This window comes from Drosophila albomicans, chromosome 3 (assembly GCF_009650485.2).
Source record: "Drosophila albomicans strain 15112-1751.03 chromosome 3, ASM965048v2, whole genome shotgun sequence".
In the NCBI taxonomy this organism is placed as follows: domain Eukaryota; kingdom Metazoa; phylum Arthropoda; class Insecta; order Diptera; family Drosophilidae; genus Drosophila; species Drosophila albomicans.
The window spans coordinates 15474519-15710036 of NC_047629.2; the positions used below are offsets into that span (position 1 = coordinate 15474519).

Below are 235518 nucleotides of genomic sequence, written 5' to 3' on the forward strand. Positions count from 1 at the left end.
GTCCAAGCGGAAGTATTGATGCCATCTTCCTGTAACTAGAGACACAATTGGCCATTGCGCAATCCGAGTGGGCCGTGACTAACAAACACACATAGACAGAAGACAGTCTCAGATGCATATGCAGGTGAAGATGCAACCGCGTTACGTCACACTTTCCAAGACTTTCACAAGCAGCGCGTGGCCAACTGCTAAGTCGCACAGTTGTAAGTACACCCAAAGAAAATTACGCGAGAAATGTTATGAATGCTACTGGATTATTAGCCGAGAGCTGAAACTAATTTCAGAGACCCAATGAAAATTGGCTTCATAATGAGCTGAGCATAAAGAGCGTAAAAATAATGTGAAACTTGCTACAATGCATTTCCAGTGTTATTATAAAATCTTTTAAGTACTTAGAATACATTTTACTAAATTAGTGCGACAATAAACTAATTACTTAAATTAAGTTAAAAAAAAAAAATTTCAACGAATTAATTTATATTTATTACATAATTGTGCCGAATGAAAATTAACTTAGAAGCCAGATGAACACGAAGAGCGTTAACATAATGTGAAACTCGATGCATATAAAACTTTATTTACTCTTTTTAATATAATAATCACCATTAAATGTGACCCATCCAAGTATGCCCAATTTTAGAAAATTAATTAAATTCTTTTTATTTACATTTTTTTTTTTATTTAAATTATATTGATTGCTTAAATTGCACTCAATGAAAATATGCCTAAAAACGAGCTGATCAATAAGAGCCTGAAAATAATGTGAAAATTTATATTGAATAGATTTTATTTCATTAAAAATAAGTAATAAATAATTATTTATTAAATTATTCGGCAATTAAGTTGACTAACTGATTACAATAGGTTAATTAAATCACATTTGGTTTTGACTAATTTTAGTAAATATCTAAAATGAACTAATATCTCGTCGTTTTTTCAATATTTAATTTATATAATTTTCTTAAAAGGTATATTGATTACTTAAATGCATTCAAACGAAAATTGACTTAATAATGAAATAGCTCAAGTTTGGTTTTGACTAATTTCAGCAAATAAATTAACTTGTGTTTCGAGAGTTGATTTTTTTTTTAATTTGTATTAAGGTAAGGTAAGTATTGATTAGTCAAATGAATCCAAATGAATATTAGCGATAATGAAATGGATTTTAATGTGAAAATAATATGGTACAATCTGTGCCTATCAAAGCTTAATTGTTTGTGTTAATATAGAATAGGCTGCATTCAAATAAATTATTAAATAATAGTTTATTTATTTATATAAGAAGCTGGCACTGAAAATTAATTATAAATATTTTTTGGTTTTAACCGACACTTCCTAGTTTTAAGTTTGTATTTATATTATTTTTATTTTTATTGCAGCTTAAATGATCTTAAATCTTAAGTTATTTTTATACTATTTATTTCATCTTAAAATTATGTGGTATATTATTTTTTGAAAGATTTGATTGCTTGCCCTATGACTTTACCACTTTCTCTTTCACCAATTGAAATGTAAAACAATATGTTGAAATTTTCTGCAGTGTACTGAACCTGCTGATTGATTGCCTGATTGAGTGCCTATCTTACGTACTTAGCAAAGGCATAATCAGCAGTAGCAATGGCAACATCATCATCGGCTTCAATGCAAATGAAGCTACCGAGTATTTTATGTGCGTGCGAATCAACAGCTAGCCAAGCTGGAAGCAGTGGCAAAAGCAGCACCAGCAGAGCAGCAACATAAGCAGCAGCCACAATAGCAGCAGCAGCAGCAGCAGTAACAGCAACAACAATAATAACAAAAGCATCAACAACAGCAACAACAACAGCGACATGAAGAGCAGCAGCAACGTCGACAATCTGTGCGGCTTTGCTCATTAACACGTATGTTAATTCATTCAGTTGTTATTGTTGTTGCATTTTAATGTCATTTATTCACGAGTAGTTTGCAGTTTGAGTGTTGCCTTTGCTGTTGCTGTAGCTATTTGCTGTTGCAACTGCAACATTTGAGTTTGCATTTTGTCATGTACTTTTTGTACAATTGCAAAGCGTTTCTCTGCCAGCTGCCGCTGCTGCTGCTGCTGCTGTTGTTCCGCTTGTTTGTGGCATCCACCGCCATCAAGAAGAAGGCGTGTTGCCCGCGCACAGTGGGTAAAACAACAGATACTTATACTACGATGTCTATCGCATGGAAGGCAGACCACAGACCGCCATTTCCCGCGCACTTTTCCACGCCAATTAGCTCACATTCCCATAAGATCTTTTATATAATGGCCGCAAGATCTGGCGTTGACTTTCATGACCAGGCGAATTACTTTTTAAGTGGTTTGAGACAGTTTCATAGCCCAACTGAGTGCGACTTTATTCAGTTTTAGTTTAGTTTTAGTGCCAAATTGACACCGTATTTAAATCGGTTGAACAAAAGAGCTGGCAAATCTGTAGCACTAGAATTAAATGTCAATTTTGTAAAATGTGAATGTTATCGTTTCTAGTTATCAAAGTGCTCAGCTTAATATAGTCATTAAATCATAAAGTTAAATTATGAAAAAGTCAGCTGGGAATCTTTGTTTTTAATATAAGAAGTTTATATAATAAGATTGTTTTGTTTTTTTAATTTGTTTTAAGAATAATAATAATTGGTCAGCTAACAATAAATTATGCCTTAAATTTGCTCATAGCTCCATAATCAGTCCAATGGGGATCTTTAGAATATTTTTTCTATTAATAAAATACATTTTTGTAATGAGGTTGTTCTGTTTTTTAAATTGTTTTTACATTAATGATATTTAAAGTTATAGAAATAAATTATACCTTAAATTTATTCAGACTTCCATTATTTTAATATAAAATTTTCTACATATTACAATATTTATATTTATTTTTAGTTATTTGTTGCCGTTAAAATAATCTTACCTTTTTAAGTCGAGTATTCTATTTCATTTATAAGCTGAATAAGTAGTGAAGTTAATATAAAATTCAATAAGGAGCGTTGCAACGGAAATTGAATATTTTTTTGTTTTTCAATTTAAGTGTTTATTTATCATTATACGCTGATAATTTTTAATTCGTCTCACTGCTCCAGCTCGAAAGTTCATTGAGGCAACCACTGTGCCGGGAATCCCCTCTGGCGCTGTCTTCTGTCAAGTTTTTTTCAGGCTGATGGCACATAAAAAATGTATGTTTTCTGTGCTTTGTTTGCTCAACAATTTTTTGTTGTGTTTTTAGTCTTGATTTTTTGTTGCCTTCTCTGCGCATTTGCCACACTTTGACAGGCGGTGACAATAATAATGCCAACAAGGAAGTTGGAAGCGCATCTTCCACGCGCTGCCAATTATGACAAACGGCAACAGCACTCGCCCTCTGACGACTGTTAGTCATGTTGCATGTCACGAGCACGAGGAACTGAGGCACCCAGCTTTAAATTATTGCCTGCAACACCTGCTTGCAACAAGTGGCTGCGGTTTGCTTTCACGACGACGACGACAACGACTTCGACTTTGGCTTCGACATTGTCATTGTCGTTGCCAAAAAAAAATAGTTAGACGACGCAACAATGTAACTGGAACACAAAGCCAAACAAACGCGGGCGGGGAAAAAAAAGCTGGTGCAATGAATTCGTGTTTATGGCGCTTTTCGCTTATTGCTTTAACGATCTCTTGTTGCAATTCTCAGCGTATTTATCGCGTATACGTCCCCAATTCAACCCAGCTCCGCAATGATGAAGTCTTGCGTTGACCCAGTGGACGTTGCTCCTCCTGCAGCTAAAATAACCCCGAAGGCCGATCGGAGCAATCTAACAGCAAAGTGGCAAATAAATGGGTGACATAATAGAGGCAATAATGAGCGCAATTTGGCAAAGGCCACCAATGCGGGGCATCGATTTAAGTGCTTTATATTGCTCGTGTATTGGCAAATTACGCGATGCCATCGCGATGCGATGTGATGCGATTCGATGTGATGCGATGCGATGGATTGTTTGATTAAATGGCACAGCACGAGTCTCACGTTTACGTGATCTGCGTTAGCGTTATATCGATGGACACGCCCCCGCTTGTCTTCATTTTATTTTGGCCTCTTCACTGTCGCAACGAACTCCTCAAAGATAGCAGCGTCACGGCTTAAATTGAATTACATTTGGGTCAACATCAATTTAATAATAATAATAACAACAACAATCAACATTCGACAAACCACAAGCAATCTAATAAAATCATCTATGAATTTCAAGGAATGGACAGTTTTGGATGTTGCGTATTTTTTTTTTCTCTCTTCATTTTTGTGATAATTATGAAATAGGCGCTATTAACGCCGCTACCATCGCCATTGCGAACAGCGCGACCTTTTGACTTTCAATTGCTGGCGTTAAGCGGTTTTACCTTAAGCTGAAGCTCAGCTTCAGACAAAGGTGTCGATTAATTAGTTGTGGCCGCTGCCGACGCTTTGAAGCTCCCCCCAAACGGCATTGAACTTCAAACGCATCACAGAAAACCCAAACATTAGCCAGCTAATACCTAACATTTGACTTGAAATACATTTGATGGTTAGACGATGATTGAACGTGTTGATCGGTTGTAGATAATGCGGGACTTTTGACAGACCACCCGCCGTAATACACCGAAAATAGACAGAAATAGAGTGGCGACTATAGATTATAGATTGTATAGATTGTAGGCTGTATGTTAGGCTTGGAGGTTACAGAGGAGGTACATCGTGAACATCGTTACAAATGGTAGACGCAGACGCAGCATATTTCTTGGGGTCAAAAGATATGTGCACGCTCATTGTTTATGAGCATGCCAGTCGCCTCGGCATTTGTTGCCAGTTGCCTTTTGGCAGTTACCACCTGCGCGAGAAATCACTTCAACTCTTGTGGTTGCATAAGAAACACCCGCAAAGTCCGAATACCAAGAGTTCCACTTCCACCTCCGAGTCTGAGCAGCGGTCAGTCTCGTAACACGCAAACGAAACTCACACACACGCATACTCAGTTCACTTTTCATTTTCTTTTTCTAATAATTTTAATTTATTTATGCGTGTGAACCAAAGCAACTACCGCATTGGGCGACACTCATAAATCATCAAGTCTCGTTTTCTTTTAGCCCAACAAAAATAAAAGTGAAATTGTCATAAATAAGTATATGAAAAGTAGTTGTTGTGTGTGTTTATTATTGGTTTTTCAGTGAGTCAACGTAATACGAATAAAATATTGTCAAATAAATCAGTTGGCAAATGTTGGTTGTAAAACATTTTACAAGGTAATAAAAGAGCAGCAATCTACAAGATTCAAATTATTTTAAGCTGCGCGCCAAAGTTCACGACGCTTCTCTGTTTTAACGACTGTTCAACACTGTTGAGAAAGCTTCAGCAGCTGTCTCGCTTCTGCACATTACACACAGATAGTTTTCATTTAATACTATGTGATGTATGTAAAAGCGAGATGGTTGTCGTAGCTACTACAGTTTGAGAGCCACTGCATAATGACGATCAACGGTTATTTTCAAATTTATACAGTTTGAATTGAACCAGTGAAGATTAATGTATTGATTAGATTTTAATCAAATACTCGATTTAATTTCTCATTCGTAAAAAAATAAAACAAAGGAATTTTTAATTTACATTACTGTCTTTATTTGTTTATTTAATCATATTTACACTCACACACATTTGAACTTAAAAGAAATCGATAGATAGATAAATACTAATGCTTGTTTTGTTTGACTTTCAATTGAAATGTAATTACTTCTATGGTGCAAATAATTTAAATAAGTATTATTAAAATTAATGATTAGTGATCGTTTACATTGTATTAAACTATTGTCATACTCGTATCTCTCTGTGATGCTTACTTAAACTAAGTCTTTATTTTGCTGGGATGCTCGAAAACGCGTCTCAGCTGCAGTCACCCGAAATCTCTTGGGACTGCAGTGGAAAAGTGTTTTAGGCGTCTACTTAACTAAACTACGCATAGATTGCATTATTTACAGGCTCCCTAAATAACTAGGACAGGGATGGGAGAAGATGAAAGAGGCGTCTCACTTCATGTAGTAACTGCTTGGGGCACGACCCGAGGTGTAGGTGCTCATGGGTATGCCCTGTGGACCGGGTATATGATTATTACCCGACGAATGCGTCACCGATTGATTTTGCGAGCCATAGAGATGATCGACACTGGTGTTGCCAATGCCATTGCCAGAGGGCTCGTAGTCCACATCATAGTAGATGCCCGACTGGTTCTGTAGTTCACAAAAATGCAATTAAAAATTATATTGAAGAAGTCGCTAGAATGTGAATGTGTTTACCGCAATGCTGCCGTTACTGCGACTCTTGGGGCGTGGCACTTGAAAGTTACGACCCAGCAGATCGGCACGATCCTCCTCCTCGCTGGAGCTGGAGTTTTCCAGCGTGCGCATTCCATTCGCACGCGGACCAAGGCCAAGTCTTCTGAAAGCAATGCAAAGAGTCAATATAATGCGCAGACAAAATGAAAAGAACTTGACGTCTCATTACCTGGGTAATGGCACTGGCGGCGCCAGGCTGGCGCTGGGATGCATTTGCATGGTGCTCTGCAGCGACATGCCACCAATGGTGCCCATGCCTATGGCACCGAGATTCGGATAGGCAAACATTGCCGACGATGGCCTTGTGGGTCCAATGGGTTCCGCCTATCCCAGCAAAAGAGAAAAGTACATAACTAAACGGGGTTTGGGTAAGATTTTCGAACTCACCCCGTAATGATTCGTCTGTGCCATCACATCGGCTATCTGTGCCCAGCGCATGCGATCCTCCAGCGTCACCTGGTAGCCTGCTTGTGGTAAACCCGCTGACTTCAATGGCGCTGTGTTCATATAACCAAACACAGGCGAGCCCATGGCATTCTTCTGCTCTCGCTGCCAGCGACGTGACCACATGATCAAACACACCAACGTCAGCACAATGATGATCACCGCGGCCACCGACGCACCAATAGCCACGCCCAATACCTCGCCATCGATCTCGCACTGTGCGCCATAGTGACTGGAATCGCAGGCACAAGTCTGAGTGCCCTCGTCGTTGTAGCTGCAGGTGCCTCGATTGTTGCAGTAAGCATCCGGACAGCTCTGACACTCCCGTCCCGCACGCTGCGGCTGATCAGCCCAGGGATCACGGAGTCCAGCCTCGCAGGCGCAGTGGAAGGTGCCCCAGCTGTTGCTGCACGTGGCACTGGCATGGCAATCGTTCAGTTCCGGGGACTGGCATTCGTCCAGATCATGCAAAGCAGAGACTGCGCCTTCAGGTGAGCTCACATACAGCACCGAGTTGCCAATGTTGTTGTTGCGACGATGCAGCACACCGAGCAGATGCTTCTGCACATCGCTGCGCAGATTGGGACGCAATGTCTCCACGCTCTCATCAAGCTAGTAATTAGGATAAAAAAATTGTTAATTTGTCAGTTTAATATTCATTAGTTTTGCTTACTTTCAGCGTGAGATTCACATAGACGCCACTGCCGCCCAGATTGGGATCGCCTCGATAGATATTGTTGACCTTGGCCTCCATGAACTCATCCGAATAAGGTGTCATTGACATGGCAGAGTCCAACTGCAAAAAGGTTAATAAGTGATTAGTTTTACTTATAATATTACTATGTTAACTAACAATTATTCAAAATAATGTTAATAATTTGTAATTAAGTCTTTTATGTTTAAATTAAACAAAGAAACTTTATATATAGTAGATAAAAAAATTTTCTGTTATTTTAACCGATTTACTGTTACTTTAGAATTTCATGGAATTACCCATATTCCTATAATATTATTATTACATTTAGGTGTTCAAAAGTTATCGACTGACTATTATAAATATATAAACATCCATTGTTTGCAGTTTAACATATTACACTTGTTTTTATATTCCTATATCGTATTTTATTAATATTATATATATACATTTTGCAATTCTGTTAATATGAATTTAAGCAATCGCTTTTTTTATTGTGCGCAAGCATTAATTTTGTTTTAAGTATTATACACTCAAAAATATTATTTATTAACTATTTCCTTTGATACTCACCGCTCTTACTGATTCATAGCTGAGTTGTCCATAAGGTTCGCTATTTCGATCCATCAGTTTATTGTCCCAGACGATTCTGTGCTCATAGATGCGATCCACACGCATGCCCAGATGGAAGGAGATGACACGACGACACGGCTCACGATGCTTGCGACGCGAATAACCTAAAGATTAACAAAGATTAATGATAAAATATCAATTCAGTATTCCATTTTACTCACCTGGTCGACAATGACAGCTGGAGACCCCGTTGTCGGTCTTGCAGCGTTCGTGCTGCGCCTGATCACAGGTGGAGTCATCGCCCACAATGCAGGTGTCAATCCTTACCGGTGGTTGCGTGGGTCGCTGGCGATAGTGTGGTCTCGTGGGTCCTGCATTCGTGGTGGCCGCTGTCGCTGGTTTACTCTGTGCCTGATTACCACCTGACTGTGGCTGCAACTCGACTACCTCGGTCTCGGGCACGACATATCCACTGCTGCTCTGTGTGACACCATGATTAGGTGCAGTACCTCCACTAGTACCACTACTACCACCACTTCCAATACCATTTCCAGCGGCTGCTTGTCCTGGCAGCTGAGGTAACCGTGTGGCCGGCGTTGTAGCGCCCGCGGGCGGATCTGTGGGATCACCAAATAGATTGATGTAAGTGCGTTTGCCATCGATCGAGACGAAGCCTTCGTCACCTGATGCCGACACTATGATGTCCGCCTGTGCTGCGCCACCAGCTCCAGCTCCATATGAACCATAAGGCTTGATATTGATCGTCTGCTGTGAGCCGCTGCCCTTCGGTCCGGGTCCCTGAATAGCCGACAATGTCACATCAAAGATCTCGCCATAGCCTGGTGGCAAATGCTGTCGTGTGGGTTGTATGGGTTGCTGGGGCGGCGGTGGTCGCTGTGCGGGACGTGGACGACCGCCAGGCTTGAATTCGGGATCGTCGAGCACGATGCCGGGTCGGGGATGATAGGAAGCGGGCGGAGCTGATGGATTGGGCGTTGTCGGGGCTTTTTCGGTGCTGGTTGTCGAGGTGGTACTTGAGGTGGTAGTTGAGGTGGTGGATGAGGTGGTGGTAGTAGTAGTAGTGGAGCTGGTACTGGTAGTAGAGGTAATCATGGGCAGATTGGAAGTGGGTGCAATGGCAGCCACATCGGGCAGCTCGCTCAGCGGCAACGTTAGAATGCTGCTCGTTGTGCTCGCTGTCGTTGTCGATGGGGTTGCTTCCAGACCAGGTGTACGATTGGCGGTCATAAAGATCACCTCCTCTGTGGAGGGATCCAGTTCGTGACTAATGCTCTCCATCGGCATCGCCACATAGCTGGAAGGCATGTTCATGACCGTGTTGACCTCCGAGCTTGTCTCAACGATGGTCGTGTATCCCACATGCGATTCAGCTTGTGGTTTCTTCTTCTCATGCTTGTTCTTCTTCTTGGGCGGTGCAGTTGGCGCTGGTTCGGGTGGCGGCTGTAGTTCGTCCTCCACCTCGCCACCGCCCTCTGTGTCCTGATCGGACACCTCGATGTATTGCGCATTGGCATCTTCGTTCGAGAACTCTGAATCGTAAGTGGTGTCCGTGGGCTGAACTGCATCCAATGCATCGCCAGCTGTCTCGGGTGCCTGCTGTTCTGGCTGCTTAACGTCCTCCGATTGTACTGACGTTTGTTCGGGTGCTCGCTGGGGAGGCAGCTGTGGCGCTGGCTGTGGTTGATACTGTGGCAAGGGGCGACGACTGCCATTGACGCTGGTCGTAATTGGTGGGCGTGGCTTGTTACGATACCAAGGCGGTCGATTGCTCACGAAACCAGGACGCACGGGCACAATCTGCTCGGGTATGGGCACGCCTGTGATGAAGGGACGTTCGGGCCGATCGAAGGGGAACGGTGGAGGTCGCATTGAGGTGCCCGGCTTCTGGGCCTCGTAGTCCACGGGCAGCGGTTGCACATCGGCGATGCGTGGCGGTCCGCGATTATTGATGCGACTCGCCGAGGGGCGACGAACAACCCCTTGGGTGTTGGCGTGCACATTGACGTTGCCGTTAAGTAGCTTCACAATGCCCGTGATGATGTCCTGGATGTCCGGATTGCCGTTCTGACGTGCACTATGCGGCGCCTGTGTCGCACTGGCCGCTGCCACTGCCGTCGAGGTGGCAGTACTGCTCGGACTCAGGTTCAGACTCGGGTTGATAGGGGACCCCGACGTAGGCGGTCGAAGGTCCCCTTGCACTAAAAAAGGCTGCTCGGTGCTGGATGTCTCTAGGTTGCCAGTATTCCCGGTGCTGCTGCCATTCGCTGCCGCCAACGTTTTGCCAGCTCTGATGCGTTGTGTGCGCTCGGGTTGCTGTTGCTGCTCCTGGTTGTCATATGTGCCCGTTGGCTTGATGTTGTAGTGGAAATAGCGTCCGGCAGAGACGTCCTTGTCGCTCTCCTGCCCGTAGCTGACATCGTTCCGTCCCGAATAGTGTTGTTCGTGCAATATCGGCGATGCAGAGCGTTCCACACGTGCTCGCGTCTCGTTCTCCTCGTGGGCCAGCGATTGCGCCTTCTCGGGAATGGTGTTTGACTCGGTCATTGTGCTCTCAATGCTGAGACGTGGCGACGAGTTGTGGCTGCTGGATTTGGGTGAGATCTGTGAGATATCATCGTGCTGGGCAACTGCAAGGAGAAGCAAAGAGAAGAAGCGGGTGAAAATCTGGTGGTGAAATTCTTTACACAATTGAAAAGCTTCAATTTCACTAATTATTGTGAAAAGAATCTGATGCAAATGCTGCCGAAACAAAAGCAAAAGGTGGTTTCACTTTTCAGTTGTACCCCACCTGCCACATGCCGCATGCCACATGCTTTGTCTTTGTCATTGTCACACACACATTACACACACACCCATCACACATACATACATTCTCAGTCTCAAGCCTTTCGATGCCATATAACATATAATATGCACATTTGCATTTCTTAAAAATCCAAACCCAGAGAGCGAGATCTCAGTTTCAGACTCAGCCTCGGTCTTTAGTCTCTGTCTCAGTCTCAGTCTTCCATCACATCTACTGTATTCAGTCTTCAGTCTCTGTCGCAGTCCCAGCTGGCAGGCATCATTTATTTTCGATGTCAAGTTTGTGTCTTGAGTCTTTTATATTCTTTTCACTCTCGCACATCTCGCAATGTGTGTAATGTGTGTATTTGTATTTGGGGCCTTGCATATACTCTTATTGTTTGTCTAAGCAGCGACATCTGAAATTACTGGTTTCAGCCTTTTCAAGCCAAGGCTGCGGCAACTCAGTATCTGTCACAAGCTTATACAGCCTTATTACTTATTACATTTCGCCAGAGCCATCATTCCCCTCCCTCCTCACTGTGCTCGCACAATTGCATAGCAAACTCCCACTTTGGAGGCCGGTGGAGCTTAAAGACAAGAATTTCACAAATTGCTACGTCAAGCGTTGAAAAGATGCCAACTTATTCGCATTGCTGGCAAACAAACTTAACGATAGCATGCCGCAGTAAGGCTACTTATACGATACGCTTACACACTTTCGTATACAAGGGGGATGTGCATGTTTGCGTCAGTTAATCAATGCAAATCAAATGAAAGAAATATTCCTAAAAGAGATATGGCCAATAAACGAGCCCTAACTGCAAATTAGATAATAAAGTGTATAAGTAAATGATAAAAAAAACAGCGAAACATTTTTATTACCAGAAAATACAAAAGAAATGAAGGAAAGCATTTAAAATCTTAAAATTTCTTAATGAATTTGAATTGAAGAGTAAATTACAGCAGATACATATAATATAATAATGGGTGAATCAAATATTCTATAAGAGCTAATAATTACATAAATATAAAAAAAAAATGTATTAGACAAAATTTGTAATTAAAAAAATCGCGTAAATTAAAAAAAAAAACAATTTTAATCAATCCAAATTTCTAAGAGGGTTGAATATGTAAAAATAAAATGAAACTTATAAACTTTCTTAAAAGTCTTTGTATATATGCGAAATAAATTGACCAGCTCTAATGTCAATTCAAATATTTATACTACCTCTTCAATGGCAGTCACTTTAACCAACTTTACTTCAAGCAAATAATTAAAATAAACTCATTGCAATTATGATTACTTTCAGTTCAAACTAAGACCACACATAGGGCTTTTGTCTGTTGCTTTACGCTTAGGAATTTCAATCACAATTTAGTGAAAATGTGATACACAAACCCAAGATGTATAGAGAGGTATTAAAATAAGTGCAGTTCGCTTTCTACATATTCACGCTTCACACTAATTTCTAGCTACATATTTGAAGTGCTTTCTTTTGAAAAGCTTGAGAACGCTTAATGAAATTGACACCTGCTGATCTTCTGCATCAACTTTGACCCACTCGAGCTCAATATCAGTCTCAGACTCAGTTCAAGTGTGAGTTTTGTGTGCATGCATTCAATACAGTGATTTATCAATTTTCCACTGCTAAGAGGTTTTTGTCTGTTTCTGATAAATTTATTTGACTACAAACTTGCTTCGTTACTTTCTTTCTGTGTGCCTCTCTCGACGCTTGTGATTTATAACAGAGATCGTTGACTTGCCGCCGGCAACTTGCCACAACGCCAACACCAGCTTCAGATTTAGCTGGGACTCTTCGCAGGTGCCACAAGCATGTGTCAGGCTGCCAGACAATGCAAATGTTTAGCTGACATATTAGCGAGATGCTTGAGCTATTTGAGGGCTTTGAGGCCTGAGGTCTGGTGGCACGTTGAGAAGTGGGCGCTGGTAAACACAACCAGTTTAATATGATTTTAGGTTTATGATGCCGCTCATAATTCACACGACACGACAACAAACACGTTTAGTTATTGAGCTTAACCCAATTGTGATGCGGTTTTTTCTTTTTCTGATTAAAATTTGGCACACACACACACACTTTACTTTCACCTTCGCGCGATAAATGCGACAAGTGATGGTAAAAAAAAATAAAGCAAAAATGTGGAGCAAAGTGGTTGCTGATTGATAACTGAAATGCGGTTGCTTTTGTTATAAATTCATTTCACTTTCTATCATAAATTCGTTCAAGTTTTTGATATAATTAGCGCTTCCTTCAACGACCAAAGAAAAACAAACTTGGCCCATAAATATTGCTATGATTGAGCACATCGCACATTTTCACTTTCGTTTTGTTGTTCGCAATTTCCACTTGTTTTCCAGCAAATTTTGCTGTGTTCGCTTTATTATTGATACCAAAATTGAATTTGTTGCAGGCTCTGTGTGGCAAGGTAAAAGTGTCTGCTAGCGGCAAGTCTTCAATTACCAGCAGAGACAACTATGTATAATGCCAAAAGTGGAGTGGCAAGTGTAACACAATTTCGAAAAGAAAGAAAAAAATTGAATCTTGTGGCATGCAACACTTTCACGGACAACGAAAGTAAAACTTTAATTTTGCTGTCTCTTTAACATCAGACAACTCCCCAAACGTTTGACCAGAAGACATTCGAGTTCAATGCACCAAATCAATGATAGCTTCGGATCCAACTCTTGACAACGACAACAGAGCGAAGGCAAACAACAACAACGTTGACAACTTCGACGACAAGAGAGTCATTAGTTCCAGCGCTTGCCTACACTAATTTAAACGCTACTTGGGCCCACGTCGAGGACAGGACAGAAGGCGCACGACTCGCAGCCCTCGATCCACGTCGTTGCAATCTGAATTGCGAGACGGAGACTGCGACGGCGACGGTGACGGCGACGGCGACTGATACTCAGTCTCTGCAGGCAACCACTCGTAACCCACACGCGGCAACAAATTGCCAATTTCAGCGCCTTCAAATTGGCGGCAGTCGCCCGGCCCGGCCCGTCTCCGACAAGCAATCACTTTCTATTTCTAAGCCGTTGCACTCTTCAACATTTTCGGTCTGACGCAAATCTAAGCACAAAATAACACAGTCTGAGAGACAGACACAACAGTGTTTCACAATCACAGCATAAACATACTTATAGTACACACTGTTAGCGACAATAATTACATTTTCCACGCTTATGAAATGCAACCAAATTTTGATTTCGATATTTAAGACACGTACGCAAGCATTACGCATACGCCGTGTACGTCCGACTGTCAACTGACTTAATTTGGCAGCTGTTTGCTGTTTAAACCCTGCCAGTAAGTGCTCCGTAATGTCAGCCTAATGTTCACGATTACATAACACTTCAGGTGCGAGCGGACTGTGTGATAATACGTTGTAATTTCTCTTTATTAATAAAATAAATTACCTAATAACAAAAGCGAAACAAGATTTTGGAAAAATGCCAAAATAATATATTTATTTATTTAAAATTTTGTAATCTATTTATTTTTTGAGTATAGTATAAATTTCTGATTTTACCATTTTATTTACTTTCAATTATAACTCAAAACAAATACATTTTTTTGTATAAGATTCTTGTATTTTAAACTCAGATTAAATTACTGTTTCTGACAGTATATTTACTTTTAAATAGAATTGAATATTCGGCGATGATATTTATCCATTTTCACAGTCCGGCCAAGTAAAATCTACTTGTGAGAGAAACTTAATAAAAAAAAGGATTGAATATTGCGAAGCAAATAAAAAAATAATAAATAATATAGATAAAACTTTTGTATTTTACTGTTTGTTAAGACCCTATAAGCTGCAAATTATTTCAGCTTAGATATTACTTACTTTCATATGTAGCGCTTAATTTATTTATATTAATCTTCCAATATTTATTATAAAGCAACACAAAGCTTTTGTAGCTAATTCATTTTTCTATTTAAGAAGAATCTATTTGTATTTTGAAGATAATACGATATGCTCCATCATACATTTAATTTACTTTCATACAAACTTCATTATTTATTCATTTTCATCTACCAATAGCTATTAACAAAAATTCTTTTATAGCTAGCATTATTTTTATTAACAAAATAGAAGAATGGCTTGATATTAGGCGTTAGAAAGTACTTTAGTTATAGTCCAGCATTCAGCTCCAAAAATAACTCTGCCATAATCGAGCTTGAACAATTTGATTTTATTTCGGAATTTTATTTGCCGCTTTGCAATCAAAACTCTTTCAGCTTGGCCAATTCAATTCTATTTGATGCGGCTTATGGAGAGCTCTCTGCTAGATTTCTATTTAAGATGCTGTTGTCTATAAGCCCCCTAAAGCACGTCCAGCTGAAAAAACACACAGAGACGACTCACACACACATATACACACGCACACACAACGATGTGCATTTCAAAGTCAAAGAACTGAAGGCAACGCCTCAACCACAGAAAAAAACAGATATTACAACAAGTTTAGCGTTTCGCATCTCTTTCATTCCCTACGAAATATCGTTAGAGTTAAGCCGGGACTTTATAGACTGCGGAGGGCGTGTCTGGCAGCTGGCTTAAAACTGTAGCATTAAAATTTTGATTTAATGCTAATTGATTCAGGCATCTCCGGCAACGCTTGGCTAACTCAAAACTCTGGTGGGCGTCGGGCAAAATCTTGTTTTATGGCCAGCCAAAGAAAGTTTGTGTAATAAATATTTGTTATTTGCTGTGCTTGTTGTTTGCGTGTGTTTGTTGTTTGTTTGTCGCAAAGTCATGCAGAGGCCGAACCCAAAAGAGATTCATTAACAACGCAAACATCTAACCCAGCTGCGGTTGCACTTGAGCAATCAAAGCGTTTTTCTCGCTTTTGTTGGCCTGCTAAAAGAACCCTAAAGTGCGGTTCATTGTGGCGCTGTCAGTTGAACCAACAATTAACAAAGTGACGAGAGTGACGTTGACTAAGACTGAGATCTTTGTTGTTTATCTTCAGCTCAAGTGAAATTCAAGAATTTCACAGCTAAAGATTTGAGGAGACCATGACCATGAAGGTGTGTCATATAAACTTTGTTTTGCCAGCATTTCCCGCACGCGCGTGTCCAGCAATTAGATATGTTAATTTTCCAACTTGCAAAGCCTCACAGCGAGTGGAACTGCAACAGCGTCTCGAACTGCAACTGCAAGCTTCAGCAGAAGCGAATGACCTTAATCAAGGTCTACGTCTCTAGCTCTCTGACTGTGGCTGCAACATCTACTAGACTCTGACTCAGTGGCTGCAAGTTGCATTTTAAGTTGGGGCCTGGCGGCTTTTGTTTTTTGTGTTGCTTCTCTTTTGCTTGTCTAAGCCGAAAAATTTATTAGCCGCCTTCTTGGCCAGGCTTGGCTGGACTTAGCTGGGCTAAAGCTTGCTGGGGAATCGTGGAAAGTTACGAACATCCATATCCACATCCACATCCACATCCGCGACTGAAAAAGGCCTGCAAAACTGTCTAAATAATAGACACACTTAACAGCATAATTGTCTGATATTTATAATTAAAGCCCAGGCAAAAGGCAAACTGGCAACTGGCAACTGGTAACAGGCAACAAACTTGCAACTTGTAACTTGCAACTATAACAGATTCCAGCGGAAAACAAAGCAGCCACTAATAAGCAGCAAATGCCAGGCAGATACAAGCAAATGCCTTTAAGTGGCTTTGCCAAGAACACACAACAGCAACAGCAACAGCAACCACAACGGCAACAACAATCGTGGCTTGTAAATTGAACTAGCTGCAATTTAGTGTAGATTGCTTATCTTATTGCCACAAGACAAGGCAAAGCAAAGCAAAGGCAAAGACGCGCACACTCGATGCTAGGGCGAAATAGTTGAAATATTTGCTTTTCATATATAAACACGCAAAGCGAATATTTGTGTTGCGCCAAAGGGTTGCAAGTTGCATCGTGTTGCAGGGTCAGTGAACTGCAACGAGAAGCAAAAAGCAGTTGCAGCCGATCGAAGCAAGATATTGTAAAATAAAATCTATCAGTGGACTGTGATCCATATACTGTGATCACTAATTGAACAATTAAAGCTGATTAAATGCCAGTAAAAATGGAGCAAGCACATTGCGCAGAATGGGAACAGTAAGCGGCAGCAGCAGCAGCAGCCGCGTGTCTCATACGCCCCTTTGGCAAGCAGCGCAAGCAAATCCGCAACTGGCCGCAAATTGTAGTTTGTCGTTTGCTATTGCTGTGACCAACATACAACATTGTCGGAGTCCAAGTCGCGAGTTGCGAGTATTTCCAGTCAAGTTCAATGCTAAAAGAACGCAAAATTTATTGATTGAAAAGCGTAGCTGCATCTCGCTCGCACTCGTAGATAAAACTGTGTCAACTTGCCCCCTCCGAAGAAAACGGAACAAGTTGCGGCCAATATGGACAAACGGGTGACTCGCAATGGCGAGTGACAAGTTCAAAACCAATCTGAGTCTGTTTTAAGTGTGTGTGTGTGCGTTTCATTTGAAGCCAAAAGTTGAAAGAGGAACAAAAACAAATACGTTTACGTTTTACAAATGGCCCACAGAACCGGCTTATATATTAGCCACAGCCAGAGTAGCAGTCAGTCAGTCAGTCAAGCAGCTTTTTATTAGGCTATCTTGTGAGTGTGTGTATATACATATGTGTGTGACTGTCTGTAGATAACTGCACGTCTTTAACGGCATTCTATTTCAAGTTTTACACAATATTTTTTCATTCTTTTTGGTGTCGACGACGCCAGCTGAAGTTCAACTTGCCACTTCTAAGTCAGTCAATTGGGCTAATTGTGTATGTGTGTGTTGTGATGCCACACGAATTTCGTGTCTTTTGGCCAGCAGGTGTCGCACCTACACATCGTTTGGGCCGAGTTTGTTATTTTAGAAATTTCGATTAAATCAACACAAATCAAAAGCCAAGTTCGTTGCCTAAGTCTTTTGTTTATTTGGCGTAGATTCTGGTGATGAGGCCAAAGAAAGCTATTGCCACAAAAGCAATTTGGACACACCATATATGTAAATGAAATTGGCATATTCAAAAAGCAGAGAAAAAATGAGAAATAATAAAAAAAGCAGCAGAATTTCAGTTCAACCGGTTTTCGACAACTGCGAAATGTTTTCATTGATTACCATTCAATTGTATCACACACAGCATACAGACATTCTGTCTACCTGAGAGTTGCAGCTTCATCAACCGCACAAAAAAAAGGTGAACGTCCAACTCTCTTCTCTCTCTCTCTCTCTCTCTCTCTTTTGTCTGTGCGGTTTTCACTGTCTTTGTGCAATTTTGCGTGCGCCTCAAGAGTCCTCGTAGCCAGGGCCAAGAACGAACTTGACCACAACCGAAATCAAGATAAATTGTGGGTTCGGGCTGCTGGGTGTGTGTTTATGGTTATGTAGCTGCGGCAAACTTTCGTTGTGCCGAATTTCATTGTACAATTTTTGGCGCTGTCTCCCGACTCTCTGACTGTGGCATGGGAAAGGGAAAGTACGAGCATGCGCATGCAGTTATTGATACGACTTTGGCTTTAGCTCTAATTGAATGAAAAGGGTGGAGAAACGTTTAACTTAATTGGATATGCTAGTCTGATCTGATCGTTGCGTTGTAATTGGCTTTTCCTTAAAGGCTAATGTTCATTGTTATGTGGTGCGAACAGTTAGTGGAATTCGATTAATAAATTTACGGAATAAATTCATTCGAGTAAAAAATTGAAATTAATTTTAAAGAATTTGATTGAATTTTTTTCGAGCATATTTATTAACGTAAACTTAGTATTAGTATTAGCTTTCTGATATTACTTTATAAAAAACTTGAATTTATTCGAGTTTCTGTGGTATTAAAATAATTGTACTACACTGTACAGTAGAAAAATTAAATAAATTTCAAAGAATTTATTTGAATTTATTCGAGTAAAAAAAAATGAATTTGAATGAATTTCAAAGAATTTATTTGGATTTTTTCGAGCACATTTGTTAGGCTAAACATGCAGCCAACTGTGAGCAGCTGTCATTAATAATTCCAGCACTTTTTCCCTGGCAACAACGCACCTGTTCTGCGGCTTGCTGCTGCATTTCTTTGTAATTAATTGCGTCAACATGCCAGGCAAGCGTGTGGCCCACCAGGAATGCAGTCAACAACAGCCAAATGAAACCTGCCACTTGACCCAATAAAAAGAAATGCGATAAATTTGTGAAGCGGCCAGAATCGCGGCATCTTCTTCAGTTCCTGACCAAGTAAGAAACTTTTATTACAGTATCTCACTGCCCTCTCTCTCTCTCTCTCCCTCTCTGTCTTCCTCCTTTTGCGCTCATCATCATCTTTCACTTGCGACTTTGCTGCAAGTGGGCCATGTAACAGAAATGTGCCAAAAAGCAGCGTGGAAATGAAAGAAACCAAAAACAAAAAAAAAACTGTGTGTGGAATAAGCACAGCTAATCTGAAAATTTAAGCAGCTTTAAGCATCAACAGAGCAGAGAGAAAACAAGGGAAAATGAAAATCAACGAAAATACACAAGAAAGAAATATGTGTGAGTGTATGTATGAAGGTGCAACAGGTTATTGTTGTCAATGCGGCTCGTGACTTTATTGCGGCCCAGCGATCGAACGTATCAAATCGCATCGCATCGAATGATGAATTGCACTCAACTCGCTGCTTAACTGTTTGCTAGGTTTTCTTTATAGATTTTCGGTACACACACACACAAACATGGACATGAACATGAACATATATTCAAACTCATCACGCTTTCTAATGGCGTTACCTTGACGATGTTGCTGCTGCTGCTATTGCTGCTGTCGATGCCTCGCTTCGACGAACGACACTTTTCCAATGCACACACCAAACGAATTTCAATTCTTTTGGCGTTAACATTTCGAAAGCCCAGACCTGAAGCCCCGTTATTACCGTTGTTACCTGTTACCTCGGCTAAAGAATCTCTCAATTGGTCGAGGCCGCCGTTTGAAATTTTTTTAATTAAACTGCCTGGTTAAAATGATTTTCACTTCACCTAATTTTCGCGATCCATGAAGAATGCAGCTTCGTTTTTCTACTTCTTCTACTTCTACTGTTTTTATGTAAATTTCCAGTTGTGTGCGGTGCACTCAATGGACAAGACAAGACTGTTTTTTATGTTAATAAGGCTTATTAACTGCATGAAAGGTTTGCTTTGGAAATGCCAACATATTTGCTTTAAATGGCCCAGTAAACAGTAAAACAGTAAAGTAGTTGGCTTTAATTGATTCAGCGGCAAACCGTTGAGAACCATTCACTGCGCTGTTTGCTCATGTGGTGCATCTTAACGGCGCCCGTCAGCGGTTGAGTGTTGATTTATAATTGAAAATGCCTCCACTAAAGTGCATAACAACACATGATTGTGGTATGTTCTTTGTTACAAGAAGCCAAGAAAGCGTGAGCGAAATTAATTAGAACCCTAAGCAGCAATATATACGAAGGAACAGTTGAATAACTATTCAAGAGACTTTTCCATTTTGAAGCATTGCATAAAGTTAATTATTCAATCAAACGATTATTGAACTTTAATTAGCTTTAATTCACGCATGTCACGCACTTACACAGTCAACTGCATATTAACAAAACCAAAAGAGGGTAAGGCCCAAGCCCAGGTCGCTGAATCCGGTATGAATAATCACAATTATGCAACAAAAGAAATAAGCGAATATACAAGACATGTTCAAGAGCTCTTGTCGAAGCTCTATGACGCATTTAACACCCGAGTTGAGCCACAGATGACACAGAGATGAGTGTATATACCCTAAGTTAGATGGCACAGTGAGTGTATTTCATCATTAGATATTAGCAGCAACATATCCTAAGTTAGCTGACACAGAAATGAAAGTATGTCGTACTTAAACTTTGGCTAATAAAACAACGACAATGCATTAAACTTGTATGTTACAGAAACTTGTATAAAAACAAAGAAACAAACAAAGAATGAACAACGACATACTCTAGAAAAGAAGTCACAGAGATAACTCATAACGTGCCCTTAAAAAGCAAACGTAGATGAGCCATGAAATGCTCCAACTCTTCGAGTATGTGTGTCACGCGTTGACACCTGTCAAATAAAGTCGAAAAACAGCCAGATCAGAGTTTGGTATTCTTTTTTTTTTTTTTTTGGGTCAAGCCCGTATATTCGAGCAAAAAAATGTGGGGGCAAATTGAAATTAGCATAACTCTGGTATGCCAAAAGAAGCGGAGATTGTGTGCGGACAATCGTAGTAGTTGTCTGTACGGGTGTCTGGGTGCTGTCTTGGGTGCTGATGGTGTTCGTTGTTGGCATACTTTGGGACACAGCAAACAAACAAACAAACAAACGCAGCAAGTGCGAGTACCCATTCATGTGTGTGAGCATCCAGCTATCTGGCTTTATGTATCTATTCATTCTGAGTAGCGCCCAATAAATTATGTAGCAGAGAGCAAGCTTTCTAAAGAGAAAGAAATACGAAACAAAAATTAAAAAAAAAAGATATGTCTATGGCTCACAGCACGCGGCATTTTCGTGCTCAGCTTCATAACGAACTGTTTAATCTAATATTTTAATTGAAATTCCTCCAACAGCAATTGAAAGTTGCATAGTGGAATGTTTAAAGTTTAATAAATAACTTGAGGTTTTGCAGTGTATCCCAGACACAACTAAGTAGCTAGCATTCTGCATTTCGGTGTTAACTTGTTTTGTTTGTCGACTGTGAAAGCGGCTGCGGCTGCTGTTGTACAGTGTGAACAACAATTAAAATTCGCATTATATGTTCATGTGAAATTCTTTCGGCGTCTCCCTTGTCAGGCGACATTACTTACCCGCCGTATGGACGTGGAGCAGCAGCAGCAATGAAATTGACAGCACAGTCGCAGCTGAGAAGTGCCAAATGTGCCGCTGGTAACTTGGCATTTTACTATTGTTGTTCTTGTTGTTCTCGTCGTTGTCGTTGCTAGAACTTCTACTTGATTGTTTATTTTTGTGTGTTAATTTTTGTGGCTTTCGTTGCCACATTTTTGCATAAATTTCTTTTGTCTGTCCCCTCACTCTTTTCTTTTTGCGTCACTTAAGTTCTCGTTGAATTCAGAATTTTTTTCTTGCTGTTGATGTGTGTCTGAATGTTGCCTAAACGCTCCTCGGCCGATGTCCAATAACTTGTTGCTGCTCGGAACTTTGGCGTGGCATTTTTGCCTTTTTCATTTGTAGAACGATTCTTCAAGATTTATATATTTTAATGAGCTGCAAAGAACAGGAAAAAAAGAGAAATGGGTTATAAGAAAGATTCAATGTTCAAGTTTGTTGCCCAAGTCTTTTGTTTGCTACTCTCCCAAAATTCGAGAGATGACCGGCAGCTTTTATAGCTCTCAAATTCGCGTGAGAACTGACAGTGTCGCCGGTTTAACGGGGAGCACTGCCCATTTAAGTGCCAAGTGAAATAAGTAGCAGCATTACGTCAGCTAAAAAGGCCAAGACAAAAAGAAGCAAAGGCCACAGAAATGCGCTTATAAATCAGACTGTGTGCTCCACAATTGCCCCCAAAGAAATACTTGTAAAGTGGCTTTCTAAGTCACCTTTACATAAGATAACATATGACACCTGCCTATGGACGAGCGACAGTTGAAAATGTGATTGAAATGCTAATTTTGATTGATGTAAAAAAGCATTCAAAATAGTTTTTGGTTTTTGGTTTTTTTGGGCCCGGCGCGGCTGCTGCAGCGAAAGTTTAAGCACAATTTGAACTGCGAGAGGTGTCAAAAGGAAAAGTGAAATTCGAACAAAATGAAACGAAACAACCGATAAATCAACTCTAAGTATATTAGCAAACGTTAACAAACTGCTGGCTGCCCAATGATCAGAATGGTTGGTAACAGTAACTTTGGATTACCCAATAGCTGTAACAGCAACAACAACCACAACAAGAGACACAACAACAGTAACAACAACAATAACAACAACAACAACGACGCCCTGCAATTGTCGATTAGCGGCTAATCAGAAGCCAAAGCAACGATCGTTAAAAACGACCAAAAAACAATTGCGAGTTCAACCTTAGCTGAAAGTGAAAGCACTCAGAAAGCAAGCAACCAAAAGAGACAAAGACCGAAAGAGATGAAAAGGGAAAGATGTGGAGTAAAGGTTGCTTGGTTGCTTGCGACGTGAGTCGAACCGAAGACTCGAAACTTGAAACTCCGATTACGATTACACATACACAATAAGCGAAAGATACAAGATACAAAGCGAAGCCCAAAAACTGAGGCACAAACTCAAACATGTGCAACTCAGTTCCAAAGTTGAGTCATGGAAAAACACTTTTTGGCAGGGCTGTTAATGTTTTTATTGCTGTTGCTTTGAGTTGTTTCTGTTGTTGTTGTTATTGTTTACACTTCGAGTGCAGGAAGTTTTTCCTATATGCCGAACCTTGAATATTCGGCTGCCCCAAAGTGAAATAGAAAGTTTTTAATAACAAAAACAGAGCAAGCACACAGCAAACAAACACTTTTCTTCGTGGGCGTCTGTTGTTGTTTTGTTTTGCTTTAAGTCGTTGTTGTCATTAAACGACTCCATTTTTGTTTCCAATGACTGATTGCTAGGCAATGTTATTGTTGTTGGTTGCCCACGCACCGTCAAAAGGCGCCTGTCAGCGATAAGTTGAGCTGGGGATTTGCTTGCCAAGCTTGTTCAACATTCTGTGTGAAGATTGAAGACACGACGACTTCGGTTGTTATTTCAACGGAAGTGTTGCATTGGCTCATAATTAGTTGAGCTGTAAATGACTCATATAAATTTGGTTGCCATTGCGTAACCCAAAATGAAATGAAAACGAAATGAATCCAAAACGATGCAGGTAACGCAAAGGGTGCTGAGTTGTTCGATGTTGTTGTTGTTGGTGTGCTTGAAATATTGCCAAAATGCGCAGCGAAAAAGAAACGCAGAGACACGAAATTGCATAAGTCAACCGGTGACTGCTTAATGGTTCCTTTAATCGCAGCGAAAGACGCAGTTGGAAGTTCCCGCATTTCGATTTGTAACGGATAAACTCATCACAAAACAAAAGACTTAGGCAACGAACTTGTTTCATTTTCATGTTTAGTGCTTACCTCGAATAGAAACGAAATCAATCATTAATCCAAATGCTTTATGAGTATTTATATTGATCTTATGATGGATTTGTTGTTTGTTTTCTTCGATTTTTTATTGTGTTTTCTTCTGTCTATCACGCTTTGTTTTCAATTACATTTTGCACAGATTTCACAAAAAAAAAAACAAATTGCCAAACTGCAAAAAAAAAATAGCAGAAATTTCTTTAAGCATAATGGTCGTCTCAGAGACAGTCGGACAGTGGGACGCTGTAACTGAAGTCGTTTGACAGCCAGCGAGTCAGACGCGGACGATGGATGCAAAAAATGCGGTTTTGTGGCTTCAAGGAATGTAGCTAAACTTTAAAATTATCGAAAACTGAAATCTACGGCTAGCGATAGCGATAGCCATCAACAAAAACAAGTGTGAGGGAGAGAGAGAGTGTGTGGCGCGGAGACAGCAGCTGTCGCCAGTGTTGCCGCAGCTTACACAAAAAATTGGCACAAATGAGCAACGTCGCCAAAATGGAACAACTAACAGTATTCAGCTGAAGCTAAAGCTGTGAGCTGGAAGCTGGAACTTGAAGCTGGGAGTTGATGTTGCAGTTGCTGCAATTTAGCGACCGATCCCAATTGCAAATAGTGGCCAACATGTGTAGGCCGTATGACCGGCATTAAATGAAAGACAGGTTGAGGTTGTTCTCGTTGTTCTTGTTGCTGCTGGGGACAGCAAGAAATTTGGTTAGTGAATGAATCTTTTCTGATGTTCGCCTGCACGGCATGGATTAATGGCGAGGTTTTATTACAGCCGTGGCTATGGCTGGCATCCGGCATGGATACAAAGTTGCAACTGTCTGTCTGTGATGTGGCATAAACCGGATCGAGTGGCCAATTAGTGGAGTCTGCCCTTGTGCAGTTATGTGATTAAATTTAATCAACGTTTTGTTTGCTTCCCATCTGCTTCAGCTTCAGTTTTGGCTGCAGCGCCATTTATTTTAATTATCAGTGAAAATATGTGCACGAAAACAAATTAAAAATGCTTGCAACAAATTTCACAGCGCGAAATCCACGTAATTTGCAACAATAGCATAAACCAGCAACAACAACAACAAAAGCAAATTCAAATACGAAGACGGAGACGGAGATGCAAAGACTAAGTTTAATACAGTGGCAAAAGGTAGCGCAAAAAAGAAAGTTTTGTTTTTTGTCTCGCTGCTGCTGTTGCTGTTATTGTTGTTTGCTGTTGTTATTATTGCTGTTGCTGTATTTTTGCTTTTCTACACACAGCTGCACACACACACACGCACACAGTCGAACACACGCACATTAAGTTGGATTCCGTTTACATTTTGCCTTTTGCGGCTGCTTCTTCTTTCATATTTTGAATTTATACGGCAACAGCAACATCCACGGCAGCTTTGAGCTCGTTTTAGTTATTCACTTTTCATAGATTAACGCACACATACACAATCAAAGCTAACGCACACACTCAAACACGCACGCACTCACGTCTAAGTTGGCCGGCTTAGTTGTTGTTGCTGCTACTGCTACTGCAGCGGCTTCTTTTAGTTGTATCTCTTGCGTTTTTTATTTCACCAAACGCTTTTCGCTTTCTCGTTTACCGTCAACAGGTGTGCAACGCACGAACGCCAAACGAAGACTGAAAACCGAACGCGTCGTGTTAAAACGAGTTGCGCTTGCGCTCGTGGTGAACTTGCGCCAAACCAAGCGCCAAGTGGTGTGGTGTGGTGAGTTTTGCCACCGACTTGCCATCGACTTCAAGTTCAACTTCAACTTGGGATGCCCAGCAACAACAATTGAAAGTGCCAAGTTATCGAATATGTTAGTATTGCAAGTTGCGACTGTTATTAGGCAAAAAGAAGAAAACCAAAAACACGGAATAAGCAGCCCATTTAAATTGTAGGCCCACTGGCCATCGACATTAGTCACTAATAGCACCCAGCTAACAAGTCGCTCATTCAAATTGCTGTTCACCACGCCCGCCCATCTGCCTTAAACTCGTATTGCTGGCAGTTAAAGCCAAGTCCAATCTTAACAATTACCAGCTAAATTGCAAACGCACGAGATCAAGATTAGGCATAGACCAAGACAAAGACAAAGACACCGCATAGCAATTGAAAATGAAAACTGCAAAAGTGCTGTGCACAGTGGAAAACCGCACCTCAGTTACCCTAACTTACCTCAGCACGTACAATGAAACTCATTTAGGTGTTCTAGATGGACAACCTTTTATATTTATTTTATTTTACTGCAATTATACATTTTATTTAATTTTCAGCAATCGACAAATTCAAACTTTTTATAATTAAGTTACAAAATAATCTTGTATGTGAATAAAGTATTACATTTTTAAGGACATAATACAGATTTCACTGTATTCATTGGCGTAAACAAAAAGCTAGACGAAATCGTAAAGGCTGCTGCACATTCCCTTTCCCTGGCAACAAGCATGTCGAATGTTTTCCATTTCTTTGGCAGCTTCTATCGACTGCTGGCAATTGCAATTGTGGCTTACCACGAGTATTCGATTGCATTGTTGTGGCAGCGGCAACAACAGGCAACAGGCACTGGCAACAACAGGCGGCAATCACGAAGCGTCGGCGGTATTCGTTTTTCATGTCACCTCATTTGGCAGCCAAGCGCGCTCCGCTGGCAAACGCAAGAAAATCCCCATCGACCAGTCGTCAGACCAGACAACAGACAACTCCTAAAGAGAAGCTGTCGAAATCGAACTGCAGCCAGCCAACAGCACATGACAGAAAACCATGGGCCATGACCAGTGAAATTGTTGTTTACTTATCATCTCTTCACTTATTCTCTATAGTATGGTATTTATTTTTTATTATTTTTACACTTTTCATATTTCATTGTTTGGCTAGCGCACCTGTTAATGGAAAAACTTGGCAATAATTGAGCACGTCGACGGCTTTAATAGTTCTAAGCACTTGGGTATTAATGTCAAAACTATAAGCTCAATCTGTGACTGCGATTCCGTTTTGCGGTACTTCTCGTAACCCATTAAACAGCGGCACACTTGACCAATGCATTTTAAGGTCACTGAACGTATGTCCAGAGTTTCCTCGTATAATTAAGTTAACTTAGTTATTAATGGATTAAAAAATTGTAATGAAAACATTTGGCTTTTGCCGATAAACAATGTATGATAATGGGTGACAGCTTTTTGTGCATTCTAAATAGTAATAATAATAACCATAGAAAGATTGCTTACTAATTGCAAATTTTGCCTAACTGTTGTAATTAATATTTTGGCAACTCGGAGTAGCGCGGTGGCGTGGACCACAAGACACTCGAGTTGCGCTTCAAATGACTGGGATCGATGTTGGGGAATATCTGCTTCAGATCCGGCGTGGTTGGTTCCACCGAGAAAAAGCTGTCAATGACATCGGTGGGACAATGACTCTGCATAGAGATTGCAGGACCACGAACGTGTGCTGCAAAAGAAAAAATTGGTTGTTAGTAAATGAATGATTAATCAGGCATTTTAATACAAACTCACAGCGACTCCAGTTGGGCACAGGCGGACGCTTGTGGGACACCTTGCCTTCGTCGTCCGTAGAATCATCTTCGTGCAGCATTTCGAACGTATACTTGGACTTCGGTGGCGGTGGCATCATTGCCTTAGCTGAACTTTGTTGCATCTTCATGTGATGCAACATTTCGCGTTCTTGCTCTTTAAGCTTGGCCTTCTTAAGACGTTCTGCCTCATCCTGTTGCTGCATTTTACGTTGCAGTTCCTCCATTTCCTGTCGCTTGCGTTCCTCCATTTTCTCCTTTTTAAGTCGCTTCTCCTCGCGCTCCTTGGCCAATTTAGCCAAGCGTTCGGCACGTTCTCGTTCCTTGACCTCACGTTGCTGAGCCGCCTGCAAATGCTTCTGTTCACGCTGCTTCTTCCTCTCCTCAGCCAGCTGATGGAGGCCCTTGCGAAAATCATCGCCGCTGTTCTCCCTGGACAACGTTTTGTTCGACGTCGAATTTGTCGTCTTCAGATTTGTTGTCGTGCTAGCCTTCATCAGTGGTGCCGCCTTGGCACTCATTGGCGCCTTCTTGCCCACCGACGAGCTCACGGGCAGCACACTGGAGCTCTGAGTTGGGGTGAGGAAACGTCCCAAAGCAGGTGCCTGCAATTTGCCAATAACGGGAGTCGTGTTGCTACCGCTTGCGGCCTTTAACAAAATTGTGAAATTTATGTAAGTTTTTATATGTATATTATGCTTAAGCTTAATGATTGTAATTATGTTGAAAAGACTTAAATCATCGCTCAAATGAAATTTCATATTTGCAAATTAACAAAAGTCAAGAAAAATGTGATATTTTCTTTTGGCTATGGATTATTGTTATACTATACATGTATGTATGAAATTCATATATTAATAAAATATATCTCGAAGAATTTTAAGAAAAGATTTTTCGAGTATTTAGAATTATATTACATCTTAAGTGTTATATATGAAAGGGTAATTACTTTAGTAAAATGTTAAAAAATTTTTTGTCAATGCACATCCTCAACGGTATGAGGCAAAAAGCTACACTTTACTCACAAAACTAAAAGTTTTTTTAATATATTAGAAATTTCTCAGGCTTTTCTCTGCATTTTGTAAACTAGTAGTCAGCAAAAAACCATTAAAAATAATTAAAAATCTCCATATAATTTGATTCTTGCGTTATTTCTGAAGTGATTGCTCTATATTCTGTGATAATATATAAATAGGCAACTTACCACTTCTTTGACACGCTTTGAGCGCAGACTAGACTGCGCATTAGCTGCATTTTCAAACGCTTCAACGCGCATTTTGACAGGACTCTGCAACAAAGGACTGCACCAATGGAAATGAGATTAGAATTGGCAGGCATAAGAAAAAGCACCAAGGCGGACTTACTTGAACAGCTCGTGAGCTCGCGTTGCCATCTTGGTGGCCTTGAGGGCTGCTGGTGGCATCTTGCTTGCCACATTTTTGCTGGGTTTAACATCAACAATGGATTCGTCATCAGTCAACAGACTATTCTCTTGGCCCGTTTTGGGCATGCTGCCCTGTCGCGCTGTCTCCATAGATTCTTCTTTCTCATCATCTCCACGGTCATCTGCCACTTGGAATGTGGCATCAGAGTGTAGTGTAACTGTGGCATTTCCTGTGGCCACATTGAACGTGGTCTCTACATTGCCCACATTGAGCAAGTTCATTGTTTTGTTGACAACGGCAGCACCTTGAGGTGCTGCCTCTTCAATGGCATCCTCATAAATGGAACGCTGTGATGGCGCCTGTGATTCCTGGGAATTACGTGCTCCTCCATTGCTGCCTTGACGTGTGCGCGAGGAGACAGGCGATGGCTTGTCGAGATCGCTGAAACGTTCCACTTTAATTGGCTTACACACTTCCTTCTTTTTCCGTCCCCTCTTAGCAGGTACTGCCGCTACAGTTGCCGTTGAATTGGCCACCGTTGTGTTAGACAGCACGGTTGTCTCATCCGTGAGTGTTGTTTTCGTTGCCTCCAGCGTCGCCGATGAATCGCAGCTGAGCTTCTCCCGCTTCAACATGACGCGTAATCCGGTTGTGTTAGCTGCGTGGCTGGATTCCTTGGCCTTTGCCTGAGACACTTCCAAGGGCGCTGCTTCAGTGCGTGTGACGTTGATTAGATGGGCTTGTGAAGCACGCTGTTCACACTCTAATTTCACTTGGATTAACTCATCGTTGCTCGGCCGACGTAATTTGCTATTTAACGATGGTTCCTTGAGGTTCTTCTCCGAACGTAATTTAGCCGCACGTTGTGGTCGACCGCTCATGCTAGTCTCAGCTGCTGGTGTTCCTGCAACTGGAACGGAAACTATAGCATGAGCAGGAGCAGGAGCTGGAATTGGAGGCGGCGGCATCAGTGCTCCTGTTGTATTGAGTTCTTCCTCAGGCTCTTCTTGAGCCACGGCCAACAGCTGCGAATTGTTCTTGCGCAGACTCGAACGCTGTGAAACAGTCTCGCCCATGGCAGAGGTATCACTTTCATCTAAAGATGCGAACGCATTAATTATTGGGATGCCCTATTGTAATTTCATCACACTCACCATTGTCCTCATTTTCGGCCAGGGATGCCAAACGCTTTGGCCGCTTTTTCGTCTGCTGTGGTGTAATTGAAGTGTTTATTGGCTTCGGTGCTACAATTTCGGGCGCTTCGCTGCCCGATTCTGTTGGAGTTATGCCATAAAACAATTGATCCAGTTCCTCAAAATAAGTCTGTGTGTCAAAAAGGAGGGGGAGGTAGTAAGGACTTCCAGTTAAACAGTTTATAATTAATTACCTGGCGTAACGAATTTAATTCGTCCTCCAATTTGAGAGAATTACGCAAAACTTCGAGTAAATCTTCCATTTTACACAGCACAAAAACACAATTTTTACTGTAAATGCCTTCCTTCACCGTTTATTTCAAATGGCGGCAATGAGAAGCGCGTCACCAGCCAAACACAAGCGCAAGATAATGTAAAAGCATCGATAAGAGTGTCTCAAATATCTATCGATAGATGGACTAGTCCTGGCAACTCTACAACTGAGTGTTGCTGAACACTACTGCCAGCTGTTTTCCCGCGCAAATCTATTTGTAGTTGTAATTATCGCCGCAATTTGCTGCTTTTCAATTGTTCGAATATTTGACGCAACGCTAATAATATTTTAGAATTCAAGGGAATGACATTAAAGCGGTGGCAATATTGTTAATATGAAATGTGCTCGTTGCAGCTGCTGTTTTTAATAAGTGTTGTATAATACTTAATTACACGCACTTAACGCGTGTTTTGGCTTAATATAGCAATTAAATTGCAATATAAATTACTTAAACGCTAAACATACATTATAACGAGCATTCCTAATAAAATAACTACATAATAAATGCAAATTCGTCATGCTCGATAGAAAAATATCGAGTAATCGAATGTTGAGCTCAGTGTTATTAGCGTGCTGATAGGCATGCTAGGGCCCAACCGGTGCTGTAAAATACTCAAATACATTGTTAAAATTCGCCAGAAATTCGCAAGCCAGCGAAAATTGAGGAATAACCAAAGGTAAACAACACAAGCCAAGTGCGCGCGTTGCGTTAACAACAAATTAACGATGTATATATGAGAAAAGTGCACGCGGCACACGCAGACGACACTTGTCACCACAGAGGAACCAATACTACAGCGTATTTAACACGCACACACACACAATCACGGAACACACTCACACGAAAGCAGAGAATAAGCAATGGGCCTCGACTTTGATGTCGTGGAGTACTGTAAAGGTGTGAAAACAAAACAGTCGCTACCGCCATTTGGTTGTCCGGTGCGCGACTGTGATCGCAGCTACAAGACGCTCGTTGGCCTCCAGGGCCATCTCACCAACTACGATCACGACAATCCGCAACCCTTGACGCCCATACTGAAGCCCAATCGAAAAAAGGCGCGCTCATCTCGCGCTCTCCATTCTACGCCCAAAGGCAATGACAGCGGCAGCGGCGGTGGTGATGGTGGCGGTATCGGAGGTGGTGGTGCCACCAAGAACAACGATAGTGAATTTTCCAACGCTGCCCATCGCAACGTTCACTGCAATCCCGAATCCCTTGTGTCGTACAATGAACTGGAGGCCACGGTCACCTTTAACATCGATGGAAAGAGCGTGCGACTGGGCATCGATGATCCGCTACCCATCGTGGATGACGAAGAGTTTGTGCGACTGGTGGAGCGCGGTTGCATATTAAATGCGGATGCGCCGCCGCTGGAGGAGAAGGCGTCGTGGGCCAAGGTGCAGGTGCCCGTGGCGAATGTACGTGAAATTGCTGACTACCATGTGCCTGATGCTCCAGTTCGTCCGCTGGCCTATTATCGTTTCATTGAGAAGTCTGCCGAGGAGCTGGACGGCGAGATCGAATACGATGTGGATGAGGAGGACTCCGCGTGGCTGGAGCATATGAATGAGCAGCGGGCCAAGCAGAATCTCAATGCCATTGGCATCGATACCATGGAACTGCTGATGGATCGCCTCGAAAAGGAATCACATTTCCAAGCAGCGGCCAATGGCACGCCCACGGGCGTAGAGGTCGATGACGATGCCGTCTGTTGCATTTGCCTCGATGGCGAGTGCCAGAACACCAACGTGATACTCTTCTGCGACATGTGCAACCTGGCTGTGCATCAGGATTGCTATGGCGTACCCTATATACCCGAGGGTCAGTGGCTCTGTCGTCGTTGCCTGCAATCGCCCAGCAAGGCGGTTAACTGTGTGCTCTGTCCCAATGCCGGTGGCGCCTTCAAGCAGACGGATCACGGGCAATGGGCGCATGTTGTGTGCGCCTTGTGGATACCCGAGGTGCGTTTCGCCAACACCGTGTTCCTGGAGCCAATTGGTAAGTGAAACTCTAATCTACTGTCATTCATTCAATACTAACGCAATCTCCTCTAGATTCTATTGAGACCATACCGCCTGCTCGCTGGCGTCTCACGTGCTATGTGTGCAAGGAGAAGGGCCTGGGCGCGTGCATTCAGTGCCATCGGAACAGCTGCTATGCCGCCTTTCATGTGACGTGTGCTCAGCAGGCGGGCCTCTATATGACCATGGACACGGTCAAGGATGGCCACAACGATAGCTCGGTGCATGTGCAGAAGTTCGCCTACTGCCACGCCCACACGCCCGCCGATGCCAAGCTAAAGACCAATGTGCCCGACTTCGAGGACACGCGCCTCAAGATGCGCGAGGCACGCAAGGCGCTGGCCAAGAAGCGTTCGACGGCGCCGGTGGTCTTGATACCCACGATACCACCGGATCGTGTGCAGGAAATTGCGAGCATGGTGCACATGCAAAAGAAGAAGGAGTTCCTCGATCGCATCATTGCCTACTGGACGCTCAAGCGACACTATCGCAACGGTGTACCTCTGCTGCGACGCCTCCAGAGTCAAGGCAATAATCATGGCGTGATTCAGCGCAACGGGATCGAGGGCTCGCCGGACACCAAGGAGCTGTACCGACAGCTTAAGTACTGGCAGTGTTTGCGACAGGATCTGGAGCGAGCGCGACTGCTGTGCGAGTTGGTGCGCAAGCGGGAGAAATTGAAGGTGGCCTTCGTTAAGATCTCCGAGGAGGTGGTAATGCTACAGCTGAATCCCTTGGAGTCGGCGCTGGGCAAGCTGCTGGATGCGCTGGAGACACGCGACACCATGGAGATCTTTCGGGAGCCAGTGGACACCAGTGAAGTGCCCGATTATATGGATATTGTGAAACATCCCATGGACTTGGGCACAATGCGAACGAGGCTCAAAGATTGCCGCTATACATCGCTGGAACAGCTGGAGGCAGACTTTGATCTGATGATACAGAATTGTTTGGCGTACAACAACAAGGATACGGTGTTCTATAGGGCAGGCATACGGATGCGCGATCAGGCGGCGCCATTGTTTGTACAGCTGCGCAAGGAGCTGCAGCGCGATGGACTGCTGGAGCGCAATCAGCGCTCGCATGTGGATCATGTGGAGGGCGAGGTGGAGCAGGAGTTGCGACAGCTGCTGGCGGCGCCACCCAGCGAAGATGTTGTACAAAAGTTGCTCATACTCGCCGACAAGTCGCAGGTGCTTAAGAATCCCAGCTATCGCACCAAGAAGATCAAGCAGATTCGCTTGGAAATCACGCGGATGCGCAAAGCGCTGCAAAAAGCGCGCTTTGCAGCGGTAAGTTGAAGCTAGCTTTAACTCTATTCGATGTACAATTAATAATAATTACTACTTGCAGCGACATGCGGCACATGCGCATTCCCAGACCGACGACGATGAGGACGAGGATACGGGCGTGACGCCGTCCAAGAAACGCACACGCAAACGCCTCAACAGCAGCGCCATGGATTTGGACGAGTCACAGGATATGCAGGTGCATCACAACGATGACGACGAGGACGATGACGATGACTCCGAAGATGATTCAATGGCCGAAGATAGTATCAGCAAAAATGCTGGCCATATGGCACAAACGCCGCCCTGCAGTCCCGTCAAGAGTCTCAACAACAGCAGCTCTCCCGTGGGCATTAATCGAAGGTAAGAAATCTAGTTTGTCATCTTGGATAAGTCTAACATTTGTTCATATTCTAGGACGGCAATACTGTTGACGCGCAAGGCGCAAGCGGCGCTCAAGCGACCCTCGGAGCAACTGACAACGCCCGTCAAGGAGGAGCATCACAATTCTCAGTCATCCAGCGCACAGTCAACGAGCGCCAGCTCGAGTTCAACAACGACGGCAGCCACAGCGGCATCCAGCATGCTGAATGCATCGCTTGCGACTGCCACGCCCACGGCTGCCAGCAACTTTGCGTTGACGCACAACAGCACAATGGCTGCCGGAGTTGCGGCCGCTGCAGCAGCTGCCTCTAGCCTGACGCCCACGACGTTGTCGGTCAATAACAAGCTTAGCTTAAGCCTGGGTGGCAGTCTGGCGCTGGCCAAGTCACCGAAGCGACCTGCGCGCTATCGTCGCCTGCCCTCGATGTCGCCAAAGAAGTCTCCGAATCCAGCGGCAACGCAACCAAGTGCTGCGGCAATTGGAGCAACAGCTGCAGCTGCCGTGGAAGCTGTGCCCTTTGAGCGCATACCGGATAGCTTTCGAGTCTATAGAGCGAACAATCAGCGCGACGTCAGTGATAGCGACGATGCGCCCTCACAGTCAAGCAGTCCCTGCAGCAGCTGCTCCGACTTTAGCATGTCCGGCAGCTGCTCGGACTTTGACAGCGACGAGGCGAGCGACGGCGATGCGCATAGCGATGATGGTGATTCCGACAGCATGAAGGGCAATGTGATGAACGATGACTCGCAAGGGGATTGCACAACGGATGCCATGGACTTGCAGCATGCCACACTGAATAATACGCAGGGCAACGGCAACATGGCCATCAGCAGCAGTGACAGCAGTTCGGACAGTGACGATGAGAATAGTGCCGACATGCTGGATGCCAATGCGTTGGCCAAACAGCGAATCACACGCAGCACGCCAACACCCACGCCCTTGCAGGGGCGGGGCGGTGCAATGGCTGCGGCCAGAGGACGTGGTAAGCGACGCAGTAATCTCAGTGAATCGACCAGCTCGACAGCAACGCCGCCGCCACTCATACGCAAGGCCGGCAAGCTGAGATCAGCGACGCCGAATGCATCGCCACTTGTAAATAACATAAAATCGCGACGCAGCACGATGACAGCGAGCGGCGGTCACAACAATAGCAGCAGCACAGCCATGACAACGACGCTGACGAACAACAACAAGAGTAAGCTGCATCATGAACTGGAGGAGACGGCAACGGTAGGTGTGGCTGGCGACTTGCTGGTGCGGCACAACAGCAGCTCACAGAAGGCATCGCTAGAGCCGCTGCAGCTGGTGTGGGCCAAATGTCGTGGCTACCCTTGGTATCCGGCGCTTATCTTGGACCCCAAGACTCCTAAGGGTTTCGTGTACAATGGAGTGCCATTGCCGGCGCCGCCAACGGATGTGCTGGCGTTGCGCAAGAATTGCATCGATGACGTTGTCTTTCTGGTGCTGTTCTTCGATGTGAAACGAACGTGGCAATGGCTGCCGGCGAATAAGCTGGACATCCTAGGCATTGACAAGCAGCTGGATCAGCAGAAGCTCGTTGAGTCACGCAAGCCCGCGGAACGGAAGGCCGTGAAGAAGGCCTATCAGGATGCGCTGCTTTACCAGAGTCAGGTATCCGATCTAGAGGGTCAAGGGCCCGATCCCATCATGTGAAAGCTGTTTGCCCAACTGCATTTGACGGTCAACTGTTAACCTGTTGAATGTGCCGCCGACGCCCCCCGCCTTGTAATTATGTTAAATCCATATTCGTTCCATTACGAATATCATTTCGATTCGCTCTCGAAATTGCCCAGCCATATGCAGAGTTAAGAAGGAACTCGGATCGGATCAGATCGGATGAAAGTGAGCTGAGCTGAGCTGGGAGCTATTTGTATTGTTACTGAAAAGGCCCTCCATTAGTGTATTTCGTTTACATGCATATTTACTTTACTCTATATATACGATCATTTCCTGTTTTATGGGTATTTCGAATTCGAATACGATTTTCGAGTTTTCCACTCTTCGAATTTCCAATTTACACTGCAAGTGGCAATTTTCTTTGTTTTGCTTTTAAACTCGCTTCTTAAACAAAAATCTATTGAATTCTTAATTGTACAATTTTGTAAAGTTTAATTCTTTCCCTTCATCCTTTTGCATAATAGAGACAACAAGAAGAACAGCAACAAATGGAATTTAAAACCTCAAGACGTTTCACTAAAAATCAAATCAATGTTTAAGTTAAATAGTTTTAAGCAAACAAAATCAAGAAATTAGAAAATAGTTAAGCGTATAAAAAATTGAAAAAAAAAAAAACAAAAATTATGTAAAAAGCAGCGACAACATTTACAAATAGCATTAAATTGTGTATGTCAGTACGAGTGAGAGTGTGCCTGTGTATATGTGTGTAAAGTGTATGCATGTATTTGTGTGTGTGTATGTCTATTAAGCGTGTTCCGTTTATAATTTCCGTATGAACAAATATGCAAAAGTTTGATTATTATTACGATGTATTACGACGACGATGACGATGATAGTGAAGATAACGCGACGATTATTATTACTATTATCATTATTATTATTATCATTATTATTATTGTCATTATTATTATTATAATTACATTGTGTAATTAATGCAAATTATTAGGGTTTAAGTGAAAAGCGTAGACAATTAAGTATTGTAGTAGTTGCCCGTAACAAGATTGAATATTGTTTAAATTTAACGGTAAAGTAAAGTGCAGAAAATAAATGTTTTAAACAAAAAAAAAATACCCAATGCATTACATTCATGCTCAACTGGTTACAGTTTGAGGAGAGCACAGTTTGAGAGTCACAGCACAGTGAGCGTCACACACAATCACTCGATATAAGCCAATTTAATTGGACAGAAAACGTGTTAAGCGAGCGAAATAAAAATACAGAAAAATGAAAAGAAACAAAACAATACAAGTACAGATCAGCATGCCAGATGACAGATTGGACAACTGGCGAGACGACGACGACGACGACGTAAAAATACGCAAACATACGAAATAATACAAATGTGTTTTGTTTTGTTGTTTTTCTTTGCTGTTTTCAATAAATTCAACGTAAAAGCGACGCGTCATTTATGGCTTGTGTATTTAGGCTGGCAAAATACGCGTAATCGAATTGCATTTGTCAAGTGTGACTTAAATCTGGTAAATGATTGTCTTGTAGTCTCTGTACATTTAACATATGTATGTATCTCCCCATACGTGGCATCGAAAATCTCGTAGACAACAACTTAATAGAACGCCCAAAATCCCAGCTCCATTTGGCCTTAATTACTAATGCAAATTAATTTGCGACTGTCTGCGATTGAAGTTTATTGATGTGGCTGTTAAGTAGTAGTTGTTGTTATTGTTGTTGTTAATCTCAGCTGCCGTTTTATGTTCGTTTGTAGTGTGTTCACTTGACAGTGTCGTGTAGGTCACTGTGCGTTGGCGCTCTAATTGATGTATTTATTTAATAATTGCTTGTACACGGGGTAACATGAAAAGGAACTGCGTCTTGGCCAGTTAAACAAGTGAGCGACAACAATTCAATGTTTCGGGCCAGGTTAAAGTGTGTCTCCGACAATTGGAGCACGCTTCAAATCGCTCAAATCGCCGCTGGAACTTCCCAAAAAATAAAAAGAAATATAAAAAACGAGTTCGCTGACAATTTCAATTTGGCCAAATGACGTAAATGCGACTACCAATGGACCGTAACAAAGGTTTAAAAAAAGAATATTTTGTGCATGAAAATAAATGGCCTTGGTTCGCGCTTTTGTTTTTCATATTTATTTTTACAGAAATTCCAAAATGATTAAGAACAACTTGTATCTCACATAGTATACAATATTTAAGGCATGAGTGTGCCAGTTTTGCACGTTTCCCATTTACCCCGCCACTTATTAGCAAATTTACCCAAATTATTCATTTAGTTGTGAGTTAAATCCTAAATAAGCAGCTTAGCAAATCGTTGGTTTTTGCTGACGCTGCTTTTTTAACCATTCACAAATATATTCATTGAAGTCACAGCTTTCGCTCTCGCGGTTGCTGCTTATTGTTGTTGTTGTTTGCTTTTATTGAACTGAGTTGGGGGTTAAATGATTAAATTAATTTGCACGCAGAGCTGCAGCTCGGTCAAGTTTCCGTACTATGACGTCGTAGTGTGGCTTCTCACAAAAGCGAAACATAAAATCGAAATTGGGAATTGGGTTTTTCTACTGCTCGTCTCGACGCACGTGAGACAATCAACGTGGCCACAATCATAATAATGCGAATCAAAAAGTGAGAAATCAATATTTTTTTTGGAATTTTGAAATTCGCGGTTCAAGTACGTTTATTGGCCATTAGCTTTTGCCTTGTCTCCGAATTCGGCAGAAATGATTTACATAAATTGGCAGACACTCCGGCTGATTATGTGTAAATGTGTGAGTAGAGGTGTGTATGTGTGAAGTTGTGTTGTTGTTGTCTTACAGCAAGGTTCAGCGACAGCAACAGCAACAGGAAAAGTATCTCAAACATCGACAGATGCTGAACTTATGTGTCGCTGATTTTTTGTATCTGGCACGACATCAGACGTCTTAATGAGTGCGCTAATTAAATATAATTAGCGCATGTATCGTGCCACCGCTCACACATTCGCAACACAAACGCTAAAACAGCACATACGACAAAAAAATTAGCGTATACGCCGCGTAGTCCGGAGCATGTCAATCGTCAGCTAAGCGAAGTTCTTAATGCACAGATAAGATAAGGAGCAACGTGCATATCTCACACGTTGTATGTAGTGCGAATAAATATGTGTATCCCACAATTGGCTGCTCTAATTAAATGGGACGTGCCTCCGTTTTCATTTCTCCAATCGATTTGCCTTTTATGGTAATCATCATCAAATAGAGCAGCGCGTGGACAACAGAAAAATTAAAATAAATTGCGCATCTGACGCACATCTCCCGAAAATTCTCATCCAGAGCAACCATGTGACGTCGCAGTCGCTGCTGGCAGCGTCGTCTGCGTGACTGTGGTCAGTTCAAGAAGGCTACAATAAGTATGCTTATAAACAATAACAACAAAGAAATCTATATGCTAGATGGGCGAAGAAGCAGACACGAGGCGCTTGGCAACAAGATTTCTAAAGCTTTTTGAAATTCCCTTGAGCTGTTACGAAATGCACGCTAAAACTGAGAAAGTGGCTCAGCTGAAAAGTAAGCATTTTGTGTACCGTATGGATGATTACGCGGAAAGGTGAAATAAATGGTATAACAATGATAATACACGCACCTTGTCATGTGCTGTGTATTGTGTACGAAGATTGACATTGAGTAAGGAACAAGTGTGTCGAGTGAGTGGGGCATGTGATCTGGTCCACAGGATAACCATCTGATGGCTTGAAGGTGTAATGCCAACATTTGGCCACTTAATTCACACTTCTATTACATGTTTAACATTCAGCTGCGAAATTTACTTCTGTGTCAGTAGTTAGCAAGTAAATTGACGCAGTTCTCCATTGTACTTAAGGAACAACTGTTCAGCTCAAGTGTAAAACAATTTAGAATAATACATGTATTATAGTAGCTAAGCAAATGCGAAAATTATATAGGTTATAGTACTTAAATTTAAACGTTAAATAAATTAGAACAATTATATATTATTTTAGCATTTATATTTATAGACAAATGTTAATGAAATGAGACTAATCTATTTGCTGAAGTCATTGGAAATAATATGTACACTATATTGTAGTAATTAAATGGAAATTTTCAGCAACTGAACTCTAAATAAATGAAAATAATAAATAGATTATGATATATACATGGAAATAGTAAATGAACTTTAGTATTTTCATCTAAAGAATTAGAATATATGAGTTCCAGTAATTACAATAAATCAAAGTATTTATATTTATATGGAAATGTTAAGGAAATGAGAGTAGTATTTCTTACTAAATTTATATAAATGAAAATAATGCGTAAATTTAAACATTACAGAATGAGAAGAATGTCGTTCTTTAATTTAAATATTTTAAAAATAAGTATAATATATACAATGTAGTATTTATATGTAAATGCTAAATGAATGAATATAATATATACATACACCATACTGTTGTCAATTCATTGTAGTATTTATATGTTAATGCGTTAAGCAGCTGCTGTCAGCTGGAAGCCGCCTCATTTCATTGCGACTGAAACCACAAATATTTCCAATTGATTTTCACATTCTTTATGCCCGGCAATATAATTTAATTTGCATATTTTTATTGTCCACCCTTATTGCAAATTTTCTCTTGGCGACGCGTCGCGACAGCTCCCCATATATAGCATAATACATATACAGAATACACACGATATTATATGTATGCAAGTCTGTGAATTGCCCATATAACGGCGCCGGCTGAAATTAACTTGAATTTATTATTAAAAGCGGCAAAAACAGTTGAATTGTTGTTGTTGCACGCTAAACCGGTCGAACACTGAGTGAACTGCCTCCCAAAAATCATGGCACCCCAACTTCCAAAGAAGATCTGATCTGGTCACTGACGGTCAGCGTCATGCAGGCGCGTCCCAACGGCGACTGTACAAAAACAGTTCCGGCTAAAAATACTGTTGCGAGCCTTTTTAACCATATTTGGGTCTCGATTTGTGCACTGCACTATATAACTGAATTGATATTTTGACAAATGCCAAATCGCATTTAAATAATTACCATAGTAGAGAGAAAAAACAACTGCACAGCTGCTATGCAGCTTTGCTGCCCTTCGCATCGTTTAATTTATGGATGCAGCTATCAATTGACAGGGCTGAGACTAAAAATATCCCAGACTTGACCTTCGCTAGTGAATGGAACGGGCTTGCTGCATAACGGAAGAACAAACAGGATGAACACGACAACAGATGCCAATGAAATGGATGGGCAGCCAATTAACCGCCTGCCTCGCCTGACAGGCTGACTGTCAGAGGTGCCTGAACTGCCTCGGCTTGCTAAGGAGCAGCTTAAAGCGTTCAGAACGCACAGCATGTAAGCGATAAGAGGCCAGGTTGTGAATCTGAGACTCAGTTTGGACCTAGGGTAAGAAGATATTTATTGGACAGGAGAGAACGGGTTCAGTTCAAGGACAACGACAACGACAACAACTCGACAACTTGCGGTTCTTTTCCACGAAAGTGCACAAGTATAAAAGCCCTCGGCTGGCGTCCAGCCAGGCAACAGTCTTCCTCGACAGCGAGTCGAAGTTGTAGCGAAGTTTTGGTTGTTTGCATAGATCGCACACCAAAAGTCCTACAAGTCGTACTTCCAAATTTATAACACTTCGTTTGAACCAACCACATCCAACTTTAGGATGCGTCTGCTGATCCTCAGCCTGCTGGCTGTGGCCGCCCATGGTCATAGCATCAGCTATCGCAACAATCTGCAAGCCTTTGCCCCGGCACGTGGTGAGTTCCCAGTTCGGAGTGAACTAGCCCAAGGCTATCTACGCTATCTGGACAACACGGGTGCCGAGCGTTTGGTTGGCTTCAACTACCCGGAACCCTTGTACGGCATTCGCAGCGAGATCTACACGCCGGAACAGTTACGCGTCGCCAGCAACAAATTGGAGGCACAACAACAGCACTTGGCTCTCTTCCGCGCCTGGTGCGAACAGCGTTACAATGCCCTGCGCGTGGAGCTGGAACGTCTGCGTGCCGAAGGCAAACAGCCCTCGGCCAACATTCTGTCGCAATTTGAACCGCTCGAGCAACTGATTAAGACCAACGCCTTTGAGCCTGTGCCTGGCCTGAGTCCCGAGGTGCAACGTGCACGCGATGAACATTTGCGCATCTGGAATGAGAGTCGCCTGCAAGTGTTGCAAGCAGAACTCGCTCAAGGCGGTCAGCTGCAGTCTATAGATCAACGATTCACACCCGAGAGCGTTCTACTAAAGACCACTCCAGTGCAGCCAACCGCAAAGCAGCCACAGGCAACTCAGGCGGCTAAATTGTCACCAGAACCATTGCCAATCAAGCCAGCCACCAGCAGTCTTGCAGCCCAGCAGCCCTATGTGCCCCTGGAGTCACCGAAGCCGGTGCAGGAGACCGCCGAAGTGTTGCGTGCTCGTGAGGAGCATCTCAAGCTCTTCAACGCTGCTCTGCAAGCTCAGCAAGCTCAACCTGCGCAAGCCACAACACTGAAGAAAAGCTCCTTCATTCAGCCACAGCCGCAGCAGACACCACAGATTGCACAGATCGCCCCTCAGGCTCCACAAATTTCACAGACCCCCAAACTGGCTCCTCTACCCGTGCCACAGATTCCACAACTCGCTCCTCTGCCCGTGCCACAGACACCACAGCAGGCTCCGATACCCGTAGAGGAAACGCCCGAGGTGAAGCGAGCTCGTGAGGAGCATCTGCAACAAGTCAACGAGATTCGGCGTCAACAGCAGGAGCTCAAGAAGCTACAGCCTCTGGCCCCATTGTCAACTGCCACAACAAATAGCGAGTACAAAAAACCTGAAGCCATTGCTCCCCTGCCTGCCGTCACTATCAAGAGCTCCATTCCTCAAGCACAGCCAGCAGCTGCTCCGATTCCCATTAAGAATATTCATGAGCAGAAGATACAGTTGCTGACACAGATCAAGCTTAAAGCAGAGGACAAAGTTGCTGACTATGAGGACAGAATACGCTTCGAAGAGCGCGAACGGGAAGCTGAGCTTTTCCGTGAAAAGGAACTGCGTCGCGAGGAACAGAAACAGGCTGAGTTGGAACGGGAACGCGAAGAGTTGCGTTTGATCGAAGAGCAGCAGCAGCTGGCAGCAGAGCGTCAAGCGCTGCAGATGCAGGAACAGCAGCGACTCGAGAGTGAACGTCAGCAGGAGACGAAGCGTCTGCAGGCCGAGCAGCAGTTCATCTTTGCCGTTGACTCCACGCCCAGCCAGCCGATCAGCAGCTACAAGGTGATTGCCCCGACGCCAGTGAAGCCCCAAACTCAGCCTCAGGCTGCACAGCCTCTGATACAGCCTCAAGCTATTGCCCAGCAGCAGCAGGTGCAGAACGGTTTCTTTTTGCGTATTCAGGCTGGCGGCCAGCAGGGTGCTGAAGCTATTCCCGAGACCATTGCCCAGAATCCCTTCCTCATCCGTTACATTCAGCAACCGGAGCAGGCACAAGTGAAAGTACTCAGCTCTTCCACCGGGTCAAGCAGTTCCTCAGCCGCTTCCGCATCGCTTTCAAGTTCTAGTACTAGCTCCACTTCGATTACCACCGGACTCAGTGAACTGGAGAAGGCGACGCGAGAGCATTTTAAAGCCCATGAGATTGCCTTGGAGCAGCTACGTCTGGCCAATCTGAAGAATCCCGAAGCGAGTCCGATTCCCTGCCAACACAATTAGTGATTACTCGAATACATATTGATATATACACCCACACACAGCACACACACACAGTCACACAAAGACACACAGACACGGATGCACAGACTCAACGATTAGTATTTGCACAATTCATGAAAATTCGATTCCAATTCATATGCATTCATTACTTTACAATACATTCGTAGGCTTAAATACTCGTACTCATTCACGTTCACACTCATACTCGTACACCTGTAGCGATTATTCGATTCAATGAATATAAGTTTTAAATGCATTCAGTTGAGAAACAACGCAAAAAAGAAATGAAGCGGCGATAAGTAAATTATCATTTGGGTATTGGGGAGACAAAGGAAGTTGCCCCCAAAAATGAACAGTTATTCCGCATATATAACTAACAGAACGTTCTCTCTTCAAATGCAAATTGATTGAGTGTCGCCAGTTTGTCGCCAGTTTTGTCTCCTGTTGCTTCCTCCTTCGCCTGATTAAATTCGAAATTGAGAATGCGCATATTGAGTTAAGTGGAGCAAACCAACAGATGAATCTGTTATTCAATTGATCCGCTATGTGAGGTACACTTGCCGCATCTGCGAATAGACGTGATGTGGGGCAGGTAACTAGCTACACAATAAATGGATAGTACGTGTATGCAAAGTGTGTGTATAAATTTGTCAAACCTAGCAGCAGCAGACCCTACAAAATTGTGGCAATTAGCATGTCGAGCCACAACGACGAGCCGTAACTGACCTAGCTCAACGACAACGACAGCAAAAGTTACGGTATAATACAAAGAGAAGCAACAAATAACCGTTAGTTTTGAATAGTACCGAGCAGTAAAATTGCTCGATGAAATCTGCTGCGATAGGCCAGCAAAAGGTGATTACGTGGCGTATGAGTAATCACAGATGGAAGCGCGTGCCCGTCAGCCTGTGACTAATTGTTGAGGAAACTCTAGTCAAAAATGTGTGTCGAGGTGCTTCGCAGATCTTGATGTAACAAGATACTGCAGCCGCAGCAGCTGTATGTCTGTTGATAGAGCAAATCATCTTATCAAACAGGGGAGAAATGTGTATTTCCTGTTCGCTGTCTCATCATTGTATTGGGGAGCAAAGTTCTCGCAAATGATTCATTATTATTTAAACATTTGATAGCATTTTGCGAAAGACACATCACACAAAAACTGGCAGTAATTGCCTTGAATTGTTTTCTACCTAATCAGCGGCTGGCAGAGACTAGCTAATCAAATGCCAATTTGAAACGTAATACGAATCATGTATCACTCATACTAGTTCGAATTGGCTGATGAAAGAGTCGTCTATTCCGGCACTAAGCCCAAAACATGTCTGCTGTCTGCTACAAATGGGGTTATGTCTGATAAGTTGGTCTTTTTTCATTGCCATTGTCCAACTCGTAATTGGATAAAGTGCGCAGTTTTAATGCTAATGTAGTACACGGGCCAACAATTGCTCTATATGATATGTTATGCCTTTATTGCTTTACGATATCTTCAAAATACTCGAAATATATGTTGACTATAAAGGTGGGCTTTGGCGATAGGCTGAAGGTGAGCAGCATTACGTATTCTCCTGTCGGCAACGGCAATTTCACATCCGCTGGAGAAATATGCAGGTTTTTTGAGTAAAAGCTTCCCTTTAATAAAAGATTAAGTATTATAGTTGAATCGCAATGAAAAAATTTTAACTCTCTTTATACTTACCACATATGGACATGGATGATTGACATTGGTTTTCTTTTTGATTGCCTCCATCAAAACCTTGGCAACGGGATGCGATGCCTTTACCAAGTTGGAGCAGAAATCAAACGAGTGTTTTACCAGCCATGGCTTATAGCCACTTGCTTTCTTTTGTATCTCAAAGGTCATACGAAGAGTTTTTGCTGGGTATAAAAAGGTCCCATTTAAATTTAAAATCGTCAGATTGCGACTTATGGCTTTGAGACGGCACTGCTCGAAAGTAATCCACGATTTGTTGTATGATTCGCAGACAGCATTCGTTAGCTTCATCGTGGATCTGCACTGAACGTTGTGAACAACAGACACTCTTAATGTCCTTTCTTAATGTCCGCTTTAGAAATTTACTTACATATCGATATTGCATTAGAGCTGAGAGCAGACCCAGTATAATTAGGCTTCGATGCATTTTATATACTGATCTATTGTTGACAAGATTTTATTGTTTATTCACACCGAATAGAAATATTGAATATTAGTAACGCATGAGGAAATTAATTTCGCTAATGCTCGATATTCGCAGTTTTTAATAATTGTTATTTAATTGCCTTACGAATATTTTGCATTTTGCTAATTAAGTTTTGATTTCCATCAAGGGTTAGAAAAGTACATTGACTAGCGAGCTTGACCCGTTGCTACACTTAGTATTTTTTCATATACATAAAAATGCTGCGTTTGATCAATTCATTGATAAATTCTTTAAATTATCTTGAATCGATAAGGTAGTTGTCTTAATTTAGGGCAACGAATGCATTAATTTATTATTTTTATATTTATCCGTTTTTGAAATTCATCATTATCAAGGGTAATTTCAAAGCACAATAATAACTTCTATCTTTATGAGTACTAATCAAATAAACATTTTTGATGTTATTTAAGAAATAAATGGTAAATTTTGAATTTAAGAAATATATTATATAAGCCAAATAATAATAATAATAATATATAATATGTATAATATAAGAATATATAATAATTTGAGCATTTTTTCGGTATGTTAATTTAGTATACTTGAACAATAATATATGTAGCTTTTTCGATATGTTAATTTAGTATAGTTCAAGACTTATACAACCTTCGCGCTATTTTACTCTAATTAAAAATGCGTAACGGGTATCTCATAGTTAGTCAAACGCACTCTACTGCAGCTTTCCATTTTTTTGTTTTTTTGATAAAGCCGATAAACGATTGATAAAGCATTTCTGACAATTATGCATGATTCTTTATTATTTTGCAAATAACATATTATTTAAAACGTATGACTTTGGTTCACATATGAATATAAAAAAAGAGAAAAATTATACATTGATAATATCCTGGTAGAATGAGAAGTAAATGTTGGTGAAAAACTGTGGTTTCTTATCGAGCATCCAAGTGAAAAGCACAACATAATCACCGCTTGGTATTGGCAGAGTTAAATTTGCTGGATCATAGTAAAAATCCTTTACAATTTGTTTACCCTAAGATGGGATTTACATAAATTTAGCAAGTTCAATAAATATTACGTTGCTTACCACATAAGGACACGTATGGTTAATGTTTGAAAAGTCCTTAAAAATACGCCAAAACATCATGAATACTCGATGTTTGCGTTGTCGTAGAAATGTGCAAGCATCGATGGTATAGTTGAAAATTGAGGGTCTGTATCCAAATGCCTTGGTTTTTAGCTCCAGCCTAAGATCGATAACATGAGCGGGATGAAGAAAAGTGATATCAATGTTTAATGTGGTGATATTTCGACTGATCGCGCGCAGGCGACACTCATGGATGAGGACCCAAGATGTGTTCATCGTCTCACAAACTGCATTCGTCATTTTGCAGAATGTTTCCATCTATGTGAACAACAAATTTATTATTTAATTTTGTATATATTATTCAATTACATACGTTACAATTTGTAATCAACATCAACGTCCAAATAACTGAACAAATCGCAAGCGACAGTTTTGTTTTCATAGCTTCAACGTCTCTCGATATACTGACTGAATATATGATATAATATATATATATATGATATACTAAGTATGTTTTAACTTTACTAACCAATTAAATATCCATTCACACAGTTTGGGTAATGACCCAATCGTTAAATGTCTAAAATATTTCACATAATTTTTGAGTATATACATACATACATATGTATACATATGTCTAAAACATAATTGAGTGTAGGTAAATGTAAATCAATTCAGAAAACTTTAGTATGGAATCTATATTATCCGTTTATTATTTAATAAGATATACTACCAAATATATGCTATAGGAATATTAAATAATTTCTGATGGTACATTTTTGATAACAATTAAATTTCTAATGCATTGCAGGATTGTTTTAATGCGCCTTAAATAATTCATTTTTAATAGCATTGCTGATGAAACACATTTCAAAAGAGGAAAACTTTTGACATCGTTATCTAAATTATTAAAACACGGTTTCACTTGCTATTAAAATTACAATCATTCAAAGTATTTCGCCAGCTTAGTCAATATTTGATGTTGGCTTATTTTTAACTTGGCCACAAGAGGAAACGCCTCTCAAGTGATTCCCCTGACAGCCAAATTGCAAACAACGTCGCTTTTGGCTTGACTCTCTCTTCACTCTTTTGTTTGCTTGTCCTCATGCAATGGGGTTTTGTTTTTCTGAGGAACTGCGTCGTCTGATAACAAATACTTGATATATATACATATTCAATTCCATATATGGTGATATACATTTTCCGCGATTACTTTTTATTTTTAATGTGTTTTTCTTTTCTTCTTCTTGTTGTTGTTATTGTTTATTTTTTTTATTTTGCGGTTATTTACTTAGTTCTTTATGCAGAAGTCGGGGGCTAATTATAACTTTGCGACAAGCTATTTTTATCGACCTATTTCTGTCCCAGCCAGTCTGTTAGCGTAATATCTCTCTTCAGTAGTTGGGGCCACCAAAATGTTACTTTCGTCGCGAATCGCTGTTTGTTTATGCCGGTGATCAGTCAAGAATTCAACGGGTTGCTAACCCCACACAAGGCGTAAGGTGGAGATAAGGTTCGTTCACGCTATTATCGCAGTTGAGAAAGTGGGTCTGCAAGCATGCTTGAACTTGAGCATGAGACATCAACAGAACGGCAGAAAAGCAAAACAAACTCAAGTGATTAACTGATAAGTTATCGGCTCAATAGTCAGCATGGGTTGTCTTAATTTTCGAGCGAATGCATTTTATTATGACATTTATGACAACAAATTTGCCAATCGAACAAATTCCCTGTAACTTTGTTGTTTTTAATTATAGCCACAATCGAGTTGTAAAAATAGACTTCCCAATATTCCCGGAAGCAATTTGTTATCATGTATTATTTATACTCGTAGATGGTTAAGTGTAAAATTGTTGAGTATTGACGAATCTCGTGATATATTCCACAAGTACACTTCTTTTAACAAATTTAATTTATCTGCACAAAAACGTTAGCTAATATGATACTAATATTGTTTGCTGTGATAAGATTTATGCAAGCTTTGAGTTGCTATGCAGCAAAATGTTTAATCATGTGGGTCGCTAGAAAAACGTGATGTGCGATAGTCACATGATTGCTATCACGTTTTTGATAAGCTTAAATAATGACATTAATTGCGATTACCATAAATATTTATTTAGAGCATGGGTTCAAAGGTTGTTCGCTTGTACTATTCTATAATATATTATGCGTTATTATGGAAAGGTATCAATTTTTACCATATACCCGATACCGATCTATATCTTTGTACCAGAGCAAATTTTTGTAACAGTCATTTAAATGTAATAGTACACAATATGGACTTCGGTAAATTTCAGTATTTTTAGAATATAAATATTGTGTATTTTAAGAATAATACTGACAACAGCAGAAAATATGAAATTTGTATCTTTTGTAAATCGGACTTGGAATGCTTCATTTCATTGATTGATGATGGGATTGTTAGAAAAATATAAAGATTGTTTAATAACAACTTAACAACTCTATTGTTGTAGAGTCAACTTTAAGTGCTTTTTATAATACACAACAAAATAATACAGATAAGTGATGACGTTTTGAGATAAGATAATTACTAAACTCACACAATATTTCATATAATTTCAATAAAGAATTTGATTTAATTTTTTATAAATTCTAGAAAGAAACTTTTTTCAAATTATATTGAAATTGTTATTCAAAATACCATATAAGAATATATTTGCAGTGGTAATTTTTTTAATTGTTATGAAAACACTTGAAAATTTAAAACTGTTCGATTTCTGTTCTGTTCTGTTCGATCTCTATCAAAAAAAAACTTTAGTGCCCGGAAAGACTTTTTTCTGCGTCAAGTCCAAAGTCCTCAACAAACTCAAATGTTACATTCAAATTTGATGTTAATTTTTTGTCCAAAATCCAAGATGTTGCCAGTTGGAAGAGGAAGCTTAAGTCGTTCAAAATTCAGATTAAGTCCTAAAACCGTTATATTTCCCTAAGAACAAGTATTAGTTGGTAAGAGTTATACTAGTATTAAACAGATTAACTTACCACGAGAGGACATGTTTTGGTTGCCAAGTTTGTATACTCTTTGAACAGATTAAAAATAAGAGTAAAAAGTCGATGGTTCTTTTTCTGTAAATATTCACAAAAGTTGATGGTATATTTAAATAGCCACGGCTTGAATCCATTGGCGCGTTTGAAAATTTGAACTTCGGCGGAAACTTCATTGACGGAATATCGCGAAATGGCCCAGAAATTTAATACATTTTTATCCCGGGCAACGGCACGAATTTGACAAATCGGTATAGACATTAATGATTCGTTGAATGATTTGCATTGAACATTTTTGAATTTAAATATTAGTGCACACTACAAACAGATATTGGAAAAATTTAGTTAATAATACAAATTATCAGAATATTTTTAATATTTCGAACTTTCTTTACATTGTAGTTTAAATTTAGAGCAAGGATTAGAATAATAATAACACTGCGCTGCATTGTGAATGCCTACTGAGTCTATCAGTAGCTATAACAACTGAAAAAAATTTATAAATTGTTCCCTCCTATAAATAGAACTTGAAATGCTTCAATGCTTTGATTAATGTTGGGGTTGTTAGAAAAATTGATTAATAACCATCTTGATACGGTATGATCATCTTTAATTGCTTATTCTATTTCACAAATATATTGACAAAAACAATAAATATTTAGGAATGCTACGCCAAATTTAAAATAAAAACATAAATAATGGAAAAGTTATTGTATGTTAAAGTCAAACATTAAAAAATGTCGAACTTTATATACTGTCTGATTTCTGCATTTATAAATGAAGTTATTATAGTTGAAAGTCTCTAGAATTCAATAAATTTAATTTAACAATTTATTTAAATCAGATTAATGTTTTAAGCATATTATAATGTCTATTATTGGTTGATTTAGTTCATATTGGTAAAAAGTCAAAATATTTATATACTTAATTTGGTAAATTTAATGCCCGATGAGACTCTTCTCGGCGTCAAGACCAATGTCTTCAACAAATTCAACTGTTACATTTACATTTGACGTTAATTTGTTATCTAAAATCCAAGATGTTGCCACCATATAAACGCCAGTTGGCAGAGGAAGCTTAAGTCGATCAAAATTCAGATTAAGTCCTAAAACCGTTATATTTCCCTAAGAACAAGTATTAGTTGGTAAGAGTTATACTAGTATTAAACAGATTAACTTACCACGAGAGGACATGTTTTGGTTGCCAAGTTTGTATACTCTTTGAACAGATTAAAAATAAGAGTAAAAAGTCGATGGTTCTTTTTCTGTAAATATTCACAAAAGTTGATGGTATATTTAAATAGCCACGGCTTGAATCCATTGGCGCGTTTGAAAATTTGAACTTCGGCGGAAACTTCATTGACGGAATATCGCGAAATGGCCCAGAAATTTAATACATTTTTATCCCGGGCAACGGCACGAATTTGACAAATCGGTATAGACATTAATGATTCGTTGAATGATTTGCATTGAACATATTTGAATTTAAATATTAGTGCACACTACAAACAGATATTGGAAAAATTTAGTTAATAATACAAATTATCAGAATATTTTTAATATTTCGAACTTTCTTTACATTGTAGTTTAAATTTAGAACAAGGATTAGAATAATAATAACACAGCGCTGCATTGTGAATGCCTTCGGAGTCTATCCGTATCTGTAACAACTGAAGAAAATTTATAAAATGTTCCCTCCTATAAATAGAACTTGAAATGCTTCAATGCTTTGATTAATGTTGGGGTTGTTAGAAAAATTGATTAATAACCATCTTGATACGGTATGATCATCTTTAATTGCTTATTCTATTTCACAAATATATTGACAAAAACAATAAATATTTAGGAATGCTACGCCAAATTTAAAATAAAAACATAAATAATGGAAAAGTTATTGTATCTTAAAGTCAAACATTAAAAAATGTCGAACTTTATATACTGTCTGATTTCTGCATTTATAAATGAAGTTATTATAGTTGAAAGTCTCCAGAATTTAATAAATTTAATTTAACAATTTATTTAAATCAGATTAATGTTTTAAGCATATTATAATGTCTATTATTGGTTGATTTAGTTCATATTGGTAAAAAGTCAAAATATTTATATACTTAATTTGGTAAATTTAATGCCCGATGAGACTCTTCTCGGCGTCAAGACCAATGTCTTCAACAAATTCAACTGTTACATTTACATTGGACGTTAATTTGTTATCTAAAATCCAAGATGTTGCCACCATATAAACGCCAGTTGGCAGAGGAAGCTTAAGTCGATCAAAATTCAGATTAAGTCCTAAAAGCGTTATATTTCCCTAAGAACAAATATTAGTTGGTAAGAGTTATACTAGTATTAAACACATTAACTTACCACGAGAGGACATGTTTTGGTTGCCAAGTTTGTATACTCTTTGAATATATTAAAAATTATACCAAAAAGTCGATGGTTTCTTTTCTTTAAATATTCACAAAAGTTTATGGTATACTTAAATAGCCACGGCTTGAATCCATTGGCGCGTTTGAAAATTTGAACTTCAGTGGAAACTTCGTTGACGGAATATCGCCAAATCGCAAACATGTTAAAAACATTTTTATCCCGTGCTACGGCACGAATTTGGCAAATCGGCATAACCATTAAGGATTCGTTGAATGATTTGCACTGAGCATTTTTGAATTTAAATATTAGTGCAGACTACAAAAAGATATTGGAAAAATGTAGTTATTAATACAAATTATCAGAATATTTTTAATATTTCGAACTTTCTTTACATTGTAGTTTGGATTTAGAGTAAGGATTAGAATAATAATAACACTGCGCTGCATTGTGAATGCCTTTGGAGCCTATCCGTAGCTATAACAACTGAAGAAAATTTATAAATTGTTCCCTCTTATAAATAGAACTTGAAATGCTTCAATGCTTTGATTAATGCTGGGGTTGTTAGAAAAATTTATTAATAACCATCATGATACGGTATGATCAACTTTAATTGCTTATTCTATTTCACAAATGTATTGACAAAAACAATAAATATTTAGGAATGCTACGCCAAATTTAAAATAAAAACACAAATAATGGAAAAAATGATTGCATTGTATCTTAAAGTCAAACATTGAAAAAATGTCGAACTTTAAATACTGTTTGATTTCTGCATTTATAAATGAAGTTATTATAGTTGAATAGTCTCCAGAATTTAATAAAATTAGTTTAACAATTTATTTAAATCAGATTAATGTTTTAAGCATATTATAATGTCTATTATTGGTTGATTTAGTTCATATTGGTAAAAAGTCAAAATATTTATATACTTAATTTGGTAAATTTAATGCCCGATGAGACTCTTCTCGGCGTCAAGACCAATGTCTTCAACAAATTCAACTGTTACATTTACATTGGACGTTAATTTGTTATCTAAAATCCAAGATGTTGCCACCATATAAACGCCAGTTGGCAGAGGAAGCTTAAGTCGATCAAAATTCAGATTAAGTCCTAAAAGCGTTATATTTCCCTAAGAACAAATATTAGTTGGTAAGAGTTATACTAGTATTAAACACATTAACTTACCACGAGAGGACATGTTTTGGTTGCCAAGTTTGTATACTCTTTGAATATATTAAAAATTATACCAAAAAGTCGATGGTTTCTTTTCTTTAAATATTCACAAAAGTTTATGGTATACTTAAATAGCCACGGCTTGAATCCATTGGCGCGTTTGAAAATTTGAACTTCAGTGGAAACTTCGTTGACGGAATATCGCCAAATCGCAAACATGTTAAAAACATTTTTATCCCGTGCTACGGCACGAATTTGGCAAATCGGCATAACCATTAAGGATTCGTTGAATGATTTGCACTGAGCATTTTTGAATTTAAATATTAGTGCAGACTACAAAAAGATATTGGAAAAATGTAGTTATTAATACAAATTATCAGAATATTTGTAATATTTCGAACTTTCTTTACATTGTAGTTTGGATTTAGAGTAAGGATTAGAATAATAATAACACTGCGCTGCATTGTGAATGCCTTTGGAGCCTATCCGTAGCTATAACAACTGAAGAAAATTTATAAATTGTTCCCTCTTATAAATAGAACTTGAAATGCTTCAATGCTTTGATTAATGCTGGGGTTGTTAGAAAAATTTATTAATAACCATCATGATACGGTATGATCAACTTTAATTGTATTTCACAAATATAATGTATTTACAAAAATTATAAATATTTAGAAATGCTACGAAAAATGTAAAATACAAACACAAATAAGGGAAAAAATGATTGCATCTTATAATATAAGTAAAGTAAAACATTGAAAAAAAGTCAAACATTAAATACTGTTTGATTCCTGAATTTATAAATGAAGTTATGATAAGTTATTATAGTTGACGGTCTCTAGAATTCGATAAAATTAGTTTAACAATTTATTTGAATCAAATCAATGTGTTAAGGATAATACAATATATATATTATATATTTAGTTTATATTGGTAATAAGGAGAAATATTTATATATTTAAATACTTCAATTTGTGCAATTTAATGCCCGAAAAGACTTTTCTCAGAGTCAAGGCCCGAGTCCTCAACAAATTCAAATGTTATATTCAAATTTGATGTTAATCTTTTGTTTAAAATCCAACCTGTTGTCACTAAATAAACGCCCGTTGGCAAAGGCAGCTTGAGTCGATCAACCTTCAGACTAAATCCTAAAACTGTAATATTTCCCTAACATGAAAAATGGGTAAGAATTTAATAATTATTAATATAATATACATACGTACCACAAGAGGGCAGGTTTGGGTTGCCAAGTTGGTGTACTCTCTGAATATATTAAATATAAGACTGAAAAGCCGATGGTTCTTTTTCTGTAAATATTCACAAAAATTTAATTTATATTTGAATAACCATGGTTTGAATCCATTGGCTCGTTTGAATATTTGAACTTCGGTGTAAACATCATTGACGGAATATAGCCAATCCGCTCTATAATTCAAGACGTTCGTTTCCCGGGCAATGGCGCGAATTTGACAAAGTGGAATTAGCATTAATGACTCATTGTATGATTTACATTGTACATTTTTAAATTTAAATATTACTCCATCCTATAAAGATGTATTGAAAATAAATTCAGTTAATAATAGTAATTACTTAAATTGTTGTATTTTATAGAACTTTTATTACACTATAGTTTTTATTCAGAGCAAGAATGAAGAAGATAATAGAGTAACTATACATTTTCAATGTATTTTGAATCTGCTCGCAACTAAAACAAATCTTGAAAATATATAATTTTTACTTTTTCGAAATAGGACTTGAAATGCTTCAATGGATTGGTTGATGGTTGGATTGTTAAAAAAATTTAAAAATTTATTAATAACAATAATGATGCGCTATTGCACAAACAAGTTTAATTGTGTTTTATATTTGACAACAAATATATATACATACATAAATGAAAAGTTGGATAAATATTATTTGCATGAATATTACTAATTGATAGCATTTCATGACAGCTAAGTAATACATTAATAGTGAATACTACTAATGGGTATAGATATGGTATCTATGAGAAGATTTAGATTTAGTAATAAATAAATAAATAATAAATATTAAAGATTATAATAATTAGTATATTTTTTTTAATATTATAATAATAATATATGCAATGCCACGTTTATTTAATGCCTTTAGTGCAGAGCCGCATTTTCAACAATTTCATTCACTGAATATTTTAAATTATTAATTTTAGAATTTGAACGCTTCAATAAATTGATTAATGACAGGAAACGTTTAAACCAATATTCTATAAAATACTTGAAAATGTTCCCATTGATTTTATCCCGAATGAGTCATAGTTGGAGTTGGAGTTTTGTGATATTTGTCAATCACTTTAATTAATTATTTTTGAAAATGAAACATACTTTCAACCTATAAAATTGTCTAATATTTTGTATTAGTACAAATTTTAAGAAAAGTGTAGAACAATGAGAAATATTTATAAAGTTGAGGAACTAAAATGTTTAGATAAATTCAAACGCGAATTGTGAATTATATAATCCATTTAAACACACGCAGCCGCGGACGCAAAGAAAAAGCTTGCGATATGATGTTTTGACGTCATTAAATTGCTTTCGTCATTAGTTTTGGTAGACTGGCAAAGCACAACATATTTTGCTTCTATTCCTTGCGTAAGATATTTATTGCTTTAAAAAGTTTAAAATTTATTACCTTGTGGGCTGTTGTGGTTCCCCCATTGCAAGTCTGTGGGGAAATGCGATTCTTGGAAAAAGTAGGTGAAATCTTAATTTGTTTGTTATTGTTTTTTTTTTATATTGTTATTTACCACATTGAATTAATAATACGCCCCCACATACGCAGAAGCATTTAAGCATTACGATAAGCACTTTGAATAACCACAAGTGAGCGCATTAAAGAGTACGTGTAGTATGAATATAACTTTATTAAACAAGCACTTAGCGTTATATAATCGATAAGAATCCATTTTTAATGCCGCTGTTAAGTCGTATTAATAACCGTGCGGAGACTGAACTCGCAGATGATCCGAGATTTTCGACATGATAAGTGAAGAACAAGAGATTTTGACTTACGTGAGAAAGTTTTATGACATTGACGCAGTTACGGGCGTTACTTCTGTCTCTCTCTCTCTCTCTCTCTCTCTCTTTGGGGGTGGCTCCGGCTGCATAACGGTTAACGGCAAGCTGTAAGCGGTAACACGCTGCGTATGCGCAACGATTTGCGTAAGCAAACAGACAAATGACAACTGACAACAGGCACACAATCGTGCGCGACATGTGCACAATCCGCCGATTGTACAGGAATCTGAAACATTCTTTATTCATACGCCCCGCGCGATCAATAAAATAAAAAAAAAAAAACATTCAATCGTAACTGTAACTGTGTATTTACAGCAGCGCAGACAAAACGTGCTTAAACTTGACGCGATCAGGTGCCGTCGCCCCACCGAGAGCCACAGACCTTGAGATCGACAGCCCTCGCTCACTCGATCACTCTCTCTCTTTCTCTCTCTGTCTCTCGAGCTCACATTATGAATTTCGCTTATCAGCGAAATGGCCACAACGTTTCTTTGGCCCGTCTCGTGGCACGCGCTTCGAGAGAGTTTCAAACTCTCACACAGTCATGCTCGTAGAGATAACGATGCTATCAGATATCGACTGGCTCTCCCAGGCGTCTGCGTTCTTGTGAAATTCAACGCTGTCATGTTAACTGGCGCCACACTAAACACCAACAAAAAAGAGTGCCCAATTCCTCTGCCCTTCAGCAAACATCTAGCCACCAACCAACCAAAAGTGAAGAGCAATCAATGGGGCCAAACAACAAAGCGAATGGAATTAAATATACAAGCACGACCAGACAGGCAAATTTGTATTATTATTATGGCTATTTATGGACACGCACATATTTCACAACTGTAAATGTGGTGCTAATTTCTCGCCCAAAGACTTTGTTTAAACCAACAAGGGAAACCAATTTGCTTTATGCGTCCTGCAGGTGCAATTGCGTTTCAGATATACAGTGTACTCGTAGTTTAAATAGACAAAGTGCTCGTGTCCATATTTGCATTGATGTTTATTTTTGTAATTCGTAGCTTTACTATCATTATCATTATTATTATCATTATCAGAGTGTGCAAGTTTTTGCACTTGATGCGCATTTTATGGCCAAGCTATAGAGAAAGAGAGAGAGAGAGAGATTTCAGGCAATGTGCCCCATGTGATAAATGTTTAGATAAATCTTTGGCAACTTGTCTAGTTCTCATATATACAAATCATTTTTCAATTGTTTATGTACATTTTATGCATTCCAGCGGAGATTTTCCCTAGAATTTTGCAGCAATTCATTAACATCATTTCGGAATTTGCCAAACATTTTTTGCCTTGAGCTAGGGAATTTCCCAATTATTTCAAAATTTACAGAATTCTTTTGTGTAAAACACAATTCGAGTATTGAGCATTTGCCCCACTGAGCAAATAAATCTTATCTGCTCTTTGCATACGTTTCTCGCTATTCATGATTATAAACGATTTTGTTTTTGTCAAACCTTTTCTTAACAAATATTAACCTTTAGAAGTGATTTAGATGTTCCCTTTCAGGTAAATAAGTGCATTTCGAGGAATTGTTATTTGCTTTGCTTGTTAGCTGGGATTTCCCTCATGGCCCTTATACAATTTAATGTGTGTTTTCAAACTGGTTTTCGAGATTTACAATTTTCAATTTACAATATTCATTCACAACAAACAATTCCACTCGTGTGATTCTGTCAATGATCTATTAGTCTCGTGTCTATTGCGCAGCTCTCTCTGATTGACTCTAATCAATTGATTAAGTTGTGGAAAGCTTTGGCATTTCGGTCCCATACAAATTAGCTAAATATAGTAGTAAACAAATCGAAATGCGTGCTATCAGAAATAGTATGATAAATGATGGAAATTTTGGCAGTTATCAATGTTATGTTTTGCTTGATTTGCAAATTGAAGGTTGAAGTTGGCACAAAATGGCACAATTTTCTTCCAACGAGGGATGTTTAACTAGTTGAAATGCAGATGTGTTTTATGTTTTATGGCAGTGTAAATAAATCTACTATTTGATAGTCTTAAGAAATTCTGCAAATGCATGAATAAATCCCTTTTGAAATTTTTTGGGAAAAGTTTTTATGACTTTTGGATAACTCAGTAAACGGCACTCGTCTAAGCTTTGTTATCGTTTGTTCTGGTTTTAGTGTTCTCTTGGTTTTTGCCAAACAGCGACAGCAATTCCGTAGAAATCCCCAGAGATAGTACAGAGGCGTAATCCGTGTTTGGGAGCATACAGCAAATTGATAACGCGACTTGTTTTATTTTCGCATTTATGAGGAAAACGACATCAACACAAACAACAATGGCACGAACGTTCGTACGCAAATTATAAAAAAAACAACAATAAAATTTATAATAATTCGTATTTACAAGTAAAAACAAGTTTGCGAGCTTAAAACGGAATTATTAAAATCAAAACAAATAACAGTTAAATACGCGTTAAATCTAGTCCCAAGTATATTGATTCTCTCTTGAAAAAAAAATCGCTCAGCGCTGAGCTCAAGTGGTGCACGCCTCGTAATTAGCACGCTTTCATGGCAATCACATGTACATACAGTGGTTGGCATCGCTTTAGCTGGGTCTCAAGTTGAGTATCGGTGTGGAGAGCTAATGGGTTTTGAGTCGCTGTTCGGTGTTCGGTGTTCGTTTCTCGCTGAGCAATCACGTATCAAACTAGTTTGCTCTGAGCGGTATTTGTGGCTACGGTTATTCCATTTGACGTATATACGATCTCAGTTTAGAATATGCTAATTTTGGGGATAGCACCAAAACGGCAGCAGCGTTATTTATATGAATCATTTACCTTCAACGACATCACCATTGTCGTTTGTGAAGTTTGCACTCTGTCATGTTCAATCTTGTTCAGTCTTTGGCCCGGGCCAGGCCGAGCCGAGCCGGGGGTCGTCTGCCTTGACAACTGCTGCTTCAGCCTCCGTTTTCATATCGATCTTTTTGCATTCTCAGATTCGCATCGCAAGTCACGCTAAATGCTTCCCGCTATTGAGCAAACACAATTGAGTAAATGTGAACTACCCCCAGAGATTTCTCTGAGGTTAGGCCTCTTATACACCTAATGCTTTTTTACACCGAACACCGAACATTGAACAAGTGCCGGTTATTGTTTTGCAATATGGGTAAAAGGTATTCCCCTTGTATGCAAAATAAAATTCAATTCAGTTGCTCAGAGTCAATGAGCACATGTCTCATTACTCAATATATCGCATGACTCGGCCAATTCCAATTGAGATGAGACCGAATCGCAATGAGTGTGAGATCTTGTTCTTTCGAATTAACGCTAAATTTACGTGGATCCGCAGACTGTGAAGGTGTAAAGTCCGGCGTACTTCGATTGAATTATTAATCAAGTACCAAAGTCATGAGTATCGAGTATTGATAATTCAAACAGAGGGCTTAGTTAACACTTTGTCTGGTGCTAGTACTTTGGATGCCACTTATCTAATTATTAGGTTAGCGAACCGCTTTGAGTAAATGATTTCCTTAATTACATACAATTAGTTAATTTCCCATATAAATATTGTAAGTAAACTATACTTTCATTAGATACGTGTGAAACAGTAGTAAAGCTAATTAATGCACTCTTCAATTATTTCGTACTTAGGAATAAAAATCCGAAAGATTTATTATATAATTATCTTTAAGCAGAGTTCGAATGATTCTGCTATCTCTTCCGTTGTCTCTAAGCTATAACCTATAATTTTGTATCCAAGCCAATCAAACAAGGGATCATATGGAAACGTTTGCTGAGCTGCTTAAAATTTTTCCAAATTGTTTGGCACGATTGTCTGAGCTGTCTGGACATTGATTAACATTCAAATCTCAGTGGCCGAAACGTGCCAATGCTCATACGATTATTTAATTGTCATGGCTGGCAATCTGGTAGCATTTTACGGGACAGCTGCTCGGATTCAGTTTGCTGTAGCGATTCCGAGCAATTATGTTCACTTAATTTAGCGAGTATTATTGATAAGAACGTGCCTCTGTTTGTCGATTCATTGGGGAAACACCGTTGATAATATGGCCAATAGATGGATCACTTCCACCAGCTTTTGATATATCTATGCTTAAGAGATTTGTTATGCTTGACGTCACGATAATTTTTGGTGTGTTCGTCACAATAGAAATATTGAAAAACCTCTATCTGAAAATTGGTAAAAGCGTCTAAAATGTTTTAGAACTTTATTTTAATTTTATTTCCAAGATATTGGGAAAATTTCAACATCATATCAAAAGGTACAAAGAATTCCCCAAATGCTAAAACAATGTTCTGTTTGTTCTTTGATCTTCCAAAGTTTTTTCCCCAAAACTTGGTCTTATCTGTAATTTTGACAGATAACCAATAAGTTCGTCATTCAAGCAAAGTTCAGAAATCGCTGTAAGAAAGAGCTGAAAATTTGAAATTGATAAGACTGAAAAGTTTTTGGTTTTTTTTTATAATTTTTATTTATATATTTTTTTCAAAAATTCTTTTTTTAATTTTTTCTTAAAATTAAATAACATTTTTTTGTTGTACTTTCTTTTGTATTATTTAATACGCTGGTTTTTAAGAAAAGCTAACATAACAAAACTTTAACTTTAAAATACAAATTACAATATTTTTTTTTTTTTGTGTTGTATTTTTCTTTTTGTTTATGTTTAACAATTAGAATGGAAATCTGTTCATCGTAAATCTCAATTATTTAATAATTTGTTTTACGCTTAAAGCGAACTGGATGAAAAAATAAACCAGCAGCTGGTCACGCGCTTATGTGTGTGCGCATGGCTTTGTGGTTGTGTGCGTGTATGAATTGTATTTGCCTCTGGTTGCGAAATTGCTGCCAGATTAAAGAGAGAACCAGAGAGTGTAAATCCCAGAGTGTGATGGTGTATGTGTGTGTGTGTGAGGCGCACTTCCGCAGCAGCCGTAGTTGTTGTTGGTATTGTTGTTGTGACGGCTGCAAGTTCCATTGCATTCTCGGCTGCTGCTGCTGATGCTGATGCTGCTCCAACGAAGGTCGTCGGCTGCCTCTCACGATCTCTGCTCTCTCCTTTACTCTCCTTCAATCTAGCGTATGATAATTGGCCATCGTCGCAGCTACTCTTCTGATTAAGCCGCTCCTCCTATATACACTTATACATATGTATGTGTATGTATATTATATGATATATAATATGTATATGTAATTGGGATATGTCCCAATACGTCGGTTTCCGCAGAACTCTCCAAACGTTTTGGGTACATTAACCTTGTCTTAACTGGTTGCTGTTCTTATTGGTTGTTGCATCAATTTAAACCATGTTTTGCCCCACTGTAACGGGCTGTTCAATTAAATCGTCTGATCCATCTCATAGTTTATACGACTGGCAGCTGAACGATGGGATGCTGTGGTGCATCCCAATGGGCCTCGCAGTAGTCGACCAATTGATTCTCCGCCTTGTTCAGATGCTCCTCGATCTGATCGCCAGCCCAGGTCTTTTGCACCAGGCAGCATGATTCGATGCTTTCCTGGCCCAAAATGCGGCTCAGCTTGGTGGCATCGTCCACCTTGATCACATAGATGTCGTTCTCGTAGCAAAACGCCTCCAGTAGCACCTCGTGCATGTGTGTGGCTGAATCGCCGTCCTTGGGCACGGCCATCAGGCAGAAGAGTGAACCCTCCGGTGACTTGGAGAGCACATTGATGGCTGCTGATAGTCCGACGATCACTCGAGATTCAGATTGGGCTCGCAGAAGAGCTGATTTGACGGTGCGACCGATTGGGGTATCGCAATCGGCCAATTCCATGTTGTGGTTGTGTGTGTAGTGCATGTTGACAGATTCCTCAACGACCATTTTGTATGAGTTGCTAATTTCGGAGCTTGTCACTTGATTTTGAGCTATTTTTACAGCTTCTGTTTGCACTTTTGGTTTGTGGCAAAGTTTTTTTTGCTTTTCAATGTTTGTATAGTTTGTGTGTGGCACTTTTGTGTGTTGTGGTATCACTGCTTTGTTTATTGTTGCTTTTGTTGCTGTTATTAGCGTTTGCCCGTTGATTGTATTCCTCGGCAATTTGCGGTCTATTAACTTTTGATTATGAAATTCTTTTCACGTTTACGCAGCGCGCTTTAAAATCCGTTTAACCGTCTCGGTCTGTGCTTGTTTCAATTTTGAGTTGCAATTTCACAATGAATGCCCAACGTTGGCGAGCGCGAGCTTTTATAGCTGCCCTCTCGCCGCCATTGAATTTCATCAGAAGAGTGCCTCGCGAGCACATATCGCTCTCGCTCTCACTCTCGTATTCGCTTGCGCTCTCTGTGACAAAAGCTTTTTAGGGGGGCCTGCTCACGCACACAGAAGCAACAGTTGGCAAAGGCCAGCCGGCGTAAATCCCAATCGACTGTCTCTCTCCGGCACTCTCTCTCTGATATTATATGTGTGAGTTTTTTCCAAGTAATTTTCGCTTGACGCCTCCGCTCTCATTTCAAAAGTGAAGATTCAGCAAATATTTTTTTTTGTGTTGTGCCAAGCACATTTTTGTACCTTTATTATTATCATTTTTTTTTTTGTGGGGTAGCAAAAGATTTCCGTTAATTTGAGGAATTAGCAAGTCTTTGTCTTTGGGTTTATTTTCTGTCTGTAGCCAGACTACGATCTTTGACGTGAGATGCAATATGCGCTATGAAACTGGCCTCTTATCAGTATTGCAGCTTTGATCGTATTTTTTTCCATTTCACCTTTTGCCTTGATTCAAGAGTTTTTCAATGAAAACCATTAATGTTCACGTTTCCGTCAAATTGCATTTTGTCATAGGTTTTCGTACAAATTTTACTCACTAAGTTTAATAAAGCTGCCAAGTTTATGTCAATTTATAGCTCTTTAAAAAAGCGATATACTTTTTAAAGATTTTCCGGCAATTTTCGCATGCTGTTTTCACGCGAACTCAACGAATTTCGGCATAAGGTGGTGAACACCACGTTTGTTGGTCATGCACTTGGCGATGGGCCAAATGGTCAACAGGTCGTGTAAGTGAAAATGACTCAAGACATGCAAATAAAATATACGTATAAATATATGCTCGGGCCAATGTCTGTTCCTAAGCGATCACTCATGACAATAGCTGACGTCAAGAAGCCACCCCGCCAACGTCGCGTATACGCTATATATGTGTTATGTATGCCTCAACGATGTTTAATTAATGAGCGCGCGCGACAAACACTTGGGATTGAATACAAGTTTGTTATTGTGTTTCGCGTGAAATTTAGTGAATGAAATCGTCGCCCCCGTGGGGGGTATCATCGGGATTTGGAACATTGCCCACAATAAATCCGTATTATTACCCTGAGCTAAAAAATCATCTTTCGGTGAACTGTCTCGAATCATAATAGTTGCCGGAACTGTTCTTTTGTCAACTTGACCAATTAACATTGTGGCGTGATGCTTCTGTTGAACAGTAAATGGGGGAGAAACCAAATACGCCATTGCCGGAGTTCAACTACCGCGCAAAAAAAGTGGCGCGTATATTTTCAGATCGCTAATGCACTTTTTTAATGAATTATTTGGTTGCGGTTAATTTTTTGATTTACCAAGCATATTTTTTTGTTGACGAAGGGTGAACTGTTATTGTTATTGTTTACATATGTCGAATAACAAGTATTATAAATAGCCACCTGCAAAACATATGTATGAGTGTGTAGATGCAATATAAAGTATGTAAGTGTATAAATAATTTATATAGTAGATATGTAAATAAGTTGAATGTACTGTTGCAATTTCGGCGGATTGAGGTTGAAGTACTCTTTAACTCTTTGTGGGAATGGATACGGATACTGAGACCATGCTCTGCAACACACACACACCTTTGACTCATCTGTAACCCTCCGTAGTGAACTTTAATCAAATCGAACCCATCATCTGTGTCAACAACAAATTCATTCCCACCTATAAGGAAAGCGTCAGCGAAGTTTAATGAACTTCTTGGAAAAAATGGGAAATGGAACTGCGAATTTGAATTGCATTTTCACATATGTATATGTAAAATTTGGCATAAACAACAAAGTTGGTAAACAACATGTAAATCATTGAACCCTGCTACCCAGAAAAATAGTTAAGCTGGCGATTTTTGTTGTGGCGCGGGTTAATCACCCGAGGGGCCAAAACTTCTCGTTCAACATCTGAGGAAAGGGCCTGCAATGAAAGCACTGACCTATCTGAAATCTAAATATAAATATTGTTAACTTGCTGCGCATAAACACCAAAATAAACACGGCTTGCAAAATTCTGCTTGCGATAGCTGTAAATACAAAACTGCAGCACTTGACGTATTTTCATAGTACTACGTACTATACTATACTATATTGTATATCGATATCAGAATATCAGGCCATACAATTTGCGCGCCAATTTTGGCCAATGAACTTGGAACTGTCCCCAGCTCTCAGTTGTTTACTACTTTTATGCTTAACAATATTATGAGTAAGTACATCAAACGCAGGCCTATTAAATTACAATTGGCCTAAGCTGATTCTGATTTCGATTCTTGCTCTGTTTCTGCTTCTGTTTCTAGCTGCATGCTTTCGCTGCATGGCGTGCAGTTGGTATTTGGGTCGGGGAAGCTTTGTTTTCATTGTCGATTGCGCTCGATTGTTTGGCACATAAACAAGTGGCCAATGCGTGGCTGGGAAATGCTGCACTTGGCTGGGGCAGATGCACACCTCAAAGTGCTGAGTCATGCTAGCGAGCCAAAATCCAAAAGCTTTACTAAAAATATGGTCAGCATGACTCAAATTCACGATTCGCTTGTCACTCAACGGGGCAGCCACAATACTGCATGGCGACCAAAACAGGTTTTAGAATTCCTCGAAGCACACATGAAACAGATACAGACAGGTATTGGACATTGAGTATTGGCATGAAATACATTCCGATGCGAAAGTCAGTCCAAAGTTCGATTGTAATACATGCTCGTCACTGCGTATGACTCTGACGAGCATCGCGTTTCGACTCACGTGCACAGGTTTGGAGACCAGTTAAGAGCCGAAATGCGTTGAGAGTCATGGTTACTGCAAAGACATGCAGCTAAGGGGGAATTATTTGTTGCTGGGGAAATCCAAGCAGAAGTAGAATGCTTATATGTTGGCTTGGGAAATACCCCCTTGCCTTTCAATTTGAGTGTGGTTGGATAAAAACTCAATTTATCTACGCACTGATGTGTGATTTTTCTGCTTGAATAATGATGTTGAAATTCAAAATAAGTATATTTTTTGTGTGTTATAATTTACAGCATTCAAATGTGCTTTTTCATTAAATTAAAACATTATTAAAGTACCATCTTCGGGTTTCCCCATACCGCCAAGCCTTTCGCTTTGAAATTGGGATTTTCTGTTGATTAGCTCTGCATGATATAATAATATATATCATATAACAACAATAAACACATTTATATGCACACATAAGTGGACTCGAAGTATAAATATAAAACCTGATAGAAATAATAATTTAAAAAGCCCCTCTAACGGTCATTTGAAAGTGGCACAGGTTGGCAGCATCTTAGACAAACGAAAGCTCTGACAAAGCTTATTAGAGCGAGAGCGAGAGAGAGAGGGAGAGAGAGAGCTTTAGCTGTGTTTTTGGTTGCCGTTTGCCGGCATTTGAAAAAGCGTATGCTTCTTCTTCGTAAACAAACTTAACAAACAGCTGTGCGAACTGGAAAGCTAAGCCAGTGTTGAGTAAAGACAATAGCTTCGTAATAAACGCAGTTATAAATATAATTGAGCAATTTAACGCATTCTTGATATTTTAAATTGTACTTCAAAAAGCGTCACAGAGTGAACCACTGGATTATTCAACACAGTTGAATGTTCAAAAAAAAAAGAAAAAGCACAAAAGTACAATAAAAATCAAAGAAGTCAAAATAAAAGTTTAATTATTAATTAGAAAACAAATCTTTATTTAATGTTAAGATTACATGCTGGTCTGTCATATGACTAGGGGACTCACAAAGAACACACTTTATGGCAGAAGCCAACCCTTCAGATGAAACCGAACTTAATGCCACCTTCGCTAGCATGGATATAGTTGACACATATGAGATCCACAATTCTAACGGATTTGTCACCCAACTACAAAATGGCACACTAAAGAAAAGATGCACTTCCTTTCTTTCGGAACTCTGAACTGCAGAGTCTCGGAGTCCTATGGTCCTTTTGTGCTAATCTAGACAACTTTCCTGTACGCTTAATGCGATCATGTCTTGTTCTTCGCAATCCATTTCTCCTTAAGAAGGCAGTATTTCTGTTTGTTTATTTTCAACCATCTGTTTAATACGTGAAAAGGCATAACGAGGATCAAGCAAAGTAGCTTTCATCAGTATGTTATTCTGCAGCAAATCACTCAATCGGAAATATCATCTCAAAAATATCAATATTGCCTTTTTTTGCCCAAAAAATATCGCGATGATAATATATTTTAAGAGGAAAAATATCGACATATCGATATTTTGATATTTTTCTGACATCCCTATCACGGACCAGCAGAGCAACGGACTGCAGAGAAACTTATTTGAATTAGAGCGCGGCTATTCAATCAACAACTGCCAAAAGAGGGAAAATCACATTTGGAGAATCGACGACGCAAATCAGAAACAATGAAGAACCTTCGTTATGCGTGTAAGAAAATTATGAGCACTAAAACCTCGACAGATGTCACGCAAGTTGTCTGCGACCCGTGAGTAAAGTTCTTTCCCACTGAAAGTTTTCCCCCACTGGATTTTCCGATTTCTCAAATCCCTCTCTCTCTCTCTCTCTTTCTTGTTTCGGTAGACCCCGCAAAGTGGTCTGTTTTGGCAATGTGCTTCTAGATCGCGTCGTTAAGTTGGACGATCCCAAAGTGTTTGAGAGTTACCAGCTAAAACTGGGCTCCAAGGGCGAATTGGATCTGGAGATCACAATTAAAATCGCCCCAGAGGCTGCCAACGGGTAGGTGCAAATGCCATTGAGTTGCTAATTATTTGTTTGTGTTAACCCATCGTGAATTCATTAGCTCCAGCTGCCTCTCCAATCCCGGTGGATCGGCCTTGAACACTGTGCGCATACTCAAGCTCTTGGGCACAGAGGCTCAGTTCTTTGGCGCTATTGGTGATGACAAAACAGGGGAGCATCTGCGTTCCATTATTGCCGAGCGACAGATCGATGCGCGTCTGCAGGTTATTGAGGATATGCACACGGGACAGTCTCTTTGCCTTATGCGCAACGACAATCCCACATTGTATACCAATATTGGCGCTTCTGCGAAGTTCTCGGTGCATCAGCTGAAGCATGCCGCACTTCATAGTCATGAAACTTTTCTGCGTCCCATCGAACGCAAACAGATCCTCTACATCGAGGGATTCTTTGTCCCACATCGAGCTGAGGTTATCGAGTATGTACTGCGTGATCTGGTGCGGGACCGTCGCCATCTGGCTGTGAATCTCAGTGCACCCTACATAGTGCGGGAACATTCGGAGGACATGCTTAACTTGGTGAAGCGTGCGCTCTTTGTGTTTGGCAATCGACAGGAGTTCGAGGAGCTGGCCACCGCAGCTGGTTGCAAAAGCGTTGATGAGTTGGGAGAACAACTGCTGCAGGCGGGCAATCCAAAGATCATACTCGTAACCAATGGAGCGAAGGGCGTGCAGTTGATCACCAACTATGTGGCGGAGAAGTCTCCAGCAGGTAAATGTGTCTTCGAAGAGTACCAAGCACAACGTGTGGATAAGGTGGTGGATGCCACCGGAGCAGGAGATGCGTTTGTCGCTGGCTTTCTACATGCCTGGATGGAGAAGCGTTCGCTGAACGAATGTGTGCGTAAGGCCACCGATGTGGCTGCCAAGGTGGTCACCCAGGTGGGCTGTAATCTGCCATAGATGCCTTAACTCAATAGCCTGACTTATCCCCTCCCCCACATATGACGCGTTCTTGCCTTAGATTTCTATTTTGGTGTGCAGGCCGGACAAAAATAAAAACAAAAACCACACAATGCGGGTGTGACGAATCGAATTCCAGTGACACCCACTCTTACTTTTAACTAAATACTATTTATATACATTTACATATATATATGTACATATTTATAATTATTCTCAATTCCTTATAAAGCAATGCACTTATTAATCTACTCTGAAATAAAGCAATCGTAATAGGTTCACAAAGCGTACTTGCTCTCGCTGGTAATTATTTCCTGAACATTAAAATAAATATTTAAAAAATGTTGTTTACATATTTTATACTTTTTTTTATGTTGAGTTGCACGACGGATTGCACATTCTATATAATTTTGTTGTTATTGTTAAATTTGTACAACCCCTCTAACGGTCATTTGAAAGCGGCACAGGGTGGCAGCACCTTAGACAAACGAAAGCTCTGACAAAGCTAATGAGAGCGAGAGAAAGAGAGAGCTTTAGCTTTGTTTTTGTTTGCCGGCATTTGAAAATAGAGTACGCTTTTTCTTCTACGTAAACAAACACAACGAACAGCTGTGCGCACTGGAAAGCTAAGCCAGTGTTGAGTAACGACAAGTTAGCACGCAAGTTTTTGCACACATTGAAATAGCTCCGTAATAAACGCGGTTATAAATATAATTGAGCAATTTAACGCATTCTTGATATTTAAAATTGAACTTTAAAAAGCGTCACAGGGTGACCCACTGGATTTTTCAACACAGTTGAATGTGCCAAAAAAAAAACAAAGAGAAAAAGCTCAATGATGTAATAAGTACAACAAAAATCAAAGAAGTCCAAATAAAAGTTCCAAAAAAAGCTAACAACCAGAACAAAAACAAAGCATTATCAAGATTGCCAAGCGAAACAACAACAACGCTAAAAGGTTTGCTTTGTAAAAGGTAAAACAAGAAGTTGCGAACTGGAAACTAATTGCTTCAAAAGCATGGGAAACGCCACAACAACTGAGATAAATACGCCGGCAGAAACCGGCTTTGGCATTCAGTGTGTCGCTGGCTGACGGAAGTGACGGATCACGGACCAGCAGAGCAACGGACTGCGGAGAAACTCATTTGAATTAGAGCGCGGCTATTGATTAAACTTCGCACAGTGTGAATCAACAATTTCCAAAAGCGGGAAAATCACATTCCGAGAATCGATAACGTAAATCCGAAACAATGGAGTACCTTCGTTATGCTTATGAGAAAATTATGGGCACTGAAAGCTCGACAGATGGCACGCAAGTTGTCTACGACACGTGAGTAAAGTTTTTTCCCACTGCAAGTTTTCCCCACTGGATTTTCCCATTTCTCAAACCCCTCTCTCTCTATCTCTATTTTTGGTAGTCCCCGCAAAGTGGTCTGTTTTGGCAATGTGCTTCTAGATCGCGTCGTTAAGTTGGACGATCCCAAAGTGCTTGAAAGTTACCAGCTAGAGCTGGGCTCCAAGGGCGAATTGGATCTGGAGATCATAAATAAAATCGCCACAGAGGCTGCCAACGGGTAGGTGCAAATGCCATTGAGTTGCTAATTATTTGTTTGTGTTAACCTATCGGGAATTCATTAGCTCCAGCTGTCTCTCCAATCCCGGTGGATCGGCCTTGAACACTGTGCGCATACTCAAAATCTTGGGCACAGAGGCTCAGTTCTTTGGCGCTATTGGTGATGACAAAACAGGGGAGCATCTGCGTTCCATTATTGCCGAGAGACAGATCGAGGCGCGTCTGCAGGTTATTGAGGATGTGCACACGGGACAGTGTGTCTGCCTAATGCACAACGATAATCCCACATTGTATGCCAATATTGGTGCCTCGTCAAAGTTCTCGTTGCAACAGCTGAAGCATGCCGCTCTTCATGGTCATGAAACTTTTCTGCGTCCCATCGAACGCAAACAGATTCTCTACATCGAGGGATTCTTTGTCCCACATCGAGCTGAGGTTATCGAGTATATACTGCGTGATCTGGTGCGGGACCGTCGTCATCTGGCTGTGAATCTCAGTGCACCCTACATAGTGCGGGAACATTCGGAGGAGATGCTTAACTTGGTCAAGCGTGCGCTCTTTGTGTTTGGCAATCGACAGGAGTTCGAGGAGCTGGCCACCGCAGCTGGTTGCAAAAGCGTTGATGAGTTGGGAGAACAACTGCTGCAGGCGGGCAATCCAAAGATCATACTCGTAACCAATGGAGCGAAGGGCGTGCAGTTGATCACCAACTATGTGGCGGAGAAGTCTCCAGCAGGTCAAGGTGTCTTCGAAGAGTACCAAGGACAGCGTGTGGATAAGGTGGTGGATGCCACCGGAGCAGGAGATACGTTTGTCGCTGGCTTTCTGCATGCCTGGCTGGAGAAACGTTCGCTGAGCGAATGTGTGCGTAAGGCCACCGATGTGGCTGCCAAGGTGGTCACCCAGGTGGGCTGTAATCTACCATAGATGCCTTAATTCGGGGGATATTGAATTCGCCCCTTGTATATGCCACGTTGTTGCCTTAGCTTTCTATTTTAGTGTGCAGGCCGAACCAAAAAATACAAAAACCACACTATGCGGGTGTGACGAATCGAATCCCAGTGACACCCACTCTTACTTTTAACTATAATACTATTTATATACATATTATATGTACATATTTATAATTACTCTCAGTTCCTTATAAAGCAATGCACTTAGTAATCCAGACTGAAATAAAGCAATCGTAATAGATTCACAAAGCGTAATTGCTCTCGCTGGTAATTGTTTCCGGAACTTTAACATAAATATTTATAAAATTTTGTTTACATTTTTTTTATACTTTTTTTATGTTGAGTTGCACGTTGGATTGCACATTCTATATAATTTTGTTGTTATTGTTCAATTAGTACAACCTTGGAGATAACCTTTACGTCTCTAATCACACTGTTTAATAATCTTATCTGAGCAAAAGCCAATGATACTTTCTACAAAAAGATTAATTAATTTAATTAGGATTAACTAAGAGAAGCTGCAACGCAAAAAAAATATTAAAATGTTTTGATGTACACAAATTCTCTGAGTGTAGGTTTCTCTATGTCTGAAAGTAGATGTTAATTGAATGAGAATGATTCGCAAAAACATTCGGCGAATGTTAATGAACGCCTACTTTTGAAAAATATTCAATTATGATTGATTCAGAGCATTCACCAAGTTACAAGTTGCAGATATAATAGCACTTTAAGTGTACAAAACTTTAGGGTATTTTATTGTTATGTACACAATCGCATTCTATTATCTTGGAGCGAGTTACTCATCTCGGATCAGTCAGAGATGGCGATATGACGACATAGTTATTTGTTTAGTTCAGAAGCATGTGGCATGCCTAGATATCATCAAAGCGAAAAAAGAAAAATGTTCGTTGCTGTTTATCGTTCTTGGCTTCAAAGGGGGTTGCTCCGGCATTCGATTTGGACCTTTGCTATGGGAGTCACACTCACACGTGTTTGCAAATCGTTAACAAAACTAAGCCGCATTAGCCATGCCTCGCTTGAGTTTTGGGAGGGTAGCAAAGCGAATTCACTTCACAGCTGATGCAAAAATTTCATGCTAAGTATATATAGGAATTGCCCAAATTAGAAGCTTAGCAAAGCAATTTCAGTTTTCAAGGCAAAGGCAAAGGCAATTCGCCAAGTAAGCCAAGTGAGCTGCTTAATTGGCAAAAGCTGCTTACGCTACGCCCCCTCAAGCACCACAACTACTTGGTAGAGTTGGTAAAGTCAATATGAGAACGCCCACACAATGGATGTTGGAGCCTAATAACGGGCAGTTGACTCGCTTAAATCACGTATAAAGGAATCTGTTGTCGCTGTTGCTGCTGCTGTTAATTACTTGGTATTAATTTTGTAGGAGTACAAGGACCACAAGAAGGTCCTGCAACTGAAAGTATACGTAATTAATGTCATCGTGTGGCTTTTAGGGTTAACAGGCACTCGACATGGGGTTTGCTGTTGCTATTGCTGTTGCTTTGATGTGTGCCACATTGTTCGAAAGTCTTTTGCTTGAATGTGATAATTAAATGTCGTCCATTTGCAGGGCTTAGCTTTTAATTTATAATAAATTCTGCCCTTGGCAAATGTGTTGTGTTCTGTTGCCATGCAACACGACAAGAATGCATTTTTGCCATGCAACCCAAAAAGGGAAACCCTTTGATTTATGTGCAATGCTGTCGCATGAGCAGCTGTAACTGACATTGCATATTTGCCGGGGGAATGGGAATGGGATTGGCCTGGAGTCTGCTCGAGGCTTTGGTATTGCCCATGTTTGCACAAAATATTGCGCATACGCCACCGATGATGACGACGACGACACACACACACACACTCACTCACATACAAAGTGGACACAAGGACTCTAGCTACCATTTGTGCTGCTTGAGCTTTTGGTTTTGTCCTTTGCCTTTTTTGCGGCATAACGCGCGGTTAAGTGGCCATAATGTGTGCCTTTATGGGCTTGGTCGGTACATTGGTTGGTCTCAGGGTTTGCTGTCCTCATCCCTCGTCCCTTCTGGCCTTGGCCAACTGCTGTATACAGGTCTCATTTTAATTCCCCGCCGTATTTGCTGAGCTGGCATTGTTGCTGAATTATGTTATGCCGAGCGCTTGTTGATTTTTATATTGTTTTTTTTTTTGCCCGTTCGTTTTCGTTGGTCTGTTGTTTGTTGTTGTCTCTGTCCTTAATGCATGATAAGCGGTCTGGCCAAAATATTTGGCTGTGGCATGTTTGCTCAGTTGTTTACGGATAATCCGGTTTTATTGTTTAATAAGTCATGCCAGGCTAGCCTGGGCAATTGTTGGCCACGTTTGCGCCTCGTTAACATGCTGACTGCCACATTAAATCCATTTTTTGTAAACCAATATTCTAGATAAAAGTGTAACAAATGAAAAATGCAGCATTAAAGCTCAGCAGTTGCAGCCAGAATAAATTGCAGGAAAAAATCTTTATTGCATTTGATAGGTTTTTTCATGCAAACAATATATACGTATACTTAATATGAAAAAATATTTTTTATGTCAAATAATTCATGAAGATTGTATTACAATGTTCACATAAAAATATTTGGATTTTATAGTATATATAATAATGTAAAATTTTGCATATGGCAAAAAGTGTTTAATTCCCTAGAATCTCATTTCAATTACGAAAGCAATTGACACGGATAAATGGCCAATTTGAAAGTTGTCTTCTATCGCCTACGAATTGTATTGACATCTGCAAACGGAAATCCAGCTATTGGCTTAATACTTGCTTAACAATCAACGAGAATTGTCAGCAAGCAATTTGCCAAATTATAGGCTATGTCATGTCGATTACATAGGGAACAATTGGCCAACGCCTTCGATGGCGTCAATTGGCGAAATAAAAGACGTTTGCCGAGCACTTTGTGGCCACAGTTTCAAGTGGCATCCAGACAGACAGACCCTCGACACAGACTCGATAGCAGCTGAAGATGGCAGAGAACGAAGATATTGCATTAGTGGCCATCAATGTGCGCATCTGGAGATACTTTTCAGTGCTATATCCAACGGCACAGAGCAATTGGCGAAAGTACGCGTTTGTGTTGCCTGTTTGCCTGATGAACGTGATGCAATTCCTCTACCTGCTTGAGATGTGGGGCGATTTGCCCGCCTTCATATTAAATCTATTTTTTCTATCGGCCATTTTCAATGCTCTGATGCGCACCTGTTTGGCCATCTGGAAGCACAAAGAATTCGAGCAATTCCTGGCCAAGCTTACGCTCTTGTATCGCCAGATTGAGGCATCAGGCGATGAGTATATCCAGAGCATTCTGTTCGAGGCTGTGCGCGAAGCACGTCGCTTGGCGGTCTTCAATTTGTCGGCCTCCTTTCTGGATATAACGGGTGCATTAATCTTTACATTGTTCCGGCAGCAACGCGGTAAGCGAGCAACTTCCTTGCAACGGAAGTGCGACCAATAACTTGCTTCCTTTTTGGGTGTAGCGCATCCTTTTGGCATTGCGTTGCCTCCGCTGGACATGCAGCGTACGCCATTCTACGAGATTTTCTATTTATTGCAAATACCCACGCCCGTTGTGCTCTCCATGATGTACATGCCCTTTGTCAGTCTGTTTGCCGCATTTGCGCTCTTTGGCAAAGCGATGCTGCAGATTTTGGCCTATAAATTGTCGTGCATTGCAGAGCAAAGGGAGGAGGAGGAACGCTATCAAATGCTGGCTGCCTGCATTCGTTATCACATGAGTATTATGAGGTATGAAAGGACATAATGTTTAAGAGAGTACACGACTTATTTCACTCTTTAAATCTTTCAGCTATGTAAAGGAGTTTAATATGCTAGTCACATTTATTATAGGTGCCGAAGCAATTATCTTTGGCTCGATCATCTGTCTGCTGCTCTTCTGTTTGAATATTGTGAGCAACTCTTTAATGTTTTATGTAGTTAACTCATAATTTAAGTGAACTTTGTAGATCGACTCGCGAACTCAGATGATCTCGATAATCATGTACATAGCCACGATGCTGTATGTGCTATTCACCTATTACAATCGGGCCAACGAGTTGGTTATTCAGGTATGTCGTTGTCTATGTTTCGCGCATTCGGGCATCTCATTTCAATTAGGCTCTCATTCATAGAGCTCACTGGTCTCGCAGGCTGTTTACAATGTGCCCTGGTATGAGTGTGGGATGCGTTTTCGTAAAACTCTCTTGATCTTTCTGATGCAGACGCAAAGGCCTTTGGAGGTGAGTCCTGAGTGTGGTTCGAGTGGTTCAAGTGGTTTGTTGGCTGGCTGGTTGGGTGTGTCCTTTTCGAATTGGTATGCATTTCATTTGGCAGATTCTAATCCCAGCCTTTATGTGTGCGCTCCATTTCACCATTTCATCTCTCGTTTCGTTTCGTTTCGGTTTGTTTCGTTTCGCCTTTTGCAGATAAGAGCTGGCAACGTTTACCCCATGACTTTGGCCATGTTTCAGAGTCTGTTGAATGCATCCTATTCGTACTTTACCACGCTGCGTGGCGTGACCAACAAATGAGCTGGAAGCCAAAACTTTTTGGCAACGCTTGGACTACAGAGCTGCAGAGAGTTAGTTGTTGGAGGTGTAGCTGGTGTGTGTTGATGCTGGGCAACTTGCAATCTGAGTAATGCAAAAAGTTGTTGTGCTTGTTTTATCCCGGCATTTGCATATGCTACTCGTTTGCGTAGTTATTTTGAAAGGATTTAATCTGGCTGTTTGTAGCTGCAGCTATAGTGTTGGCATGTAGACATGCTCATAGTTGTAGTTCCAGTTGTAGTTGCAAGCAAATAGTTTGTTGCATTAAGGCATGCACTGCGTAGCTTGTTTTGTGTTGTTTGCTTTAAATCTGTTGAATGTGCTTAGAAATGTTTCACTTAGTTCATCGCAATGGTATTTATTCAAGAAATGTTTAGTAATTAGTAATACGAATTAATACAAGCTACGTGAAACAAAAAACGATTGCTAAATACTTAGCATCAGCCTAAAAGTAGGCAACAATAATTTAAAGTCCACTTAATGGGTTGTTTATGGATTAATTGGGAATTACTATAGTAGTTTATGTAAAACACAAATAATAACAATCCTTTTTAATAAAATGTAGCAGCTTTTAAAACTATAAATTGATCTGAAAGTAAATTTATTTAATTGAATTATACAAAAACCGTTGCATACTTGTGGGTTCTAAAAGTAAGGTTATTTTATTTGTTTGAACAAAAACTGTTGCATACTTTTGTGCTGCACTTGAATTTAATTCTATGAATTTACTATCCTTGTGAATGCAGTTTTTAATTAAAACCAGTAAAACTGTTCTATTAATACTACTAGTCTGACGCAATTTAATTAACATTACTCATGTCCTTTATTATGCAAATAACACAGCTTCCGCAACCGAAACAGGGCGACAGCGTTTAATGCCGGCAACAATAACAACTTAATTTAAAATTCATTATAACTGACACCAACTAGTTAAACAATTGCCAGGCAGCAGCAGCAGTAGCAGCAACAGCAGCAGCAAAATGCCCAGCAACAAAGGACAATAACTAAAACACGAAGAAGCAGAACAACAAGAACAACAAAAATAGAAACAACAAACTGGGTGCGCTTGAATATTGAAATGAGTGGCGGTCGCACTTGAAATACGCAAATAAACTTCAAAGGCAAAACGCTGAAGGACTGCACGCTGAGTCCTGGCTCTGTCTCCTCCGGGCCTCCCGGTGAGCGCATAAATAACGGCAGCAAGCAGAAGCACAAGGCAGCACAACTGCTTCGCTGAGGGCATTTGGTTGGGGCTCGAGTGGCGTATACTTAATTTTATTATGAGGTGTCAAGTGGGCCGTCGACTTTGCAGCGTTGGACGCCTTTTGGCCTTTTGTTTGTGTAATTTATGTTCTTGCCATTTGGCGGCAGGTGAGCGCCTACCATCCAAAGAGGCGTGGCCCGTTCCGCCAATGGGCGTATCACTTGCCACCTGCGGTTGCTCGCGTTACATTGGCAAAATGTAAACTTCCTTTAGGCATTTGCTTTTTACCCACCGACAACTCCTGCATATCGTAGTTTTAAGCCTTGATTTTTATGGTTAACAGAAAGAGGAATATGCAAATGCCATCCGAAGTGTGACTGCGGCGCAGAGACAGCCACAGACAGAGAGTCCTTGCTGTCTGGGTGCTGCATAAAATTAACAAGTTTTGCCGACTGCTCTCCTCCGCCCACACAAACAAAAGTTTGGCAAAAAATGTTTCATTAGAGCCACGGCCATGGCCATGGGCATGTTATTTACCAACAGCTGGCATTGCCACCGATTCTATTGCCCTCCCTCATCCACAGTGTGGCTGCTGGCTTTGTTGTGGCGTCGCGTCAAAGGTGGCGCTGTTTTATAATTGAATTCATATGCATCAATGGAAGCGGCGTCGGCAGCCACAACATTAAGCTTGGGGTTGGACTGGGATTGGGCTTGAGTTGGGGTTCGGGTTGAACTTGGATGTGGCATCCCTTAGCTGAAAAGGGAAATATTTTCAACTCGTGTGTTCGCTCTTGTCTCACTGCCATTTGGCGGCATTTCATTTAAATGGATTTTCAATTGCGGTTTGAACATTTTGCATAAATTGTTGTAATGAGTTTATATCGTTCCCGGTGCCACGACAAAGTGGCTTCGTTTGGCACTGTCCTCGCTCCGCTTCAGTTGTCTCATTTGCAATTGTCAGCTGGCTGTCAGCTCTGGCAGTTATATTGACAGTTTGCTTTTGCTGTTAATTTTAATTGTGGCATTTTGGTTTCAGTTGAGTGCTGATATTTGATGAAATTACAAATGACATTTTATTTACTAAGTATTGTGATAATGGAAACAATACCGAAGTTGTCAATACTTTAATAAAATAGTTTAATACGTTAACAAAACTTTATTTTAATTTCTTGTCCTATTTGAAATTTATTTTTACTTTACTTTTAAATAGATTGATCAATAATATTCTTAAGAGTAAGTTTTACCTTGCACTATGGGCAAAAAGTCCCAAATTGCGGCATTTTTACCATTTTTGAAGATAGAAACATGAAACTTTGTACATAGTATACCTAAAAAATAAAGATAGAATTTCGGACTTTTTCTTTTTTCAATTGGACCACGCCTCGCCTCCCGCCGACCTTACCATGAGTTTATAATTTTCGATTTTTTTTCTAAAAATTTGTTTTAAAATATATAAATTAATGTAATATATTTAATAAAATTAAACTAAATTTATTAAATTAATATATTTTTAACAAATTCGCATTTTAAATTGGATTTGGATCCATGCAAAATTAAATAAAAAATTAATTAGAGCCCAATATTATGTTTTGTGACTCCATACCTTGGTGCCCAGTTAATAATTTATTCTTCACAAAGCTCTTCCTCCAACTCCAGGGAACTTTGCCCGAAAATTTCGAGTTCACTATCTCCGCCTTCTTCTACCTGATTATCATTATTGTCTGCACATGCCTATGTTATTGGAGGCTCAATATCAGGAGATTCAGAGAGCTATAACATCTCTTGGTAGGTTTTTTTATAGTTTAATCTTTGGCGTTCCCTTGATTTATAGTTGAAAGCAGTGGATCAGGGGAATCCAAAGATCTATTAAACACATCAGGCGGCTGTTTTTCCTTGCATTAGAAAACATATCGAGTTTGTACAATTTTTTGGGCTTTTCTGACGCATGTTAACGGAGAGCCCCTAGAAGAAGTACGGAGGATTCCATAATTTGGTGCCAATGTACCAGTACTTTATGCAAAATTTGAGACACTGGATACCACTCATAAGTATTAATGTATAAGTCCATCAAGAACCTACTTTAAGTTTTAATGGGCATGCCTCAAACTCACATTATGTAGCAATTAAAATTATATAAACACTTTTCAAAAGGCCATGTAACAATAGAATTGAATTTTCTGTTTCATAGACTGCTTTACAGCAGTTTGTTGGCGTTTGTTGTTGCTCCAAAAGTCAAGCAACGTTGCAAAAACGTGCAAAAATGTTAACCACTATTTGATTGTTAACAGTTTGGTCAATGACATTCAGCTTTAATATTGCCTCGACCGGCCTAGACGCACTAGTTACACTCCACAGAAACATAAATACATTTGTTATCAGGGACCTAAAAACATACCAACAACATATTGCACGATTGGACAATATATCACATGTACTAAAAATTTAGTGCCAATAAATTAATATTACATACCTTGACGACTAAATTCCATATTCAAGCTTTTTTGTTTGATTTAATATTTGAATTTAAAATTGACAGAAAAAATCACAAATTTTCCCGCAAATTTTTTGTTTAGAGGGTCCAGACCATAGTCTTTAAATATGGGCGAATAACAAATAACCAACGAAGTCTAAATTTTTTTTAAAAATATGTTTCAGTATTCTTGAAGTATTCTAATTAAAAAAATAAAGTCAATATAATGACACCGAACACAAAAAAAAAATGTAAAAATGCCGCACTTTGCGACTTTTTGCCCATAGTGCCTTGGTAACATTTAATCATATTTGGAAACATTTTAAGACATAAGTATACGGGTTAATTAATTAATTTAAAAATTGAGAACAATCACAAATATATATTTTTTAAATAATGAGTTTATTTAAAATCAAAAAAAATAAGTACAAATCAATCATTGTAAATAATTCAATTCATTAAATATAATTCAATGTGCTACAGGCCAAGAGAACAGGGAATCTTGCAGTCGAGAACTCTTAAATAATTCTCACTTTATTATAAACACAATAATGAAACTTAAATGCATTTAAAGTACTTAGCTAATTCAAGCGATTAATATAAAATTATTTTTTATTTCTGAATATTAATAGAATTTATGAATTGTTTTGGAGGTTCAGTCGAAGTTTACGTGATGCGTGCTATACACATCAGGTGTGGAATTTTGCTCTTTTGGGTTTTTTATAAATTAAACTACAATGTGAGTAAGCATCTAACCAACTGTAAGTCTTTGATATAATTTTAGCATATTGTCAGGCTGCAATCGTATTTAAGTTCACAAATGCAGTTTGTGAGTCTTACAATGAATCGTGGTTTCTTATTCACAAATGCCGTTTGCGCGTTATTAGTCGCAATAAGACGGTGTTTAACTTTAATGGAACTGTTCTGCATCCTGCTTACAACATTTCTCTCAATGCTCAAATCTTAAAAAAAGCTAATGGCTACAAGCCATGGATATTGAAGACATCCATCGATGTCTGTCGATTTGTGAACAGGCCTTACGATCCAAAGGCAATTCTTTTATTTAATCTTTTCAAGGAGTATACTAATTTTAATCACTCTTGTCCTTATAACGTAAGTAAAAAATATTATAAATTGGCTTTATTTGTAATAATGCTTTATTCTTTATGATAGGGCACACAATTGGTTAGGGGATTGTATCCCCGTCTTGAATTATTACGATTGCCCTTTCCAACTGGTGAATATTTATTATCAATGATCTGGTTATTCGACAATAAGCCGCAATTTATTACAAATTTGTACTTTTTGTATACCGAAGACTAGTAAAGACTTAAAGTTGTTTTTAAAAAACCCCATTTTCAATATTTATGCTTTTTAAATTTTAATAAAAATAATCGATTATTGATTTTAGATTATTTATAATTTCTTTAGATTTTATTTGCATTACTCTGTTAAGATTATAAAATGTATAGATTGCATTATGTTTACAAATTTAATAATGAAATCAAGCTGTTGCAACCTCAGCTATCTATAATAAAAATTGCTTTTCATATTTTTTTTATGTATCTTCAGTGAAAACAAAATATACATCTGTTTTAAATTGTGGTCTTCTATCAAATAACCAAGTTATTGCTAGTAAGTATTCGCCAGATGGTAAAGGAAGTTTTAACAGTTCATGACGAAGATAAAATCCTTTAACTAATTGCGGGCCCTAAGTAAATAGAATTAAATAGTATGTTAATTAAGTACAAGTTATGTGCTTACCATATAAGGACATGAGTGGTTAAAGTTGGAGAAATCTTTAAATAAATTAAATATTAACATAGCGAAGGGGCTGTTTGGCCTCTTTATAAATCGACAACCATCAACAGTGACATTGAAAAGCCACGGCTTGTATCCATTGGCCTTTTTAAATACTTGTAAGTGAACAAAAATATCGTAAGCAGGATAAAGCACAGTTCCGTTGAAGTTAAGAGTATTCACATTGCGCTTAATGGCCTTGATTCGACATTGGTGAATAAGAAACCATGATTCATTGAACGACTTACAAACGGCATTTGAAAACTTGAATATAACAGCTTCCTGCAAAGGAAAGGGAAAATATTTTAATTATAATTTAAAAGCAGGTTATTGGTCTTACATTGCAACTTAGATCATAAGAAATCCAATAAAAGAGGAAGACAACGGTAATTTGAGTGATACGCATAGTATGTGGCGTAAATCATCTATAAAAGCTTTCCATTTAATACAACATTTTGAATCTGTATTAATCGATTCATTATACAACATATATAAATAATCCCATTAAAAATACATTTTATATATTATATCTATCATTAAAGCTACACGAGTTTATAAATATATGAACATAGACAGAAGCATGCATTTCCGACCTCATAAAGATCAGCGTCAACAGCCGAGACGACATAGCCATGTCCGTCTGTCCGTATGAACACCTAGATCTCAGAGACTTTAAGATATAGAGCTATAATTTTTTTCAATAGCATTTGTTATGCTTGCACCCAGATCAAGTTTGTTTCAAATTTTTGCCACACCCACTTCCGGTCCCGCAAATCAATAATAACAAGAGTAATATTAAAGCTAGACGTGCGAGTTTTGGTATATACAATAATAACAATGGTGATTCCTTCAAATTTGTGATTCCTGAAAATTTGGTTGCGATCAGATAAAAATGGTTTAAGTTATTAAAGAAATAGTTTTGTATGGGCAAAAACGCCTGCTATGTATGTATTGTATGTATGCGTATACGTATTATATACATGCTCCCCTATCTTAGTATCTGTAAAAGCAATGCGATAGCTTTGGTGGTAGAGTGTAAGCCGAGCATGTTGTGGTGCTCGGGTTCGAGCCCGCTCAGGGTACGAACTTTTTTTTTTTAACCACCCGGTCGGTGGTGCCCGAGTTGAAATCCCTATCGAGAATACATTGAAATGGGTAGATTTCTTCAGATTTTATTTGCATCGCTCTGTTAAGATTATAAAATGTATAGATTGCATTATGTTTACAAATTTAATAATGAAATCAAGCTGTTGCAACCTCAGCTATCTATAATAAAAATTGCTTTTCATATTTTTTTTATGTATCTTCAGTGAAAACAAAATATACATCTGTTTTAAATTGTGGTCTTCTATCAAATAACCAAGTTATTGCTAGTAAGTATTCGCCAGATGGTAAAGGAAGTTTTAACAGTTCATGACGAAGATAAAATCCTTTAACTAATTGCGGGCCCTAAGTAAATAGAATTAAATAGTATGTTAATTAAGTACAAGTTATGTGCTTACCATATAAGGACATGAGTGGTTAAAGTTGGAGAAATCTTTAAATAAATTAAAAATTAGCAATACGGCGGGACTGTTTGGCTTCTTGATAAATCGACAACCATCAACAGTGACATTGAGAAGCCACGGCTTGTATCCATTGGCCTTCTTAAACATTTGAAAGTGAACAAAAATATCATAAGCAGGATAAAGCACAGTTCCGTTGAAGTTAAGAGTATTCACATTGCGCTTAATGGCCTTGATTCGACATTGGTGAATAAGAAACCATGATTCATTGAACGACTTACAAACGAGATTTGAAAACTTGAATATAACAGCTTCCTGCAAAAGAAAGAGAAAATATTTTAATTATAATTTAAAAGCAGGTTATTGGTCTTACATTGCAACTTAGATCATAACAAATCCAATAAAAGAGGAAGACAACGGTAATTCGAGTGATACGCATAGTATGTGGTGTAAATCATCTATGAAAGCTTTCCATTTAATACAACATTTTGAATCTGTATTAAGCGATTCATTATACAAACTATTTAAAATAATCCCATTAAAAATACATTCTATATACTATGCCCATCATTAAAACTACATGAGTTTATAAATGTATGAACATAGGCAGAAGCATGCATCTCCGACCCCATAAAGTATATACATTCTTGATCTGCGTGAACAGTCTAGACCCATCTGTTTATCTATCTGTCGGTGTGTCCGTATGTATACCTAGATATAGAACGGTAATTTGGGTGACGGCAGGAAATATATATAACTGGCAGAATCATGCATCTCCGACCCCATTAAGTATATACATTCTTTATCAGCGTGAACAGTCTAGAAGGTATAGCTATGTCCGACTGTCAGTCTATCTATCTGTGCTTTCGTATGTTCACCAAGATCTCAGAGACTGTAAGAGATAGAGCTATAATTTTGAACAGCACTTTTTGCACGCAGATCAAGTTTGCTTCAAATTTTTGCTATGCCCACTCCCGCTCCGCAAATTGACATAAATCAAATAACAATATTAATTTTTAAGCTATAGTCGAATTTTGGTATAGACAATAATAGCCATAGTATTTATAATTTCTGAGAGTATATTTTGGATAGCGGGTATCTCACAGTCGAGCCCACTCGACAGTAGTTTTCCTTCGTGTTATAGTCGCTTTCTGTTTTAATAGTAATTTGTATTGTAAAAAAATTAAAATGACAAATTGTTACATCGATTATTTTATAATTTTGGTTGATTTACTAACATAAATAAAGAAACGCGATAATATTTGTATGTATTTATCGAATATACAATACTTTAAGCCGAATTATGAACTATTTAATGACTGTTATTAACAGTTATCACTACAACAACAAACATAATAAAATCTTATGGTTTTTTAATTTTCCATTTAGAAATTAAAAACCAATCTATAGTTGCAAAAAAAAGTGTGGTCCACCTAATATCTGACAGGGAAAATCACTATGCATTTAAAAAGCTTTTCAAATAGAATACTACAAAATCATTGCCATAAAAGGTGTTTTTTGATTAAAGTCAAAACTAAACACTAATTACCGTATTGTTATTATTTGGGGTATTGATGCGAATAATTTTTTATTTTTATCAATGCCATCCAGATTTCTATTATTTCACATTCCGATCTGTCGCAATGCGTATTATTTTAACGTCTCTTGGAATATGTTTCTTTTTGGTATCCCTAAAGTTAAGTTATGATGTAAGTCGATAATTCGTCTTTACATAATATTATTAATTAATTTATTTTTTTAACTTTCTTCCGCAGCAAGCAGTTGTGTTTAAGTTTTCGAATGCAGTGTGTGAGACTTATAATGAGTCATGGTTTCTTATACACAAATGTCGAATTCGTGCTGTCAATCGTAATATAAATACTTTTAACTTTAACGGAACTGTGCTCCATCCTGCCTATGATATTTCTATTAATGGGCAAGTCTTTAAGAAAGCCAATGGCTATAAGCCATGGCTCTTCAAGGCATCTATTGATGGTTGTCAATTTATCAAGAGAGCGTATAATCCAGTTGCAATACTTGTTTTTAACATCTTTAAAGAATTTACAAATTTTAATCACTCATGCCCCTATAATGTAAGTATATATTATATAAATAAATTCCATTCTAAAAATACATATTTTTTATGCAAAGGGAACTCAATTGGTTAAAGGTTTTTATCTTCGACCTGAACTGTTAAAACTTCCAATACCAAGTGGCGATTATTTGCTGTCATTGACTTGGTTATTTGATAAGAGACCACAATTTGTGACAAATATATATTTTGTATTTGAAGAGGATTTGTAATGAATATACCAATAATTATTATTATTCTCTTTGCAACAATATAAATATGAAATATATGTTGAATAATTATGGCTAGAATAAAATTGAATTAAAAAAGAATCTGTTACTTTTATTTTAGATTGGGCTATAACAAAGTTGAAATACATTATTTAGTAATTCAAATTAAATTATTTAGCAATTTAAATTTATTATAGATAAGATAAGATAGAGTAGATTTATGATCTTTATATCGGTATTACGTGAACTAAATTATTGTCACAACTTGATAATTGTATTAAGAAGGCCATGCAACTAGTTAAGTGATATTATTTTCGCCATTATATTTGTCATTTCATTATCATTCAGATAACATTACACTAGTTAAGTTTTGCAATGTGTGTTGATAATACCAATTAATCTAACAACAATTAAATTTTTTTAATTCTTTAGGCCATTAATTATTAAATGTATTTCAATTGAAGTCTTACCTTGTAGTATAATTCATGTAGTATTATTATTTTTATATCGATATACCAACTATGACATTCGATTGAGTTAAGTATTTTATATGTATATTAAGATGGTATTTTTTTAAATAATTCCGTAATATTTTCCTTTTATTAAACATAGGCAGCGGGTATCTCATAGTAGAGCATTCACGACTTTAGCTGTCTTGCTTATTGAACATCAAATGTTGGGTTTATTCTTTAATATAAAATTGATTTTTTGGAATGTGAATTTGATGAACTGTGTTGCACAATAATCAAAGAACAAATAAATCGTAGTCTAAGTACATATATAGAGCAATTGGAAAATGTGCATGAATATAATATGGAAAAAATTGTATGGTTGGAAGTACACAATAAATGATTTCGATTCAAAATTTTCATCGATAGATATTAATATTTGACATTAAATAACTGTAATATTCAAGTTTCCACATAATCAAAATACCCCAATAATACCGGCAAATTAATAATGGTAGCTTTCATACATCGTAGTAATTTTAGGTAAATTTTGCATATATAATATTAAAGTTTACTGTACATATAATAATACGATCAATATTATTTCTTGGCCAGATCATAAAGTTTTCTGGTACCAATTGGTTATTGTAAAATGATTTTTGATTTCGTTCCGTTCGGAATAATAATAGCTTTATTTACCTTGTACCTCAGCTGTTCTGTAAGTATTAAGACTCTCTGATATTATATAAAATAAAAAAATATAATCATTTACAAAAGGATGCTATTACCTTCAAAATCCTGGGTTATTATTAATGAGTGCCGAATACGTGCTATAAGACGGAATAAAACAATTTTTAATTTTAATGGAACTATCCTCCATCCTGCTTATAGCATAACGCAGGATACTCAACTCTTTAAGAAAGCTAACGGATACAAACCATGGATGTTTAAACTTAATACAGATTCCTGCAAGTTTATAGATAAACCTTACAATCCAGTAGCTATACTTATTAATAGGCTTTTTTTTAAAATTTTCAAACATTAACCATTCCTGCCCCTATGTGGTAAGTAGTCTAGTATTGATAAATACATATAATTGAATTAATATTTAATAGGGTCCACAAATAATTAAGGGTTTCTACCTTCGGCACGAATTATTGCGACTTCCGTTCCCAACTGGAGACTATTTATTGGCGATTAATTGGACATTTGGCCAAAACTTACAATTCAGTACAAATGTGTATTTTGTATTTATTGAAAATTATATTGATATGTAAGAAACAAGTAATCACATATAAAAATATATTGGTGAAGGTCAAAATATAAAGCATATAGTATATATTGAAATTTGTTTAAAATTGTGAAACTGACAGTGTAACGAAATATCTTAAAGATAACACAATTTTTTTAATGAACATTTAAATAATATGTAAACTTTTATTAGAATTTCTCACGATTCCACACTTAATTAGGATAATTTTACAACGTTGCAACGAATATGGGGAAACATAAATAATGGCCGGCAATACATAGTAATATAGCATTGAATAAAATATATTGTTTAGAGTTTACGCCCAATCAGATAAAAATTAATTATTGCTATAATTAGGGAAGTTATAATAACTCCATTCACGATAATTAACTATGAAACTTTTGGTAACCGAGGTAAACATACACTTGTTTTTTATGTGATGATAATTGCAAAAAATAATGATATATTTTTTGAAACGCTGCAATTTTAGGTAAATATTTTATATATAAATAAATATGTATAATTGAGCTTTTGGCACCGACTTGTTACTTTAAAATGTCTTTTAATATCGCTCATTTTGGATTTATAATTGGTATATAACCTAAGCTGTAATGTAAGTATTAAAAATGTTGTGATAATTTTTGAGGTAAAATATATATTTATTTAGAAAAGGATGCAATTACCTTCAAACAACCATTAACTTCAATGCAACTATTCTCCATCCAGCTTATAACATTACACAGGATATTTGACTCTTCAGGAAAGCCAATGGCTATAAGCCATGGATGTTTAATATTCATATTGATGCCTGCAAATTTATTAATAAACCTTTCATCCAGTTGCTCTGCTTATTAATAACCTATTTTTACAATTTTCAAACATTAAATATTCCTGTCCCTATGTGGTAAGTAGTCTAGGATTGATAAAATATTTAATTAATTAAGGGTTTCTATCTTCGGCACGAACTATTGCGACTTCCCTTCCCAACTGAAGATTAGTTATTGACGATTAATTAGACGTTTGGCTAAAACTTACAATTCAGTACAAATGTGTATTTTGTATTAATATTTATTAATATTTGTAACGATCGTTTGAGCTTTTGACCGACTGACGATTTCGTATTTTGAATTTTTGAGTTGTTTATATTATGAAACCTTACTTCAAATAGCTATACCATAAATATGATAATTTTATCGTAGTATTGCGATTATTAGTATTTGCTTTGTTCCAATTGAGGCTTAGCGCTAAACGTTGGTGAGCTTGGTCATATAATGTTTATAGAGCAAGAAAATATAAAAAGATGATTCATAGAATCAGAGTGGCATTAACACATAAACCGGAGACGTCTATTTATCTCAGAAATGTTTTCAGTTATAATAACATATACGGCAACAAATTAGCTACAAAATGTATGTAATAAAGTCTGATATATGAAAAGACTGAGGATTCAGTTTTATTTGTTACATTGCTGTGAATATTAACATTGTTATAAATACTGAAGAACTTTGTTTTCGTTCTGCCACTGGGCAGGACATTTTTAACTGTAGGGTTGAAAAGATAAGTTAGATGCGAATTATACACGCACACCTAAAAGTGCATATGGACAGCAACAATATATTTAATAAACATATATAACATTTTCCAGAATGAATGTAACGTTGCAATTATACAAATATTTTATTTAAAATATTAAATCATTTTTTTACTGTTTTCAATATTGGAATTTAAGTTTTTGTTTTCAATCATTATTGAAATCGAATACATGGTTTGTGACAAGTTTAATATGAAAATGACGGAGCTTTACAGAAGTATAAATATTCTGATGACTGGCTTTGATTGATATTTATATGTGCCACCTATAATTACTATAATTTGTTGTACATATTGTTTTATGTTTACAATCTGTTTGAAAAGTAATCACTGTCATAATTGGGCAAATCATAACAAGATCATCTACGATAATTTATGATTAATTTTTAGGAACCGTTGGGTGCTATCCTGGTATTTTTTTATTTTGGATATTTTGCAATTATGTTATTCATTTTAACGCTATTTATATACATTTTAAAGTATGCTTTGTTTTTATTTTAACGAACACATGATTTTATCAGCTTCTTTACACATGCAATTAAATAATGTTCGATTTGTGGATCTACTATGAACATAACTATTGACGTGATGGTTAGTGAAGTTAGTTACTATTTTTGTGTCGGCTGTATAGTTTAAAATGCGTTTAAATATAGCTATTTTCGGAATAATGATAGTTTTATTCATCATACACCTCAAGTATAATGTAAATATTAAATATTTCCTGAGAATTTATGAAATAAAATATATATTTATTTACAAAAGGATGCAATTACCTTCAAAATGACGAATGCAGTGTGTGTTAGTTACAACCAATCCTGGGTTACAATGCACGAGTGCCGAATACGTGCAATAAGTCGAAATAAAACCACTTTTAACTTCAATGCAACTATTCTACATCCTGCTTACAGCATAACGCAAGACATTCAAATCTTTAAAAAAGCCAATGGTTATAAGCCATGGTTGATTAAGCTAAAAATAGATGCTTGCAAGTTTATAAATAAACCTTATCATCCAGTTGCTCTGCTTATTAATAATCTATTTTTAGAATTCTCAAACATTAACCATTCCTGTCCCTATGTGGTAAGTTGTCTAGGATTGATAAATATGTATAATTATATAATTATTTAACAGGGTCCACAACTAATTAAGGGTTTCTATCTACGGCACGAATTATTGCGACTTCCTCTGCCAACTGGGGATTATTTATTGGCAATCAATTGGACATTCGGTCGAAATCTACAATTCAGCACAAATGTGTATTATCAATTTATTGAAGATTACATTAATATGTAAAAAGTATATTGATTATATTGCCAACTATAATTATTATTTAGAACACTCGATTTATTGTGACCACTTCGTGTGGTTTGTTCATAGCTTTATTAGTGTCTTTAACGTAACATGAGTGCTCACATTAACAGAGTTCATTTCTGGGATATAACATACGAGATGAATGTGTATATGCTGCTGTTAAACTAATCGAACACATATTTTTGTTAAGTCCCATATATTGGTAGTAAGTCTATAAACAAATTCTACTGATAAATGTAGTGCAAAGTGTTAGGTAAAAATGATCCATGAATCCATTTTTGAATTGCAAATTTCGAGACTTTTATGATTATACAGGTAAAGTTCCTATTTGTTAACCAAGCAAATGGAATTGAATTGTGTATGCATGGCTCCATTATGTCTGCGGGCAGCTGCAGGCCAGTCTAAACAGAACTTGGGCATTGTTAGTATTGGGGCCATTTTGAAATCTCTCATAAGCAAAGCATTCATTTTCCAATTATTTATTGATAAGTGTGTGCAGCCGGCAAGTAGACCATTGCAAGTGGCCTCCGTTTCGCCCCCTTCGCCAAGTCTACAGCAATAAATCTCTCATGCCCTTGCTCAGGACTCATCTGCGTTGGGGGAAACAACAACAAGGTCTGGGCCAGAGACAGCGACAGATATAGAGACTGAGTCTGCATTCTCAGTGGTCGTTGTCTGGCTGCCTTACAACCTGCAGCAATGTCTGGTAGTAGATGTTGCTGGCAAAATATTTGCATTTTCACTTTTGATTTATTATTGTCATTGCCATGTGTAAATTGCCAAAGCAAAGGTGCAAACAAGCATCAGCCACAGCCACAGCCACAGCCACAGCTTCGGCTCCACCTACCTTACAATACACTATACATTTATCTATCTACGTATCTATGTATGCATAGAAGTGTGTGTGCTGCGTTGACAAGGACACATTATGTTGGCCAAATGAATGGTAATTGCGGCACTGAAACAAGTAATTGAAGTGCAACTCAGTGAGCTACTCAAATAGATACGTTGCTTGTGGCTTACCCCAATCCCCATGGATACAGTCTTGCTGTCTCTTGATTTAGTTAGCCACACTTCGATTTGGGTACCTTTTGTTTGTCTGTTGCATTTAAAGTCCAGCTTGAAGTTGTCTTTGCCTTTTCGAACTTCATGTTCCACAAAAAGGTCATTAGAGTTGCTAATTACAAGCCCAAATTAGCCTGGCCAGAGAAAGAGCAACCTCAACTTCAACTTCAACTTTGACTCTCCAACTCCAACGGTAGTTTAGAGCTCTACCTCAACTCCTGCTGCCGCCAGAACCAATTACTTCCGCTTCTATGCAATTTCCGTTTGCGAAGATTGGAGCGATGCCTAAGCAGCTTTGCAGCAAAATGTCAAACAGCGACAACTTTATATGGCCGCAAGACGAGGCAAATGGCAATATGCCATACAATAAGCGACAATGACAACGAGCATGAGAATGAGAATGAGCATGGCAAAAGGGAACGAAAGGCAGGGCAAAACGTAAGCAGATAATTACACGGCAGTCCTGGACCCGGAACTGCTGATGTCCATGGCTCGCAGACTGTGCCGAAAGCGCCAACCACAAAGTAGAAAATTACAAAATAAAAAGCCACAAGCGGAAAATTAACAGAGCAACTACAATGACAACAACAACGACAACGACAGTATCAACAGCCAAACGTATTTGTCCAAGATATTAACGTCTTTTTCGCATATGGTGAGCGTGTGGAGCAATGACTCAAAGTGCTCTTAAAGTCACATTCAGTTAAAGACGAATTCGATTTGGAATTGAGGCCGCAGGGGCAACAAAGAACTTTATCAAGATGCTTATCGCTCCAAATGCAAAATTCCTGTTTACCAAAAATTGCAAACAAGCAACCGACGCTTCGAGCTGAAGAAACATTTCCAACATTTTTGACTGTCTGCAAAGCTGTAAGCGAAAACCAAACAGACAACACTTGCTTCCTTACCCAAACTCTATCAGTCTCGCTCACATTCTCTCGCTCTTCCTCTATTCGTGCGTTGCAAAATAGTCAATGTAAGCCCGGCAGCTACATTTAAATGTGCCGCCAACTTTTGAGCAGCGGCTCGACGCCGCAACCAACCAAAACACACCACCTAACGCCACCTCAGCCACCAGCCACGTGACTGCTGCCGCTGCCGAGTCTGGCACTGATTTTATGCTTTATAACTTTCGATATGCGAATGGCAAACAACGTTTAGCGCTTTGCCAGCCTCGGCAAGTGTTGCTCTGCCACCTGAGGGGCCAAAGCACACACAGCTCTAAATCCGTGGCGTATACGCAATATTTACGATTGTGTGCGCTTTTCCATATAGATTTCTCTTCATTTTTTAACTGCCGCGAGGGTTGTAAGTGCTCTGCCATATCTGCAACTGTGTGTGTGTGAGTGTTTTCTTTTTTTACATTTTCATACATCAAATATTTATGCCATATTTTAGCTATTGCGACAATGAGTCAAATCTGATGGAATCCAATGTCTGAGCCCCTCACGTCTAACTCGACGTCGATGTCTACGTCTGCCTGCCTGCCTGTGATAATAAAGTTTAAAGCTGATAAACGATTTTGCAATCAAATTATGCGCATATCGAGATTAGGAGGGGTTGTTGTTGTTTGTAAAGGTTGTAAATTTTTGATGGGCATTGACTTATGAAAGCTATGTGTGAGTGTATGTGATTGTGTTTCTGGTAAATTGAGTGAATGTAACCGAAACTAGTTTAAATTTGCCACAATGTTACGCAGTTGCATGTTGTCAATGGTATTATCTATTGCTGGCATCTTTTGTCGGTTTTTCCAACATTAATTCCCTTTGGCAGTGACAAATTTATGCATTTATCTAAAGCCAAAAGACAAATTGAATTTGTGCAGCAAGTTTAAGGCATTGCGGTTGCTGCTACCTTAGAGCTCTGAGAAAATCCGTTGTCCTGGCAATCCTTTACACATGATATTGTTATTTTTGTCGTAATTAAAAACCCATGAAAGCGACGACCAAACAACTGGCCACAATCGCATGAGCAGACAGACTGTCTACACATATACACACATGTGGGCGAGTGTGTGGTAAAATAAACATGAGCGTATTGATGGGAGCAGCTCTGACAGCAAAAACTTTCATATCAATTTTAAGCCAAAGTAATGAAAAAGTAGCAGCGAGGAGTTCGAGCTACTGCAGTTGGAAGCAAAAAAAAAAGAAATAAAATCAAAAGAAACGTTGCGAAACGAATGCCATAGACAAAGCATATTTACACAAGCTACGTTCAAGTGCACGCAGGACGAGACGCTGCCCGGACCTGGTATCCTGACGATGATGATGATAACGATGACGATAGCGTCGATGTTGATGATGATGATGATATTGTTGGCAACATACAAAGCAACGCTTATGACAGACAGCCCCAAAAAGAAGAAGCGACTCCCACTTCTAAGGATGCTGTTTACATTTGAACGGCAGCAGCAGCAGGACTCTCGGTGTGGACGCGTCTGTGGCAACGAAATTAAAAACCAATAAAAAGCTGCACGCCAAATTAAAAATTATGTTTTCCTTTTTACATTTTATTACAAACATCGCTGCACAACAAAAAACAACAACACCAATAAAAAGAATGGGAACACGCATTTGAAAAAAAGAAACGAAAAAGTTGAGAATATAAAGCATAAAGTTGCCGCTTTAAAGCCGTTGCAACTTTGTAGATTTCCACATTCTGCAAACTTTTACAATTAGGCAAAACAATAAAAGTTGCCGGTGCCTAAAATGTAGCAAAACGTTTCGATAATTGAATACTTTAGCCGAGAACTTTAACAGCAAAAAAGTGTAGCATACATTTCAGCATCATGGTTAATTGCTGCAAAGTATACGAGGAACTCGCTTCTATATATTCGTAGTTTATCATAGGTACAACTTTCACTTGGTTGCCTTCAACCGTTTTCATTTTCTCCAATTAAACGAGCATTCAGCCAAGTCATTCACTTAATTTACTACCTGTGTTACTGCACAACACCTTTCTTTCCCTCACTTTAGCCATAAAGCAACTGTATAGCAATGGCTATGAATAATTTAAGCAAATCGCTGGCTGTTTTGTCTGTACGTGTCGCTGTGCCGGATTAGGCGGCATTTGCATATTTTAATTATTTAGATTGTTGTGTTGAGCTACTTACTCCTAGACCAGTCGCTCGCTCTCTATCTCTGCCTCAATGCGTTGAACCGGATGTGAAGCGGAAATGCTGGCGACGCCATTGTCGAAGGACACACAGATAGACAGACAAAACAGGCAAAACTTAATTAAATGCCACTGTTTTTAAAGGTATTCCTTTGAGCAGCCGAATTGCAATTGGAATTCCATTCATATGAATATTATTAAGATTTAATTAATTACTCGAATTGCCGAGATTCCGATGCTATTGCAAAATCAATTGAATATTTTGCATAGCACAATAAGAAATGAATTTTCTATTAAAGGGATTTCATTGCCATTGCATTTCAACTTGTTGTTAAAGTCAACACAAACATAAAGTAAACATTCATAAGCATTTGCGGCTGGCTTTTGCCAATAAACACATTACAGTTGCCAGAGCCAATCATAAATTCATAATGAAATATGGGGGCGACTGGCCAAAAGATAGTCCAGAAGCCAGTCCAACTACGACTACAACTACGACTACGACGTTCGGGCAACAACAATGTATAGTAATAAATACGCACAGGGGAAGCATGAGGGGAGGAGGAAGATACAGTTGCAAGGTCTGGTTTTTGGCAAGCGTGGAAAAGTGTAGCAGTAAACCAGGCGCTGGAGACCGACCGGCTGTGGCATTACTTTTATGATTATTTGTGTCGTTTATTGTGTATATACTAGCCAGCAAACTAAAAGTGACTTTAACAACTCACACATATGGCTGGCAAAGGCTAGAGTAGAGTCAAGTCGAGTCTAGTCCATGTCCGGTTCAGCGGGCTGCTTTAATTAGATTTGCACATTAGACGACAAACGCTGCGCGCTGAGGCTAATGACATCTCGCTTTCAGTATGCGATGCACGCAACTTGCTCTCTCGCTTTCTCGCTTTCTCGGTTTCTCAGTTTATGACCGTCGTTGGACTTACTAAACGCACACACTATGAGGTGATAAACACCAGACCGTAACAGCATAAGACGAAACGAGTGAAAAAGCTCCATCAATAAGGCTTAATTTAATTTGAGCCTCACTCATTGCGTCGCTATCTTTAAGCCTGGCAACAGCAACAACGCTGTCCAGACTCAGCACGTCCACACGTGTCCTGCACATGATTATTATTATTAGCTGCGATGATGTATTCTTTTAATGTGTGTGTGTGTGTGTGTGTGTGCCTGCCTGTATATTGGTGTGTGTGGGTGTGAGCTCGCGGCCTAGCCTCGCAAATATTAATAATTGTTGCCTTTTTTTCTATTTTCGGGCTCGTCGACGTCTGCGAAACACGCTAAAAATTAATTAAACGTTCTTGCCTGGCGGGCGTGGCAGTTGGCCGAGAGTTTGCGGGCCTGTGGGGCTTGGGGCTGAAGGGGAGGTGTAAATATTTTTGCTCGGCCATTTCGTGGTTATTTATGCGCTTGATGTTTTGGCCGTTTTTACAGCCACACTCTTTCCCTTCCCTTCGCTTTCCCTCATAATGGCATACGGTCGACACTTGATTCATGTCGTTGTTGTTGCTGCAGCCTGTCGTTGTTGTTGTAGTTGTTGTACAAACAGCACGCACTCATATTGGCAATTTATATTTGTATTAATTAATGGGCCAGTAAACAATTGCTGAAAGCAGCGCCATTAGCACGCATCAAGGGTTTGGGCAATAACGTGTATCCACATGGACTCGATGGAATCATTCTGAATACCCATCACAAATAGGATACGTATGGATGGCCAGATGAACATTCCTGCCTGTACACAAAAGGGTTCTGGGTCACTTTTTTGGTGAATTAATAACATGTTTCTGTTGCTGGCATTTTGGCCAAAATTGACTTTAGTAATTTCATAATTTTACAGCAGACATCATAAATCTGCAGTTATTTAGCAAATATTTGCGCATGAATTTTGATTAACAAAGTTGTGGAATGAAGCTGAGAAGCGGAAGGGTAATATGATAAAATATGTAGAAGAGATAACTAAAAACAATAAATAATAGATTAAATGAAATTACATTATATGCGAATCTAAAACAAATTTGCACTAATTTATTTTGTAAATTCAAAATTATAAAGCATACTTTTAGGCTAAACTGAAAATAGTTCGAAGTGCTCAAAATTGATGTTGTGGAAATATGTAAAATGGAATGCGAAAAATTTAAATGTAAATAATTTTATGGTTATTTGTAAATGAGAATAATTTAAAAATTATATGCGTTTGCAAATTGAATTGAGTTTATTTTATTTATGCGAGTGTGCACTTAACTTATTTGCCTGGCGCTCGTAATAAACCGATGGCTGCACTATATTGTGTTGTGGAGCCAAACAATTGCATTGCAAATAAACTTGAATGTAATTTCGTAATAAAAAAATGCTCAAAAGCGTATTGAAAACGCGTGTAACAATCGCTGAAACGAAATGCGCAGCTACGTTAAGAGCCAATGTCCTGCAGCCTGAACAATAAAAGTCCCCAATGTTCAAGCGGAAGCGGATGTGGATGTGGATGAGGCCTGTGTGTGACATTCCTTGGAGCACTGAAGGACCTCTTGCCAGTGTACTTGTCCCTTGTTTGCAAGTCGCAGTCCTGCAGCAGCGCTTTGGGGGCATTGTAATAACTGCAGCTGCACGTTCACAATTTGTACGTGGACGTGTGTGTGTGGTTTCGGTTTTGGTTTGGTCTCAGTTCAGTTCGGGCTTGATAAAAATGAGCGTCGGAAATGCGAATATAAATTTTGCCATATCTGATGTACAACTGTGTGTGTGTGTGTGTGTGTGTGTGTGTGTGTGTGTGTGGCAGGATAAACGTAATGGCTGCATTGCATTGCCAGGAAGCCGGGCAGACAGCAGACAGAGACAGCAGACCAATCATCAGAAGTATGCATCGGGCAGACCGACAGACAGCGGGGACAGACACACAAAAGAGGAAACGGAAATGACATGCAATAAAACACAAAGGCACACGCATATGGGGGGAGCAACAACTCGATCGCTTTCTATTTCTAGGGGTCTGAGGTTGAGGTCAGCTGTTGTGCTGTACTGTCCGTTGTGGATTATAACACACAAATGGCATCTAACAACAGAAATCTATCTGGCAAATGCATCGCCAGAGAAACTTTTACAGAAATTACAATTGCAAAAGTTGCGTACTTAGGCGAGAGATGAGAGAGCTAAATAGAAACTGAGCAACCGAGCTAGCCCGCAGCTGCTGCTGTCCAGTCGCATTACCTCACTCTCTATTAAGTTCCCCCCTCTCTCTTTATCCCTGTCAGTGAGTGCGTTGTCCTTTGTGTGTATGTGCGTTAACGCCAAGTCATTTGGCTTATCAATGCCAGACGCAGACAATTTTGGTCGCTTATCGCTTGGTCGCATCGCGCCCGTCATGCAGGTGGCCAACGACTCAGGCTCAAGTCAGCTCAGCTAAAATCGATGCTCATGCCCATCCTGATTTAATGCCACACTTTAGGGTTTGAGTCTAGTGTATTATTAAGCAAGCATTTAGCCTGACATTCAGGCGACAAACTGAAGCTAGTTGTGAGCTGTTTAGGCGCAAATTGCAAAGGGAGCGAGCTGTTGCTGCTGCTGCTGTTTGGCCAATGGTCAGCCCATTGACATGTATGCAAACATTGCACTAATGATGGTCAACCAAGTGGCCACTAATAGCCGTTTCTAACGAACTCGACTCCTCTTCACCCTCCACTCTTCACTCTTTCTCGCTCGTTTTCCTTGACAACACAAGTTGGTGCCTGCTTTATTGGCTAATTACGCCCTGCAGCTAGCGCGTTGCTGCTGTTGGTTGCATGCATGTGATTGCTCGTTGCAGTCTCCCAGTCTGAGTCCCAGACCCAGTCCCAGTCCCAGCCACAGTGCCAGTTGCACTCTCCACTCTCGATGGCTGTTGCAGCCTGCCATAATTTGCCATAAAATGCTGCTGTTTTATTTTCGATTTTAATTTCCATGCTACTGCCGCCGCCTGTGGTAGTTTCGTTGTTGCATGCATATGCTCGACATGCGCCTAATTTATATTCATTATCTGATGCATAATTATAGATAGCTTGCATATCAACATAACCCAACGCATTCCACACACCGCGACACTTCACTCTTCCACGCCAGCGAACTTACTTCTCCAACTTTGTCGCTGGCATAATCTGGGTCTCAGATTTTGTTGCTGCCTCATGTTTATCCTTGAGCTTATGCGCCATCCGAGCGGATGCTGATTCACAGTCTAAATATTTGGCTAACGCAATTGGAAGCGAGCGCTGAGAACCCTGCTCCCCCTTCCATTCCTCCAAGCATTCTAGCCAACTTCTTAATCTTGTTTGAACTTATCTCAATGTTGCCCCCAATTTGTGCTGTTGCCGCAAATAACTGCCAACAAGGTGCTACAAAGGTAAATCGGGGGAAAGGGTACACAAATATTTGTAGCGCGAATCATGTAAAATGTAATTTAAACAATCTTTTCGTATACTTATTTGAGAGTGTAAAACGAATTTCGTTAAAGGGAACGTAGCTGGTTATGAAAGTTTAATATATGTGATAACGTATTGTTTTGTAGTATTAATTGCAAGGTTTCATAACATTGTTAGCCTCAACTAAACAGAAGATTCAATAAATAAAAGTAAAGTATAAATAAATTATATTTTACTATAAAAAACTGTTGGAAGTCATTTCTGATTGGTAAATTAATAAAAATAATTAGTATATAAAATTATCCGCAAGATTTAAATTTGATTTAAATTTTAGCGCTAGCTGAAATATTTTATAGCTCAAATATTTTCAGCAAAGTAAATAAAGAGAAGCGTTCATTTTTATTAACTTTATTTTATTTAAAAGTATGTTTGTTAAAAGTATAGTGTTTGCTTTGAACTCTTTATTTATAATCGCAATTGTATATTTAGAACTTAGTTTCGTACAGTTGTTGGACTTAGTCTACAATTATTGTAAGTTTCTTTAGCCAAATCATATCGCATCGTGTTTCCTACTTATGCATTATGCTACATAATTATATTTATTGCTGTAAATAGTTGTAGTAAATAGTTGAAACTTATGCGAAATAAATAGATATATCCTCAAAGATAGTTTTCATCAACTTTAGTTTATATGTATCTTGTATAAAAATATAATTAAATTATTTATGTATAGTATTTTGTTAGTTTGATTCGCTTAACTAATAATGTTCTCTTATGTTTGTTTTTTTTTTTGGAACAGCATTGAGACCCACTTGGTAGGGGGTTCCATATTGTGATTTGGGGTCTTAACTAGGCGCCTTAAACTCAAGTTGAACTTTATTGCTTTGTTGAGTGCGGGATATGAGAGTTCTCCATTGCTATTTGTAAATCTGTATCTGTAGATAGACTTCTATTTGTATCTCGAATGCTATTTGCATTCGTATTTGTATCTGCCACTGTCCATAATCCGTGTGCATTAATAATTGATGCCCACCTGGTGGCTGCTTCGTTAGCAACCTGGCCCCTGGCACATCTCATTTATTAACGACCACAAACGCGCCAGGTTGCTGGCGCAGCTGCCGCGCAATCAGCGCTAATTAAAATGGCTGCCGGCGACCATCACGAGATTATGCAGTTCTTGTCCTTATCGCCGGCCATGTCCGAGGGCTTGCGCTTTCGATCGTAGGCGAGGGCATCGTTGGGCACATAGCTGACGCGAACGCCGCCATAGTGTCGCCGCTGCGGTAGCTGGTACATCATCATGTAATCCTCGGAGCTAGATGAACTCGATGAGCACGTGGAACACACATCCGACTCCTCCGATTCTTCGCGTTCTCGTTCTCGTTCCCTTTCTCGCTCTCTCTCGCGCTGATGCCGCGGCGATTTGTGTGGCAACGTCATCGCCTCGCTGTCAGCCATCGTCGTTGCCTGCAGCACCGATGGCGGACCTTGGTAGGAGGAGGACAACGGCTGGGCCGGCGCATAGGTATCGGCTCGCGTGGTGGAATGCGAGCGATGCCCGCTGCCGCTGCGATGATGACTCGACGACTTGCGACGTCGACGCCGACGCGAACCATGTCCATGTCCATGTCGATTGCCATCTCTATCACGCTCCCGATCTCTGTCTCGTTCACGATCTCGCTCCCCACCACTACCGCTGGTGCCGGCGCCATTGCCGGAGTAGCTGCGGGATCGCGGCAAGGTGTCCGGAATCCCTTCGAAGCGCACGCCCTTCTTCTTGCCCGGCTCACCACTCATGGGCGAGGATGAGGAGCCACCGCTTAGTATGGACACGGGATGCGTGGGCGGCTGCGTAGCTGACTGCGTGGACAGCGGCGTGTTTAGCGAACGATCTCCTGCCGAGTGCGTGGGCGAACCCATCAGCTCTGGCGGCAGCGCCGTGGACGCAACACTTAGATTGGGTGTGGGAAGCTCGGGTAGCTCGCCGCACGTTGTTGGTGGCGGTGGCGGAGGATGCATAATGTCCGCATATTCATGTTGCGATGCATGGAACTGCTGAGCGGATGCATGCAGCGGCGGAGCAGCGGGCAGCGGTTGACCAAAGTGCGCCATGTGCTGCACTCCGCTGACGCCCAACTCTGGCATGCTGGAGGTGATGGAGTTCTCCATTTTGGAGACTTGTTGCAGCTGCCGTTGCATCTGATAGCCATGTGCAGTGCCCAGCGGCGGCTTGGCGGGCCACGCGGCATCCAAATTGGTGGCCATCTCGTTGAAGTTGTAGACTCCGTCGCGTTGCAGCTCCATGGGCTTTGGCATCAGATGCGGCTGAAAGTCGCCGGGCGAATTCAGCGGCGACATATTTTGCGAGCTGGAGAAATCGGTGAAATCGCCCCCAGCATTATGACGACTCTGCTCCAGATCCTTGACGACGCCCGCATCCGAATCCGAGGTGGGATAACTCTGCTTGCCATGCGACACCAATAGACCACCGGCTGCCTCATTGCCAACGCCTGCGGCCAGTTGCTGGCTCTGCAGCTGATACATGGCCTGATTGAAGCTGGCCTGATGCTGTTGCTGCTGCTGTGGCGACATGGGCGGAGAGCTGGAGGCGTGGCTGCTCGGTATGCGCGTCTGTTGCGGCCGCACACGTTGAGCGGGCGGCGTGGGCGTGGTGTACATGCCGGTGCCGGAGCTATCCGAGGGCGTTGGTGGCTCGCCCTTACTGCAAGCTATTGAACAATAGATGGCGCCACGGCGCGGCAGGAAGGCGCGACCCAGCAGCGAGCAGCGGCAGGTGTTGCACGAGAAGCATTCGTCGGTGGCATGCCAGTGCTGACCGTCGTGACTCATTTGGCCCTGGTCGACGCCAATGGCCTCGCCGCAATAGTCGCAGTACTCGGCGAACATGGCATCGAAGCAGAGCAGACAGTAGGGTTTCCCCTCACGCATGATGTAACGCTGGCCTCCGAGTTGTTTGTCGCACTCGTGGCAGGCAAAGTGATTCATGTGCCAAGCACGTCCCTCGGCCTCGGTGCACTCATCTGCCAGGATAATCTAGGAGTGCGAAAGTTAAACACGAAAAGTTATGCACAAGTTGCACAAGTAAAAGTTGCGCTAGTTGCAATGTTCCCCGCGCACTTACCTCATCACAGGCAGAGCAGCGCGGCTTGAGCGTCTCGGCATGATGACGGCCACAGTACATGCGTCCATCGCGATGAAAGTAGATGAGATCCACGAGCAGCTCGCGGCAAATGCAGCAGGTAAAGCAGCCAGGATGCCAGCTGGCATTTGGTCCCAGTCGCGTGGCAAACACAGCGATGTCGCCAGTGGAAATCAGTTCGTCGCACTGCGAGATGTAGAGAGAGAGAGAGAGGGAAGAAAGTTGTAGTTTTCTTCACTTGCTGGGGGAATTGGGGGCTGACTTACGCCATCGCAGGGACGGGCACTCATCAGTTGTCGGACATTGCCGCGACCAAGTGCATCACGTTTGCGCTGTGTGGAGAACAGGCGCAGCTCCTTGCGCTCCTCATCCGTCAGTGAGTGACAGTAACGAACCTGCAATGACAGAAGGTAACAGAAAGAACCGTTTTGTTTTTTTTTTATTCTTTATTTTTCTCCAGACAGCCAAATCATATGTTCAAGTTGAGTTGCGTTGAGTTGAGTTGAGAGATGGATGCCTTGGGTAGGCAAGGCTGCAACTTGAAGCACGCCCCGTGGGCAGCAACAGCAGCAACGAAAGGTAACGCTAAAGCTTAAAGTGATCTTTCCCAGAAGTCAACTCAACCCGAAGATTGTTTGTCTACAACAACAGCTGCTGATGCGTGGCTCAAGTGGCCAGTGGGCAGGGCACAGACAACCGCAGACAGAGACCGGTAGCTGGCAGACAACGCTGCCCATCAACTCCCAACTGCTTCTAGTCCATCTCTCCATCCAGCCAGCTCCAACTGCGGTCAGCAGCGTCTCGTTTGTGTTGTATGCAAATTTTTCGGCTGCCTCTTTTTTGTTTGCTGCACATTTTGATTTGACTTTTCGGCTTGGAATTTGGGCATTTGCCACACATTCCCTCCACGCATCGCAGTCTGCTCTGCTAACTGGTCGTTAACATGGCAACCCCCAGTTAGTGGCAGTGGTTAAAATGCTAACAAACGGTAACTGATACTCGTATTTGCAACTTGCAATTGCAAATCCGCTCAACGTAGTTTTTGTCGTAGTTTTTTGTGGTTTTATTTTTATTTTTTGTGGGTTCAGTTAGTTGCACTTGTTTCCTTGATTAATTAAAAGGCAAGCGGAGGAGCAAAAGCGGTGAAAATGTGTGGGAAAATCGCTGGCATTGACTTTGATATGCCGTTGCCGTAATTTGAGTTGTCGTTGTCCAGGAGGGACATCGACTGCGACATCGACATCGGCTCTGGCCATTCAATCACGATAAAACGCGCACACATTTAAATAAATACCAGGAAATTGACAGGGCAGTCTCTCTCTCACCAGGGACACACCACTACAACAAGTACTACTACTTGCAGAGTCGTAACTGAATACAAGTATTGAATATACACTCACCTCGTTATCATGCGGCGGCAGTTGATGCAGCAATTGTCGCACACGATACTGCTCTCCGGGACTGTTGACGTATGGCACTTTGTCGTCGGGTATTTGGGAGAAATACAAGCGTACCTGCAATGAGACCAAACAAGAAGAATGTTGAATGAAGAATGAAGCATGTGGCATGAAGTATGGATAAGCTGGAATGCAGTCGGCAAAAAGGCAGAGCAACAGACCGAACAGCGAACAGAGGTCACACACTGTGAGCGAGGCGAGATAAACTCAAGCTAAAAAGGGTTAAGCCCGACAATTCCCCCCAGTCAAGTCCCCAGTTGCAGTCGCTTCATCATCATCATCATCATCATCGTCATCATCACGTTGATCAGTGGGAATCGGAGAGGTAGCGCGTCAACTGGCTACATTGCTTTAGCTTGGCACACAGCAGGTAAGCTGCCAAAAGATTTTTGATTTTATTACGTTGATTTTCCATTTGGCCAGGTTGAAAGGTGCTTAACGTGCAGCTCGGTCAACTTCTAAGCACAATTCTTTATTGGCCACGTTTTATGCAAGTGCCTGTTAAAGTTTTCAAATGACCGCAAACTCTCAGAGTCCCATTCCATTTCCCCATCTCATTTTCAGCAGCATCCGCCACATTGAAGCTGGCCAACTGTTCGGCGACTGGCAACTGACTGACTGCCTGACTGACACATGGCTTATGCTGCGTCAACGTAAATGGCTGTAAATAAATTTTCAATTCTGTTTGTAACGTTTGCCAAAAATACAATATGGCATTGGCCATGGCAATGCCAATGGCAAAAAAAAGCTTCGACTGCGACTGCGAGACATTTGATAGGCGGCGTTGTCAGTGCATGTTGAGCGAGGATTAACGCGAGTCCTCATGTGTCTGTGGTGTGCTGGAGATTGGTGACTGGAGACCGCCAAGCGTCTTTCCCACTCCTCTCTCTCTCACTCTTGGAACTGCCAAAAAAATTTTGGTAGCGAACTTTTAGGCGAGCAACGGGCCGAAAGATTGCGCAAGATTTATACGCCATTGGCGCATATTTTACGCAAATAATTTATGTGGCGTTTATGTCAGCCGAAAATAATTGAAAAAATCGGCTCAAATGGTAGCCGATTTTTTACAGCATTGAATTGGCCATAAAAGTCGCAGTCACATTGAAAAATTGCCAAGCCAAAAAACTAGCGCAGCTGCGAACACGAGTGGGAAGCAGTTGCTCCGATTAGAGTTTCATTAGCGCAATCTAATTCACAATACTTGACAGATATAGTAGGCTTTTACTTGCAACGTGTGTCTCGCCAGAAGATGCAACCAAAAGATGCAGTGACATTCGAGGCGAGATGCGTGAGGGTTTCGAAGCGATGCGATGCCAACGCCTGACTGACTGGCTGACTGATTTATGGCCTTGTATTGCATATTTATTTACAGCTGGCCCTCGACAACGTTGACTTCCACTCTGTGCTCTGTGCTCTGTAGTGACGCACAATAAGTCAAGTGGAGCGCTTGCCGCTTATCGCTGGTCACAAATCAAGCATCAACAATCAGCGATCAAGCGAAAATTTCAAAATCTTCTTCTTTGCTGGGCTCTGGGGACAGAGCAACAGATCAGACCTGTTCACTTACCTGATCTGGTCGCAGGCCAGGCGGCACCCAAGTGTACTCCTCGAGCGCGCAGCCGCTGTCATCGTCCGAGTGCGATTGTCGCTGGATATCCATGTGCGGGCCGGCCAAGAATGGCGCATGTGCCGACGCTGAAGAGGAGCCCACGGCTGGATGATGCAGCAGCGATGGTGGCGAGGGTGTCGATAGCGCCGGTGACAGCTGATGATGGCCATGCTGTCCATGTTGTTGATGCTGCTGATGTGGATGCGGATGACCATGCGTTTGCTTCAGCGAGGAATTCGAATATTTGGAGTTCGAGGAGCAGCCCGAGGCAGCTGGCGAATACTGTGTGGATGCTGCACCAGGTGGACCAGCGGGCAACTGCATCGGTGGCAGCTGCTGATGATGCGGCGGCAAGTATTGCTGATGTCGTTGCAGCGGCAATGGTGATGTGGGCAACATGTTGCCCGCATTCTGTGCCCCATACAATGCGCTCGCCGATGAGCTGCTGGGCAAACCCAAGTTGCCCAGTGCCGGGGGCAACGGCAGCGGCAATGTGCCAGCACCAGCACCAGGCTGTTGACCATGGCTGGGCGAGAAGTGGCGCGGCAATGTCGGGATCTTCTGCAGATACGAAATCTGCGTTAGCGGCGTTCGGCTGATGGGCCTAAAAAACAGAAAGAGAGAGAGAGAGAAAGAAAGCGGAGATTAGTTGTGTTTAGCAATTGCTGATTTTTGTGGCGTAGCTAATTTAAACTTAATTAAAATATTTCCGATATGGCATGTCGGGTTAAAGGTGCGCATAGTTGGGTCTGGGAACCAAATTATTTAAGCTGGCAAATCATATTTTTAATGTAATATAAAACCACATAAAATGTGTTTTCCCTTTTGATTTTTTTTGCGCTGTTGTCTTTATTCCTTTGTAATTCGCCGGGTTGGATTTATGCGGTTTTGCACTTCCTATTCATATTTTTTATATGTTATTTTTCATTTATATTGTTTCTTTTTTTCGCCAGAGTTTCATTTGAACAAGCTGTCAATTTTAGTTAATTTTTTATGCGTTTTTTATGCGTCGCTCAAAAAAGGTTTGTATTTTTTGTTGGTGTGCTGCGAAACGTCAAAATGAAAATACAAATACGCTTCACAGCATTTGCACAAACAAATCGACATCTTTGTTGTGTTTTTGTTGTTGTTGCTGTTTGTTGTTCGTCTGATATATTCGTGTGTTTTACTGTTGTCTGCTTTCCGGGCCCTTGGGCTGTCGCTGTTTGTCATTTTGTTGTAGCCTGACATTGTTATCCTAGCAAACACCCTAAATACTCTGCAAACTGGTCGTGCTGTCTAATTGACGTTGTGTAGGAGTGACAGCATATGTATTAATGTGCTTTTTAAAGCTTAATAGATCGTAGACACAACATTAACAAATGAGCTGCCTGTATAAATGAACTTTCAAAAAAAATGTCCATGAGATTTAGTCGAAGAAAATAATTTATTATTCAATATATCAAAAAAAGAGTCACTTATTTTCATATCATTATTATTATTTAATACTCTTCATTAATTAAAGAAACAGTTTTAAAAGGATTTTAACATTTTATGTGTAGATCAAAATAAAAACATAGATATTTTCGATATATGGTATATTACCATTTCGTCCCTCGACTTTAATTCGTATTTAAAAGATTAAACTAAATTTCAATTGTAGCGCATACACAACTCGGGTTGTGGTGGCATTCAGCCGTTGCATGCACCATTTCATGCCAATGGTTGTTGTTTGTTGTTGTAGCTATCAAAGGATAACTGTGCATTGTCTGCGCATATGTAACTGTAGCTTCACTCGATTTGGTATGGGCGTAACCGCCTCTGACTCCCACTCCCACTGAATATATACTATAGTATTCATGTGAATGTGTGAGTGCATTTGTGAGTAACTCACAACTGACTGTGTGTTTGTGTGTTGCTGTGTGCTCATGCGGGCTTTTTATCAAAACAATGTGGCCGCCCTTTTGTTGTTTTTTCGGGGCCATGCGAATTCTTTTTGTGTAGTCGCCATCCCTTTTTGCCAGTTGCCAGTTGCCAACGCTGTTTCCGTATCCGTATCCGCTTTAGCGATTGCAATTCTATTTCTAGTCCGCTGACTCTCTCTCTGTGGAGCTGCTGATGTGTCAATATTGTGCGAGGCGGTTGCGTTTGCGGTTTGCCAGCAATTAATTGCGCAGATTTTGGCTTTTAACTGGCTGCGAGTGAACCCGCTCGGTCTAAAATGTAGTTTCCCCATTGTTTTATGGAGCGTCGACATTTGCATTTTTAAAGCGCATAACACACTGCGACCAGAGGGTAAAGAATGCGTGGCATCAAATTGCGGGCGTGGGATTGCCAAAAGGGAAACATTGCACGTGCAGCATCAGCTTCAGCTTCAGTTCGAGTTCGAGTTCCAGTTCCAGCTTTGCAGTCGCTGTCCCAATCGCAGTTGCAGTCACAGCTGGAGACAGATGCCAACGACGGGGACCAAAAGTGTTGGCTGCTGTCAAATCAGCCGCATTCAAACTCAAATTACAAGCCAAACAAACGGCTGGCGGCACTCTCTGGCACACAGGGATTGCAATTGGGATTGGGATTGGGAGACTGCCGACTGTCCGACTGCCGGCAACACAGACCACAGACTGCCAGTTGCTGGTTGCTGGTTGCCAGTTGCCGACTGCAACTGGGGACTGTTCGCTGGCTCTTTTCAAATGAAAAGTGCACCAAATGGCACTGCACAAAAACTGTGCCTAAACACAAATTTGTTGCATTGGAAAATGAGAGGATAGCTGCGCTGTTGCACTGTTGTACATTGAAGTCTTTTGAATTTATTGTGCGGTCAGTCAGCTGGGGCCGACTGTGCGGGCTCCAACTACTCCAAGCGGGGCTGGGCCGGGCCGTTTGGCGACCTGCATTTCTTTTCATTCGCGCGGCATTTTCGCAATTTACAAATTTATTGTTGACTGCAACGAATTGCGTAAAATTGCCAGCAATTGTGGCAAGTTTCAATTTGGTCTGCGCGTGTGTTTTCCGTTGTGTTGTACAGCACTCTTTTTTATTTTCCTCTCCCGCTCTCTTCAGGTTTATTAAGCCATTAAAGCTCGACTCGACTCGAATTGCCTTTGAAAATGGAAAGTGGCAGACTACACAGCACAGAGAGCGAGTGATGCCTAACATGTTTGCCTGGCTTAGGCATTAGTGCAAACGCACAATTCGCAACAATGTTGCTGGCAACATGCTGCTGGCAACATTGGCATACCAAAAACACCCTTGAGATACATACGTACGTTTGCATAAAATACAACACAATAAATGCGGGCATTGCCTGCGGGCAGCTGTTGCCAATGTTTGCTTTTGCATTTACCAAACTTTGTTGAGACAGGGGAGAAGCAAAGGGAGAAGTTGGTAAAGTTGAAGTTGAAGGAGAAGAAGGGTTCAGTTTCAGGCTCACTTTGGCAGTCGATGAACCAAAAAATAAAGAAAAAAAGAGGCATAAAACTGGTTTGCCACTTGGCCGATACATGCCGTTGATTTCTCTAGGCCCAATGCTTTTGGGCCCTAAAACTAGTTCAAAAGCGTTGCCATTGATAACCGCAACATTGCAACAGCGCTGCTTGCTGCTTGCAGCTGCCCCCAGCACGATCGTGTCAAGTGTGGCAACTACTACAACCGTGGTGGCTTAAGCACTCGCCATCTCCATTATGGCTTCAGCCTGAAGATCTCTCTATACTATATTTAGCTGGGCTGCTTATCGCTTGGCTGGCATCTAAATGAATGGTCATTATATACGGCACGGCGAACGCGTTGACAAATTGCAATGTCGATGCCGCATTCGTTGCCTCAGCTCGGCTCAGCTCGGCTCTGCTCAGCTCTGCTCTTGATGGACGCTTCAATGACTGCTCCATGGACAGCCCAAGCAACAATTGCCACAGTCACTCAGTCAGTCAGTCTGTGTGGTTTCTGACTCATTTGTTAGCTAGGCCACAAATTTAGGTTAATGTCGAGCAACAAGCACAGCGAAAGTTTCCATTGATGCTTCTGCAGTCGCTGCTACAAATACTCAAATTATTTGCCATATCTCTGACCCCCACTATCAATTGCCAGCGACACATCATCTACCTACAGACCGACAGGTGGTCCCTTAAATGCCACTACGTCCTGGTATTTGACCGGTGAGACTTGTTTAGTAAGTTTTACGATGTTGCTGCGACACAACAATTATTACTCGGGTTCCTGACGGGACGACTCCTCCTGGCAATGTTTGGTGGCTTTTATTGTTTCGCAACAGCAGCAAATAACAAAGGACGATTCCGAGATACCGTGTGCTTAGATAAATTCTAATAAAGGGCATATACAGCTTGCGTATTGAAAAGGCAAATTTATGTGTTTCAAAATTGCGAGTAATAAAATAAGATATATTTTAAATATTTCTTTTTTGAAATATTCAACTTCAAATGATAAAGAAATATGTTTACTCAACTTTAGATGTATTTCCGATATGTTAAACATTTCTCATTGATCTGTTTGTCTTTAAACAACATTTTTTATAGTAGGCATTTTTATTATTATTTTATATCCTTTAAATAGATATCTTATGCACATATTTCTCATTAAATTTTTAAGCTTTTTAAATTACGAAACCGCCTATGGTCATTCTTTTAAAGGGTAGTCTCGTATATATCAATATAGTATCTGTGTAAAAATTTTAGTGTCTGTGCATAAAGAACTATTCGTACACGAACTTCAGCAACTGCAAGTGGCTGGCTTTATTAAAAAAAATCCTGCCGGCAGGCAAGCTCACAACTAGTGCGATTGTCATAAACGATTTTTGAATTGACAATAAAAATTGCCGTAAACTTTATGGCGAACATGCTGAACACACGTACACACACACACAAACACACACACACACATATTACTTGCGTCTAGAGCAGCAGCCCCCAGGTCCTCTTGCAGCACCTAGATCCCAACTTTCAGCCTCCAGCTCTCTTGGTCCCTTCTCTCCTTCCCGACTGCTGTTGTGCATTGTGTCTGGCAGCAACGAGATACGTAACTCGGCATTGCAGCTCTATGTGGCACTGTGGTTGTCTGCCTTGTCAACATGACATTTGGCGTGTTGACATTTTTATTGACTTTGGCATCTACTCGTACTACGTACCCTGGCAAACATTCCAACTTGTTGTTCTGTTCGCTCGTTCGTTTATTTGTTTGTTTGTTTGTGTGTTGCAGCTAAAAGTTGATTAAGAATGTCTGCCTGTCGAGTTCTATAGCCAGTCAGCCAGCCAGGCTGCTGATGGGATTGTGACTGGCACTAGAACTATGGACTGAGAACTCTACTACTAGCTAGAGTGCAGGGACTGCGTGTGGTCAAGTATTGCATTTATTGCGTATACGCCAAGTGGCACTAATTGCAGCTAGCTGCGAAATGAACATGCACACAAATAGAAATCAATTAAACTGTTAACTGTATATGAAAGTCAGCTGTTAATTTGTATGTTCAATTTAGAAAGTCGCGCATAAGCAAAATAATTGCATAATTTGTTCGGATCACAGGCAATTTTCACACCAGAGCACCGAAGCCCATGTTGTTGCCCGCCCAAACGAGCAGACGAACTTGTTGCTCCCAGGCTAAGAAGAGTCGAGAGACCAAAGAGCCAGAGTGAGAGGCCTCTGGCAAGAGAACAAATTGTTTGCTTATCTTTGGGTAACAAAGCTGACCAATTAATGTTGTTCCCTGGCAGCGTCAACAATGTTGCTGCAACATTTTCACAATGTTGCATTTGCGCTTTTGCTGTTGTGCTCTGCTCTGCTAACGGCAACGAAAATTGTTTTCTGAGCGTGCAAATTTTCACAGCTGCTGCAACAGCAACAGCAACAACTATGCCAGTAATTTTCCAACTGTCTGTCTTAGTATCTGTGTTGTGTTTGTGTTGTGTGCGGCAAACATCGAAGCAAAAGATGCCCCAACACTTCAACTTTAGCTTCGGCCTGAGACAACAGCATGAACAACACGAACAGTAACAACAACAGCAACACAGCAAAGACAACAACTTGAATGCGGGATCTCTTCAATGCTCTCCAGAGTGTTCGTTGGAAACAAAAGCAGGTTTCAGAACTCATCTCTGCCGGAAAATGCATGGAAAACATTGAAGCGCAACTTGACTCGGTTCGATTCGGTGTTTTGTCTTGTTGTTCGTTGTTCGTTCATCGTTCAACGCTGCTTTGGTAGTGAAATTGCATCATCAATGCAAATATGGCGCGCTAAATGCTGGTAACAGAGTGCTGCTGACATAACGGCCAATAATGTTGACCATGGTAATTGATTCGCAACGATTTTCTTTTTTATTTTCTCCCTCTTGCAACTAGCTATGTTAGTTTCACTAGACGAGTTCTAATTAATTTTTAACTCTTTGTAAATTCATCAAAATTGAAACGCATTTGTCTCGGGACGCCCACAGATTGACTGTCCTGCTCAGTCACTCTCTCTTCCTCTCCTTCTCGTGCCCCCTCTCCACGTATTTCTCTCTTGCTCGCTGTCTGCGTGTGGCGGCCAAGTTGAAGTCCACATTCAGGCTGGCCCACGGGCAACCAGCAACCACCAACCAACTACCAACAACCAACTACCAACAAATACAGAAACAACATTCGATCGGTCGTTGTCTTTGGTCTATGAACTTGTTTTCTCATCTCCTCTCGTAGTTTTAATTGAAGCCGTGTCTTTGCTTTTTATGCTTTTGGTCTTCTTCGTCGTTGTCGTCTTCATCTTTGTCGCTCGTCGTTGTCTTCCTTTTCTTTTTCTTTTTTCGTGCTTCGTCTGGCTATTATAAATTATGCGGCTGCTTCGATTTTTATACATTAATGTTTCCTCAGTGCGTGGTGATTATGCTCAATTTTGTTTTTGACCATAATTACTTTGACGCTTGGCCCATCCATGTATCCGTTAACATTTCGGTCTTCATCTTCTTCTCTTCCATTTTTTTTTTTTGTATTTGCTATGTTGTTGCTGTGTGTTTGTACAGCAAATTGGCATTGATTGATATTTATTCCAGCTTTGGCACTCCAAAAACCAATTGTTCAACATGTAAGCACATAATCGTAAGGGAAATGTTCAACGTTTTCATGCTGTGAATACGAGTGCTGATACTCAAAACTTATATTCATACTCAGAGTGTTATTTGCAGACCTTGAAATGTTGCCAACAATAGTGATACTCTGAGCACTATTTAAGTGTTTGACTAAAACTATCGAATCGCGCTTTGAAGCATTTTGAAGGTCAAAAAGATTGAACATTTCTCGAGGTCAGATGTGGGAAAAATGAAGCAAGCTCCATGGCTATTAATATCACAGTCAGGCGAGTTATTAACTCTAACTTAATTTCAACATCGAGTGCAGATAAATCATTTGATTAGGTAAGCCAAGAGAGTGCCAATAGCTTGGAGTCCGCCAAAATTATTAATGACATATCCAGACGTTAAACATGTCCACCCCACCGAACAACAGCAGCAGCAGTAGAGTCAGTTCGGCTGTGGATGATTTATGTGCAACGCTTCTTAACAAAACTGTTCACAAATTAACCGTAATATGATTTACAGAAAGCCGCTTTGCTGCTGCTGCTGTGGTTGCTGCACCTTTTTCCCAGAGTGCAAGTTGCATGCTTTGATTTATGGCCAACTGCAATCGGAATCTAATTTCTTGGCCATTAACAAAACCAAACCTTGCTTCGTCTGGCCAAAACTGAGTCAAAGCAGTGCGGCGTCGAGTCTAGTAGGAGAATCTGCTGCCTACGCAGCATGAAAGTCTCTGTAATTTGAACTCCAACTGCGCAACATCTCGTGCTTGATGTTGTTGTTGCTGTTCGGGATTCAACAACACACGACGACGACGACGACAAGCTCAAAAATTAAGCAAGAACTTTTGGCAAAATGTTGACAAAGTCAACGGTAACTTTAGTCTCTTGAACTTGGTTGTGTTTAACTGTAATGCTGTTGCAACTTGTCAGCAGAACATGGCAAATAATTAGCTGCTAATTGCTTTTATGAGTGCATGACATTCCCAATCGATGGCTAATGATAAACGGAAGAGGCTCCTCGAGGATTCACTCGACTACCATGATTGGCAGTTTAAGGGGCAGTCATTGCTAACGGTAAACAATCATACGATTTGCGGCTATTACGAGTGGTAACTCGATAAGGTCGCCAACATATCAAATGCATATAGACAACGATAAAGCGCAACACCTTGTTGCTGTTGTTGTTGCTGGCCCCAAAAAAAAGCTCTTATCATGATTAGAAATTCACCGCCTTTTGCTGCACTTGCATTGCAGAAACCAGAAACCAACTCAACAGTATCCACCAGCTTGGGGCAAGAAGCAGCAGCAGCAGCAGCAGCTGGAGCAGCTGGAGCAGCAAGTTCAACGGCTAACGAGGCAGGAATGCAAAGAGTGTTAAAGCTATCCCTCTGCCTTCTCTTGCCACTTTGCAACTGCAGCACTGACCAGTGCCACTGCCATTGCCAGTGCCACTAAGTAAGTGGCTCGTCGAGTGGCATGCAGGCAATTTAAATGCAAAGCCTGCAAAGGCCTCGCCAAAGTGAAGCTGTCAATGAAAATTACGCGCGGTTTTTCCTTTCTTTCTCCAGCTGCCTCTGTCTATCAGGCAATAAATTTATTGCACTGCGTGCGTGTGTGTGTATGCGTTAAATGTTTAATTAATTAGCGAGAAATGCATTAAGTGATTTGTTGCCTCTTAATATGCGCCATCAAGCCATTAAGCTGCTCCTGGAATGCCGCCGCCTCGGAATGTTGCCCAAACAATAAGCCATATCAACGAAAATGTAACACAGATCGTAGCTCTGTCATTCAGCTGTCAACTTTTTGGCAACAAAAGCCAACAGCGAACAATCTGCATAATGCCAAAATACGCACTTCTCTTCGAAGAGTTTAGTTGTGTATTTCACTCCATGGCCAATTGGTTTTGACGTGGGCGCAGACAAGTTGAAGCCCAAACAAAATGTATCATGAGTCGGCAGAAAGGGGAATTCTACACGGATTTTTGGTTTTCTAAACTGATTTCAATTTCTTTAGAGCCTCAGTCGAATCAGACACGGCCGCTCTGACACTTTGACAGCTGCTTAAGCGCTTTGAAAAATGCTGCGAGGCATAGGTAAAGGCAAAGCCAAAGGGCTAACTCACTCTTATGGCCATTATCGCAGCTTCAAATCGCGCTTAACAAAATCTACAATTAATATGCGACGCAATTGTTGAGCCTCTCTCTCCCTAGCTCCGTAATTAGCATGGTGAGCATGCGCGAAAGCGACAGACTGAGAGACAGAGGGAGACGTAGAGAGGCGGCAACATTTCGCAAAAAATTACTTTAATGGCCTGTCTTATTTTCACATTACTACGGCAGAGCGACAAAAAAAAAACAAAATCATATTTTATCGCTTTGCATAAATAAATCACGAGGCGGCTTCACTTGTTTGTTGCACCTCTCACTCGCTCTTGCTCTATCTCTCTCGCTCTTGTCTGGCGCCGTCTTCGTCTGGCGTTTGTGGCAAGCAAATGGCAAATGGAACTCGGCAAGTTGGCAACTTGGCCAATTGTCTGGCAAGTCATACAAGTTTCCAGCACACTCACAAGATTTGTTGCGTTTTGTTATTGTAATTAAGTTGCATCTGCAGTGAATGCAACAGCATCAACAGCACCATGCCCCATGCCGCATGCCACATACAGAAATGCCTCAGTAACGCCCCAAAGTCATTTGTCAGTCGCTTTTCGCTCAAGCAACAAAATGTGCCAGTGGAACTCTTGACTCCGAGTCTGAATTTGTTGCAACAGTTGTTCGTTCAACAACTGCAGCGCCGAGTGCCCTTAATGGCTTTGTTAATTAAAAACAAAATCAATATGAATGTGTGTGCTAGCCAGCGTGGTATGTCGAGAGGCGTTTGCAGTGACAAATAACCCTCTTGCCATTGCAAATTTATGCCGATCTAGGATTGATAAGATCCCACAAACCAGATGCAAGTACTATAATTTATTCATAATAAAAAAACTGCAATTCAATTTTTATTACCAACTCTTGGTGCACATTTTATTACACTGCGCGTTGTTTAATAGCTCACTAGTAAAATCTATGTACTCCGCATTTTCTAGTTGATGTGGTAAATCAGTTGGTTGACACTGAGCATAATAAAATGGCAGATTATCTAAAATTCTCTTTTAGTTAATTGCTACGAGTATTCTTATGCAAGTACTTAATACTCGTCTTTGGCTAATAATGTTTTGAGACATCATTTTTGTCATTTAAAAAAGCAAATGAATCGAGAAAAAAGGTAGCTAACATGCTATAAAACGAATGACTTGAAGAGATTGCTTTAAGCCAAGTAAAAGACGAAGTAAAGCCAAAGATTTATGCAACTGTCGATGGTAGTTAAGATTGAATTGAATGCTTAGACACGAGCTGAGCACAACTTCATTGCTAAGCCAAGAGCAGAATGTGGATGCGACTGCTAAATGCAATTTCTGCAAAACCTGAAGCTATTAACAAGAACAACAACAACACGATGGCAATGGCGATGTCGACGACGACTTTAGGATCAAGTTGGACGACCAGAGCAAGTAAATGCTGCAACTTAAATGATTGGCTGGCAATTTTTTAATAACTTCATTAACAGTTGCACCGTGGCCAGCAATTAAAATGCTCGCTGTATCAGTGGGTGCATTAAAAACTGGTGGCAAACGCGATTTGCACTTGCACAGCAGCAAGTTAAATGCCACTGCCAAATCTGATCTGAGCGAACTAAGCCAGACAGACGCTCTCTCACGTCTCTCATTCTCCGCGCCGCGCCGCGGGCTAATTTGCTTATTCTCGCGTGTGGCAAATAGCAGCAGCGGCTACTGAAAATTCATAGCCAGATTCTTAGTTTGTTGCCGCTGTTGGCAGTTGCCTGTCAGGCCACATCAAAACGGCGTCTGTTATTATTATTAATTATGCTTTGAATGCGTTTTGTACTACATACATAAAGCTCTACAGTTAGGGTTACCTTTCCTGTTGGCAGTCCATTTGAAATGCATTGATTTGGCAGAAAATGCCGCGAAAGCCTGTAATTTAAATACTCCTTCTACCTTTTTTTGCAGTTCATGTTGCTCACACGGCAAAAGCATCAACTAATTGAGCTGTGTTTTTTGTGCTGCTGCTAAGCATTAGCTTTAAGTTTGCCCCGTTTGGTCGCATATATTAACTTTGACTCAAGTTCGTTGCCTATGTCTTTTGTTTTGCCATGCATAGTAAATCAACACAAAATAGAAGCAGCGGCAGCAGCACAACGATGACATCGTCTATAACGTCTGGCCTCAGAATATATATGCAATATTTTTGCGCTCGACTGCGGTCAAAAAGGAAATGTCATGACACTGAAAACAATTGCAGTGCTTTGGGCTCCTTAAAATGTTTGAATGAAATACTTGACTGCAGTTCCACCAACGTTCCAGGCGCTCTTTTTCAGCCTGGATGTCTGGGCAGCGCCCATATTTCATAAGCTGCGTGCTGCACAAACACAATAACTTAGGGCCAACGATATTTGCATGGCATTATGCACAATCATGACATGAGCCGTAACAGCAGCAACAACAACAACAGCGGCAACAACAGCAACTCCTGCTCATGTTTATGTAAAGCGAGCCGCGCCAGACAAAGGCACTGGTAAATCACACTTTGGCAATCGTTGTTGCTATCGCTTCGCTATTGCTATTGCCGTTGATATTACTATGGCCATTGTTGTTGTTGTAACAGGCGGCGTATGCGTAACTTGAGAATGAATCGCCATTGTCGCTGTGGATGTCGCTGTTGTTGCTGCTGCTGTCGCTCAGTTTGCTGCTGTGAGTGATGCGCATGCACGGCAACAGCGCGTTCAATAAACAAGCGAAACCGGCCAGAAATTCAGCCAGCCAAGCAAAACAGCAAACAGCCAAGAGCCAAGAGACATGAGACACAAGACAGGAGACAGTATACAAGACACAGGAGACAGGAGACAGAAGACAAGAGACAAGAGCCACGAGAGCTAACAGTCAGGCATCTCGCAGTGGTTTCAATTTCAGCCAAACCTATAGAGAACAAGTTGTTGTTGCTGTTGTGCGTTGCTGTTATGCGTTGCTGTTGCTGCCGTTGCGTGCAGTTTGCGGTTTTGTAGCGAAGCAGAACACGCAATGTGTGTTCATTGACTTCTGGCTGCCAACTTGCGCAACAAGTTGTTGCTGTCTTTGCGGCTGCCGGGTAATCAATCATTATTTGCACAGGGCACAGCAGCAACCACCGGCAGCAACCACTTGAAAAGTTATGCATTTAAATTGTCAGCGCACGGGGCTAAAGCGAAATTGCATCTGACAAATGATCAGCAAAAGTTACTCACTCATTTGGCTCCTGCTGAGAGGATCCATTGGCTGCTCCTTCAACTCCGGCCGCTGCTCCTGTGGCCGCTTCACAATTGCCGACAACCACTTCCGGTGTCAGTTGAGCGGCCTCCGAAATGACGGAGCTGTCCAGCTCATTGAAAGTGAAACTGATATCATGCGGATCCTTAAACGGCTTCATACTGCGCGGCAAACTTCGCTGTCGCAGGCTCAAATTCAGAAACTTAAGATCGCTGTCGGTCAACGGTTGCAACGGTGTCGAAACAGTTGCAGTGGCTGTTGTTGTTGTGCGTGCGGGTGGCGGTGGTGCTGCGCGTTGTTGCTTCTGCTTTGGTGGCAACGCTGGCTTCGGTTCCTCCAGCAGCTCCTCCTCCGACTGCTCAATGATCTCCAACACCTGCGCCGTGCTCGCCGATTCCAGCTCCATGTTGTAGTACTTGGCAATGTGCTCGGTGGTGTCGGTTGGATTGTAGTTTTTGCCGCGTATCAGATCGCCCAAGTGATCCGCATCGATGCCAAAGAGAAACGGGTCATCGAGCACCGTCACCTTGGCATTCCTTTGAGTTGGTTCATCCTGCGATTGCTGTTGCTGCGATTGTTGCTCCTTTTGTTCCTTGGACTCTTTCGAGTCTTTGTGCTTTCCCTCGCCCTTCACATGGGCACGCAGCGAGCGTAGCAACTTTTTACTGCGCCTCGGCGTTGTTGTCGAGGTTTCGCATTTGGCGGGAAACAGCGGACGATTCGATGTTGGAGCTGCAACAGCAGTTGCAAGGCGCTTTTTGCTGTGGCTCGTCTGTTGGCCGCTATCGCCCAGATCGATGCCATCGTCCGCATCTTCGTTGGCATCTAATTGCGCTGCGATAAAATCGCCAAAGCCATAGCCAATGCCAACCGTATCGTAGTCATCGACCGTTCCCGTCAATTGGCAGTTATTGTTGTTGCTGTTGCTGTTGCTGCCGTTGGCATTGTCATTTTCATGATTAGCATCGTTGGCGCTGCCGCTGGCCGCCAGTCGCTGGGCAGCCGCCTTGCTATAGAGCTGTCGATAATATTTCTGCTGGTCGCCATACAAGAAGCAGACGCGCCACCATTGTTTGCATGCCAGCAAATTGGCGGTACGTGGCACCACCGCTGGCTCCAGGTTGCCCGTTGTTGCACCATTTGCTGTTGTTGTTGTGGCTGCTGCTGCGGCTGTTGCTTCTGTGGATGCTGCTGCTGTTGCTGCTGACAGGCTGCTCATGTTGCCAGCTCTGCTTATTATTATTGTTCTTGACTTGTAATTACTTTTAGTGCTTCACTTGGTCTGCTTACAGACCTTTGCTCGTTAGCATCTTACTTGTTGTGCTTTCTTTTTTGGTTAACTTCGTTTTGGTTAATAAATTTTCATGTTGTTTTTTCGTTTTTATCGTTTGCTTTTCTGTTTGGAAAATTAATGTAAATTTAAATTTTTATAGCTTTATTTTTTCGTTCGGCAATTTATTGGCCACATTGTCACGAGTTGTCAGGCGATACACAAATACCACACTAATTGCCCTGAGCTCAGCTCACAATTTATTATTAAAAGCTTTTTCCACTTTCACACCGAAGCTGAAAAGGAAAATTGAATGCAACTTTGATCGATCGCCCCAGCGGCCCATACATAATCGACTTTCGAATGCCAAAGGCTCATTTGGTATTCAAGAGGCTTGGCTCAGAACAAAGCAGAAGTGGCCAACAGAGAATCTAACACTTTCCAACTGGCATCGATAGATAGCATCGCATCGCAGTCTGCCTGTCAGCTAGAATGGAAAACAACACAACACAACACGAAGCGAGTTGCAGTTCAAGTTGAAGTTGCTGCTGCACACGGAAGCAATCGATCGATGCAGTTGCTGCTGTTGCAGTTGAAGCTAATCAAATTTGCAGACATTGCCTCCGTTTACACAGCGAAAAGTGCTGCAGAGTCGCCTAATAATGATGGCTTGACTTCACTTCTTTTTGCTTCGTTTTGCTTTGCTTTTGCTTTGCAAATAGCAAAGTGTACACATTTACCACTAGACGATGGTGGGATGGAGGGCGATTAGTCACGCCTCTAATAAAGATAGCAAGCATGTAGCTGCTGATGCTGCTGCTGTAGCTGCTGGATAACTCTGAGCCAAGTCAGTCTTCCATGCAATGGCGATGCCCTTGTCAGATAATAATAACTTCATCTTCATCATCATCATCATCGTCATCATCCGCCGCAGCAGCAGCAAGAGCATCAACAGCGGGTAGCATCCCATAAGTTGCATTGGCGGCCACTTTGAGTGCTGACCAAAAGCCTTGGCAGCAATTGCAGCTTAGTAACTGTCAGCCAGTGCATACGTGTGTGTGTGAGTGTGTGTGTTAGCGTGTGCATTAAGCCGCTTTGCGCTTAGTGCTCTAAGACTCTCTTTTTGAGCCATCAGCAAAGAAGGCGTTGTCCAGGCGACTAATGGATCCAGCTCATATTATTGGCATTAGCTTCGAGTTATGAAAGCAACTGCAACAACAACAACCACAAGAAGAAAAACTTTAACAGCTCAGCTTGTGTAAGTTGTGTGTGAATAAGATATAAAGTGAGTTTGACACACAGCTGCCCATCAAGGCAAGACACAACAAAACAAAGAATTCAACTTCTGTTTGCCTCTGACTTAATTTCTGTGAAATGAACTCGTCTAACCGAGTTAGCTGGCATACGTGCACATAATTGAATTATAAACAACAACAACAACAACAAGAGCGCGGCAAATGCAATCATAACTGGACGACGCCTACATAAACAAACCAGAAACTGGCATTTGGCTTCCGGTAAAAACAGAAACTGAAGATGATTTCCAGCCAAACAACTGCATTTCAAATAACAACAACAGCAACCACCGCATTGAGAGCAATAACGTCAACAATAATAACAACAATGTGCTGAACAAGCAACAGAAAGAAAAAAAAAACCACAGCACGCGATGTGAATGTGGGCAGTTTTTTGAATTCGCAGTTAGAGAACGATGCAACAAGCTTCACTTGCCGCAGCGGGTGTGATTAGGCCGCTGAACGAGAGTTGTTGCTGCTGAACGTTGTTTGCTGCTGGTGGCTGGTAAACCAGTTCATCCTCCATCGCCCATCCCCCATCCACCAACCAGTCTGCCAGTCAATGATTTCCCAAAGAAATGCCGCAGTCTAGGAGGCATCTCTCTCACATTCACATGCAGCTTAGAGTCAGAAAAGAGTCTCAACTACGTTCAATTGCATGTGATTAAAACGCGATCATACAATAATCATATAAAAACTGGCAACTCCAAGAGAATTTGTATGCTTCGCTTCACATCGAAGCACTAATACACTTTAAGCTATTAAATTCATTTGATGATATTTATATTTTCCCGTTAAAAATATTTTTTTTTTAAACTTGTAAATTATGGCAGACTTTTATGTTGCAACTTTAACAACTTATCTCATCCTATAATTTAAAAATACATTTAAAACCAAACCATATCATAATAAATAAATGACTCTCCCATAACTTATAACATCATTAATGCAAATAATGCCATTAAAGCAGCTATTTAATTGATTGAAAATTCGGCGCATATAAAAGCGTTTATTAGTGTTAATTTCTATACGTGAAATACGATCTATTATTCTCTCTTCGATTTATTGAATTATTTGTGAAGAAAGGCATAATAATAATTAATAGCTCGGCATTTCTTTTGGTTCCTTTTTGTGTGTGCTCGATTTCAATGACCATCGACATGAAATACCTTTGAGAGAAAATTGCTGTCAGCAGCAAAAATAATAATTAAATAAAATAATATTGAGCATCGTATGAATATATCCGGTAAGAAAGTTGGACATAATGTGTTACCAACATAATGATGAAGCTGTTTTAACCCAGTCAGGCCCAACTAAATCGAGTCGAGTGCTTTGTGATCTTCTCAGCAGACAAACAAAAAACAGCAAACGACTTAAGCATTTTGCCGCACAAAGACTTCCGGCGATGCCGACGTCGATGTCGATGTCGATGCCGATCAACTTGATGCGATGCTGTGTGTCCAAGTGTGTGTGAGAGAGATTGGGAGGGGTTAGGTGACTGCAGGCACCGTTAGTATTTATTGATACTAGACGGACGGACGAACATGTGTAAGCGACGCGATCGGTGTCGCGATAGTCAGTGCATAATTTATCAATAAAATACGATAGTTTATGTTAAGTGAGTTGACCCAATGGCCGGCAACGGCCAACTAATTGATTGGAATCGATGCTGCTATTGCTTTAACAGTTGCCGTTGCCAACGAGTTGTATGAGCTATGCAACATTTTGCATTTGCACTAAATATGATACTCAAGTTTTGACAGAGCAAACTGAAAGCAGTGGCTAGTAACTTTTTTCTCCTACTTTAGCTCCAACTTCATTGCTGGCGGCGCTGCCATCAATCCCCAGCTGCAATTGCAGCATGTCTGCTACGTCTGGCTAGTTTTATTGTGCCTTTTATTATTCTGTACTTTTATTATTATTATTACAATTGTTGTTGTTCATTTTGCTGGTGTTGCTGCTGCTGCTGCAATGAAACATTTGTCAAGCTTCAAGTTGTTCAATGCCGCTGGCGGTTTTCTCCTTGCGTGGAAAAATGCGTGGCGAATGCAGACAGGCAATTAATATTATTGTTATTTATGCATATTTCTCTAAGTGCAGCTCACTTAATTTGTGGCAATGCAGGTTATAAAGTCAATTGCTTTGTCTTGGTTTACTTTCAGCCACATTCGGAATGATGCCAAATTAAGGCAGACAGACAAACGATTAGCTTAGAGTAGACCGGAAATCTACGGTGGCTTCATCAGCTTGTGGTCAGTTGAAGATTATTATTGTAAGCCGGAAATCCCAGCTCATTCGCTCTCTCTTCGCTCTCCCTCTCTCTCTCTCTCTCTAAGCCAGTCACTCTCTTATCTAGGACATCTAACAACCTGAAGCATTTGAAGCCCACGCCTTTTCACGACTTTGAACTAATAACGCCCTTTTGTTGCAGTTTTTTGTCTCGGAAGCCCACACGAAACATGGTCGACAGCCAACGCAAAGAGCGCAACAGAAGCCGCATCGAGTAACGACAACAATACAATCCTCAGATTCGACTATACAAAAAAAAATGGTAACCGCAAAGTCGAATTCTTAGTATGTGAAGTGGCAACCTAGAAAGCCTCACTTATGTTTGGCTCAAATTGTGTGTTATCAGAAATCTCTCATTTTCGAGTCAGACAATGCCACAAGCTGCACAAGTTTAGTTATCGGCTTAGGCCCAATGTGACTCTAGATTTGTAGAAAGCCGCAGACATGACAACTCATTTAGCCTCGACCTCTTTCTCTTTCGTTCATTCGGCATTGGAATACTCTGTAAAACTGTAAATTTCATAATTGTATACAACGCAGAGAAGTGGAGTTGCAGATGGATCAAAGTCATAACTGTGGGCCCCCAAATGGTATGGAATAGAATAAGAATAAAGTGGCAGCAGCAGCAGCAGCACACACAACGCCACAACCAACCAGCTGACACATATTCGATATTAACATACGAATGCCATGAGTACAAAGAGAAATATGTATTTAATAACAGGCGCTACAATGCACAATTTTCCAGTTATAACTTAACTGTACTCCCCAAGCTACAGAGTTAGTTAGCTGCTGCTTGCTAGAACAGATCGTCAGAGTGGAAGAGTTGAAGATGAAGACGACAACCGCGCCCGCTAATGGATTAACTTGTTTGTAGACTTTATGTGGCTGCGCTGCTTGAACTATAATTTAAGAGTGTACCCAACTCTGGCCTCCCAACACATACACACAGAATGTCTGCTGTGGAAATTCTAATAGCACAGTTTAGACTTGGGCATCGGCTTAGTCTTAATCTTAGGCCCAAAAATGCTTTTAGCTCGCCTGGCCAAACTAGTTTCCGTCTGAAGCGGTCTAATGAGCCATTGTCTTGCTGGCGTTTGTTGCTCTTGGCTCATATTTCATTGGGCTGATAATAATCTAACGCCTCTGCTAATGGCCGAGGCCCCCAACTTGGTCATTAAGTTGTAGCAGCGTGCAAAACGCTTCATGTTCTGGCAAATTGATTGCATTTTAAATGAGTTCGGGGATTTTAATTGAATTAAGGGAAAAGACAAATACGAAAAATCGCATCCAATAAAAGTCACACTTTCAGCGACTGCAGCGTGGGCATTGTTGCAATTGCAATTGCCGTTGCACTATACTTTAATTTAATTAAATGCGAGGCAAGTCTCTTATCTGTTGGAAGCCGAGCGCATCCGTGTAGAATGTCAACTGCAATCAAATTGAAAAACATGCGCCGAGTCGCGTCTGCTCCATTTACACATTTGTGCAGATTGCTTGCGATCTATTTGCGTTTTGCTAAAACAAAAAAAAATCGGCACAAGCCGCCCAGAGCGATGGATGTGAACCAGTTGTTATCTATTTGGAAGATGATTTGCACGCTAACACAAGCTGACAGCTTGACAGCTACAATTGCACTCGACTCATCAATGGCGATGATCATCGCATCGGTGATGATGTTGATGATGATGATGTTGGCTGGTCAGTCTGGTCAATTGAAGCAACGGCAACTTGTTCGAGCTGACTGCAATATCATTTATCATCGCTCTAGAAATTTGCGCCCATTCTCAGCAGCTCATAGTGGGGCATCATTAGCGGTCATAAGATATAACTTCCTCATTTAAATAGTCGTAATGTTGCCTAATTAATTTACGAGCAGTTTTTGTCTTTTTTTGGTCTCTCTTTATGATTTATGACTACACAAAGCAGTTTTCATGAAATTCGCTACCAAAAATAAAACAACAATAGCAACATGTTGAACAACGCCAAAGACAACACAATATTTGGCTAATTGCGTGTGTTGTTGTTGTTTTGCGATGGCCACGCCAAAAGACCAGCTCAATTAGCGTCAGAAAAAAAATAAGAAGGCATACATACATATATGATGGCAATAGCAATTTTGATATGTAAATGATTAATGCGTTGTGGCATTTATAGATTGCCAAGAATTTGTTGAGTTCTTTATAGAAATAATGCGATGTCTGAAACAAAAGACTTAGGCAACAAACTTGATGACGATGCTACGAGATTGCCGCTTTTGCTGTTAAACGGTTGTTGACCCACTCCACACAAACATTCTACCTATGCTCAACATAACATACATCACACACTCACACACACTCGCACACTCACAGATTCTGTAGGCACACACTCACTTCTTGCACCTCGCGCTTTCAATCGCAGAAGCGGGCGCTTTGTTATGCTAAAACTATGGATAACTGTAAACGATTTCAAAGTTTGCCTCGCGATTGAAATGTGATTGTTTGGCGTCAGATAATAAATCTGTTGAATTAATGCCATAGATTTTTCACGCTTCGCTCTGGCAATTGCGTGAAACGTACAAATTAACACAGCTGCTTAGACAACTGCAATTGGGGTTAAGCAAACCAAGTGAGGGTGCTCAAGCGGAGAAAGTCGATCGGCAGCCGTAATTGGCTGCCTACCCCGACCAGTTGTGGCAACTTAAAGACTTAAAGCCAATGATCGCTGCCATAAACAACAGTATTGCGGTGTTTTTTTTTTTTTGTTTTTTCGCCGGCGGCTGCAGCGGGCATCAGCTGCATAATTATCGCCAAAGCGAAAACATTTGCCGCAAAGAATTTCTAAATTAAGCGCAGACCAAAATGCGAAACAACACAAATTTTTATTAGCAAAAGTTGTTGTTGTTGTTGCTGCTGCTGCTGCTGTTGGAGCTGCGTAATCAATGTGCGGCCGCATAAAATATGGTCGCAAATTGCAGGCCAGCTGCCTTGGCACTTTCCTCTATTGGCGTCGCCTCACTAAATGGACACAATTAACCTGTATCTAGGCGAGATGGTCAGTCCTCTCCTCCTCCCCCTCCCTCTACCCACCACGATGCTGTTGTTATGGGTTCCGCTTGTCAATCAAATAGACACCAAGAGGCTGCTACTGTAGATTTACACCCGAGCTGCACAGCTACTCGCACTTGTCGTGTTGTCGTGGTGTCTGCTTTTAATTAAAAAGTTAGTTGCCAAGAAGAAAATGGTAGCATCCACAGTTGCCAGTTTTAATTAAGGCGTTTCGGCTTCGCTGACTCCCATCCCGTTCACGCACACACATACGGGGCGGGCGGACATGCCACCTGCCTCTCAACTTGTTGCTCAATAGACGGACGCATAGCAGAGCAGAGTCTGCATTGCACTTTGCATAAGCAATAAGCAAGAAGTCTATTTCAAGTCAATTCACACTCTCGCTGAAAATATCTTGCCATATAGTGTAGTGCCATTGCCATTTAACCCAATAAAACTATTGGCAATTGCCAATGGTCAAAACCGCATTAATTGGCATGTCAGGCAATTAGAAATCACAGATAATTTACTCAGCGCCTACACGCGAATAACTGAGTTGATTTTGCGATTTGAGTCAAGTTTTCCGCTGTTGTAGTTGTGTCGTTGCCGTTGCCGTTGCCGGGTCTGGGGTCTGGGTCCATGTCAATAAGGTGTTCCAAGTCTTTTACATGTTTCACTGCAGCCCACACACAGAGAGCACAGTGTACACACATGTCAATTGGCAATGGCTGCTGGGCTAACAAGGCATTGTTGACACATTGCAGCCATGTTAGCCATGTCATTGCATTCGGCAGCTGCTTAGCTTGTAGCTAGTACATGACTCTGTTCGCCTCGAATTGCCAGTGGGAGTTTGGTTTTTTCGTCGCGTAATTGGATCAAGATTCCCAGAGAAAGCCGCCGCAATAATCAAATTTTGTGTTTTCGTATTTGTTATTCGTTTGCAAACTCCTCTTATACTTATATGGATGGACTGCATGCTTAGCGACTAGTTGTGGTTGTTGTTGTAACAGGTCGTTTAATCGTTTTATGGAGCTCAGCTATAGCTTGTCCAGTTGACCAGCTTATTTGGTTATGACTTCATTTGCTGGCGGTGAAAGTGCGCGAGATGATTACAAATAAAATTTGAGCGCATCAAAATAAATCAAATAAAGTGCGCTGACGTTGCGCATAATGTGCATGGCTTTATGAATGTCATTAACTTGATGCTGCTGCTGTTTGTTTCGTTTTTTTGTGTGTGGTAATATTAAACATCAAGTTCGTTGCCTAAGTTATTCGTTTGCCCAGTGCACACTAACACACAACCCAAAAAAAAAAACACAAAATTTCATAATGATCGTTGGATTCTCAGCTCTTGATAAAGACGAGAAAAAAAATCGTTAAGCCAGCCGAGCCGACGCCTGTGCTTGGCATTCCAAATCAGTTTCGAATTTCATTTGGTTTTAATGTAATTTTTTTTATGTGAACTTTTTTTGTTGCTTGTTTGTGTTGTCGATGTTGTTGGTGCTTGTGTATCATACCGTGACTGTTGACAATGTAGACAATGCCCGGACGACGCACCTTTAACACTTTGCCCCTGGACAGCGGCTTATCCATGCCGCGGCTAAGCGGCTTGTATTGCTTTATGAATCGAGTTACTTCGAATCGAATTAGCTTCAATAACTGGATCAGCTATTCAATTTGCGAGGCCTTAACCAGAGTCTGGTTTTCGTATATCCTTAGAGCTGATTTTCACAACACTGCACTGAGCCACTATTCGGCGTAAACGATTTTTAATTTTCCGGTCAAATTTCATGAGTTTTGCTTGATTGGAAATTTGGAGTGCTTATTATTTCTTTTCTTTTTTCGAGATATAACAATTATGCTGCTTCTGATGAACTTTGGCACTCAAGTACGTAAGCCAACGGTAAACGACAGATCTGGCGCACGACAACATGAAGCGTGATCGACCCCGAGACCCGATCCACTACAAATGATGTTGGAGTAAAAAAGCGCGCTGGCAACAGGTGCAAACCGTTCGCGTTCGTTGTCGCTCTCAAACTGCGGGCACGCTCGAGCAACGTCAACTGTTAAGCTCATACTCAGAATGGCACTTCTGTTAACTTTTCTGTTGCATACTTTTCGGCTGCATATTATCTTTGGCTTCACAGAGAAATGTTAAATGTACTTTAAATTTATTGCATACTTCCGGGCTGAATTCATTAAAAGCGCAATTAAAGACTTATTTTATAAATTAATTATTTTAATAATTAATTATGCAACGTCTTTGATTGGCTTTGCTGCAAAAATTATTTTTTTCCCTCTCTATAATCCTTTAATTAATTGTACTTGAAAATTTCACGCTTGACTATTAACAAGTAAATTTCCTACAATTTAAAAAACAATATCACCGTAAATAAACGTCTATTGCAACTTATATTAGAATTATTGAAGCATGAAAAGCTCTGAGTATAAAAATTGATCACGTTTCATAGGAATATTTAAAATAGTCAAGTTCTTTCACAATGCGGTTTCATTTTATAGCGATTGGGATTCTTTGCGCCGTTGTTATATTGAAAATATATACTAGTGTGAGTGACTTTTAAACAATTTTAAAAATATATACGCAAAGTGAATTTTTAATTGTTGCAGAATGCTGTGCAGCTCAAATTTACTAATGCGGTGTGTGCGACTTTTAATAAAACGTTATGGGAAATACACACGTGCAATATAAAAGCAGTAAATCGATACAAAAATACATTTAACTTAAACTCAACAATGCACTTTCCAATTAACGAGGAGCGAGTTAATGTTCAATTTTTTAAAAGAGCCAATGGATATAAACCTTGGCTTTATAACTTTCAAATCGATGGTTGCAAATTCCTCAGCAGACCATATAATCCAATTTTTCTAATTATCTACAAGCAATTTAAAAACTTTTCGAATTTTATGAATATGAGGTGTCCTCTGCTGGTGAGATTATTATAGAGAAAAATCCAGTATTACAATTTAAATTTAACTTTATTTCTATTTATCATATAGGGACCAGCCATAATAAGCGGTTTTTATCTCAGATCAGAATTACTTCAATTGCCGGTGCCAACGGGTGACTATTTATTATATATAGCATGGCATTTTAACAAAAAACTTTCAGCACATACAAATATATCTTTTCAATTTATCGAGGACTTTAACACTTTGGATGACGAGAAGAGCCTTCATCGGTTCTAATCGAGATTAATAATTGTTGGTTGAATTTTTAGCTTTGGGTTTTAAATGGCTCTATTGTTGTAAACACATTTGCGTTACATACTTTTTAGCTGCATGTCTTTTTGAGAACATAACTTTTAATTTATACATGAATGTATATATACATTCCACGACTTAGTAATTTATATAATATAATTAATTTAAAGAATCAATATATATGTCATTCACAAATATATTGTAAAATGTTGATATCCACCTATTTGAAGACCAATCAAATATGAGAAAATAGAATTAACTATTAGTTATTAGTTGAGTATTTAGTTAAGTTAATTTAAGATGCTATCTGATAAACTCATACTATCTCTATATTGATGTTATTAAAATTTGTTCTCTGATAACAATAAATTTAACTTCAGTTACATTCATAAACGCACATAAATTAAGGTCAAAAACTATAATTTCATATTAAAATATGTTCAATATTTTAACAAAACAGTTAAATTGTTTATAAACTCTATTCAATTATTTCATCAATTGGAGTGTAAACTATTACATTCATAATTGTATAAAGCAAAAAAAGATATTAATCAAAGTTACATTGATGTTAAACCAAATTAAAATAATTGTAAACCATTTTTTAGAATGCAAAACGACCAGCCAGAGAATAAAAATATATTAAATAAGAAAAAAAACCTTTCTCATTTTAAAAAATAACATTTAAATTTAAAAATAAAATTAGCTAACAACTTTTAATAATTTCTAGTGAATTATATCTTTTAGATATGTTAAATGCCAAGGCCACCATTTTCTTTGAATGCAACTCAGTTGCGTTACACGATTACCCAGAAAATGCCATCGGATCATTAAGCCATAAACGAGATATTAACACTTGATGATTGTTGAGGTCTGTGGGTTAATTAGTAGTCAAACGCACTGAGATCGCGAGCGGATGTATTTGTGCTTTTTTCCAAGCATTTTGTGAGTGGCCTTATGATTTATGGAGCATCTGTTAAAGCGGTGCAGCGTGTGAAGCTAGCACCTAAGGGGCCGCCCATCATGGCGGTGTCTACTTTTATGACTTACCAAGAGTACTGAAGTATTTTAATGGGAATGCAATTCTTAGCTTACCTGCAAGTGAAAAGACAATGAAAATAGTATAAATTAAGTGAAAAAAATATCAGTATGAATATGCATAGAGTATTTCCGATATGGTTGTCTTAACGTTATCAAAAAATCAATTTGGCTAATTGCAAGCATAATGGCCTCGTTTGTCGACACATTTCTACAGACACCCATCGAGGGAGGGACGGAAATGTGCAGACAACTTTTTGACACGCAAAGTTGCTTTGGTGGGAGCGTTTATTAGCCAAATAAAATAACCCCCAAAGTGTCATCAAATCAATGCAAACTAGCAGAAATCGAAGCGGGAATCGTAACCCAAAATAATAGACACAACACAGAAGCCCAAATGGGAGGCGAAACTTTTTTGTGCAACATTTGTTACAGCCATTAAAGTGCTTTTGGTCGAAAATGGGAATGGAATTGGAAGTATGCTTCCCGGATGGCCTCTAAACGAGAATGGGCAATTCTGTTGCTCATAAAACGTCGTAATAATGGGAAAACTTTGGGCCCCAGCACGCTTCTAGAACACAGGTGTGTCCTTAGGCATGAAATAGTTTTTGCTCCCCTTTGCTTTGTTCGCTAATAGATTTTTTTTGTGTCCGTCTCACGAAATCAATAGGCCATCCCCAAGGAGTGTGGCGAATCGCATAAATAAGTTCGATTAAAGGTGATTTATGAGTAATTATCTTTTTAAATATAGAATTAAGAATAATTTTAAGAAAAGAATAATGCATAAATTAATAAATACAAATTGTTAAAGATTAGAGATTAATAAACATTGCGCTTTATATAAATATAGAAATTACTCTTTATTACTCTAAAATTTTTCTTTGGTCACCTAAAAGTATGCTACATTTTATGTGCAGTGTATACTTTCTTAACCCTTAAGCACACGGTACAATTTCAATTCGCTTCGCAGACACATTTTGTGTACATGCCAAAAGAACAACAATTCGGGATAATAAAGTCGACTCAAGTCAAATATACTCGGTGCTCTCGATGATCGATACGATGTTCTCGGCCATATCACACATTAATGTATACGTCTGCATATAGAGTGAATCTCTGTAGTATTTCTTTGCCCGCAGTTGCGTAACCAGACACTTGTGGATATTCTCATATGTCAAGTGCAGCAGACATGGCTTTTCGACTTCGCCCGTTAAGAAGTTGGCATATTCTGATTTTAAACAGCTGCTCTCTATGGACAACATAAGTTCCTCCCATTCTTCAATGCCATTGGCAATGCAGCCTCGCACATAAGTTAAGCGTGTGCGATTTCGCGCATTGCTATGATCAAAATTGTAAGTGTGTTTATCACCACAAGATTTCATTAATTCCTGAATGTCGATTAGCTTTTGAAAGTACTCTGCACGAACCTCAGCCACAGGCAGACGCAGAATAGTCTGCCTAATGGTTTCCAAACGCAGATCCCATGCTGGAGCACGAGGTACTTTAATGCTGTTATACAACGTTCGCAGATCTTCGAGATCTTCATAGCGGTCGCAATGGTGACCCACATTCTGAGCATTGAATATCTCTCGTTCATCTAGAGCTCGCTCATAGGGACACAGCAACTCCGGCGACTGGATGCTTGGAGCCAGTTTACCCTGTCGAATGGGCAATCTACTTAGCGACTGGTAATTGCACTTATCAACTACAGTCCGATGAAGACGATCTATTTTGTTCTCATACATTGCAGATGGCACGCACTTGCCTTGCAAATTTATGAAAAATGTTGGACGTCGTATGCAAAAGATATTTGGAAAGAGTTTCAATTCCCAACGTTGTTTGCCTAGCGATACGACACGGGGACAAAATATGGCCTTCGCTATGTAAACTTCGCCAGGAAAGAGCATAGTTAGACTGTGATCGAAGAGAAAACATCGTTCGCATTCGTTCCAAGCATATCCTCGCTTCAAACCATCATAGTTTCTTGTCCAATCACAGATCATCACTTTTTTGCCAACATTCTCCAGGCGCAGCACTTCCTTCACTTGAATTTGATACGGTTCGCATTCAAAATCGAAATACAAATCACCAACCGGAGGATAAGGTTTGGAATTCGTGCTATATATCGTGCCATTGATCTTCAGGCCCACTTTAATTTCTTCTGGAATAGAAGACAACTCAGGAGTAGCAATATTCTCTTGTCTCGAGTCTGAACTTGAAGAACTCGTCGTTACGGTACTAAGTGTTCTCAGATCTTCAGATTCAATCAGATGAAGAGGTTCTGTTTCATCGATACTAACACCATGAATGCCAACAACCTCAAGTTTATTGATATCGGGACAGTGGGGTAATACTCTTTTTATATCCTCTTCCGTTCTTATCAATTCTTCTTCAAGTACTTTTGAGTTGAGCCATTTGTTCTTCTCGTTTGGAGCATGTTGCCTGAATGCTCGAGCTGGCCAAAACAATTCTTTTTTAATCGATTTGGGTATTCCACTGACTTCCACATTAATTTCGCCAGTTTGTTCAGGTGTGGGCAATGTTTCCATCACTTTAGGAACATACATACAAGTGTGTTCATTAAATACCTCCGGCAAAGTGGAGGGCTCTTTCTGACTTAAAGCTACGGGATTCATGCGAGCTGCATAATCCATCAAACGTTGAATTGTGCCTTTGTCGCGCTGCTCAACAGATACAGGCAGATTGAATAACATTTCGTTGGGCTTTTTGCCCGTCTTGTGCCATATTTTCTTTTGAATCTTGAGACGATCTCTAAGCACATTCTGCCAACACTTTAAGCGATCGTCCATATCCTCAGAGCTTTCAAAGGCGTCAGTGATCGATGCTTGAGAACTGGAGACATTTGCCACGCCTGTATTGGTGTTAAACATACCATCAACAATGCCTTCCACTAACACTTTGCCATCTCGCAATGTAACTTCTTTTAAGCTGCCTGTTTCATGGTACATTTCCAAAGTGCTAGTCGAATTCATGGAGAAAGTGTTGTCCTTGGATACATTGCCAGACTTCTCGACGGCTTGCAAAAAAGATATCATACGCGTTTTGTAGGCCATTTTCAAGTTTTTCTATATTTTTTCGCTTATGTGTGATTGTATATTTTATTTTCTTTTAACAAGTATTTGTGTGTTGTCAAAGTAATTCTGTGTGAGTGTGTATTTTTTTATTTAAACATGCTCAGTACTTTCAATAACAGATACAATATCCTCGACAACATTGCACAGCTGTTCGTAGGTGTAAATATATATTGAGTCTCGAAGTCGCTTTGAATATATCAGACCCTGGAACTGGCTGGTCTTCAGTATCTGGGCGCCTAGTGCCCAGATCTTTTCCTCCCACAGCTCAATGTTGTTCGCAATAACGCCACGCACATAAATAAACCGTGTTCGTCGACGCTCTGCTAATTTTGTTGGTTCATCGCTTAAGCTAAGAGGCAATGATCTGCCACGCAAATTGTCTAAGAGAGTCTTTAGCTCAGCGAAGAGCGCAATACGCTGTGATTGCTGCTCATTGCAACACACCAAATGAATCAGCATGCTCACGCTAAAGTCCCACTGAATGTCATATGTCTTGGGCTTGACTTGTTCAAAGAAGTCTTTGATAACACACAAGTCACTAACACGATCACAGTGGAAGCCAACATTGCGTCGATTGAATGCCTCCCTCTCCTCGATCTCCCGAGTAAAGGGACATAAACCAGTGTTCTCTGGTTCGAGAGATCGATTGAACCTGTGCATTTCCGAGAAGCGCCTACACTTTCGAATAGGAACCTTCATCATGCTCTCTATCCGTTCCATATACTCCAATGGTGGCTTGCATCTGCCATGCATATCCAAAGTAAGAGCGTAGGGATGAGCTTGGAATATTTTGGGCTTGGTTGTGAGCATCCAGCGTTGCTTAACTATGCCCACTTTAATTGGTCGAAATAACACATTAACCTTGCGAATTTCTCCCGATCGTAGCTGAAATGCTTCCGTATCAAATACAAACTCATCTCCCGTACCAGTCATAAGTGTGTCATTGTAGGCAAAGAACTGCGAGGATTTCCAGTAGAAATTAATAGGTCGCTGACCATTATTCTCAATAATTATTATGGTACGCAAAAAGTTTTCAAAGGGAGTGCAGACAAACATCTTTTCAAGTATCGGCGAATAACCTGGATCGTTTAAACTGAAATGTATGCCATTGATAATGGCTGATAAAGTTGCTGTCATTGTGCCCCTATTTTGTGTAGAGTACGGAGTTGAAGGTATGCGCATTATATTTGACGTTACACTGGATATAGTGTGCAAAGAATCACTTCCAAGTAGCATTTTGCTCCAGCAATTTTTGCCGATTACCTCCAGATTTTTAATAACTGGAGAAGACTTTGGATAATAATCAGAGCTTACTTCTGAACTCCTAGTTCCCTCTTCACCAAGCAACTCTTGGGTGGTTCGTCTAGGTACTCCCACAATTTCTAAGCACTCCGCACAGTCAGGAAACAGAGTTCGTCTTATAGTTTGATGTTTTCGACAATCCATATTGAAGAGAATCTTTTGGGGTTGTTTGCCTATATCCTGTGTCAGTCTTTTTTGCAGTATGCGACGTTGGCGCAACATATTTTTCCAGTACTGCAATCGTCGGTCTACAAAGCACTTTGAGGAGCGAGAAAGGGGTTCCGAATCAACTTCCGAAGCGGATTCCTCATAGTGGCCACGACGCAACTGCAAGATATCGTCCACAATATCGTTGACCAAGGGATCGTTTTTTCTTGACTCATTACCCGATTTAAGGTTAGCAGTACTTAAATTGCCATTTTGGCAATTCATAATTCGCCCCAAAATTATTTATGTTTATGTGTGGTCAGTCAGTCGTCAAATATTGAACTGACAGAAAATAAAAAGCAAGCCATAATAAAAGCAACACAATTGAAGTAAAATAAATCTTTAGTTATATTCGATTTACAGCAATTAATTTAAAATGAATAACTATTTCAATTGGGAACATCTTCGGTGCTTTCAATGACCGACACAATATTTTCGGCAATGTTGCAAAGATGCGAATAGGTTTGTATATAGAGAGCATCGCGAAAGAATTTCGAGTGACGTAGACTCTTTTGGACCTCAGCCAATACGTTATTATCCTCTTTATCCTTGCCAGCTAAAAGTGCTGCAATTTTAGCCTGTATGTCAGTATCACCTTCTCCTTCCTCCTCCTCTTCTTCACCTACTTCCAATTGATTGATAAAGTATTGCTGCATCTCCGACTTGAAGAAAGACTCCTCAATGGTTAGCATGAGATCCTCCCACTCTTCGATGCCATTGCAAATGGCGCCACGCACATAAATCAAGCGTGTACGTTGCTTTTGCACCTCCAGTTGACCCAGAGAGTCCAAGCTGGGTGCACCACCCAAAAGTGGCTCCAGCACAACCATAAAGTTTGCAAACATTTTCTTGCGCAAGTCTACGCTTTCGAGTCGCATAATCAGCATTTTAAGTGTGTCCAGCCGGAGATCCCACTGCGGTTCACGTGGCTTCTTTAGCTGCTTATGCATGGCCTTGAACACCTCCAGATCATCGAAGCGCTGACAATTGTAGCCCGGATTGAACGAGTTGAACAGTTCACGCTCATCCAAGGTGCGTTCGTAGGCACAACAGGTCGCAGGTGGCACAATAAGCGGTGCCAGTGAAGCCTGTTCATTCATTATATTAGTCATAACCTTGGCATTCGACTTGTTGATGACTATCGCCTGCAGCTCATTCAATCGATTCATGTATTCCTGTGGAGGCGTGCAGCGACCGTGGAAACGCAGCTGGAGCGATCCCTGATTGCTGCAGAAGATCTTTGGATCACTCTGCAGACGCCACAGTTCCATTGCCATGCGAACTTTGCGCGGCTGATACATCACTATTAAATTGTAGCTTTGGCCGTGTGTCAACCGGAAACTGTCCGTGTCGAAGAGGAATTCATCGTCCTGGGCGAGCAGCAACGTGGGCCTATTGTAAAAGTATACGCCCTGTTGCCAGTTGAATGACAACGTTTGTTTGCCAATATTCGTTAGCTGCAGTATGTGTTTGATGCGCTTTTGAAATGGATCACACTTGAACTTGGTTATCATCTCAAAGCAGTCAGTGAATGGCTTATCTTCGACAATGTAATCCTTGCCATTGATTTTGAGTCCTATTTCGGGTATCACGGCTTCACTTGAATCCGGTTCTGTTATCTCGATTTCAGGTTTCGATATTGTTTGTGACTGTGTTTCCTGAACCTCCAAGAGCTCGTCATACTCAGAAGTTTCGACCGGATTGCTGCTGCTGATTTTGAGAAGTCGATCCTCCTCAACAAATGTGCAAGTGGGCTTTAGTGGAGTCTTTTCAATTTTAGTGCCCTTCACCTGCAAGGTATTTAGATCGGGAAAAAACTCGAGCACACCGTGAATCTCCTCGAACTTCTGCTCGATGCGTTCCTGCAACACCTCCGATTGCATCCAGCTGTTGGGCAGTTCCTCTAGCCTAGTCTTGGTGCCCATCATCTCCTTTTGTATCACACTTGGTATGCCAATAATCTCCACATCCTTCAAATTCTCCTGTTCTGCCTTTGGCCATGTTTCAGTAATGCCTTCAACGATGTTGCAAGTGTCGGGATCAATCATTTGTTCAAGCGTACTGACCGGCTTTGTCGATAGCTTCTCGGGTTTCATGCGATCCGCATAGTCCAGCAGACGCACCATAGTTTCCTTATTTCGGTTGTCGAATGTTGACCGTCGATTAAATAGAATCTCCTGTGCACTTTTCCCCGTTTGAATCTGCAGTCGTTTCTGAATTTCCTGACGCTTCGCGAGCACCTCGTGCCAATATCTTAGACGTTTGTCAACATGCAGTTCTGACTTAATGGTGTCATGAACTTTGCAAGTCGACGATGTTTCGGGGAAGAAACCACGACGCTCGGCAAAAATGTCATCGAGAATCTCATCTACAATGCGTCCGCTATAGTGTGTGATGCTCGCGCCAGCTTTGCCATCGAGCATCGGCAATTGTATCGACGATGGATAGAAAGTGAAGAGATTGGTAAAAGTTAATGGTGCCCAAGTCACAGGCTTGGAAGTTTCAGTGATTTTGGCCGATGAATTGGCACAAGTCGAAATTTGTGTGCACGGCAGCATCTTGTGTGGAATTTGTTATAAAAAAACAAGCTCATGTGAAGACAAAGTCAAATATATTTAGTTAATGATTTTGAGTGGAAGCTCATGACAGAAAAAAAGTTCGTACAAATCCCTAGAAAAGTGTCAAGGGTTACAAATTGAAATAGAAATCGAACGACCCCTAAAGATGGACATTGCTCTCGATGGCACTCACAATATTCTCGGCAGCATCGCAAAGTAATGTATAGGTTTGTATGTAGAGCGCATCCTTGAAGTATTTGCAGCTATTGACCCGTTTCGAGACATGCGCATCTATCTCCTCTTCATTGGGCAACTCCTCCCCTAAGTCGTTGACGCCAATGATGAAGCGATGCGCTTCCGATTTGTAAAATTGCTCGCTCAGTGTTTCGGCCAATACATGCCACTCTTCGAAGGCGCTGCTGATGATGCCGCGCACATAGATAAAGCAGGTGCGCTGCCTCTCCATGCTGTTGTCTATTTTGCTGAAGGTCTCTTTGGAGCTGCAACGCATCGGTTCGATAATGTCCAGCAACAGCTTCTGCAGGGTTTCACGCTGCTTCGGCTCATGCTGATAGATGCACTGACGCACCGTCTCAATGCTGTAATCCCAGGCTGGTTGACGCGGCTTTTTCACCAGCACATATAGTTCCTTCAGGGTCTCCAGATCCGTGAAGCGCGAGCACTGAAATCCCAAGTTCTGGGCACTAAACAGTTCACGCTCGTCGAGGCGACGCTGATAGGGACAATCCATGCGAGGTGGCTCCACAATAGGCGCGAGTTCGGCATGGAATTTGGTCAATCGGTCTGCAACCTGCTGATTGCGATTATCAACCACTAGCTGTTGATCCCTATCGATGCGCTGACGAAAGCATGCTGGTGCAGTGCAGACGCCATGCAGGCGAAGAGTAATGCGCCGCATGCCACAGAACGGAGAGCGCTGCAAGTGAAGCATCCAGCTCTGCTTCTTCACACCCACCGTCATGGGCATATACATGGCATCGATGCGACGTGCATGGCCTGGCAGCAATGCAAAGGGACGTGCATCGAACACGAAGTCCCCAGTGCTTGCTTGATGTTGAATTAGCTCCTTGTTGTACATTTTGATCTGCTTCCATTTTCCTATGAGAAACTTATCGCTAATATTCTCCAGATAAACGATCGTCTTGCGCATGCGTTGAAACGGATCGCACTGAAAGACCAAGTGCAGCTCGCTGCTCAATGCGCCCTGCATATCGCCAAAACCATGCGGAGTGCCATTGATCCGGATCTGATTAGTCGAAGGCGTATGCTTAATGGGCGCTGGCTTCTTCTCCACTTTCAGCTTAGGCACATTGCGTTTGAGAGCATGCTCGCTAGTCTCGGGCGACACCACCAACAGCTCATCCTCGCCCAGAAACTGTGTAGTCATCAGGGGCACAGCGCGTGGCTCGAAGCCGGGAGCCACCTGCAGACTATCGAGATGTGGACAATAGCTCAACACCCGCTTGATGTTCTCCTCGTTCTTGTGCAGCTGCTTGGCCAATAATTGCGAACGCTGGAAGCAGCTCTCAGGCGGATCAACGACGCCAGCCAATTCGAGTTGTGTGACTTGTGGCAAACCGACGAATTCGAGTTTCTGCAACTTGGGATCAGTTACTTGCAGTTCCCGAATCTCGCGACAAGTCTGCTGATCAATGCGTGTCTTCAGTACACTATACACACGATCGGGAGCGTGTTCCTCACTGCGCTTGGCACTCTCGAGCACATGCAGCAACATTTTCTTGGTCTGATTGTCGATGGTCACATGGCGATTGAAGAGCACATCCTCCGCTCGCTTCCCGGTGCAACTTTGTATGCGCTGCTGTATGGCCTTTCGTTGCTTCAACATCTTGTGCCAGGATGCAAGACGCGGATCCATCATGTCATCATCATCAGCTACTTTATGCTTTGACTTGGCAATGGGCATATTAATGAGGCAGGCACTGCTGCTGTACTTGCCCATGCCCTCCTTCTCCTTCATGGCATCGAAGATTTCATTGACCAACTCATCGGCAAAGAACGTTGGCGTCTCGAGGCGTCCACTGTTAGTCAATGGTTGAAAGTTGACTTGTGAAGCATTCACTTTAACCTCCTCGCGATCCATGTTGTCATTTAGCGTAGAGATTGTTTACGAGCCGCAAATGCCTTACGTGTTCGACGCAACTAAATTACAAATTACAAATGTCTAAAAATGCGAATATATAGAAGAGTATATATATCGTTTAATATTGGTGTGTAGGAATCCTTGTGTATCCACTTAACCCAGAGCAGAGTTCAATTTATGTGCCCCAAATTGATGGGAGCTGTGCTAATTTGCTAAACAATTCACAAAAGCAAATTAAAGCCTACTCAGCTCGTGTGACAAGTCATCGTAATTTTCATCAGCATTTTTTTGTGGCTCGGCGAACGTTGAATGTCGAATTTCCATTCCCGTTGCCACATTTACATTTCCCTATGGCGGCGTCCCAACGACGACATTGACGTGCCGCCTTCACACAATTCAAAATTGCGATAGTTGTTTCTGTTGTAGTTTGTTGTTGTTGTTTTGTGACTGGTAACATAGCAAAGTGAAAGGAGTCGTTGAGCTGTCAGCGTTGAACAACAAACGAACTTTACTGCAGCCAAAAGAAGGCCGAAAATAAAGTTGATTTATTGTCAATGCATGTGCAAAATTAACAACAACTACAGCTCTTGATATTCATGATTGTCGCTAGGCTCATTAATAATTGAAACTTGCCACAATTTGCAGTAACTATTATCGCGAGAATACTTGGCTAATGCTTTTTCTTTCTACCTTTTTTTTTGTTGTGAGCTGTCAACTGGCAACTGGCAACGGAAATGCAGACGTACAACAAGAGGCATATCAATTACCCAGGCAACCAGCTACAATGAAATGAAATACAATGAAATATAAAATAAATGCACACAAAACACACAAGGAAAGAAAAGAAAATAAAGTAATTTAGACCAACAGTCGGATCCTGGCCGGGTTGCAAAGCCAACTAACCGCAGGCGAGGAAGCACGGCTCGTTGAAACAACTGAGTTGAAAGGATGAATACGTGGGAAGAGGGGAAAGGAGAGACGAATAAAGGCACTGCTGCTATTGTTAGCAATTTCAATACTCATCATTATTATAAGACACAACTCTGAGCTGCGAGTTCTGTTTTCTGAGTTCTGCTGAGCTGTGAGCTCTCTGGAGCATGTGTTTCATTTACGTGCCTGGGCGAAATGCAATCAACATATTGTAATTTCTGAAATGCATATTGAGAACGTGCAAAAAGATACGCAACACAATGCAGTAGAAGCAGCAAACAGCATGCAATCTGAAACTTTGGCTGCACTTAACGGGCCGCCGGACAAAAACAAAAAACGAGCCGGGGGACATCGACATCGACAACCACATCAACAACGGCATCAGCTTCGTCTTTGGCATCGGCGTCGGCATCGGCATCTTATGCTGCACTTGATGCAGCAGTGGCAGCTGAGGCAGCTGTGGCAACTGTGGCAGCACCAACAGCAGCAAAAGCAAAAATCTGGCAGCGTTTGCATTTTGATTTCCATTTCGCATGCACTCAAGTAACGCATTTATTATTTACCAAGCCTGGCAACAGGCAGCAGCATCGTGCAATGTGCAATGTGCAACGGGCAACAGGCGGCTGAGGCTGACGCTGAGGCAACTCAATTCAATTCCGCAGACTCATGCTGCAGTTGTCAACGTTTGCAGACGAAGACACTTGTGAACGAGCCCGTTGCCCGTTCCCTCCTCCTTCCTACTCCCCTTTCCTTTTGTCCACTCTCCAGCCAGCTCTAGGCGATGCTGATCCAATGTTGCACATGTTGCATACCACTTGGTGCTGTTGACAGGCAGCCAGCCAGCAGCAACTCTCAGACGGCAACTGTTGGCGCTTGTTGAGTGAAGACAGACGAAAAGACGGGCACTCAAACAAATACATAATACATACTCTATCCTTTTGGGACACGTGCAGTTCAGCATTCAATTTGCAATTGATAATTAAATTTGCACATTTTATATGTTATATCGAAGTAAACTACGGGAGTGAAATATTAATAGCAATATCTATTAGAAAATCCATTAATGCTAAGGGAATGGGTCAATATAGGAGTAAGTGTAAATATAAAGTGTAAATTATTAATTATTGATTTATGTATATCTATATTTATTTTCAACTAGTTGTAAACAAGGTAAAAATGTATAAGCTCAACAACTGTGAAAGGAGCAAATAATTTTGCAAAAGAAAAAATACATCAATTTTAAATATTTTGTAAGTTTTTAAAGAAATAAATTTGCGTTCTTATAAACGCCTACTTTTATTTTTCATTTTCTTTCTAAGTAAAATATTTATAAATTAAGTTTCTGCTATGGAAATAGATCACATATGTTTCTTCATATGTACATATTATATGTATTTAGTAAATTTGAATTAGAATAATTATTTTTATACTGATTTATTTTTAAACTCTTTCTTATAAATACTCTATAAAGTGTAACAACTTGTAAAGCTTCTTCAGTTTCATAGAAAAAAGTTTATAAATTGAATTACTGTTAAGGGAATTGACCAATATACACATATAGTCATTTTATTATAGCATAATTTTGTTAATTATTAAACCTTGTCTGAGTATGTCGGTAAAGAAATTTGAGATCATTGAAATGCTTCATACAACCAAGCGACATTTAACCTTGCTTATTTTATAGAGTATATTTAACTGTAGCTAGCCAGCTTTGTCAGCTTCTTATGCCATACATGTTAAAATAGAGATTTATTTATTTTTGCCTTGCTGCCGTAGCTTCGATTTTTTTATGCAAATGTTGCATTAGATGACGCCCATAATAATCAAAATTTTATTGAATGAATTGTGCGCTGTAAATTCGCTGCATATTCAGAATTCATTAGAGGCCAAATCCATTGAGGCAATGGAACGGAGTCCAGCTCGAAGTCATGTGGGTTGGCAAGTCGGCAGCCAATCGCAATGTGTGGTCATAAAAAAAGTGCGTTACAAATAACTGCACATTTATTGAACGAAACCGTTAGAGAGGCTTAATGGCCCACAGATCGTGTTTGGATCGAGTTGATAGTATTGCGAGTTAATTGCTGTGCAATTTGTGCACCAACAAGCTGCTGCAGCAAGTGGAATGTGCTGTCAAATGGTGGCACTTAATTAAAGCCCATTCAACAGCAATTGAGCGCGACAATGTTGAGGTTGCATATTGCATATTGCATTTTGCATATATACTGTATTTTCCATATTGCAGTTGCAGATTCGATTTCGTAATTACCTCACTTCGGCTGACTTGATGATCGCCTTGGGGGGTGCATCCCAATAGTTGGGTGCTGGTGGCACCCATTGGCGCAGCACTTGATAGTTGCCCTCGAGCAGCTCCATGCCCTCGATGACCTCCACATCCGAGTCGCCATCATTGTTTGCTGCAACAATGTTGCTATTGCTGTTGTTATTGTTGCCGCTGCCGCTGCCGCTGTTGTTATCAGCATGCAAATTATCAATTGATTCGCTCATTGTCTTCGCTGCGATTCGATTTTTTGGCGCCGCTTTCACTGCCAGGTCGCTGTGGCTCCAAAGTAAACAAAGATGCGCACATCCATTTGCGCTGAGTCACCCGCAAACACATACACACACACGGACACCGACACAGACACAAAGAACTATTTGCAAGAAGAAAGAAGAAGCAGAAGTAGCAGCTGCTGCTGGCACCAAAACAATAACAACGAACACGAATCTCGCCGGCGTCTTGAACTTTGCCGGGGTTTTTTCTCTCGTTTGATTTCCTTTGCTTTCTTGCAACACTTTTCGTAGAATTTCTTAGGGTTTTACCCTTTGCATTTGTTTAAACAAATTATATTTTTGCAGTATTATTATCAGTCACAGCACAGAGCCTCGTTTTGGCTGGCAGCGGCGCGCGGCGCTCACGTTGCACTCACGAATTGTTTCTTTCTAATCGGCGAAAATGTTCGTTGCGTTTGTTTTGGCACGGAAAATTGACAAGCACGGCGAAAACACATCGCACAAAGCAGCACACACACACACACAGGCACACTTATACACACTCACATATACAGTGAGGGGTTAATATCTGGCATTCGCTTTTGCATCCCTTGTGGAACAGAACAGAGTAGAACAGAACAGAACTCGGCGACCGAAGTCGCCCCATTGTGCCGTGTCCTTGGTCCTTGCCCGATTCTCTGTTTCAGTTTCAGTTTTGTGTCTCGGTTTTCTTTCGCCTTGCTTGGCTCGCCTGGCTCGACAGCTTTTATTCTTTTTTGCTTTTTCCTTTTTTAGTGTGTGCAAAATAAGGGTTTGTAATTTAATGTTTTTATGTCTGATTTCGTTTTCGTCGTGCAGGGCGGGGAGGTGTTGTACTCAACACACGCATATTGTTGAAATTATGTAGCCAAAGACTTGGGAACAAACCAAGAGGGCTGGGGAGAGCAGGCAGGGAGGTGAGTGTTCACCTTTTAAGCTCTTGAGTGAAGTTCGAATGTAACTAGCACAGTGAGTTAAAGGAAATGGTTTCAAAATGAATCCAAAATATAAATAACAAATTTGACTATTCAAAATAAAGTGGAGCCTACATTTTCTCAATACAAAAATTTAATCTCATAATAATATTCTAAAATTAAGTATACTATGCGTCACTTTACATACCTTAAGATAATTGACTACCTAATCAATTTGTTTAATATATTCGAAATTAATTTAAATTCAAATTTAAATTTTCTCAACAACACAATTAAAAGTTGTTTTCATATTATTTAAATATTGATTTGTAGAAAAAACATATAATACAATTTATTTTATTATTTTGAATAATCTCCGAATATTTCCTTACTTTTTATTTGCCATATTAACAATTTTGCCTTCCCGTGCTCAATCGTACTTGTACCACTGTGCTCGGCTGCTCACACAAAGGTCTGACGGCACGATCCCCGTGAACTCATACTCACTCACACCGATGCACACGTACAAGGAGCGCAACCTTTTACGGCCACTCACTCACACTCGCACAGTCGGGCAATGCGAACCCCAAAAACAGAGCCATTCACAATCGCATCAGTCGGAAGGAAGGAAGTGAACGCTCGAACGTATGCTCATATTTTGCTACAAATTCAATCTGATAGAGTAAGGGAGAGAGCGAGAGAGCACCTGGGAGAGAGAGAGTGAACTGCTCTCTCAGCGTTCTCTCACTCTCTGTGTGTGTTGCTCTCTTGATTGCCAGGATTTCTTTTTTAATTCACTCACTCAATTTGAATGTCGTGCTCGTTTTCATGCTCGTTCTGTAGAATTCACCCCTAAGCGTCTTCACGGTAATTTGAACACGTGCTGAGCAGCTGAGCGCATTCCTCACCCCTCAGTCTGCCATCCTCACCTTGCCACCGATGCCAATGCCGATGGGTGGTAGCTGCTGCTGCTGGTCAATACAAATACAAGACAACCCCCTTCTGGGGGTGGCTCTGCAGCAGAGCAGACAAACAGACGATCGTAAATTTTTACGATTTCATATGCTGCTTATGCTTCGAGGCATGCAGACAACAACTAACAACTCGCTCGCTTTGAGCTTTTCAGCAATTAGCGAACGAAGTTGAAAGTTGGATGTACGAGTATCTTTGGATGACTTGGACTCAACGGTACTGTACATGTGATGAGCCGAGTTCACCCTCGGGCGCCGCAAAGTATGCAATGCACTCGTAAAAACAATCAACTTGGCAACACTTACGAGGCCATGGGGAATAGGAACACACACTCTCTGCCGTGCAAGGCAGTGAAAGTGAAATTTGTTTGTGTGACGTCAAAGCGACGGGTTACGGGTTGCAGACTACGGACTACAGTCAGTCCATGGGTTACGGTATTTAATGTGCAAATAGCTCATACTCCCCTCTCGATGTCAGCCAGTCAGCAACAACCATTCCACGTGTTATGGTTGCTGTCGCTGTTGCTGTCGCTAGCAACAAATTGCGTCGTTTGCCAAATCAACCCTGCAGACAGACCAAACACATACATTCCAAACCCTTCGGCCAGCTATAACAACAACAAACAAGCCCAGCGACAACAAACAAACACAATTCAGAGAAAAGAAGTGGGAGGCAACACCTAAACGACAACCGACAACACTTCAATAGCCGCACACGATTTCCGTTGCAGCATCCTGTGAATACATTACAGTCAGTCAAAAATTTTAATTAAAATGCACCCAGCAACATGTTGCTAGCAACATTTGTGTCATCTATTTGTATTCATAGCTAAACCGAGCATAGTTAGCACAGCTCAAAATACTTGAAAAATGGCAGAGGGCAGCTTGTGTCAACCCTCGAGAGATGGCAGAGATATACCATGCGGCACACTCCTCGTTTATGGCATAAAAATAATTATATAAACTTGATGCCCTTTGCTTTGCCTTGCCGTCTGGCAATTCTTTGATTGTTAACCAGCGACAACTGCTATGCATTTCCACCCTCGAATAATGTTCCCCAAATCAACGCCCACACACGTCGCACTCCCCGCTCCACAATCTACTAACCGCACAGTTTTGAAAACACGCAAAACCAGAGAGCGGTATAAACAGCACGCCCGACAACCGTCGAAGCGGCCGGCGGCAGCAAAATTTACCTCGCCAATGGCCCAATGGGCCAACACAACTGACTTCGTTTGGGTCGGTTTTAACATGATTTGTTGGATTTGCCAAGATTTCCTAATTCCATTCGTTAGCCCTTACCCCGAGGGTTGGACTCAGCTGACTGACTGACTGTCTGTCTGTCTGTCGCTCTGTCTGCCACGTTGTTGTCGCCGTTGGGTGTTTTGTAATTTGTTGGTTTTGCGGCAATGCAGTTTAAAGAGTTGTCAAGTGGGTGACCAAAAATTGCACAACACTTTTGGTGGTGGCTGCAAATGATACTCGCAAAATGCATACAGATACATACAAGATACTTTACGAAAGGGTTTTAAGCTGAAATCTGTTGATGTTGCTTTTAGCTTGTCAATCGAAAGACTTTTAATTAAATTTGCTTAACGCGTTTCCGGTATTTTGGAAACTACAAATTGTTTAAAGAAGTTCCGTTAGAGCGACGATGCTGTTCCCGTTTTCCCACCATTATCTAGAATTTAGTGATTTTTATCAGGAAACAAGACAACTAAACACACATTGCGGTGATGCGTGTAATTCTCCAACTTTAATGAAGTGTCGTCGCCCGCCAATAGCTTTGTATCGTTGTTGTCTTGTCGTGGCCAAGTTAGTTAGTATCTTGTGAGTTGACATGGCAGCTGGCAGTCGGCAGTCGGCATTTTCATTAGCAGCTCTCTGATATGGCTTAGCACTTCATTATGGGACTGCTATTAGTTGCGAGTTGCTTGCATGACTTTGATATGCCATTGTTGAGTCCCCAACTTGATGTGGGAAATTGCGCCCAACAGCAATTTTGATGGCCACACACATTCAGAAGCGGCTGCCATAAAAAACCGCTGAGCACTCAGTACTAGTTTCATCTATTTTGTTGTTGTTGTTGTTGTATTTGTTGCTTTGTCTCTTAATGGCGTACTATTTCAGGTCTAAGTCGCCGTTTTGTGGGTCGTTACACTCTCGAGGCTCGCAATTGTTTTTTGTGCCAAAAAGCAAAAAAAAAAAAAAAAAACAACAGAGAAAAAGAAAATAAACCATATGTAAATGCTCATAGTCATATAGCTGATGTTGTTTCTTTTGGACTGCTTGACTTGTCTGTTTGGCAACTTCCTTTCCAGCTTGTGGCGTTGTTGTTTATTTAAAGACTTTCTACGCATCGTTAGACAGCACACAGCCACATGTTGATGTAACAAAATTCAGGGGCAATCCGACCACATCAAAGGCGTTGCTACTCGCTAGTCGCTGATGAAAGCCCCCTCCACCGCCTCCTCCAGAATTCCCCTCCTCCATTCACCACCCATCAGCGACAGCATTTATTACGCCTTTAACTAGACATTTATTTGGACAACTCGCTTAGAATTCCAGTTAAATGTTTGCTTTGTTTGCTGCTGCAGGCAAAGTCGAGAGTCAAAGCATTTTTGGCCACAGAAATAGCTGGCGGCCAAGAAGAAGAAGCAGCAGCAGCCGCAGCCGCAACTCAAACAAATGCTACACATTTAATGCCTATTTGTATTTATGTAAGTTTGTTTGTTTATTATTAAAATCAGCTTGTTTGCCCCCAGCCTACCTTTCTCTCCCTCTCTGGCTTTCTCTTCATCACTTCAGCTCATAAATATGCAAGTCATTAATAGAAATATGATGTACCCATCGCAAGTAGAACCTGCAGCGCACACATCAACGTCAAAAAGTCAAAGCAACAACCCCAAAAAACAGAGGAAAAGCTGTCTATCTCTCAGTTTGTGTGGTGGGTGTTGGAGTTGGAAAAGTGGGCGCAGTGTAGATTGACAGCCTAAGCGCTCCGCTGGGATTAAAAGTTGGCATCAGGAATCGGAATTGGGGTTATAGAACGACGCCACTAGAAATGGTAACAACGAGTCCTTGCCTCTGCCACTTGCCACATAAATTGAGTAAAAATTACGCTTCATTTGATTTAACACAATCGGGCTTTTGTTGTTTCCCTTGTTGATGTCAAGGCATTTGATGTTGTGGCATTGGCATGGTCATAACATTCTGACTCTTAACTTGATATGGGGGCCGCTCTTCATGCCTTCAGCAACAATTGGATTAAGCACATTATGATGATGACGAACGGTTGAATGCATTTCGGGGTGGCATAACGCAGTTTAGGAATTTTCTAGCTGCGTGTTTTCCCCCCATCCGCAAATCAAACGAGTGCGCAATAACATAATTAAATTACAAAAATTTCCAGTAAATATAAACACACAAAAGATGAGTTGTGAATCACACTCTCGCAATGCACTTCGTTATTATTCTTGGCCAGCAATTAAAATTGACTTGAATGTGCGTGAATGGCGTGAAAAAGATTTGAGCCAAATCTTCGTTCAGCTGCACTTTCCATTTGGCTTTGGCTAAAATGCAATAATAAACACATTGTCTTTACTCTCTTGCTGTTGGTGTTGGCGTTGGCGATGCACATTTTATTGCCTTCCTTTTTTTTTTGCCTGCATCGGCAGCCAAGCAGCAGGCTAATATTTCCGCTATTGGCGGCGATTTTCTTTCACTTTACCGCGGGCCACTGCAACTTGCACATGTTTTGACTCACTTTGCTTTATTTTCGCCTCTTCTTTTTTTTTCTTTGTTGCTTTTGTTATTTAGTTTTTATTGACAGGCAGACTTGTTACATGGAACAGTCAGCGCTCCTGAGAGCGAACGAACAACGAACGAAGCAACGTTTGCCTGCTTGCCAGCGGCTGCAACATCCGCACATGTGGCATGGTCCACAGGTCTGCTGTTGTGGCATGAAATGAGAATGGGAATGGGTTGGTCTCTTTTGCAACAGCAACAGCAGCAGCAACAGCAGAGATCTCGGGATCTGGATCTGTTTTGGGACTATGCTTTTCCTGTTTCGTTTGCACCGTCGGCAGCATTGTTATTGTTTATTGATGCACTACTTTGCGCTATTTTCGTGTGGCCAGGCCAGGCCAGGCATATAACATGCCTCATGCAGCAGATGGCGATGCTAGTTTAGCTAGTGGGCGTCCAAGAAGAAGCAACTCAGAGAAAGAGAGAGAGAGAGAGAACGGAACCAGCTAAAGCTGTGGTAACAACAGTTTGAGTTTTGCGTTCAGCTAAAAATACATAAATTGTTTCAAACTCTGCTGCTGCTGCTACAGATCTCCAGATGTGCCTGCCACACGTTGAGGGGCAGGAGGTGCATGTTGCATTTTGTTGTTGTGTGTGAGAGGCGCGCGTTACGCCCAAGTGCAAACGTAATGAGCGAAGCGGGCGGATCGGGTCATGCAAATTGTTTGGCAAAGTGGAATTCAATTAGCTTCCAGTTGTGGCAAACGGTGCAACAACTACAACTGCAACTGTAACTTGACAACTTTCGCCCATAAAGCGCACAGATTCATTTGCAAAAGTCGTCGGCGAAATTTGACAATGGCCAATCACATAAACTCAACAGCATAATTAGGCTCCAGCAGTTGTCAGCTGGCAACTGCAACTGCAACCGCAGCCGCAATAGCAAAAGGTAACTTCTCTCCAACTGTCGCAGTTTTATTGAATTGTCAAGCTTGTGGAATATATGGCCAAGAGATCGACTTGCTCTTGGCTGCCTTTCCTGCCAATTACTGCAGCCAGACAATGTTGTTACCGCTGCCGGAGTTGGAGCAGTTGCTGCATTTGACTTTTTCTTTTTGCTCATTTTTGTGTGGCTACAATTACGTATACGACCTGGTTGCCAGATCTCGGCGAGAAGAGCGCGCGCTTGGCTTTTACTTCGGCTTTGCCATTGCTTTTATGTCGCATGTAATTAGTCACGATGTTGGCAGACATACTGCAGTCCAGCTGATGTCGTCGTCCTCTGTGTCTCAGTCGCAGTCGCAGTCGCAATCTTCGACCCTGTCTCTGGCACCGTCTTCGTCTTGAACTGGCGTCTTGGGTGCCTTGCACTCGATTCTTGACTTGTGAGTTGGCCATCGATGCCGCCTGCTGCTGTTGCTGTTGCTGTTGCTGCTGCTGATGTTGCTGCCTTTTGTTGGCTTTGTTGTTTGCCGTTAAGACCAACTGAAGGTATTGTAAAAAACAAACTAAAGAAAGCCAACTGCAAACTCTGCGGCTGCTGTCGATGCTGCTGCTGCAATCGCGGAAGTGTGAATTGCCATCGCTTCAAGCCGCTTACTGTGCAATTTATGGGCTGCTATTGCAGTTTGCAGCGGGTAAACTGCAGCATAATTAGCCCAATTAGTTGGCAAACTGCTCATAAATTACTCGAATTTCAGCTAAAGGCTATCTATGTACATATCTGTTGCAGCTGCCTGTCTGCCTGCATTCATCATATAGAATGAGAAGGAGAAGGCTAACCATCATTTAACATATTCATTAGAAGTTTAACGCCGACAAGAACAACACAACAAATAATTTATAGTCACATGCAGCGCCTCAATAATAGAGTATTAATCAAAACACAGTTAATTTTAAATTGCTTCAAAATGCAAAACCGGTTCATAGCTAACACTCATTACCCAGACAGTGATAGCGAGTGAGCGAGTGAAAAATGAAACAAAATTTCAGAGTTTCAAAAGTTTGTAAGCACTTCAAAACTCGAATTGCTGCGTAATGTTGCCAACAACAGCAACAACAAGAGTAACAACAACAACAATAACAATAACAGCCAAATACATACATGAAAATAAAAATATAACAACAAGAGTTTTGAAATAAACTGAACAGAAAAAAAAAAACACCGTCAGGTCGGATGTGCTTGGCTCTTTGGCACTTGAGACCCTCGCATATCGCGCACTTGAATCTGTTACGCAAATGTGCGTAATGCGCATGAATATGGATGGATACATGGAAGCCAAGTATGAATACACTCAGTGTTCAGTACTCAGTACTCAGTGCTGGCTAAATGTGTGCCCACATGCAAAAGTCCAACAACAACAATAACAACAAGTAGGAGAACAGGCAGTAACAGTAAAGCGTTCCGCTAGTCAGGCCTTCAGCTTTTTGAAGGCGCGTGGGCCTTGGCAACAAAACGTCGCTGGCTAGGAACTTGAGCTACTGCCTACCAAATAAATGAAAAAAAAAAGCCAGCAGATATTGAGAGAAGAAAAAAAGGTCTGAAGTGTTTTGTGAAGTGGCCGAAAGCAAAGTTACAAAATGTGTTGGCCATAAACTTAAGCAATTTGTTAGAGGAATGCTTAAGCCAAGTTTCTTTCGTGTTAACTTCACGACAACTGCGACGCGTTGAATGTCCCTCTCTCTCTTTCTGTCTCTTTCTCAGATCTTTGCTATTTTCTACTGCTATTAATATTGCTGTTTAAATTGAGGAATTTTATGGTGAGTTCAATTTCAAATCGCTGCTAACGATACAAAAACCCCATGACGATTGCGCAGTTGATTTTTCCCCTGACTCTCTCACTCTCAGTCTCTCTCTGTGATTCTTTCTCTGTAAGTACTGTCGAATTGCCTGGCAGCAGTTCAATGGTCTGACAAGAGAACAACTTTTCCAACTGGCATTAATTGAACGCTGTCGGCGACCCCAGGCAACAAAGTGCGTTCTTTCGCCCCCCTCAGTCCTCTTCTTCAAAGCGATTCGAATTGAGTTTAACTCGCACTCAAGTGCAGAGCTTTCACAACACGAAACATGTCGTCGTTGCCTTCGATTCAATTCGATTAGAGTTTGTAACAAATGATAAAGAGAGAGAGAGCAGTGCAGATTGCAGGCATTTCATTTTTATAGTTTTAGTTTGATTGACGCACTGACACAAAGCTGCGGCGCAGCTTGATTGTGCGCATGCGCAGTCAATCAGGCGCCAAATCCTGAACAATTAATCCTTTAAGCAAGTTGGGAGAGTACATAAACTCAATTTAGCGCACATGCTGTCACACAATTCGCAATCAGCCACGAGTAGATAAAACGTACTAGATGTGTAGATACAGATACCGAGCTGCAGATACCAAGATACAGCGAGAGCAAATGGCCGTCCTAGGCCAACTAAGCTGCGACATTGCGCGACGTGTTGGGTAATTTGGAGAATTTATGACAAGCATTATGGCAACACTGGTTTCACTAGAGCACATTACGTCTATCACGGTGTGAGTCAGTGTGTGTGTATGAGAGTGTTTGTATCTATGTTTGTGTCTGCCAGCAATTCTTTGCGAGCCGCCCAAACCAGTTTCATTATTGTACACATTTTGATATTTATGCAACGCGTTTAGCTTTCTGATTACTCACGCTCAACTGGCCACAAAACAAGAACTTGCTCGTTCGCTCGCTGGTCGTGAATTCTATGCAACAACAGCGGCAACTGCAACAGCAACTGCAACTCCCGATTGCAACTATATAATAAGTTAGTCGAGTGAGAGAGCTTTAAGTTGGTAGCCGGCGATTCCCCAATGCGATGTGCGGTGACGTCGGCGCATTTTGAAGATTTGAAAAATTAGAAATGCCAATTATACAAATAGTCAGAAGTTGTTGCTAAATTGTCAAAACTGTTGCTGCTTGTTGTTGTTGCTGCTGCTGTTGTAAGTTGGAGGTTGATTGGCCAGTTTGACGGGCCGCCAAAGGTGCGGCTGAAACTCAACCACAATCTCAGTTTCAGCCTCTGTATAAGTCTCAGTCTTGGCGGCCTTAATACAGTTATGGCCAAATCCCTGTAGCTTTTAAATTGCTTTTGCTCTGTGGCAGTTGCCAGCCGAGTTGCCAGAGAGTCGAGAGGCCTGCCAGCTGCCTTTGCTGTTTGTCTAAATGTCAAATGCAATTGCAGTTCGCTTGGATGCACATTGGCAAGCCGCCATCGTTGCCGCCTTTGCCTTTGCCATTGCCTTTGCCTTGCTCTTGGGCGTTGCGGCCAGTTCCAGCTTTAATTGCGCAAATCTTCAGATCTGTGGCAAAATGTTAAAGTGCAACAACAGCAACAGCAGTCTCGTTTCTTGTTTTTTTTTTTTTTTTTTTGGGTGTGCATGCAACTGCTGCAAATGAGAATTAGTTCAAGCTGTGGCCGCATTTGCGTATACTTATTCAGCGTGTTGCGTATACGCCACGTTGTCTGCCTTTCCCAGGCCTAATTCAATTAAGTTGTCGGAAAATTGGCCAACGCTACGTGTCGCCCATTTCTTTGTGAGCTGCCTCGCTTTGCAATTTAAATAAATCATCATCGCTTGCCGCAAGGCCAACACAAGAATACAAAAGTTCTATGCCGTTGATGTCGATGCATTTTGAGTACGTGCCGCGTGTCTAAGACCTGCATGAGGTACGCTCTCTACTCTCGATACCCGCAACCTTCGTGCCTGTGTCTGCCAATTTAATATTTGTCTTGGGTTGGCTCCATGGCCCCTTGGCGGCCTGCACTTTCCAATGTTCGTGCGGCTGCTCTAGTTTCGATCGAGTTGCCAGTTGCGAGCTCTTGTACTCTCTTTTTTCTATTCATCTATTTCGGTTTTTATGCCTAGGCCATGGTATTACCGTGCGATAATACCGCAATTCATCATTATTATACTTGTATTGTGACTGTCTGGATGTCTGGCTGGCTGGCTATGTTCTTGGGCCATGTTTGCACGTCAGACTTTGCTTTGCTGCGGCTCTAATGAAGGGGTTCCGCATTTTGATATATTGACATGAAATCGTTGGCGGCGCACACAAACACAATAGTAATTTTTTATGTGGCCAACAAAACATTGGCAAAATACGACTATTAAATAGAAGGAGAAAACAAAACAAAAAGCGTTGCGAGTATTCTCCTAGTGGTACATCTATTTCTTCCGGCTAATCATGACTGGAGTTCCAAGTAGCCATACATATGTATTCTATGCTGTTCTATGCTATGCATGTGCCTCAGACGTGTTGCGTGCCTTGTGGGCGTGGTCGTAGCCACCGCCTCAATTAGGCGTTAACTGATTGGAATTCTAACGGCCATTCCACATGATTGCAGCAAATCTTTGTGCTCATTAGGCGCGCGTTGCTTTAGCTGCCTGCTTGTTGTTTATTTAAATCGAAATATAAGCGTTTACTCCAGCTACAGCTACAGCTACAGCAACAGCCAAATAACAGCAATTGCCTATGCTGCAGGCTTTACTGCGACTCTACCGCAGTTAGGAAACAAAACAAAAACAAAAAAATGCAAAAGAGGCTGGGCAGCAATCATTAGGCTTAGGCCATGGCCAAATAGCCAAGGAATGCTAGCGATAAGGAAACGCTTACGTAACCAAATTACAGCCTCAAATTTAGATCAATAAAAAACACGCAGCAAGAGATATTCAAAGGGAATTAAAAGTTGAAACAGAAGCTATAAATATGCACCGATCTTTGAATATGCTCCAATCGAATTGGAATGTTTTTTTTATTACAAAACGATAAATAAAAGTTGATGTAAGAAAATCGTAAGACTCTTTTCCAATGATTAGAAATAAAAATGTTAGCAACTCTTAAAATGTTTTTATGTGTTATTAATTGCATTTTATTGCTCTATTGAAAATTTAATTACTTTTTAAATGCTATTTAAATATAATAACACATTTTCTGTAGAGATTTTTATGCATTTTGAATGAGCGAAATCATCTAATCTAACGCAATGATTAGGTATAGAAATATTAGCAAATCTTAACATTATTTAAGTGTAAGTGATTGTATTTTATTTCTTTTTTACTTCAGTTTTAAATGCCTTTTAAATGTAATAACATATTTATTGTACCCTTTGAGAAAGAGCATTAATACCATTTGGCTGCTGACCAACCCAAAAAGCGCACAGAACAATGCCAAAAGCAAAGCTGACCTCAGTGCGACGAGGCATTCCCCAACTGTGTATGTGTGTGGGTGTATCAGACTATAAATGTGTGTATCTATGTGTGTGTGTGAGTGTGATTGTGTGTTAAGCTTAACCCATTATGGCGCCTAACGTACGAAACGTTGCACACGAAACAGACTTGAGGCTCGATGCAAGCGACTTCACTGCGGTCTAAAGAAGAGAGTGAGGAGAGACACAAGTAGAGTGCATGAGAAGGAGATAGAAACAGAGCTAGGGACAAGGACTGGCTGTTGCATCGGATGCTCATCAAAATGATTGCATCACGAAGAACAAATTTAAACGGCGATTACCGCCCAGCCACCTCTCGCCCCTCAGTTTAGACTGTGCTGTGTTGCTGTCAGTTCGATGCTGTCCACTTTTGGGGCTGGCAATTTCTATAACTGCAGCTAAACGCATAAATGCAGCAACAGCAACAACAACAACCACAACAACAATGACTATGACGATGAGTTGAGTTGGTTTCATACCCGGAGACGGAGCCTGGGCCGGATTTATGGGCTTTCACAAAATGCCGCTGTGATTAAGTTGCATGAAAATTATAGTTTCGCTAGAACTTTTATGTCGCTTTAATTGATGCGTCTCCGGATGCGGTCCAGAGTGGAGGAAGAGGCAGCTGCCCAAGAGAGGGCCACAGCGTCCACAGCATTAGCTACAACGTCAGGCGGTTATGAAGTCTGAAGCAAGAGTTGACAGATGAGCTCGCAGCATGCAGCTTTGCAGCTTGCTGCTTGCTACATGAGACATGCATTCGACTTGGAGCCCATCTTTCAACATGCTCGTTAAGATGGGAAAGCAGTTAAAATATGTGAGTACATACCTTCCCTTATTTATACATTATATCTATATGGATTTATGCTTTTATTTTTATATATTATTTCTTGTTGCAGCTGCAGCTGCTGTTGTGGCACGCATACGCGCAAAACTCGTTGTTGTTGTTGTTGTTGTTGTTGCACTCATATGGGGAAGTGAACAACAACTTTGGCGATCAAGCTCTGCAATTGTCGCAACTTGTCCGCCTTCGCCTACAACTGGGCAACTTGGCAAACGAGGCAAATTGGCAATTGCACATTTGAGGGACAAGTGTAAATATTGTGATTGCAAATACGCTTTCTGATTTATTGCCGCAATTATATGCACATATGTACAATACATGTACACTAAAATATATCATATTCATATTCGAGTATTCGTAAACGTATTCGTTGTATTCATATGCAAAATCAAATCGTGCGGCAAACGTGTAATTTAATGCGATTTTGCTGTAAGAGACGCCAACAACGTCGCCGACATTGACTACGAGTAGGAGCAGGAGGCGAAGGGGCAAACAGTGTGCGAGGAGAGGGAGGAGAGCGAAGAGAGTGAGAGGCTGCAGGGGCACAAATGACAAAGTTGCCTGTGCATGGCTTTTCGCGCCTTTTATTGTCGGCCAGTTGCCGCTGCAGTCTTTCCACGTCTGTCAGTCTGTCCAAGTGTCAGTTTAATGCTCGACTGACTTAACACGCAAATTAATTAAATGCGACTGCCTCTGCGACTGTGGCTTTGACTCTGTGTGTTTGTGTTGCCAACAAATTGCTCTGTGGTTACTCAGAGTGCAACACCAACAACAACACCCAACAGATTGTTGCGTACAAATTGTGGCAGCATGCTGCAATTGCATCTCATAACATTCCCATGTGATTGCGTGCGCCTTGAACCTTAAGGTGACACTTGGTTAGTTGATCTTGACCCTGACATTGAAGCTGTTGAAATATAATAAATTGTGAAATTGCTGGCGATTCGCGCTTATATAAATAATTGATTTTTTTTTCGTTATTTTATTTGTTTTTAATTCGAATATTTCCAGTCATAATATGAATTGTAAGATGATGAGAGTAAAGATGTATCGCATATGGGTTTATATTATTTATATTATATGTTATTTTAAATTCTATCTAGTCTTTTCGCATACTATATATTAGTTTAAATGTTTAACTTATTGAGTATTTTAATATTTTATACCAAAACTAGGCGAATTAAGTGTACAAATAATTTGCAGTCAAGTTTATTCCTTCTTTGGATGTTCAATTTATGAAATTGTTCTGCTTTAAATGGAGGCGATTGATCTTGACAATTTGTAATCAATTAAACTGCAATTGCACTTTGCAATGAAAAAGGAATAGTCTTTAAATCAAGTAAAACTTGATTTGTGATTCACCAATAAACTTTATACTTCAATCTTTCAGATATTAGAAATCATTGCTGCTTGTAGGGAATACTTATGAATAATATGAAATGAAATAGAGGTGGACGCTAGTCGATAGACCCTATCGGTATCAGGTGTGATTACGAAATCGATAGACACGAAGCTATTGGTGTCATCAGTGGTCAGAAGTAGAACAGTACCAGTAGAGTAACTTCCACTCGACTTTCTTGGCAGTATTATATCAATGTGCTTTCGAAACAATATTTTTAGGATGATTTCGAAATCTGTGACTTTTTAGCCGGGTTTAAGGATCTTGAAATTATTTTTAATAACTGTATAATCAACACAATTTAATAAATTAGCAATAAATTTCCAAAGCGCATATTAAGCATTTTAATACATTTCTCACAGTGTAGCAAGCGACAAATATCATATTTAACTGTATCAGTAGCTGCTCAATATTACATTTCAAGCTGAAGGCTACTGTCAAAATGTGACATCAATGAGAACAAAAAACAATTACGAATGTCACTTGTCTTCATGCAACAGCAACAGCCTCTTTATAATTATCTCTTTTTCGTGTACGTTTTTTTTTGCAACACTCTTCCATCAGCTGTCGGTTTTTCCTTATCGCTTTCATATGGAGCAGCCAACTGGCGGTACATACAAAAATAAAAGACGACCCACCTGACGCTCTGTGTGTGCTCGTAATTAACCGAGGTGGAGTCAGCTCTAACTGCGCCTCTACGAAATTAATTGATTGCATTTTATGCTCGTTCATATCTCCCAACTTGCAACTGCAAACTGGAGCACGAATTCCGAGTTGGAGCCGGAGTGGGAACAATTGCCCCAATTTCTTGCAGGCAGCGGCATGTGGCTGACAACGAGGGGCGGAGACATTGGCAGCGTCTAATTGGAGTAAATTATGTTTACACATTTGGCCGTGCAATTAGGTCAACTCACTTAAACAGACGAATGAGTGTGAGTGTATGCGACTGTGTGTGTGTGTGCTATGATATCAACTGCATTTTGTGGCTTGATTTTACATAATTAAGCAGAAGAAGGTTGGACGATAGAAGAATGAACTGCATTCAACTTGAGCGCGGGTCGTGTGAGGTCTCTAACCGAGTTTTATCGTACATTTAGATTTTTTGGAATACTTAATTAGTTCTCGCGCTACGATTTATGGTGGGGAATGCTGCGAGAGAGTGTTACGAAATAGGGAAAACGACTTTAAGTAATATTTATTTATCATAGGTTAAACTTGCATGCGACTCGATGATAGCATAAAAATGTCAGCAGGCAGTTTATAAGAGTCATTCGACGTCATGGGTTAGTCAGCACAGTCATTAATTGCAGGAAATCGAGGAGTTATGAGTGTCTCCTTCTCCTTCTCTTTTCTTTATCTGTGACTCTCATAGCATTCTATAAATAAACTAACAAGCATTCAGCTGGTTTTTCTAACATGATAACACACTCAACTTAACTTGAACTCAACTCAAGTTGACTCGACTGCGACTTTGGCATTCTCCGGCTTACTCACGCTGGGTCGGTCGTGTAATCGCAATTGAGATTGCACGTGTATCAAATGCAAACCCACGCGATTTTCAGCAGCACCACCAGAAGCAGCTCCGAAGACAACGCCCTGGAAAATCACAACAATCACAAATGACAATACTTCGAGTACTCTCCAAGTACAAGTACTCGTACTCGTACTCATACTCGTTGTATTCGAGTCACTCTCGTTGACTCGTTGTGCATATATTTTCTTTATGTAATTAGAATCAACAATGCCGGGGTTTTTCCAAACGCAACCTGGAACATACACTTGATGCCTCAACGCTGCTCAATGCTGCTGATGACGACTGCCGGCAAAAACGAGCTCGCACTCAACGCTGAAAGCTGGAAAGCTGAAGCAAAGTGCAAAGTGGCAACTGGTTTTTTGCCCGCAACTCGCACCGCATCACCCACTGTGCAATGGGACAGCGCTCGAAGCGTTCTAGACCGGTTATCTCGACAAGCTCATCCACAGCTTCAACTGCTGCTCAGTGCTCAGTGCTGTTTGCTGCTGCTTAACGCTCTCAGAACTGAGTCGCCTTTGGCTGTGCTCGACACTTTTTGCAATGATCAGTTTCGTATTAAAGCTACGCCCGAGCTGAGCTGACTTCACAAACGGCCGGAGCCCAAACGAACGCAACGCAAACGCAGAAATTAAAAAGAAGAAAAAAAGCACAGCTCGTCAAGCAAAAAATAACGAAGAAAATAAACAAGTTCCCAGGGTAACAAAGTAATTGGCAGCCATGTCGTGCAAATATTGTAAGCAACAACAAAAATTGTGTGCTGCTTTTTGAGAGTTCTAACCAAGTCCGCTTCACAGCTTCCACAGCATTGTTGCTGCTCCTGGCCAGCTGCTGCCTGTGTCTGCAAAGCGGAACTGTCGCCTCCACTGGCATCTATGCCCGCATCAACAACGTAGTCTTCGCCACCCGTGGCTGGGCATCCAACGAACCCAGTGGCATTCAAACCAGATCCGGCGTAGGTCCTCCATTGCCAGCTTCGGCTCCGGTAGCGCAAGCTGCAGACTTACAGCGTCCACAGGCGGAACAATCAACCTACAATGGAGAGCGCCACACTGCACGCCAAGGAGCGGCTGCTTCACGTTCCGATCAAGCTCCAACTCCCGCACCCGTTGTGCTCACTGGCCAAGGCAGCGTCGACCGCGAGATTGCTCCCGCGGGTCCTACGCGTCCGCCACCACAACTGAACAATCGTGAACGCTTCAGCTCTGTGCTCTTTCAGCCCATCGCTCTCAGCAATCAGCGCAGGAATGTGGTCTACTCGCCCTCCTCCGTTCATGCCATGCTCGCTCTGCTCTATTGCGTGTCCAGTGGCCAAACAGCCGATGAACTTCGTCGCGCCGGTCAATTTGTCGATGATCGCAACTCCGTGGGCAAAGATTTTGAGCGTTTAAACGCTCAACTTCAGCAACTGGATGGAGCTCAGTTGATTGTGGCCAACAAATTGTTCTACAACCGTGAACACTCCAGCCTGAATCCCGACTTCAGACGCTATGCCAATCAATTATATGGCACCGACATTGAGGCAGTGGACATGAGGCGTGCAGCGAACACAGCGAGCAAGATCAATGCCTGGGGAGCGGATGCCACGAGGCAAAAGATACGTGAGCTCGTCAGCGCGTCGGACATTGATGAACAGACACAGGCGTTGCTGGTTAATGCCATCTACTTCAAGGCCCGCTGGGCCACCGAATTCTCTTCGATGGACACCAACCCGGAGAAGTTCCGCGTGAGCAACAACGCCGTCGTCACAGTGCCCATGATGTACAACGATGACATTTTCCCCTATGCCGATCTCCCCGAGCTAAATGCCAAGGCATTGGAGTTGCCCTATGCTGGCACTCAGGCCACAATGCTGCTGATACTGCCCAACGAGGTGGAAGGTCTGCCCCAGCTGGAGCGTATGCTGGCCAATCCCAACAATGATCTGAATGTGATTGCCTCGCGTTTGCGTCGCGAAACGGTCACAGTGCGTCTGCCCAAGTTCCGCATTGAGATGGAGCAGGATTTGATGCGTCCACTGCAGCAGCTGCGCGTGAGTCGCATGTTCACCGTTGACTCCGAGATCGATGCTATGCTCATGAAAAAGGTGACTGTGTCGAAGTTCTTGCAGAAAGCTTACATCGATGTGAACGAGGCTGGCTCTGAAGCAGCCGCCGCTTCTTGTGAGTAACAAAAGTCAACCAATTCTCAATCAGTTTGTTAATAATCTCTCGCCTCTTTATAGATGCCAAATTTGTGCCGCTTTCGCTGCCGCTGAAATCGCGCGAATTCACTGCCGATCATCCCTTCATCTTTGCCATTCGCACACCGGAGACAGTGCTCTTCATTGGCCATGTGGTGCTGCCTACACAGCCGACTGGTGCGCAGTGAAAAAGGTCGAACTCATCGAATAGCTCTTAAGTTATACGCATTTTGATACTCTATTCTATAAACGTACTCGTAAATATTTAACTAAAATTTCATCTCTACAAATTCACAAAGAAACAAAAAAAAGAAAAAAAACGTAAGAAAAAAAATTTAATTCCGACTTGTCTTTATTCATGGCTGATAACCTTTGTGCAGCTGATTGTTCATTCAGCTTCTGTACCTTTTCCAGATGCAGCTGCTGCTGCTGTTGTTTCGCTCAGTTTACGACGATGTGGAGCTGTTGCTGTTGCTGTATCTGGCAAACCCGTTTTGTTCGCCGTGATGGGCACCCCTTTTCGCCTCCCCCTTCTAATGGAAGCTACAACCGCGTTTAGCCAATGCAAATTCCTCAATCACATTGGCAGCTAAGAAACAACAAAAAAAACTTCCTCATTGAACACGGTCGAAATCGTACTCATATTCATATTCAGGTTCTTGTCGGGAAGCCCAGCCTCATCGAGAGTAGTATGTTAACATGTCGTATGAGTAATCTAAAAATCCCGTTGAAAATCCAACAGTTTAACTAATGTACTTGGTTAGCATTGTATTGTTGTATTGCGTCATAAACGACTACTAGGAATTACAATATCACGTAGATTGTGTGAGAGAGGATTGTGGAGAGCGAGAGCAAAGTTCTTGAGAGATAGAGAGAGAGACAGAGAGATTCACATGCTATAGGCTGCGATCTTGAGACAATAATGTGTCGCCTGTGCTTATTTGTTTATTTCAAAATTCCACTGATAACAATAAACCAGTTTCTCTTTTAAGTAATAGTATACAAAACAAACATTCCTGTGGCTTCCAATAAATAGTAATACTAATATTTTATTGGCGTGTGTTATCGACGGCATTACCCATAATTAGTCAATATTATGATGGGAAATGAATTACATTTAAACTAACTTTTACATAGGTAATACTTCTTATATTTCGAAATTATAAGTACTGAAAAAAAAATGTTTTTTTAAGCTCGGGTTTTTATTGGTTTTTTTACATTCTGGAATATTTGTGTATATTGTATATTTTTAATGTAATAGTATTTTAGTACTTTTACTATATTATCTATTTAAAATGGGTACCGTGTATATTAAAGTCGATTACACTCGACCTTAGCTTTCTTAATTATTTCTATACTCTTCTAATTATTTTATGAAATTAAAAAATAACTGTCAAAAGAATTAATTTTCGATTTATTCTTACTCCATCAACCAAAGCTGTTGACTTATAAAAGTCAAGCATTCTCTTAAGAAGACAGTCCGAAAGAACTGCAATTATCTAGATTCGCTTGTGCTACCAATTAGGTCATTTATTTTCGTTGAACACTCTGATTAAGTTGTTTCATTCTGGGGCCTATCATCTCTGTCATTCAGCTCTCGCATATCAGCTAAGAATTTCAATTAAATAAAAATGTCGAGAGCTTTTTGTTTGGACTAAAACCGGCTCAATGCCAATTGCCCAACCGTGTGTGACTGTGTTGTGATGCTTGTGGTGTTGTGTGTTTGTGTGTGGAACGTGAGTCGTAGTTTAGTTGTGAACGAGCCACAGAAGCAACAGCAGCCAACCCAAGTAATGAAAGCTTGGAATTACCCAACTTTAAGCATGACCACCGACAACTGGAGACGACTTCTAATAGTTTCCGCCTCGCTGTTGACACTGCTCGCCATCAGTTGCCCGGCGAGCGGCAATCCGGCAGCGTTGAGCTCGTCCAGTGAGCGATTTGCACTGCGTCTGGCCACAAGTCTGGGATTATCGCAGCCCCACAGCAATGTTGCCATCTCGCCACTGCTGCTGCAATCGGCTTTAACACTGCTCTACACCGGAGTCGCGGACGATGCCACAGCTGTGGCACGGCAACTGCGTGTGGCACTGGATTTGCAGCACTTGGGGACAGGGGAGCAAGCGTTGCAACAGTTTCAACAGCTGATTGCGCAACTGAAAGAATCTTCGGCGATTGGTTGCAAATTGCGACTGCTCAGTGAATTCTATACGGATGAACGCTACACTTTCAACTATCGCGATGCATTTATGATGCGTGCCGCAACCTTGGGCATTGGCATGCATCGCCTGGACTTTGACAATGTGCCGAATGTGGCCAACGCCATCAACTATGAGTTCCTCGCGCGCAGCAACTACAGCGTGGGCGAGCTGGTTACCAGCTCCATGTTGCATGCCACAACAGGCAGCGACACGCCTTTTCTGCATGTCTCTGCGCTCACATTTGACGCCCCTTGGGCCCAGGGCTTTGATCCGCAGCAGACGCAGCGCATCAACTTCTTCAGCCATGGCCACAGCCCGAAGTTAGTGGATGCCATGTTCGTGCAACACAGCTTCCGGTATGCGGAGTTGCCAGCGCTCGATGCCTGCATCATTGAATTGCCTTATGCCAGCGCTGAGCTGAGTCTGTTCATCATCTACCCCAATCAGTTGGAGGGTTTGGCGAAGTTGGAGCGTCAACTGTCGACCTACGATTTGCAGCAGCTGCGACACGCGTTGAGCGAACGCAAGTTGGCTTTGACGCTGCCCAAGTTCAGCTTGTTGGCGCACACGGAACTGCACCAGATACTGCAACATGTAAGTGTGGCAAGAAGCAGTCTAGTAACTCTATAACTCTGTCCCTCTCTGTACTTGCAGCTGGGTCTGGACAAACTCTTTAGCTCGGAGGCGCAGCTGCACAAAGTCTTCAGCTCGATATTGGCCAGCTCTGCGCCACATTTGACGGCTGTACCGCACACGGCGTTGTTTGAGGTGAAGGAGGCAGGTGGCCAGAAGGATAGAACATTCGGTAAGTGAGGCAGCACATTGCATGAGCTTAGAACTGTCTTTGATCAGCTGCTGCCCGCTCCCCCATTGCAGCGGCAGCCTTTACCGATCTATTCCGCAGCACTCTCTCGCTGGTGATCAATCATCCGTTCTTCTACGCCCTCGGCAATGGCAAGTCTGTGCTGCTCGCTGGCCATGTGGTCGACATCTAGCCATAGACATAGTTCCACCTCCACCTCCACCTTCACATCCACTGCCGGGCCAAGTACGCTACAGCTAGAGGTTATCGCCTTATCAGCGACTCAATAAACAACATGCCAAAGGTGATAAATGACGTGTAAACAATTCATCATAAAAACTAAAAACTCAGCTGTGCTCTGAGTGAATTTGAATCGAAATTGGAATCGGAATCTCAATCTAAGTCTAGGTCTAGCCTCCACAATTGCTCACCAGCCAGTGTTAGATTCAGTTCACATTCAGACGCTCAACGACGCCAATCAAAATAGTGTAAAGCGCAAATTGACAATAAAGAAAAAAAAAACACAGAAACATATATATATATTCATTTAGCTGATCATGGCACTGTGCCTCTTACGTAAGCCTCAATTATTGCCTAGAGCTTGGCAAAAAACAAAAAAAAAAAAAAAAAAAATCGCTGTGATCTTTATATGAGTTTGTACTCGAGCATGACAAAGAGTGACAATATTTATGGCTCAAAATCGAGTTCGGTAAAATCTCAATAAACTAGAAGACGACTGTCGGCACATCTCAAGGTTCATTGTATTGTGCTGTCATATGAGAGAATCCAACACATAATTAAATTGGATTTTTATGCCAAAATATTGGAGCTCATTCGTAATGAATGCGCATACTTGTCAGCTCATTATGTGCTTGATGTGTTTTTTTCTTAGTGAAAATGATGATGTTTCCTCTGTTGTTATTTGCAGTTTCCTTGACGATCGTCGTCTGCTGTCAGGCGAGCACTACATCCAGCTTGGATGCATCTGTGGATCGCAATCTCTTAGCAGCACAACTCTACAATGCCGTGGGTGCGGAGCATCTCAATGAAAACATTGTGATCTCACCGGCAGCGATACAGACCTCCATGGCATTGGCCTTCTATGGAGCCAAGGGACAGACAGCCATCGAGTTGAAAGAGGGCATGCGACTGGGCATTGGGGATGGCGATCAGGTTGCCCAGCGTTTTGGCAGCTACCAGCAATCGCTGACACGCGACAACAATCTGCGCCTGGCCAACAACATTTACATCAACGAGAATCTGGAGTTCAAGGGCGCCTTTCGTGATGTTGCCCAGCGTCAGTTCGACTCAAACATTGACAAACTAGATTTCCATCCGCCCTACAACAAGCGCACCGCTGACGGCATCAATCGTGCCATTGCCACCAAGACCAACGATCAGATCAAGGACATACTCAAGCCTGAGCTGCTCAACGATCGCACCGAGGGCGTCATTGTCAACGGTGTCACTTATTCGGCACCGTGGCAAAAGGCCTTCAAGCTGGACAAAACGGAGCGTCGCTCCTTCCGCACTGGCAACGGTCAGTCCGTTCAGGTGGAGACCATGTGGACACTGCAGCACTTCAACTATGCCGAGGTTCGTAGTCTGGATGCCAAGGTCGTGGAGCTGCCGTATCAGAACTCGGAGTTCTCCATGCTGTTAGTGCTACCCAATCGCAAGGATGGACTTCGGGCTTTGCAACAGAGTCTGTCTGGCAAGAATCTGCTAAGTGAACTGGGTGAAATGTCGCAGCAAAAGGTCGAAGTGCAGCTGCCTAAGTTTAGCGTTACCTTTGGACTCAGTCTGGAGCAGCCCTTCAAGCAGGTGAGTCAAGGTTGTCCCAATGAACAGAACACTCTTTAATCAAAACTTTATCATTTTGCAGTTGGGTATTACGACCATGTTCTCACGTTCTGGCGACTTTGGCAACATGTACCGCATGTTTGTCAGTCATTTCATTAACAGCGTCGAGCACAAGGCTCACGTTGAGGTCTCTGAGGCAGGCTTGGAGCAGCCCATCGAATCCGGAGGTAAGCTACTTTAATTACTACTAAATACTGATTAAATAACATATCTTTAAATTCGTTCCGGCAGTTCTGAAGAGTCTGTTCTCGCGCAACAAGAAATTCGAAGCCGATCATCCATTTGTGTTCGCCATTAAGCACAAAGACTCCATTGTCTTTATGGGCCACATCGCCAACTATGCCTATGTGTAAAGTGTTAACGCTTTCCTCCCCTGAGGTGTTAATTAATCACGCTAAATGTTTGTTTTTCTTAACGAATGCAAATTTGTTCAACACTTAAATAAAGTTTTGACAACCTTTTTGCGCAACATCAAATAAATATTAATTAATATTCACCTAAAAAAAAGAGGTAGTTTTTTAAGCAAAATTTTTTAAAAATTTATGTGTTGTCCAGTTAATTAAATTTCGCAATGATACAAAACAGATTTATATTTATGATGATAAAGTATAAAAATGCTGCCAATATTTTTTTGCATATTCAACACATTAAATAATAAATTTGATTAAATAATAGCAGCGGAAATTACTGTCTGATTTGAAGATGCTTAATTGACTGTCAATTAACACACTTTGGAAATGGAAAATTGAGCAATTAATTAACATAATTACAAAAACGCAAAAATATTAAATTTATTATGTGTTGAAATTATAAAACGTTTAACAAAACAATAAAATTTAACCAAAATTTCTGCACTTCAAATGCAAAATAAAATTTATCAAACCTGTAACGTATAAATAATTATTAAAACTCAAACTTTAGCAAATGAATAACTAAATGTTGAATTTCTATAGCACCCAAAAATATTTTATAAATTTGCCATTTAATATTTGCGCTTTAAAGGCCCATAAGGCTTATAATTATCAAGATTTGGTATCGGGCTTTGACTCACCTTTCGAGCTCGACGGGCATTTGATTTGTGTTATCCATTTTTGTATGTGTTGTTTGGCGAATCCTTTTTATCCTTTTTATAGCTATCTAAGCGGTTTATCAGATGATTTTGTGTTTTGTTTTCGCTTGATTTACATTTATCTTTCACTCTGCACAAATGCACACATAAATTAACATTAACCGATTGCGATTTATTTTATTTTGTATTTTTCTTATTAATTTGCCTGCCACAGACTGTGGCAAATTTGCAGATTGAACTGTGCGCAGGCGCAGCCTTTTGGCATTTGCTTTAACACATTTGTTTCTTATTCTCTTTTTTGATCTTTTTTTGTTGTTGTGCTTAAGTAATTTATATACTTTTTGTCGCTGGTTTTCTAATCGCGCACATAAATCAACTCACAACTACAACGAACAGACAACTGGTAACAATTTGAGGCAATGCGTTTATGGTTTTACTTTTAATATCTTGCTTATTTTTTGCAGTTTTTATTTCTTTTATACTCTCCGAGTATTTATGTGCTTATGTGTAGTTAAATAATTTTGGTTCATTGCCTGTCGATTTGTGGCATGGGAAACTGGTTCAATCGGGCCGAATTACGTTTGGTTGTTAGCCGTTAAGCTTAATTGTATATAAAAGTAATGCGATGATTGGTAAATTTGAATTTGAATATGAATTGGGTATCCAAAAGTGGTGAAGAGGGGAACGGAGGGGGGCAAGCAATTTTGATTAACACGATAAATTAATTTCAGCTTTGCTTGGCAACATTTTGATGGGCTTCAATTAAATGCGAAATTATCGCATTGCGGGGCAATCGCTGAAGACATTTTAGGACAATTTCAAATAATTTATGCACATTTTTTGCTTTTACTGCTGCCACAACTTTTCACAACACACACACACACACACATGCGAAGTGGTCACTTATTTTTGCTTGCTGGGCAATTTAATTCCTGGCTAGCTGCCGTTTTATAAGGCAGCCTGCACCACGCAAAACGGCACCAAAAACAAAGCAAACAGCTACCGCGATTCTTTTGGCGAGATAAACGCAAAACACACACGCGTGGGCGGCAGTTAGAGGTCTGCAAAAGGGGTGAACGGGGGCGGGAGGCAGCTTCTGAGCGACACCGTTGGGTCAGATCACGCTGCAGTTTTTATTTTTTTTTCGTTTTTACGATTTTCGCTAGTTGCGCGCAACACGCACGCACATGCACAACAGGAAAATGCGAGCCAAACGACGGCAAAGCGAACGCGATAAAAACTCTTTTGCCGCCAAGCCAAATTCGTCTGTCTCGTTTGACACCAATACACAGACTGAGCGAACGATCCTCGTTCGTATTCGCATGCACGAAACGACGCGATCGCTAGCTCTCGCTCTCTCGCACTCGCTCTCTTTAGCGCGCTGGCTCCAAAACGCCGCAGCGCGACGCCAACTCCAAACCAACAACAACAAAAACAACGCCAAATGCAACTCCAACAGCAGCTCACTGTGCTCACTAGTTGCTCTCTCTCTTTTCGTCTCGCTCTCGTGAGCAAGAAATACTGGTTAAGCGCTGTGCGCTGTTGAGAGCAAATACTGGGCACGCTTGCTTCAGTCTGGTTGCTTCAACTGGCTGCATGTAATTGTCGTTGTAATTGTAATTCTTGCAGCGCGCCCTCGCTTCGCCTGCGGTCAGTCAAGCACTGTCCAAGTGCACGTCTGTGTTCCATCTCGCTCCCTCGCGTGTCCCTTCTTGTTAGATTCGTTTGTATTGCTTGACAAGTTTTTCTTTGTTTCATGTTCGCTTTGTGACTGGAATTTAAAGTGGGTTCGCTGATGCCCTCTCTTCTCTCTCTCTCTCTCTCCTCTCTCCACTGCTTGATCAACTGGCAGCAACAGGCAGCAGTTGCAGCAGGTGCAGCTAAAGGCGCAGGCGCTTTTAAAACAAATGCAACAAATGCCACAAATGCTTCAAGGGACAGACCATTATCTGATCGCTCCGAACTGAAGTAACCCGAAACTCGTTTACTCCACAGAGCTGACCTCAACTTAGCTAATCCTAATGTCTTTGGCTACTTAGTGATTCAATTAGATGCATCTCGGATGTCAACATCGAATGGGTTCCGATGTCCAATGCGTCTATATATCTTCTTGGTCAGGGCGATCAACTTTTCGAAGTGTAAACCAATCCCCCAGCTTAAGATCTTGGCTCAAATATCGAACGCAGTCGGTTGAAGTAACAGTCTGAAAAATAATATAAGATCTCTCCCCTCTTGACTGATCATATTTAAATATTAAGCAAATACTTTTCGAGTGCATTACCTTTTGTTTTGTTTGAGTTTTGAGTTTACCTTTATTTCTTATTTACCTTATTACCTTATGTTTTTTCATTTTTGGGTCGCACGTAAGCCCATTCGGCTCGAAAAAATTTCTTTTGTTTCCATTGCTTATGTTTATTTTTAGCTTGACATAAGCAGAGGCTTCAGATGTCGGCTATAATCGCCGTTAAGCAAACCACGTAATTTGGTTATGAAGAAAACAGATTTACAAAGTGGAAATAATCAATGTAATTCCCATTATATATGGGACACTCAGCCAGCTAGCAGTCATAGTTTTCTCTGAGATTTCAAGATGAAGTTCGAGCTGCTGCTGCTAACACTTCTAGGTCTATACTCGGTACCTGAAATAATTCATATAATAATAAACTTAAATCTCTTCTCTGTAGCACATAGAATTCTGCCACAAGAAGTGAATCCTATAAACTGCAGAGTGAGCTTGAAGCCAATGCTTATCTGCGCTTTTAGTGGGGGGTGTTTTATGAACATCGATCAAAAGGATATCGAACTACTGAACTGTGAACGCAAGCAGAAAGGATTCCAAAGTAAGATTTCTAATGGATTCGACCTGTAAATCTCCTTTAACTCTTTTAATAATCATAGATATCGAATTCGTTGCCGAGGGAGAATGCCCAGAATCATTTATACCTGCTTGCAAAACCTTCGACTATAAATAAGTATCGAATAATTGGAATTTATTAAAATGCTTTCAAATTATGATTATATAATTGAAGTGTGAGAATAAATGAATGTTGTGCTTAGCCTAGAACTTGACAATGTGACCCGTGAAATAAACCGCATGCTGATCGCGAATGATGAACACAAATGGATGATCGGCCACAAAAGTCTTGGGATCCAATGGCAACGACATGGGAACACCAGCAGCATCTAAAGGGAGAAATAAGATAATAGTGGAAGGGTTTTGCAAAGAGATTGAATAAACTTACAGCTGATGCCTGCTGCCTCGCAGCCAATCTCATTAACATCGATGAAGGTCTTGTGCTGCAATTTGGTGATGCGAGTGCCAATAGGCGACTCTTCGAAGATGTTGCTAAAGTCAGCTCCCGCCGAGAACATGGCATTGATGCCCAACTAGAGAGAAGATGATGGATGAGCTTTAAAAGATTCCCCCTACGACCAATCTACTTACCTTATTGAGTGTGGGCTTCAGATCGGTGTCGAACTCAAACTTGAACTTGGGCAAATAGACGGCGACACTTTGCCATTGCCAGCGCTCCTCGAGCAGCTTGAAGTCCACGCCCTTGAGTTGCTGTTCCAGCTGCTGGAGACCGCTGCGCTTGTTGGGCAGAATGAACCACATGGTCAAGTTGATGTTCTCGAAGAACAACTCAATTGCCTTGGCATCCAACTCCGGATAGTCGGCATAATAATACCAATTATCGGCAAACATTGTGGGCACCTGCACAGCTTTGTCCTCACTCAACCAGAAGTCGCGATCCTTGGTGTCATCGTCATTGAAAGGACGTGCCCAGCGTGCCTTAAAGTAGATGGCATTGATGAGTGCCACATTCGTATCGGGCTCCAACTTATCGACCACATGCTCGATCTTTTCCTGCGTCTTGTGTTTCACCCAGTCGTTGATGCGTTGCACCGCCTCTGATTCCTGCTCAAAGTTCATGCTCTCCACCTCGGAGTCAAAGTACTTTTCGGCCACATCGCGAAAGTGTGGCGCCACCTTGAGATTCTCGCGTGTGTACACTTTGTTGGCGATCTCCAGCACCGTCTTCGATTTGATATATGAGTGCAGCAGTCGATGGTAGCTCTCGGCCAGCCCATCTTTGCTCTCCTGCGCCGAGGCATGCAACGTCTTCTGCAACTCGGAGGCCGTCTTGCCCTCCGCGCCGTAGTAGGCGAGACCCAGGGCGAGTTGCACGGATATGGGCGAGATGATCACATTCTCATCCTGACGATCGGTGGCCAGGGTCTGAAAGAGTTCGGTGGCAAACAAATTGCGTTCCTTGATGGTGTTTGCCACACAGAGCAGTGGCAGCAGCTGCAGCAGCAGAACTACATGAAAATCGAGGCATCATTAGTCAAAAGCACTGCAGGGAATACACAGACAGAGATATATAGAAGAAGAGAATCCAACTTACAGCTCAGCCAGTGGTGGTTGTTCATTGCGCCTGCGTTGACACCTTGAGACTAAAAGTGAAAAGGCTGCAGAGGCTGTCATTTATAGCTGCGCCAGGAATCGAGCGCAAGAATCACGACGCGGCTGCGCAATGCGCTTTGCATTTCAAGCAGCTCCCTCCACACACCACACAAAAAGAAACGAAACGAAACGAGCCAAACCGAACCGAAAAGAAACTGTGGAAAAGAAAGAAAGGCTAGCTAGCACACACACAGCAGGAATCTTCTGTTGCTTCTGGGCGGTTCTCGTTCTGGGTGTGCGAAATACTGGGAACACTCTTTCTCTCGCTCTCTCACTGCTCACAGCGCACTTGAGTTCACCGTTTTGCCTTTTGCACTTGTCTGCTTTGTGCTATCTCTGTCGCACAACGAGCACTTGAGTGTTGTTGCTTCTGCTGCTGTTTGAAAGGGCTCGACGTGGATTCACTGGTCTGTCAAATTGAAGCTGCGCACAGTGTGATCAATGTGAGAAAACTGCGCATGCCATAAAACTCTAACTCGAACTCTAATTTTGTGTTTTATGCGTTGATTTTAATGAGACTATTTTTGGTATTTGTTTAGATAATGCATCCATAAACAACACACACACACAGTACATAATATCAGCGCAGCAAAACAAACAGGCAGTTTCATAAATTGTTTATCGACTGACCCCCAACTCCTCAAGCCCATGCACACACACACATGCACACCGTTCCAATTAAACGCAACACGCACACATCAATTTCTGAGTAACTAAAAACGCAGCAGGGCCAAGCAATTGCTTGTTCGTTTGCTCCCTCGCACAGTCTCGCTCGCTCACTCACTCAGTCTTATCCAATGTTTTATCGTTGAACAGCAGAGTGGTGGAAGGGGAAGTGGAAGGGGAGGGAAAGAGGCACAGTGTGCTGTTGGGTATCAAAGTCCCGAAATTTGTTATTTATGCACAGTTTGTGTGAAATGCTAATAAATTTTAATGGAATTTTAAAAACATGCTTTATGGCCTGGTTCGCGGCATGCTGCGAGAGGACTACATAACATAAATATAAATCTTGACCAGGCCAACTACCTTAACTTGGCCAATATCGTCTGCCCTTCCACCGCGACTCTTTTTTATAATTCTCTGTTGCTTTTTTATGTGGTAGCGCAAAATTATCTTGGCTACCGTATGAATGATTTGATATTAATTGTGGGTGAAGGCGTCGCGTTGTTGCTCACTTTACGACTTTCTACGAGTCGATAAACCAGATTCCAAATTAGCTAAAGCCTTATATAACTGCGAGTATACTATACACATGTGTGTGAGTGTGTGTGTGCGCGTGTGTGTGTGTGTGAGGCTGGTCCTGGCAACGACCGAAGCTGCCAAAGCGTTGACCGTTCTGATTGAATGATTTCACTGATCGAGACAAAACATGTTAAAGATCGTGATCGCTGTGGCTGCCAAGCTATGGCTAAGGCTAAGGCTATGGCCGTGGTTGTTGCTGTTGCTGTGGCTGTTGCTGTGGCTAAGCGGCAGGCTGTTGTCTTTATAGATACACAACACGGCAGCCAGCAACAGGCAAAAAATAAAAACGGAATGCCGATAAAAGAGTTTTGCGACTGGACACAAGGCACAAGTTGATGCAGCAGGTCGACACGAGACAGGAGACAACCCAACAGACAACAGGCAATAGGCAAGGGGCAAGTGGCAGGGAGATCGGGCAACTAGCGACAGAGCTAATGCTTTGGCTTTGGCTTGAGCTGCATGCAACGGCAGCAAAATGCGGCTGATAAAAATAACTTGCCACAAAACTTCTTGGTTTTTTTTTTTTCTTTTTTTTTTTTTTTTGAGCCGTGCGGAAAAGCACAAGAATGATGAGCCAGCAACAGCAACACGAATTATGTGATCGTTCCAGCATCTCTCATGGATGGAAGAAGCATCTCTCGGTGCACAAGACACACACAGAGAGTGTTGTGGGTTTGCCTGCGTGCAAGAGTAACCCAAAACCAGTTGATGATAGAGCAAAAAAAAAATACAAAATAAATACAAAAAAAAGTAAAGAGAGAAATAAGAAGGCTGTAGAAAACAAAGGCCCCCAAAGTGAAAGAAACCGAGCCCAAAAACAAAACAATGGCAGCAATCGCTTAGTTCCCCTCCCTCCACTCTCTTCGCCCACACTTATGCCCTTTTTCTTGTTCTCTAAGCATAAACAATAAATTTTCACATAACTACACAAACAAAATAATTGCAATTTGCATAGCAACCACGATCAACAACAATCAACCATCAAGATCAGTTTCCCCATTGCGTGAGTTCATCGCAGCATTTAGAATTATGATTGTCCTAGTTGGCTATGCGCTTTGGGGGAGAAAAATGCTATTCACTTAGTCAGAAAGTTGTTTCAAACAATTAAAATGTTGGCCATGCAGAAAGTTGGCCACAGCAATTAAGTCAAATACACCAAAGAGACATTGGCTTAATTTAAATAGAGAAGTAGAGATGTTTTATTTTGATTTGCTTAGATTACATAAAGAAGCTTGATCTGTTGTCTGAGAAAAGATTTCAAACAAAAGTTTGCTTACTACTAAATAGGAATACTAAAAGTTTCTAAAGTTAAACTAAATTTAAAGTTAATAAATAAAATAACTAATTAGTTTAGGGGCTCATATGGCTTTTCGTACCAATTTGCAGGCAAAAAGAGAATTTTCTTTTTGGCATTATTACCACTTTTGAAGATATAAACATGAAACTTTGTACATAAGTTACATATGTACTTATAAAATAAAAATATAATTTCAGATTTATTTGTTTTTTCCAATTGGATCACGCCTTTTTACAACATTTTAAATAATAGAGCCATTAATTTAGGTTATTTATAACATTTTCTTTTATTTTTGATATCTGAGCATTATATATCAAATGTAAAATAAATAATGTTTAAGTAAATAAAATGAGTAAAATAAATACTTAACTAAAATAGATTATAATTCAATTTGAATAGATGAATGTATTACTTTAATAAAGATAGCCTAGACTCACTTACTTACTTTATTAACAATTTACAAGTTGTCATACTTTCTTGCAAATTTTAATTGTTTGTTGAAATGGCTAAAAAATTTCAATATTTCAACTTAGTCAAATATGAAAATGCATCTACAAATATTTTCAATGACAAACCGTTTACTTTGTCAAACAATTGTAAAACACAAGTCAACAATTTTAAATGGCATTTAACATGCATAAAAAACACTGAGTTATTTACAAATTTTGTGGCTAATGAAGTGAAGCCATGCAAATAATTGACAATCTAAACAATATATATTTCTTCAACATTTGCGATTTCCTGTTGCGATAAATACAGCTGCAGCTTTAGGCAACAATCGTTATCTTGTTATCATGGCAAATTCAACTTCAGGCTATGTCTTTAACTAATATTGCTTATTACGCTTGTAGTAAAAACAACTGTAAATTGCCAGCCACAAACTTTCTTGGCTGCTGCTGTTAGACAAGTGCAAGGTGTGTGTGACTGTGTATAATTAGCCAATTGCAGTGGCTGCTGAAATGCTGCAATGCTGCAATCTAATCGACAGTTTGGCCAGCACTTTGCAGTGAAAACAAGGCAGAAAAACTTTCATTCAATTTCAACATCAATATCGATATCGACGACCGTCAATACGACGACGACAACAACAACAACAACAGCAGCAACAACAACGGCAACGACAACAAATCAAGCAAATGGAGTTTTATGCAAAACCAAAAGTCGCCACGCTTCACGAGGCGGCGACAAACATGGGACCGAGAGACACTCAACCACTTGACCAGTGGAGAGAATCGAACGACCAGCCAGAGTCGCTGACAAGCGCAACAACGACAAGAGCAACAAGAGCAACAACAGCAACAACAACAACTGAACGACAACACGGATGACACAAACGACACGTCAATGTTACCCGCTGCCCACATGCGGCATGCAACATGGAACAGGATTTTCCAATTCGAGTCGTTGCCGCGACAAATTAAGCTGGAAAAATGCAAGTACAACTGCAACAACAACAACAACGGCAACAGCAGAAAAACAACAAGTTTAGCCACATTATGCGTATTTAGAACTCGTTGTACTTCTCGTTAATTAGCACTAAAATAAGTGAGACTGGCGAGACCCTTGAACGCTGCACGTTGCACGTTGCATGCATCATGTTGGCTTGCCATTTGTTTTGATCGCCATCTCGCAGTGCGATCCTTTAAGTTTCTACGAAATCGGCGACATCTTTAGCAGAGTCAAATAAGGCGACAAGGCTGACGCAACATGTTGTTAATGTCCGTTAAGGCAGCTGACAGACGCCCAATCAATTGATAGCTCCATGTTGTGCATCCCAAGTGGGCATCAAAGGTTCATAGAACTCAAAAAAACAACAACAACAAAATCATCTGCGGATCGATCAATTTAGCGAATTCATAACATCAATTTGACTGGGCTTTTGGGCAGCCTTCAATCGATTTGATGTTGCCCATCGATCGATTGATTTGTGTCGCAACCTGCAGTGAAAACAGTCTGTCATAAAATGTCAATTAGCTGATCAAAATCAGCGTATTTTCTACTTCAATTTATGGCCATCGGCAAATTACGTATTTGTAGAATCAATGCCACAAGGCAATAGTCAAACTTAAACTGAAAGCAACACAATCCACAATGACAAGATCAAGATGCTGCGCCTACTTTGTGTGGTACTTTATGTAACGATCAGCCTTTCAAACGTTTTCCGCTTTTGAATTGCAAATGAAAATGTTGCTGCTTGCTGCTGCTTGCAACCACAACAATGGCACACGCGATCATCTTCTTTTTTTGTTTCAGCTCTCCAACAAATGATGCTGTCTCTTCGTGTATGTAGGTGCTGCTCCTTGGAATTCATTCCTCTTTCCCTGTGTATGCTAATTTTTATGTCAAAACATCGATCACAGCTCCAAGAATCTGCAAGAGTAAAAACCTGATAGCTAGAATGAGACAGATAGATTGTTAGATTAAACTGCTCCACACGTTTTTAAGTCATTGCCTGAAAGTAGGCAACACTTTTTGCGCGCGCCACCAACTAGACAGGCAATTTGGCAACCGCTCAACTCGCGCCTAAATTGAACTGTCAGTTTTAGTTTTTTTCTATCTCGTTTTTTTTGGTAGCCTCCCTCTGGCGTGTAATTTATTGACGTATTGGCAGTGCTTTCACACGGATTTCACAACGATTTTAGAACGATTTTAGGCGAGCGTGTGAACGTCAACAGCAGGCAGCTATGCGAGGACAGGCAGATGGGTAACCAGGCAACTCGCCAGAACTGTCTCCTTCGCTGCCTGCCCCCACTTAATATGCAAATAGAATGAAACAAAAGCCGCCTCACTATGGCGGCGGCACATGTGCGTTTTAAAAGCGGATTTCCAAAATTGCCGCACACACAACTCGCGTTATTTTCCTCGTTCTTTCTGTTTTTTTTTACGAGCATCGCAGTTGTGGCGTGGGGAGCGGAAATTTATTGTGTGACACGCCTGCGAGAATAGTTTTAGAGAGTGCGTTTTATGACGCTGACTTTGGTGTTGTGCTCCAAATTGTGAAATGTGTTAATGTGCGAGATTCGCAATGCGACTTTATGCCGCGGAAATTTAAGTTAAAGCAGCCGCCTAAAAGTATGCAACGTTATGTGCTAGCCTCGCTAGCTGCAGACTTAGGATTCCGGGGGCGTGGTCCACTCACTCACGCAAAGTTAACAATTGCAAAGTGTAAAATGTGTTAAGCCAACTGAAATGGGGGAAAACGAAAGCTGAACCCATCTCCCCACCTCCCTCCTCCTCTAGGTCCTGCACTTGAAGCTTAGCAACTTTTGTTGCTGCCCTGCGACTTAGTTTTGCTTTGATGGATGTAAAGCCCTATTGTGTTGTGTGAGTGTATGTGAGTATATATGTGCGTAAGTGTGTGTGTGTGAGCAAGCATGTGTGAGCGTGTGTCTGTGTTTTCTTGTTGGATTTATTTGTGGCAACACAAAGATTTTTTAATGGCATCTTTTGTAGCTATTTTTTATACCACTCCAAAAAAAAGAGAAGAAAAAAGAAAAATAAGAAAAGCCATTTCATAAGTACTCATGTGTGTATGCCTGGGTGTGTGTTGATGTGTGCCTGGGTTCAGCACTTGATATGGGTGCAGACAAGTGTGGGTGGTTGGAGAACTCTTTTAAGCACAAATAAACTTGCCACATTGTTGCCCTTTCATTCTGTCGCCACCCCGCTGGCATCTCGTGCGGGGACTTGGCGATTTCATCAGAACCTCCGGGAAGAAGCAAGTGCGAGGAGTGTGCACTCAAGCAAGGTGTTTGCCTGTTAAATTATATTACAATGCAATGAACTGTAAAATACGCAGCTAAGTGCTGCTGCTTAGTGCGCGCAGCTCTCTCAAAGCTGCCATTGCAAAATGCCATAAATGGACACAACTCACACACACACACAAACTGCTCAGGAGGTAGAGCGAGGGTGGCTGTCACAAAGCCATTATATGGCTTAATTATGATGCAGGTAAAAAGTGACGCAAAACCGCTCAGAAATGGAGCTGGAATTCAAAGAAATTGTGCACATTTTGTTGGTTGCACACAATTGCTGTCGCCGTTTATTAATGGCAAGTTATTACATGAAATGTTAGCTATGAATTAAATTTGACAGGACTCATAAAGAATTCTAGTCTTATTTTTAAAGTGGACTACTCAAATTATAGAAAATAGTTTTAATTTTACTACTATGAATATATAATGGCAGTAATAATAACAAAATATATTAATCTAATTGAGAAACTTATGTGTTTGGATAAGAATCATGGGACTTCTTAAACATGCTTAGGACATTTCACATTTTAGCTCCTCTCAGATAATTAAAACGCTTAACAGAATGAAAACGTAATAAAATATGTAAAAAAAAATCTATTTCAGTTTGATTAATTGTATCAAACAGCAGTGGAAGTATTCAACAACTGGGGAGTAATTATGAATTGTGCATGATATCATTTGTCTTCCGGTTGATGAATCGCAGAGCACGTCAACATTTGCCACTAATGTCAAGGTCGACCACTCCTCAAAGCTTAACACGCTCCTCCAAAACATAGAAAAGAATTCTACCAAAACACGCCACAAAATTGTGTTAAATAATGAAAAACTAAATTTCACATTTAGATAAAGCAAATGTGAAAATTATGCAGTGCCTGAGCCTAATTTATAAAACAAACAGCAAAGCAAACACACACATATATACTTATATACGTATACTGCTGTAGACGTACGTGAGTTTTAAATGTAGGCTAAATATGAATTACCGAGAAAATAGTGCGTAGTTAATTAAAACATAATGAGAATTTAACATGCAGCCAAGCAGCCGGAGTCTAAAAATCAATTAAAGCATAGCATACTTTCGGGCTGCGTGCGTAAATGTGTGTGTGTGAGTTTGTGGGCTGCCCCATAAAAAGTAGCTCACACTCAGATACTTTGTGGTAAATGCTTTAATGTGTGATAGCAAACGAAGGACGAAAGCAGTCGCAATTTAAATTCAAATCGAAATGAAATGACTTTACTTAGATCTACTTATGTGAAAGATACTTATGAGGGGAAGCATGCTCTGGGGGATGCCCCCAATTGTCCCCCTCGAAGTCTGTGGCAAACACCCTGCCTGCCTGGTCTCCCCCTTAATTTAAAGATTACTTTTCCGCTGCTTGCGCTGCTCTCCTCCTTTCTCAGTCCAGTATTCTGTTTGCGTTCAATTGTTTTTATCAGTTTACATTTAAAAACAAAACAGTAACAAAACAACACAAAAAAAGAAAGAGAAGAGAATACGACAAACAAATAAAAGCCATGATGGTTTTTTTTCGAATGCTCGCAGAGATTTAGCTGTGATTTAGCCAGCAATCGCTGGAAAACACATAAACTTTTTGCCTCTTTGCTTTCATTTTATTGGCATTGCTTTTAGGGGTTTTCCCCCAAACTCTGTTAACTCTCTATTCGAGGGGGGAGAGTGGGAAGATGCTGAGCTTTGTTTGTATTTGCTTCGATTTGTTTCAGCAAGGGATTGGAAACGAGCTTAGACGGAGGCAAGTGCAAAGCCTTCAATATAATTGAAACTTTGCTCATTAAATGTTTTCAATGGAATCGCAATGAAAGCCTTGAATATAAAAAGGGTAGATTTAAAATGTGGTTTGCGAGAGTAATATTAAAGAACGGGAGACAGATATTTGCAACATATCGATTAAGTTTAAAATGTTGTTGAAAGCATCCCATATTCAATTCCTCTCTCCGCTTGGCTGTTATTTTTGCATGCCAACGACAGGCGATAGAAGTTGGGCTCCCATTACTCATCTTGGTCTTGGGGATATTTGTCTATGGGTTGCCAAGTAAGACGTTTGCATTACACGCGTGTATGTCTGCAGTCATGAAATATAATGAATGATGTCAGGAGCTTGTCAAGAACACATGCGTCTGTCTGTCTTTCTCTCTGTGTGCTGAGGTGCACATGAGTCTGCTATGACTCCGGTATAACTGTCAATGTGGCGTTTGGAGCGTCAGTCAGCGCCCTTAAAAGTAGACAATGATAATGATTGCTGTGCTGCTGCTGCTGCATCATGGCGGAGAGAAAACTTCTCTCTAACTGTAACTGTTACCGGTACGCTCTTGCAAGCATCTGACGGATGAGACAATTTGTCATTCGCCGTTGCAGACGCGACACGGCACAAGTCTCAATTCAACATTTCTGCCACTTGCTGACAATGGCAACCAACTATGTACTGGAGGGAACACAAAAAAGTTACCCTCAGCTTGTGCCCCATGTGTGGGACGCCTCATTGATTGGGCGTGCGCCACACAGGTCGCAGATGTTGCAGAAAAGTAATAATAATGCCCAAGCAACTACGAGGACAACAACAATAAAACTCAAGTGCGGAAATGCAAATAGCTGCGAGACTTCTTTGGCGGCTTTAAAGCGGCTTTAATAACTGCCCAAATAGCTGCAGGCGCAAGGCGCAGTCCCTGGATAGCCACAAAGGCGATTATATCAGAGAGAACGCTGAGCGAGTCCTGAATAATTATAAAATTTCAGAGCACAACAAAACGCACACAGTTACATATGCACACGCACGACATTCATAAAATTGTATAAAAATGTAATGGCATTTAAGTGGCCGTTGGCGTCGCTTTCCTTTTTTATTTGCTGCTGCGAATAGCAAGGCACAATTAATATTATGGCGTGGCACCAAAAGTTGATGTGCCACCTCAGACCACTTGCAACACTTGTGAGAGCGAGACAGGGAGGGAAGAGTGGGACATGCCCGACGGCGCGGCAGGAAGCACTTAGCGTCGCAACATGCAAAATGAAAAATTGTGCTGCCTGCTTTTATTTTTCGGTGGGGCGGAGCGCACAGCCATTGAACTTGTAAAGCCCTGCAAACAAGGCACACAAAATAAAATGAAGCATAAATAAAAAATACTAAAAATTCATAAGTGCTTGCCATAATTCATGACCTGCTGCCCTGTCCAATTACTGAGTCCATGAAATTGCCTTTGTTCGTTTGGGGGCACTAAACTTGTGTTATCAGACGACGCGTTTATCAGAGCAGCAACTGCCAGATATACTACTATATAGTCGAGGCATGCATATGGCTGGTTTGAGTTGCGACATTCTAATTGAGCTAATTCCGTTGAATTCAAGTCGCGAAAGCTGCGAGTTTTCAAGCTTATGCAAATAAATATGGCAAACGTACGTGACCAAGTGCGTAATATGGAAAAAGTTGAGCTTCAACAGCTCCAGCAGCTCCGAACAACAGCCAAGTCATCATTACGCTGTGCGAATTTCAAATGAATGTCAGCCAAAGGACACACGCACACAGACAGAGACAAGGCACACAGCCAGAGACATGTAGGCGACAATATTTGAATTCCTAAGCAGACAAACATCGTTCACTTGCTGTCTCCCACGCTCTCTCTCTCTCTCTCTCTCTCTGGGTGTTTGTCTGGCAAAAGTAAAAGTTTTCATTTAATTTCACAATTTATTTTAATTTGCAGCAAGTGAATGACGTTGCTGTCGTTCAATTAGTGCAAACGCAAAGGCTGCTAAAAATAATATAGCATACAATTAGGCGAAGCATTCACAAAGTATATGCGTGTGCGCGTGAGTGTGTGGGTGTGTAGTCCAGTGTTGATGCTTGACGACAATTCCCCAGCTGTGCATGCATCATGGCAATGCAAAAGTCTTCCACTACGCATGGCAACACGGTGCGTATGATTGATGCGGATGTGCCACTGCGGTGTGCCGGGCAGACGACGCAAATGTAATTTGTGCGACTCTTTGGGGAACCAAAGTTCGAAAGCGACTTTGACTGATGAACTTTGCATAGTAGTGTGGCAAGAACTTGAAGCTTAAAGCTACTTAAAGGCCAACTTATGGAAGACCGGAGACAGTCGAGTCAGCGCATCGATCTTCATTTCGGTTCGCATGGAATTCAATCAAGTTTTTCCATTTGCTGGCAAATTGAAAACATATGTTCCACACACACACACATACACACATGCACACTCATATGCTGCGACGACAAGTTAAAACAAACGCCGCCATAAAACAAACATACTTCATGCCCAAGGAAACAAGAACAGGAACTGAAACAGGCAGCAGCAAACACGGAAAGAAAAGCTACTTAAAAATGTTGCACACGTACAGCCAATTGTGAGCTGGGCCAAAGAAAAGCAGCCCCAAGACTATCACACACACACATGTACAGAGTCAACAACTTTGCCGACAACTCCCCAGAGCCTGGGAGTCCAAGACCCACAGCCAGGCAATGGCAACTTCATCAGTCGGTTTGTTATGGCCTTGGCTTTGGCAGCATCGTCTTCATCATCATGATGACGATGATGAGTCTCATCAGCAGCAACATGTCTAAGGCGTTTTTGCTGTCCCTCCAATCATTTACACACACACACGCTCAAGCACTACTAAATTTCACGCAATCACGACTGCACATGGAGTTTTCCTTGTTGTTGTTTTTCCTCGTCGTCGTCGACAGCCTAATAAAATATTTAGTTGGTGCTCATTGACAAGTTTGCAGACACTGACAAGGTCCTCAGTTGTGGCTTCTGTGGTCTCTTTATGCTCGTGTCTGACATTTGTGGCAGGTGTCGCTCACTCGCTTAGCCCAAATCATTTACATGCTGCCAGGATTTTCTTTCATTTACGACCCACACAATCAATTCTATTAAACGCACATCAAAATGCTCGAGCTTCGCTCGCGGCGCGCGGAAATGATGAAAAATCCAAAACCAATATTTAAAATGCCATCAAATAAAAACAAAGTGCAACAATGTGTGACTCTGGGTCAAATGATAGGGGCAAAAATATTCAAAATACTCAAGAGGAATGAGGGAGGCGAAGCGAGCTGCGCATAAACAACGTTTAATATCTCATCAAGTGTTACGCTTTACGACTACTTAAAAACACATAAAAAATGCCAAACAAAATCAACGATGAAAGCCATAAATTCTTGTGAATAGAAATGAAAAGCCACTGAGCGCTGTTCGGGCCAGAAAAACGAAAGCAAATGTAAAAGCGAAATGGTGAAAACCCAGCGACAGCAGCAACAACCACATTCCACAACCCACACAGCGAACAGATTTAATGATGCAGCATGATTTGCGCATAAAAAAAGAATGGCACAGACAGGACTAGCATCAGCAGCAGCAACAGCAGCAAGACGAGCACCAGAAACAGGATAAAGCAGGACTTCGACGCCAACTGAGTCTGAGACTGACAGCAACTGGTAACGGGTAACTGGGCGCTGTCTTGCTTTGATAAACTGCACTTTCTCACACATACAACAACAGCAATATACACACACAGATACTCTCACACACATACACACAGCGTCTGTCGCTTTAGTTGCGCATAAAATGTTAAAGGCGTTTATATAAAAGCCAGCAACAACTGCTTGCCAAACGAAAGTTACGAGCGAACGGGTGAATAAACCTTATGTTACACATACACATACACATTTATGTAACACTGGGAGAAAACCTCGAGAGTTCACAATTTGTCCCTGTGAAAAATTTGGTAGTATTCATATATTTATTTCGGTAATAAGTTTTAATTTTACACAACGCAAGTCAACAACAATTCTTCTTTATTTATAAACATTTGAAGTGATTTTCATGTTGACCGTGGTTAAATAGTTAAAGAAATGTAATGTGTATTTGATTAACCGGTCTAATGTAACCAAATTTTTTTAATAAATTGAATTTTTCTTTGCAAATATAGAAACATAAGATTAATGTGGATGTTGCAAATAGGTTTTTAAAATGAAAAACGAACGATTTCATCATCAGCAAGAAATTTAGCAGCGTGTTTCCTGACTCATCGAGCCATTTATAAAAACTGCACTGTATTTGAATAGAGAAACTTAAAAACGCTTTTTAATATTATCAAGTGGCAAGAAACACTGTAGAAATCAATTCCTTTTGTAAATCATTTGCCAGGAATCTTCCAGTCACAAAGATTAGGAAAATAGAAAAACAAATACTAATAAAAAATAATAATAAATTCGGTTTTATCTAGCTCAATTCACATATTTCTATGAATACTTTAATCTTCATTTGCTTATTTCTAGATATGAAAGTGCATTACAATTAAACATTTCATTGGATATATTGCATAAGATCAAGACTATACTTTCATAAACTATACCAAATTCTCTTTAAATGTAAAGTAAAAGCTTGTCAAAGCAATTGGCTTTTTATTAACATCCCACGTTATGTTCATTAAATATTCGCCAGTAGGAAAGTTATGGGGTAAAAGAGTGTGCCTAAGGTAGAATCCTTTAACGATCGTGTGGCCCTAATTTTGTAAATTGAAATTATCAATAAGAATTCATTTTAATTTAAAAATATAACTCATTATCTTACTTACTGTATAGGGACAGGAATGGTTAAAGTTGGAAAATTCTTTGAATAGATTGTATGCTATTGCTACAAGTGGATTATAAGACTTTTTCAGGAATCGGCAAACATCCACATCAGTATTAAGTATCCAAGGCTTATATCCATTTGCCTTTTTGAATGATTCAGCTTTAGCTCTGACTTCATTCGCACTGACAAGAAGTGTTGCATTGAAATTAAATGCCGTTACATTACGACTAACAGCTTTCAGACGACATTGGTTTATAATATACCGCGATTCATCCAAACTTTTACAGACTACATTGGAAAATTTGAATTCAACTGCCTCCTGAAAAGGTAATAATATTAGGTATTTTCACTAGTATAAACTTACATCAGTTAACGTACATAAAAAGTCAGTTGATAGGTTGTCCAAGTATAAAATACCACAAGCACAATAGAAGGGACTTTCATGGTGACTGCTCATAAAATGAGCTTCAAACATTCCGCTTGATTTATTTTAATAATACATGTATTATAATAATGTATTTGAATTGAATTGAGATGCTATCAGCGTTTTTTGTTTGAATATATTTTTTATTCGCTGCCCATAGGGTAGAAGCTTATTATAACTTTGTTGCTCTAGAAAAGGCAAATTTAAGAATATATACTCTTTATAAAGTATATATATTCTTGATCAGCGTTTCCGTCCTATTTTTCTTTTTTTGAAGATGAGTAGCAGTTATCTCAGCACACTCAACTGTACCTTTCTTACATATACTTAATACTCAAATACTTAATACTACTATTAACAATACATGATATTATCTTCATACCTGGTGTTGGTTGGTTTTTAAATAAAACATAGGACTGCATCGATTAACTACATTACGATCATAACCAATACGAGTAATAGAGAATTACTTAAATTACTTTGAGATGATTCGCGGCTTTGATTATATGTAGCATATCCTTAATTACAAGATTTAACATTGTCAATCGATCAGAAAACTTTTTGTCGTATGTTGAAATGGGTGTTAACAAATTTATTATATTACAAATCCTCTATATAAGTGAAATATATTTTAGTTATAAATTGTGGTCGTTTATCAAAAAACCATATAAGCGATAATAAGTAATCGCCAGATGGGATAGCATGCGGCAGAAACGTCCATCTTAGGTAAAATCCATCGATTATCTGAGGACCCTAAAATTATCATTATATTGTGCTATTGGTATTGGGTAAAAGTCACACAAAATACTTACCATATAAGGACACGAGTGATTAAAGTTGGTAAATTCCTTAAACAGATTGAAAACAATTTTCGCAAATAGATTGTACTCTGACTTGACAAATCGGCACACGTCAAGATAAAAGTTAAAGAGCCAAGGCTTGTATCCATTCGCTTTTTTAAACATTTGGACTTGTATTCCAATATGGTTGGCTGGATGTAAAACTGTACTGTTCAGATTCATTGTATTTACAGTTCGGTTTACAGCTTTTAGCCGACATTTGTGTATAACAAACCAAGACTCGTTGTAGCTCTCACAAATTACGTTCGTGAATTTAAATTCAATTGCTTCCTGTGGAAAAATATTAATTAATTCAAAATTTATTAGATAACTTGCCATTTTCCTTACATTGTGGGATAGCCTGAAAGCTATCCATAGATAGAGAACTCCAAAAATAATAATTGTGGTGCGCATTCTAACTACTGGCGAATAAACTGAGGGTACTCAATCCAAGTCTATATATAACACTTAATAACGACATTTAATTCTTAAAAGCTTTTTCTGCTTCAATAGACTTCACTTTTTAATATCAAACCACTTAATTTGTACTCAACCGGCTGTTGATCTACAAAAATGAAGTACTCATACATATATTTATAATATATATATATATGATATCCAAAAAATGGATATTTTTTTACGATTTACAGAAAAGAATCTGACATCTTTATTAAAAAAAATAAATTCGTTGTGCTTATCGCTACAATTTTTTATTTGTCAGTTGTGCAATCGGAACTTCAAATAATTGATCAATATTTCAGATGGATGGTATCATTCAGATGCTAATGGCAGTAGATATGTATTTCAAATTGCAATACTATTTATCTCTGAGCACTAAAGGTTCTACAAAATAATCACACCTTAATAATTCAAAAAACTGTATTCTGTGATAATTATATTATATAATTTTATATTATATTGGCTCATTCAAATTTATTTACTACTGACGTTTATGAATTCTTAAATATATATAAATTCTAAAAATATAAAACCTCTTATGTATATATTTTTATTTTTTTTATTTAATTTTTTAGCTTACAAGTCTTCCATATAAATAAAATATATTTTAGTTATAAATTGTGGTCGTTTATCAAAAAACCATATAAGTGATAATAAGTAATCGCCAGATGGGATAGTATGCGGCAGAAACGTCCATCTTAGGTAAAATCCATCGATTATTTGAGGACCCTAAATATTATCATTGTATTGTGCTATTGGTATTGGGTAAAAGTCACACAAAATACTTACCATATAAGGACACGAGTGATTAAAGTTGGTAAATTCCTTAAACAGATTGAAAACCATTTTTGCGAAAGGATTATACTGTGTCTTCACAAATCGGCAGACATCAAGATGGAAGTTAAATAGCCAAGGCTTGTATCCATTCGCTTTTTTTAACATTTGGACTTGTATTCCAATGTGGTTGGCTGGATGTAAAACTGTACTGTTCACATTCATTGTATTAACAGTTCGGTTTACAGCTTTTAGCCGACATTTGTGTATAACAAACCAAGACTCATTGTAGCTCTGACAAATTACATTCGTGAATTTAAATTCAATTGCTTCCTGTGAAAAATATTAATTAATTCAAAATTTATTAGATAACTTGCCATTTTCCTTACATTGTGGGATAGCCTGAAAGCTATCCATAGATAGAGAACTCCAAAAATAATAATTGTGGTGCGCATTCTAACTACTGGCGAATAAACTGAGGGTACTCAATCCAAGTCTATATATAACACTTAATAATGACATTTAGTTCTTAAAAGCTTTTTCTGCTTCAATAGACTTCACTTTTTAATATCAAAGCACTTAATTTGTACTCAACCGACTGTTGATCTACAAAAATGAATTAGTCATACATATATTTCTATTGTATATATATGATATCCAAAAGAAACTGACATCTTTATTTCAAAATAAATTCGTTGTGCTTATCGCTACAATTTTTTATTTGTCAGTTGTGCAATCGGAACTTCAAATAATTGATCAATATTTCAGATGGATGGTATCATTCAGATGCTAATGGCAGTAGATATGTATTTCTATGTATTTCTATATGTATCTCTGAGCACTAAAGGTTATACAAATAGTCACATCTTAATAATTCAACAAACCGCATTCTGTGATAAATATATTATATAATTTTATATTATATTGGCTCATTCGAATTCATTTATTCTTAAATATATATAAATTCTAAAAATATAAAACCTATTGTGTATATATTTTTATTTTTTTTATTTAATTTTTTAGCTTACAAGTCTTCCATATAAACGAAATATATTTTCGTTATAAATTGTGGTCTTTTGTCAAAATGCCATGTCATGGATAATAAGTAATCGCCAGATGGAATGGCATGCGGCAATGATTTCGGCCTCAGGTAAAATCCTTCGACTATTTGATGACCCTGTTAATAACCATTGTATTGTATTTGCAATCATTAGCATATTATATATTAATACCCTGCACCAATAAATTACAAACTTAAGTTGCTATTGAGTTATTCATAAAATTGTATTGGTTCAGGGTATAATTTACGCAAAATACTTGCCACATAGGGACAGGAATGGTTAAAGTTGGTAAACTCCTTAAAAAGGCCGAAAACAACTTTTGCAAAAGGATTATACTGTGACTTGACAAACCTGCACACATCAAGGTGGATATTAAACAGCCAAGGCTTGTACCCATTAGCCCTTTTAAACATTTGCAGTTGTACTCCAATACGATAAGCCGGATGTAAAACTGTACCATTTAAATTCATTGTATTAACTGTTCGATTTACAGCTTTTAACCGACATTTGTGTATAACGAACCAAGACTCGTTGTAGCTCTCACAAATTGCGTTCGTGAATTTAAATACAATTGCTTCCTGTGAAAAAATATTAATTAATTCAAAGTTTATTGAGTAACTTACAATTTTTCTTACATTGTAGGATAGCCTGAAAGCTATCCATAGAAAGAGAACTCCAAAAAAAATAATTGTGCTGCGCATTTTAACTACTTGCGAATAAACTGTGGTCGCTCAATCCAATTCTATATATGTAAGTTAATAAATAATTGATACTATTAAAACCTTTTTCTGCATCAATAGACCATTTGTTAATATGAAAATAATTAATATGTATTTAACCGAACGTTGATCCAAAGAAACAAATAAGTTAAAAATTTACTATAAGCTATGATATCAGCCAGTCGAGCTCATTTTTCTTATCGCTGCAAATGTGTATTTGTTATTTATATCGAGCCAAATCACTTACATTTATAGATATTGTGTACTTTTATATTCTATGTTGTAGAAATCCAAGATTACAATATTTTGCTAGCATGAAATAAATTGGCAAAAATGAGTTATCACAAATATAATCAATCAGCATTCAATTCACTTATTAATACAGATCCCAACAATGATTAAATGGGAAATACCTTGTACTTGAATTGCTATCGCTTTCGCGGGGAGGCATTGGGAAATAATGATGTGATTAAAAGACATTGTCCAAAACTTGACGTTAAGATAATATTATACGAATATGAAATTAATATAAACTTATGTATGCCCTTCTATAAATTCAGTAAAACCTTTTAACGAAAATAGTATTGTTTGTATTCTGAATTCTTGCATGTTTAATAAAGCCACAAAAAAACCATATTATTATTATTATTATTATTTTTTTTTTTTGATAACTCTATAATCCTAAAAATATTACAGTGTAGTAAACTTTTGTGCTCTCTCTGTTTTTTAAATCATGAGTGTGGAGATAGCTCAACAGCTTAGCGGTAGCCAATCAAAAAAGCGAATGGTAAATTTTTATGTTCACTAGATACTTTCTACCAAATCTTTACAAATTTTAAATTACTTTTCAAATTTCCTTCTTTTTATTCCCGCTACCCATAGGGTAGAAGGGTATTATAACTTTGTGCCGGCAGCAAATGTATGTAAAAGGTAGAAGGAGGCATCTCCGACCCTATAAGATATATATATTCTTGATCAGCGTCAACAGCCGAGACGATCTAGCCATGTCCGTCTGTGTGTCTGTCCGTCTGTCCGTATGAAACACTGGATCTCAGAGACTATAAGAGATAGAGCTATAATTTTCGACAGCATTTGTTATGTTTGCACGCAGATTTTCAAATTTTTGCCACGCCCACTTCCGCCCCCGCAAATCAAAAAAATCGAATAACAAGCGTATGGTATATACAATAATTACTATAGTAGTTATGATTCCTGAAAATTTGATTGCGATCAGATAAAAATTGTGGAAGTTATTAAAGAAATACTTTTGTATGGGCAAAAACGCCTACTTACTAGGGGTCTTAGTTGCTTTGGCCGACGATCTGGTCGATTGTGCCGTATATGGTATATTTTGAATAGTGTACTATATCGATATACCAAACATACTATTTGGTATATTTTTAGTATTTGTTTGGTATTTTCGGTGTATTTTGAAAATAATACCGCAATATTTTGCCTTTATTAAAAATGGGTAGCGGGTATCTCACAGTCGAGCACACTCAACTGTAACTTTCTTACTTGTTTGTATTTTCTTATTTTATCATATATAAGAAATGGAAAATTGCAACATTTTGCTTGCATAAAATGTATTGGCAAAAATGTGTTATCAGAAATATAATAAATTAGCTTTCAATTTACTTATACTACATATCCGCAACAATGATTAACGGAGAAATACCCTGTACTTGAATTGCTATCGCTACCACGGGAAGGCATTGTGAAATAATGAAACGATTGATTGACATTGTCCGCCACTTGACATTAAGATAATCAGTATACGAATATGAAATGAATAAAAACATATATAGGCCCTTCTATAAATTCAGTGAAACCTTTTTTAACAAACTAGTAATATGTGTATACTGAATTCAAGCATGAAACCCTTACCTATCCATCGAATATTTAATAAGCACGTGCTGCATTTCATCAGCCAAATTATTATCAGTTGGTTGATAACTTTATAATCGCATAGATATTACCGTGTAGTAAACTTTTGTGCTCTCTCTGTTTTTATATCACGAGTGCGGAGATAGCTCAACAGCTTTTTGGTAGCCAATCAAAACAGCGAGTGATAAAGGCTTATATTCCTCCGATATTTGATACCAAAACTTAGAAAATACTCTTAAAATGTTACTGTTCGAACTTAATTTATTTATAATTTCATTTTTTGTTTTTCATCTATTTTAAGAATAATGGACGGTAATTCTTAAAAAAGTGAGTTGCCTTTAGGTTTTCAATTTATTTTATTGTGAGCATTGAAATTCATAATTTCTTCAACTTTCTCACATCAATGATTAAATTTAATGATTCGAAGGCTCTTAACAAAATAACTGAAATGTCTTTTATTGCATTCCAAAATACCGGCACATATTCAATGAGGCAACTGGTACAGTCTTCGAGCTTAAGTTGATTAGAATGCTTTAACGCTGTAACGAAGATAAAAGACAAACGCAAATTTGTCGCTTTTTCTATAAACTATTAAATATATATTATATATATATTATATTATATAACTTTATGCAACGAGAAACTAAAATATGAATGTAAAATTTCATATAATTTTACGTTAGGTAAACGTTTTTTTTTTTTTGCCACCACTAATACCACTTACTATAATACCAACGCATAATCAACATGGTGGGTATATTAGTTTGTAATATAGTTTGATGTTCATTTGGAAATATTAACAAAACCGTTTAGAATGCACCAATCAATTTCGTTATTGCGTGGTGCAATGACGTACTAACATATTAAATATAAATTTATATTTTGCAAGATACTAAGAAGCACATGCTGTGGGACTTTCAGTCTTGCCTACCCAACATTATTCAGCAAAATTTGTGCTTTATCTATCGATGCTTTTACTGATAATTCTTAAATTTTTACATATAGTTGGACTATAAAAGCAAGCCCTCTGCCTAGCTACAATTCATTCATTCAGTTCCAGCTGAACAGTTCGCGTAATAACTAGAAAATCGTTAAGAACAATTAAAATGGTATTACTTACTATATTGTCTGTGTTGGGGGTTTTGCTTTTGCTTTACAAATTGATAACTGCAAACCATAATGTATTCGAAAAGCGAGGATTGCCTTATGAAAAACCCTTGCCAATTGTGGGTAATAACCTGGACCTCGTCCTGGAAAGGGGCTCATTTCAGAAGGTCCTATCTGAGTTCTATGCCCGCAATAGAGAACAGTAAGCACTTTTACTTATTTTATTCAAGTTTTACAATTTCTAAAGTGATTAAATATTTTAGCAAACTAGCTGGCTTCTTCAGCTTTCTTACACCGATTATTATTTTGATTGATCCTGAGGTTATAAAGAAAGTTACCGTCAAGGACTTTGATCACTTTCCCAATCATCAAACGATTTTCCCGAAGAAAGAACGCCTGGTGCACGAAATGATGAGCTCCTTAACCGATCAGAAATGGAAAAATGTACGGAACACTCTGTCGCCCTCCTTCACCGCATCCAAGATGCGCACCATGTTTCCCCTAATGAACGAATGTATTGCTGAGTGCATGGAACATTTGGACAAAAAGGGCAAGTCAACTGGCAAGACTGGCGGAGGCTTCGAATTGGAGATGAAGGAATTGTGCAACCGAATGTCCAATGATATTATAGCTTCGACTGCTTTCGGTCTGAAGGTCAACTCCTACAAATCACCCAAAAATGATTTCTATGAAATTGGTAAATCGATTATCTTCCTAAGAGGCGTGCCATTCTACAAATTCATGTTGGCGCAGTCATTGCCCTGGCTAGCTGACGTAAGTAAATCTATTAATTTTGTAGAATAATATCTTTTTAACATGGCAATTTTATATTTTAGTTACTGGGTCTCAAAGTTCTACCCCCGAAGAGCATTAATTATTTTTCCAAACTTGTCATCGACACAATGAAATATCGCGAGGAAAACAATATCGTCAGGCCAGATATGATTCAAATGCTTATGGAAACCAAGAAGGAGGTTGGCAAAGATTTTACTGAGGATGAGCTTGTGGCTCAGTGCTTCACTTTCTTCTTTGCGGCTTTCGAAAACAATTCTTTATCAGTTTGCACAACAGCTTTTGAGTTGCTTCAGAATCCGGATGTGCAGCAGAAACTCTACGAGGAGGTGAAAGAAACCCATGATGCACTGAATGGGAAGTCACTTAGCTATGAAGTGGTCATGAAGATGAAATACATGGACATGGTCTTGTCGGAATCCTTGAGAAAGTGGGCTTTGGCCCCGATCACGGATCGTATTTGCTCAAAGGATTATACACTGCGCGATGACGATGGTTCCACGGTGTTTCAGTTCAAGAAAGGTGACAGAATATTTGTGCCAATTGCTGGTATTCAATTGGATGAGCAATACTTCCCCAATCCTCATAAATTCGATCCCGAACGCTTCAGCGAAGAAAACAAGGATAAAATTTTACCTTATACTTACATTCCATTCGGCTCGGGACCACGTCTCTGCATTGGTGAGCATTTATAATTTAACTAAATAATATTTATAATAATTATTTATTTACTTACGATGGCAGGTAACCGTTACGCTCTGATGACAGCAAAGTCAATGCTCTTTAATTTGGTGCTGAAGTATAAAATCGAGCGATCCCCTAAGACATCGAAGGATATGTTGAGCGATTCGGTTGGATTCCAGTTGGGACCCAAGAATGGTTACTGGGTGCATCTTGTGCCGCGATAAATTTAACAAAGCTAACACTTGTGAAGATGACGATGACAATCAGTATGGGGTTTATTCGCATATAGACTTTATCAGCTTGAAGACTGATTAAGATACTTATATGTTACCTATACTAAAATTCAACTACCAACCTATTGTTTTTTGGATAATACAAAGCAATAGCTGTCTGGTAAAAGTTTATAGTTAGTATATAATAAAATAAGTAATTGGTGGATTAGGTTATATTAAATCAGAAATAAATAAAGCAATCATTCAACACTTTAATTATATTTTATTATTATAAAGAGCTGCAAATTGTTTTGTTTGCCGACATTAAATTTGAGCATGTCATGGACTTTAAATGTACTTGCTTCTCCCCTATAATCAACTCAACTTGTCTGCTGGCGACACATGACAAGAGCAGTTTGTAAATTTCTAAATTCGAAATGTGCGAGTCAAACTCCAGCAACGAAGCAGTCGAGTAAACGTCCATCTTTCGATGGGCAGCTAAGCAAACCGACTAAATATTTAATTACACACATTTTGCTACAACGCCCGGGGCTAATTTGCTGTGTTAACTGTTTACGTTTACGTTTGCCAACTCCAACTTTGTATTAGGTTTGTCTTTGTGCTATTGCCTATTCAAGACGTATTCCATGTGGTAGGTATCGGTCAATATGCTAAAATATTCAAACCGTAAATGTTGAGCGGTTTCTTGACTAGTTTTATTTGTTTTGTTTCGGCAGAAGTTTATGTCATAGTTTTACAGTGAATAATATGCATAGCTCAACTGAAGCATAAAGTTCTCAGAGATTACATCAGCGTGAAAATTGAAAGAAAGGCCAACTAGAATCAGGTTTTGATGAATGTCATATTCCAACTGCAATTCAATTAATCATATGAATATAACAAGCGCTCCCAGTTGTCTCAAGATCAATGGCCTTATATGAATGCTTTAAGCTATATACAAACTATCCCCAAAAGTTGACTATAATGTGGTAGTCCTCTTATCTATAAAGCACATTAGCAACTTTCTGTTTGGCAACAATAATTTGTTATCAACCAAATAAGAATACACAATTAACATTTTAGAAACTGACCTATCTTAATTAAATTGGCAAAGAGCTATTGAGCATTGCATCAGCCATTTATTTTATCAGTTGCTAGTAAAAAAAATTACTATTATCTTAAAATCGTTCTTTCTTTTTTCTTATCGGTAAACCTCTTTTGTTTTGGAGCACCTCTTGAACTCAAAACATTAAAAGCTTCAAGTGGTATATTGTCAGAAGACTTAATTGCATGGTACTAAACTAATTTTAGATTTTTGTGTATATTTCTTTATATCTTTACATATACAATTACTATATGAATGTATAGGTTATTACATTGTTTTACATTTAATAGATAATAAAGTTATTATTTATTTTAACTAAACTCAATCGATAGTGCGTAGATAATCAAGTAATTTCCCCGCCAATTAAAGGGTCTTAGGCGTAGGTAGATTCTGAGAATTTTTAACGCATAAAATGAATTTATATATAAACAAACTAATGTACAGGGAATTTAAATGAGTGTTCTCAATTTTGTGTTGTCAACAATCAACAGAGAGTTTCATATATGTATGAGAGAGCAGCTCTCTCGATTTCGTCATCTATTTAACTAGCAGCAATTGATAAATGTGTAAGAACGACGATTTGTTGCTCTTTACCAAACTATTTTAAATGCTAGTAGTTGATAAAACAAGTGGGACATTTAAAGTTTTGAATTCAATAAATTTGCTATCGTATTGTAGTAAAATAAAACATATTTCAAATGTACTGATTTATTATCAATTATAAGTACCTCAAGGGGTTCGAGCACTTGAGTCACGTGGGAAAAGCTAAGGGTGAGGCATTGTATAGTCGTTTATTATCTATACATATTATTTAAATTAAATTTAGCTATGCTCAACAATGATTAAAGCCATAACTTACCAAGGAGAAAAAGTATCATAAATTAACCATTCTGATACCCTTTAGCAACAGTGTATTGAAAACAAATAAATGTAATTGAAAATTTTTAATTTTGTATAATATATTTTTCAATTATATTGATATGAATTGATTGATATCTTCAATAAAATGCCTGTTAAATGATTCAGAAATAGCAACAAACACTCTTATCTAAATTTGACACAGCACAAAGAGTATAAGATAGTCGAAAAGTTCTGATTGGCTCTTCCAAGTAGAGCTTTGAGAACATTGTGCGAGAGTGCGTTCTACCGGCAGAATAAAGTAACATTTGAAAATAACAAAGTATCAACAAATTCTAAACAGGTTTTTTTTGTTGTTGCCTCGATCTTGAGACTAGGCGATTCAAGTGCGCACATTATCGCGACAAACCCAATCTACAAACGAATAGATAAAGGTATATAATGGATGTACATATATGGATGTACATATGTTCCATGTTTGAAAGCACAGAGAGCCGACGTATAAAAGCGGGTTAGCTCATTTAATGAAATTCAGTTCGAATTGAGCATTCTGTTTGGAATCAGTTATTATTGCCGCACTTTTCAAGGTCATATTCAATTTCACGAATATGGATCTGTTTATTGTTTTACCCATTGTGGGCCTGCTTTTCTTATGGGCCTACAAATGGTTAACAGCTGGCCATGATGAATTTATTAAGCGTGGATTGCCATTCGAGAAACCATATCCTCTCGTTGGCAATAACCTTGATATCTTTCTTGCCAGATGCTCGTTTCAAAAGCTTATGGCAGAGTTCTATGCACGCACAAGGCAACAGTGAGTAAAGTCAAATGTATGCTTAGTAACTAAAAATTAAATATAGATTCATATCACAGCAAACTCGTGGGCCTATTCAACTTTCGCACTCCGGTTATTCAATTGAACGATCCAGAGATTATTAAGAAAATAACCATCAAGGATTTCGATCACTTTCCGAATCATCAAGTCTTCTTCAGCACCAAGGAGCGTCTTGTCAATGATATGTTGAGCATAATGAAGGATCAACGCTGGAAGCACATGAGAAACACTTTGACTCCAGTATTTACAGCTGCTAAAATGCGCACCATGTTCAGCCTGATGAACGAGAGTTTTGCCGAGTGTATGGATCATCTGAAGGAAAAGGGAACAGCTGCTAAGTCAGGCGAAGGTTTCGAGGTGGAGATGAAGGAAGTTTGCAACCGATTGTCGAATGATTTGATTGCCACAACAGCATTCGGTTTAAAGGTTAGCTCTTATAAGGAACCTAACAACGATTTCTTTAAGATCGGCCAATCTATTGCCTTCTTCCGTGGCAAAGCTATATACAAATTTTTACTGTCAGCCACTTTCCCTCAACTTTTCAAGGTAAGACAGCTTCTAAAGTATGTGATAATTTTAATTGCTAAATTTCTAATTTTTGCAACAGCTTTTGGGATTCAGTGTCTTCGATCAGAATAAGACCGATTATTTCATACGCCTCGTTGTCGATACCATGAAGCAGCGGGAGGAGAACAACATTGTGAGGCCAGACATGATTCAGTTGCTTATGGAAGCTAAGAAGGAGTCATCGGAAAATTGGACTGATGATGAGCTGGTTGCTCAATGCTTCATCTTCTTCTTTGCTGCATTCGAGAATAATGCCAGCCTCATTTGCACCACATCTTACGAGTTGCTACTAAATCCAGATGTGCAACAAAAACTCTACGAGGAAATCAAAGAAGTCCATGAATCACTGAAGGGTCAGCCACTTAACTACGATGCTGTCATGAAGATGAAATACATGGACATGGTTGTCTCAGAATCTTTGAGAAAGTGGTCATTAGCTGCTGCTACCGATCGCTTGTGTTCCAAGGATTACACTCTCAAGGATGACGATGGCAACGTCATCTTTGAGTTTAAGCAAGGCGACCGCATTAACATTCCCATTGGTGGTCTCCACTGGGATGATCGTTACTTCCCCAATCCGGCGAAGTTTGACCCAGAGCGTTTCAGTGATGAGAACAAAGACAACATTGTGCCATATACGTATCTACCCTTTGGAGCGGGTCCTCGCAATTGCATTGGTAAGTCTTTAGAAGAGTTTTTAATCGAAATCCATTATTTTTAATACTACTTTTCGATGCAGGCAATCGTTATGCTCTGATGCAGGCCAAGGCTATGATATACAATCTGTTGCTAAAGTACAGGATCGAACGTTCACCTAAGACTGTCAAGGATCTGATGAGCGACTCCCGCGGCTTCCAATTGACTCCTCAGAGTGGTTACTGGGTGCATCTGGTGCCCAGATAAAAGCTTCACTTTCCACACAGAAAAAATACAATTTGTTGAATTTGTTGATTTTTACGTTAAAATACACATATATGTATGTATATATATAATTTTATTTTTGATTATGTTTCCATATACACTGACTTTAATTTTAATGATACAACTTAGAGGATAGTCGAGATGATAAACATAAATTACAAGTACACACTATAAGTCATCATATGTATGCGTTCCATGCATTGCTCAAAACATCGTAAACTTCGTATTTGTTATAGGCTTAAGCAAAACTTTCAACACAAAATCTCATTTTTAGTGCGCTGTGTTTTCGAGCAATAAATTTTATTACAAAACTTTCAAAACATTCTTGACACATGCCTTTATATAACTCTTTCACTTTCACGCTTGGCGAAAGCTGAAAATTACATAAATCCGAAAAACAAAAGAACCTCTCTGCAAAAGCTGCTCAACAAACGAAAAAAGAAACCGCAAAACAAACCGAAAAGATATCTTTTTTTACTTTGAATATAGATTTGTGATCTATACATATATATATTTATCTATGTAAATTGTAACTGGGTGACAGTTTTTGGAAGTTCGTTCTGTGTGTATTTATACTATATATGTTAGATAAAAGTTATTGCACATTTGCGAAGCGAAGACTTTCGCTCTCTTTTTTCGTTGGTTTCTTAATAATTTCTTGGACATTTACAAATTCTTTTGTTGGCAGTTTGTTGTTGTTTTCATTTTAGCTTTAACTCATTTGTTTATCAATTCGATTATTGTTCGTTGATTGCGTTTCTTGTTTTTTGTTTTTGCGTTAAAAAGTGGCAGATTCTTAGCTTAACAACTACAATACTTAATCATTTAATATTTGTATAATCATAGGGTATATAGTATATAAAGTTTAATATTGTATGTAAATGCATCATTGATATATGTTTTTGCTTTGTACAAATTTCTGGTAGAAGTCGAGACTTTCTACCTCATATGTTGGAATACTTGTGACTTACGACATTTGAACCAAGTAGGAAACAATTAAAAAGACCAAGGGAATATACAGTAAACTCACGCTATAGTTACCCCACTCTATAATACATTATATTCGATATGTGTTTATTTACATTATGCAAACGATAAGTCGACTTCTGATTTGCTTCCCCTTTTTTTTTTAGACAGTGTACAGTCGCTGTCCGTTGCCAGCACGCGATTTTCCGAGGCCAAAGAAATTCCACACACGCCTCAGGCAACCGGGTTTCTTTTCGGGCAACAGACTGAGACTCTGTTCCTCCAGTATGGTGTCCAGGATGTAATAGCTGCTGAGATTCAGCGGCGGTGGCGGCAACATGGGAGGTGGTCATGATATGGTGCAGTTCTTGCTCTCGTGCATAATTGCCGGCATTCCCCCAGCTGGTGCCCCCAATCCGCTGCCAGCTCCCGAGCCCAGCATTGTGGCATCGCTGGCCTGAGCCTGTTTCTTCTTGCGTTCATAGGCGAGTGCATCGTTGGGCACATAGGCGACCCTCACACCTCCATAGTGCTTGCGAGCTGGCAGCCTATAGACATAATCATCCATGTCGCTCGAAGAGCTCGACGAGCAGGTGGAACAGATGCTGGCCACATCACAATTATCCAGATTGTTTAGCAGATTGAGTGCTCCACTGCCAGCCTGTGTCTGAGCATTGTGCAGTCGCAGATTAGTCTGATTGATTTGCATCTCCGAGGAGCTGCGCGACTGATTGCGGCGACGGCGACGACGTCGTGCATTCGAGTTGTCCGTGTAGCTCTTTGATCGCGACATCGTATCCTGAACGCTGTGGAAGCGCACCTCCTTCAGCGGCGGTCGATTGTCCAACTGCTCCTGATGCTCCTCATCGGGCTCTTCGTTGCAGTTGTTGCGATTGCTGCGATGCTTGGCGGCAAACAGCTGCTCGTAACCATCGTGTGGCAGCTCCTGCTCTCGCACCGACTCGTTGTCCAGCTCCAGTTCGTTGGCCAGTTCCTGGGTGCTCTGCGTCATGTCAGAGTTGCTGGGCGAGTTGAGATTTATCTTGTCGATGCTCTGATAGCTATGCGAATCCTCCGCCTTTGACAGCAACATGTCTGGCATTGACGACGTCAGCTGTGCATCGCCAAAGATCGACTTGTCGCCGGCACAAATGTTGTCCAGACTAATGCCCAGCTCGGTGAGGTCAATGGGCGGCGGATGGGCGGGCCGTGGCATGCCTGGCACACCGCCACCCAACAGCAGATCAGCCACACCTGCAGCCTCCATTCGCTTGCGCTCCTGTCGCTCTAGCAAATCGCCGGCGCTGCCCGCACTCTTGCCCCCATGACCCGTATAGGCATGACCATGGTTACCATGACTGCTGCTCTTGCCCGCCGTGCCACGCCCCGTCGAATCCGCCGTGCGCCTGGGTGAGCGTGCTATCTGACTGGATGTGGAGGCGCGATGCGTGGGCCGCAGCTGTGGCCCCGAACTGGTGTCCGATGGCGTTGGCGGCTCTCCCTTGCTGCAGGCAATCGAACAATAGATGGTGCCACGGCGTGGCAGGAATGGACGACCCAACAGCGAGCAGCGACACGTGCAACAGGAGAAGCACTGGTCCGTCGCATGCCAGTGCTGACCGTCGTGACTCATCTGACCTTGATCGACGCCAATGACCTCGCCACAGTAGTCACAGTACTCGGCGAACATGGTGTCAAAGCAGCCCAGGCAATAGGGTTTGCCATCCCGCATGATGTAGCGCTGGCCGCCCAGCTGATGCTCGCACTCCTGGCAGGCGAAGTGCTTCATGTGCCAGGTGCGACCTTCGGCCTCCGTGCACTCATCCGAGAAGATAATCTGTGTGTACGGCAAGAGCAAAACAATGCGATAGCAATGAGCACAAAGAGTGGAATGTATTTTATGGAATATTTTCGACAATCAAAAGTTATTTGACATATGTAGAGGTGGTTGCACTTTTAACTATGTAGGGTTGGTATAAAATAGGAAGGTAGAGCAATTGTGAGAATCGTACCACTTGCCAAAACGAAAAATGTACCAAATTAGTATACCAAATTATATTATTCTTATATCAATATTAATACAGTATTTCGTTAAAATATACCAAATTCGTATACTAGTTTACAAAAATATACCATATTAAGATATATTAATAGGAATACGAAATTGCGTTAAATACTACTAAGGTAGTATACCAAACTAAACTTCAAGAATACCGAATACAAATACTAATATTTTACAACAATCAAAATATACAACGAAAATTGTATATTTTTGTGATTGTGAAATAGAAAATTGTGAAACCGAATCTTTCATTAAACAAAAAACATATTTCCTTGCTTCCGTTTTGAAATTAACACTTAAATTTGAAGACTATTCTTTTAAAAACATATTCATTTGGTAAACTTGAAAATGACATTTTAGTTTTACGAATGTTGTTCTACTCTTTTTATGTTGTAATGTAATTTAAAGTAAACTTACCTCATCGCATGCGGAGCAACGCGGCTTCTGGGTCTCGGCATGATGGCGGCCACAGTAGAGATTGCCATCGCGCTGAAAGTATATCAAGTCGACGAGCAGCTCCTTGCACACGCTGCACACAAAGCAGCCGGGATGCCAGCACAACTGGGCGCCTAGTCGCTGGGCAAAGACCACAATGTCACCACCGGATAGTTGCTCCTCGCACTGTCCGAGCAAAAAGAGAACAACGAGAAGAGAGAGAAAGGTAAAGAACGTATAAATAACAGAAATAAGCTAAAGTTGTACAGACGTCAGGCGATAGAAATCTGCAGCGTCTGCTTTGCTTGGCCAAAAATATTTAAGCGGCTATAAATGCTAAATAACGGTAATAAAACGCTTAAGCCCCCCAAGCGAGGACATGGCAAACCAACACGAGAACAGTTCCCATCTACGACTCCGGCTTTGCGGTTTTGCTTTTTCACAACGGAAATAATGCAAAAATAGCTGAAGGCCATGACAGAGGAGAGGGACAATGTGGAAGGCGGCCAAGTCCACCAAGTGCTCCCTAGAGAGTGCGAAATAAGAGACTTTAAACTGGCGAACTGAAAACGGCCGCAAGGAAAATGGAAAATGGAAAATGCTACTGCCACTCGTGCTGTTGTCACGGAGCCGTGGCGGAAGCGCAGCTTTTAATGACTCAACCTCAACTCGTTAAAGCCAAAGGCATTCGCATAATGAACTCATTTGCGTATAGCATGGATCCTAATAGGGTCAACAAAGCTGATGACTTGCCCGCAAACCCTAAAGACGTTTCAGCTAACAGGTATGTATATAGTATAAATATATTTGCTAGGAAATCAACTTGTATTCACAGGCGCTTTTGGCTTGCGTTTTATGAGCGAGGCAAAAGCAATTAGCGCAATTGCCTTGATTTATGAATGCTTTTGGCCCAAAAAAGTTTAACACATGCGACTCTAACTGGCAGCATTTTGTGGCCTAACTTCCCCCATCCCCCTCCCTTCAGTCAGCACTTAGAGTCCTGACAAAGCCTCTGCCAATTTGCGCCATTTTAGCCAGAACTTCCGCCAGCAAAGTCGTCGAATCGTCGTCTTCATTTGGCGCACGCAAATTACCCGAGCAGCGAGCAGCGCCACAAAAGCCACAAGACGTTGCAAGGACACGTTGGCTATGTGCTGTGCTCTGTGCAGCTTCTTAACTTTCCACGCTATTAAACCTCAGTGTGGTGCCGCTTCACCAGTGTCCCCCGCAATCAGCATTTACTTTTGCAAGCCATTAAACATTGACAGCGAATGCCCATCCCGCCTGCTACAGGGTTGATAATTTCCATGGCAACGTTAAGGTTTTGCCCCATGCCCCATTCAGCTTGCCCCCGTTGCCATGTACTTTAAGTAGCTCCTAAACTTGGCCGCACTGCATGCGTCGTTAATTGTTGCCAACTCCAGAATTTATCACCCAAAAAAGAACTTGCCAAGGAAGCAGAGCACTTTAATTAGGCTCAGCTTCAGTTCTTCTGCCACTCAGTCGACGCTAATGATGTATTTGAAATTGTTGCTCTTCCTGTTGTGGTTGCGGATTTTCTCTTTTTCATCGTCTACGACTGTTCTTCTCTTCTTTTTTTAATACTCTTGTTGGTCAGCACTTTGCTGTGGTTTTCCGCAGAAAACTTTTGGGCAGGAAAAGCGCTTTAAGTAGTTTCTGTGGTGACGACAATGCAAGTGCAAAAGTTTTCGCAGCATTGATTGCAATTGCGTCCACTTAAAAGGACATTTTTCACACAGCTGTGCTAAATGTCATGAGAATCACAACAATCGCTACTCATTTATCTTATCAATCCAATTAATCCCAGTCGGAGTCGAAGTCGCAGTTGTCGACCCCGAACACGATTGCGACCTGCACTGCAGACAATTATGCTATTGACAAATTGACGCTGGCTGCCACGCGGAGGCGCCACCTAACTGCTGCTTCTGCTGCTTGGTCCTTGTTAACCCATTTCGTGTGTGTGTGTGTGTGTGTGCGCCCTAATCCAACTTTTGCAAATCTTCCCTGCAGACAAGCAAGACAATTTCCTGCCCAGCCGATTCATACTTTTCACCCATTCCCCGTGTGCTCACTGTACAGTGGCTCAAATTATTAATGGCACTCGTTATCGTGCCCTTTTCAGTACATAAACTTTTCGCTTAACGTGCACAGACATTGGCAGCGCTCCAGCGAAGGACGAAAGACGAGTGTAGTCAGTTTCTACCTTTTTTGGTTCGACAACTTTTTGCTTATTTCTTATTATTTTTCTTTTTTTTGGGCTTTTCCTCTCTGCCGGGTGAAAGTATATTTCATGCTGCTGCCTGGCTGGCTTTCTAATAATTATTTTGTATTTCATCGTTGGCAGGACGACCTTTAGTGTCACATCCTTGTCAAGTTGTGCTGTCACATCCGCTCTGGCCATGCTTCAATTCTGTTGACTCCATTGTTGTTCGTGTGGAAAATCGGACTTGGCCAAATCAGTTGCCACAGTTCGCAGTTCGCTCTCTGACTATCTGACGCACGATTCATTTACAGTTGACTGAATATGAGTGCTTCGCTCTCTGGATCATTGAGCGTTTTCATAAATTTCCTTTAAGTATAATTTCTGCTCCTTCGCAAAAAGGAGGGACAACCTTTGCTTTGTTCGCATTTTAGCGTCCGTTTAGCAGCTCGGTTATGGTCTGTGAATTTTAAGCAGCAAACTCGAGTGGTTCGCTTTGGTTCGTCAATCTCTCTTCGGGGAGGCATGAAATCCGATTTGACTTATCAAAGATTTCATTAATAATGCATAAATTCAGCGTCGCACTCATTCGAATTCGACAAATATTCACGACTCAAATGTGCATATCTAAATTCAATTAAACGCCAAATTCGAATGGAAATAATCTATCCGCAATTTAAGCCTCGAGATTAGCTTGAGCTGAGATCATTTATCAAGTGCCAAGATAATTTCGGCATCTTAAAACCAGTCTCAGTCGAATGTTATCTCATTTTTTATGCGGCTTGCCAATGTTTAATCAAACTTAATCTTGTTGATTGGCTACCGAAATAGTGAACACCTGTTGCTCATTAGCTCACAGATTGATTTAGTAAGAAATGTTTAGAGTGGTAAACAAATACAATAATTTCATCATTCTGAGACTCGCTCGTTAATGACACTTTCTTTGGCAACTTTCGGTCATAAATAATGCAAGACCCTTGGCCCGACAATCATTGATCAAACACATGAACTCAAATATTTAGCTGCACTTTGACATTCAACATGAGTTCCACACAGAAACTTATTGGAAACTTCACACGGTCGCAGCGACTAATGAACTCGAAACTGCAGGCAGCAAGTTCTGGCCATAAAAGTCGATGTGGTAAAGCGTAATAAATGCAACTTTCGTGCCAATTTGGGCTGTCCGCAAAGCCAAAGCAAACGAAATCACTGAAAACTTGGCCCCAACTTTAATGCGGCAAACACCTCTCTGGCATCTTTGCCCAAAACGCCCACGCACGTAGCTCAAGCTCAAACTATGACTGAAGTTGAAGATGCCACAGCCAAAATGGACAAATGGACGTTGCATGTAGTCGAAGTAGTTGCGGCACGTTGCAGACACAGACACAGACACGCAGCTCGCTGCGTGGCAGCATGCGGCATAAACTTTTTAATAAGTTTTACGAGTGGCGAATGTGAACACAATAAAATCAAGCTGCACAACTATCTGTGGCAGGCAGACAGCCAGACAACCAGACTCCCAGACTGGCCAGCTACGAGGATGCAGTGTCAGTTGCAGTACAACTTGAAGCGGGAGTTGATATTGAAGTTGGTTAGCCAGCACGCACCAGACGAGACTCGAGACTTGGAACTCGGGACTCGGCACTGCCAGCTAATAACAATGCAAATTTTGTGCGAGGACAATCGAAGGGAGATAGCAAAAGTGGCAGGTTGAAAGGGTAGCTCTCACTGCCACGGCCACTGCCACTGCCACAGCTACAGCTACTATTTTATGCCACTTCAAGCATTGTGCTTTAGTGCCATTTCACTGCGTTGCACAGTTTTCTCTGTGTTATGTGCACATTCACTTTTCACCCCGGCTCAGACGAAAACATCAACTTGCAACAGTCGTAGTAGTTGAAGTTGGAGTCGCAGCCTTTGTGTTGCAAGCGAGCAAGCGAGCAAAGTTGCTGCAATTGTTTTTGCAACAACGTTTTTCATTTTCTTGCAGCACTTTGCCGTTACCGTTTGCTAAAAGTGTACTTAATGAAATCTTTTTGTCATCTTTTATTTGAAATGCTGCCAACTTGCAACGTGCCTTCAGTTCTTGCCTCAACCATCGCCCCATCGTTAGCTGGCTCGCTTATTGTTTCTGTCAGGCGCCATTGTCAATTCCTTTTCTACTTTTTTTGGGAGCCACCCACGTATATACATATATCTATATATATAATATATATATAGAGATTTCTTTAGCTGCAACCAGGCCCCGGACCTGTCAAACTTTTGCGCAAAACTTTTGCCTTGGCCTGGCGAAAATATGAAATCGAAACTCGCCATCTTGAAAGGGAAGTCTTTTGTTGCGCATAATAAAATGCAAATTTTGTGCTCACAATTAAGATGAAATACTTGCGAGAGTACAACTTACCCCCTTGCAGGGCCTTTCATCGGACAGCAATCGCACCGCACCACGTCCCAGAGCCTCGCGTTTCCTTTGGGCCGAGAAGATGCGCAGCTCCTTGCGTTCCTCGTCGCTCAGCGAGTGGCAATAGCGCACCTGCAACATGGGGCAAGAGAAGGAGCAAGTTTTTTGTATTGTAAATTTTAATTAAAATCTCTTTTACAGCAAACTCAAAAAGGCAACACAGCGATGGCAACTTTTTTAATCTCGCCCCTTTTCGCGTGGCGTTGGGCGTGCTTTGATTTTTATACAAATTTATTTCAGATTTCCATTTCCTTTTGTTGTTTTTTGTCTGAATATACGCGATTCTTTTTTTTACAACTTGGCAACATTAACTGCATTTTTATGCTTCAACTTGCTTTTGTCGCCATCGCCATCGCCATTGCCATTGCTATTGAGTGCTCCCTCTTGGCCTGGTGCTTTGGCTCTTTTGGCTAATACTCACTTCGTTATCTTGCGGCGGCAGCTGGTGCAGCAATTGTTTCACGCGATACTTCTCCCCAGGACTGTTGACGTAGGGCACTTTGTCGTCCGGCAACTGGCTGAAGTACAAGCGAACCTGTTAACGAGCAGAGCAGAGCAGAGAGCAAAGTAGAGAGTTGGATAAGCAAAAGTGGTCTAAAGTACTGCAGTTATTTGCCATAAGCTGTCACTTAAACTTGGGCTAAAACTCCCCAGTCCCCTTCTCATTAGTTAGCCAACTTTATTGACCCATTTGACAGGGCCATTTCGTGACATCATGTTAATTCGTTCCGAGAAGACAGTCAGACAGACAGACTGACAACTCATAACGAATTAATCAAAGTGACAAAACGCTTTCACTAACTTGGCGAAAAAACAACAATGAACGCCCACAGCTGGACCACGACAACATCGTGGCCAACATCGCAAAAAACAGCTACAAAAATTGATGTGAAACGTGCGAAAGTGGAAAATGTCGCAAAAGTCATGATGCAGACAGAATGCTGCCTGCAACAAGCAGCCGAAAGAGCCACAAAAAAAGTAAAAAAAAAAAAAATCATTGCAGTTTTTGTTTCCCAGCGTTTTTCTCTGTTTGCATTATGTAAGCGGCTTTTCCTTTTCGTTTCGTTACAATTCGTTGGTTGAACGTCATTTGGGCCACCACCCCGACAACAACAACAACATCGACAACGACGACGACCAGGTCTCGACCGGGTCTAATTGCAGCCAAATGTGGCAGCGATTTAATTACAAAACGCTTTCGCTTTCGATCGATTGCCAATCGATTTGGAGCGATAATTTTCCAAATGCCAAAAAAAAGACGCTTAGCGCGCCGCAATTAAAGTTGTCGCTGCATTTCCTTAAACGTGCTGCATGTGGTCACTGTCCAGGCATTGAACTGGATTCCACACACCGCAAACGCAAACGTAAAAACGAAAGCAAGAGTCCAGCCCATGAACCACAGCAGGTGGCCAAAATCAAAGCGGGCGAAACGAAAATGAAAACGAAAACGAATATCGAAAATGGAAACCGAAAACCGAAAACCACATGGAAATTGCACCCCGTTGGCAAAACTTTTGATTTCACCTAATTAGTTGTGACAAATTGCTATATGTGTTGCCATTGGCACGCCCTCTCAGAGGTTTGCCCCATGCCCCGTCTCTTTCGCCTCCTCACCTGATCTGGCCGCAGACCTGGCGGCACCCATGTGTACTCCTCCAGCGCACAGCCGCTGTCATCGTCCGACTGCGAGTTGCGCTGAAAGTCCAACTGCTGATGGTGGCTATGATGATAGACACTGGCTGTGGCTGCCGCCGATTTGTAGCTGGCGGTGCGCAGCGGCGATGCCACCACCGAGTTCAGTGGCAAATGATTTGGCGGTTGGCAATGGCGTCGTTGCAGCGGCGATACAAAATGCGCTGGCGTCCCGCTGCTGCTGGCCGTCGATGGTGCATCCAAATTGTTGCATGTGGCTGTTGCAACTGTCGCCTGGCTATTGCTACCAGATTGTTGCTGCTGCTGTTGCTGCTGCTGCTGTGATGTGGATGCGAGCAGCGTTTGATCCCCACGATGGGGCGGAAAGGGCGCACCACCGCCAGCCTCTAGTTGCAACAGCTCACTTTCCGTTTGCGTGTAGTAACTGCTGCCGGGCTGTTGCATCTTGCGGTGTTGTGCGGTTGAGGTGCTGCAACTGGGATTTGTGGTGCCGGTGCCGGTGCGGGGAGCTGGAGTGGGCTTGTACTTGCTGTCTGGCTGGATGCTGCAATTGAAAGATTGAGAAAGCGACACTTTAGTATAAGCTTATATGTATATATTTTAGGTATATTTATTATTAATTCTCGAATAGATTATTAAACTTATTATATAAATAATTTCATTTCATTTAGAGTATTTTTTCAGTTGATAATATTGAGATATTTCTTCCTTCACAATGCTAAGAATGAAGAAACCAATATAAAATTATTTCATACCTCCAAAGCAATAATTTATTGAAATTCAACTGGCTATAGCATTATTAAAATTATAATAGTTGAGTGATTTCAAATTTCATTAACTAAATTTTACGATAATTTTTTGCTGATATTCTGCTTGTTACTGCTTTTTGTTTGCCGTAACCCTATTTCATTTCCAGAGAAAAGTGGCGCATTATTTGATACGAATGTATTAGATTTTTATTTATATTGCCTATTTTATTGACTATTGTATACAAAAAGCGAAGCTTTAGCTATGTTCTGCCACTAAATCATTATGTGGCTATTACATATTAATTTTTTATAATAACCATTCATATTTTAAGCTGCGCTTCTCATATTCGCCTAGGTTCCTTTAGAACATACTTCTGTTTTATTTATTTTGTATACATTTATATATTCTTCTAATTTATGTTAAATAATTTAATTATTTCTTCTATACCTATATTAAAAGATCTCCTTTGTTTACTAATTTAATATACTTATTTATTTGCATATAAATATAACATACATAATCAACATATAATAACATCAAAATAATAGTAGAAAATATTGTGTTTTATGATACGCTTCTTACATCCGCCTCGCCTCCTTTATGATTGCGATTTTTAATTTACTTCAAATATTTTTATTATTTATTTATTTAAATTAATTTCTTATGTGTTTTGTATATATTTATTTTATACAATCACCACATAATAACCACACAATAATTGCAATAATAATTAATATTTTAAGCCGAGCTTCACACATCCGCCGCGGCAATTTTGTCGTGCCAAATTGCAATTGCTTGGCCCGCTTTCTGACATGCCACATGTGGCATGTTAATTTGTAAGCTTAAAAATTGATCATACGTAATACGTTGCACCGCCATCAACTAATGGGAGTAGTCATGCGGATATGCATATGAGTATGATGAATGCTGACACAACTCGAACTCCATTTGCAATTAGCCAGCTGAGATACGAAACTCATTCGAATTCAACGTTTTGGCCATTTCTAATGCGTTCTGACTGCAATTGCAAACGAGTTGCAGTAGTTGCAGTTGCTGTTGCTGTTGCAGTTGCTGTGGCAGTTGCAGTTGCAGCTGCTGCGCATGCGTGTTGCTGTCCAATTTATGAAATTTTGAAATTGCCAGCGCATGTTTTGTTGCGGCCATCAGCATGTGGCCATCAGCAGCAACCCGTACTCGTATAAAGTTAAAGCCTCGACCAGTAGTGGCCAGCAGTGGAATCTTCTTTCTGCTTTCTGTGTACTTTCACTCCGCATCGACTCGATTCGGCGATTATGCAGCCAAGCAGAAGCAACACCAGCAAACAATTTAGAAATTCCAACAGCGGCTGCATATGGCACCTCAACTCGGCTCAGTTTTAATTTGCCTTTTTTTATTTTTTCTTCGTTTTTTTAGCCGCTGGCAACAATTTTGTTTTTAGTATGTTTTTTTTTTTATAATTAAAGTCATTTGTGTGCGTTAACGCCAAGTGCTTTATGCGTTTTGTTAACTGAAATTAAAGATGAGCCGCAACACATGTTTGTTGTCCGACTGCTTTTTTCCATTCATAGAGCATTTTGATTGGTATCAAATTGCACAACATTTGGAGCATGAATAACAAAGCAACAAAGTAGTAGTCCAAAGTTGGCCTAATCAATGTGGGAAATAGTAGCTGAAAAGTTGGACGGCAATTTGCCAGCTCGCTAACCGATTTATCAGCATAACTTGTAAATTTATGCAAATTGACAACAATGAATGAAAATATGTCTGTATAGAGTTAAGGAAAAGCTGCAACACAACAACAACAACAATAACAGCAATAACAAACAAGGCCAAGACGCATTTTTTGACCCTTTCGCTGGCTAAGCCAAATTAATGGGCTCGCAAAAGTGAATGGGTTGCTGCTGCGGCTGCAAGTGCTAAGTATGGCAGTAAGTGGCATGTGGCAAGTAAACATATGCTGCAAGTGAGTGATGGACAGTGCCACAATCATTAACACGCTAATGTAGTTCAACAGAGAGCAGCGAGCTGCCATTGTGATGGTCAGTTTGTTGTGCGCGCCGTGCGTTGTACGTGGGGCGCTTAGTGAAAGTTATTCCGAATGCAAATTCATTTGTTTTGTGTGCCAAAAGTATTCAGAGACCTGTCTGCCTCAACAATCTGCGTGCGATCAATCAAAAGCTGGCTGGCAACGTGCTGTTACATGCTTTCTAAATCGCTCGTCGATTGTCCACAGTCATCATTGTCTGAGGCCGTAAACAAAGTCAAGGCATAATCTGTCACAAATGAATTGGGCGACTGTTGATTGACTTCTGATAGCAGCAAAACAGTGGCCAATTCAAATCTACCAAATCTAGCAAATCTATCAAATCTCAAAAACCAAGCCCGCCTTGCCAAATACGGCTCAGATTGTATGGACATATTCGCAGTGGCAGCAACTTTAGGCTTGGCAGACACTCTCAGCTCTTGGCCAGGCTAAGGCGATTTACTGTCTGGCTGGTTTTCTCTTTTTCGTGCCAAAATCAAAACAAAACAAAATCCGAAAAACAAAACCTGTTGACTCTTTGACGCTTGATTTTCTATGCGGCATGCAATTTGATTTGCTGCCCCAAAATGCGACATGCATCTGACCAACTATGGTCACATCTCTGACACATGCATAAATTTGGGTTAAGAAGATTTTCAGTTTATTGGGCATGATGTTTGTCATTTCCTTGATGCTTTCGCGTCACAATAATTAAAAGTTGCTGGCCATTAATTGCTAATGGTAATGGCAAATACATTCAGTTGGCAATAGAATCAAGAAACAAGTTTGCAACGTTGTGAGCAGCTTAACTGAGTTTTTTTTTAATGAACATTTGCTGTCAAATTTAATGACAGAAAAAACTCCAGTTGGGTCTTTAGTCTACATGATACGTTGCACATTTCACAGCTTTCTTATTGATATCTTACAGTTTTATCCACACTTATGATTATTAATTTAATATTTAAATTTCCACTTTGCTAATATTTACACGCTACAAATAACATTAAAATTTAACAGTTTTTTTTTTGTAACTTATACATATAATGGAAGTTACATATTCGCATTTTATTAATAATACTCTCATATAGATATTTTGATATATTATTTTATCCCCAAATTATCATTATTAAAAAAAATAAACTATTCCCGTTTGCTAGGCGATGAAATCAACAGTAAAATTTGTTAGATTTTTCGGATAATGAAAACGGTTCGTTTTTAAGCTTATTTAAGTTGTTTAATTAAAAATTGGTTTATTAAATTTCAATTTTTGCAATTCTCACTCATTGTTAACAGCTTTGAAACTAATTTCTGCATTTGAACATAATTTTAGTCAACAAAAAATTAGCTTATCCGTATTATTTGATAAACTTATTTATTTATGCTCTTTAATTAACAATTGAATTATTTAAGCAGCTCTAATTACATCTTTCCAATTCTCATTCATTGTTAACAGCTTTGAAACTAATTTCTGCACTTGAACATAATTGTACTCATAAAAAATTTAACTTATCCGTATTATCCGAAACACTTGAAGTCATTTTGCTTCACAATTGTCCTGCTTTAATTGCTTTTTTCTCACTCATTGTAAACTGTTTTGAGACTAATTTCTTCATTTTGACATGCATATAGAGTTATATGCATATAAAATTTGACTTATCCGTTTAATCCGTAACACTCAAAGTCATTGTGTTGCATTCAAGATTGACTCATCGAGTTAATTTGAGCATTTGTAGTCTTATGCAACTCAATTCATAGCTCATTAGGCAACATTTCAGCAGTTGTGGCACGTTCAATTCAAAATGCCAATGTCGTGCCGCCTAACATAGCTAATAATAATATCTCTCAATTATCCACAGCAGCAGCAGCAGAAATAACATCAAGGCTGATTGGCAGGGCATTTGAAGTAAAGCAACGCGAATGCATTTCAATGTTGCTTTCTTTCCTATTGGATATTACTGCGATTTCATTAAATTTTAGACACGCAGTTTCCACAGAACTGGAAACAGCAGTCGTAGACGTAGTCGAAGTCGGAGCAGGAGAGGCAGCAGTTACACGTAACTGGTTCAAAATCATTTAGGCACACAACCAGTTTCCCAGAAAGAAGTGCACTACGACACGCAGCGACGGAGAAGGAGAAGGAGACTGAGACGGCAATTGAACTACGTGGAAATTAAAACGAAACATGCAATTCTTTGTAATTGAAAAAAAGAGAGGGAGATAGATCGAGAGAGAGAGAGAGAGAGAGAGAGATAGGAGCAGCCACCGAATCAATCCGCATTAAATTACTTTCACAATTGGTCAAAAGATAAACGTCAGCTCCCAATTTAGCCAAGACTATGAGAATTCGAAGGCCAATGCCAAAGCTCGAACTGAATCCCAATCCCTGTATTATCTGCATGGCGTAGCACACGATCTTTCAAGAGATCGTAGCTGCCATTTAAGAAGATTTCATGGAGCACGCCTCGTCAGTGTGGGGGCTGCTCCAGAATCGAACGCTGTTAAATTAAAATGTTGTGCTGTGGGCGTGTCAAAGCAGGCTACTTCTGCTCCCTCCCTCCCTCCTTTGTTCCCTCCTTCCCGCTCTCTTTCTAGACCCATTACGAAATCGCTGGCCTTAGTCTAAGCCACAGTTTTAACCTTAGTCGCAGTGCCCTGACCTTGTTGCGTGTTTCTCTGTTTTTTTTATAGTCTATCTTTTTCTCGCCGTCTTTCATTGTCTTGCCGAAATGCCCCCAAAGTGGGCGGGGTCATGTTGACTGTCAAAAAATTAAAAAATAAACGGAACCAGTTGCAGTAGTAAAAAGCGAGCGTATAATATTTTAAAAAAAATGTTTTTGTGTTGTATAGTTTTTTTGACTTGGGGGCAACTGCTGCATTTGACTGAGTTTACGTCACACACGAACAATGGCCTAGCGACAACAACAGCAGCGATAAGCGTTGTACATGCAACCACGTCTATGGCTGTATCTGTGTGTGTGCAACACGTGTTGATGTCGCTCAAAAGTTTATGCATTTTTTATGAGCATGCACACATTTTGTGTGCGTTGTTTGTTGTGTTATTTGTTGCCTGTCTGCGCCTAACATTTGAGTGCTTCATGGGCCGCCAACCTGTAGCTGAACTGGAGCCCGTTGCACAAGTTTTGTGTGTGCAGCAACAGCAACAGCAACAGCAACGCCTCTTTAAGTACCGCGAGTGATTTAGTGCAAGAGTGCCGTTAGACAGGCAGCAGCAGCAGCCTAGGCGCAAGTTGCCGATAAGCTGCATTTGCGCAGTCGCAACATGTAGCAACTGCTGCATCAGCATCGGCATCAGCTTTGGCATCAACAGCGGCAGCAGCAGCATCTCAGCATAGTCAACAACATTGGCTAAAATGCATAATTAATCTGACTGCAGAAGAAGAACAGGGGGAGAACCGCATCTTGAGTGTCGGCGTTGTTGCATGCACCATGTGGCATTAGTCTCTCTCTCTTTCTCTCTCTAAACTTGACTCAAATCGAGTCGTTTCGATTCGCCGTATGTTGAGTTTTTGTTGAGCGCGATTCCCCGATTCGCAGTCTCGCTCTGTCATTAACAGCTTTTGGATAATTTTATGCGGACTCAAACCACTGCAACCAGAACAAGACGGAGAACAAGAACACTGCCCTTGCCCCATGCCCCCAATGCTGCATGCGCCACTGTATGCCACTGGCTGCTTGTCAGCGACTTTGGACACGTTTCAGCGATTTCCATGTTGCATGTGCTTCGCTCTAATTTATGCAAAATGTTCTTGTTCTTCTGCTGTAATTCAATCTCCCCTCACAAGCTCCACATTTTTTCAAATTCGAATACCAAATTCAATCTATGAAATTCAGTTTCAAGTTCATGTTTCACCAAGTTGATTGCCAAGTTTTTTTCTTTGTCTATATTTTTAACAATCAAACTATCAAATAAACTGGATTATAATGAATAGTTTCAGTTTGGTTTTTATTCTTTTTTCGAGCTGTGAAATAGTTAGCCAATTAGTTGGCAATTTGGTATGGAAAAAAACAAACGTTAGTGCTGCTTTTAAGTCTTATTAAATTAATGGCAGTTAGTTCCCATTCCCCAAAGACAATTGGAAGCCAGCTCTCAGCTTAGTATGTAATTGCTGTAGATTGGGTGGCAATGATATGCGAACTGAAAAGTACGTGTAGATTTCGTGGCTGGAAAAACTCCCACAGTTCTTAGACATAAATTAGATATTTCTCTTTAATTTGATGAGTTGAGATGGAGGAAAAATAATACAGAAGCGAGAGATGCTGTGCCGCTGATGTGACGATGATGATAAATGTAATTGTGTTGGCTTCACATCAAATTAAAGCACATCAAAAAGATTAAAAAAAGAGAAATAAAAAGCAAAGCAAAGTTGATTAAATTAAGAATGAAAAAGCAAAGCAGAAAAATTGTTATAGATGGGCAGCAAAGAAAATAAATATAATTGACACAGTAAATAAGAAATTTTCGTAGAAACGAGAAGAAAAGAAATCGGACAACGACAAGAAAGTGATAGAAAAACACAGACAGAAAATGCCATTAAATTTATTGTTTGGTCTCGTATGACAAACGCTGGCAGCAAATCAACGAAGCGTATAACATCATCGCTGATGGATGTGTCTGGAACTTGAACTGAGACTCAGACTCAGACTGAGACTGAGACTGAGACTGAGGCGCTTTACAGGTGCCACAACCTGTTGTAACGTGGGAAACTGGAAACTGTTTGCGACCCCTAACAAAACGCGACAATTACCAAAAAAAGAAAGAAATACAAAAGGCAAAGAAGTAAATGCAACAGCTAGGCTCAACCCTGCGGCAGAAGAACCTGGAGGCCAACCCCGTTGTTCTTGTGGTTGAAACGCGACACAAGAGGCAGCTGACCATGAAGCTAGAAGCAACAACTCGGGTCAGCCAAGTATGACCAAATGGGTTGGATGCGCTTCGTGTGATGTGTGTTGCACTTGCAACATGGCCAGGGGCCAGGCCAAACGGAAGTGTGGCATATAATTAATGACGGCATCATATGCATCACACATACAACTCGACTCGCAATAGAACTTTGAGTGAAAGATACTTTCAATACTTTCTCACAGTCGTTCTGCAAAGTTGTGCAGTGAGGCATAAAAGGATTAACTTGAACACACTTTGAAATGCCGCATTACTCCGATTGCATTTCCTTGTTAACTGTTAATGCACTCATGCAGCTGTCTCTGTGTGTGTGTGGGACATCAAACAAACAGCAACATTTCAATTAACCAAAAGATGCTAGGGAACAGAATTGAATCGAGTCTAATCGTCGCCTGTCAAAACACAGCTCTCTCAAAGGCCAGATGTCTGCATCTCTCGCTCAGTCGGTGTCTGGGTTTGTCTGTTAAAATGCGCAATTAAGTCATCATACGCATACGCGAGCATCTCTCTAAGGCAAGTGCAACGCATTAGCCAAAGCAGCCACAGCACAGCACAGCAGCCAGTTAACCAGACAACCAGGAAGCCAGCCATCGCAACTTGTTGGGAACTTTTACTATTTGTCCAAGTCATACGCTGGCTAATGAAGCCTGAAGCGCAGATCTCGAGCACTTCTGAATAGGAATTAGTGAACAGGATCTTTCTTGTTAACAAAATGCCGTTAGTTGACGCGCACATGGCATAGCATAGCATAGTTCCTCGCCCAGTTTTCTGACCATAATTCGTAGTACGTCTGTGTTTTCTTTTTGTCCATTTTGCGCAATTTATCAAGTGCAACAACTTTGCGGGGCTCATTAACGTGCCACTTGCAACAGTTGCAGCGGCAAGTACCGACCGCGTGGGCGTCACTCGAAGACGTCGCTGTTGACCTGCCTGTTAACTTCGTACTCAAGTTGGAGTTACACATGTTTCTTCAGCTTAATTGTGATGCGAACGCGCAGACTTGAATAACAAATGCAACGATCTCAGCGGCATTAGACTGCACTTTTTGACCATGCCTACAGAGAGTGAGAGAGAGAGAGAGACGAAGAGAGAGAAGGAAGAGTCTTGTGCGCAGCTGCTGTTAACAATTTTTACGTGAAATCTAAGCTCACAACGATGTCCGCAAAGTGGCAGAAACATTTCAAGAAAATCACGATTTTCAACTCGAGATCTTTTTTCGGCTACCGTGCGGGTGGAAAGGTGTGTGTGCGGTGGGGTGCGGAGAGGTGTGGTATGCGGTGGTCTGAGCTGATCTGAGGTGGCATGCTGTGGCGTGGCTGTGATTCCAGTTCGATTTCGACACTTTCACAATTCGCGTAAAAGTGCTGAAATATGGTTTAGACGACATTTGTTCCACTTTGCCGTGATATCAAAGAATTTGCATGAAATTTCTATTCGACAGACGGACGGACAGAGAAAAAAAGAGAGTTGGCTGCCTTAATAAACATTTATTTATAGATTCATAGATTTTGATTTGAAGATTAATCGATTCAGATTTTAAATGCAATGACAAATCAATTTACGACTGCAATTACTCTCAGTTAATTGCCGGCGCTGCCCTCGGGCCAAAACATTTGGCTACTTTTTGGCCACAAAACTCAAGTTGATAATGCGGGGGCCCAATTTAAAGTGTGGGCGAGAAGCAAACAGCCAACAGCTTTATTTATTCTCTTGAATGTATGTTTTTGATTTGGCAAAGTGCTGGGCTTTTGTATTACAAAATGATGGCCATTAAATTAATTAATTTTCGCTTAATGCCTTACCTCAATTTTCAATTAAACGTTGATTACAAAAGTGGCCACAAAACTGGTTTTCGACTCTATTCTTTTGTTTCTTTATTTTCGTTTCTCAGTCGCTTTTGCCGCCGCATAAAAATAGCCGCATAATCGGCGTTTATCTGCGAGATACACGTACTAAACAAGCCACGACCTCTGACTGACTTATGGCCACTAAATTGCGTCTAGATACATGTGTTGGCCTGGCCTGGGCAGTTAGAAGAAGTAGACAGACTGTAATAACAATAATCAAAGAACAGGAAACATAATAAGCTCACAGCAACGCCCTTCAATTTTCCTGTTTACTGCTTAACACCCGCTCTCTTTCCTTCCCAGCTCAACGCTAATTTCATTTGCGGTTTTTGATTTTATTTTATAAACACATTTTGACTTTGCTTTTCTTCTTTTTTCAATTTTTTTTTTGCCAATTATTGCCCGTGCTGCTTCAGTGACTTGTTCGCAGCATTTTTGATTGATTTTTGTGTGTATTTCAAATTGAATTTCCCAAAGCCAACAAAATCAATCAGCCAACTTGTTGTCTGCTCGTCGTCGCTGACTGTCGCTCTATTCACTTGTAAATTTCTGTCATTCTTTGGCTAATGTATTTTATTGGTTCTGGGGCTGTTATGCAATAAATTGTAGCCCAAAACGCTGACGGGCATTACATCAACCTCAACACCTGGCCAGCCGGACGAGAAGCGGACCAAAACGGTACGCCCATTAAGTTATCATCATCATTGTGTTGCTTTGGCCAAAATGTGATTCGAGGCATTGTAGAAATTTATGCTTTAATTGTTGAAGCGTGTTGGCATCAATTCTAGTCCTCCCATTTATTTTGCTAGCTTTGCTAGTTTTGATGATTGTGGCACGTCTCGTTTTACGATTGGCCGTAAAAACAAGAAGAGGCAATTATGAAATATGCGTAATTGAAATTTTACTTCGTCGGGTGGGAAAAGTAGAGGTTGAGCCGCCAATCACAGCTGATAAATGGCAGACAGTTAAGGAATGCACAAATGTGAACGCCCCGCGTGCAAAATAATAAAGAAAGAATAAAAAATTACTCATACGCCCCTTTAGAAAGCCAAAATAAAAAATTAATTGCAAGAAAGAAAACTATTTGCGTTACGCTTCTTTACTATTTTTGGGGGGCGGTCATTTGATATGACTGCAAATCCCCACTCCCCATGCCCCTCTCTTCCATCTTTCGCCATTTCAATTAAAATGCCATATATCATCAGCGCTTTGAGCGCACATCGAATGCAATTAAAATCAAATGCTTGGCTCCGCTTTTTAAATCAAAGCAAATCGTAAAACGATAAGCCTTGCCGCCAAGCGAAACCTTCTCTCCAAGACCACCCAGCTAAAAAGGCAACCAGTCGAGTCAAGTCGAGTCACTCGCAGCTCCATTAGCTCCATTCCCATTCCTCTACCACGTAGGTTATTTATATAGTACTTATATTTTATTGTACACATTTCGCTACTATAATACAGAAATTCCAATGCAAAGTGCCGATCGAGCTGCCGTTGCCGCTGCTGCTGCTTCGCTTAATTACACTTTAAGTAGCCGTAGTCAATGGAAATTCAATAGGACCCAGTGTCCAGTGTGCTAATGAGTCGCATGAATTCATTCCGAGGATGAAAAACATGGCAAGCTAATGAGAGATAAAGTGAAAAGAAATCGAATGAAATGCAGGGCTCAATGAAAATACATAAATAGAAGCATTCGCAGGCAGCTCGAATTTCGTGGCACGTTTTTGATTTTATCAGCTGGCAAATTTATGCAACACTTTGCAGCACGAGCAAGTGGCAAGTGGCCCTTTCAATCAGTTCTTTATGACCGGGCCAAGAGTCATTAAACGGAAATCTAATTAAGCAGCTGACAGATTTATGAATATCGCCAGTTTACCTGTTCACAATTTCACAACTCTGTCGAGGCATAAATTAGTTGTTTTTGCAAGGGGCAAGTGCAATGTGGCATGCTAACAAAAGATTTTTCAGCTACTGCAAATGATGCGATAAATGAAGCTCACATCTTTAGAGAGTGTGGATGCTACATCGGGATCCTTGCATCTTAACGACGCGATGCGATGCGATAGGATGGGAAGTGATGTGTGTGCAGTCACGTGGCAAACGCAGAGGACTCAATGCATCAGAAGGCGGCCTCTTAACGAAGGGCATCCTTAAGCAAGAGGTTATTAAAATGACATATGGAATTTACGTGAACAAAGAATGAGCTCGTACAAAATGACAACAGAAGATGCAAAATGCGAAGAGGGAATTAAGGAAGGTCCGAGGCGATGTTGGAGCCTCGAAAGTTGTGGCAACTTATTTAAGTCTGGGCCACTTTTGAGAACTGCTGTTGCCACTTAGTTGCATGCAATTCATTTGCCTGTTAACAAAACTTGACAACAGGATTTTCAATGAGGCACAGCCTGCACTCTGAAGTCTCAGGTCTGGCAAGCTGGAGAGCAGTTGTGCGTCCCTCTTTGTGGATGCCACGTGCTGAACTGAACTGAACTGAGCTGTTTGATAAATAACTCTTGGTGTCAGTTTTGCAAATAGCCGTGCATTAATAACGCCCTTTCAGTACCAACATTGTTGTTTATTTGCCTGCTTGGAACAAGCAGCTTGCCTTGGAAATATGAAACTCTCTGCTCTGTTGGCATGTGGCAAGACTTGAAAGTTGAAATTAATTTCCACTGAAGATTACTTTCAATGAGTCATTAATGTGATTAAAGGCTGATATTAAAACAATAAAGTGTCATCAATTTTCAATCGATTTATCTACTAAACAGCGAAGATATGTTTACCCAAATATTCTTTTATTTGCAAATACTTAAGAGCCGAATAGCTTTTCTAGCAATAAAATTAAAACTCTGTTATTTGTTGTATTTCCTAAATAAAAAATCTAAACAGTATTGACAGAAATTTAAAAAGCAAAATATCTTAAAACAACTCAAAAATTAATTTCAATATTTATCACAATATGAATCTTAAGATGTTTATTTATATATAACGTCAAAAATCCTTGTGAGGTTTTTTTTATGACAAACCTAAAAAATATTGTGAAAGCTAGGATTTTTAAAGGACATCTAGTTTGAAACAATTGAATATCTAAATAAACTTTAAGTCAGTTGTGATTTAAAGACTTCTGCTTTAATCGAGCTTTTAATTAAATTCATAACTTCCATAAACAATTTGTAGAATTTCAAACAAAGGGCTTATAAAAGTCATGGATTCTATGATAAACCAAAACTATTTTAAAGCAATTGAAAATGTAAATAAGCGTAAAGATATTTCTATATGAATAACGCGCCTCAATAAAGTTTTAAATTAAATGCAGATTCAAGTTTTAAAATTCATAACTTCATTAAACATTTTATATTACTACTGAAATAAAAACGAGGTTGTAAAAGTCTGGATAATAAAAATCAATAAATTTTAAAACAATTGGAAACTTAAAGAAACTTTAAGTTTATTTCTATTTCAAGACTGTGCTTAATCCGGTTTTTTTTACGATTTCCTAGTAAAAACAATCTACAAGTAAATCGAAAGGATATTTGTAACAATTTGAATGGTAGCTCAACAATACAAACAAACATTTATAGTGAATGTGTAGTAAATGAATCTGTTGGTCAACTCACACCACAGAGCAATGTGACAGGCAATTCTGGTAGCTTTTACGAGCATTTAGAAGCCAGGCCCATATAAAGCTATTAAAGAGCCATTAAAGTAGCCCATAAACTGTTCTATATACAACTCGTAAAATGTTCCCCATGTCATCGTCGTTAATTTCCTTTGAGATATTCCCACAGGTTTATCAGAAATTGAAATCGGAATTAGAATTGGAGTTGAGTTGGAGCTGAGTTTGAAATTGGAATGTGAAGCGCGTCAAACGCATTTCAAATTAGGCTTTTTGGCTGCCGCTCCAATTAAGTCGATTTCCCCCCGCTGCCCGCTCCACCTGCTGCTGCCACAATTTGGTGGCTTATCTTAGGGTTCTGGCCAAAAGAGTTATGGCCATTGAGATTGAGACTCGGAAAGTTGAACTCACGTTTTGGCAGCTTTGCAATGTTGTTGCTCGCGTTCTCGTTCTCGTTCCAATTGCTGTTGCGGCACCTTTGAGTGGCCATCAAACTTGGCCAATTGTTCTTCAATATCGCTTAATTGTATATCATCAGAAATGGCCGCATTCACGTAGCCACCGACTCCTGCAATCTCCAATTGCGATTCCGTACTCCGTCGCAGCAGCTGCTCCGTATCCGCATTGTGTAGCCAAACTGCACTTCGATTCCGGCAAACATTCAGACTACGCAACGCATTCAGTGGCAACAACTGTGAGGCATGTGGCATGCTTTGTCTATGCTGCTGTTGCTGTTGCATGCGTTGCAACTGCGACGCACTGAGGCTGCCCGTGAGCATCGCCACCTCGACATCATCGTCCGTCTCGCCGTTGCACGAGATGCCCGATGAATGGAAATGCTCCTCCTGCTGCCTCTTGGCCGGCGGACTGCAACTGAGACTGGAAAGATCGCTGCTGATCAGACTCGACTGCTGCGAGTGCAGCGCCATGGCCAGACTGGGAGCAGGTTCCTCCAAGCTCGTCTGTGCCGGCAGCTCCAGCGCAATGTCGTAGGGCGCAAGCGTAAGTTGCTTTGGCTTCGTTTTGGTCTTTACCGCTGCCTTGACTACGGCAGCACATCGTGGCGAGCTGGAGCTGCTGATGGGCAAGGTGCGATTCTTGGAGCAACTCGCCTTCATTTTGCGCGGCGTCAATTTGGTCACCGTCGACAGACGCGACTGATGGCCACTGCGCTGCGGCAGCTTGGCCGGGACAGCCACGGGAGGAGGAGGAGGAGGAGGAGCTGCTGCTGCGTCCTTGCGTTCCCCAGAGGCGGAACGGCGACGACTGCGTCGTATGCTGGGCATGTTGCGTGGAAACAACTTGCCCGCATCCGGCTGCGAGCTCTTTGAGGCACTGTCGCAGCTGAGACTGTTGCTGCTGGGGCTGCCGCTGCTGCTGGTGGTGCTGCTGCTGCTGATGTCGGTGATGGCCAAGATGGAGGCGCATTCGCTGTGCATGATGACTTCGCGATAGTTTTTCGCCGCATCTTGTTGTGCACTGTGGTGTGGCAGGCACTTTTTCCACCAGTGCTTCTTCGAGAGCAACTTGGACATATTTGGTTAAAATGGGAACTGTTGTTGATGTTGCTGTTGCCAATTAGCACATGGCCCACACCCCTTTCTTGGGCAATGGCTCAGCACACGCGTCAATCACAATCACAAATCAATTGACACATTAACGAGACAGTGCAACGCGGTTGCAAGTGCAGTTCGATGCTGGTATGCGGCATGCACAGCAATTACTGTCAGCTGCAATTAACGGCCAATCCGTTTGTTCTAATTACGTGCGCAAAATCAATGAGAAATCACTTCGACTAAAACGGCAGAAAACGCACGAGAAACGCGCGCGATTCTCCAAAAACGCGCACACGAACCGTTCGCTTTGAAGTTGCGTTCACAACTGAAGTCGCGTTGGGCGCGTGTAAAAAGTTGTTAGCCCGATCTGAGCAACAAGCAAAGAGCTTCAGAGAGAGAGCGAGAGCGTAAGCGAGCACTATTGTTGTTGTGTTGAGAGCAACGCAAATATCAACAGCAGCAAGCGAGGAAGACAGGTTGGTGCAGGTCAAACTCAACACAGGTGATGATGATCACCGGTTGAAACTCACCACTCATTCACTCGCTCACTCTCTCGCTCTCTCGCTCTCACAGTGAGCAAGTGCAGTGGAGGAAAGGAACACAAAACAGGTGCCGGCTGCCGGCGCGACGTCAGCACTGAGCACATTTGAGTGGGGGTTGAGTTATTGAGCTGATGAGTTTTTTTATATTCGGTGTTTGAGTGCATTTCTGGTTTGGCGGCCGCATTCTGTGCGCTTATTAACAAGTTATTGGTGTGAGTCGTGAACGTCAAGCAGGCGCTACTGGTTGCCTGATTGGCTGCAGGCTGTTTGACACATTTCAAGCACTTTAGTGAGCTGACCCATTTCATCAACCCAAGAGACAGCGACAGCTGCAGGAGTGAAGCGGAACTGAGAACTTAAAGACAGCAAGCAGCTCAGCTCGAGTTTAATTTCGAGTTTTGAGCCTAATGCCACTAGGCGTTTTGTTGCCACATTAGCATCGTCATAGTCGATCATTATTATCAGCCGGAAGGGTTGCTAGGAAACGAAAATGAAACAAACACCTCGCGATGAAGGCGAAAGAAAATCAAAGAAATTTCACTCTTGGCCATCTGTAATAATTCACGTATGTAATAGTGAAACTTTTCCGACTTTCTAAATTTTTATTAATTTTCTAATCAATGCTTTTATGATTTAGCTTTGGTTTTTTTGGACCATTTAATGTAAACATAACTTACTTTGCAAACTTGCCAATGAGCGGTCACATTTTACCATCCAGCAGTGGAAATGATTCACAAATTGTTTGCCAAACTGTAATGAGAGTAAAATGCCAAAAAGCAAATAAATTAGTATGCGTTGTTCAAAGTTAAATATTTGTAGAGCGGGCGAACAAATTAACCAAAAATGTGCAACTAATTGTGGAAAACAGGGAGCAGAGTAAGGAACATAAACAAAGCGAGTGCGAAAGTATTTTAATTACCAGCATTGCACTGTCAAATACAAGCCACGCCTCTTGCCCACGCCCATAACCGAAAAAGTGCGTCAAAACTTTATTTGACAGTTCCAGCTGAACAATTCATGAAGTGAAATGAAAGCGCAGAACGAAACAATTTTGATTAAAACTGCGACACACAGTTGGCAGTTGGCAGTTGAATGTTGGTCGTTGCCTGTTGGCTGCTGGCTGTTGGAAATGTCAGCCAAATGTAGTTGGCAGTTAGCTAGCGGGGGGTGGGTGACAGGCGTTTGCTACGTGCAGAATCTCTGACAATTGCCATTTGTGCTAAGTACAGACTGGGGAAGGGCAACAGGTAAAAGTCAACGTCACATACAAAAAAAATAAAAAACAAGTAAGAAAGCTACAGTCGAGTGTACTCGACTGTGAGATACCCGCTACCCATTTTGAATAAAAGAAATTTATTTTGCGGTATTTTCTCAAAATATACCAAATATACTGCAAAAATACTAAAATATACCGAATGGTATATTTGGTATATCGACATAGTACCGTATTCAAAATATACCATAGACGGCACAATATACCAGATTGTCAGCCAAAGCAACTAAGACCCCTAGTAAGTGGGCGTTTTTGCCCATACAAAAGTATTTCTTTAATAATTTCCACAATTTTTATCTGATCGCAACCAAATTTTCAGGAATCATAACTACTACAGTTATTATTGTATATACCATTCGGAACTCTAGCTTTAAAATTGCGCTTATTATTCGATATTTTTGATTTGCGGGGGCGGAAGTGGGCGTGGCAAAAATTTGAAACAAACTTGATCTGCGTGCAAACATAACAAATGCTTTATAGGGTCGGAGATGCCTCCTTCTACCTGTTACATACATTTCCTGCCGGCACAAAGTTATAATACCCTTCTACCCTATGGGTAGCGGGTATAAAAAAAAAACGAAAACAACAAACACGTAAAACAACTGAGAAAAAACATTCGTAGGACAACGACAAAACGACATTGCCCCCGCGATGCCGCTGCAAAGGTCGTAAAAGTTGAGATTTTAACGTGCGCTCTACACGTGTACGCTGCTAGGAGTGGAGAGTAGCGAGTGAAGTAGTGAGAGTGAGAGTGTAAGTGCCAGTGTGAGTGAGCGAGAGTGAGAGTGAGAGAGTTGGTGCCAGGAGTCAGCAGTCAGCAGAGCAGCGCACTTTGGCGCAGCTGACGCAGGCTAAAGCAGCGCTAGCAACGCTATCGCTACCAAGATGGCGTCATAAAGCACTAAAAAGTATTAAAACAATTTACACTTTGTAAAAGTAGCAGCAGCAACAGCAGCAACTACAGCAACAACTGTTGTGTGGCTTGTTGCCTGCACGTGTCCAAGCTGAAAGGTAGACAGGGATAAAGCTAGTGCGCGTACACTGTGGGATAACTGCCTCGTTCTCTCACTCTTGACATGTTATTAACTTTTCCATCTGCACACAACATGGCGCCTGATCCCCCACTACGTATGTATGTATGTTATGTATATCTCTCTACCAAGTCTGTGACTGTCATAATCATAATCGTGCTCGCATCTCAGGGAAACAACACAATATCGAGCCTGGGCGTTGACAATCGCGTTAACGTAATTCTTTTCGTTAAATTCAAATAGCATTTGACGCTTATTTGCATAAACAACGTGAAAGTCGTAAAGTGAAAAATTGCATAAAATATAATAAGAATGGGGAATTGAAGTGCTAACAGCAGGCGGAGCAGTGCCTCAAAACGATGCAATTGTTGTGTAGAGAAAGTACGCACAGTGGACTACATTCCATTTGAATATCAGATATGGAAATTAGTTTCGAAAGTATTTATGGAACAAAAGATAAAAGTCTAAAGAAAAAGGATTTTAATGCGAAAAACAAAACGTATTGTTTATTTACTATAAATCTAGTTCAGAGCAAACATTTACTCCACTGTGCCTCATATTGCCAGTCATTCGCTCGCAATGAGGCCACCGTTACATCCGTTCATCCGTTCCATATGAAAGGCGCACAGTGTGCGTACTGAGCCAGAGCCAAGCCCTATGGCAATCCCCTAGTATACTCCATGCATACATATTGTGTTCAGGGAAGCTGCTCTTAAGACAATAAGCACACAGCGTAAATTCTGGAGTTGTGGCAAAAAGCAGCGGGAGCCGAAACAATCGCATCCAAACGCAAAAGCTCTTGTCTCCAGTTTTCAGTTTGCAGCTTCCAGCTTCCTGCGTAGGCGACGGCAATGTTGCCCTAATGATGACGTCGCTGCTTGAAAACTGTTTGCTTGCTGGGGAAATGTGGCAAAAGTCTCAAGTGCCGACTGCTGCCGGTTGCCACACGAAGAAGAAGAAACAGTTGAAGCCCCATAATATTTATGAAAAATATTCGTTTTTTGTATACGAAATGTGATGACAAAACAACCAGGCGCAATCATTGCGTTGATTTGCAAAATGGCGCTGATGACAGTCGTTGAGGAAAAGTTGCAAGAATCGTTTGGGGTAACGGATGGGGACGAAAATGGGGGAGTCGCCTGCTGCCTACTGCGTGGGTCTACTGATTTTTAATTAAAAAACCAACAAGAAGCAGCAGCAACAGAAGTAAAAAAAAGAAAAAAATTAAAAAAAAAAAAAGAGGAATACAGAACAGTACAGAACTCAAAGTGCGCGTCACAAGGTTTCCTTTTGTTAATCGACTTGATTGTAAATATTTTCTTGCCACCACCCAGTCCCGCCCCCTCTGGCCGCAACGTGTCTGTTTGTCATGGTGCTACGACTGTTGCTGCTGTTGCTGCGCTTCTAACGGCACATTCACCCAGCCCCAGTGACAGGCAAGAGTTCTCCCCATGCACCAGTTCCATGCCGCACCTGTCTCTTCCCAGCTTCCTCCCCTCGCGAGTGTGTCGCAACATTTGCCTTTGTTATTTATGGCAGCATTGTTCGTGTTCCCAATGTTTTTGCTGCTGCTGCTGTTGCTGTTGCCTGTGATGGTGTTGGGTGTTGGTGTTGATGTCAGTGTTGCCATCGTCCCTGCTGATGCGTTGCGCGTTTTTTCACGCGCCAAACGTCAGCTTGAGGGAGGCGAGACTTGGGGGCAGAAGGACAGGTGGGCGGTGTCAGGTTTGTTTTTGTCATTGCGTTTCTGTTTTTTTAATTTTGACTTTGACACAGCAACAACAATAATACCACAACGTCTGTCAGCAGCAGATGAGCAAATGTTTTGCTAACAACTTGTATTTGTCTGCTTCAAAGTTGCAAGGGAAGTAGTATTAATTTGGTCATAATGATTATGAATCTTAAAATTGAAATCTAAAGTTCCTTAGTATTTTGAAGTTTAGTAAAATGTGTAGTTGTATTTGACATTAATTTTCAACAATGTGCAAATCGCGTCGAGAAAGTTAGAATGTCAAAATAATAACGATAGTAACGTCACATGATTGCAGATTTTGAACAGATTGCATTAATCTGTTTTAAAATAATATAATGCGAGTCTATTGATTTTTAATTACTGCTTATAATATTGTTTTTATATTATACCAATTGCAATCTAATACTACCGTTCATGTCACGTCCATACATTCAAGCAGAAAGTTCACTTTCCCGAGAGAAATGAAACTTATAATATATGCAAGTTTTTATTTGTCTATCCTCACAGTGACAAGTGGAAATATTCTAAGGGTAACTGGATTTAAATGTCAAGTTGTCGATCCATCATTTTGCTATTATGAACGTTGTGTTATAAAAGCAATAAATCGAAATGTTAAAGAATTTAACGTGGTGGTAAGATTACTTCAGAAACCAGTTAATAATGTTACGGTAAGTGCGATTGGAGTTCTTATTGTTAATCCTAATCTGCCCTTTGAATTGCAGGTTCGTCTAGAAATAGTGCGACGTCTTGCAGCCTCCACTCAGCCAATTTATCAGTTCGAAATTGATGGATGCCAATTTATGGTGAGCAAACGGCGCAATCCTTTTGCCAAAGCGATCTTCAAGTTCTTACGTATCGAACGGTTCTCCAATTTGAATCATTCTTGTCCCTTTGATGTGAGCTTCGCAAATAATTATTACAATAATAATTTAATCAAGTTGTTCTCTTCCTTTTTAGCATGACATCATAATAAGTCATCTGGAGTTACAGAAGGAGTTAGGTGCGGGAATCATGATTGGAAAGGGTGACTATGTTATCAATGCAAATTGGTTGGCTTACAATGTCCTCCGCTTTATTACAACTGCTACTCTGGAAGTTACTGATTAAAAATCCCAAAAACATTTTATAATTCTAACGAAATAATACAGAAAGTAAATTCGAATAAATTCAAACATATAATATTAACACACATTATGATTACCAAAATCACATCGTGAAGCAACTTCCAACGGACAAGACCAAAAATCGTTAAACATTCATTCAAATATCAGAATAATCTACATATAGTATATGAGTATAATACATTTTATATTAACAATTTAAGCTGATATCTATGTCGATTTGGATTTACATCTCTGATAATTAAAAGCCAAATGAATTTTTAATAACTTCAACCATTTAAAGTATTTCTGCCTTAGTTTCATTTAAACTTTTAAACAGCTAGCTTTGTTTTCTCGCAAAATGAGACTAAAATCATATATAGGAGTACTCCTTTCTATACTCCTTATAGATACGATTGCTCGTACTTTGGGTAAACTGGTCAGGATTACCGGACTTAGTTGTCAAGTTGTTGATCCAATGTTTTGTCGATTCGAAAATTGTGTTCTGAAAGCAAAAAGTCGTGACTTTAAGGAACTTAGCATGGTGGTCAGATTGCTTCAGATTCCTGTGGATAATATAACGGTATTTAGAATATAATTTCACATATCAGAGTATTAATTTATATCTGCTTCGTATTGTAGCTTCGTGTTGAATTCTTTCGACGTAGCTACACTTCACAATCAATACTTCAATTCGAAATCGATGGATGTCAATACTGGAGAAACAAACGTCGTAATCCCATTGCAAAAACGCTCTACATGTTATTTCGCTTGGAGAATTTTACTAATGTAAATCATTCCTGCCCCTACAATGTAAGTTATTCTAATCCTTAAAAGATTATTTAATTGAATATGATTTTCTTTAAACCTTTCAGCATGATATCATTGTAGATCGAATGCAAATCAATAGGAATTTAAATATGCCTTTGCCACTAGCTAAGGACGATTACACCATATTGGCTTATTGGTCGGCTTACAAAGTACTACGCAGTATTATTTCTATTACTATGCAAGTGGTTGACTAAGATGAAGTAAAAATTTTCTAAAATGACATTCTGCATTTTATTGAGTACGCATGAATAAATAAAAAGAGCAGCATTAATTGCGAATGTAAACCGGAAACACGTGTGAACATTTCGCCAATATCAATAAGTTATTGATGTATGAAAATTTTCAAGAGCTTTGAAGTTCAGGAAATTTAATTATTGTATTGCAAAAGTCACTCTATTACTATTTTTGTAGTTTATAAAGTAGGTATATTTTATGAATAACACCGCACTGTTAAGTTTTATAAAAAAAAGGTTGCTGCTTTTGATAACAAGAGATGGAATTCTATCTATTATAAAAATCAATTATTATATTGCAAAAGTCACTGAATTACTAAAGTTGAAAGGACAAAGTGCTTCGATTTCCTTCAAAAAATTATGTGATGGTAAACAATACTCACAACGAAAATGATTTTAGCCTGCTGCCTGATGCACCTGCCAGCTGCACAAATATCGTTTTAATTGTTTTGAACTTAATTCGAATCAATTATTTGGTAGAGAAAACAATTTTCATTATTTGAATAATAGACTTGCTATCGACTAAAAATAATTAATCATTCACCAAATATTTTTCGACTAATTTTTTAGTTTGATTCAAACAGCTGAGCAGAGAGCTTTGTTTTCTCCAAAAATGCGCTTGATTGAATTTGTTATTTTTATACTTCTGATTGATATGGTTGAACGTACTTGGGGTGGCACGCTTATAAAGTTCGCTGGCATCAGCTGTAATGCTGTAGACTCATCATTTTGCAGATTTGACAAGTGTGTGCTGAATACCAAAAATCGAGATCTTCAAGAACTTAACTTGGTGGTCAAATTACTAAAGATACCGATTGATAATATAACGGTAGGTAATTTCCAAATACTGAAAGTCAAATTTTACCCACTTACTATTAAAGGTACGTGCTGAAATCAAGCGACGTGGACATAATGCGCAAACAATATACCGCTTTGCAATGGATGGATGCCAGTTTTGGATAACCAAGCGTCAAAATCCTTTCGCAAAGGCGCTTTATGCGTTCTTTCGTGTTGATACCTATACCAATATGAATCATTCCTGCCCCTACGATGTAAGTTCCCCAAACGTATGTTTTTAAGCATTCCACTGATCTATGTATTTTATGGCATTTCAGCATGATATCATTTTTGATAGAATGCCGTTTATTGGGTATTTTAATATGCCTTTGCCACTTCCGAAGGACGAATACATTTTAAACTCTTACTGGTTGGCCTACAATGTTGTTCGGGGTACTTTGTCTATTGGAATGCAAATCGTTGATTAACATCAAACGTATGCACTTACATAATAATTTTATAAGCCACATTGTGTATTTTATCTAATTTAAATACCAAAATACAACAATTATGGCAATGAATAATTTGAGTAGTTTACATAAAAAGATTTATATATATTATATATTTTTGACAGGTATAATTTGCTTTTTACAAAACACTGTCGAAAAAGTGTCCAATTAAATTAACCGATAGGCTGATAAAATTTTGTTTTTAATTTCTATGTTCCAATCATTACACTTGAAAAATATTGATTCTTATTGTTTCCTGCAGTATTTAAAATAATAAGTTCATATTTATAGCTGCTATGTCATTCAAAATTGTTGCCATTGTCAATAAAGTTATTTAAACTGATTTAGTTTGTTATAAATACTGAATCCGCGAGCTCTATTTTTTTAACAATGCAAAAAATTGGAAATTTACGTCTTGGAGCTCTTCTAATTATAATCCTGATTAATTCGTTTACCTGGGGAACTATTGTAAGATTAAGTGCAATTAAGTGTCACTCTGACGATCTAAAGTTTTGTGTCGTCGACAAATGTGAAATGAAAACTTTAAGTCGGCGCCTTAAAGAAGTCCATGCTGTGGTCAAACTGCTCAAAATACCAGTTACCAATGCTTCGGTAGGTGAATAGTAAATATCAGTCTGTACAATAACTTATAAACTTTGTTCTGTAGATTCGAGCAGAGCTTCTGCGTGGCAGCCTATCATTGTACAATTTCGAATTTGATGGCTGTCAATATTGGGTAAACAAACGACGCAATCCATTTGTATCAGCAATCTACAAGTTGTTTAACTTGTATCGCTACACCAATGTGAATCATTCGTGTCCCTATTCTGTGAGCTTCTACTACTTTTAAGCTAAGGAGATAAATTCTATTAAATTACTTTCTACCTTTTCAGCACGACATCGTTTTAAATCATATGCCTTTTGATACGAATTTAAATACACAAGTTCCACTCGGCAATGGAAATTATGACGTGGTTATGTATTGGTTTGCCTACAAGGTACTTCGCGCAACTATAACTATTTCAATGGAAGTTGTTAATTAAGGCTTCATATAAAAGTCGACAAACAAATAAAAAAAAATTTGCAGCTAATATTTGTATATGTATTATTATACCCAATACCGATGGGTTAGAAAGGTAATGTATGTACCAGTCGAAGAATTTAAAATTTCTGATTTAAAAAAAATATTTGTATATGACAAAAAAGAGCTGCTTTAGTCATGTCTAAATTGCTTTGGTCTTGTATATTTTTAACCCTATGGTATTTTCGATGTATATCGATATACCAAATATACCTTTTGTCATATTTAATATTTTTTTGGTATATTAATTTGGTTTATTTTAACAATTATTTCACATTTCACGAGCACATTTGATAAATAAATTATTCACTAAGCGAACAAAGATAAAAGCTTATCTTTAATTCAGGACTATGAAAATACAAAAATAAGATAACTTTCGCTAATGCAGAACCAAAACTTTCAGTGTGAATTAAATTTTATTTAAACCTTTACTTTTTCCAGACACGTAAACTGTGTTGATGGCTTAAAAATTCCGTATTAATTGAAGTAATCTAAACTGACCAACAAAGTCAAAAGCTTAGCATTGATTACCTATTAATTGTGATTTCAGTAATTGTAATTTATTTCTGCTTAGTCAGCCATATAAATCAAAAACAAAGCTGAACATAATTCAGCATATTGAAGGTTCAGTTTAAAATAAATTTCAAAAAAGTAAGTTCAGTTTTCTGGAAATGCGACTGAAATTATTTATGGTAGTTGTCTTGATTGGCATCCTTCCAAATAACACAACACTGTGCACCTTGGTGAAAATTACTGGGCTTCGGTGTATCGCTGTAGATCCAGTGTATTTAAAATTTGAAAACTGTGTCTTGAAACCAAAGAGTCGCGACGTTAAGGAACTCAACATGATAGTCAGATTATATAAGCTTCCCATTGCGAATGTGACGGTAAGTTTGAGAAGCCTATCCGAAGAAATAATCTCTGAAGTCAATTGCAGATTAACGTTGAAATCTTTCGACGTAGTCACACCACACAGATTCTGTTTCAAACAGTTGTTGATGGATGCAAGTTTTTGACAAATAAGCGACGCAATCCAATTGCAATTGCAATCTACAAATTCTTTCGCATGGATGAATTCACTAATATGAATCATTCGTGTCCATACAATGTGAGTTTTTATAAACATTTAACTGATTTATTATAAATATTTTTATTAATTTTTAGCATGATCTCGTTGTTGATCATTTGCCGTTTGATAAGAGCTTGAACCTTCGACTTCCTATTGGAAAAGGCGAATATGTTCTAAAAATGCATTGGAAAACTTATAATGTTCTGCGTTCGATTATTGATGTTAATATACAAATTATAGATTAATATTAGAATATACTAATAATCATAAGTTATTATTTTCATGTCGTAAATAATGAAGATCGTATGCATTAATTACCTCTTTTTTAGTGGCAATTAATGCAAAATTCTGAATTCAGTAGAGTGAAAAATTGAGCATAATTAATTGGGACTTTTCTCATCTTAAATAAATGACAGCAACATGTTTTATTTACATAAATTAATGATGAATATTGAACAATTTTTTGTAAGTAATGTTTACTTATTTAGCAGCAACTTGTTGACACGTAGTTAAGTACGTATTTTTTGTGTGCCAGGTGAAAGCAAAAGCCAACGAACGCAGCAAGTGCCACAAGCTTTTGTGTACACAATTAAATGATGTGTTGCATGTCCCAGTCTCCACACTTTGAAATGCTGCCAGGCTGGTTCAATAAACAGTTAAACAGGCAACACCCTCAATGAGGCAAACGTTGACATAAAGGCAAACAAATGAAATGGGCAAATGAATACGGTTAAGTCCAAGAGCAAACAGTTGCCGTTATTAGGACAAACAGGTTCAGAAGTGCAAGCATCCTCTACTTCCGCTCTCGAGAACGAGGACTCAGCCTTTTGTGAATATGAAGAGTTATGAATATTGAATGCAGCCAAAGAACTGAATGTGTCTAGGCTAATAAATGTCTGTGCCTGTGTTTTGTGTCCTTCCTATGTAAATAATTAAATTGTTAATTATCTCAAACCCCAACACACACAGCAACATATATGAGGAGAGAAAGCGAGTCGTAAACTCTTGTAATATTTAGCTTGAAGGCGGCACATGATTAGCCACATTAAACTTCATTTGCACTTTCAGCTTTTACCTGCAGTTTGTGCCGAAAAATCTCAGCTGACATTGCGATTTAATTAATTTTAATAATTTATACCTTGCAAATTTCACACACATGGCAAAGTTGTTCAACTTGTTGTGTTTAAAGCAAGTTGAAAGCTGAAATAATGTTTTTTGTCTGTGGTGTCAGAGCGTTAATGAGCAAATTAGTATTCATTATTAGGTGTCGCCTCCAGGCGATAAGCCATGCTAGAGCAGCCTTGTGGTTTTTCTCAGCATTTGCATAATGCCACTGCTTATCGGTGACGCCACTCAGCATAGAGAGTAGAGTGGGCGTGACAGTGGCTCAGTTCACGTTTGCTGCCAAGCAGAGTGAGCAAATTAAAATAAATGTGCTTGCAACATTGTTATTTTAATGCTCGTAGTTGTAGTTGTTAAGTGTTAATGATACATGGCCAAGTTGCGTGCCACAATTGTCTAAGGGCACATCAAACTCTTCCCCAAAGGCATCACAAAAATTCTACTGAATCCTTAGCAGGATATCAACATTGATGGATAGTTACAGCCTGTGAAATTGGATGCCAACACAAATTAAGCATTCGTATCACATGACACCTTCCCCGACTCATTAAAAGGCCTGGGCCAATTAGTTGGCGTTGAACCTTGGACAATCTTTTGTCTCGGCAAATACTTAGCTAACTTGATTGGCAGAGAGTACCACTTGGACTTGTGAAGTTCATTATGTTATGCTCACCTCGCTGGCGGGTTGTTGACTCCTAATCCAATTAGAAATTTACTACTGGAGCACGTACTCGAAGAGTTTTGCAAAGTCTTGGACTTGGCTCGTTAAGCAATTTACAATCTTACTTTACGACCCCCACCGCAGTCAGTAAAACTTTGGGGGCAGTTTCGAGACGTATTTGATGGGTCGTCGGAAACAGTACAAATTCAATTTGTTAACATTTCAATTTTCACCTTCGTTATTCAATTATGCATAAATGCAGACACACGCGACTCACACTTTGCTTTAGTTGACAAGCAACGACGATGACGCGTCGTCATTAGAAAATTACCAGGCGTAATGATATGCGGTGCTTGAATTTTAACTTGCAACTTCAACCCTTTTTTTCAGAGTCGCTGAACTTGAAAAATCAGCACAAAGGCGCAAAACTCAAATTATGCATCGAAGCGGAAATTTGTCGCGTCCTGTTGCAAAAGTGCAAACAATTTTGATTTGAAGGCTCGACCAAAAAAACGCACGCGAACTCAGAGCGAACAAGCGAAAGAAGCAATAGCGATAGCGTTGACGTTAACGTTAACGAGAACGCCCCGTTATTTTTCGTTATAAAATCCCGCTTGCACGTTGTGTTGTGCCGCGTTTGCAAACCGCAACTGATTCGCCAGACCCAAAAGCATGACACAAGGACACGCTGTCTGGCAGTGCCAACTTGCCTGGAGACGCCAAGTCTGCCATCGAACAAGTGTCTATGGCTGTGTGTGTGTGTCTGTGTGCATTACTTTGTAACTCGTGGCGTGGGTGGTTGGGCTCATTGTTTTGGTTTGCCTTTCAACCGGCTTCGAACCAAATCATGTTGCATACGCACAGGCGCAGTGCAAAATATGCTCTTCACTCGTATTTCGTGCGCTAGCTTAAGAGCGGGTATATTAGAACGTTTCTCTTTCGCTTTTATTTTGTTTTTCAAGTGACGTGATAATTGTTGTCTTTGCCTTAAGTTATTAAAATATTAATAAATCCTTTGTTAGTTAGGAACTACATTTACTTCTTTTGAACAGAATAAATGTAAATAAATTAATAATAAATTTCACATTTGAAAATAATAAAAAGTTAAGTTGAATTAAATTAATGTTAGCATGAATGAATTGTCGACATATTTTGACAGTGTCGACAGTATTGACTTGTAGCAATAAAAAGGCAAATAAATATAAAATATAATCCTAATTAATTCTTGAGTAAAAAAGTAAATTAAATAAATAATGAAATAGATAACAACCACGTGCAGATTTATTTATAGTAATTAAGCACAAATGTCGGTTTATATTTAAAAATTCACATATGCAGCACAAAAAAAAATGATGTTTGTAATTATGCGATTACAAAAAATATTTTAATAATTTAAAAACGTATTTTCATATCAAATTTATTCAATTAAATTAATTGATAAAAAAACTTTTACGTACAGAGTTCATTCAATCGTATAGTAATGTTTTAATAATATTGAGTTTTTCATTCTTCAAAAAAATGCAATTATTAAAAACATGCGCAAGAAACTAATAATCAAATAAAATGTGAAGCAATACAAATGTAATATAATTTTTTACTTTCAATTCCATTCACAAATTTTTATTAGCGCAAAAATGCGGAGCAATTTCAAATTTAATTAATAACGCAATGGAATGCAATCAATCAAGTTGCACGCTCAAGGCACATCAGAGTTGGGTCAATAAAAGCTAATGAATGTAAATGCATGAAAATTAAAATCAATCAGTTTTAGTGTTAGTTAAACCCCGACAATAATGCAGCCACTTAAGCTATCAGCCAGGACAGCAGCGAAAGGAGCAGCAGCAATAACAACAATGTGAATAACAACTACCAGCACTAAGTACGAGCCATGGCCAGCCAAGTTGAAGGACAACATTTATGCCACCCTTGAGATTTGGCATTTACGAGAGGCGTCTCCATCGTCCTTGCGGCTACCCCCAAACTCCATGAAAGCAAGCAGCAACGATGACGATGATGATGATGATGATGAAGACGATGATGGTGGGGACAAGGCGAAGAGTGTGGCCAAGTGGGCAAGAAGTGGTTGTGGCTGCTGTGACTCTAGCCGGGAATGGGAGATGCCTTGTGGCCAGCACAGTTCAGTTTCGCGGTGACTTGGCAAAGAGCTTGAGCTCTCGGTCGTGTGCCCGAGAACTTTGCTTAAAGTTATTTGCAATTCTTATAAATGTGCATGCGTTACGCACCGTTGCCCAATTTGGGACGAGGGTAAGAAGATCTGCGAAATATGCTTGGGGGAGTGGAGGAGGCAGGAGGCCAATGAATAAAATGTGAGCATACTTAGTGACATTGGCTGATGACGACGTCGACGACGTTGAGAGAAGGTGAAACATGGCATCGCATAGCACCCTCGAGGCAATTCAAGGTGCATTTTATTCTCCCCCATCACACATTTGATTTGAATGCTTTTTCTCTGACTTGGCAGCCTTTTTTTTCCTACTTCTTATTTAATTCTTCTTCTCCCTTGTGGGGTGACTCGAGGGGGTTGTTCTCAAAATCGAAAATCTGAATCTGAAATTGAAATTACTTTTGGCATTGGCGACTTTTATTGTCAGCTAAAAATGTCAATAACGCACTTTTATAACTCGGAAAGCTGCATTCCCCGCTGTGGACTCCAAATACTCAAATTAATGTGTGAAAAACGCACAGCAAAATGGCCGACTTCCTGTGCCGCGCTGCGTCTGTCATAAAAGCTGTCTACTATTAAATAGTAATAAAAGATTGCCAAGTTCCCATAACAACAGCAGCAACAACAAGAACAAGAACAAGAACAAGGGCTCAGTAGTCAACACTTTGTTCGCATGTGTCAGTCGCAATTTTACGAGCGAAATACTTTTGGCAAAAGTTTTTACGTTCGGGCTCGGTCGGCAACAAGCGGAAATGGCATTTTTACTGGCCATCTAAACAGTTCCTCAGCTACAGCTCCAAATGCCGCACAGATTGTGTCCAAGCTTCCAGCTGTGTGTATGTGTGTGTGTGTGTGGAGGGGAAAATTGAAAACTAGTGGCAAAAAGGGAAAAAGTTTTCCACTCATTGGGGTTGGAGCCATGTGGGCAGCATTTTCTGCTGCAATGGCACAAAAATTGATTTGTTGTCGATTTCAGTTTGGACACTGACCCTTCTCTCTATGTGCTGCCCTCTTTCGATGTTACAGCTTCGTTTTCAATCTAATTTATGAGACTGCAAGTGCAAGTAAACATGTGCGACAAACGACCTTATGAAGCCAAAGTTTTTGGGCAAAGCTGTTAAATAAAAATACTTTTCTCATGGTTTATTGGAATTTGAGTTGGCATTGAGTCGACCTGCAGCTGGAGCTGTAGCTGTAGCTGCTGCAGGATGTTGGTTGCCCTGTCAGCAGCAGAAGCGCATGCCATTTGTCTTCTTTTGAATCATTTGAGTGCTGAAAACGTGTTGAGTGTTGTGA

General features: G+C 40.4%; 28 protein-coding genes and 1 long non-coding RNA gene across 49 annotated transcripts; 12 read left to right on the forward strand and 17 right to left on the reverse strand.

Annotated features, from left to right (window-relative positions):
• Positions 1–5621: 5621 nt before the first annotated feature.
• Positions 5622–25593, reverse strand: LOC117570768 (proteoglycan 4). 4 transcript variants are annotated; one of them, XM_034252604.2, is made up of 11 exons: positions 25462–25593; positions 23974–24151; positions 21697–22114; positions 8729–10693; positions 8267–8662; positions 8046–8209; positions 7452–7574; positions 6722–7390; positions 6504–6658; positions 6296–6437; positions 5622–6229 (listed from the first exon to the last, which is right to left on the reverse strand). In XM_034252604.2, the coding sequence occupies exons 3-11, from the start codon at positions 21887–21889 to the stop codon at positions 6029–6031; spliced, it is 4008 nt and encodes a 1335-aa protein (XP_034108495.1). In that variant the 5' UTR covers positions 21890–22114; positions 23974–24151; positions 25462–25593; the 3' UTR covers positions 5622–6028. The 4 variants fall into 4 exon arrangements, with proteins under 4 accessions (XP_034108495.1, XP_034108494.1, XP_034108493.1 ...); XM_034252603.2 differs by having other exon boundaries at positions 6296–6434; positions 8267–10693; XM_034252602.2 differs by having other exon boundaries at positions 8267–10693.
• A 742-nt stretch (positions 25594–26335) lies between these two features.
• LOC117570048 (inner centromere protein A) lies at positions 26336–30606 on the reverse strand. The gene is made up of 6 exons (XM_034251475.2): positions 30280–30606; positions 30047–30215; positions 28872–29988; positions 28712–28808; positions 27491–28157; positions 26336–27425 (listed from the first exon to the last, which is right to left on the reverse strand). Exons 1-6 carry the CDS (start codon positions 30346–30348, stop codon positions 27232–27234), a joined length of 2313 nt encoding a protein of 770 aa, XP_034107366.1. The 5' UTR covers positions 30349–30606; the 3' UTR covers positions 26336–27231.
• Positions 30607–30938: 332 nt separating this feature from the next.
• LOC117568454 (bromodomain-containing protein homolog) lies at positions 30939–36810 on the forward strand. Of its 2 annotated transcripts, XR_007954916.1 has the most exons (5): positions 30939–32358; positions 32415–33673; positions 33735–34033; positions 34088–35801; positions 36218–36809. XR_007954916.1 is itself a non-coding variant. In XM_034249130.2 (4 exons), exons 1-4 carry the CDS (start codon positions 31221–31223, stop codon positions 35727–35729), a joined length of 4338 nt encoding a protein of 1445 aa, XP_034105021.1. In that variant the 5' UTR covers positions 30939–31220; the 3' UTR covers positions 35730–36810. The 2 variants fall into 2 exon arrangements, 1 of the variants encoding a protein (XP_034105021.1); XM_034249130.2 differs by having other exon boundaries at positions 34088–36810.
• Positions 36811–41261: 4451 nt separating this feature from the next.
• LOC117566671 (bromodomain-containing protein DDB_G0280777) lies at positions 41262–43712 on the forward strand. The gene has a single exon (XM_052004775.1). The coding sequence runs from the start codon at positions 41403–41405 to the stop codon at positions 43425–43427; it is 2025 nt and encodes a 674-aa protein (XP_051860735.1). The 5' UTR covers positions 41262–41402; the 3' UTR covers positions 43428–43712.
• A 2671-nt stretch (positions 43713–46383) lies between these two features.
• On the reverse strand, positions 46384–48267 carry LOC117566669 (uncharacterized). Of its 3 annotated transcripts, XM_052004777.1 has the most exons (5): positions 47962–48267; positions 47200–47250; positions 47044–47138; positions 46671–46988; positions 46384–46616 (listed from the first exon to the last, which is right to left on the reverse strand). In XM_052004777.1, the coding sequence occupies exons 3-5, from the start codon at positions 47110–47112 to the stop codon at positions 46455–46457; spliced, it is 549 nt and encodes a 182-aa protein (XP_051860737.1). In that variant the 5' UTR covers positions 47113–47138; positions 47200–47250; positions 47962–48267; the 3' UTR covers positions 46384–46454. The 3 variants fall into 3 exon arrangements, with proteins under 3 accessions (XP_051860737.1, XP_051860738.1, XP_034102106.1); XM_052004778.1 differs by having other exon boundaries at positions 46671–47138; XM_034246215.2 differs by lacking the exon at positions 47962–48267 and having other exon boundaries at positions 47200–47263.
• Positions 48268–49367: 1100 nt separating this feature from the next.
• Positions 49368–51104, reverse strand: LOC117570317 (uncharacterized). Of its 2 annotated transcripts, XM_034251859.2 has the most exons (3): positions 50072–50127; positions 49674–49994; positions 49368–49617 (listed from the first exon to the last, which is right to left on the reverse strand). In XM_034251859.2, the coding sequence occupies exons 1-3, from the start codon at positions 50123–50125 to the stop codon at positions 49498–49500; spliced, it is 495 nt and encodes a 164-aa protein (XP_034107750.1). In that variant the 5' UTR covers positions 50126–50127; the 3' UTR covers positions 49368–49497. The 2 variants fall into 2 exon arrangements, 1 of the variants encoding a protein (XP_034107750.1); XR_007954917.1 differs by lacking the exons at positions 49674–49994; positions 50072–50127 and adding an exon at positions 50857–51104.
• A 2956-nt stretch (positions 51105–54060) lies between these two features.
• Positions 54061–56473, reverse strand: LOC127565579 (uncharacterized). Of its 2 annotated transcripts, none has more exons than XR_007954918.1 (3): positions 56269–56473; positions 54442–54643; positions 54061–54385 (listed from the first exon to the last, which is right to left on the reverse strand). XR_007954918.1 is itself a non-coding variant. In XM_052004779.1 (3 exons), exons 1-3 carry the CDS (start codon positions 56470–56472, stop codon positions 54200–54202), a joined length of 474 nt encoding a protein of 157 aa, XP_051860739.1. In that variant the 5' UTR covers position 56473; the 3' UTR covers positions 54061–54199. The 2 variants fall into 2 exon arrangements, 1 of the variants encoding a protein (XP_051860739.1); XM_052004779.1 differs by having other exon boundaries at positions 54442–54525.
• Positions 56474–60779: 4306 nt separating this feature from the next.
• On the reverse strand, positions 60780–62445 carry LOC117570318 (growth arrest and DNA damage-inducible protein GADD45 alpha). The gene has a single exon (XM_034251860.2). It carries the CDS (start codon positions 62102–62104, stop codon positions 61625–61627), a length of 480 nt encoding a protein of 159 aa, XP_034107751.1. The 5' UTR covers positions 62105–62445; the 3' UTR covers positions 60780–61624.
• Positions 62446–66292: 3847 nt separating this feature from the next.
• Positions 66293–70788, forward strand: LOC117570743 (uncharacterized). 2 transcript variants are annotated; one of them, XM_052004776.1, is made up of 4 exons: positions 66293–66973; positions 67069–67224; positions 67289–67658; positions 70159–70788. In XM_052004776.1, the coding sequence occupies exons 1-4, from the start codon at positions 66894–66896 to the stop codon at positions 70648–70650; spliced, it is 1098 nt and encodes a 365-aa protein (XP_051860736.1). In that variant the 5' UTR covers positions 66293–66893; the 3' UTR covers positions 70651–70788. The 2 variants fall into 2 exon arrangements, with proteins under 2 accessions (XP_051860736.1, XP_034108456.1); XM_034252565.2 differs by lacking the exons at positions 66293–66973; positions 67069–67224; positions 67289–67658 and adding exons at positions 68957–69480; positions 69569–69724 and having other exon boundaries at positions 69789–70788.
• A 2465-nt stretch (positions 70789–73253) lies between these two features.
• Positions 73254–75846, forward strand: LOC117568649 (odorant receptor 43a). 2 transcript variants are annotated; one of them, XM_034249444.2, is made up of 6 exons: positions 73254–74120; positions 74184–74451; positions 74513–74612; positions 74670–74771; positions 74835–75016; positions 75129–75846. In XM_034249444.2, coding segments are annotated over exons 1-6 (1101 nt in total). In that variant the 5' UTR covers positions 73254–73672; the 3' UTR covers positions 75130–75846. The 2 variants fall into 2 exon arrangements, with proteins under 2 accessions (XP_034105335.1, XP_034105334.1); XM_034249443.2 differs by having other exon boundaries at positions 74835–74942.
• A 4646-nt stretch (positions 75847–80492) lies between these two features.
• On the reverse strand, positions 80493–81131 carry LOC117566668 (uncharacterized; the record flags this gene model as incomplete). Its single annotated transcript, XM_034246214.2, has 3 exons — positions 81066–81131; positions 80690–81007; positions 80493–80636 (listed from the first exon to the last, which is right to left on the reverse strand). Coding segments are annotated over exons 1-3 (528 nt in total), but the record flags the coding sequence as incomplete, so codon positions are not given.
• An 899-nt stretch (positions 81132–82030) lies between these two features.
• Positions 82031–82669, reverse strand: LOC117566667 (uncharacterized; the record flags this gene model as incomplete). The annotated part of the gene is made up of 3 exons (XM_034246212.1): positions 82604–82669; positions 82228–82545; positions 82031–82174 (listed from the first exon to the last, which is right to left on the reverse strand). Coding segments are annotated over exons 1-3 (528 nt in total), but the record flags the coding sequence as incomplete, so codon positions are not given.
• A 395-nt stretch (positions 82670–83064) lies between these two features.
• On the forward strand, positions 83065–84534 carry LOC117566666 (uncharacterized). Its single transcript, XM_034246211.2, has 3 exons — positions 83065–83124; positions 84006–84323; positions 84382–84534. The coding sequence occupies exons 1-3, from the start codon at positions 83065–83067 to the stop codon at positions 84532–84534; spliced, it is 531 nt and encodes a 176-aa protein (XP_034102102.2).
• A 13934-nt stretch (positions 84535–98468) lies between these two features.
• LOC117571055 (protein prickle) lies at positions 98469–166647 on the reverse strand. Of its 3 annotated transcripts, XM_052005387.1 has the most exons (7): positions 125761–126407; positions 116299–117716; positions 103894–104539; positions 102270–102383; positions 101136–101264; positions 100852–101055; positions 98469–100763 (listed from the first exon to the last, which is right to left on the reverse strand). In XM_052005387.1, exons 2-7 carry the CDS (start codon positions 117537–117539, stop codon positions 98868–98870), a joined length of 4230 nt encoding a protein of 1409 aa, XP_051861347.1. In that variant the 5' UTR covers positions 117540–117716; positions 125761–126407; the 3' UTR covers positions 98469–98867. The 3 variants fall into 3 exon arrangements, with proteins under 3 accessions (XP_051861347.1, XP_034108914.1, XP_034108913.1); XM_034253023.2 differs by lacking the exons at positions 116299–117716; positions 125761–126407 and adding an exon at positions 164924–166647; XM_034253022.2 differs by lacking the exons at positions 116299–117716; positions 125761–126407 and adding an exon at positions 140941–141553.
• On the reverse strand, positions 133432–135669 carry LOC117571056 (uncharacterized). Its single transcript, XM_034253025.2, has one exon. It carries the CDS (start codon positions 135620–135622, stop codon positions 133454–133456), a length of 2169 nt encoding a protein of 722 aa, XP_034108916.1. The 5' UTR covers positions 135623–135669; the 3' UTR covers positions 133432–133453.
• On the reverse strand, positions 135659–137975 carry LOC117571057 (uncharacterized). Its single transcript, XM_034253026.2, has one exon. The coding sequence runs from the start codon at positions 137742–137744 to the stop codon at positions 135783–135785; it is 1962 nt and encodes a 653-aa protein (XP_034108917.1). The 5' UTR covers positions 137745–137975; the 3' UTR covers positions 135659–135782.
• On the forward strand, positions 157352–160408 carry LOC117571058 (antichymotrypsin-2). 2 transcript variants are annotated; one of them, XM_034253027.2, is made up of 4 exons: positions 157352–157560; positions 157622–158986; positions 159049–159327; positions 159387–160408. In XM_034253027.2, exons 1-3 carry the CDS (start codon positions 157545–157547, stop codon positions 159192–159194), a joined length of 1527 nt encoding a protein of 508 aa, XP_034108918.1. In that variant the 5' UTR covers positions 157352–157544; the 3' UTR covers positions 159195–159327; positions 159387–160408. The 2 variants fall into 2 exon arrangements, with proteins under 2 accessions (XP_034108918.1, XP_051861348.1); XM_052005388.1 differs by having other exon boundaries at positions 159403–160408.
• On the forward strand, positions 160635–163036 carry LOC117571059 (serine protease inhibitor 42Dd). Its single transcript, XM_034253028.2, has 4 exons — positions 160635–161801; positions 161862–162012; positions 162084–162313; positions 162938–163036. Exons 1-3 carry the CDS (start codon positions 160710–160712, stop codon positions 162200–162202), a joined length of 1362 nt encoding a protein of 453 aa, XP_034108919.1. The 5' UTR covers positions 160635–160709; the 3' UTR covers positions 162203–162313; positions 162938–163036.
• Positions 162348–164387, forward strand: LOC117571060 (serine protease inhibitor 42Dd). Its single transcript, XM_034253029.2, has 4 exons — positions 162348–162585; positions 162938–163833; positions 163895–164039; positions 164104–164387. The coding sequence occupies exons 1-4, from the start codon at positions 162567–162569 to the stop codon at positions 164223–164225; spliced, it is 1182 nt and encodes a 393-aa protein (XP_034108920.1). The 5' UTR covers positions 162348–162566; the 3' UTR covers positions 164226–164387.
• An 827-nt stretch (positions 166648–167474) lies between the features above and the next one.
• On the forward strand, positions 167475–168069 carry LOC117571469 (uncharacterized). The gene is made up of 3 exons (XM_034253622.2): positions 167475–167565; positions 167626–167781; positions 167840–168069. Exons 1-3 carry the CDS (start codon positions 167532–167534, stop codon positions 167911–167913), a joined length of 264 nt encoding a protein of 87 aa, XP_034109513.1. The 5' UTR covers positions 167475–167531; the 3' UTR covers positions 167914–168069.
• On the reverse strand, positions 167911–169513 carry LOC117571468 (serine protease inhibitor 42Dd). The gene is made up of 4 exons (XM_034253621.2): positions 169351–169513; positions 168387–169264; positions 168184–168328; positions 167911–168124 (listed from the first exon to the last, which is right to left on the reverse strand). Exons 1-4 carry the CDS (start codon positions 169373–169375, stop codon positions 168000–168002), a joined length of 1173 nt encoding a protein of 390 aa, XP_034109512.1. The 5' UTR covers positions 169376–169513; the 3' UTR covers positions 167911–167999.
• Positions 169514–183314: 13801 nt separating this feature from the next.
• Positions 183315–183983, reverse strand: LOC117566665 (uncharacterized). The gene is made up of 3 exons (XM_034246210.2): positions 183918–183983; positions 183543–183860; positions 183315–183483 (listed from the first exon to the last, which is right to left on the reverse strand). Exons 1-3 carry the CDS (start codon positions 183981–183983, stop codon positions 183331–183333), a joined length of 537 nt encoding a protein of 178 aa, XP_034102101.1. The 3' UTR covers positions 183315–183330.
• A 621-nt stretch (positions 183984–184604) lies between these two features.
• LOC117566664 (uncharacterized) lies at positions 184605–185257 on the reverse strand. The gene is made up of 3 exons (XM_034246209.1): positions 185192–185257; positions 184818–185135; positions 184605–184757 (listed from the first exon to the last, which is right to left on the reverse strand). Exons 1-3 carry the CDS (start codon positions 185255–185257, stop codon positions 184605–184607), a joined length of 537 nt encoding a protein of 178 aa, XP_034102100.1.
• Positions 185258–185826: 569 nt separating this feature from the next.
• On the reverse strand, positions 185827–191066 carry LOC127565727 (uncharacterized). The gene is made up of 4 exons (XM_052005741.1): positions 191016–191066; positions 186499–186605; positions 186124–186441; positions 185827–185979 (listed from the first exon to the last, which is right to left on the reverse strand). Exons 2-4 carry the CDS (start codon positions 186562–186564, stop codon positions 185827–185829), a joined length of 537 nt encoding a protein of 178 aa, XP_051861701.1. The 5' UTR covers positions 186565–186605; positions 191016–191066.
• Positions 189543–195626, forward strand: LOC117566663 (uncharacterized). Its single transcript, XM_034246208.1, has 9 exons — positions 189543–189778; positions 189840–190350; positions 190413–191049; positions 191113–191264; positions 193095–193140; positions 193774–194041; positions 194101–194608; positions 194670–195306; positions 195369–195626. Exons 1-9 carry the CDS (start codon positions 189576–189578, stop codon positions 195530–195532), a joined length of 3126 nt encoding a protein of 1041 aa, XP_034102099.1. The 5' UTR covers positions 189543–189575; the 3' UTR covers positions 195533–195626.
• A 96-nt stretch (positions 195627–195722) lies between these two features.
• Positions 195723–220345, reverse strand: LOC117568018 (protein espinas). Its single transcript, XM_034248346.2, has 6 exons — positions 218911–220345; positions 205310–205892; positions 204117–204230; positions 203639–203767; positions 198996–199199; positions 195723–198353 (listed from the first exon to the last, which is right to left on the reverse strand). The coding sequence occupies exons 1-6, from the start codon at positions 220032–220034 to the stop codon at positions 196866–196868; spliced, it is 3642 nt and encodes a 1213-aa protein (XP_034104237.1). The 5' UTR covers positions 220035–220345; the 3' UTR covers positions 195723–196865.
• Positions 199091–226867, forward strand: LOC117568019 (uncharacterized). 8 transcript variants are annotated; one of them, XM_052003523.1, is made up of 5 exons: positions 199091–199239; positions 199377–199797; positions 226165–226337; positions 226397–226567; positions 226630–226867. In XM_052003523.1, exons 2-5 carry the CDS (start codon positions 199758–199760, stop codon positions 226777–226779), a joined length of 534 nt encoding a protein of 177 aa, XP_051859483.1. In that variant the 5' UTR covers positions 199091–199239; positions 199377–199757; the 3' UTR covers positions 226780–226867. The 8 variants fall into 8 exon arrangements, 7 of the variants coding, with proteins under 7 accessions (XP_051859483.1, XP_051859481.1, XP_051859482.1 ...); XM_052003521.1 differs by having other exon boundaries at positions 199098–199239; positions 199290–199797; XM_052003522.1 differs by having other exon boundaries at positions 199107–199239; positions 199297–199797.
• On the reverse strand, positions 214267–215354 carry LOC117568020 (uncharacterized). The gene is made up of 3 exons (XR_004572114.2): positions 215135–215354; positions 214845–215064; positions 214267–214787 (listed from the first exon to the last, which is right to left on the reverse strand). It is a non-coding gene; the product is annotated as an uncharacterized LOC117568020 (long non-coding RNA).
• Positions 226868–228394: 1527 nt separating the features above from the next.
• LOC127565732 (uncharacterized) lies at positions 228395–229147 on the forward strand. Its single transcript, XM_052005804.1, has 3 exons — positions 228395–228716; positions 228772–228933; positions 228998–229147. The coding sequence occupies exons 1-3, from the start codon at positions 228495–228497 to the stop codon at positions 229145–229147; spliced, it is 534 nt and encodes a 177-aa protein (XP_051861764.1). The 5' UTR covers positions 228395–228494.
• The last annotated feature ends 6371 nt before the right edge of the window (positions 229148–235518 follow it).

Excerpts from the sequence above, each read along its gene's own strand:
- LOC117566663 (XM_034246208.1), top strand. The coding sequence starts at position 189,576 with ATGGTATTACTTACTATATTGTCTGTGTTGGGGGTTTTGCTTTTGCTT. Across the intron at positions 189,779-189,839 it reads TATGCCCGCAATAGAGAACA|CAAACTAGCTGGCTTCTTCA; the intron begins GTAAGCACTTTT and ends TAAATATTTTAG. Across the intron at positions 191,265-193,094 it reads ATGGTTACTGGGTGCATCTT|TACCTCAAGGGGTTCGAGCA; the intron begins GTGCCGCGATAA and ends ATCAATTATAAG.
- LOC117570768 (XM_052004773.1), bottom strand. The coding sequence starts at position 21,889 with ATGTGGCAACGAAAGCCACAAAAATTAACACACAAAAATAAACAATCA. Across the intron at positions 7,575-8,045 it reads GCTATGAATCAGTAAGAGCG|TTGGACTCTGCCATGTCAAT; the intron begins GTGAGTATCAAA and ends ACCTTTTTGCAG. Across the intron at positions 6,230-6,295 it reads GCAGTAACGGCAGCATTGCG|AACCAGTCGGGCATCTACTA; the intron begins GTAAACACATTC and ends TGTGAACTACAG.
- LOC117571060 (XM_034253029.2), top strand. Across the intron at positions 163,834-163,894 it reads TGGAGCAGCCCTTCAAGCAG|TTGGGTATTACGACCATGTT; the intron begins GTGAGTCAAGGT and ends ATCATTTTGCAG. Across the intron at positions 164,040-164,103 it reads GCAGCCCATCGAATCCGGAG|TTCTGAAGAGTCTGTTCTCG; the intron begins GTAAGCTACTTT and ends TCGTTCCGGCAG.
- LOC117571055 (XM_052005387.1), bottom strand. The coding sequence starts at position 117,539 with ATGAGCAGCCTGTCAGCAGCAACAGCAGCAGCATCCACAGAAGCAACA. Across the intron at positions 102,384-103,893 it reads CTGGCCTGCGACCAGATCAG|GTACGCTTGTATTTCTCCCA; the intron begins GTAAGTGAACAG and ends GTCTCATTGCAG. Across the intron at positions 100,764-100,851 it reads GCTGCTCTGCCTGTGATGAG|ATTATCCTGGCAGATGAGTG; the intron begins GTAAGTGCGCGG and ends TCGCACTCCTAG.
- LOC117570743 (XM_052004776.1), top strand. The coding sequence starts at position 66,894 with ATGAAGAACCTTCGTTATGCGTGTAAGAAAATTATGAGCACTAAAACC. Across the intron at positions 67,225-67,288 it reads GCCCCAGAGGCTGCCAACGG|CTCCAGCTGCCTCTCCAATC; the intron begins GTAGGTGCAAAT and ends TGAATTCATTAG. Across the intron at positions 67,659-70,158 it reads TTGTCCCACATCGAGCTGAG|GTTATCGAGTATATACTGCG; the intron begins GTTATCGAGTAT and ends CATCGAGCTGAG.
- LOC117568019 (XM_052003518.1), top strand. The coding sequence starts at position 224,494 with ATGGTGTTGGGTGTTGGTGTTGATGTCAGTGTTGCCATCGTCCCTGCT. Across the intron at positions 224,627-225,161 it reads GGACAGGTGGGCGGTGTCAG|TGACAAGTGGAAATATTCTA; the intron begins GTTTGTTTTTGT and ends CTATCCTCACAG. Across the intron at positions 225,551-225,611 it reads ATCATTCTTGTCCCTTTGAT|CATGACATCATAATAAGTCA; the intron begins GTGAGCTTCGCA and ends CTTCCTTTTTAG.
- LOC117568454 (XM_034249130.2), top strand. The coding sequence starts at position 31,221 with ATGGGCCTCGACTTTGATGTCGTGGAGTACTGTAAAGGTGTGAAAACA. Across the intron at positions 32,359-32,414 it reads CGTGTTCCTGGAGCCAATTG|ATTCTATTGAGACCATACCG; the intron begins GTAAGTGAAACT and ends AATCTCCTCTAG. Across the intron at positions 34,034-34,087 it reads CCCGTGGGCATTAATCGAAG|GACGGCAATACTGTTGACGC; the intron begins GTAAGAAATCTA and ends TTCATATTCTAG.
- LOC117571058 (XM_034253027.2), top strand. Across the intron at positions 158,987-159,048 it reads TGAAGCAGCCGCCGCTTCTT|ATGCCAAATTTGTGCCGCTT; the intron begins GTGAGTAACAAA and ends GCCTCTTTATAG.
- LOC117570318 (XM_034251860.2), bottom strand. The coding sequence starts at position 62,104 with ATGGTCGTTGAGGAATCTGTCAACATGCACTACACACACAACCACAAC.
- LOC127565732 (XM_052005804.1), top strand. The coding sequence starts at position 228,495 with ATGCAAAAAATTGGAAATTTACGTCTTGGAGCTCTTCTAATTATAATC. Across the intron at positions 228,717-228,771 it reads TACCAGTTACCAATGCTTCG|ATTCGAGCAGAGCTTCTGCG; the intron begins GTAGGTGAATAG and ends TTTGTTCTGTAG. Across the intron at positions 228,934-228,997 it reads ATCATTCGTGTCCCTATTCT|CACGACATCGTTTTAAATCA; the intron begins GTGAGCTTCTAC and ends CTACCTTTTCAG.
- LOC117571059 (XM_034253028.2), top strand. The coding sequence starts at position 160,710 with ATGCTTGTGGTGTTGTGTGTTTGTGTGTGGAACGTGAGTCGTAGTTTA. Across the intron at positions 161,802-161,861 it reads TGCACCAGATACTGCAACAT|CTGGGTCTGGACAAACTCTT; the intron begins GTAAGTGTGGCA and ends CTGTACTTGCAG. Across the intron at positions 162,013-162,083 it reads CCAGAAGGATAGAACATTCG|CGGCAGCCTTTACCGATCTA; the intron begins GTAAGTGAGGCA and ends CCCCCATTGCAG.
- LOC117568649 (XM_034249443.2), top strand. The coding sequence starts at position 73,673 with ATGGCAGAGAACGAAGATATTGCATTAGTGGCCATCAATGTGCGCATC. Across the intron at positions 74,613-74,669 it reads TGCTCTTCTGTTTGAATATT|ATCGACTCGCGAACTCAGAT; the intron begins GTGAGCAACTCT and ends TGAACTTTGTAG. Across the intron at positions 74,943-75,128 it reads AGACGCAAAGGCCTTTGGAG|ATAAGAGCTGGCAACGTTTA; the intron begins GTGAGTCCTGAG and ends CGCCTTTTGCAG.
- LOC117571056 (XM_034253025.2), bottom strand. The coding sequence starts at position 135,622 with ATGCTGCCGTGCACACAAATTTCGACTTGTGCCAATTCATCGGCCAAA.
- LOC117568018 (XM_034248346.2), bottom strand. The coding sequence starts at position 220,034 with ATGTCCAAGTTGCTCTCGAAGAAGCACTGGTGGAAAAAGTGCCTGCCA. Across the intron at positions 204,231-205,309 it reads CAGGTCTGCGGCCAGATCAG|GTTCGCTTGTACTTCAGCCA; the intron begins GTGAGGAGGCGA and ends GCTCGTTAACAG. Across the intron at positions 198,354-198,995 it reads GTTGCTCCGCATGCGATGAG|ATTATCTTCTCGGATGAGTG; the intron begins GTAAGTTTACTT and ends CCGTACACACAG.
- LOC117566666 (XM_034246211.2), top strand. The coding sequence starts at position 83,065 with ATGTCCGACTGTCAGTCTATCTATCTGTGCTTTCGTATGTTCACCAAG. Across the intron at positions 83,125-84,005 it reads TCACCAAGATCTCAGAGACT|CAAGCAGTTGTGTTTAAGTT; the intron begins GTAAGAGATAGA and ends TTTCTTCCGCAG. Across the intron at positions 84,324-84,381 it reads ATCACTCATGCCCCTATAAT|GGAACTCAATTGGTTAAAGG; the intron begins GTAAGTATATAT and ends TTTTATGCAAAG.
- LOC127565727 (XM_052005741.1), bottom strand. The coding sequence starts at position 186,564 with ATGCGCAGCACAATTATTTTTTTTGGAGTTCTCTTTCTATGGATAGCT. Across the intron at positions 186,442-186,498 it reads CTTTCAGGCTATCCTACAAT|GAAGCAATTGTATTTAAATT; the intron begins GTAAGAAAAATT and ends ATTTTTTCACAG. Across the intron at positions 185,980-186,123 it reads ACCATTCCTGTCCCTATGTG|GGTCATCAAATAGTCGAAGG; the intron begins GCAAGTATTTTG and ends GGTTATTAACAG.
- LOC117571469 (XM_034253622.2), top strand. The coding sequence starts at position 167,532 with ATGAAGTTCGAGCTGCTGCTGCTAACACTTCTAG. Across the intron at positions 167,566-167,625 it reads GCTGCTGCTAACACTTCTAG|CACATAGAATTCTGCCACAA; the intron begins GTCTATACTCGG and ends TCTTCTCTGTAG. Across the intron at positions 167,782-167,839 it reads CAAGCAGAAAGGATTCCAAA|ATATCGAATTCGTTGCCGAG; the intron begins GTAAGATTTCTA and ends TAATAATCATAG.
- LOC117571057 (XM_034253026.2), bottom strand. The coding sequence starts at position 137,744 with ATGGATCGCGAGGAGGTTAAAGTGAATGCTTCACAAGTCAACTTTCAA.
- LOC117566664 (XM_034246209.1), bottom strand. The coding sequence starts at position 185,257 with ATGCGCACCACAATTATTATTTTTGGAGTTCTCTATCTATGGATAGCT. Across the intron at positions 185,136-185,191 it reads CTTTCAGGCTATCCCACAAT|GAAGCAATTGAATTTAAATT; the intron begins GTAAGGAAAATG and ends TATTTTTCACAG. Across the intron at positions 184,758-184,817 it reads ATCACTCGTGTCCTTATATG|GGTCCTCAAATAATCGATGG; the intron begins GTAAGTATTTTG and ends GATAATATTTAG.
- LOC117571468 (XM_034253621.2), bottom strand. The coding sequence starts at position 169,375 with ATGAACAACCACCACTGGCTGAGCT. Across the intron at positions 168,329-168,386 it reads TGAAGCCCACACTCAATAAG|TTGGGCATCAATGCCATGTT; the intron begins GTAAGTAGATTG and ends TCTTCTCTCTAG. Across the intron at positions 168,125-168,183 it reads CGAGGCAGCAGGCATCAGCT|ATGCTGCTGGTGTTCCCATG; the intron begins GTAAGTTTATTC and ends TTCTCCCTTTAG.
- LOC127565579 (XM_052004779.1), bottom strand. The coding sequence starts at position 56,472 with ATGTCGCGCACGATTGTGTGCCTGTTGTCAGTTGTCATTTGTCTGTTT. Across the intron at positions 54,526-56,268 it reads ATGTCATAAAACTTTCTCAC|AAAAAGAACCATCGGCTTTT; the intron begins GTAAGTCAAAAT and ends GAATATTTACAG. Across the intron at positions 54,386-54,441 it reads CCCAAACCTGCCCTCTTGTG|GGAAATATTACAGTTTTAGG; the intron begins GTACGTATGTAT and ends TTTTCATGTTAG.
- LOC117566665 (XM_034246210.2), bottom strand. The coding sequence starts at position 183,983 with ATGCGCACCACAATTATTATTTTTGGAGTTCTCTATCTATGGATAGCT. Across the intron at positions 183,861-183,917 it reads CTTTCAGGCTATCCCACAAT|GAAGCAATTGAATTTAAATT; the intron begins GTAAGGAAAATG and ends ATTTTTCCACAG. Across the intron at positions 183,484-183,542 it reads ATCACTCGTGTCCTTATATG|GGTCCTCAGATAATCGATGG; the intron begins GTAAGTATTTTG and ends TGATAATTTTAG.
- LOC117566671 (XM_052004775.1), top strand. The coding sequence starts at position 41,403 with ATGCGTCTGCTGATCCTCAGCCTGCTGGCTGTGGCCGCCCATGGTCAT.
- LOC117570048 (XM_034251475.2), bottom strand. The coding sequence starts at position 30,348 with ATGGAAGATTTACTCGAAGTTTTGCGTAATTCTCTCAAATTGGAGGAC. Across the intron at positions 28,158-28,711 it reads CAAAGCGTGTCAAAGAAGTG|GCCGCAAGCGGTAGCAACAC; the intron begins GTAAGTTGCCTA and ends ATTTTGTTAAAG. Across the intron at positions 27,426-27,490 it reads TGTGCCCAACTGGAGTCGCT|CACACGTTCGTGGTCCTGCA; the intron begins GTGAGTTTGTAT and ends TTTCTTTTGCAG.
- LOC117566669 (XM_052004777.1), bottom strand. The coding sequence starts at position 47,112 with ATGAAAACAAAACTGTCGCTTGCGATTTGTTCAGTTATTTGGACGTTG. Across the intron at positions 46,989-47,043 it reads TGTTGATTACAAATTGTAAC|ATGGAAACATTCTGCAAAAT; the intron begins GTATGTAATTGA and ends TTGTTCACATAG. Across the intron at positions 46,617-46,670 it reads ACCATACGTGTCCTTATGTG|GGTAAACAAATTGTAAAGGA; the intron begins GTAAGCAACGTA and ends ATCCCATCTTAG.
- LOC117570317 (XM_034251859.2), bottom strand. The coding sequence starts at position 50,125 with ATGCAGCGCAGTGTTATTATTATTCTAATCCTTGCTCTAAATTTAAAC. Across the intron at positions 49,995-50,071 it reads CTCTAAATTTAAACTACAAT|TGTGCACTAATATTTAAATT; the intron begins GTAAAGAAAGTT and ends ATCTGTTTGTAG. Across the intron at positions 49,618-49,673 it reads CCAAAACATGTCCTCTCGTG|GGAAATATAACGGTTTTAGG; the intron begins GTAAGTTAATCT and ends ACTTGTTCTTAG.